The sequence below is a fragment of the Amphibalanus amphitrite genome, unplaced genomic scaffold (genome assembly GCF_019059575.1).
Source record: "Amphibalanus amphitrite isolate SeventyFive unplaced genomic scaffold, NRLGWU_Aamphi_draft 000031F_arrow, whole genome shotgun sequence".
NCBI classification, from domain to species: domain Eukaryota; kingdom Metazoa; phylum Arthropoda; class Thecostraca; order Balanomorpha; family Balanidae; genus Amphibalanus; species Amphibalanus amphitrite.
Window position 1 is genome coordinate 1166740 of NW_024881527.1, and position 283578 is coordinate 1450317.

General features: G+C 50.2%; 14 protein-coding genes and 1 long non-coding RNA gene across 50 annotated transcripts in view; 8 read left to right on the forward strand and 7 right to left on the reverse strand.

Annotated features, from left to right (window-relative positions):
- The first annotated feature begins 8076 nt into the window (after positions 1 to 8076).
- On the forward strand, positions 8077 to 29161 carry LOC122367815 (regulator of nonsense transcripts 3B-like). 13 transcript variants are annotated; one of them, XM_043341322.1, is made up of 9 exons: positions 8210 to 8281; positions 8715 to 8803; positions 11496 to 11623; positions 25468 to 25681; positions 25843 to 26055; positions 26723 to 26910; positions 27272 to 27639; positions 27882 to 28083; positions 28595 to 29161. In XM_043341322.1, exons 3-9 carry the CDS (start codon positions 11543 to 11545, stop codon positions 28793 to 28795), a joined length of 1467 nt encoding a protein of 488 aa, XP_043197257.1. In that variant the 5' UTR covers positions 8210 to 8281; positions 8715 to 8803; positions 11496 to 11542; the 3' UTR covers positions 28796 to 29161. The 13 variants fall into 13 exon arrangements, with proteins under 13 accessions (XP_043197235.1, XP_043197184.1, XP_043197209.1 ...); XM_043341240.1 differs by having other exon boundaries at positions 8232 to 8281; positions 25843 to 26061; XM_043341258.1 differs by having other exon boundaries at positions 8244 to 8281; positions 8715 to 8796; positions 25843 to 26061.
- On the reverse strand, positions 28970 to 52992 carry LOC122367793 (sodium leak channel non-selective protein-like). Of its 3 annotated transcripts, none has more exons than XM_043341211.1 (33): positions 52900 to 52992; positions 51255 to 51454; positions 50805 to 50990; positions 50463 to 50546; positions 50005 to 50144; positions 49506 to 49634; positions 48994 to 49151; positions 48543 to 48701; positions 48259 to 48347; positions 47333 to 47554; positions 46871 to 47038; positions 46306 to 46494; positions 45873 to 46010; positions 45086 to 45193; positions 44771 to 44869; positions 44309 to 44505; positions 43576 to 43671; positions 42481 to 42651; positions 41996 to 42175; positions 41678 to 41798; positions 41232 to 41363; positions 40689 to 40856; positions 39611 to 39825; positions 39261 to 39381; positions 38901 to 39034; positions 34422 to 34587; positions 33965 to 34162; positions 33535 to 33764; positions 32906 to 33297; positions 32522 to 32750; positions 32127 to 32262; positions 30903 to 31068; positions 28970 to 30670 (listed from the first exon to the last, which is right to left on the reverse strand). In XM_043341211.1, exons 2-33 carry the CDS (start codon positions 51366 to 51368, stop codon positions 30492 to 30494), a joined length of 5214 nt encoding a protein of 1737 aa, XP_043197146.1. In that variant the 5' UTR covers positions 51369 to 51454; positions 52900 to 52992; the 3' UTR covers positions 28970 to 30491. The 3 variants fall into 3 exon arrangements, with proteins under 3 accessions (XP_043197146.1, XP_043197154.1, XP_043197163.1); XM_043341219.1 differs by having other exon boundaries at positions 52920 to 52955; XM_043341228.1 differs by lacking the exon at positions 52900 to 52992 and adding an exon at positions 52828 to 52895.
- A 2061-nt stretch (positions 52993 to 55053) lies between these two features.
- On the forward strand, positions 55054 to 56523 carry LOC122367279 (keratin-associated protein 4-9-like). Its single transcript, XM_043340248.1, has 3 exons — positions 55054 to 55232; positions 55449 to 55589; positions 55884 to 56523. Exons 1-3 carry the CDS (start codon positions 55054 to 55056, stop codon positions 56521 to 56523), a joined length of 960 nt encoding a protein of 319 aa, XP_043196183.1.
- A 236-nt stretch (positions 56524 to 56759) lies between these two features.
- LOC122367873 (nucleoside diphosphate kinase homolog 5-like) lies at positions 56760 to 66430 on the reverse strand. 10 transcript variants are annotated; one of them, XM_043341403.1, is made up of 6 exons: positions 66346 to 66430; positions 60647 to 60824; positions 60301 to 60400; positions 58984 to 59095; positions 57938 to 58032; positions 56760 to 57487 (listed from the first exon to the last, which is right to left on the reverse strand). In XM_043341403.1, exons 2-6 carry the CDS (start codon positions 60740 to 60742, stop codon positions 57306 to 57308), a joined length of 585 nt encoding a protein of 194 aa, XP_043197338.1. In that variant the 5' UTR covers positions 60743 to 60824; positions 66346 to 66430; the 3' UTR covers positions 56760 to 57305. The 10 variants fall into 10 exon arrangements, with proteins under 10 accessions (XP_043197338.1, XP_043197345.1, XP_043197329.1 ...); XM_043341410.1 differs by having other exon boundaries at positions 66341 to 66404; XM_043341394.1 differs by lacking the exon at positions 66346 to 66430 and adding an exon at positions 64829 to 64854.
- Positions 65083 to 70307, forward strand: LOC122367919 (protein aveugle-like). 5 transcript variants are annotated; one of them, XM_043341455.1, is made up of 3 exons: positions 65083 to 65336; positions 68326 to 68479; positions 68808 to 70307. In XM_043341455.1, exons 2-3 carry the CDS (start codon positions 68360 to 68362, stop codon positions 68988 to 68990), a joined length of 303 nt encoding a protein of 100 aa, XP_043197390.1. In that variant the 5' UTR covers positions 65083 to 65336; positions 68326 to 68359; the 3' UTR covers positions 68991 to 70307. The 5 variants fall into 5 exon arrangements, with proteins under 5 accessions (XP_043197390.1, XP_043197399.1, XP_043197426.1 ...); XM_043341464.1 differs by having other exon boundaries at positions 65276 to 65322; XM_043341491.1 differs by lacking the exon at positions 65083 to 65336 and adding an exon at positions 66131 to 66256.
- A 453-nt stretch (positions 70308 to 70760) lies between these two features.
- Positions 70761 to 89590, forward strand: LOC122367869 (BTB/POZ domain-containing protein kctd15-like). The gene is made up of 8 exons (XM_043341370.1): positions 70761 to 70954; positions 71886 to 71924; positions 80281 to 80457; positions 81650 to 81718; positions 86732 to 86937; positions 87287 to 87474; positions 87795 to 87938; positions 88820 to 89590. The coding sequence occupies exons 2-8, from the start codon at positions 71887 to 71889 to the stop codon at positions 88898 to 88900; spliced, it is 903 nt and encodes a 300-aa protein (XP_043197305.1). The 5' UTR covers positions 70761 to 70954; position 71886; the 3' UTR covers positions 88901 to 89590.
- A 525-nt stretch (positions 89591 to 90115) lies between these two features.
- Positions 90116 to 180362, forward strand: LOC122367944 (disks large 1 tumor suppressor protein-like). Of its 5 annotated transcripts, XM_043341509.1 has the most exons (23): positions 90116 to 90131; positions 113879 to 113955; positions 121186 to 121230; positions 121653 to 121787; positions 130482 to 130630; positions 143328 to 143426; positions 146380 to 146439; positions 153915 to 154021; positions 154791 to 154962; positions 155330 to 155456; positions 156335 to 156426; positions 157245 to 157650; positions 157963 to 158050; positions 168473 to 168689; positions 172219 to 172355; positions 173121 to 173361; positions 174273 to 174375; positions 174703 to 174948; positions 177330 to 177521; positions 177931 to 178103; positions 178548 to 178660; positions 179025 to 179116; positions 179657 to 180362. In XM_043341509.1, the coding sequence occupies exons 3-23, from the start codon at positions 121212 to 121214 to the stop codon at positions 179761 to 179763; spliced, it is 3075 nt and encodes a 1024-aa protein (XP_043197444.1). In that variant the 5' UTR covers positions 90116 to 90131; positions 113879 to 113955; positions 121186 to 121211; the 3' UTR covers positions 179764 to 180362. The 5 variants fall into 5 exon arrangements, with proteins under 5 accessions (XP_043197444.1, XP_043197436.1, XP_043197452.1 ...); XM_043341501.1 differs by lacking the exon at positions 90116 to 90131 and having other exon boundaries at positions 113604 to 113955; XM_043341517.1 differs by lacking the exons at positions 90116 to 90131; positions 174703 to 174948 and having other exon boundaries at positions 113608 to 113955.
- Positions 180107 to 191699, reverse strand: LOC122367971. Of its 2 annotated transcripts, XM_043341546.1 has the most exons (8): positions 187587 to 188125; positions 187002 to 187171; positions 186078 to 186234; positions 183448 to 183550; positions 183117 to 183278; positions 182687 to 182814; positions 182290 to 182398; positions 180107 to 180795 (listed from the first exon to the last, which is right to left on the reverse strand). In XM_043341546.1, exons 1-8 carry the CDS (start codon positions 187833 to 187835, stop codon positions 180680 to 180682), a joined length of 1194 nt encoding a protein of 397 aa, XP_043197481.1. In that variant the 5' UTR covers positions 187836 to 188125; the 3' UTR covers positions 180107 to 180679. The 2 variants fall into 2 exon arrangements, 1 of the variants encoding a protein (XP_043197481.1); XR_006254157.1 differs by lacking the exons at positions 186078 to 186234; positions 187002 to 187171; positions 187587 to 188125 and adding an exon at positions 190678 to 191699.
- On the forward strand, positions 189245 to 206181 carry LOC122367982 (cyclin-dependent kinase 5 activator 1-like). Its single transcript, XM_043341563.1, has 3 exons — positions 189245 to 190053; positions 190374 to 190520; positions 204952 to 206181. Exons 1-3 carry the CDS (start codon positions 189454 to 189456, stop codon positions 205120 to 205122), a joined length of 918 nt encoding a protein of 305 aa, XP_043197498.1. The 5' UTR covers positions 189245 to 189453; the 3' UTR covers positions 205123 to 206181.
- Positions 206182 to 215270: 9089 nt separating this feature from the next.
- On the reverse strand, positions 215271 to 219661 carry LOC122367991 (calreticulin-like). The gene is made up of 5 exons (XM_043341573.1): positions 219175 to 219661; positions 218154 to 218255; positions 217506 to 217861; positions 216870 to 217178; positions 215271 to 216039 (listed from the first exon to the last, which is right to left on the reverse strand). Exons 1-5 carry the CDS (start codon positions 219251 to 219253, stop codon positions 215674 to 215676), a joined length of 1212 nt encoding a protein of 403 aa, XP_043197508.1. The 5' UTR covers positions 219254 to 219661; the 3' UTR covers positions 215271 to 215673.
- Positions 219662 to 232909: 13248 nt separating this feature from the next.
- LOC122367998 lies at positions 232910 to 236800 on the forward strand. Its single transcript, XR_006254163.1, has 3 exons — positions 232910 to 232972; positions 233892 to 234055; positions 236361 to 236800. It is a non-coding gene; the product is annotated as an uncharacterized LOC122367998 (long non-coding RNA).
- Positions 236801 to 239628: 2828 nt separating this feature from the next.
- LOC122368002 (papilin-like) lies at positions 239629 to 244662 on the reverse strand. Its single transcript, XM_043341593.1, has 2 exons — positions 243695 to 244662; positions 239629 to 243392 (listed from the first exon to the last, which is right to left on the reverse strand). The coding sequence occupies exons 1-2, from the start codon at positions 244527 to 244529 to the stop codon at positions 242149 to 242151; spliced, it is 2079 nt and encodes a 692-aa protein (XP_043197528.1). The 5' UTR covers positions 244530 to 244662; the 3' UTR covers positions 239629 to 242148.
- Positions 244663 to 248545: 3883 nt separating this feature from the next.
- Positions 248546 to 252011, forward strand: LOC122368012. The gene is made up of 3 exons (XM_043341603.1): positions 248546 to 249201; positions 249494 to 249915; positions 250113 to 252011. The coding sequence occupies exons 1-3, from the start codon at positions 248662 to 248664 to the stop codon at positions 251662 to 251664; spliced, it is 2514 nt and encodes an 837-aa protein (XP_043197538.1). The 5' UTR covers positions 248546 to 248661; the 3' UTR covers positions 251665 to 252011.
- A 4156-nt stretch (positions 252012 to 256167) lies between these two features.
- LOC122368020 lies at positions 256168 to 266078 on the reverse strand. 3 transcript variants are annotated; one of them, XM_043341623.1, is made up of 6 exons: positions 265955 to 266078; positions 261181 to 261266; positions 260521 to 260684; positions 257559 to 257768; positions 257183 to 257329; positions 256168 to 256788 (listed from the first exon to the last, which is right to left on the reverse strand). In XM_043341623.1, the coding sequence occupies exons 2-6, from the start codon at positions 261258 to 261260 to the stop codon at positions 256538 to 256540; spliced, it is 852 nt and encodes a 283-aa protein (XP_043197558.1). In that variant the 5' UTR covers positions 261261 to 261266; positions 265955 to 266078; the 3' UTR covers positions 256168 to 256537. The 3 variants fall into 3 exon arrangements, with proteins under 3 accessions (XP_043197558.1, XP_043197551.1, XP_043197566.1); XM_043341616.1 differs by having other exon boundaries at positions 265847 to 265978; XM_043341631.1 differs by lacking the exon at positions 265955 to 266078 and adding an exon at positions 265818 to 265837.
- Positions 266079 to 281192: 15114 nt separating this feature from the next.
- LOC122368042 (transmembrane protein 98-like) overlaps positions 281193 to 283578 on the reverse strand; it is a 5577-nt gene continuing 3191 nt past the window's right edge. For both annotated transcript variants that reach the window (XM_043341652.1, XM_043341642.1), the window contains exons 5-6: positions 283571 to 283578; positions 281193 to 283193 (exon numbers count right to left, since the gene is read on the reverse strand). The exon at positions 283571 to 283578 is cut by the window's right edge and continues 71 nt beyond it. In XM_043341652.1, coding sequence (XP_043197587.1) covers positions 283110 to 283193; positions 283571 to 283578 — 92 coding nt within the window. In that variant the 3' untranslated portion in view covers positions 281193 to 283109. The remainder of the gene's footprint in view (positions 283194 to 283570) is intronic.

Genomic DNA, 283578 nt, shown 5'->3' on the forward strand with positions numbered 1-283578 from the left:
TTTTTTAACCATTTGCTCTAATGGTACATACCTGAAAAAGAGATTAATTGGTTTAATTTACATTGCATGTTTGCTTGAAAATAACTTATTGTTGCATTAATACTGTAAAAGCACTTCTCATTGATCCGTATAAAATGATCATTCGATTTTCGACGCGGACAGAGAATGAGCGTACTCGGTGATAAGTAGATAAATAATTGTGTTTTGTATTTCATTTTCCTGGTTCAGAAGTGCTGGAATTTCACAAAGATATAAAGGCAGGGAATGCGGCTTTTCTGAGCGAGGGTATAAATCGCCAGGCTGAACAGCTATTCAGCTTCATGTTTGATGGCGTGAAACTCAGTCAAAATCATGACGTTTACATACCATCAAGCGCACCATTCAATACACTTACCTACCGTAAAACTCCATGCTAGTCCACTTGATAAGAGCAGTGAGCACTATCCCTTCTTCGCGCTGTCACACGCGCCCAAACATCAACCACCAAATGCCCCAACACCGGTGTGTCGTTTCGTCGCACAGCGCACAGACTGTCACAAACGCTGCACATGATTGGCGCAGAACTGCGCATGCGCGAACAGCCGAACAAGTATGGCTAAGCTCCGGCTTTACTCCAGTTAGCCGAAGGACACAGCCAGCTTGATCAGCCCGCGCTCCGCCCAAGTTAAGCCTGTTTTGGATGCGCGGGCAGATGTCGGGCTGAGCTACTGCTATCCGCACGTGGGTATAGCTGCGGCATGCCCCAGCTCAGCCCTAGTAAAAAATGCATTGGTTTTGATCAAATTGGGCAAACCCAAGCTAAGCCCAAGCTGCCCGACGTTTGCCACAGTTCAGCCCAAGCGAATTGCTGGCTGGGGTCATACAATTTTGAATAACTCCCACATTTTTGACCCAATTCTTCTAAAACTTGGTATGTAGGAATAGACCACTTCTCTGACATATATTCCGGTTTTTTCGATACTCAAAATTTTGGATTTTATACCTATTTTCCCAAAAAAGTAAGTTTTTTGAGAAAAAAAAATTGGGCCAAAATTCAAAATTTTAAAAAACGGAGATGGCCATTTGATAGACAAAGTAGAATTACGTATATCCTTTTTTGTTACGTCTTGATTCCTTTAAAAATGAGAATGTTAGCGGCGTTTGAACTTTTGCCGTTTTTGAGGCGGAAATGGCTAACATGACGTCACTAAAACGTCAATTTCTCAAAAATTTTCCGACGGATTTCGCTCAAATTTTCAGGGAACGTGTCAAATTGATGTAACAAAAGGTACTGAAAGTTTGGCGGCGCTGCACTCCGCCGTTTTTGAGATATTGCAAAAATTCGCGAGGGGGGGGGGTAAAATTTACCTACCCCCCAGCCCCGCGCGGGTTAAGCGAGTTTGTTCACTTTTTTACCCCTTTACAGAGAAGACTTCATTCAATCACGCCAGATCTATAAAGTTTTTTTTTCACAGAACATTTTCTTCTCTTTATATGTTAATAAGGATGCACAAACATCATAGTAGGTAGGTATGTACAATTTGAAAACTCAGAATCTTTATAGCAGTGACCTGAAGCGGTCAGCTTCGTGATCTTTGTTGTAACGCAGAGGATCCGTCTCAGACTGTGTATTCGCGGCCGGTCACGGGGCACACAGACACAGCGCCTGAGGCGACCAATCAGACGCCCGCTGGCCGGCGCCGCTTGCGCCGGCATAGTGCACTGGAACCAAAGCAGCGGCCCGTTTACAATAAGCATTGTGCCCAACAACAACATAGGCGGCGGAACGGGGAGGGCACCGGGGTACCGTTGCCCCCTTTGATTTTGGCATTTTAACATTTAGCCCTATGGGCGTTGCATGGAAAGAATGGGAACAAAAGTTGGCAGTGTCCCGAAGGTGTTCCGTCGCTACTGAACAACAATCTTTACATTAAACTTACATGCTCATAGGAACGTATTATTGAAATGCGTCCTACCTCGACTCAAAAGGCGGCGGAACGAAGAGGGGCAGGGCACCGGGGCACCGTGCCCTCCTTTGACTTACGTATTTTAACATACCTACCTTAACCCTATGGGCGTTGGATGGAAAGAATTGGACCAAAAAGTCGGCAGTGCCCCCCCCCCCTCCTTAATTGAAGGTGTTCCGCCGCCACTACCCTCTGGAGGCTAAACCGTTGACCTGAGGTCAAATCTGAGAGCAATACTCAGAAGGGGTCTGTAAAAGGGCTATCGAATGTGTTTTTTTTTTTCCGGCGCTGTAGCTCTATTGGTTCCCGAGTTAGCCGTTGGCTGTTTCCAAAATTGTTGAAATGGACTAGATTTGACCTTCGATGACCCCTGGCGACCTGACCTTTGACCTGACCCAAAACAATGACAGACGTTTTTCCGTCATTATTTTTGACGCTCTTTCGAATGCAACTTACCTCGTGTCGCTACATGGCTCAGGAACCGAGTTAGACGAGGGGTGTTCAGACACCCTCGGCCCGGCGCGGAAGTCGCAGAGCACCGGCCCGGCGAGGGATGCCTATCACCTGAGGTCAAATTTTGAACTTGACCAATAAAGGTCATCAAGTATATGTTTTGAGCCGACTCGACCAGATAATCACGATGGTGTCAATTTTATGTCTTATTTTTGTCTGCTTAAAAGTTATATGCCTGAACAAAATGTTTGACCTCTAGCCCTCTAGGATCTGACCCGATAATGGCCACGAGGAGGATAATCCTCTTGGAGTAGGGAGTAGGAACCTTAACCCGCGCCCGGCTGGGGGTCCTGGATTTCCACGCCCTGCTGGGGGGGCGGGGTGTTTGAACACCCCCCCCCCCCCTTGTAACTCGGCTCCTGGGCCACGTAGCGATACGCGGAAGAGCGTCAAAAATAATGACGAAATCACTTCGGTCAATTTTTTGGTCAGGTCAAAGGTCAGGGCACCAGAGGTTATGGAAGGCAAAATTTCGCCGATTTCCAGGTCGAAGGTCGAAAATTTCCAAGAAGCCAACGCATAACTCGGGAACCAATAGAGCTACAGCGCCGCGGAAAAGCGCATTCGATAGCCCTATTAACGCCCTTTCTGAGTAATTCTCTCAGATTTGACCTAACTTCAACGGTTTTGCCTGCAGGGGGCAAAAACTGCAAAAATAGCCGATTTTTTCGGAAACAGTTTTTCTGCAATAACTTTTGACCCAAGCCCTGTACGAGCTTACTTTTACCGTCATCGTGTTCCTCTCGTCAAGACGCATCGAATGAACTATAACTTGACCTTGAAAGGTCAACTTGAAAATTTGACCTCAGGTCAAGGTCATGACCTGACCGGAAAGGGTCATGTTGCATATCAGTCGATCCGTATCGTCGAGCTGAACACATCTAAGGCGTTTTCATCGCTCTAGCATGCCTCTATCAAAAGTTATTTGAGAAAAACTGCTAGATACCATTCGTGACCTACTAGATGACCTCAGGGCATAAACAAGGGTCACGGACGCCATTTTCATGTTCAGTGTGTCTAAACCACTTGTAATTCGGTGTTTAGGAGTGTTTATAATGTGTTTCGTCCAAAAGAGGCGCATTTCAATTTTCTCCCATTGACTTATTTAATGGGGAGGTCGCAAAATTGACCTGACCTTAGGTCATCGATATCAAAATTCTGAGATAAACATTTTGTACATGCTATTGCTCTTAGCAATCGCTGAAAGTTTCAAAGCGATCGGTCTCTCGGTGTAGCTATGACAAACATTGAAACTTTTTATGAGGTGAGGTCACTTCAAGTGACCTGGTGACCTGACCTTGAATGACCTTGGTCTGAAATTTTCACAACATGTGTAGAATTGATGTATGATAAGGTGTACCAAAAACGGCGGCGCGGAGCGCCGCCGTTTTTGAGATATTCGCGAAAAACCACAAGGGGGGGGGTGTTCAAACACCCCCCCCCCCAGCTGGGCGCGGGTTAAGTGCGGATCACAACGAAGCGACTCAAAACTGGCAAGATGAACAACTGGTGACGGGCCGTCGGCCGATGAATGTGGCTTGTGCTGCACAGCCGAAGCCTGTGGGGACGGAAGATCGGTGAAGTAGATGAAAAGCTGAAAAAATCATAACAGTTTCGTGTCATGTTGATTGTTGATGTCCTTGGACCTTAATTTGACCTTAATCTAATTGATCAAATTTAATGAGGTTAAACATTGAGAAGCTTGAGATTACAATCAAATTATAATGCCATGGATTAAAGAACCCGGTCCATGCCGATGCTAATGCAATAACCCGCGCGGGGCTGGGGGGGTAAATTTTACCCCCCTCGCGAATTTTTGCAATATCTCAAAAACGGCGGCGCGCAGCGCCGCCAAACTTTTAGTACCTTTTCTTACATCAATTTAACACGTTTCCTGAAAATTTGAGCGAAATCCGTCGAAATTTTTTTGAGAAATTGACGTTTTAGTGACGTCATGTTCGCCATTTTCGCCTCAAAAACGGCAAAAGTTCAAACGCCGCTAACATCTTCATTTTTAAAGGAATCAAGACGTAACAAAAAAGGTTATACGTAATTCTACTTTGTCTATCAAATGGCTATCTCGGTTTTTTGAAAATTTTGGATTTTGGCCCAAATTTTTCCAAAAAACTGACTTTTTTGGGAAAATAATTATAAAATCCTAAATTTTGAGTGTATCGAAAAAACCAGAATATATGTCAGAGAAGTGGTCTATGTGCACCTACATATCAAATTTTAGAAGAATCGGTTCAAAAATGTGGGAGTTATTAAACATTTTATGACGTCACGACACACAAAAATTTTGAAAAATGACTTTTTGGAAGTTCTAGACCTCGTACGGAAACAAAAATAGCACCATTCGATTCGCCGTGAAAAACTGCATCAGATAGATACCTTTTTAGGCCTTAACAACCAACTTCAAAATTTGACCTCACTTGACCTGACCTTGACCTGACCTCGACCTGAAATTCATCCAGAGGTGGTCCATATCACTTATTGAGTGTGCCCATTGAATTCTATGAGTAAAATGACCCATAAAACATGTGTCGCACATGCCCTTTCTATATTTTGTTTTTGGTGACCTGACCTGACCAGACCTGACCTTGACCTTGACCTCTGAATGATATTGTATGCAACGAATATTGTCTTGGTAGGCCAAGACCACGTTTTGGGCGATCAGTCTCAGTCCATGACTCCATTCTTCGGCAACTACGGTGCAAGGCCGATACTGTAGGAACTTGCAATTTGTACCCTTGACCTGACCTTGACCTTGACCTCAAACTTAAAATTAAGTACATTTTTTTAGTTGTTCGTGATGAGATCTTTCGATTGGCGTTTGAATTTTCCAAATCGGACCATTAGTTCGGAAGATAATAGGGGGGGGGGGGGGGTAAAATTTACCCCCCCCCCCCCCAGCCCCGCGCGTTCGGCTGGAGACCCCAGCCCCGCGCGGGATAAAACAGATGAATAATAAAGAATATAATTTCATTTATAAGACCAGCTTGACGAGCATATTACGGATATCCTTGAAAAAAATACAAAATAGAAGCAGAAGTGCGTCAAAATATTTCGCAGATTAAATAGCTGAAAATCGAGATTCCAGGACAAATCTTCGTATGGCATTTCTTCGTCGCGCAATTCTTCGTCCGCATTTCTTCGTCCGCAAATCTTCGTCGGCGCATTTATTCGTGTCGCATAACTTCGTCTCGCATTTCTTCGTAAGCGCAAATATTCGTAGCGCATTTTTTCGTATCCGCATTTCTTCGTACGCGCATTTCTTCGTCAAGCATTTTTTCGTCCACGCATTTCTTCGTCTACGCAAATCTTCGTCCGCATTTCTTCGTCCACGCAAATCTTCGTCTGCGCATATCTTCGTCCGCAAATCTTCGTCCCCGCAAATCTTCGTCCGCAAATCTTTGTCCACATTTTTTCGTCCACGCATTTCTTCGTCTACGCAAATCTTCGTCCGCATTTCTTCGTCCACGCAAATCTTCGTCCCGGCAAATCTTCGTCCGCAAATCTTCGTCCGCAAAACTTCGTCCGCAAATCTTCGTCCGCAAATCTTCGTCCGCATTTTTCGTCCACGCATTTCTTCGTCCACGCAAATCTTCGTCCGCAAATTCGTCTGTGCGCAAATCTTCTTGCGAAAATATGCGCAAATCTTCGTCTGCGCATATTTTCGTCCGCAAACCTTTGTCTCCGCTATCTTCGTCTCCGCAAACATTCGTCCACAAATGTGGTTCAATAAAACCATGAAGAAATATCAGACCATCAAGTGATTGACGAATTTAATGCATGGAATGGATGATCGAAACTTTTGAAGTCAGGTAGATGAGGTCTGTCAGGTGAAGCTATTGTATTTGGGAGCCGAGAATTGAAACATTCCATATCATTTGTGTCCCGGATATTCTTTTTTCGCGGTCGATGAATGACAATACAATCTCTTGTACCCTCGCCGGCATAGGCGGCGGAACGGGGAGGGCACCGGGGCACCGTTCCCCTCTTTAATTTGGCCTTTTAACAGTAGCCCTATGGGCGTTGCATGGAAAGAATGGGACTAAAAGTCGGCAGTGCCAAGCCCCCCCCCCCCTAATTGAATGTGTTCCGCCGCTACTGCTCGCCGGACCTATTTGTTTTCTACATATACGCCGGCCGAGGGGGGGCGGGCACGACCCCCCCCCCCCCCTTCCCCCCCCCCATCGCCGTTTCGCCACTGGTGGAGCTAGCGCGTCGCGGAAAAAAACGAGCGTGTGCGCCGTTACGAGACGCAGAGATTAATACCCGATTTTAAGGCCTTCTAGGTCAGGGGTCGGCTTACGGCCCGCGGGCCGGATCCGGCCAGGAGGGTGACGGTTGGATCCGGCCCGCGACCATCTGACGTCCGGCCCGCGGCTGGTATCATCGACTTACATCGTGTTCCGGCCCGCGGTTCCTTCAGAAATCGACTCCGATATAAAAGTGACTTAAATGTGCTTTGGCACAATAGTTCTTCCTTCGCACACTTCATGAGTTTATAAACACCATTTGCGGGTGTTTTTGTCTAATTCTACTTCTAGACAAAACTTGCGCGGGCCGGACGTCAGATGGTCGCGGGCCGGATCCAACCGTCACCCTCCTGGCCGGATCCGGCCCGCGGGCTGTAAGCCGACCCCTGACCTAGAAGGCCTTAAAATCGGGTATTAACCTCTGCGTCTCGTAACGGCGCACACGCTCGTTTTTTCCGCGACGCGCTAGCTCCACCAGTGGCGAAACGGCGATGGGGGGGGGGGGGTCGTACCCGCCCCCCTCGGCCGGCGTATATGTAGAAAACAAATAGGTCCGGCGAGCAGTAGCGGCGGAACACATTCAATTAGGGGGGGGGGGCACGGCACTGCCGACTTTTAGTCCCATTCTTTCCATGCAACGCCCATAGGGCTACTGTTAAAAGGCCAAAATTAAAGAGGGGAACGGTGCCCCGGTGCCCTCCCCGTTCCGCCGCCTATGCCAGCGAGGGTACAAGAGATTGTATTGTCATTCATCGACCGCGAAAAAAGAATGTCCGGGACACAAATGATATGGAATGTTTCAATTCTCGGCTCCCAAATACAATAGCTTCACCGGACAGACCTCATCTACCTGACTTCAAAAGTTTCGATCATCCATTCCATGCATTAAATTCGTCAATCACTTGATGGTCTGATATTTCTTCATGGTTTTATTGAACCACATTTGTGGACGAATGTTTGCGGAGACGAAGATAGCGGAGACAAAGGTTTGCGGACGAAAATATGCGCAGACAAAGATTTGCGGACGAAGATTTGCGTGGACGAAGAAATGCGTGGACGAAAAATGCGGACGAAGATTTGCTGACGAAGATTTGCGGACGAAGTTTGGCGGACGAAGATTTGCGGACGAAGATTTGCCGGGACGAAGATTTGCTGGACGAAGAAATGCGGACGAAGATTTGCGAAGACGAAGAAATGCGTGGACGAAAAAATGCGGACGAAGATTTGCGGACGAAGATTTGCGGGGACGAAGATTTGCGGACGAAGATATGCGCAGACGAAGATTTGCGTGGACGAAGAAATGCGGACGAAGATTTGCGTAGACGAAGAAATGCGTGGACGAAAAAATGCTTGACGAAGAAATGCGCGTACGAAGAAATGCGGATACGAAAAAATGCGCTACGAATATTTGCGCTTACGAAGAAATGCGAGACGAAGTTATGCGACACGAATAAATGCGCCGACGAAGATTTGCGGACGAAGAAATGCGGACGAGGAATTGCGCGACGAAGAATTGCCATACGAAGATTTGTCCGGTTACGGAAAATCGATGGTGTCTGTGTGAGTCAAGTAATTTACAATTTATTTTCTAATTATGACCCATCGGTAGTGACTTGTTGAGCCCTGTAGTGAATGTAACATAAACAATATTTAAATATTTGGCACTCACTCTGGCAAGCCAACAGTGAGATTGCATTCTTAGGCCATCAATCTTGATGTTTATTAATAATAATAATAATAATAATGCCATTTATTTCACACCATCATTGGTGCATACAGGAAGTTCCAGTGACAGCTAAACAATCATTACATCCATACATACACAAACACACACACACACACACACATCAAGATATTCATATTCAGAACGTTAAAATCAGTGCAAGCACGCACATCGATCAAGAGGAAGCTCGTCTCAGCTTCATACATTGTCTGTAATGACACTTCTCACATGAGCATGATATGTCGGATTTTGATTGACCATTCTTTTCAGACTACCTAAGAAAATATTCAAAATGTCTGCACGAGAGGAGGAAGACAAGTCTAAGGCCATGATATCATATTCACGTCGGATGGCAAGATGCACGCTCGCTGCTATACCATTTTGTCCAATGTCACTGTCAAGCAAGCTCTTTATCAACACATTTTCACTACTGTGGAGTATTTTATAGAACAGAAGCTGTCTGCTTGCTACTAGCATAGGACAGGGGAGAATTTGAAGAGCTAGACAGAGAGGATGGTTCCTGAATGATTTCGGTAGTTTGACTATTTTCTTCACACATGAGTGATACGCCACACACAGTTCACGAAACACATTTTTTTCTTTACATGGATCCCACAGCTCACACCCATACAGGTTCGCGCAGTAGGACTTAAACAGCTTTATCAGAATTTCTCTTTTAGCATGGCCTACCAACGCGCAAAGCATATTAGCACGATAGTATAGCGATCTCTTCAGCTTACGCATGTCGCTGCTATCATTCAGTTTGCTGTTAATCACATGCCCAAGATACTTAAACTCATCAACCCATGTTAGGTTGGTACCTGACAACCTCACAATTGGGGGTTGTGACATGGACAGATGCGAAGATGCACTTGGACGCTGGGGATTAAACACCATGCATACACTCTTCTTAGCATTGAATTGTATGTCCCTGGACACAGCAAACGATTCACATATTTTGACAAGCTCTTGTAAACCACCCCTTGATGGCGACAAGACAACAATATCGTCAGCATACGCCAGCACATTTACAGCACAGCCACCAACGTGACATCCTATGCCAGTAGATTGTAACATTTGAAGGAGATCGTCCAGGTATACATTGAACAATAATGGTGACAAGCATCCACCCTGGCGAACACCGTTTGCGACCGGAAATGAATAGGATGTGCTATTTGCCCATTTGACGCTCATCATCTGGGACCTGTACCAATGAGTTAACAGTTTCAGATATGGTAACGGAACACCCCTTTCTTGGAGTATTTGAAAGAGCTTAGCGTGATTCACTCTATCGAATGCTTTGCTTGCATCAAGGAAGCAGGCGTACACTGGGCTTCCTTGTCTAGTGTAATAGTGAACTGTTTCTTTAAGAACATATGTAGCATGCGTTGTTGAATGATTAGACTTAAATCCAAATTGCGCATCATTTGTTCTTAATAGCGGTAGAAGCCTGTCAACCAGAATAAGTTCCAAGACTTTTGATAAAGTTGTGGATAAAGCGTTTGCCCTATAGTTCGATTTATCATCAAGTGCACCACTTTTCTCCTTAATTAATGGCGTCAACAGTGAATAAATGAGATCATCAGGGACGTTTCCATGGTTCAGTATGCTGTTAAATATGGAGACTATGACATATAAGTTATCAGCTTCAAGATAACGCAGATGTTCACTGTACATCTGATCCCAGCCTGCAGCTTTTCCACCTTTCATTTTGGCTATAGCACTCGACACTTCCTCCCTGGTAATGGGGAGAACATCAGGCAGCCGATCATTGATGATATGGTTGATAATTGCTTGACCACTGCTGCAGCTATCGTCATTTAGAACAGTTTTGAAATGATCGGCCCACATATTCGCTACGTTCGCAGCTCCTGTGACACCCCCAAAGCTAGGTGGAAAGGAACTTTGACCACCAAGCATCTGTCTCACGTGTGCCCAGAATTGATTATGCTCTCTGTTCAACAAAGACAAAGCAAGCTTATTTACATTGAAGATATCTCTTTCTCTCCTACATCTCCGCAAAGCATATTTGAAAGCCAGCCTTGATTCCCTCATTTATTGTTGTGTTAATTTCAATTTATTGACATTTTTTACAATAGTCGAACCTGAAAGTGTTTTGTGCATGCAAGTTGAATGAGAATAAGCATCTGATTGTCTGATCAATTACCTAATTATGTTGATGGATCTGGAAACTTATCGTGGAGGTGTGAAATTCACTAAAATGGATTCCTACAATGGATTCTAGGACAAATATATGCCTTGGCAATTCTTTGTTTTGCTGCTTTCACCCAGAATAAATTAACTTAAATTGAAATATAACCTGTTCTTACCTAATTTTTCCCAACACTTTGTAGCCTTACTTTGACCAAATGCAGATTATTTTTTAAAGTTTGATGGATGGAGATTTGCAGACTGGGGTGACAGAAATGTGTCTGGCATGGCTACATTAAAACTGGTACACCTATGGGCATGAGCTAACTTTTTTAATCCATGACTGCTGGGAGTGCTGGGGTTATATTGGACAATTAGAAGGGGAAGTCAAGTCTTTATCCGACATCCATAAATGATAGAAATGCTTCACCAGATCTGTGTGGTCATGGTGCTAGGATAAGATAGGCAAAGCTGGCTGCCTTAGTGCTAAGTGAGCATTGCTACTTGCTAGATTGGTTTTAGTCATGTTAGTTATATTTTCTTAGTTCAGAATTTATCTAATAAGCATTACAGAATACAGTGACTGTTGTACATACCTACTTATGGATGAAACTTTAATATGTCTGCCATGCTTTGATATGAAGAGCATGATACCCTATGGTTTTATCAGTTTTTTTTTTATGTGTTGATTTATTGCTCTCAGCATATGCTTCATCTTTGAAACATGACCATCTCAAATTTTTGAACAGTAGAAAGGCAGATGGATTATGAGTCTCTATTCCTAGGGAATTTGCTAATCCTAACCTGATATCAAGTTCCCTCATCACAATAATATAAGCACATCTTCCCTTTCAAGGCATGATCTTTCCATAAATGACTGACATGATCTTATTATTTTAGATAGTTGTTTGATTTTTGAGGTGGTGAGTTTTTGTACCTAACAGAAGATGGCTATAAAGAATGCTTCACATGGTGAGAAGAAGTCCTATTCAAGTTCTAAGGACAAGAATAAGCATCCACCAACAAAGGTATGACACTTTTTATTTGTAAAATATTTTATTTTTCGTTTATGGGTTAGTCAAGCTCAAATATTAATTACTTTGCTGCTTCCATAACAAAATTCTGAACTCATGCAATAGCTACTTCCCTCTGTGATCTTATAAGGGTCCTACATGTACCACCTCCCTGTCGAACATTGTTTATATTGTTATTTATTCAAGTAATGGTACTATTGGTCTCAAGATAAGGGTCCAGGCGGCCTGTAGGTTTGATGCGGTGAATACCCTCACCCTCGCCACAGCTGGAGTGGGGGTAGGGGAGGAGGTGCGTTCGGCCCGAGTCTGACAGCGGGGTCGCTCGCCGCAGTGTGGTGTCCAGCGGTGCAGTCGGAATCAGGCGGAATTATGCCGGCGGCGGTAACCGGTCGAAGGGCCTGGCTCAGTCGCGTCTCGAGACGAGTTACCGAGCAGGGTGTCAGCGATAGATGGGAGGGGTGTGGTCAGGGCGCTGTTTGATCACCAAATCAGCATGCTGTCAGTTCGCTGGCGTTTCTCATCTTCTCATTGGTCGTTGATGAACCACACGTGGTGTGTGCGATTGACCATTGAGACTAAGAGACGCCTGTAACTGGCTTCCATATATTGGAAAACCGACAGCAAGCTGAAAACGCGACAGTGCATGGGGCGCACTAGCTTTGAAAGTCGCTCCTCAAAAGCATAACTTTCCTTAGATGAGGGTGACGGGTGTTACCTACCCCAGACTTCTTGCGATTGCTCTCAACAAGGAAACCTGAAAGCTGAAAAATAGCACACCTGACTTGATTCAAGCCGATTATCTGGTGACACCAACGACCAATTACATTTTCAATTCTTGTCGAGTCACTGACCTATGACGTCATAAAAGACTTCACTCGGTCCCAAAATATTGCGGCTTGGCAACTCCGCCATCGTTAGGTCAACTTCTGCAGATGAATAAAACTCAGAGGACTTCATATTCTTCCGAGACCTTGCAACTTTTATGTCTCGTAATTTCTTGAAGTTCACGTAAAGCTAGGTCAATGACGTGACCTCCCTCACCATCATAATTCAGCAAGGGAAATATTAAAATTTATGTTGATGACAAAAAAAAAAATGATTTACGACTATCGTTTGCACATAGAGTCGTGCTCGTGTAGCTTCACTCCTTGCAAGATCGATGCTCAACTTCTGCGTTGTGAACCATGAGCAACGTCATAAACGACCTTACATAGATATTGGAGTTTTTTTTTGTCATTATTCCGCACCGTAGACAATGTTTACAATTGCTTCACGTGCAAAGAGAGAAAATTGTCAGATGTCGTTTACCTGATTTGCTAAACGTCTAGACGCTCTAGAAAGCTCCCAATAAAACTGTAAAGCTGGTGTCAGAACAACTTTTTTGCACATTAATTATGTCCCAGCTGAATAACAATATATATAACTAAACGTCTAGACGTTTGTCTAGTCTGAAATATGCCGTATTTTTACATAAAATGTATTTTTTAACTTAAGGGACCAAAAGATGCCGGCGGTACGGGATAAAATTATTAAACCACTCGTAGGTAGACAAATATTTTAAACGTCTCGCCTATCGACTGGACGTTTAAAAAATTTGTTCTACCGACTCGCGGCTTAATATATATTTGTAAGTAGGTATAATATTATTTAGTGGCCGAGAGCCGTGAAGGATGCACGGCTAAATCGTGTTCCCGGCTGTGGCGGGAAGCGGTCGCGCGTCGGCGCGCGAGCAGAGCAGAGCAGAGCGCTGGGCAGAGGGTGTGTGTGTGGAGCGCGGCCGGAGGCGCGGCTGGTTGTGTGTTGTGTGTTCGGTCAAGCTGAGAACACAGGAATACAGAGACATGCAGTAAGACCGGAGGCTGTATCTGAAGACTGAGGTGTCTTACATTGGTGGCAGCGGTGGTTGTGGTTGCGAACCGGGTTGTGTTGGCCTAACACAGTCTTGGCCTGATAAATTGTTTGACACGGAACCGATCAGCTGCGAGCTGTTATATAAACATTTGATTTTTTTCACGCCCCAAGTGATACGCAGTGATTTACGACGACGTCGTGATTATCTCAAGAGGAAATGGCTCACTTCGCGCCACCCAGGTATGACGGTCGGGGGTCATTTCGTCGTTTCCGAGAGGATTTTAAGAGTTTTTGTGCCGTGCAGTCGTTCACGGGTGAGGCGACTCTGAACTGTTTGCCGCTGTGTCTGGATGGAGCGGCCCGAGAGGCGTTCGACACGTTTGAGCGTCCTGCTGACGGCTCAATCGACACTCTGCTAGACCGTCTCGGAGCCGTGTTCCCGGACGCTAGCGCCTTGGACTGCCACAGCGCGCTGCAGGCGCTCAAATTCGACCCGACGGCTCAGTCACTGGACACCTTCATTGTTCAGCTGCGCGGCCTGGTCACTGCCGTGTTTGGCGCCCACTCGCCTGATACGCATCTCTATCACTATTTCCTGGCCGCCTTGCCTCAGCGGTTGGCTCATGCAGTGGTGTCTTTGGGATCTGTGACCTTTGATGCAGCCGTAAAAAGTGTGCAAAACGTGCTGGCTGCTGATCGTCTGTCTCGGGGACCGGTGGGCCAGGGACAGCGCGTGTGTGCAGTGGGCGGCGATGGCGCCCGGTCCGAGCCCGCCCTCGACCAGGCGGAGGCTGGGCCGGCCGGATCGGACTCAGAGCGACCGGGGGTGCGTAAAGTGGGAGACGAGGCTGCAGAACCATCAGTGCTGGAGCAAATTCTGCGCCGCATTGCGCAGCTGGAGTTGCAGCTGGCTGCTACTAACCGGATGGGACAGATGGGGCATGACCGGGCCCGGGGCCGACAGGAGTGTGACGTGTCAATGCCCATATGTCTGTGTTGTGGGGAGACGGGTCACGTGAAACCAGATTGTCGTTTCCGTCTAGCCAGGTGCTTTGCCTGTGGGAAGGTGGGCCATGTTCAGCGCACGTGCCGCCTCTCGGGAAACGCCGGAGGGGAGGGCGCTCAGGGCGGCGCGCGCGCTCCCCGGTCACTCGGCCGCCGGGACCGAGAGTTTTGAATAACTGCGCTGCATCGGCGTCGGACATTACGGTCAAGGCAAAGGTTAGTGAGGTGCCAGCGCAGCTTGTTGTGGATACAGGAAGTGCTATAACAATAGTTCACAGGCGGATTTATGATCAGATTTCAGCGCGTCCCCAGCTACAACGTTGTGACGTCACCGCTAAAACTGCAACTCAACAGCCGTTGCGTCTGCTCGGTCGGTGTGCAGTGCATTTTGTTATCGATAATGTGTCATACCCGCTCTCTGTGTTTGTATCCGACGAAATCGGTCCCATCGACTGCCTCCTGGGCATGGATTTTTTCGCGCAGTATCCGTTTGTTCTTGACTTATCGACGAAGCAGCTGACACCTGCAAACCAGGTGAACCGTCAGCCGGTCGCCACGGTGTTGCCTGAGCGACCGACGACTCGTGTGTGCCGGGTGTCTGTACAGGAAACGTACGCTATACCCCCAAACTGTGAGGTTGTGATCCCCGGCCATGTCGATGATGCTGATTTTGAGGGAGAGGCTGTGTTCATTGCCGACGTCGCAGTCAGTGGGTTGACGTTCCTGGACGGACTGGTTGATGTGAAGCCGGGCGGCAGTGTTCCGGTCGTGGTGCGTAACGTGACGTCATCCTCGGTCTCGGTGTCTAAGGGCAAGGGCCTAGGATCAATGGAAGCCGACTTCTCCATTGAAGGGGAGGGGAATGATGCAGACAATGGGGTGTCAAATGGTCCCAGCTCTGGCGCGGGTTCCTTGGAGGATTTGGTCGATCTGTCTGATGTGTCGCTAACGAGTCAGCAGCGGGAAAAGTTCTTTGCTCTGTTGCGCCGGTACCCCTCGTTGTTCTCAGACCAGCTTGGTCACTGCTCACTAGTTGAGCACGTAATCGACACGGGCACTGCCAAGCCGGTGCGATCAGCTCCCAGACGAATTCCCCCACACCTGGAGACAGAAGTAAAGCAGCGCGTGCAGGATATGGTAGATCAGGGGGTGCTGGAGCCGTCTGATGGCACTTGGTCATCACCGGTAGTCCTGGTGAAGAAAAGAGACGGTTCTGTGCGAATTTGTGGGGATTTTCGAAAACTTAACCGCGTGTGCCAGGTGCCAGCCTTTCCAATCCCAAGGGTTGATGTCCTACTTGACAGTCTGGGAGGTAACTCTTTGTTTTCGGTGCTCGATCTAAAAAGCGGGTACAACCAGATGAGCATCCGAAAGGAGGATCGATCCAAAACGTCCATCACGTTGCCGTTTGGGCTTTGGCAATACACAACGTGCCCATATGGCCTCAGTGGTGCCCCGAGTTCGTTCGCCAGACTGTTGAGTCTTGTATTGGGTGATTTGGCTCCCACTGATGCAGTGAGCTACTTTGATGACATTTTGGTTTTCTCTGGCGATTTTGACACGCATCTTTCACGTCTTGAGAAGGTGTTCCGTCGTCTGTCGGCTGCGAATTTGACTCTCAACCTCTCAAAGTGCAAATTCTTTCAATCAGAGATCACTTACCTGGGTCACGTGGTGTCGTCTGATGGGGTCAGTCCCGATCCAGAAAAGGTAGACAAAGTAAAGGATTGGCCGGTGCCTATGAATGAGAAGGCATTGTCACAGTTCTTGGGATTGGCAACGTACTTTAAACGGTACATCAAAGATTTTGCTGCTATCGCGGCTCCGCTGCATCACCTCACCAGGAAGGACGTAGACTTCCATTGGGATGCGGAGGCTCAGATGGCTTTTGACTCGCTAAAGGCGGCGCTGTGCACGGCTCCGGTTCTGAAATACCCTGACTTTTCCCCGGGAGCGAGCGAATTCGTACTAGACGTGGATTGTTCAGGGTCAAAGATGGGCGCGGTTCTGCTGCAGAGGGATGGACAAGGTGAGCGGGCAGTGGCATTTGACAGTAAAAGCCTGTCTAAATCCCAGCGGCAATATTCAGTCACTAAAAAGGAGCTACTCGCAGCTGTGACGTTTGTGCAGCAGTTCCGACATTACCTTTTGGGTCGTAAGTTCACGCTCCGCACAGACCATGCCGCTCTGCAGTGGCTTGTGAATTTCAGAAACCCTGACGGGCTTCTGGCGCGGTGGCTGGAGATTTTGGGCGAGTTTCAGTTTGAGATTGTTCATCGGCCAGGTAGGCTACATGAGGCTCCGGATGCGCTCAGTCGGAGGCCGGACCCCACGCAGGAGGTGTCTACACAGACAGACACAATGGATTTTCAGTCGCCTCCCGTCGCAGCTCGCCACGTTCAGTCCATGTGGCCTTCTGATTTCATGTGTTCGGCGCAGAACTCAGACCCCGCCATGGCGGAGGTGAAGAGGCAGCTTGCTGGGAGCACACAGCGGCCCTCCCAGTCCTCCGTGTCAAAGGGCGCTCTGCCGTACTGGAGGCAGTGGTCACGTCTGCGTTTGATTGATAATGTTCTGTACAGAGTGTTCCGGGCTGGGCCGAGGGGGCACGACCAGCTGCAGCTGGTAGTCCCACCCCAGCTCGTGCCTGTGGTGCTGGGGTCGCTTCATGATGGTCCGTCGGGTGGGCACTTCAACGCTTCAAAGCTGGCGAAAGTCGCGCGACTCAGGTTTTGGTGGCCGCTCCTGGAGCGTACGGTGACTGAGTTTTGCGAACAGTGCCGCCGCTGTGCCTCGCGAAACTCTCCGACTCCCCGCCCATGTGCGAGTATGGGGCAGTTGTCTGCGTCCGAGCCGATGGAGCTGGTGTCCATGGACCTTGTGACCAACCTGCCGGAAACCGCTCGAGGCTACAAACACCTGCTAGTGATCACTGATCACTTCACACGCTGGGTTGAAGCGTATCCCCTCGCGGATGAAAAGGCTACTACGATTGCGAATGTTCTTGTAAATGAGTTTATTTCTCGTTTTGGCGTCATGAAACGTGTGCACTCGGACCAAGGTCGGAACTTTGTCGGTGCGGTGATGAAAGCTGTGAGCGAACTGCTCGGCATTCAGCAGTCTCAGACATCCAGTTATCACCCTATGGGCAACGGGATGACTGAGCGAGCCAATCGCACCATTTTGAACATGCTGGCTAAGTTTGTTGAGCAGCACACGGAGTGGGATAAGCATCTTCCGATGCTCATGCTCGCCTACCGGAGTCAGGTGCACGACAGCACGGGATACTCTCCGTTCGCCTTGATGTTTGGGCGAGAGCCCCGCCTGCCGGCGGAAGCCTCGCTGGGTGATCGGCCGGTTGTGGATCGGGCCCCAACCTTCCCCCAGTACATAGACGATTTGAGAGAGACACTCCGACTTACTTTTAAGGATGTGGTTAAGCGCGATCAGCTGTCCCATGACCGCAACAAAGCTTTGTATGAGCGCAGAATGAACGAGTGGTCGTATCGCCCGGGTGACAAAGTGTTCTTGTTTCGCAATGTACCGAAGCGCGGTGAATATCATAAGTTTGTGAGGCCTTGGCGTGCGGCTGAGATCATAGAACAATGTGGACCAGTGAACTATCGAGTGCGCGAGGAGGGAAAGCGGCGCAGTCTGGTGGTGCACCACAACCGCTTGAAGCCGGACAACACAGTGGAGCGCCCGCCGGCTGTGAGTGAGGGGCACAGGACCGCGACAAGAGCGCATGGGTTATCTCTCTGGCGAGATGTGCCGGGAACGCCCATTGCCCGGCCCCATAGTGTGCCTGGTATGGGTGGGGCGCCAATTGTATTTCCGCCCCAAGGTGTCACAGCTGGCCGCTATGTACCGCAACCTGTTGTTTTGCCGCACGTGCCGATGCCGCGTCTGCCCGAGATGCGACCTGACTGTGTGCCGCCACCTGACCCTGTACCGCTCCATGACGCTGTGCCGCACCGGCCGGAGGTACCACATGTTCCGCCGCCGTCCCCGCCGCCGCCGTTCGATGCCGAGCCGCCGCGGGATGTGGATCAGCGGCCGCGAACTGTCACCCGTTTCGGGCGTGAGGTACGCCCCCCGAAACGGTTCGACCCTGCTCACTGGTCTTTTGATTAAGCGTTTGTTGTGACTGTCGTTGGCATATTGTTCAATAGGAGGGGAGGAGTGTAAGTAGGTATAATATTATTTAGTGGCCGAGAGCCGTGAAGGATGCACGGCTAAATCGTGTTCCCGGCTGTGGCGGGAAGCGGTCGCGCGTCGGCGCGCGAGCAGAGCAGAGCAGAGCGCTGGGCAGAGGGTGTGTGTGTGGAGCGCGGCCGGAGGCGCGGCTGGTTGTGTGTTGTGTGTTCGGTCAAGCTGAGAACACAGGAATACAGAGACATGCAGTAAGACCGGAGGCTGTATCTGAAGACTGAGGTGTCTTACATATTAACTACCGTTCCAACTGAAATACTACCGTTCCAACTGAAATACAAGGTGGTTATATATTAAACCGCGAGTAGGTAGAAAAATATTTTAAACGTCGAGCGGTTAGGCGAGACGTTTGAAATATTTTTCTACCTACGAGCGGTTAAATAATTTTATCCCGTACCGCCGATATCTTTCGGGCGCTTAATGATAAAGAATACATTTTATATAAAAATACGACATATTTCAGACTAGACGAAATGTTTACTAGACGTTTAACAGTTTGTTAATCGACTAGACGTTTAAAAAATCAGTTACACATCTGATAATTTTCTCTCTTTGCACGTGAAGCAATTGTAAACACTGTCTACGGTGCGGGATAACCGCATTTAAACATCCACGCGCTATCCTCTAAATTACAGGGTCATCAATAAAAGATGACATAAAGTCAGCCCCGCCAGAGGCGTAAGACATATTGCATAAACAGCTCACCGTTGGAATGATACATCTTAACCCGCGACCGCCTGGGGGGGTCGGATCCGACCCCCCCCCCCTCCGTTTTTCTTGAATAACTCATGAACCGCTTGAGCTATCAACTTGAAACTTTGCATACCTTCTCCCCCATCAATTTGACGTCTCCTGTGCAATTTTTAAGAAAAAAATTTCAAAAATTTCTTCTGAGATATATCGATTTTAGTGATGTAACTACATGGCGTTTTCAGTCAAAAAATGGTAAATGTTTAAAAAATCGCAAAAAATCGAGGTTTTAAGCAAATTGCAAAATAAGGACATGAAAAGACGCAGCTCAACGAGTTCTTTAACCCTCGCATGTGTGCGGCGTTTGCCAGCTTCTAATGTGTAGGGGGGGGGGGGGTCGGTTGGACCCCCCCCCTTGCCGTTTGGCCCCTGATTGAGCTAGAGCTTCGCGGAAAAAACGAGCGTGTTGCCCGTGACGAGAGGAAGCCGATGATACCCAATTTTAAGGTCCTAGGTCATTGGTTGACCTTCCAGGTCAGGTCAATGACCCAAAAGTCGGGAAAATCGGGACCTGTTAGAAAGTCGTAAAGTGTGGCTGCTAAGGGGTTTTTCGGGGTGCTGATCACGAATATCGTGTTAGTTTTGATCACAGATGATGTCTTGAAGCATTTAGACCAGGTCGGGTCAGGTCAGGTCAGGTCAACCAGTAGGCGTTGTGACGGGTATTCGTAGTACGTGTCAACCGCCTCTGACAGCTTCGTAACATGTTACGAAGTCACCAAAACTACTTCGTAAATGTTCAAATGGTTGCTAAATTCGAATTCAGCTCCAAAAACTAGCCTAGAAACATGTAAAACTCGAAAAAGTGACCCGAGGTCACCCGAGGTCACCAAAGGTCAATGACCTGACCTGACCTTCAGGTGACCTTGACACACACGGGAGTAACATCAAATCACATGTTTGAACGTTTGAAACCACGAAAAGCTTGCAAACACGCGACTAGTGCGAGCCGACATACGCGAAATCGCGATTCCGGCCAAACATGGTCTCGGAAAAGAGGTCACAGGTCAAAGGTCATTTAGGTCAGGGTCATGAAATTTTCAGGGTAGGTGTAAAATTGATCAATGCGAGGGTACTGAAAGTTTCGTCGCGATCGGCCGCTTTTTACGCGAGTTATTCGCGAAAAACCATGGGGGGGGGTCCATCCGACCCCCCCCCCCCCCTACACATGCGAGGGTTAAAATGGCTATCTCGGATTTTCCATAAAATGCGTTTTTCACCCCTAAAAATTCAAAAAACTATATTTTTTGGAAAACAGCTAATAAAATCCAAAATTTTGAGAATTTCCAAAAAACCGGAATATATGTTATAAAGCTCTATAAGAACATTAGATGTCACAAATTTCAACTTTCTATCTTGATTTTTGACCCCCAAATTGTAAAAAATAGCTCCAACATGCATAGGGCATGGTGACGTCATAAGCATTTTCGCGAATTAGAGGCACTTCTGAACATCGCATGTGAAAACAAACGGCACCACTAGATTCCTGGGACAAAGCTCGTCTAGAAAAGTGCATTTTTATGTCAAAAATAAAAAGTTGAAAAATTGACTTTTTTTCTTAGCGCTCGTTTAGTTATGTGTGGTATAAACGATTTTTTTATGCTTTCAATGCACACTTATCACCAGCACAGTGACTTGGGGTCACATATAACCATTACCATCGGATTTGGCGTGAAAAATAAGCCATAAAACATGTGTCGCACGCCCATTTAGCAGAAAGTGAAAACCGTGACCTTTCGTGACCTGACCTGACCTTGACCCGTACTTAGTATGACCCCTATACGCACATGGTACCTTCACTAGGTCTTTGAGGTCATTTGTGGTGAGTTTCGAGCAGCAGCTATAGATTCCGCTGTCCGTAAGCCTAATCATGCAAAACCCCTGAATTTGACCTTTGACCTGACCTTGACCCGAAAGTTGACCTCAATCTTAAAATCTTAAGAGTGCTTTGGGAAGGTCTCGTAGAGACCTTTCGAACGCCGCCTCGCGGGGCTCGATACGACCATTGGTTCTCGAGATAACAGGGGGGGGGGGGTCGGATCCGACCCCCCCCCCCCCAGGCTGATGTGGGTACGGAAATAGCCCAGGCGGTGCCGGGTTAAGCCTGAAACAGACTCTTTCCGCAGTCAGGAAATAGCATGCGAGAGCCTATTCAAATACATGGAAACACGCTCGCATCAATGGCACGCACCTCCCGCAAGCGATTGATGCGAAAAGAATTACAATGTATTAGAATAGGCTCTCGCATGCGATTTCCTGAACGCGGAAAGAGTCTGTTTCAGCCTTTAGACATTTTACATAGCACAAACAGAAATCAGTTGTGTCGCTCGAAGAAAACTTGCTTTTCCGTGCGGCAGACCTCGGCCAAGACCTTCGCTCCGTGCACATCCTTGTATGGAATCAACTTTTGTGGATTCTTCGGCGAAGGAGCCTCATGTATTATTCTTGCGGGTGCTTGTTGTAGCGCGAGCCATTTTTCGTCACTCAATATCACCCTTTCGAACCATTCTTCCGCTTCACTGAGCCGTGAGCCAAAAGGTGCACACTTCCAGCCTCGACACCATGCTGTCAGGGGAGATGACGGTCATTAGGATCGGACGATAATGTTTCCAGTTCAGTTTCTTCTTGTGGAGGAGTGTCCATATTAGAGATGTCAATCAAATACCAACTTTTTGGCATACCGATACCAAACCGATACCAACTTGGTATTTGGCGTTTCGAGGCTAACACATTTGGTTTTTTTTGTTGGTATTGTGAATCCTCGCTACTGTAAAAGAGACTGTGACTTTGGTAAAAACTTGGCATTTCCCTGATATTCCCAAGTCGGTTCGGTTTCGGTATTTTCCCACGGTTCCTGTTGGTATTTGGTTTGGTATCGGTATCACGACTTTCTGTAATTGACATCACAAGTCCATATATTTAAAAATGCCTTCCCAGGTTTCTTAAGCCATTGCGAACGCGAATACTGGACAGATTACTAAAGAATTGCTAGACTCTCTTCACTTTCGAGCAACTGAACAAGATCCCAGCACCCCTGGTCACTTTGCAGTCTGGATTTTTCCTGCTTGGACTTCACCATTTAACCTCAAGCAACTCAAATTGCGGAGCGAACTCAAGAGTCCAAGACCCTTGATGAACTGAACGCTGCCGTGGGTCGTTGAAGGCTTCGTCTGCACGATGGCCGGCGATCATTTGGGGCTCCAGCGGGGGCTTACTTTATACGTCATTCGCTAATGAACACCCTGCACTTGTGCACGTGACCTGACCTCAGAGGTCACATGCTGATCTGACACTTTTAACTTGATTGTGAATCGTTGGGTGTTGTTTTTGTTTGCAAGGCTTAATGGGCGAAACGGCGGCGGGGGTCCCCCCCCCCACGCACACACACACTCTAGACGTCTCTCGGTATTCAGAAAGCCGATAGGTCCGACGAAGAATAACGGATACAACGACAACGAGATACGTGCACTCTTGAAATATGTTTATTACGTGTGGATTTCATTTTTGAGAACGTTTCCTTGTCTTGTCTACAAGCTGAAGTTCGCCAATCAGCCTTATGCATTACATAGCTGCATCGCTTCGAGTCCCATCAGTGGGAATGGGTTCTACACTCTACCCCTCGCCCATGTAGAGGGGGGGGTGCACCCCCCCCTGAGGTTTTTTCTTAGCTACACGCCGAACCGTTTCAGATAGCGTGCTCAAATTTTCAGTACCCTATGGGGCATCTTTTGCGCAACTTTTGGTATTTTTTTTTGTCAAGGTCATGTCAGGTCACGGAGTTATGACGTCATAAAGGGAACAACCTCCGGCCAGATTTACGCTAAATTGGAGATTGCTTCACATTGGTATAAATGCCGACTGACCTGACACACTGATGGATTGTTTTAAAATCATAACTGGCTGATTTGACATTGGCACAATGTCCGTTGACATTTTGAAGGTTACTAAAGGTCAAGGTAAGGTCAGTGACCTCGGTTGACCTGTAATGACTTCTTGCACTTATATGCCTTTTCGGGGTATTTTGATGCCCTGAATTCGAATTTGCTATCCATTTCAGGCATCGTCGGTTGTTTCTTGTAGTTCATTTTGGGTCAGGGTCAGGTCAGTGACGTCACACGCCTGACGTGACCCAATGCACAAATGACCTTGCAGACTTCCGATGCTCCCAATGCATCATTTTTAGAGTTATGACATCGAAATACACACCAAACGATAGAGAATTGATCAAGGATCACGATAGTGAAGGTTTCAAGACGATATCTCTTACCGTTTTGCCGCAATCGGCGCGGAAATCTGAAAAAAGTTAGATTTTTTTCTCGAAAATTTGACCTTTGACCGGTCATAAGCAGGTCAAATGTTGACCTAGGACCAAAAAATATACCACCAATCGCGAGATCTCGTTGAGAGCAATACGTTGGTCTTTTCCGCTAAGCTCTACGACGCTCCGTTTTCAAACGCCAGGGGGGTCGCACCAACCCCCCCCCCCCTGCATGGGCGAAGGTGGCAAAACACCGTTTACGGGCGAGGGCTACACTATTAGTGCTTTCTTGGAATGATATCACGTTTGATGATAGAATTATAAAGCGAACACATAGCAAACGGGGCTAGAGTAACACTTAAAGGGACTATCCCACCTTTAACATGGGATTTGAGTTGAGATAGCCAAGTTTGCGGCGAGGTTCAGAAACCACTATCTATCTAGGTTGCAACCCCCGCGGCCTCTTGGTGTTGAAGAAATTCGTTCCCTTCATTTGAAAATGGGCCTTGTGCAAGGCCCTATCTTCAACATGGAGCGACCGTTAGTGTGACGTCACCTCGTTTAGTCATTCTGATTTAAATGGGAGTGTTCGTTGAAAAATCGCTTAAAACTTGGTCTGAACTTTGTTGTGGTGCCTACAGAGTAAAAGAATCAGCTTTATGACAGTAATGTGGCCTGGGGAAGGAGGTAATTTTGGGCTGTGACGTCACATATTTGAAAGTTTGTGTTTGGAATATGGGAAGCCTAAGATGTTTAATGAAAAATAAATGCCAGAACCGTGTTCCTGGTCATCCAATCTATAAAGTCGGGCACAATTTATCTGGTTTTAACAACATTTTAGAAGGTGGGATAGTCCCTTTTAACATATTGTTTAATGGTTAACCCTACCGGAGGTTTAACAATGCAGTTATTGAAATGAACTGTTCAACACTTGTTCAGCGCCATAAATGAAATTATACCTATGAAACAGTAGGAAATTAAAAGTTATGAAGGTTGAAATATGCAACCGTTAAGATAATGATATATGCAAATAGTGACGTACTCGGCGGTATGCCGATCATGACAGCATTAATCGCTATGTCCTAAACAAATTGCCACGTGTTGCAGTCTAAGGCGAAACTGCAATGAATGATGCGTGAGCTACATGGTCCGGCATAAGTTTTATCCTTAAGTGTTGTCATAGGTAGTGGACACAACTTTTGCCGAACCCTGTAGTGTCGTCCTGTAGTGTCTTTCATTGTCAGCGAGACGCTACATGGAGTTAAAATGACGAGCGGCCCTCCCGCCGGAATGGTGAACGTCCTTCTCTGTCAAACGCGGCGCTAGTTTCCGCCTAAGCTCCGCTGGCCCGCTCGACTGCTATGCCATGCGGCACAGTCTACAAGTACAGGTGACCGGTCGCGAGATCGGAGCTCCGTAGCACCGAGCGAGTGTGGCGAAGGCGGGGGTATTCACCGCATCAAACCTACAGGTCGCCTGGACCCTTATCTTGAGACCAATAGTACCATAGTAAATCATATTCTTTTTCACTGCTGAAAGGGCCGCATTGAATTATGCATTCTTATCCTGGGATAATTATGTAAAGTATTTTCCATTGCTGGGGCATGTTTTACTGGACCACTGAGTTAGAAACAGCCAACCTCATAATTTTCCTCACTATATTTTTCACATCTTCATTTTACATTTGACTTTGAAGTAACTAAGGGAACAATGTACAAATACATCACGTTCTATCCTCTCTGACGGCCACCGTCGGCGGCAGGTGGTGATCCGCCGCCTGCCACCGGACATGGCGCTCGACTCGTTCGTCGACCAGGTGTCTCCGCTGCCCGATCACGACTACCTGGGCTTCGTGCCGGCCGACCCGGGCCTGGCGCCGCACGCCTTCTCGCGCGCCTACATCAACTTCAGCAACATGGACGACATCATCACGTTCAGGGACAGATTCGACGGATACGTGTTCGTAGATAAACAGGGTGCGTGTCGAGGTGTGATGTTAAATGTTTCGCGACCATTATGAGCATACCGACGAATGAGACACTGGCAGCGAAACTACGTTATAGGTTAGGTCACAGTTAAGTGATATGTCATTGTGAGAGTATATTGGACAGTGTGTGACGGTATTTATGCTCTTCAGGTTTCGAGTACCCAGCCGTGGTGGAGTTTGCGCCGTACCAGCGCACGCCGCGCCGCCGCAGCCGTAAGCCCGACGCCAAGAGCGGCACCATATTCGAGGACGCCGACTACAAGGCGTTTCTGGCGGCTTGTGAGCAGGAGCAGTCGGAGCCGGCGGCGCCCAGCTGGGAACAGACGCTGGAGGAGATCGAGAAGCGACACGCCGAGCTCAGAGGTGATGGTAAATTGAGAAACGGCATAGCGAGCTCAGGTGTGAAGGCCTGGCTACACTATGCGTTTTTTGCGTGCGTTTTTTGCAGGTTTGCGTTTTTTGCGTAATATCGTTCTAGAAAAAAGTCATAAATGATATAACTTTTCCATTAGTTGGATACAAAAGTTAATATAATTCTGATATTAACTAAAATTTAATATAAAAACATCACAAAACCGTAATATCGTTATTTTTTCTAGAACGATATCACGCAAAACACGCAAACCCGGAAAAAACGCACGCAGAAAACGCATAGTGTAGCCAGGCCTTGAGAGTAGATAAAAAAAAAAAAACGATAAAGAGAGCTTTGGGGTGAGGGTAGAGAAAGTGCTAGAGCTGAGCTCAGAGGTGAGTTTTGATCGAGAAACGGCACAGCGAGCTGAGGGGTGAGGTTAGGTGACGAAGAATGTGCATACATGCCAACAATAATTCCTCAATGCATATTATGGGGAGCACCTCGTTAGTTCAGATCGTGTAAAATTTATCACTATAAAGCGCACTGCCAAGCAAAAGTCCGAGAGCCCAGCGTATCTATGTGAGGGATAAATGCATTGGCTGCAGGTATTCACTCAGGTGCGCGAACAATACTGTGTCTGCCTTTGTGACCTTCCGTTCACCGTGCCTTCCGCAGAGGCCAACGTGGTCACGCCGCTGGTCACCTACGTCTGCAAGAGGAGGGCAGAGAAGAAAGAGGAGCGACGCCGCCGGGAGCTCGAGAGGAGAAAGGAAGAGGCCAGGAGAGCCAGGGAGAAACTGCTCGCCAGAGATAAACGGGACTCCAGGGAGAAAACCAGATACGACACCAAGGAAACTTCCAAGGTAAATGTCCAGGTTGTTTTATGCCGTTTAATTGCAAGATGTAACCCCAAAGGGCGAGGTGTTGGTCGACATTCTCATGCCGAATGCGATCTTCTTCAATCAATCCCGATCGGTAAATGTCGGTTCAGTATTGAGGGGCAATGGCCATCAAATGACGACCATTTTAATCACGTTCCAAGGATGAACGTAATGAAGATTTCGGGTGACCGGGCAGCGACCTCTTTTTCTCATGGACAGATCCGATTGCTCACGTCACAAAAGCATTACAGTGGAGATACATTTTGATAGTTCACTTTAATGGCAGCGCCTTTGGTGTCGCCGTTAATAAAGCTGAATTTTATTTCTTCATTTTTTTTTTCAGCCGGCGAGTCGTGAAGAAGAGAAGGATCGAAGGCGAGACGACGTTCCGACAACTAAAAAATACGAAAAGTACGACGACAAACAAAAGGACAAGTACTCCAAAGAGTACACGAGGGACAAACAGACGAAGGAGGCGTACCGAACGGATCGAGATGACAAGCTCCGGCGTAAAGAGAAGGATGACCGGCGTAAGGAGGACGCTCGCGAGCGTCCCGCCCACAAGGAGGCGCGCTGGAAGGACGAAGCGCCGGAGAAGGGAAGACGCGAGGAGAAGTCTAGGACGTTCAGTCGGGAGGAACGGAAGAAAGATGTAGATTGGGAGGAGAAGAAGAAGAGGACCGAGAAGAAGGCACGCATTTCAGAATCCAGGTGAGAGCAGTTCAGTTCATTTAATTTCAGTTTTGGTGCCAACTAACCGGCGGCTCGTTCTTACTCACTGACTGACCGACCAGCTTTCCGTCCGTTATCAGTTGCAACCGACTGGTCCTTGTGTATCAATCTTGCCAACTTTGCCAGTGTGTACAACAATTTTCATTCTGCGCCGATTGACTGACTGATGGCCGGACTCTCCTATTTACTATCGTCGGATAATTATCTTTTGTCTCCTGCAGCTCTGAGCTGTCGACGGCTAGCGCACGGGACCGGCAGGCCGACGTCAAAGACGCCGGCTCGGAGCGCTCCGCAGAGACCCGCGCAGGGGGTGACACCGCCCAGCCAGCCAAATCGGGCGCCGTTAAACGGGACACACCTGACGCCAAAAAGGAGAGGAAAGAGGCCAGGGCGGAGCGGACCAAGACCGGACTCAAAAACAAGGTAAGGGGGACGTAACGGTGTGCGGACGGACGGCCCGGGGAATAAGAAAAGGACGAGCTGATGGGGAATAGAGTTGGTAGTCCGATAGCTAGCTAAAAGACGGTAGCTAGCGTCTAATTGTTTACCTGGTTCGCCCAGAACAGGGAAAGGAATATACGTGTTGAGCGGGCGGTACGGGGACCCGCAGTTGCTACTGTACACGAACCCCAAGTCTAACCGTCTGTCCTGTCCAGTAACAACCGATAACATTGATATCGACTGCTGGTCCCTGTACAAGAGCAGCTGAGGTTTCCTGTGAGTACCCTCTGACAGCTTATCGTTGTTCCCTGTGAGGGTGCTGGGACAATTTACTCAGGGTCGCTGTACAGTAGCAACTGCGGGTCCCTGTACCAGTGTTGCCGTGATGTGTGATGGACCAGGACGATGCTGTGTTGGAGGGACCATGACCAGTCATGGTTTGTAGTTGAGTTAGTTTCGCAATATGACTGTCGCATTCGTCCTCGCCCCGCAGGACCGTCCGTCCCTGGCCATCTACCGGCCCGGTATGGGTAAGTACTCGAGCCGCCGGCTGCGGGAGCGCGACACTGAGTCGCCGTCGAGCAGCGTCGGCGGGGACGAGGCGGCCGAGGAGCCGCCGGCGCCGGCGCGCGACCGGCCGGCGCCGCTGCCGCGCACACTCGTCTTCCGCCGCAGTCGGACTGCCAACGAGTAGCGGCCGCCGGCGCCACCCACCCCTCTATGAAACGATATACGACAAGGCCCAGCCGACGCCGAACTATGGGAGAAAATCAACCGGCCCGGAGACGCAGCAGGACGCTCACTCGGTGGAGGCTCGCGCCAGAAGCACGGAACGATTGGCAGGCTTTGTGGAGAATGAAAGAGCATGTGATATTTCGGTTGTATTTGGACAAGACAACAAAACAGCGACATCCGTAGCAAACAGCCTCATCAGACTAGATAGTTGTGACTAGACTTGGAGAATGTGCAAGAAGATCTCAAGAGATGTCGAGATCACGCAGTGGTTGTTACAAACTTAAATTAATCATGTATATAAATAAATAAATAAAATAACAAAGCATCTTCTACAACTGTTGGCACATTGATGACAGGTAAGCTCAGTTCGACAGAGAAGCGTAAAGCTTCCAGAACACAGTCGCGGCATCTTACACGGGTGCACTATGCCTCGCCTCATTGAGTCATGACTTTGGTCAGTTGTTCCCCATCTTGTGCGTAATGCTACACACTAAACTGGCGGCAAGCGAAGACGATGACTGCCCTGAGGTTCACGGATAGCACGAGAGATGTGGAGCTTGTTTGACAGCACACTGGCGCACGAGAGTCCGCAACAAAAATTCACAACGATAAGACTATGCAGCTGCGAAAAAAATAATAGTAGAATCAAAATAAATAATACAAGGTAAATAAATCACAGAAGAGCACTGAGAAAATATAGTACCACATATGACATAGCTGCTCTACAATAACATTCCAACAGCACGTAAAATTGGTACCTTTCCTATAATACTCTGAATCGAGATACATCAACCACCAAATAATATGTGTGATCAGGGTCGATCTACAACCCGCCTCCATACATATAGCTTTTCCCGTATCCGTGCACGGCCGAGGGAAAATCACGGCGGTGACACCCTCGCGGTCGCCGCTACAGGTCAACTGGACTGCCACACATCGCAACATAAACAATACACATATCTAAGCTCAGTTTTGGCCATTGCTAACAATATACCGGCATCTCTGAAGCTCGCGACACCACAACAGAACACGGACGGCTATAGACAGCTACATAAGCTATGTGACGGCTGTCATCTTTTCCACTTTGAGGCCATCGCCCCTCGTAAGCGGACGTATGCTATCTTACCTCAGGAGCCCTAGACCGGCTACCGCCCCTGCCCATCTGCTATGGCCGCAGTGGGGCTCATCTGGACCCATCCATCCCTAGATAGGGCCGGCGGAGACTACCGGACACCGGTCCTCTTGTGCAACACTGAAACTTGTGCATCTGATGGGGTCCAACCACAGGGCCCAGGTATGCGCCTTTGCGCTACTGAAAGTCGACATACCCGTCGCTAAGAGGTCCGAAGCCTATTCATAATGGACTCGGACATCACTCACAAAGGTCTCTGGTAGTGAGGATACTACTGGCAGGTCGCGCAACCCCTACTGAAACGCCACAGTACCACCTCGTGACGTGTTAGTCCCTCTGACATGCACAGTTCCCTGTAGCACATCGTAGTACCTCCCACCACGTCATACAGTCCTCCCTTAACTTCACAGTCCCCACTACAGTGGTCAGACACAGTAATCATACCTCGCAACACATCCCATTCCCTTCTGAAACGCCAGACGATCCCCGCCACCCCACCCACTCAGCTCAGAGCAGGATCCCGTCACACGGAAGCGGAGTCGTCGTGGCCGGTAGTCTGGCAGTGGTCGAGCCACCAGGTGGATACGTCTCCCCAGGCGGCGGCGGCCGGCGGCGCGCCTCCCACCGGCCGCGGGCTGCCCGGGGAGGCCAGCGCCACCGCCTCACCCGCCTCGTTCACGTCAGGTAGAGATTTGTTACCCACTGCGGCGAATGGAGGAAGAGAGGGAGTTAGACCGGGGGAACGGACATTTGGGACTGGCGAGCTATGATCGACAATTCATCAGCATAACTTACGGTGCAGACTACTTGGGGCAGTAATCTCTGTGAGACAGGGCAACTCCACACAATGGCAGAGCAGACCACTTGGCGGCAGTCTAACATCTAACATCTAACACCGTCTGCAATTAGGACAGACTGTGGCGGCGTCACTCACCGACGGAGCGCGTCCTGCGTTTGCCGGCAGGCCGCTCCTTGTCCTTGGTAGCGGTGGCGTCACTCAGGGACGGCGTCAGAAACTTCCTGGCCGCAGAGCCCACCGAGTCCGAGCGGCCCATACACACGCCCTTCTTCCGCTGGCGCGCGGGCGGCTCGCTCGGCTCCTGAGGTACGGGAACATCTAATTAGTTGGGGAATGGGGAACACAGCTGAGATACAGACATCCCAGTGGGGAAAGGGAAGCAGCTGGACCCGAGAGCACAATGTGCTAATGAGGTTATTTTAATGGATACCCAGACAAACCAGATCAGCGGGAAAGTGGTGAGGCAGCTGCTTGGGACGGACAAAGACACGGATCCTGGGCAAAGCTTGCTGAAGCCTGAAGAGAGCGGCATCTGGCATGGTACTAAATCGACCGCAACGATTGAGCGCGCAATACCAAATCCACCCACCAAAATTATCCTTAAAAGTCTCCAAAGTCAGCGGAAGTGATTAAAAGCTAATATACCAGCTACTGATCAGGGCTGGTTGCGCAGGATACGAGCCTGGGACGAGTTAAATCATCATACTGAAACGAGAGATGTAAAATGATGGTCTGCATCTTCATATTCCTTTCTCGCGCTGGATGACGTTATAAAGCAGTCTCCGAGTCGGTTCCAAAACGCAATGAAGCCGCGGACACTGTACAGTGTACAAATCACACTGCGAAGCACCGCAAACTGGTAGTCGTTTCACACAGCTGGAGCGAAGCTGCTGCACACGCCGGGCTTGGCTCTCCAGCTGCCGGTCCGTATTAGTGTTAGTATCCGGGCGGTCGGCTGGGTCACCTGCTCCTCTGATAGTGGCGGTCCGTCCGCCGGGGAGGGGGTGCGGCTGGGAGTCGCGGTGGTGCGGCTGGGTGTCACAGCAGTGTGGTTGGGAGTTGCCGGCGTCGGACGGTGATTGGAGCGCTTCAAACAGCGCCTCCGGTTATCAGGCTGTATCGACGAGGCGATAAATCGAGAACACTTCAATAAAGGCACAGAGATCAACTAAGTTTTTTTCGCACAATATATCCATGATCGGAACCGGTATGTATCGATCGTTCACTCCAGTCAACTCTACTTTCCCGCTCCTGCCCGCCCGACACCCAATATCCTTCCGACTTCTGAATACTGCTGGCTCCTCTCTAAACCATCTCCTTTTCCTCCATTTCCCACTCCTGTACGTCAGTGTCACCCACCTCCTTTTCCTCCTTCTCGCGCTCCTGTTTTCGCTCCTCGTTGAGTCTCATCAGTGCCTGTTCGTTGGTGGCACGCAGTCCGGCGATCAGACTGCTCTGTTCGCGTGCACGAATCCGCTTCAGACAGCCGTCCAGCCTGCGAGACGGGGAGGGCGGGTCATGGAGTGAGTCATAAGATTCAGACATTGATTTATCGAGTAACTGTGTAGGATCGTGGGCAAGAGAACCTGAGGCTGAATACTATTTTTCGCTTATTCGCCCGGGTTAAAGCTTATCTCCAACCCAAAATGCGCCTGCACGTCGGGGTGAGCACATTATTGCCTATAAATCACCAATTCCACCAGCCGGCACCGCGGAGTTTGTCCTCCCTAGTCTCCCACCGTCCAGACACTCACCACTGTCGGATGGTCTGTTTGGCCACCTCCTCCTCAATGATGTACTCGAGCTCCTCGCGAGCTAGCAGCTCCTCCAGCTGAAGGCTCTTCCTGATATCGACCGAGCGGTAGCTCAACATGTTGAGCACGTCGTGGAAGGTGACCTCGTCCCCGTTGTGCAGTCGCTCCAGCTCGTAGCACATGTGTTTGAAGAGCAGCCTGTCCTTCTGCGGGTCTACCTCCAGTCGACCTGCGCGGCAGCGGGATGATATAAAAGTTTTAAGACACATGCTCAAATGCCGTGTACAAACAAGAAGAAAGTACAGACGTCCATATAAAGTGAAGCTGGAAGCATCATACGCAGCCATGTGTGTAGCCAACAGCCCCACCATCATTCCTCGTTACCTTTCAGCAGTCGCAGTATGAATTTGACCTTCCTGACGGGTATGACGCCGCGCTGGTTCTTATCCACCACATTCCACGTGTTCTGGAAGTTCCTGATGTCGGCGTAGCTGAGCAGCGCGTCCTCCTCGTTGGAGTAGAACAGGCTGAAGTTCTCCATGATGATGGCCACCAGCAGGTTCAGCACGATGTAGGTGATGATGACGTAGAAGGAGCAGAAGAAGACGAGCGCCACGGTGAAGTTGCCGCAGTCGGTGCGGTAGTCGGGCGGTCGCGCCACCGTGCAAGACGGAGGCTCCACCATGCAGTCGTGCATTATCTGGTTCCAGTCCTCGCCAGTGACAATGCGGAACAGCATCACGATCGAGCTCGGAGCCGTCTTGAAGTTGGCTTGTCTGTAAGACGGACGACCAAGGAAGCATCAGACTCAGACGAACTGCTGGACATGATACTGAAAGACGCATTCGTGAAAAATCTAACCCACCATATGGCAACAATTAGCAAGACGAGCTACAGTGGCTCTCAGCTACCACCAGCAGTGAAGCGTCACCATCCCGAAAGTTGAGTCCGAGGTTCCGATATAAACTGCTTTAATTCCCACGGACAACACGAGCTGTAGCACCGTGTCTCACCTGCCGATGCCCTCGCCGTATTTGACCGTGCCGAAGAGGATGGTACCGGCGAACGCGTAGCTCAGCAGCAGCAGGAACATGCCCATGATGATGAAGAAGCTCTTGTAGACGGACACCACCACGGTCAGCATCAGCATCTTCAGGGTGGCGTGCTTGCCGGTGATGGTGAAGAAGCGCAGGATGATGCAGATGAAGCCCAATGAGTTGGTGTAGTTGTTCTGCACCTTCGACTAGAAAGAAAACACAGAACCTGATCATTGGCAGCACATACAGCAATGAGCAAGCTTAGGAAATTCCGCACATAATGCGCTAGAGCACGGTTGAAATTAAAACAGCTCGACCAGAAATTAAGTACGCATTATAATCGCATCCGCAGCTCTCAGCAGTCACTTATGATAATGGAAACGTCACTGACAAACGCGTCACTCACCATTGGGAAGGTGAAGTTCAGGATGACCCAGACCAGTCCTAGCACGGTGACAAACAGGTCGTAGCGGTTCCGTCGCGACTGCCAGTAGCCGCGCGCCGAGAAGGCTACCATCTTCATCACCACCTCCATCATGAAGAACAGGTTCAGGATGGACGACACCACGGCCAGGTAGCGCGTGTACGGCTGCGCGTAATCCCACTGCGATAGGATACACGAAACTATCAGAATATGGGCACATTCTGCATAATGTGCACGGCTGTTGGCACACAGCTGAGCGTAGTCTCAACACTGGGGACCGACATAATACGGTATCAAAGCAAGACGACCAGGGCCTATTTGTTCAGCGTCCCATCTCAGCTAGATGTAGCATTGCAAGTCTTAAGGGACCTGTAACAATGTAATAATTGTGACGATGCTGGTAACAGGGCAATTCCAACCTGGCTGAGTCGGTTCTCACCTGAACACAGATGAGGCTGCTGTTGATGATGACCAGCACGGCGACGAACCGTTTGAAGATGATGTTCTGCGTAAAGTCGTAGACGACGGCCCTCCAGCGTCGTCCGTCGGGGCGCGGCGGCAAGTGCAGCGGCTGCGCGATCTTCAGACGCTTCTTCAGGTCACACCTGATGGACAGCGGCGGCCGCAGTCAGCAGGACAGGGTGGCTTGGGACCAGTGTTCTAAAATTGGATTTTGGTTGGGTGTGACGATGATGACCAAAAAATCTAGGATGAAAAAAAAACAAGTAAAACCTATATCACTTTCGCAATAAAGGCGTAACGCTACGCTGGCTGATAATAAAAGAACATTCCATTCCTGACCACCAAAACTAACCGAAAAAGACGATGCAAATAGGTAAGGATGATATACGGCAGAATTATAACTTTAGCATCTGATCGCCAAGTGTTTCGAAATCCGTCCCATTTTATCCCTACCTTTGTGTTTGATTGAGACTAATAAAGTTAAGAATCACCCTTGTCTCTTATACAGCTAAGAATGAATACCTTCTTCAACCAGTGAGATTTCATTTTCCTCACAAGTCACAAGTCAAAATGCATTGTCACAATTGAATGACTGTCCAGTGGCCATCCTTCTCCTAGCCTTAAATCAATGCCTTCCTTTCCGTTTCAGATGCAGACAGCAGATATTACCGTCAGCATCTGCTAAGTTCCTACTCATGCTTACTGGCACGGATCCAGGACGGTCCTTCTGCCTGTATATTTCTCCTAAAGATCATCCGCGGACCTCCATCCTCGCGACGCCAGTCGCCATCATGCGAGCGAACTAGGTCTTTAAGAAGCAGAAGATGCAATGATTCTGTTGAAATCTGTTGTCATATCTTAAGGAGGGTGGGGGAGGGGCGGGTGAGGGAGCTCTCTCTATATGCAGGCTTTGGTACTAGTGCCATGTGGAGAAGTTTTCTTTCTTTTTTTAAGCAAAGGAAGTGGGAAGGAACCTGTCGTTGCCGTTGCAAAGGGTATCATTCTGTCGTCCTGTATTATTGATTTAGTGCAGTTGACTCAGACAGTGTATTTGTATGTAAGTGTGTAATGCGTGAGGCGTGGTCATCACTGTGACACTGTCAGACATAAAATCTTAGGTAATCATGATACCCTGATGGGCAGTTTGTTGACGTAACTGATCGTTATGAAACCAGAAACCGTATAACTCATGGGTTCTGGCCTCTGGGACGTTTTGCGCCTACAATATGGCGGCACCGCTTCCAAGATTACTGTATATTTGAGATAATATGCGGCAATATAAGTATGTAGTTTTCGTTCGCATCTGATCTGGTAATATTCGTACAGTGTACGCAGTATAGCTTTTAGCTTTCCATTTTCAACAGATATGACAATGGCCGGATGATACTGGAAATGGTGCCTTTGCTCTGGGCACACGGAACGGGACGCAGTATTGAGTATGCAATTGCAGTCGCACTATGCACCATGACATACGCCGGAAATCTCCCGGCCCGAACGCTGGAACGGCCAGCGATAGTCGGTACTCATTACGCATAGTGAAAATGGAAACGGTGTCAGCGCAACTCTTCGAAAGGAGCGGTGCACTACATGAGACTAGACAAAGGGTCACTGATTAGGGCACCCCAAACGGAACGATGTGCACTGCGCAGCATAATACGCAACATCGCAATAAAAAGCGTGCAACTAACCAGTAACCAGGGCATCCATATCGGAACGGAAAAAAATGATAAAAGGATGCCACCGACCTCATGGCCGGCCACCGAAACGGAGCGGTAGCTTCGTATCATGTCACGTAATAAGTGCTGAGTGAGAGCGTCAATGATCAGTGATCAGTGATCAGAGCACCCGCAACAGAACGGAGGGCATCAGTGATCACTGATCAGAGCAACTGCAACGGAACGGAGGGCATCGCTGATCAGGGGCGGATCCAGAAAATCTCCAAGGGAGGGGCCATTAGAAACCAGGAGCCCCCCCCCCATAATCCCACCTGTTGGAGGCCCCATCTTCCCACTTGTTGGGCCCCCCCCCCCAAAAAAACTGCGTCTATTGAGCTTATCTAGCTGTTCAGGCAACATCTCAACATCTGTGCAGGCTTGGAGGCCCTCTGTGCAGGTTAGGAGGCCCTGTAAAAGTGGTCATCTCTGTGAGTATAAGAGACCTCCAAGTTATGAAAAGCTTTACCAATCTTCTAACAAAGAAGTCTTCTCAGCTAGTCTTCTAAGAAATAACTAAGTGGGTAGGTTAAAAAAAAAAACTCATCGGATTTCGGCCACTTTATTTTCAGGAGGCCCCCTTTTCAGCTTTTTAACTTTTTAACTTTTTATTTTATTTTTGAAAAAAAAAAATCGGCCAAGGGGGGGGGGGCCATGGCCCCCCCCTTGTATCCGCACCTGTCGCTGATCAGGACACCCCAAGCGGAAGGGAAAGCGAGAGCACAACTGACCAGCACACCCGAAACGGAACGGGAGTGAACGGAACGCATTAGCGTTTCGCCGAATCGCGATTCCGGCCAAACATGGCCTCAAGAAATAGGTCACAGGTCAAAGGTCATTTGGGTCAGGAATATGAGATTTTCAGAGTAGGTGTCAGTGTCAAATTAATTGACTCGAGGGTCCTGAAAGTTTCGTCGCGATCGGCCGCTTTTTACGCGAGTTATTCTCGAAAAAACGAGGGGGTGGTTCGTTCGACCCCCCCCCCCTATACGGGCGAGGGATAATTTATTAAAAATCTAGGGCCTTCTTAATCCCATCTACCAGCTTCAGAACATGTATTGGGCAGATCTGGGAATACCGTATCTTAAATTTATCCCTAGAGGTGTGCCAAGGTATCCTTTCATTCATCTTGGCTTTCCCTCGGCCGAACGCTTCGTGTTTAAAAACCTTTAGAAACTAATTGAAATGAATAATTGGCGGTAAGATTATTGCAAAGGCATGAGAAATTAACGTAAAATACATCATTACCGGTCTTATAACCTCATTTCGCGTATGAAACCTGCCAGAGTCCACAGAGTTTCATATTCATCCCTAGGGTGTGCCAGGGTGGCGTGTCAGTCATCTTGAACCCCTGCCCGACCCGACGCCTCGAGTTTTAATTTTTTAAAGACATCTAAAAACTAAAAACGTAAATAATTTGTGGTGAAATTGATGTAATATGATCAGAAAAGAACGCAGAATAAATTAGTATCGGTCTCAAAACATTATTTTGCCTATGAAACCAGCCAGAGCCCGCGGAGTTTTAAATTCATCCCTAGGGTGTGCGCAGGGTGGCTTTTCTCATCTTGGACCTCTGCGAGGCCCGACGCATCGAGCTTTAAAGTCCTCTAGAAGCCATTGACGGACATAATTTGTGGCGAAATTAATGCGATAGGATCAGAAATAAGCGCAGAATAAATTGGCATCGGTCTCAAAACATTATTTTACCTATGAAACCAGCCAGAGCCCGCGGAGTTTTAAATTCATCCCTAGGGTGTGCGCAGGGTGGCTTTTCTCATCTTGGACCTCTGCCAGGCCCGACGCATCGAGCTTTAAAGTCTTCTAGAAGCCATTGACGGACATAATTTGTGGTGAAATTGATACAATAGGATCAGAAATGAATGTAGAATAAGTTGGTACCTGTCTCATACCCCTATTTTGTATATGAAAGAAGTTAGAGCCCACCAAGTTTTAAATTCATCCCTAGGGTGTGCCAGGGTGTGCCCAGCTGACTGTGGGTCCAAAGATGAAAATTTGTAGGCGTATCCTGCGCAACTTAGTCAAAAGCGAATTGCAGAGGTAGTGTTTAATTTGCGCAAGCAGCGGCTCATCCGTTTTGCGTTGGCAGCAAACCACTAATCATAGTTGTTATGAATATCCAAAAGCATTTATTCAGAACACAAGCCTGGTTTTTACAAACAGTTGAGGTGATCAAGGTCATTCAACGCATATTTGTTATTAACAGCTGGAAGTGTGCAAGGTTATTTTCTTTCGTTGTCAGTCAGGGTGAGTTGTTGGGTTTGTGCCTTGATTTCGCTTTTTTCATGGAAATTATGTATTATGTAGCAAACCTATAAGTTCTGTCTATATGGCGCTGCTAGGTATATCTGGTAATCTGGCTGTTAATTGTTGAGCATGAGTTGAGCATTTTTCAAAGATGAAAGAATTCCAATTTACCTGGTTTTGGGGATGAAAATATTTTACCCATTAGGTGTGATTTTCCACCCAAAATTTCCAAAAATGGAACACTGCTTGGGACGCTAGTCGCGATGGTACGACGCTAATCGCTAATCGCTTTGGACGCTAATTGCGTACTTAAGACCAGGGGGCATGGGACATTCTCTTGCAAATGCAGGCAGTATGCGGCACGGGAGCGCCCACATGTGCTACGTGTTTTATGCATTGCCGCATCCGGCACCCGACGCATCACCGTACCACTAGGGACCTATAACACCTAGTAGTGAGTATTCTTGCATCACACCCACCATCGGCGCTGGTCGACGGTGAGCAGCGCGGTGCCCTTGTTCTCCGAATAGTTGGCGATCACCACGCCGACAAACAGCGTCAGACCGATCATGCAGCCGATGAACACGAATATGTGGATGTAGATTGACTGCACCTGGAACGGGGGATGCAGCGGAGTCAGTCGGTGGGTGGTGGAGCCCGCACACAGTACATCTGACAAATTACGGAATGTCAGCCCCTAATGCGCAGCGAATTAACACATCTGATCAGGCACACGCTGCGAATTATGACTTTATTCATTTTCATGTAGGAATTAAATAACCTTTAAACTACAATGGTAAGCTCCGGCCTTTATAATAGAATCTTTCTTTAGTACTGACCGGTCCTAGCCGTTTAATGAGCACGTCCCTGATGTCGAGCCAGCCTTTGAAGGAGAGCACCTCGAACAACGCCAGCATCGCGTTACCGATCTTGTCAAAGTTGAACCGGCGCGGGTTGGCCCTGTGAGAGAGGAAGCACAAGTGACTTTGTGACATACATCACAACGTCATGTCGTGGGGACACATCCAGTAGTCTACAAGTGGACACGCAGGCCGCAGAAGCGCGAAATGCACGAAGCCGTGTCAAATGTCAATAGTAAGAAACCACAATGGAATATCCCCGGCCCTGCGAATATGACGCTTCTGCCGTCCACTATAGTATCGAACGGATGACTCGCGGATGTACTCACCAGACTCGCGGCACCAGGATCACCGGGTAGGTCTCGTTCTCTCGCGGGCTGATTTTCATTTTGGTGACGAATATCTCGCGCTGGAAGAAGCCGACGCAGTTCTGCCGCAGCTGGTAGTTGGGATCGGGGTCGTTACAGCGCGCCAGCCGGCCGCCGAACAGCTGTACACCGTAGCTGGCGAACACGTACAGCAGTAGAATCAGCAGCACAGAGACCTGTGAATGTACGGAAAAGGGGACAGAAACATGGTCACGGTCACGGTCAGACCTGCCGACACTGGATCCAGAGGGTCAAACCTGCCACAGTAGGAGGAGGCGGGCCAAACCACCCAGGACGCGGAGTCACGCCTGCTGGTATGTAGGGATAGGGACGGTGGGCCTTTGTAGGGCCTCCTGACGATTATGTGCTATAAACCAGGACTGCGGAGTCGATGGATTTTAGGGTGACTCCGACTCCGACTCCGGCTTCAAAAATCGACTCAGACTCCGACTCCAAATCCGACTCCGACTCCGGACGGTTCTATTAAAATCCATATCATTATATTGAAGCTGATAACGGATATGTTTTTATCTTGCCTGAAACGATCCTTTGTGCGCTCCAAGGCTTTGAGATGCAAAAATGCAAAAAAATAACACGCATAATTAAAAAGCAGGTTCTGGGGAATTCGCAGTCTTGCTTCTTTCGCTGAAAACGTCCGTCCAACACAGCAACATGGCCTTTTTTCGACCAAATCTAAATTCAAGCGCAACATCGTCAATCAAACAGGTGCAGTGCATGACGTTGAGCCATGCAGCGTTAACTCCGACTCCGGAGTCGGAGTCGGTGAGATTTTGGAGACTCCGACTCCGACTCCGACTCCGGAAAGACCTGTCGACTCCGACCGACTCCAGCTCCGACTCCGACTCCGACTCCGCAGCCCTGCTATAAACAGCTATCAATAATGTCCCGTGACAATGACCCAGCCCCGCAGCCGACTGACAAGTAAGTTTGCCCGTACTGACTAGCCGCAGTAACCCCGTCCCAAGGACTGAGACCACCCGACTATCCCCATCCAGCGACTGAGCCTGTCGGTACTGACCAGCAGGATCTCCTTGAATCCCCTGCAGAGCTCTCGGACCACAGTACGCATGTGCGGTACCAGGTAGACGATGCGCAGCGGCCGGAGACAGCGGACGATCAGCAGTAGCTGCTCCCACGAGACGGGAGGCACCGTGGTGGGCATCCACATCAGGAACACCAGAGACACCTGGCGGAGAGTAGCGTGACATGTCAGCTGTGCCATCCACACCAGGAATACCAGAGACACCTACATATAATTGAAAGAGCCAGAAACAGTGAATTAGCCTGTGCTCAGCTGCAACGTAAACATAAAACACCTGACACTCATGATGTGCAGAAGGTAACCAAAACCGCTGACACGTTAGGCTGCTGCGCCCTCCCGCGGGAACAAGCCGCAGCCACTGGCGAATGGTCGGTTTCATCGATCACTCGTCCTTTCACTCGTCGCAAGATCACCATGCTACGGACCGACTATGCCGTGGATCCCCGGCAGCACACCCGCCCTCGCCTCCACTCCGTACCACGTAGATGAATTAGGTCAAGCAGTCCGACAGCTCCTTACCACATAGATGAAGAGATCTAGCAGCCCGCCGATGTCCCTGATGAGTGACTTTGGAGTGAAAAGCAGGCCGTCGGCCAGCACCTTCAGCGCCAGCTCGATGCTCATGCCCACCACAAACAGGTACTCGGATACCTGGCGCACAGTCGGGAAACGGACGTCAGACACAAACGTCGGAGCAAAAACGAATCATAACGATTTAGAGTGGCGTCAGAGACATCGAGCAATACAAAACTGATGTCAGACATAGAAAATTACCAGAATGACGTGAGGCACATCGAGTCACACCGGCTGTAAGCATGGCGGTTGTCAAATTGAAAATGAAAAATTAGGGGTTGGAGGCAGTATTGGAGGGCGACGAACATTCCACCGGCCCGCCCGACTTGGTTCGGTCATCGGTGTAGTCTGTCCGGTCCCGTAAGGTCCTATTCGGCACGGACGGTACCCACCTGTAGTTGCCAGTTGTCCTGGATCTTGAAGAAGGGCGACTCGAACATCATTGAAGCGCAGCTGACTGTGGTGATGAGGATCATCGCCCAGTCCAGGTAGGTGACCAGGCCCAGCAGGTTACTGCGAAAATGAACGATTTAACATGATATGAAGTCAACATTAAACAACCAAGTGGTAGTCAACGATTCGGCTACTTCATGCACACTTCATTCACACATATACTGCGCGTGCGGAAAACGACCGAAGCTCGTCAGGCCAACACGCTATGTCTGACGACGAGACACCACCCCGCTAAACTCCCACCCACCAATACTCACTGGAATCCCTTGTAGCGCACTTTGCGCTCCTGCCCAGTGACCGGGTCCTTCTGTCGGGCGTTGTAGCGCGCATTCACGATCATCTGGCACACCTTACGGAAGCGGCTCTCCCGTCCGATCACAAACAGCGGCGTGTCAAAGTACGGGTGGTTTTCCCGCAGATCCTCTTCGCGCTGGTTACTGCACGGAAAAAAAACAGAGAGGTCACTCTACCAGAGACTGGCGCAAACAACGGGCCAGTGCACACATGAGAAGGGGCATATTGGAACGGCATGGATCAAACGATGGGTAAAATGAGATATTATCGGTGACATTATTAGTACGAGGTGGTTAATCATACAATCTCGGAATAGTAAGTAACGCCTGCCCGCGGCGAACTACACTCGCGTTCAGCCACATTCAAATGAAGAAATGGCTGCCACGGCACCGGGCCCAGTCCGCTGCCGGATCCAGAACTACCGGCCAGTCAGCACAGCGCCACTGACCGTTTCATCTCCGCCTGCTGCCGCTTGGCCTGCAGCAGTTTGATGTCGAAGTCGTGCGGGTTGCGGGCGTTGGACCCGCCGCCGCTCAGGGCCGCCACGTCACCGTTCTCCTTCAGGTGGTCGTACGTCTGTTTGACCTTCAGAGAGCCGCGCATCGAGCGACGCATCGACCTGAGGCGCAGGTCATCGGGTTAGAGGGTCAGGGGAGACCTGGCCTGGCCACAGGGAAAACGGGGTGACAGGGGAGCCTGACCCGGTATCGGGTCAGCGGGCAATGGAGAATTCAAATTGGTAACTTCTAATGCAGCCTTGGCATATCATTATTTCATACTTCTTAACTAGCATTCATGGGTTTCTCTGCCATGACAAAACGATGTTTGTACTTTTCTCAAGCATTGCATAACATACTCTACGCTTAAAGAAACCAGTACCAATGCAACTCAACTGTTCTCTCATAACTGACAAACGCATTGCAGATGATTTGGTCTACGAAAGTTTATCGATGATGCAGCCATCAGCTGGCCTCTAAACTGGCGATTAGGGCAGTGTCATCAGGAACATGGGAACATTGCCCCACATCCTACTGAGCCTAAGAAAGTGTGATGCGGTGTCACACTCGTCGGTGCCCAGTCATGCAGCATTGACGAGTGTGGAAACAGGAACAGTCGGAGCTGTGTATGCGTGATGGGAGGCTTAAAAATCATCACACTTCAGCAAACCACACCGGAACTAAAATGTAGATATTTTCTGGCAGTTTAGTCCGATCAGAGGTGTTCTGTAAGTCTGAATAGCGTACCGCCCTCCAGCAAAAGAGTGGTTGGTTAGCCTATGTGCTTTTGGTGTAATAACTTTGAATGACAGAGACACTCCTCTAAAGTGACTCAATAGAAATGAAAAGAGGGTTCGTGCACACACTTCGGCAATGGTTTTCAACAGCCATTAGACGTATTAATCAATGCAGATCGCTTATTGTGATGCTAGCAACCAACCACTAAATACACTGGAGGGCCGTACATCTGCTGTACAGGATTAGTCAGCGTGTTAGCAAGGAGCATTCACGACTGCGCGACAGCGCACCACTGTCGGCCGGCTTACTTGGCGTTCTCGAAGCGCGACTTGGCGGCCAGGCCTTTGCCGGTGGTGGGCAGCTGACCCGAGTCGCCCAGCAGCAGGCGGTGATTGTTACAGTCACTGCACGGCGGAGGGACCCGTCAGCCAGCCGGGCGGACGGGCGGTCCGGGTGGACGCAGAGGGCAATGAGGGAGGTAAGGGGAGGGAGAGCGGAGGTGGTAAGGAAGGAAATGACAAGAATTAAAACTTGAAAGAGCACAAGGAATAAGGAATTATCGATGTTTGGGATCGGACCTCCATTCATAACTCAACTAAGCACTGCATGATTATACGAGCTACCTGACTCATGACTAGCGACACATGGCACAGCTAGTTTACCTAGTCCATTCCGCTGTTACCGTTACATTACTGTGACCTACTGAAACAATAAACCCAAAGCAATCATGATTCCACTCGTCACGGGACAAACTGATTAGTCATGCATTCGCTGTTCATCGGAAACATCATAGCACACCGCATCGTCACATAATGCACCTCAAGCTAGCTGATTTGTCTTACCTAGAGTAAAACATACGTTAGAAGTTACCACTGTCCCCGACTAGAAAGACCCGTGCCGTGCCTACGATTCGATACTCTCTAGCACTGCCTAAATACCAAGGATCATTACGTTTTTTTAGGCAGCTTTTTACTTCAGCTGTGTGTTTTGCAGTATGTTATTGCACCCTACCCGCCTCCTCAGACGGCCGGTGCTACCTACTCGACCAGTCCCCTGACTCCGATGCTCTTCTGGTTGTAGTCGGACTTTCTGGCAGCGGTGGTCTTGTGCAGCAGCTGGCGGCAGCGGGCGCGCCGGTAGGCCAGTACCTCCCGGCCGCGGCTGGAGGCCTTCATCCCCGGGCTGTCCTCCTCCTCAGAAGGGTCGTCCACGAAATTACGCATGAAACTTTCCCGCACCTGACAGAGAGGATGGGGGTGCGTTCAGGGCAGGGATGGTTGACAGTTATTGAGTGAGCGACTGACTGTTGGCACTAAGACTACGATGTTCACTGCGCATTTGGCAGAATATAACGAAATCTCCATTTTGTGCGCACTGTAGCCGGATTATAACACCTGATCACCGTGTTTGTTTCTTCTGCAAAAGTTCCAGCTTCTGCCACATCCCCACCCCGCGACACGTGACCTCTAACACAACTGCCGCCGACCCTATCGTCCCACTCACCTTCTGCAGTGTGAAGTCGGCCGGCACCTTGTGCAGCCGCGCCATCTGAGGACGGTCCGGGAACTTCTCGAATATGCGCAGACGCAGCGGCAGCGTCTCCTGCGGCACGGGAAAACAACACATGATATGCCATTCACAAGTCGCCACAGCACTGCTTACAACATAAACTACTCGTATGACTATGTATATGCACAGGATACAATTGCGGCGCCGGTTCACGGTGAAAACGGGCCGCTCTGTAGTCTGTATATGTATTATAGCACTAATTCCTGACTTTGCCTCGACTCATGCGGCATACCTCATGGCTGCGCCCACCTGAATTCCGGCGCTCTGTTCTCTGGCGCGCAGCTGACGCAGCTTCTTGATGTCTTCATCCAGCTCCAAGTTATCCAGGATCACGGCCACGAACAGACTGAGCACGATCTGAGAGGTGGACGGCAAGGGGTCGTAAAACAACGGATTAACGAAAGAATGCTGATTGATGGGAACGGATCAAAATACGTATCTAGCACGAGTATAACAACGTTAGGAATAGGTACTGATACAAATAAATTTAGTTTATGAAGTCTATGTTTAAGAGCAACTAGAAGACTCCATAAAACGTAAACCCGTCACCGTCGACGAAAACCCAAAGCACACTACCAAACATTAATCGACGCAGTCAGCCATTTGCAGCTGTAATCAGCCGTATCACTGTAACAGCCATAGGTGTCGATTTCTACCGAGTTGGGGGGTGCCCGGGCGCAGCAAATCCGCCGCTGCCCTAGCGGTGACCTTGACCCGCGCGGTCTGTTGAGGCTCCAAAGCCAAGCCGGCCGAGCCGGCGGGGAATTTGGAGAGCTCGGGCACCCCCGACTTGGCGGAAATGGACACCCATGGTAACAGCTACAGTCTACACTCAGTTTGCTGGCAGGCGAGATCACAGTTACGCAAATGGTCACCGATCAGCTCAGAAGGCTACCATTTTGTTTCCTGAAGAGAAACGTCACCCGGTCCCGCTGACCAGTCCCCGGCCTGTCTCACGCACTCCGTCAGTGCCATCTGGCCCGCTAACCAGTCCCGTCCCTATATACGGCCTTGGTCCCGTCTATCCCGCGCTCACCAGTGTGACAAACAGGTGGTAGAGTATGAAGTAGATGGCCACCAGCGGCACGATGGCGCTGGCCGTCAGGTACATCGTCTCGTCCATCACGTCCACCCAGGCCTCCTGGGTCAGGATTTGGAACATGGACATGAACGCCTGCGGAAGGAAAACACATCAGTGGAGCCGACAGCAGCGACACGGGAACGATCAAGGATGATCAGGGATCGAACAAAGACGGCGACAAACGCAGCAAATAATGCACAGCGCAACCAGTAGGGCAACAATACGCCCACACACCTGATCTCAATTCGCATTACAAGGCCTCAGTAAATAATAAATTCCTTTGTTCTTACAAATTACCTTAGCATCCTGACACGATGATAGATAAAAACGAATTTTCTCCCAACATCCATTTCCCAGAAATGCAATCACACTTTTCCCCCAAACTCACGGCCGGGAACGTTTCGAATTTCTGGAAGTCGAGGAAGCAGAAGAGCTGCATGGAGATGGACGAAGTGATGATCAGCAGGCACATGGTGAAGATGATCAGACTGCCCAGCTTCTTCCCCGGACCGAAGATCTTGAATACAAAGTCCTCCAGCAGCGGGGAGGCCTTGATGAGCCGCACGATACGCAACACCTGTCCGCAGCGACGACCGGAAATCAGCAGCGCACTGACGACCATCATTTTGGCGCAATATTTCCGTTTAGATATTAATAATAATTGGCCAGGGTAATGAATTAAATGAAATTACATGATAGAATGGGTCGCACCTATATCAAACTGACCTGATGAAGGCAACCCATCCCAAACACTCAAAATGAGGTTTGATGAGAACATCGTTTTGTTACAGTCCTAGCCACATAAAAAGGTGCACCATGTGAAGACAGTAGAGACTGATAAGTGAAAGACAAAACAGCTGCTGAAAAGTGATTAATAAGGCTTTACCAGTAAAATATAAGCGCTAATTTTAGAAGAGGCGAGGATACGTAACATCGCGTCACAACTGACCGACCTGGAAGTAGGTGAAGACCGAGTTGTAGAGGTTGGGCAGCAGGTGGAAGGTGCTGCCCACGGCCAACACCGCCTCAAACTTGTGGATGGAGCGCTTCCAGTAGGTGGAGAAGCCCATGCACCACACCTTCACCAGCACCTCCAGGTCGAAGAAAATGGTGAACCCCACCTGTCAATGGCGGCACGTCAGTAAATCGGAACAGAAAAAAAATGGCCGGCGGCGAGCGTGGCAGCAGTACGGACTAATGTTTTTTTTTTTTAATGCCAAGCTAGTCGGTGGATACGGTCCCATCAGCTTGGCTTAGAAGTAATGCCTTTGTGTAGTTCTATAACCGATCCACCTCTATCGGGTAGATAGTCTCGATTATGGACCCACCTCTATCGGGTAATGCCCTTGTAGAGCTCGGTGACGGATCCACCTCTATGGGGTAGATGCCCTTGTAGAGCTCGGTGACGGACCCACCTCTATGGGGTAGATGTCCTTGTAGAGCTCGGTGACGGAGCGGCCGTCGTGCAGGAACTGCACACTGGACGAGATGTAGGCGTTGGTGAGGATGGCCGCCATGACCACCAGGTGGTAGCCGGCCGACTGGATGACGCGCTGCAGTAGCAGCGGCGCCGAGCCGCGCGAGCCGCTGTCCTCGGCCGTCACCAGCTTCCAGGCCGTGTCCGTGCCCGTCAGCACCTGTCAGAGCAGCAACGAGCCGTCAGCGGTCAGGCAGGAGCCGTCACCAGCGTCCTGGCCGTGTTCGTACTCCGTGTCCGTCAGCACCTGTCAGAGGAACGGGCAGAGCCTGTCAGCAGAGCAGTCAGCAGAGCTGTCAGCGGAGCAGTCAACAGAGCATCAGTCGACGGAACAGTCAGCGGAGCAGTCAACGGAGCAGATAGCGGGCATCAATAAATAGGGCTGATGTCAGACAACAGCCGCCACGAGCGTCAATTGGTCAGACAGCAGCCATCGATTGAACAGGCACTGTATCCGTCAGTTGAGCAGGCAGTATCCACTAATGGAGCAGAAAGGAGCTATCGACAAGCAGATAAACGCAACACCGATCGCTAAAAATAGAGCAGCAGTGACAGCAGACTATAAATAGACCGATATCAGCCGCACCACCGTCCATAACCAGCGCTCACACACGGATTTCAACAGGTAAACGCCATAAAGAGCGATTACAATCACAAAGTCGGGAATTGTCTGAGCGGCAGTCACACAAAAGTCAGAAAGTATTTCAAATTTACCGTGATCGGGAGCCGAGTCTCGACCACGGGCGGTAGTCGCTACTGAACACCCCACAGCACCCCAGCCCGGGAGCCCACTCACGTAAGTGGTGTACTCTTCGGAGAGATAACCGTGGGTGTCAGTTTACAGTCTCAACGCATGTTACTCACGTAAGTGGTGTACTCTTCGGAGATCTGGCCGCGGGTGCCCCACATCTGCTGGAACTGCACTCGAATCTCGTTGAATGTTTCCATGATCACTGCAACACGGGCAAAGCATTGCCACTCAAACGAACTGTTAAAGCGAGTCATAACAATGACCCGGCGTATAACACATCAAGCTCATTCTCCAAAATAAGTCCGTATCGATCAGCCCTTGGAGTGAGCCGATCCCGTCCCAACCCCGGCTCCCCTCCCGGCCAAGATCGCTGCCTCTGCTCGATCGGACCACCTACCGGCGATGAAGACGTTCTTCACCAGCCAGGCCAGGAAGAAGATCATGGTGGTGAAGTAGACCAGGCCGCGCCAGCTGGGCAGCGAGTCCACTGCCCGGTACATGACGTACACCCAGCCCTCTTGGGACGACGCCTCGTACACCGTGAATATACTGGTCGCTGAAGCACGAGGGGATAAAATCAGCTACCAAAGACGATGGTCATTTTGGTGTGCTGATCCCACTCAAGAGGAGAGGGGCAAGCTTGTAACGTTGCAAAGAGTATCATATGATGTAAAGTACAGGCATCTACCACAAGCATCTAGACATATCATAACTTTATCACAAGCATAAAACAGGCTTCGAAAAAACAGTCATTCTAAACAAGCTCACTGCGTCCGCATACAAAGCCCACTCTCCTCTAAAGCCGCCGCACCCTTCCCCGCGAGAACCGTCCGTCGCCCCACGCTCACCGAATTCGTCGAAGCCGTTGAAACCGACGTTGTAAGAGCTGTACCGCTGCGGGTCGTCGAGCGTGACACAGGTCATGTTGGGCGGGCACTGGTAGCCAGAGCCGGCGCTCGTACTGCAGTAGGTGTCCGGGATGGCCAGGTCGTTCAGGGTGACGTATCTGTAAGAACGAATCCATCAGTAAGGCCCCCGAGTTACCAGCAGAAGCAGGCTGCGCTACGACAGCGAACTGAGACGTAGGTGACAGTTTTAGATTTCACTATTTCGTTACAACGGAACAAGTTTGATCGAATCCTAGATCTCTGCATACGAGTATACCCTTACTGGTATACATAGGTCTGTTGGCCGAATGTATAATTAGCGATCGGTTCATCAGCATAAGCGTAATTGTCCCTCGCGATTTGTGAAAACAAGACATTACGTTGGCGAATGTGCCCTGAGCTAACGGTTAATACGGGATTCGATCCCGGAAACAGGGGCGTCATGAGACCTGACCATAAGAACCTCTAGCTACCTGGGGTCTGTGCCGCTCTTCACGCAGTGATTGTTCATCTTGCCGAAAAACTGCACCCCCAGCAGGGCGTAGAGGCACATGAAGAAGAGGAAGAACAGCGTGACGTTGTAGATCTGCTGAGAGGAGCGGCTGCCGGCCGAGAAAAGATCGGTAAGTTAGATGTGCTTGAGTAGCCGGTAACGGGCTGGGTGACATCGCGAACAGACCAAGAAGGGTCCAGCTTTCTCGCCCCACCACTCACCGAAGTCAGACCCATATCAAGTCCAGAGAGCCGTCAATGAAAACATTTACTTGGCTCAAACTGGAAAAGTTCCGAATAACAAAACGCATTACGTACGACAGAAAGTTGAATAACAACCAATGTAATCACGGTTGGAGGACGCGGGTGGAGGAACACTCACAATAAACTTCGCTCCTTGTTGATATTCCGCCCACTACATTACATGCTGTTTATATGGGTGCTCCCTAAGCGAGGCGATGGGGCATGGGCTCTACTTACAGGAGGATCTGGTTGATTCGGCTCTTTGGCATGCTGAACTTGAGGAAGACGCGGATGAACCTGACCATGATGAGCGGTCGTGGCGCGCGCAGTACGGAGAGGTACGTGTGCACGTGCACCATACTGGTCAGCTCGAACACCTGCCGCAGGCGGCAGACACGAGTGAGATCATACTGGCATCCCTGCCTCCAGCGAGAGGAGCGAGTCGGATCGCACTGAATTGTAAGCGATGGCATGACATGTAATCAATCACCCATTCAAACACACCAAACATTATGTATAACGTACCACATTACCATAAAAACCCCGTTTCCGACGAATAATGTGGGCAAGTAATATGCTACGGAAGCCATCACACGCACCACTTGACACACACGCTACTCACTTTCTTCCCTCAGGCTAAAGCCAATTATATGTGTCAGATAAGGATTTCAGCTTGGTCAGACAGGCCATCTCACCTGCAGTATAGCCGATACCCAGAGGAAGAACACCATGCTTGCGTCAAACTGGCACCAATGGTCCTTCAGGTACGGGTTGTCGCCCTGTGTGGCACATGATACAACTTGTAATTACACAGCTCCACCATCATTGGACAGGTAGAAAGAAGTCCACATCATATACAGGATAAACAGGCAGCAAACACAATGAAAGCGGCAGAACAAGATGTTTTGGACTGTTAAAGAATGTTCTATAAATATGGTACAAATTTCAGTAAGGTGCTCTGTCAGTTCACTTCTCACGCAAGTCAATGTGACACCGCAAACAGTTTCGTGACTCAGTGACTGCACAGAAATACTCACGCTGACCAGGCCACGGATGTGCATCTTGGCCACCATTTCGGCCGTGAACATGCACGTGACAAACACGTCCACGATGAAGGTAATGAGCTGCAGCGCTGGCCACTGCTCAAATGTCTTTGGAGTGTTGAGGCTGACCGAGACCAGGCTGAGCAGAGCACAGAGCCGCAGCAGGTGGCGTACCCATACCTGGACGGAAATAAGGTGACATGGCACTGTCAGTCACAGAGGACAGTACACAGTTGACAGAAGTCCTTGACAGCTAGAGGACCATGGCCAGCTAGGCCATCAGGAACATTGTTACATTGCAAAATGGAATATAACGATGTTAAAATAGCAATAAAATTAAAATTAACAAAGCAACAATTCACGTTAAACAGAAGACATTGATCACAATGCAACAAAACACCTGTTTGAAACATATACACCAAGAGTAAAAAAAGAATGACATACCTTGTTGACCCAATCAATATCTGCATTTTCATTGAGTGACTCATCAGGACCATAGTCTGAAAGAATTGGCTCACTTCTCAAGCTTGGCTTCCTGCCCAACATTTTCAATTTCATGTGCTTTCACATTGCACCAGCCATTCTGACTAATGCAGAGCCTGACATTTACTTCAGGTTCCAGATGGAGATGCTGATGGTCATGGCTGAAAAGGAATGCGTTAAGTCAATATGTAGTCCCCTGTGTAGCCAGACAGGAAAACATCCATACACTACGCCGGACGCCCGTGAGACCCGCTTACGCCGAAATTCGGCGCAAGCGATTTTGCGCAGAAATTTATGCGTGATTTGCGCCAAAAATTAGGTGCCTATTTGTGCGAAAATTAAGCCCTTTTCATATAAAGCACATGTGCAAATCTACTGATCAAGGCTATATCAACCAGACAGAGTGTTTCGGGACCTTGTACGCTCTCCCATGTTTGAGCGTCCGAATGAGTTTATTTCCACGTAAACCCAATACGGTAATACCTCGGCGGGAGCCAGCGAGGGCCGGGCGCTCAGCACGTGCTCCGGCACATCACCCTCTTCCCGGCTCACGGTGCAGAGCACCGCTGGGCACCGCTTGTCTGGGCACTGCTGGCACGTGGCGGAGTGGAGACAGCCGATTCGGTGCCGTACTGGAGCAAGCAGCACCAGTGGCCCGCCCTCATCTGGTGCACCGAAATGGCATACTCTCGGTCCTATCCGGGATAGGGAGCGGCGGCGTGTTCCCGCGGAGTAGCTTGAATAGTGACTTGAACCAGTTGTCGCGCCACTGATACGAGGCAGCACAATGAACCGCCCTGGTCAGCGATCGGGCGTTTGAGGGCAGGGTGGCCGCCTGTTTTGCCAGGTCGTCCGCGCTCTCATTCCCGATACTGCAGTGGGCAGGAACCCACTGCTATTGCTTAACGACGCTTGGCGACATTCAACAAGGTTTTCCATACCTATCTCTACGCCAAAGATTGAGGCCTCACCTGGACAGCCGTTCCTCCGCTGAGTAGACTCAGAGTGGCTCGCCAGTTTGAGCACACGACGACCGGGCGGGGACATATCATCCCGCAGCCTCTCCAGAGCCGCCCGCGGGGCGAATCTGCTGCTAGATTGACCAGCGTACTGCATAAATTCGGTGACTGTCTTTCGCCCCCCAAACAAATATGCGATCGCCCTGCGCCGAAAAATTTGTCTGCCGCTATGCGCTGAATTCGGCACATACGAAGTTACGCCAGACGTGCTCTGAAATTTTCGGCGCAATCCCGCCACTCCGCCGGAAATATTCGGCATAACGTGTATTTTTTCCAGTCTGGCTATGTAGTAAGGCCTAGTGGATAAGGTGTCCATCCCATAGCTTGGCAGTAAGAGCAGTGAGTTTGAGCCTCACTGGAGAGCTCCACATATTTTACCCTATGTTTTATTCAGCCAGATTGAGATGACATTTGGGGAGAGAAGGCCATGTTAGGACAATATCAATGTGACCATCTACTGCATGTGAAACTGTTACCACAACCCAAACCATGTATTACTTACATGGATTACTTACTTGGTAGTTTATCCAAGCTGTTAACATGCATGCAGTGAAAGGGTTTTGAGTTCCCAATATCAATATACCCACCCAATATATCACATAGGTACCGTGGAGTTCTGAGGATTTTTATTTTGCTTCAACTAATGTTTTTGATGCAACTTGCAAGGCTCACGATTTTCATAAAGGTTCTGTTCGATTTGACACTGCTGACATCTGTTAGTGCAATTGGTTCGCTGACGTCACGGGCAGCATTTATTTAAACACATGCAAAACGTACACTTTTCTGGCATTTCCTTCGTTGAATTGGAATACAAAATTGTAATTTCATGGATCATTTAATCAATTTTCAAATTTTATCTCTTTTGGTTGATGTATTGCCTCTTCCGAGAAAATATATCGCTCGCAGCTATTATCTCAGTGAACAGAGTTATAAAAATTATGCGTTAGAGAATGTCTTAGAAGCGCACTATTTGGAACAAGCATAAAAAACAACAACATGCGCAAAAAAAGGACTGCGGGACCGGGCTGCTAGTCCGAGGCCAGAGCTCCAATGGACAGTGGATAATAACTGACTGTCTGACCGACGACCGTCACATATATCGAGATGACAAATCAATACCGATCCCTGTGTGCTGTTCTAACTGAAAATTCGTGATAATGACCACTGTCTAGGACTAGGGAGATACGCTGATTTGAACAAAAACATTTTGTTGTGATTTTTTATGAATGCAATACCTACATTTGCTGCAATCTTGGCTGCAGGCTGCAATGCACGCAATGATGTAATGCCATGAATCGCCCTTTTTCAATCTAGCAGCTTTAAAAAAGTTTTATGCCTTGTGCCTTGTGTGTTGGTTGGCGGCTACCTCAGCCTTGTGGCTGAGGTAGCCGCCAACCAAGGCCGCCACCAGTTCGCCGTCCCTTACTTAGGCCGCAGGCCGCAGTGGGCCGCAGTCTAATATTGTCCGTGAGTGGCGCAGGCCAGCGCCGGCTAGGCACGGACACCTGAGTAACACGTGCTCGGCGGAGTGTCGGCGCCCTCCCTGCAGACGATCGGCAGCGGGCTGCGGGGCATGGCTTGCAGTTGCACTGCTGGTAGCACATGATGTCCCTGAAGAGGCCAGTCCTGCCGCTAGCGATGGGAGGCGCAGCGAGCGACGGCCCTCGTTTGTGTCTTTACATCTATTGCTGCTGTCCTGGGCCAGGCCAGATTTTTCTTTGGCTAGCTCGTCGGCCCTCTCATTTTCCTGCAGGTCGCCGTGCGCAGGGACCCTTTGAAGGCGAATGGTTGATCCTCGGCGAGAGAGAGCGAGGAGGTCCTCCCAGATGGAGATCCCATGGCGGGACGTCTGGGAGGAGAACCCGCCTTCCAGCACCCGCAAGGTGGCCTGGGAGTCGGTGCAGATAACTATTGAGCTGTCTGCAGTGTCGGCGTCGGCATGACCGATCACGGATGGTGTCCTGGGCCACCTCCTCGGCACACAGGAGCGTGCTGGAGCAGAGCTGGCCTGGCCCGTAGCGACTGGGAACTCCCGAGTTTCTCCCGACGGGAGGGTGATGGTGGCCCGCCCCCGCCCCGGGGGACGCCATCCGCCGCTGAGCAGTCCACCCAGATCCAGGCTGCGCGGGACGGCGGGAGTTCCTAAGTGGCTTCCACCCCCCCCCCCCTCCGTATATCCCCCTCCGCGGGAGCTGTTCTTTGGCCGCCGGGGCCGACGTCCAGGCAGAATGTGACCTGTTCATGCTGGCTCCACGGTGGGATGGTCTTGTCTTGGTTGGACGTCGGTCTCGCTTGCCCCGGCCAGGGCGCGGCGGCCGACATCTCGCCATCCGGTGGGAGTCCGGTGGTAGTATTTTGCACACCTAGGGTAATGTAAGCCTTTGTAAGCCCTCATGTAGTAAAGTACACCCACGAAGGCATGGCCATTGCCGCACAGGCACTCTCGGCGCCTCCCTGTATCAGTCATCAGGTGAAGGCAGGGATCCGACGGGCCTAGTTGACGTGCTGTCGCCGGTCGGTGCCCCTACACTACAGACAGGCTGCACGTGACCTGCAGCCTGTGACGCACCACCGTCACAGCGCGCGTGGCAAATGTCACACGCGGCCCTGTCGGCTCACCAAAGGTCGGCGCGGCGGTCAGAGCCGTCAGCGGCCGCTGGCTGACGGGATAATGACGGTCCGTGTCCGCCGATCGGCGCCGCGACTGCCGTCAGAGGGCCCCCGGCCACCGGTGCTACACCATGCCGCCGTCGCGCTGCCGGCCTCGCTCGGCCCTGTTGCTGCTGGTCACCTTTACGCTGACTGGTCCGATCTCGGCCGGAGCTCCGTACGACCCTTGTGCCTTGGCGCCGCGCGAGTTCTGCATCTCCAACAGGGGGTGTTGCCCGCCTACAGTCTGTGTACGAGTTCCCGCCTCAAGGTACGGCTATTGCTCTACTAATGAGACGCGCTGCGACCCGCCGTGCGGTCCCGGCCAGTGGTGTCCCCCCGGTCAGCCGGCGAAACCACCCAGCCGCACCGGGAAACTGCAGCTTCTGACACACGGCTCGGTCGACAACGGCTTCACCTGCAAGGACAAAAAACTGCCAATGGAGTGTTACGAAAACCTACACTGCCATCCGGGCTCCGTATGCAGGAAGACCTCACGAGGCAACTGCTGCTACCCGACCAAGTGTCCCATGAAGTGCCGGCGGGGCGAGCGCTGTCAAAAGATTCTGCGCCGGTGCGCCCGGCCGCCGGCCGACGCGTCGCCCTGCTACTGCCCGCCGCTGCTCAGGTGTGTGTCAGCTTGCAATCCACCTTGTCGCAAAGGACAGCGCTGCGAGCTGCTCCCCTCGACATCTATACTTACTAGCAAAAAGAAATACATGTGCGTGACAGACAAGTGCCAAAAGAACTCGGACTGTAAAGCTGGATCAATCTGCAGGAAACACAGGCGAGGTAACTGCTGCACGCCAAATACCTGTGCTCCGAGATGTGGTCCTGGTCAGAGGTGTGAGGCTGTTTTGTCTTCGTGCCCCCATATGGTCAATTGGGAGCCGCCACCATGTTACTGCCCGATGGGGTTCAGGTGTGTCAACAAAGTGCTGAAATGTGACCCGCCCTGCGGCCAGGGTCTGCGCTGCGGGCTGAGCTCGGGCGCCCCCGAGCCGAACGGCAGCAGAAAGCACGTGTGTGTGCGTGACAAGTGCTCCCGTACGCGCCGATGCCCGCCCGGGTTCCGGTGTCAGACGGACGCTCGCGGTAACTGCTGCCGCCAGTACACCTGCTCCCGCAAGTGCGCCGACAACGAGGTGTGTCGTCAGGTGCCGCCGACAGCGGGGCAGTGCGCCAGACCGGTACTCTACTCTCCGCCCTGCTTCTGCCAGTGGCGCTACGCCTGCCAGTCGCGCTGTCAGCCGCCCTGCGGACCAAACGAGCGCTGCGCGCCGGCCGGCGGGCTCGAGGGACGAGACCGGTACACCTGTCAGAAGAAGCCCGTTGACGAGTGCCGCACGGACAGAGACTGCGCGGCCGGCTCGTCCTGCCGCCGGGACAGCCGCGGCAACTGCTGCTACCCCACCGGCTGCCCCAACAAGTGCCCGGTCGGGGAGCGCTGTCAGGTGCGGTTTCCGCCGTGCCCGCGGCCGCCAGAGCCGGCGCCGCCGTGCTACTGCAAGCCGTTCTACAGCTGCACATCCTGTACGGGCCCCAGGTGTCCCATCGGCTAACCGGGACGGGGTCTGCGCGCCTCTGCGACTGCGCAGTGGATTTTGAGTTATGAGTTTAGTGCACATTGCACATTGTTTTGCTTTTGTTTCAGCCGGGACTTTCCACATTGAACCCTCACCTTGTTTTTTTTTCTAGCCATATGACTAAAACGAGCTATCTTAGCATAGGCCTATTATTAAAGAATCCAATAAAAAGATTCGAAAATAGTTTCCCTTGTTTCCTTTGAACACACGGCTGATGTGACAATGTGTATGCATTTTATCACAGACAATGAATATTTTATCACAGACAGAATAAGGACGCAAAAATATTTCTGAGCTGGAGCGGCGATCCACAGGTCGGATCACAGCTGTCGTGTAGCGTGTAAGCAGTAACGCAAACGTTAAAAGGGTCTCACTGACGTTCTAGGCCGCAAAAGAGAGGATTTAACACACTGTGAGGTAGCATATCCTCGATTTTTTTTTGCAATCAAAGGTACTCGACATTTGACCCCACTCTGCACCACATCTGGCGAAGCCAGTGATTATTGGCGGTCGCGCGGCACCGGCAGTAGTTAGAGTTGAGGCGACGGTCTGATAGTTCACTTCAGTGTCCGCACAGCTTTCACCGGGGAACTCACCTAATGCCAGACTGAGGCCAGTCTGGTCTCTTCCTACCAGTATAATCTGGATCACCAAAGTTTCTGAGATCGTCAGGGACCGCTGCGATGGCGACCGTGGTGTGGCGAATGTCGTATGAGTGACTCGCCCTGTAGCACTGGGTGCGGCTCTGCCGCTGACCACTAGTGGACGCCCTGCACCGGCTGGTAGGGGTTGTTGTTGAGCAGCCACTCGGCCAGCCAGCTGACCGGGTCGGCCGGCTTGGTCTTGCACAGCTCGGTCAGGCCGCGCACCAGCGTCTCGCTGACGTAGTCGTCCACAAAGTCCCTGGCCTCCATGCCGCTCAGTATCGGGTACAGGGTCACTGCGGGAACAGGGGCATCGGGAGGGTTACATCGCGCCGCTCCGGAAAACTGGTCTACCAAATCTCCCATCAGCAATCCAAATTTATGAAATACGTGTTGAATAACATTTTGTATTGCCTATCTCACTCGTGTGAGTCCTTTTGAATTGATAACACACTTACATGGTACATACTAAATACAACGTTTGCGATAAATATTATTTTTCCCCATAAAATGTAAAACGTCTTGGTTCGTGGTCATCTCAAGCCGATGAAATGTTAGTTGATGTTCGTTCGCTGCTGAACCGTGAGCCAGCCCTCAATAGCCCCGTTTACATAGGGCTCGTTGCCAGATAGTGGAATTCCGATACCGAGACATTTATTCTACTAACGAGACATTTCAGACACATTTCGTTAGTTCTGACGACCTATCCGGCCGAAAGCCCTATGTAAACGGGGCTCGTGTCTCACCGTCGGGAAAGAAGAAGCGGATCTCGCGCTCGGCGCTCTCGGCCGAGTCGCTGCCGTGGGCGGCGTTCTCCGTATCGCTCGAGCCGAACCTGGCCCTGCACCGACAGCCGGCGTCAGACGGAACGAGGAGCAGCACAGACAGACGGCACGGTCAGACTGAGAGGATCAGCAGAGCGGGATACTGGCGACCGAGACCCCGCAGCACCGTCTATTGGGAAACAGCCCACAGAGCGAAACAACGTGCCGAGCGAAAACAAATAGAAAGTGATCGGACACGCATGATACTATACTTCCCAGTCCGATTAACTACACTTTTGCTATTGCGTTAGGCGGCACGGGCGGACATCGATAGCAGCGCCTCTATCGGTCAATAGGGAAAGCTGGGCTGTAGGCGACGAAATACCGGCTAAGTTGTCATACGTTGAATAGGTTTATAGACATCCGTCTTGTGAAAAAGTTGAACTTTTGCCTTCAATATTTCTACAGGCAATTTTAGAAGTGTCTTCACATAGATTACAACACCGTTTAGATTATTGTATTCACTTCAAGCCTTCCCTTTTGTTCTTGATGATGCGGGAACTATTTCTAATTAGTATTTCTAGCTTAATAAAAGAACATATTGTGCAAACAATGAAAAAAGCATAGATAGAATATTTTAAATGCAATTTTCTCTAGCAATCAATGGTAAATTTTCTACAGATCAAGGAAAAGATGCATGCTAACTGATAATTTAAAGTTCTTGGAGCCAGTTGTTTTCTTCTTTTCTTACGTCGCCCCAATGGCCGCGAATACACTTGTGATAACACCTATCGGATCCGGACACAGTATCTAGTGGTCATTTCAGCCATGCTAGCTGCGAGTATGCACGCGTGCGCGGTAGCACTATAAATGTAAATAAACAAATATCTTTATTACGTGAGCATTACGTGACTAATCGGCATTAGTGGTAGATGAGGAGCGCAACCTTAAAGTGGGTGAGTACGGCCAATAACTGCCAAGTGGGAATGGGAGCACGGGACAATAGCGATAGAGGAAGAAACACTAACCGGATAGAGTCTGGATGTTTCTTGATGGCGGCGGCGACGCTGGTCGGGCCCAGCAGACGACGCCAGGCCCGGACGGCGCGGTCCTTACTGAGCACCATGGCTAGTACTGGGCCTGCAGAACAAACACATGATCGGAACAATACCAAACAGTGACGAGTACCGGCACTGCGGCATAGAACCAGTCACTGGCTATCCCGGCCCTGCGGCACAGTATCAAACACGATCTCCGGCCATGTATCACGGTATCAAATACCTACCGACTATCCCCGGTCCAGCGGCACAGTACAAATACTGACTATCCCCGCCCTGTATCAGAGTATCAAATAATGACCACCCCTTCCTACTATCACCGTATCAAATACGAACCACCGCTAAATATATCCTGTATCATGGTATCGAGTACCGACCACCCCGGTCCTGCAGCTCATTGTCAGAAAACAACAATGAACAGACCACTGATCTACTGACTGGCCGCAGCTGGCCCGGCCCTGCGGCACAGCGGCTATCTAACGCTGACAGGCACAAACCCCGCGGCACAGTATCAAATACGGCTCATCCCCGGCATCGCGGCACATTATCTAACGCTGACAAGCACAAGCCCTGCCGTTCAGTTAAACAGTGACAATCACCGGTCCCGGCAGCTCAGTATCAAATTCAAGACTGCATTACACAGACACTTTTGAGACGACATCCATCACACTGTCTTCAATAATGAATGTCATACATTCGTCAATCGCCATGCCTTCGGTCGCTGGTTCACGCCCTCGGGCCTTATACCGACGACGCGTGGCGGCAGCCGAAATGGACACCGACGATAGTTCACAGATCAAGTGACAAACTCAGAGTCATGGGGCGGCTGAAGACTCGGTCACTATCCCAGCAGTGTCTGAATATTGAGTTCGGATCATGACCGGTGACCGCCATCAGTGATCGAGGATACTTGAGCACTAAGCAGAGTAAATACGCACTACAAACAGATTTCAATGCTAAGCGAATGGGAGGTATGAATGCGTATTTATTCATACACGGGTACACGGTAAATAACGCACAACCGTCTTTGTTTTGCGAATCCACTGATCGCTGCGACACGTTCAGGTAATGACATGCCCTTAAAACTGCCAGTAGGCAAAAAAAGGCATGCACTCGGTAATAAACACAGATTGAAGTCAATGGATAAAAGCAGCTGCTAGTTGGGCAGCTCAAACACAATACACGGGATCCAAGCGCCAAAGGGCGGGGGGGGGGGCTAAAAGAAGCGTCAAATATGTAGACGACAAACTTCGCATCCCAAGTCCCAGTAAATAGGCAAAGATTTACCTGAAGTCATGAAATTGATGAGATCACTGAAGAACGGCTTGTCACGGTGTTCGGCGTAAAACTCCATGGTTTGTTCCTTGGACAGCAGCACTCGGCGTCGCTGAAACAGAGTCCAAACACCAGCCGTCTATAAATGAGGTCGGGAAATGTAGAGATAGTGAATGAAGTTCTCCCTGGTTTCTCACCGATATAACCGTTTTGAAAACAGACTGCATCAGAGAGATAGATTAGTGTCATTTATCGTATACGTAGTGGCTCGCCACGTGCTCGCAATGTGCCACGCCCAGCGTCACAGCAAGCAGACATGAACAAAACTGTTGTTGTCCCAATACTAAAACAAAATTACCTGAACAATAGTGAAGCCATCTTTGATGATCATTTTCTCGATTTCTTCGGCGTTTGCAATTGCGTTCGGCTTGATAATGGCCAGCGTTTTCTCCATTGTGAATCACAGAAATCTAGGGCGTTTCGTTACGACTTCGGGATAGAAGAGTCTATCAGCACCCCACAGCACCGCATCGATGCTTGAAAGAGGCATGGACAGTGGACTCGTTAGACAAGCAGGAAAACAAGCTTTGTGTTACACCCAACTTTGGTGCGGGAACGGGCGGAACCACACTCCGAATTTCTCTATACGGCTATCGGCGAATAATCGTATTGAATCCTATCGAGCGACCAGCCCACCTTCGTCTTTGATCACACTTCCCATTTTCAAGGGCTAACGGCTGCCCCATTGCTAGACATGTAATCGTGACGCATCCAGGCAACCAAGTGTTACACTACCTTACCGGGAGCGGGGAGCCCACTCTGAGGTCACCGAGCGACCGTTCGCCCAGCTCCGGGTCGTGCGGTCCCGGGGTCGTGGGGTCGTGGCCTCCGGGTGGCGGGTCGTGGCCTGTCTCGCCCGGAGCGCGGCTCAAACACGCGTCAAATACACATCTGATGCGTTAGTTTCTAATTCTTTTACATGTTCTGCATCTTATAACAAATAAATAAAATAATGTCTAGCTGGCGGTCCGTCCTCGATGCAAAAAGTCCACGCTCGGGGTCAATATCAATCAACCTTGGTAATATCCATTGTACTCGCTAATATCGACCTTTTCACAACGTCCATCTCTCTTTCACCAGCTTCATTTGAATTTTGAACCCACCCTCCCTCGTCAGGGATGGTTGGTTCGGATTACGGTTGGCTGTAACCCTCCACCCCCACCCCACCCCCTTCGAATCCCGATGTTTTTTTCGAGATTTTCGGAACCTATTAGTCGGATATGGTAACAACAATCGCCTATTCAGGTCAGGTCACTGACCTATGAAGTCATAAGTAAAACTCTTAACGATTCGTAAATGTTGAAAATTCGCAACCCTTCAATGACTGGGAATTCTTCGCAGGGAAATGAAACTTTCAGCAGAAGCAGTAAGTTCCCGAGTCCATGACAAAACTTCAGTAGGTGTATCTCGGATTCTACGTACCTAAGGGTCACTCTAAGTCTGGTCGGTCTTACGACCACAGCATTGTAAGTCAATGGGGGCTTATTGTAAATGTTAGGCTTTTTTTGACGCCGGAAATCTTCTGAGACAGGGACTATCTAATGCATGCTTGAGTGGTGTGCAAGAGATTGTGATTTCACACATTATTTTCTTGTAAGGCGCCCGACGCTCGATGCTAGGCTTTGCGTTGTGAACTTGGGTTGCGTCATATACAGCGTCACTAAGGTAGCTTGCGGCTTGAGGTCTTCCAGGTTTTCGTGAATAAATCCCGGGCTGCAAATGAGCTATAGCAGGTCGGAAAAGCCACGATGGATTTAAAACGAAGGCCATTTAGATTTAAAACGACCTATCAAATATAATAAAAAGCAAGCAATAGGACATCCTTCGACCAGCTTTCAGCCCTAGGAGGCTAGGAGTGACTGAACTAAGGTCAATATTGAATAAGTTACTTGTTAGCTTTCTCAAAAACGATGTATAGGTACGAGAAGTTTAAAAGTGAAAGCACCTATATAATAAAAGTAGTTATGTACTTACTCATAGCATTCGGACACGCGGGCTTACCAATTACCATGATTATCACGTTTCAAACACGACGTCAAAAGTATCTCGGCTCAGCGACCTTTTCTAGCGAAGTCGTTTCCCTTCCCGCGCCCCGCTTGGGGGAAGGGGGTTGAACACCCCCGCCCCCCCAGTTTTTCGCGAATATCTATAAAAAACGGCGGCGTTCTGGCACACTTTATTAAAAAAATCTGCACAATCTATGAAAATTTATAAACAAGGTCACACAAGGTCAGGCCACCAGTTCACGTCAAGTGACCTCACCTCATAAAAGTTTCAATGCCTGCCGTAGCTACACCGAGTTACCGACCAATTTGTAACTTTTAGCAATTAATAAGGGCAACAGTATGTAAATACACAAAATATATCTCGGAAATTGGATATCGGTGACCTAGGGTCAGGTCAACTTTGCGACCTCTCCAGTCTCCACCCCAGTAGGTACATACTTACCCAAGTCAAAGGGAGAAAAATAAAAGGCGCCTCTTTTGGACAAACGTCAGACTTTCGAGCATCGAATTACAAGTAAAAAGGACACAATGAACCGGAAAATGGCACCCGTGATCCATCGTTAAGTCCCTGAGGTCATCCCAGGTCACGAATGGTATCTAACAGTTGTTCGCTAATACCTTTTGATAGAGGCACGCTAGAGCCATGAAAACGCCTTTGACGTGTTCAACTCGACGATACGGAGCGACAAATTTGCAGCATGAGTAGGATGACCTTTTTTGGTCAGGTCATGACCCTCACCTGAGGTCAAATTTTTAAGTTGACCTTTCGAGGTCAACTCATAGTTCATTCAATGCGTGTTGACAAGAGGAACCCGATGCTGCTATTAGTAAGATCGTGTAAGTTTTGTGTCAAGTCATTTTCCGGAAAAAAAAACTCCGCAAAAATGCCTATTGCCTATTTTGGCATTTTTTGCCCCCTGCGGACTAAACCCTTGACCTTAGGTCGAATCTGAGAGCATCGATCAGAAATACCGTTAAAATAGCTATCGAATGCGCTCTTCCGTGGCGCTGTAGCTCTATTTATCTGTTCCTGAGCTATGCGTTCGTTTGTCGAAAATTATCGAGGTTCGACCTGGAAAGTGGCGAAATTTCACCTTCGGTGACCTCCGGTGACCAGACCTGAGTTGACGTTATTTTTCATTATTGACGTTCTTTCTTTGGCTCTTTCGAACGCCGCCTAGGCTACTGCCAAGTGCCACGGCGTGTCGCTACGTGACCCAGGTGCCGTGTTAGAAGGGGCGATCGACTTATATAGCCTTGCACCTCCCAGCAGAGCGTTGAAATCCAGGACCCCCAGCGGAGACTGGGGCGCGGGTGGTCTTTGACTTGACCTCAAAGTCAAATGGTGGTGCAAAAAGAGGAAATGACCGCGCCTCGCCTCACGGCTCACAAAACACAAGCTCGTTTTATCTGAAACTCTTGCTCAAGATGACGAGTTTTGGCCACAGGCCAATGCAGGCCAAGGTTTTGGCCACAGTATTTTGACCTCACCTGTGAATCGCTGCCGGGGATTAGCGCCCAGGGTAAACTACAGCAGTAACTAGTAAACTATTGCAAAGAGCTAATCTTGTTTGCACCTACAGTGCCTAAGGGTGCCTAAGGACGCCCTTGTATTTAGCAAGATTCCTATGTATTTAGAGCCTTGATCACGCCTATCTGTCTCAATTTGGTATAAATCTTGAGCACGCCCCTATCCCCACACTTCCCCACATATAAAATACCTATATACGGCCTTGAAAATACCTATCCCCTACTCTTGCCCCTACTCCTCTACCCCCCCCCCCCCCCTACCCACTTTGTTTTCAGCGATTTACACTTTATCAGCGTTGCCATGGGAACGAAGAGTAAGCAAAAAATGGCAGCCTAAATACTTCAACGGAAGGAAAAAATATCTTCCATTGTGCTACAGAAGGATGAAAAACTTTGGTAAAACTTATGACAAAAGTAAACAAAAACAAAGATAATACACTAAACGAAATTTTTTTAATTTAAAGGGACCATCCCACCTTAACATTAGTTTTGAGTTGAGATAGCCAAGTTTGCGGCCAGGCTCAGAAACCACCATTTATCCTGGTCGCAACCCCCGCAGCTTTATGGTGTTCAAGAAATTTCTTCCCTTTACTTGCAGGGTGGGACCAGCTTAGTCCCTATCTCTTAACCATTACGGGAGTCTGATGACGTCATCAGGCTTTCGAACGTCCGTTAAATGTTTGACTAAAACGTTTTGTAGCACGCGGTGGTATATGCTGCTTTGCGCGCAACAAATGCCGCACTTTCAAATAAAGTCGCTAGGAACAGCGGAGATCCCAAATAGTAAACAAAAGTAAAAGTCTAATATCTTGAAAACCGGTGAATATTTTTCGATGAAATTTGGTAGATATTCGTTTTTGCTCTTTCTGAACCGAGCGACATCACTTTCATGCCAATTCATTGACTTTTTTGAAGGTGGGAGGGTCCCTTTAATAAGTCATCACCTCATTATTTTACCTCCGTCCTATAAACTTCGCGGGTACAGCATGAGTAAATTTGGTAGCTATTTCCCTCTTATTGAATTATGTCGGCATATACTGCGCAGCAATTTCGAAAGTGGGGCGTCGCCTTGCCCCGCGTTCGATGTCTCCCGGGCCCAGTTTCACCAAGTGGGGTAATTTCGGCATGGGGTAGATTTCCATTCTGCCCCATGGGGTAAAATCCAGTTTCACCAGCTCAAACTACCCCCATGGGGTAGTTTCGGCGTCTCTTGTGAATGTTTGCTAAGCAAGCAGCATCAGCAAAACAACGGAACGTTTTGATTGGTCGAGAATTTCATTTCACGACGGCGTGAAATGAAGAACACATTTGATTTGGCTTCTTGTATTTGTCTACCAATCACCTTGGTAACGATGGCACAATGGCACCTCAGTTTCCAAGATTCACAACTTTATTGAGAAAGGAATGGCAATGCACAACCGCGAATCTTGATGGATAGGTTACAGAACAATGGCATGTTTTATTATCGAATAGTATCGAATGTTTTAAAATTAATTAGTGTTTTAGTAAATTTGATGTTTATATTAGATGTTTAAATTATTTATAGTCACCGTGGTTTAAATTAGATGATTTAGATTAGATTAGATGTTTACCTAGTGTTTTATAATTAGAATGTTTCAGTAAATTAGTGCATGTTTTACTAGTATCGAATACACCTTGCTTGGTATTTTTGGCGACTTTTAACTACGAATCTTTTGCACCAGATGCTTTTATTTCTAATGTGCATTACAAAATACATACAGTACCTACAGATGCACGGCCCATTTAACGCAACTTTATTGAGATATGCACAACAGCGACAAAAATAAAAAAATAGATATGGAAAGTATCGAATCCACTTGGCCTGGTATTTTTAACAACTGCTTATTACGCATTACTTGCACCATTTGCTTTTTATTTCTAATGAGAATTACCTAGGTATGCACGACATTCTCTTGCTGATTTAGGTACGGCATTTTTATTTTTATTTCAGTTGTTAGCGTCTTGACATTTGCTGGATATTTGCACATTGACCGTAAGGCATATAGATACCTCGAATGATAATTTGAATAGATCACACAAGTTGAAGTACTATGATCATTTCAACAAGACACATCGTCAGCATGTAGATAACCACCGTGAAGAATGTGCATTTTTATTGTTTATATTTCAAGGCTTCCTCATCCGGTATTCAAGGTCACTGTTGAAGGAAAACCTTTAATAGTTAAAAAAGTAAAAATCCTGGCATTCAGCTATCGGCGACATCTATAATGCTTCTTTTGGGTGTTGCAATGCAGATCACAAGCATAGGTGGTGCAGGCTACATGCAGTAAAATATTTGGATGAAACTTGAAGTATCTATGCTATGAATAATGCATACTCAAACATGACAGGTGATTGGACTTCAATAAAATATGTTCTTATTACTATTTTACTGTCAATTGTTGCTCACAATTCGTATCATATTCACAGATTACCCCACGAATGTCAGCCGTAATTTTGGTCGGATATTTGGGGTAGAATTGCCGGCAAACAGCTGATTGATTGGCTTGTTCAGATGCTCACGGACCGTGAGCATCTGTTTGCATGGCAAATTTGGGGTAAAATAAAAACTACCCCATGGGGTAGTTTGGAAGTGGCCAATCAGAACCTACCCCATTTGGTGAAACTGGTTTGGGGTAGTTTCGCCGAAACTACCCCAAACAGAGCTTGGTGAAACTGGGCCCTGGACGGCAAAGATTCTACGCTGTCCGGCCAATCACGTTCCATAACCGCAGCCGAGCCCCCGCTGACCTTGGACGGGATTGGCCGGACGACGTAGAATCTTCGTCGTCCGAGAGACATCGAACGCGGGGTTGGTTCATTGCACTGAACTCTATAATGGTTCATTGCCATTGCACATTGTGCATTATGAGTTCTCTATATACCGTGATTGTGAGTTGCATTATAGAGTTCAGTGGGGCCTTGGTTCAGTGATCATTGCCAAGTTACTGCTGAATGCTGTGTGACTGCTTTGAATAGATAATAATAAAGAATTATTTAATTTATTTATTATTGGTACAGTGAGTCTAGGGCCTTCTTATCGTATATCAATATTATAAGAGTAGCCGAGTTTGATTTTTCTGGTGAGTATGAAAGGCACGATATGGATATCTCCAAAAACACACAGATTGAGATGGTTATTATTGTTATTAGGTGGTCATTACTCATAACATGAATAACTGGAACATGTTGTCTATGTATTATGTCATGATTTCCTTCCACTTACATTGGTTTTAAGTGATAACAGAACATGATTCTCACATTTATCATTCTGGAATGACTGAAGCAGAGGTTCAAATGTTTTTATTGATACATAATTTGTTCCTTTCCATGTCAGTTGGCAGAACTATGGTCAAGCGTGCTTATTTATGAGAACACATTTTCGTTCCCATGTTTGAGAACAATAGACCCAAATATGGGAATGCCATGTAGTAGGCAGATTTAGGTATTATAATTTGCTCCTTTCCATGTTGGCTGTGTTCTGCTTCTGAACCCAACAAGATCATTCTTAAAAATGCCACAAATAAAGCATATTTTGAGGTGAGGTCACCATAATTCGCCCAAATTCTGGAACACTAATTGGATTTAATGGCTATGAATTTAATGCCTGTGTGTGGCTAGTACTCTAGTACTGTGGTTGGCAACTTCCTACCTACAAGATTAGCAGAATTGGATTTGCTTGAAGGAAGATAGCAAATTAATCATGCTGATGTGACTGAAACTGGAGTCTGTTGTTTCCACTCATTGACTTTAAGTTTCAAGTTGTGGCTGTTTCAATCTATCACAGCTCATTCCTGCCAGGAGTTGTACATAAAGGGTCATAGAGACTTAAACCCAGCCTGGATTCTCATCACCATCTGAGGCTATTGATGTAAACATCACCATCCATCCTCAAGGAGTCCTCCACCCAACCAACTGAGCTTTAGGGCAGACTAGTCAGTTGTTTCAATGTTTTACTTCACAGGTTTCTGAGCTGCTTAATAGGTATCCAACATGCTTAGCTGTCCAGGACTATCATAATCAAAAATTGTTCATATCTGTATTTTGTTCAAAGTGAGAGTAGATAACATGAGTCCACGGCCCTGCTCTCCATACTCCAGACTCCTGAGTCCTGACATCCACAGTTTAGATGGCCTGAAGCGTGAAGAAGACCTCAGCAAATAATGGCTGACTCCTCAGTCCTACTTTTGACCACATTCAGCAGGTGACCTGGTCTCAGGTCTGAGGTCCTTGTTGGATATTTGACCTGTCCTGACTTTTTTGTCTGGCATGATCTTCAGAGGTGGCTGCATTGACATTCATACTCCATAGGCACTGTCATTGGTTAGGTATTTATCTGAGCCCCACAGACAACAGTTGACCAAACCGAAGTCCAAACTCAACCACAGGTGACTGACCTGTCCCTTTCTGTCCTCTGCAGGTCACTGTGCCAGCCTGTGCATCACTAGTGCGATATGACACGAGCGTCGGCGCCGCCGCGGCTCGTCTACCGCTGGTCAGTGACCGATGTTCAGAAGTGGCTGAGGCGCCACCTCAGCGACTATCACAGCCTCTACTCAGAGCGCTTTCTGCAGGTGAGGCGAGGCACGGCAAGGGCTGCTGGGATGATCGCTGTCCACTGAGAGTACTGGTTGTGATGAATTAGCACTATTTGTTGTGCTTTTGACATCGAGGAAATGCTTTATAAAGTATGGATTCATGAGTATCACTACTCGTTAGGCAGTAGGTACAGTTGTTATTCAACATTGTATTTGAGTTTCAATATACGCCACTCGTCTCCTGACCTACTTCCTAGACCGTCTTTTGAATTGATTTTACTCGAGATTTTTTAAATCAAGCCGTTTCTTATTTGAAGCAGGTTGAATTTTACGAATGACCTGTGTGTTTATGGGCACTCGACAGCATGATATCGCGGGTGCTGCCCTGGTCCGCCTGAGCCGACCTCAGCTGCAGAACATGGGCATCGCCGACCCAAAGCACCGCGAGGACATCTACCGGGAGATCGCCAAACTACGCCTCAAGTCGGACCTGCTCGAGATCCGCAATGTGTACACGAACGTCAAGGGTGACGCGGTGCTAGTGTGACTGTCTCCTCACCGGTGAGGTACCGCGGTCAGTGATCTGTACGGGAACACGGCGCTCTTGGTGTGATCCCAAAGATAGCATCACCACTGCGGGACGCTGCGGACGGATTTTCCGACACTAAAAGAGCGTCAGCTGTCTCCAGACTCGATAATGTCGGACGGTGATCATTTCCGACGCTCAGAGTTCCACCGCAGAAGAGTGTCGAGGCGACCGTCGCCGGCTACTGCTGGTGGTCCGTTCAGTGTGGAGGTCACACCCAGATCTACTACACTCTGTGTGAAAAGTCGAGGGTGATTTGACAGAAGCCCGATCGGGTGGGATGAGCGACGGGCCGCCAGGCCACTATATCATAGTCGCGTAGTCTTCTCTGATGCTTGGAGCACTTAGGTACTCGTGTCGTCACGGGAGTGAAAAGTACGAAGCGCAAACCGTCTAAACCGAATCAAATATCAGCAGGATGATGCCTTCCGTTGTGCGTTGTGACAATTTATCTTTTTGAATTGAATGAGGTAAACAATTGCGATATCTATCTTGCGATTTTTGGCGAAGAGAGATTCCCATGGGACCTGCCACGGTCTCAGGATAAGGGTAAAGAACAACGCAGCCCTTATACATTAGGCTGCACTGCGGTAGTCAAATAATTGTGACTCCCCCCCCCCCCCCCCCCCCCGGTGACGCAGCCCCGGTACATACATTCGTTCCAATTTATTGCTGTCTTGTGCCGTTAGTGGCGAAGTCGTGGTTGCATCTTCTAAGAGGATGTTGACGTGTCTTCTCACTACGTGTATGTGTGGGGTCTCCCCTTTCTAGCATTTCAAGCATTCATGGTAGCTGTAGATGATTTTCTCGAGGGTGCTCCTCGCACGGGGCTGGCCGGTGTCTGGTCGTGCACAATGGCGCCCCGTGAAGTCACCCTTCACGGCCTTAGTCTGTATTTACTAAAGGGTGGTTTACCAGCAACGGGGTGGCCACTCTGTGATGGACATTCAGACGGCATCATTAATGTGTGACTATTTTCTTATACTTGTATTCCTTACATGTGAGGCGTCAATGTTTACTTCGAGAAAATCAAGTGATCCGTCGTAAGTCTCAACGTACCGTTCATTTGATGTAATGTGTCGTGAATTGTGATCGTAAGGAATCGTGATGTGGGCATGAATGTGTTTTATCGGTGGTCTTGCCCTTAATCAAGTGATTGTCATTTTAGTTCATTTTACGTGACCTGCATCGACTGGAGAGCAGTCAGCGAACTAAGAGCATCAGTATTGCGCACTTGTTATTAGATGTACATTCAGTAATAAAATGTGAACATAACTACCAATGCGACGATAACTATTGAAAGCGAGCTCATTATGTAATATGTATCCAACGACATAGTCTGAATATTGTTATTCTGAGGAAAGAATGCGCAACGCGTTTCATGTCGCAGATACGAATTTTCTCCTTTGATGTTGCATATATTATTAGGCCTTGTGGTCGGTCCTACTTTTGGTAAGGTTTCAGTTTCACTTGGAGTTCAGATGGTCTGGTAAACCCGCCTTACCATACCCTGTTGGAGTTTGATTTAGTTATTTCACCAATTTGATTAGTTCCACATGTGTCGTAAAATACGGCAATTCATTGTGCATTACGATGTATTTAGAGAAACTCTGTTGGAGATTGATGGATGCTACGTTTTACGGTGACTGGTGACAGCTGCTCTGCCGGCTGGCCAGCTGAGCTGCGGCCCGGCCCCAGCAGCTGCTGCAGCTCCCGGCGGGCCGTGGCGCCGGCGGCGGGGCAGAGCGCGGCGCCGGCAGAGCGGGGCGCCGCCGGCGGCGGTGGCGGCGGCGCCGGCAGCAGCGGCGGCGGGCGCGGCGCCCAGTCGCGGTGCGTCCGCCACCGGCTGCCGCTGTCCGAGTGAGCTGGTGCGCCCCGTGCTCCATGTGCCATACGGTCTGACGGCTGTCAGCGCCACTTTCCAGGTCAGTGTAACCTCCCTTCCCCCACACCCTTCTGTCTTGTGCCCCGTATGGCTTGTCAGTCATTGCACATTAGCGACTTTACGGGCTAGTGAGACATGCACCCCTTTGCGCCCCGACTGTGTCGTACGGCCCCAACGGCTGACCTTCGACTCATCAGTTGTCAGTGAATCCCCTGCTGCCGTCTCGATTTCGAACTGTAGATTGGTGCATCCATGTTTACGTAAACGTTTATTTTGTAACTGAAACAATACGGTTGCACGAACTACGTAACGAATACGACAAATTTAGTACTTATAATTCCAGTTGACCTAATGCGTGGGGTCCGCCTAATGCGGGTCCTGAAGATTGACAAAGTGAGTTACATATCTGCCTAGTATGTAATTCCCTTTGGACGCTATCGTTGTGACGGTCCGTGTCGTCTTTGGTGCCGTTTTCGTATGCATATCTTCGCGTATATTGTTCCTTGCCCTCCAGGCCGGAGGGAACATGGGTCACTGGGGCAAAAGGAACTCGAGTTGGAAGGAGGGGCATACACTTCTCCGTCGATGGGGATGGATGGGGTGGAGCGGGTGCGGGATGGGGTCCTCAAACGGGACAGCAGGTCCCTCAGGTGGACAGAAACAGGTCTGGTCGGGTGGAAACGAGTTTCTGCAGCAGGATTGAGCATGCTTCCAGGTGAATTCTGGCTCGGAAGACGATGAACCAGGCAACGGGGTCAAAGGCTCGTAACCTGTAACTCCTATTGAAGTGAGCTGTTACCGATGTGTTCCTCCGTGTTCTATAATTAGTCAACAACTCGACAATCAATTAGGAGATAGGGTAGACTGCCGGTCCAAACTATGTCCATCATAGTAGACATGTGACGTGTGGAAATGCATATACCTGTGCCTATGCTTTTGGAGTGTACTGACGTTTTATTTCTGTTTTTCAGAATGCAAGTGGAAAGGATGATAACAAAGGCGAATACAAGGTCAGTGTCAACGCATTGCCATGCGTGATTGAACAGTCGTCCCATTAATTGAGTGATGGTGGATCCCCACGGCCGACATACCATCGCCGTCCTCACACGGCCGGTGGGCGGGCCGCCCTCCATTTACTGTCATCGCCTGCCGCCCCCCGGACCGGCCGACCGCATGCACAGTCCGTCTCCTTAGCAGGATCTCGGTCGGAAAGCCCCATTTGCGCTCGTTCGTGATATCTGCGCTCGGTCGCGGTAAACACGCGGCGCTCATTTATATAACTTCCCCACAATGAAATGGACACGTATAGATTAAATTTGGGCCCTGGAAAGGGGTAAGTACCTTGAATCAACAAGGTACTATTAAGTCAAATCAAATGACACCGTGAATATAAAAGACACTCAACAGACTGTTGGGTACATTGGGCTGACAGCCGTGTGCAGGCTGATGATCGGTGATAGCGTGTCCAGCTGCTGGATTCCCAGCCGTGTCTCGTCTCGGCGTCAGTCGGCGGACGGGCACCCGGGCCCGTACCGGCCCGGCCCGGCCCGCGCGCGGCACCCACTCGCCGACTGAGCCCCTCCCGTCAGCCGTTGTGAAATCACGCCAACCTCCGCGCCTTTGTCCGTCTCTGTGGCCTGAAAATCCAATCTCACAGCTATCGTACGAAAACCGGTTTTAAGAGCATTTTTCGAGCCATGCAGGTTCCAGATGTGTTGCCGTGTTTGTGCAGGTTGAAGCGCAGAAGTGAGGGATACCTTCTTCTTGTAAAGTTTAAAATTAAATATGAGCGTCAGGCATCGATTATAGTACATGTGTTTGTCGTTTTCGCTTATCCGCGCGGTTCTCTCGCGATCAGTTCACCTCGGTAAATATCCGTCCACCTCCGCGTGCTCACTGCTGACCAATGTGAGGTCAGTCATCACAATTCTTACTGTCAGCTCACCACGAATATTCACCGAGAGCTGTCCGTGCTTGCCACATAGGGTAGACCGGGGCAAGTCGCCCCGCCGAGGTAAAACGCCTCACCGATGTTTCTCGGAACTGGCAGGGTTCTGGGGAAACATCATCTCTTCTATAAAACGTGCACTATATGATCATTATATGAGCAGACTGGAAAGAAATTGTGATGACTCTTTTGGGAGATATAGCCAAAAATGTGTTTTTTGAGTGATTTTTATGTTTTGTTGTCAGATTATGTATCATGGCGTTCTTTTATGGTCCACATTAGGTTAACGACTTTTATGTATTTTGAACAACTATTGTCTAACGCTTATCATGCCGGGTTGGTTCGTGTTAAATTATGTCTTGCTGGAGTGCAAGGCGTTGTTCTCTGACCGAACTACGTGATGGGGTAAAACGCCCCAGTAGGTCGCGGGGCAAAAAGCCCCTGGGGCGTTTTACCTCATGTGTTGTTCGGGCTACCCACTTCCTTATGTTCGGTAGCTGGCGAACAGTAAGTTTCTATGCCTTTATGTGTACTTTCTCAGCAACTGGATGGCAAAGGAAGTATTTTGTTAACATTTGCATTGCAATAATTTATTACTTGGTCTTATGAGGTAGGTGAAAAACCTGCTCATACAATAGTGTCATAGCTGAGCACCTGACAGGATGGAATGTGCTAATTTCAGTGCCGTGCCTCCAGAGGTCTAACGGACCTCTCACATAAGATTTAGCCAACTACCATGTTAAATCTTTAATCTAAAGTATGGGGCTACTTGCCCCAGGCCGTGGGGCGTTTTGCCCTGGGGTTGGGGCAAAATGCCCCATTTGCAGTTGCTTCACAAATCACTTCCTAGCTTGGAGTCCGATCATAAGTGAATCAATTTGAGGGGTGCAATTTAAAGTAAAATGTCCAAAGAACGCATTGAGCACAAATTTGGCCTTCCAGGTGATGTGGGACAAAATTTATGCAGCAAAATAAATTATCTGGGGCGTCTTGCCCCAGGCTACCCTACCACTGCGTGCCGGTGCTTCCACGACTTCCTTTTGCTAGTGCTCGGTGCAAGGCGCATTCCAGTTTTGGCCAGTAAAATAGGAAAGGCACAGGAACTGAGTGGTCAACGGAAGGGAATTCCTAATAACCAAAGCCACGACTCTGTATTTCATGTGAATCACTTGACGCTTGCATCCACCTGGGCCATTTCCATAACGATTAATGTAAGTGGATGCCTTTTCCTGAGGAAGTGCGATAGGTAGGAGCTAGCACCTGGCTATTGCATAGCTAGCACCGGTCATCAAATTTTTATATGCCATAGAATAGCTCATGTGAAACTGAAATGCCCCTGATGTATGTCAGCGATGGCTCTATATGTCATGCTCATCGCTCAGAGTGCTAAGCTCTTTCCAGCTCTCTCACATCCACACGTTTCTCGGCTCTCAGTCTCGGTCTCCCTCTTCCTGCCCCGGCCCGTGTTTTGACTCGGTCCGGCGCCGGATGTGGCGTACCGTGCCGTAGCGGCCGCCGGAAGTCTGGCCCGGCCCGGAAGGCCGCGGTGTGTCAGCCAATCAGACCCGGCCGACATACCGCGCCGGTGTGCTGGACAAACACTCCGCGTGCCAGACGGCCCACCTGGCGAGTCCCGCGGCTCACACCCCACTTCCCCTCGCCCCCCATGTCCTGTTTCTTTACTCACTTCCTCGCTCCCTCCCTTGACCCTCCATTCCTTTCCCTTCCCTTCGATGGATGCGTGGCTACAATAACATGTGCATGTGAAACGGTCGTTGTTGTGCCGGAAACATCAACGATTGATATTCGACCTTAGTTTGATACGGTCAGAAGTGAAATGATATGTCCTGGAATACTCTAGACTGTATGTAGGCTTATTCATGATACTAAACGGCCACGACAGAAATCCTGCACCGACGATCACGGACGATCACACCAGAAGTTCCTTAGCTCACCCCTGTTGCCAGCGAAGGTCGTTCACTATCGGTGACCACCGTCCACTTTCCATATGGTCCACACGGGCTGAAAACGCCGGAGAACCGTTTTAAAATTGGGCAACCAAAGAGCGACTGATGTATCCAACAGCTGTAATGTTATACCATGATACCTGCTGAATACGTGAATATCATTTTGCTCCATCAAAGGCGCATACATTTTGCGGTTTTGCGCGCCCGTCTGACAGAGATGGCTGCGGCTGTGGGAAACGGCTTCCCTCTCTGTCAGATATGCATGTTGCACAGGAACGAACATTTACTTTCTGGACAAGCTTATTAGCTTATACCAAATACCAATTAAACGTTCAGGATTAATTCTCCGGCAGACAGAGTACGTCATTATTTTCACCTGCATCCAGTCCGCCGACCATTGCATGCCTGCCCGTCAGTTACCCAGCACCACTTCACTGCGTGTCCGTTGATCCGCATACAATGCATGCACGCGCTCCAGCACAAACACATTCGCACCGCACGGACCGGTCGCCGGGCGTGCACCCCGAGGCCTTTGTGACGTGGCGAGCACCGGAGCGGTCCCCAGCCGGGACAGGACGGACGGGTGCGCGGCGCTGCAGGCAGCCGGCTCAGGCCGCCGGCGAAATGATGGGGCACGGCGGTGGGTGAGGCGCAGTGGGTTACTCAGAATTTTTAGAGGATGCCTGTCACCATTCTGGGCCGGCTGAGCTGAGCCCGCTTATTGCTAATGTAGACAGGCACCCGCTCAGTGGTTACCCACTTTGCTCCGTTATGGTTCATTTCACATTGCTGGTGCAGACCACCAAAGGTTGGTGCCGTTAAGTGGGACCCGTGCCATACCGCGGGGTTTCGTGTCGTACCGCTTAGTGCCGCGCCGCGGGCCCCATGCCGTATCGTGGGGGCCCCGTGCCGTGCCGTACCGGGCCGTGCCCCGCTCGGGCGCCCCTCGCCGGCCGGAGGCACGCAGCTCGCGGCTGGCTGGAGCGGGCGGCGCTGCTCGGCGCGGCGCGGCCGGCGGCGGTCCCGGCGGCCGGCCGCCGGACCGCATTCCAGAGGTGATCCGGCCGCAGCGCCGCGGGGCCGCGCCGCCGCCGCCGCCGGCGTCGCCACTCTCTCGCCGGCCGGCCGCTCCCGGCTCTGCCGCCACTCCCGCTCCGGGTGCACGGCCGCTCTGCCCGCGACACCTCGGGCAAGCTCTGCGCGCCGGCTCGGAGACCAGCCGCCCCGGCCCCGTTTCGGCAGGCCGTCCAGCCGGCGGCACTGGACGGCCTGCCTCCGGCCACGTCAGACAGGCTGGCTGCCAGCCGGCCCCGGGGCTCCCTCTCGTACCGACCGATCCCTGGGGCAACTGCAGCGAGCACCGAACGAGATCTGCCCTGCGGCAACGCCCCCGTACCGATGCCCCGAGCCACTGCAGTGAGCACTGAGTGAACGCTGCTCCTCGATACTCCCATACCGATCCTCCAAAGTCAGTGCAGAATACCGAGTGACTGAGCCCTGCGGCTACTCTCAGCCCCCGCACCGATTTCCGAGCCACTGAGTACAGAGGCGGGGCCGACCGGAAGCATACAGCTCGCGGGGCGACTTCTTCCTTATCTGCCCCGCGAATACTTCCTAACCTCACCACACCCCCTTTCTCACCGACGCCCCCGGACCAGTGTAGCGAGTTCCGTTTGCGGCCTATATTGGCACTCTTGCAGCGCTGCATCGCCGGTGGCGGAACTGACCTCTCTCCGGTATGCCCCGGCGCAGTGGCCTCTCCCCGACCCGCGAGCGACGAACGCTCTGCGTGCCGGCAGCGTATGTACCGTGCGGATATTTCCACGCTCTGTTAGCTCTGTGTGTCAGCACTCTCGATACTCCCTCTCTCCACGACTGGGTCTGTGGTATCACGAGTTTCCTTCTCCATGAGCCTAAGCTCGGGGTTCGGAGTTCCTTCGTCGACCACCGGAGATCAGTTCCTGGCCAGGGTACCGGGGCTCGTCCCCTGGTGAGTCTGCAGGAGAGTACTGGCGCGACAACGACTTCGGTGAGGCTAGATAGGGAAATGAAGCGTTAAAATCCGCGGTATGCTCGATGTATTGCGGTAGAGAGTTATTCAGAGCCAGCTCTGGTTAGCGGTTACCGGTACGTTGGCCACCGGCGCTCGATAAACCTGTCTGAGACAATTATGCTAGGTTCTGAGAGAACATAGCATAATTGCATATCACAGTGCGCAAGCCAGACTTGTATGTGGCAGGTACCGGCCTGCTGATACTGGCGCTGCACGATTTCCGCCCTGTTTTCCTTGGGCACTGGTGGCCTGTTTGTTCTGAAACGTAAACAGACTGGTCAGGAATTTTGATATGCATTCAGTCAACAACTGCAGTTTTTCTTCGCTTGCAGGCAATGAAGATAAGAAGAGCCAGAGCTTGCCGGGCTACTTCTGAACTGAAGTTCCATATCTTACGATTTGCAAGGCGGAATTCAGAGTCGAACTTTGTCTTCACATCCAGACACATAAGTGAATTAACCGACTCACTGAGTTTATCTGATCTGAGACACAATCTTTGCCGAAGTCATTCATTAGTTATCATCGTCAGGACTCTGGGGCAAATGGCGAGCACGCCGAGGCGACTCTGAACGGCATTCGTCACAGGTTTAATCAGCGCCCGAACGCTATCGGCTCTCATCACTCAGTTGCTGAGGCGCTGACCATTCACGATGTCACTCTTAACGTCTTACGTTGTTTTGACAATATTTGTGCTGAGTTGAACCTCTTGGCGTCTATGTAGGATCGTATTAGTCGTCGGCGTCTCTAACAATGCACTGCAGTACCCAGTTTTGCCATTGCTCTCATTTGTCAGCTACTTGCGCCCGTCGCAACGAACTGTTCAGTTCCTCAATATTGTGTCTACATTCTACAACAAAAGCACATGAGGACGTTCTATGGTGACGATCTGATAAGATATGACAGACTGTCTATTATAATGCACATCCGCCTGGGGTCCCTGAACTTAGAAAGTTCAATGCACCAGAAACCGTATGGCTCAGATCTGCCATCTGTTCTGCGTCTGTTTTCATCTCTCGTCAATTAGCGTTCTTCTGCCGGTATGCGGCGTATGTCTGCTGTTCATAGCGTGGTGTCTGCTGACCGGCCTACTTCTACGCTCTGCCGCCGCCGGGCTTCGGGCCAGGGTAATACTTTGGACGGACGGAAGACGGTGGGTGCGGCGAACCCTGCACATGAGCTGGCGTGCAGCGATCCCGGGTGACTGTGTTGTACCGCCAGCCATCATGTTATACGAAACACCGGCTGGCAAGGCGGCTGTACCGCTGAACCACCGGACAGCATGGCAACTGTACTGCTTGGCGCATAACCTTACCGACCAGCACAACAGCAGGGCGCCTGTGCTACCGACCAGCATGATCGCTGCGGTCACAGGCCAGCAGGACGGCTGCAATCACAGCCGAGGCCAGCACGTCAGCAGGGCCGCCAGTCGGTGGCAGTCGGTGTCATTGATTGATATTTGAGGTGTTGCTGCGCCGTCTCAGTTCGTCACAGTCCGAGCTCCAGTATCCTTCGCGGCATGCTGGTATTGCTGGCAGCCCGAGGGCAGACCTCATAGGACGCTAATCGATCAAAAGCTGCCCTTTACACTGCGCCGATGCTGTAACCACTGTGTCAAGTCCGTTACGATTAAAAGGTGTTCACCGCTCTCTAAACCTCCGCACGGATTTCATGCATCTGCAAGAGATGCAGGCCAAGCGAATGATGCATATTAATTTTAGAGCGAGCTCCGGTTATCAGATCGATCAGATTGACAGGGCTGGGGTGTGTCGACGCCAGTGGGATCAGCTGCTGTCAGTTTAGCCACTCCATGTCAATCCATATGTCGGTGGGGTCGTGTCCGTGTCGACGGGGTCAGCCGGTATGGGCGGCCGGTGAGAGAGTGCCCGGGGCCCGGCCCGCCGGCGGCCGGCCGCCGTTTCTAGCCGGGGGCCGGATTTCTCCGGCCGGGCGGCGGCGTGACGTGGCCGGCGGCGCCGCCGCGCGCGGCCCACTGGCTCCGGCCGCGCCGCCAGCCTTGGCACGCGGTGGTAAAAAGGAGAGTCTCAGAGCGGTGCGGAGACGGGCGCTGCCCCCTCCCCCCGCCGGCGGCGGTGGACCGGCCCGCCGGGCAGACGGAGACGAGAGGCACTGGGGCGCTCTGAGGGCAGCCGTCAGCGGCGCGGCAGTCTCTCTATTGGAGACATCAAGCGCTGCCATTCGAGCAGGTGTTACACACCGTGTTAATTGGCGTTCATTCTGCCCCGCATCGCTCTAGGATCGCCATACGTAATTCCTCAGTCGGCAATTTATTGCCCCTATAAATATGCTTAAATGGTCGTTGGTCATGAAATATGTGAACAGCCCAGAACATGCATTGGTGATGTTATACCCGGCCGCGGTGTATGTATTAACACTTTCCGGCTCTGTTTGAAGACAGACATTGTGAAATAGATGCTGTTCCTGGTTTCTTCTTGCTCGCTGTAGTATGAAACCAATGCAATTTAATATATCGTTTTTGGTGACGGAAATGTACCAAGGCATCATATGGGAAGTTTCAAATCCCTACCCGAACCATCTATGAGTTCGGGTGTATTGCCATCATTGAGAGAGAATCTTTTATTCGTGATAAATTTACATTGGATTGTATTGTTGCTGAACCCACCGATGGTTGTTGGCGATTGGTGATGGCAAATTGAGAGGTTCTCTGGTAAGTCACAATGCAAATTTGGGTGCAATGCCCGTGCTCCATACTATATCGCTCAAAGAGTTTGAGTCTGCACTGTTTACGCTTTGAATTGGACGAAATAGGGATAATTTATCCATTGTTACTTACTGAACCAGTCTGTTTGTTCCTTATCTAATTGGTGATCCAGTCTGTTCGAGTGCCGATTGCTATGCGCAGTATTGTATGCCATAACATCGGCTGCCATCGGGCCCGTGATGTAGCATACATCAGACGCTGCCCAAGGGGATGGGAAGAGGACAGCACAGAGCTGGTCGCACTGTGTCCACTCGGAGCCCGGGGCGGATTGATGTCCCGCTGAATGTGTAGGGAAATATACGGGATGTGCTTGAGATCCGGGCGAAAGAAGTAACGAACGTACACATCTATAAGCAAGCAAAGAAAGAAAGGAAAGAGAGAGAGAGAGAGAGAGAGAGAGAGAGAGAGAGAGAGAGGGGGGGGAGGGGGAGAGAGAGAGGGTAGAGGGAGGGAGAGAGAGCGAGCATTCAGATATATTTATATGAAAGGCAGGTAGAGATGAAGAGATTAAATAAACATTAGACGGAGTTTTCAGTTATTAAGCACCACATGGTAAAGTGAGGGAACACAAAATACTGCTTCAATCTCAGAACGAATCCAGTCGTTGTTTGTCGCTCGACCTGACCTGTGTCTAACCCGCCGCGATGACCTTTCGCAGGTTGATCTCCCCGGCGGGGTCACCCAACATCTCTCCGGGCTCTCTTCACTCGTCGTCGCCCACGCCGCTAAACAACAACAAGCTGTCGCCGTCGCTGCCGGCGCCGCCCAAGGCGTCCCCCACCTCCGGTCACCACGGGAAGGTTACCGGCATCCCGACGGTGGCGGCCGCGTCCAGGTGAGGACGGCGCACGGATCGGAGGAACGGAAGAGGGGAGACATCGGCTCACACTATCGGACGGTGCGCCCAGCTGACGGATCCAGAGGCACCTCTCGCGAGGGCACCTCTAAAAAAATCGGTCATTGCTGTACTCGCAAATATGGTCCCTAATAGCATAAAGTAGGATAATTTTATCAAAGATACTTTTGTCTTTCATCTTTACCTCCGGTGTCAAAAAATATGAGGCGGAAGATCATGTCTGGTTTCTTATTACAAGGACAGTCAATGACAGAATGCACTGCACACATCCGACGAAACATTACCATAAAATCGAAAAAAAGTTTACCATACCATGGAAGGGGACCGCCGACTCACGGTGTTGCAGTCTCCGATCGCAGTAAGAAACTCGCATACTGTGCCGCATAACACGTGGTGCTATCGTCCTATCGCGTCGCTGCAGTCTCCTGTAGCAGTCAACACCGCTGGAGGTATACCGTGCCGCAGTGCAGCTGGTGTTACCGTCCTAGTCGGGCAATGCAGTCTCCGGCTCTGCGGCTCCAAGGCGGCCGCTACAGCGCGGCGTTCGACCGGCCCGCGCTATTGTTGCTGAGGACGATGTCCTCGCAGCTTCGGTACGACTCTGGCAGTATAATTTGTGACTCAGGGTGTAAGGTGGTGCAGCGGGCCTCTCAGCGTTGGTCGGTGCCGGCCGAGCCAGTTCGGATGGTCCCCCGCCGCGTGGGGGCCCACGCAGATGCACGCACGGGACACTGAACAATCTGCTCTGAGCTGGAGCCCGACTAGCGTTGTGATTAATCGCGAGGATGAGATAATCTGTTAGGGTACTCCAGTCTAGTAGCGTAGTCCCATCGTTTTGTGTAACTGCACGCGCGTTTATTTGCACAATTTTTACATACCTACCTACCTTTTTAACTTTCAACTTTAAAGCTTTCTGTTGGCTGTTGTTTACTTCTAACTTTTCTTGGCTTTTTGACAGTTATGTTAGGATTTCAACATTCACTCGACTCAGTTGGTCCTAAAAAATCGATTGTCGAATCATTTTTGACGCGACATTTTTTTCTTTCTCTACTCTTTCGTGTTTGTCGTGATTTATTTCGGAAACTGCCGTCCCGTTTGCAGCACTGGCGTGTAGTATGTGCCCCTTTTCCCCTCCCTTCCACAGTCCGATGACGCCCTTTCCCACCGGCAGGTACACGGCGCCGGTTCACATTGACGTCGGAGGAGTCATCTACACATCGTCACTGGAGACACTGACCAGGTGGGTGCCAGTGCTGAACAGGCCTCGGTGCTGACTGCCAGCCCACAGGCGATACACGGGTCTTTAAGGGTGACACAGGTCACATATGTCACACGACTGAGATATTGTGAGGCTGTGAGGGTTGTCCTCATTGCTAAGGCCTGCAAATGTCCAAAGCGCCTTTATGGTCTTTAGGGAATCTAAGGACAAAAGCATCTCTCGCCGATTAGATCTCTACAAGCGACTACTGATTATTCCCGTCCAACTTCCTTAAAGTTCAATTTGTGGCTGCGGGTCTCCGCGGCACCCATTTATCAACTTATTCCCCACCCCTCCTTTACTGACTTTTCCCGTCACTTATGCTTTACAGACTCCGCCCACGGGCGCATACCTTGTCGTTTTTTCCCACCCCGTGCATTACCTTATTAGTCCGTCGCCAACTTCTCCCGGTCATCCTCGACTGTCGGAGCTTTGAGTCGTTTTATCGGCCGGAGTCGCTCTATCTGCTGGAGTCGCTCTGTCTGCCCGAGTCGCCCTGTCTCCTCCGGAGTCTCTTTCGGAGACGTTCTATCTCACGCTAAGTCTCTTCCCGAGTCGCTATGTCTGTCCGAACCAGTCTCTCTCCCGCGGAGTCTGTCGGAGGCGCTCTGTTTGCCGCAGTCTTTGCCCAAGTCGGTCTGTCTGCCCGAGTCGCTCTATCTCCGCGGCAGGGCTGCGGAGTCGGAGTCGGAGTCGGAGTCGGAGTCGGTCAGAGTCGACAGTTGTGACCGGAGTCGGAGTCGGAGTCGGAGTCGATTTTAGAAACCCGAGCCGGAGTCGGAGTCGGAGTCACCGAAAATCTGTCGCCTCCGCAGCCCTGCTAGGTCTGCGGAGTCGGAGTCGGGAGTTGGAGTCGGTCGGAGTCGACAATTCTGCCCGGAGTCGGAGTCGGAGTCGGAGCTGGTTTTTGAAAGCCGGAGTGGGAGTCGGAGTCGCCGAAAATCCATCGACTCCGCAGCCCTGCTCCGCGGAGTCTCTGCCGGAGTCGCCCTGTCAGCCGGAGTCGCTCTGTCCCCCGCCGACTCAGCCCGAGTCACCATCCCCCGCCGACTCTGCCGGAGTCGCTCTGTCTGCCGCGCGGACCAGCTCTGTCAGTGGGCGGGTCTCTCTCGGCCGTAATCACTCCATTGTGTTTGGAGGTCAGGGAGACGCCACAGTATGGTTACATTGCTCCGTCCTCCCCTCTTTCCCGTCTACCGCAACGAGCTCTGTCGACTGGTTCTATTCAAACGGGTCAAGAGAATGCGGAATAGAAACACTGGGTAAGATTAAAGCTTGCAAAATGCTTCTCAATGCCTAAGCAAAAAGAAACAAATATACGAGTATGTAATAGGAGCATTCTGTCTTGATGGTTGGATTTTTATATTCACGCAAGGATAACCATGAAAATTATATAACGCTTGCCAGAATTAACGTAAGTTTACAACGCGACGGTGAAATTAGTGGCGCATGCTTGACATTCTATAAAACGCCCGTTTTAATTACATGATGTGTTGTTGTGACGGCTCCACATCAGCTGTTTCGACGCTCGCCTGTCTATGCGCCTAATCAGGGGTAGGTATATCGGTTCGAGAGACGCCGCCCAGCCACCTGCCCCTCGGCAGGCCGGGCCGGAGCGACCAAACCTCCGACCTTTCTACACGGCGTGGCCCGCCCCGGGCACAATTACCAAACCGGCCCGGCCGGGCGGCGCCCGCGGCCCTCGGGCAGCGCTGAGATGACCCACATGGCCGCCGCGGCCGCCGCCCGCCGCCCGCCGGCCGCCTATATAAGGCGGCGACGGGCCGCGGGCGGCGGCCGGCCGGCCCGCCGGCGGCCTGCCTGTCGGTGGGGCTGCGGCGGCTGCATGTGGGTTAGTGGCCGGCGCCGGCGGCACACCGCCGTTGCACGCCGGGCCAAGGAATGTGGCCGGGCCGGCCGGCTGCTGGCGCCGGGCCGCCGCCGGCACAGCGCGCGCCCGCCGCCGGCGCCGGCCACTTCATTAGGGGAGTCGGGCGGTCCGACCCGACCACATGCAGCCGCGGCGCCGGCTGACCGGGCGCGGCTCTGTCACCGGTTCAGCAGACTGTCAGTATCGGGTCCACTGGGTGTGCTGCGGCCCGCTGGCATACAGAAATCCCCAGCTGTTGTCGCTCCGACATAGCGCACCAGCTACATCTGATCGATAGTGGTATTCAGCAAAGGGAAAGATGCTGTCATTGTTACACTGGTTCTCTATGTTATTATGCAGTGAATGGAGATTCGAACATACCAGTGGAGAGAGATATGTGCTGGCGCGTTGCATGTTACATGTCCGTTTCTTTTATACTGAGTGACCATATACTTACCCACATTTACCTTATCTGGCACTTGCCCATCTCAGCTCCTTGTCATAGTTCAAATTCCATCGCATACTCGGCTCGGTCGTTTTTTTAACCCGCGCCCCACTGGGGTCTGCGTATAACACGCCCTACTGGGGGGGGGGGCTATTCATAGCCCCCCCCCCCCTCCTAACTCCAAAACTACTGGGCCGATCGTCAAAATTCAAACGGCGTCTGATAGCCCCGGAAAAACTGTCGAGCGAAACCTAATTTCATTGACCTCGAGGTCACCGATGACGTCACAGGTCAGGTCAAAGTAAAAATTATTAGCATTTTGGCTTCTTGACGTTTTGGGCTCTGGCCGCCGTCTTACAAGTCAGATCAGGCTCATTTTTGGTTCACACACTCGTGAACAGATGCTCTAGATACTCTGAGGGTACCAAACTTGTACTTTGATTTTCAGGTCAAGGTCAGGTCATCACAGGTCACGAAAATATTATATCATCCGTCGGTCACGTGACGCATGTTTTATGGTCCATGTAGGCCAAACATTTCGAATTTGATGTCGTCTGTGTCATTCGAGGTCATTTTGAGTCAAATTTAGCTTAGGTCTTTTTTTTTAAATTTTTAAGTTAATTTTTTTTCAACAAAAAAGGTGTCTATTGGATGCAGTTTGAGCTCAGGAACACGATGGTGCTATTTATATTGGCGTACAATGTCAAATTTGTGCTGAAAAATTGATTTGAAAAATTAATAATTGTTAATTTTTTTGCAATAATGCGTATAACTTGGCCATTTTTGAAGATATTTAGCTGAAACCTGCTAGAGTTAGTCATAATAATGCGTTCTATTACATGTATTCCGTTTTTTTCTAAAAGTCAATTTTTTTTTTAAAATAAATGTAACAATATTATTTTGAATTTTATTATATAACGTTTTCGAAATTTTCAGAATTTCGAAATTCCGAGATAGCAGTTTGATAGCGCAGTCTATTCTGAGTCGTCTCATGCAAAAAAATTGGATGTAGCTTAAAAACTGAGCTCTTGGGAGCGATTGCCGTGGTTCAATGTTTTGCGTCGAAATCGGCCGAACATGACGTCACTCTGACGTCATTTCCGGCCGACCTATGGTAGGTACGAAGTTCAAATTTTGACACAAGGTGTCAAATTGATGCAGCCGAAGGTACTGAAAGTTTGGCGTCGATACGTCAAGCGGTTTGGAAGTTATTGCAGAAAAACGGGAGGGGGGCTATAAATAGCCCCCCAGTGGGGCGCGGGTTAACGTCAGTCCTCGACTCTCATAACTTTTTTAGCATGCTAGATGATAATCTGAGGCTGCAATGCATAGTATTTAATGTTGAGCTCGGTTGAACCTTTTAAACAATTAAACCGCCTCGATCTGTGAACTGATAAATTCGAGTCAACTCATCGTGTGGATTATTCGCACGATAATCAGGCGCACTGTATTCCGCTAAATACGAGCATTTACCGGCTCTGAGCGTGGCGAGTGGGGCACCTGTCTACTGTGCCACGACCAGGTGACTATCCGTGACCACGGTGACCGTTGACTGGTGATAAATGATCGAATACCGGTGATAAATACCTGCGACTGGTCTGCCACCGGTTTGTGCTCACCGCACCAACAGAAGGCAGCTCGGATCGCAGTTTTCCGGCCTCGCTCCGTCGCCGCCGGGGCCGCGTCGCAGTATTGGCTGTGGCCGGCGGCGCTCCCCTCCCCCCGTCCGTCCCCCTCGCGCTGCCGCCCGGTGGCGCTCATTTATTCGGAGAGCTGGTCTGCGGCGCAGCTCAGCGAGCACGTGGGCCGGTCGGCAGGTGCCCGCGGGCGGCGCCGCCGGCTCAGCCGCCGCTGCCGAGCGGCCTGTTTGCCGTGGACGGCGCGGCGCTGCCGCCGGCACCGCCGCCGGCCCTAATATGGAGCCGAGCCGCCCGGCCGGTCTCAATGCAGACGCCCCGGGCCGCGCCGACGGGCATTTTCCACATCAAACGCCGGAAAACCATTGGAAATTCAATATGGCCGCCGGGCGCGTGCGGCGCCGTGCGGTGAAGGTGCAGTGGGGCTCTCGGCGGCCGGCTGCGGCGAGCCCACACGCTGCGCCAGCGCCGCCCGGTGGTCGGGCACAGAAACCGGCTCCGCCCACAAATACCGGCCGACCCACACTGTGCACCGTATGAAAACCCGCAGCGGGCTGGCGGCAATGACTGCTGGCTGGTATCACCATATAGTGATTAACCACGGGTCGGGCCATTTTAAATCCATCGACGCAGTATGTAAATGCAAACGGCGAATGATGGGTCACAGGCCATTTTTCGCTACCTGTCGCCCAGCATGACAAATGCATCTGCATTTGATACTAAACCGAACTGGAAAATGTTTATTGAAAGTCTGGGCTTCAGTCAACTCCGTTCTCTTTCTATTTCAGGATCTAGCTATCCTCAATCCTCTTCCTTCACATTGCCATGTCTGGACTTACGGTCGCTTCATAGACAGCCGAAGAAGGTCAGGGACTCGGGTTACCTCCAGAAAGAACATTCAACATTCCTACCCACCCAGAGAAACCGTTAGGTGGCCTTGGTAGGTACCTGTGTACGTGTTACCTGCTGGCATTTTATTTATTTTTGTCAAGTGCAGATATCGGGACTGTAGTCGAGAGTGACATTTGCTGTCTGCCCGGCAGATACCCAGAGACCCGGCTCGCTAAACTGTTCAACGGACAAGTGCCGATCGTGCTCGACACGCTCAAACAGCACTACTTCATCGACCGCGACGGCAAGATGTTCCGGCACATCCTCAACTTCATGCGCAGCGGCAAGGTGTGCGTGCCGGACGACTTCAGCGAGATCGACTGTCTGATGGAGGAGGCGCGCTTCTTCGAGGTCCAGGGTGAGTGCCGTGAGACGGAGTATCTCCCGGCCGTTGTAAAGGACAGTCCTGTATCCAGAGCTGTGAGCCGGAACACCTCTCGGCCGGTGGAGAGGGCTCTCCTGTGTCTAGCAATGTAGCAGGTGCAAAATGCCAAAGTTGAGCCTTGGTTGACTCCTCAGCCATTTTTCTGATATTGGATGACGATCGGTCTGTTCTTTACTTTTTCTGAGCTTCCTTATGACCGTACCATAGCGTACCATTCAGTGCTGAGAGGCTGTATCCATCCTTCAGAGACCTCTAAACGCCAAGTCTGACCTCCCTCTAACTTCCTCTGACCCCCCTGACCTCCCTCTCTGCCCTCGGTCAGGTATGGTGAAGCAGCTGGAGCAGCTGCGCCGTCAGAGGGCGCAGCGGCTGGCGCGCGCCGGCGGACAGGCGTCGCCACCAGTCGCGCAGCACGGCTACCATGTGGTGGCGCTACACATCTCACCCGACCTCGGCGAGCGCGTCATGCTCTCCGGCGAGCGCAAACTCATCGAGGAGACCTTCCCAGAGGTGAGCTGCCCTTGGTGACCCCAGGAGCTACCTCAGGGGCTACCCCAGGGGCCAGGAGCCACCTTATCAGGTAGAGCTGGCCAGTGGCCACCTTTGGTGAGCTTCTCTAGACGAGCTCCAGAGCCTGATGACTGGTGAGCTTCTCTAGACATCTAAGTCTAGACTCTCTGATAGCCCTCTCCAAAGACCTTCAGGGCTCCTCGTCTCGTGTCGATGTGTTATAGTCGTTGACGGTCCGTGACGTGCCGTTACAACCCAGGTAGCATAGTCGTTGACACCCCGTGACGTGTTCGCTGACGTCCGTTGACGTGTCGTTGCAGGTGGTGCAGGCGCTGATGGACAACCGGACGTCAGTGGCGTGGAATCAGTCGGACCCGGAGCACGTGGTACGCTTCCCTCTGAACGGCTACACAAAGATGACCTCGCTGCAGGCCATCCAGCGGCTGCTGGCCGACGGATTCCAGGTGCGTTCAGACACACGAACACTAGTGCTACATCTCGCACACGATCGCAAATTCGCAAACACGATTTACAAGAAAAAAACACCCATCCCAGCCACCTACCCTGTTAGTACCTACTCGCATGGCACAGTGCAGTAGATACAGGGTGTCCAGATAAAAGATACTACGGAAATTAAGTCGCATTCATTAACGCACGTGCCGATTTTGTTCCAACTTCATGTGCTTATAGTACAAGATTTGGCAAAACTCCTGAGCACTGTAATGCGTCGTTGGAAAGTTGTCTGCCTGCCCTCCGAGATGGTCAACATGACCATCAGTCACCTGCAGACCGTGCTAGTGCTGGAGCTGATCCGCCGTAAGGCCGCTCACATTGAGTATGTGCTTTGAGAAGCTGCCGCGACTAACCAAAGAGGTTACATGCCATGTGGCACCTGCTGCCTGTTTTGCCATATTTTTGCGAATACAAGCATGTGCCATTTTCAAATGTAAGGTGTTTATTTTTGGAATTACAGCAACAAATAATAGTATCCGTTTTTTCTGGACACCCTGTATAGCCGGCAGTCATAATCGCCAGGCTGCGAGTACGAGCTGTTACCTGTCCGGACCGTCCGCGCTGCTGATCCCTGGTCCGTAAATGGCTGGTCCGTGTCTTTATCTGCCCAAGCTTTGCTCTTCCGTGACTGGTCTGTCCGTGGGTGGTCCAACCATATCTGGTCCACCCTTTTGTGGTCCGTACTTGCTTGGTCCGTGCGAGCGTGACCCGGCCATGCGTGATCCTTCGACCACTGGCTCACCTGCTTGTGCAAGTCGACTATCTACACAAGTCTGTTCCGTTCTGTGGCGGTGTTCTGATCACTGATGGTGTCTCTCTCGTCCGCCGGTAGATCGTGGCCAGCCTGGGCGGCGGAGTGGAGGGCCAGCAGTTCTCGGAGTACATATTCTCCCGGAGCCGACAGCCGCAGTGACCGGCGGCCGGGACGCGACGACAGAGTGCCAAACGCCGCCGGCCCGGCCGCTCCGAGGGAGGGGCGGTCGGGCCACAGCACGGCTGGCTGGGGGATGGGTGTGACCGCACACCTCCGGGGGACACGGGGAGGGACCCAAAGGGTACGCCGCGCCGGCCCAGTCATGGCGTCGGCGGCTGACATAGGGTAGGCTCCGAATGCGTAAATGTTTATTGCCTGGCGCCGAGTAACGGTTTGGCCATGCTCTGAGACGACGGGCGATGGTGGCGGCAGCAGCCTCCAGTCGGCGCCCTCCAGTCAGTCTCAGTATCGTGCCACAGCCGCCGAGCGTCCACAGAAATCAAACGGAGCGCCTGCTCCCGGCCCGGCGCGGCACCGGTCGCCCCGGGACCGCCGCGTCGCGCCGCCCGCACACCCGGTATATCGGTAGAGATAGAACGAGCTTATTGTCCTGTTGGGTGTCGGCACAGCCGCCGCCGTGCCTCCGCTGAACCGATCCGTGCCATAGCTGGAGGGAGCACCGCCGCGCGCCACACGCTATTCTGGGGTACACGTTACGAGTGGGTTGTGTGCGCGTGTGTGACCGTGATAAGCGTTATGTGTCCAACGGAATGAATGGGGAAACAGTGACATATTGGTGAATTTTTCATTTAAGTGCAACGAATAAATGTTATATTCGAGCCCAACAAACAGTGTTTCAATACGAGCCGTTTTCAGACATCGAGTCCTTAGTGAAATAATTTTGCTTGCACTAAGGTGATCGATCTTCACCAGATGACATCATAATTACCTATCGTTATAAGTGTGTACCTATCTACGTTTCACTGTATGCACTGACACGGGATTTTATTTTTTCAAGAGCCTTGGTCTTGGTCAAGGTCTTGCTTGGTGGCCCTTTCACCAGTCGCCTGCTGGCCAGATGTATAACTAGGTACTTGTTTAAAGCGGAACGTGATCCTAGCGACATGCTGCTGGCTGTTCTGAGCCAAGGTATATAGAGAACTTGTTCTGAGCCTTCAAAACATCTAGCAGGTACATACTGCCCTTGATCTAGCACCTCGCCGCTAATGAATAAGATTTACAAACATTACGATTTCACCGATGCTGCTTTACTCGGGGAATAAAAAACATGCCAGCAGACAACATTTCAAGTTTGTAGCCTAGTCGCCAAATTTGTCGCATTTTGAGTTTTTTCTTTGTGGGAACTGGGAAGTCGGAGTCGATGCGATAGGTGATGATTTTTAGGAATATATTTGTGGATTTAAAGCTCTCATGCTTCTTTTCTACTTATATCGATGTACTTTACCATCAATTCGCATATTTGACAATTATTCATTGAATCCAGGCATCATAAAAATCATATCAATGTATGCTTCCCTGAGTTCCCAGCCTCATGGTATTTACTATTTTAGAAAACATTGAATTTCCACAATTCCTATTGCATTTGATTTGATTGATGCAATGTCACAATAATGTTTTGTTCAGAAGTAACTTAAGTTGAAATATGAGTCGGTGTTGGTGTTAGTCGAGGATTTTAAAAGAGGTCCCGAGGTTTGCAGTTCAGCGGGAGAGCTCCATTCAGAAGCATTTCATGATTTCTTTGGAGGATGATGTGTTTAGAAAAATGGTTAAAATATGTCACATTTTCATGATATCATGCTGGGTTAAATTGTTAATATTTTAAAGGTATTATCAGGGTTTTTTCCGAAATTTCGGAGTTACTCAGTGAAACGTGTAGAAGAAGGTGGCTGAGGCCCCAATCCGAAGTCATTCGTCTCAAAATTGCCTAATTTCCAAATAGTGGGCCTCCAAAGTTGATCCGTCTGCCAGCCAGTACCTGGAGGAGGCAGTACCAAGTACTCGGATACATTTCCCTATAAGTCCATAGGCTTAACACTAGCTAGAGACTTCTAGAGATATTTTTTATGCCAGATAAGGCCGTCGCATACCAGATAAGGCCGCAACGGCCGTTCAACGTTACGTGGGGAAATGGGAGAAATCTAAAGACTTTTTTTCTCTGACGTCTCCACTCCAATATCTCTAGCGCAACTGGCAAGCGTTGTTAGCATTGGCTTGTGTCGTCGTAAATAAGAATTGTTTGACGGATATTCCGTAAGTTGAGTGTGTTGTTGTAATTTCTGAGGCTGTATGAGTTGGACGGAATGGCGCCATCCCGCCATGTGCGAAATCTGTGCGAAACAAAGCTGTTCCTATTCATATTTGAATGTTCAAGACTTGTGGGCTTTGTAGCCAGTGCGTGTAGCTTCTAGATATCCTGTGGCCTGTGGGTTATCAAAAATCAAAATAATTAAAAAATTATGTTGTGTGCTTTCAAACTAAGCTCATCCCGAGTGTAATTCAAGAATGTCTTAGTTCAAGCAATTAAACTTGAAAGTGATATAGCTCCAGCAATGAATTCATTGCTGGAGCTTCTTAAGAAGCTTGGATGGAACGTTGAACCAAAGTTACCTATCATTTGTAATGTTAATGCTAAGTGCTGAACGTTACCAATTATTCGAGACATCCGTTGTAAGATGTATGACGCAGATCAACTTTGATCAAGTGAAGAAAATAGATTTCAGATGAAATAATGTCAATGTTCAAGGCTGAGCGACTGGCAGATTTCGGAGTGAGTACGAGTGGCCTTGAGACATTCTGTTTCTGTAGGTACTCAAAATAAATAAATTATCATGTTGTGTGCTTTGAGGTTAAGTGTTATCAGTGGTGCTTCATGGTTGTGCTTTGTTGTTGGTGTATGGGCATATTTTGAGCACATTGCAGCATGATATTGGTGGTGTGTTAAGCAACTGATCTCCGCAGACCTTGCACTTACTTGCAAAGCCTGCGGACTGACTTTGCAGACTGGCTGACAGTGAGCAATGCATTGCTGACTGATATCATTTATTCTGTGTTTGTAGCACAAAGTACAGAAGTGGCACATACATTGTTACTTTGAAAACCTTATGTGAATTTGATGTAGAAAATTGGTGACTGACGTTGAGTCCTTACGTATTGTGAGTAGTGTACAGCTGGTGCATTGAGCACAGACTTGAGACCAGTGGCGTTTGTATCAGTAGACTGTGTTTGAGTCTACTTATATGGGTAGTCATAAAGCAGGCGTCACACTTCTTTTTGCAACCAAGGAGAAGCGCTATACCCAGAGTTGCTTTGTCATCCAACCTTACCGAACCAAACCTAACCAAACCTAACCTTACCTACAACCTAACCTACAGTGCCTCTCTTCGTTCGTTCATGGTTGCAAAAAAAAAAAAACAAGTGTGACGCCTGCTATACTACTACCCTTATATGGCCTTGGTTTGAGTGTGGTGACCGAGTAAGCTGGTGTGTATAGCCATGCAATAAGTGTTTTGAAATATATTTTTGGGACAGTATTGAAATGGTGTGTTTTGGCCATCTGGCATGGATGATGGAAAGCCACGAACTCAACTTCAGGAACGCTTCTTCATTATGGGCCTGTTCCAGCGCCTCCAGTAAAAATTCTTGACTGGAGGCTCTACCAGAGGTTTCACTGGAGGCGCTGGAACGCAATCTGGAGATTTCTGGAGATTGGCATCACATATACCAAAAGAATGACGATTGTTCTCTCTTGAAACACAAAATTTATTTTCAATTTTATTAAGAAAGATTAACAAAAATTATAGCAATGTAATTTTCTTTACATTCAAGTTGTAAAATAATCAGTCAAAATCCTTTGTTTACATTCGCGATTGTCACATGTGCGCCATAATTGTAGACAATAGCCTCCAGAGAAATTTGGACCTCTCAACTCTCTGGAGGCTACTGGAGGTTTCTGGAGCTTTGGCGAGAGCTTTCTGGAGCTTTCTGGAGGCGCTGGAACGCTCTCTGGAGGATTCTAGAGCTTTCTGGAGCTTTCTGGAGGTTTCTGGAGGCGCTGGAACAGGCCCTATGCTCATCTAAGGCACAATCATCTATTTTCTCTTCGCAAGGATTGATTACTAATTCACTGTCAATTATAACCTGGTCCAGAAGGTTTCGCTGGGCCACACGGTTCATACAGATTCATCCACAGTGCTCAGCAGTGCATGTTTTCAGATTTCAACAGACTGTAATTGTTTCTGTATGTACATATGCATCATGCAAGGGTACAACAGATGCGGTATTTGGTAAGCAGTTGGCAGCAAGGTGGTGTTTGTACTTATTGGCAGAACCAGTTGAGCAGGACTAAAACTATCCTAGTTTCTCTCCAATTTACTCAGATCCGTCTCAACACATTGAACATATTGAAAGCGTCCATCCATGAAGATGTCTGCATGTATACTCATTTCCGAGAAGGCACGCTCGTCGCTCATCCATTACCGAGCAGGCACGTGCGTGCCCATCGTGCCATCGCCGGCGCGCATTAGCGCGCGTCCATGGCTGGGGCGCACGCGCGCGGCCATGGCCGGCATGCACGCGCGCGCGCCCATTGTCGGCACGCAAGCGCGCGCGCGTCCATAGCCGGCGCGCGCGCCGCGTCCTTACCCGGCGAGAACGCCGCGTCCGTACCCGGCGCGCACCCGCGCGCGTCCACAGCCGGCACTGACAGACCCTGACCGACGGGCGTGCTGCCGTCGGCGGTCCTGACAGATGGGCGGCGGGCCCGGCTCCCGCAGCTCCGGCAGCGGGCGGCAGCCATGGTCGGCATACACGCGCGCGCGCCCATCGTCGGTACGCAAGCGCGCGCGCGCCCATCGTCGGCACGCAAGCGCGCGCGCGTCCATAGCCGGCGCGCACCCGTACCTGGCGCGCACCCGCGCGCGTCCGTACCCGGCCCGCACCCGCGCGCGTCCACTGCCGGCACTGACAGACCCTGACAGACGGGCGTGCTGCCGTCGGCGGTCCTGACAGATGGGCGGCGGGCCCGGCTCCCGCAGCTCCGGCAGCGGGCGGCAGCTCCGGTGACTGTTCCGGCAGCTCCGGCAGCGAGCGGCGTCTCCGGCAGCGCTCAGCAGCGGCGCCAAGCAGCAGCAGCGGCTGAGCCAACAGGCGGCCGCGGAGGCACGCCCCCCCGCCCCCCCCCCCTTTGCACATTGTTCGTCCATGGAGATGTCTGCAAGCACGACCATTGTTGAGAAGGCACGTGCATCCATGGCTGAGCACTGAGCAGGCACGTGCGACCCCTTTGCACATTGTTCATCCATACATATCAATATAATTTACCTTATTGATTAGTGTGAGTCTTGCAAAATCTTAAACTCAGAAATACTCCACAAGGCAGGCTGCCTGGGTGAGTTGCTAATATGAACATAATGAACATTATACATTAGTGCAGTACCTATAAGTATCCATGCTGTGTGAAGGACTTGGCCCTCACGTTCATTCGTTTGGTGATTGCACATGGTGGCATGTGTACCAATTGTTCTCCCTAACCCTTCTTACAACTTTGACTAGCAAGTAGAAGCTGGCAACATGCAAGGAGCTTACAAAGCATGCTTATATGTAGATAACTGAGGATGATTCTCTCAATTGAAGCATGATCCACACTCATCAGCTTCTTCTGTTCTGTTCCACAAACTAAAACTGAAATGACTCAATTTTCCTCAAAATATATTCATTTATCACTTATAAACAACAAAAATATACATTAAGTAGGTACCAGGGCAATAAAAAACATAAAAGTTACATATTTTTTCATGTACAGTCCTTTCACAGCAACAATATGTTGTGAATTTAAAAGTGGTGTTAGGGTTGGGAGGAGGATGAGGATAATTGGGAGAAGGAGGAGGATGTATGGAGAGGTGTGGATGGGTGTGCGGATAGGCACAGGCACGCCTACTGGCTGTTGTTGCTGTTCCTGCTATTACTATTACTCGTGTGTCTAGGGGTGTTTTCTAATCTGTACCATCTGCACAATCCTACTCATCGTTGTCTAGGGGTATCGTCTTAACACTGTACAATCCTGTAACCGTCAACCAATAACCGTTGTCTAGGGGTGAGCTGAAACTTTACCAACTGCTGTGGTCTAGGGGCATTAAAGGGACCCTCCCACCTTCAAAAAAGTTAATGAATTGGCATGAAAGTGATGTCGCTCGGTTCAGAAAGAGCAAAAACGAATATCTACCAAATTTCATCGAAAAATATTCACCGGTTTTCAAGATATTAGACTTTTACTTTTGTTTACTTTTTGGGATCTCCGCTGTTCCTAGCGACTTTATTTGAAAGTGCGGCATTTGTTGCGCTCAAAGCAGCATATACCACCGCGTGCTGCAAAACGTTTTAGTCAAACATTTAACGGACGTTCGAAAGCCTGATGACGTCATCAGATTCCCGTAATGGTTAAGAGATAGGGACCACGCTGGTCCCACCCTGCAAGTAAAGGGAAGAAATTTCTTGAACACCATAAAGCTGCGGGGGTTGCGACCAGGATAAATGGTGGTTTCTGAGCCTGGCCGCAAACTTGGCTATCTCAACTCAAAACTAATGTTAAGGTGGGAGGGTCCCTTTAACTGATCGACTGTTTGCTGGAGACCCACCAGCCCGTTTGTCCGAGTTGTCATACTGCCCGTGTTCCCACATTCGTTGCCCAGCCTCGAGAAAGAACGTGTAGGTATACGAACTAAATATGTATTGTATTAAAAGCCGAAACGTATAAAAGATGAATGAATCAAAAGACGAATGAATAAGGCCGAAACAAGTCGAACAACAAAAAGCCAAAGTGAGCAGGGTCACGGTAACCGTGCCTTGCTAAAATTGCCAAAGTGCCAAAACCATTTCGAGACCATCGAAACAAGAATCAAGCCAAATAATAACACCAACTGAATATCGCCAAAGGGTAGAACTGACCCAGTACAAGCCAAAGATGTTTGCCAGAAGAGCCGAAATAAACTGAGTCATGTTCCATGATACAAGAACCATCATGTTACACCTTAACTAGTCACGGTACCGCAGCCTTAACCTACAAGCAAATATCCTACGCAAGTGTGTGTACGTGTGTGGCGGTGCTTGAGTCGTAATTTCGGCCGCGGCAGCGGTCACGAACAGGACAGAGGCTCACAAACCCTCTCAATCCGCCGGTCCTAAGACCCTTGGAGACTAGGGTTTGTATAGCCAGAGTCCAGCCCGTGCCTTTCCTCCAAGGCCGGAACTGCCCAAGTACTTACATGATCGCAAAGAAGACCACACTGCGTCGGGACCTCGGGCACGAATCCCTCGCCCGTGCGTCACACGCGCCTTTTTATACGTTTTCACGCAGTCGCAAGGCCGGCCACCTTCTAGCCGGCGGCGAGCTGGCGCGGCCGGCTGTCTGTGTACAATATCGCTATATGTCGCATATGTGTTTTGCTATTTTTGCTAATCTATCAATACCGCAGAGCATTCACAGATAATAGCGCAATCTAAGTCATTGCATAGCGATCTGCTTATCGATTGCACAGCGTTAACTACATATTCGCGCAACTTCTGAAGGCCTTATTTAAATACAAACACCTTATATGATCTAAATACCGTCACCATGGCAAACGTCACCTAACCAACTTAATTACCTATTAACTACCTTGACACACTGAACTACCTATGGCATATCTCAATACACCGACACTGGCATTACACCACCGCACCTAGTTATGCGTTTTGCTAAACATACTAACTCCGCCACCGAACGTAACTATTCTAATATAGCATGGACAATAAACACACGGCCAGGACGCTCCTAAATGTACAGTCCTTATCTACACACTTGATGCAATTAGCATCAATTCTGCGCGACCATCACCAATGTAGAGGTCCACCCAGGCTCTACACTGAGAGGGGTTTAAACTGAAGGAAGGTTTAATCACGCTGCACTGGTGTCCTTTTTTTATAGTTGTTTTCACTTTTTGTTGATACCGATACAAATGCCGGCTGGCATCATACCAGAATCGCCCAATGTCCGAGTCGCTCTTCTCCGCATCGAACCACGCATCGCCGCGAACACTGTCACTTGGGATCCCTCGCTGTCACTGCCCTCCATTGCACGCCAAAACTCGCCATGTCCGCAATATAGCACTCAGTAACCTCCTCACGGTATTCGCGCAAGTAACACCAATCGGTCTTCCGATCTGGCCTGCCTCTCAGTCCCTCAGTTGATAGGAATATATAAGATGTGTCAGACGTTGTGACACTGCTAGGGCTGCATGGATAGCTTGCATTATCCCTGCCCGTCTTGCTAACGATCACTGTGACCAGCGTCCCTGGGTGTGCCCCACGGGCACAGTCCGCCGTGAACTGCTGCTCGCTATTTGGTATCGACATTGCTGCCGATCCCGACCTGTCGTCATCTGTTGATAGCAAGACATGCACGCCTGCAGGTTCTACAGCTGTAAATAGAAGCATAGTCACCCTTCCCTCCCTGAGACCTGTTATCGTAATGCGGGGCGGTAGCTAAGAAATATGACCAGGCTTTTTCAAACGCTCTTTCTTTTGGGCAGTATATCGAAACGTTACTTTGCATCGTTGTGCATAAAATGCTGCAAAAGTTGCTCCAGGTGTATCTTTACGTTATTATGCGTTTCACAAGGTTTCATATGCTAATGCTAATGGTCCCCGGCCCGCGCCGTCCTTCGCGCTTCTCCGCCGTCATTCCGCTAATCCCTGAGGGTGTGTAAATCTAAACATACTGAAGTGCACATTTGCCCTGGAGCTGCCGCGCTCGCCGCCTGTGAGGTCATAGGTCAATGGGGATTTGAGTGTACATGCGATTATGGAAATGCTTCGGGAGGGGGCCCAAAAAGGGGGGGTGTCATCGGGGGGGGGGGAGTCGAGTCGCTAACCGAAGTTATAGTATCTTCTTGAGCGGTATTATGGCGTTTTAACCGTCTTTTCCACTTCGGTTGGGGGGGGGGGGCAGAGTAAGAGAGGGGGTAGAGTATGGGAGGAGGTCAAGGGAAACCGTCCGTTCATGCCGTCTCAGAGGGGGGGGGGCGTGTGTGGGCGAGGAAGAGAGGGAGAGAGAGAGAGAGAGAGAGGGAGAGAGAGAGAGAAGTGGGCGGGGATGGATGGATGAGGCCAGGGATTTGGTCACCAAATAAGGTGAACGATGAGTCGAGGGCGGATGGATGATGAGGGGAGAGGAAAGAGAGAGAGAGAGAGACAGGGAGATGAGGCGGCCCAGGCGGTAGTGGCGAAACCGCCACGTCCACCCGTCGTTACCTTTGAAGTCGTTACCTTTGAATGCTCTATGCGGCCGTATTGCCCTGGTGCGAGACCCGCTGATGTGATCAGATTTCTCACATTCCTCCGTTTTTTGTGAAGGAAACGTTGATTTCCACCTCCGGGTTTTCTTGGTGTCCAACGTGGGGCTGCGGCTCAGGGAGTGTCTGTCGCATACATACAACAGTGAGAGGAGAAAGTTTTTTACACGCAACACGTCTCTGACCCGATATCGAAAGCTGTTACCGGAGTTCGCTGGTGTATTCCTGGATTAGCTGCTACCATGATCGTTCATCCCCTCTCCATGCCACCCGTGATACCGATACCTGTGTCAAAAAAAGAACGCTTCAGTTGGTGGTACAACCCAGCTCTGGGATACATCAACTCAATCAAGGTCCTGGCTGAGGAGCTGCGGGATCGACAAGGCATCTGGACATTTGTGGTCTGTCTTACTACTAACTGTATGTTCTGTCACCCACCTAGTCTGTACTGGGGGTGTCATTCAGCGATACGAGTCACTTACTATCACTCTGCCATCCTAGTCGTCGTACGCGGGAGGGTCGGTCATCTACGCAGAATGGTGAGTCGTCCAGTTGTCGGGGCGGCTGCCACCGGTCCTCCTTGCTACTACCGAGGTTGCGGGCTGGAATTATGCCAAAGGGTCTCGGGGAGGCTGGTTGCCCGGTTGTCACACAGAATGCCACTTAAGATGCCGTCACGCTGGGTCTCGGTTGGGTTGTTTGACCCCTCACAGGAGTTAAACATTGCCACCCTGGTAAACGGTAAGCGACGTACCAGTACTCGTGAAGTGTTCCTCACGTGCATGGGGCCGACCGATCCTGAGGGCAGGGAACGCATGTTCCATTGGGATTGACGGCACCTCGTGCTGTGTCATCCTCCGTCGGCTGGTCTTAGCCACCGATGAGCTGAGATCCCGCTCGTGACATTGCTGGCCATCTGTTGGGCGAAGCTGAGGACATCTGCGACCATGTACCCACGAACACCAACTGAACATCATATTCCATTTACGCATTTCTCGGGGTAGTCTGGAGACCGAGAGCTTTTGCACCGACAAGCGTTAACAAGCCATTCTGTATGTGCAAGGGAAGACACTACCTTACACCACTGGGTCAGTGGTCTGACGTCTCCGTCTTCTAATGCGAATCAGCTCACGACGCTCTAGAACAGCAGGGGCCTGCGCCAATGAGACGGTGACTCTATTACGCAGTTTGACCATTCCCCAAGTCAACAGTCCCGTGGTGGTGACATTCAACAGTAGCAGAAAAACCATCATGGACAACTGGTTTTCGGGTTGGGCGGTCCATACCAGCGGATGGTATGACAGCAACTGGTTTCTGAGGGTTTGGTATTTGTGGATAGTGTCATTGAAGGCTTTGAGGTTGAGGGCGTTTTTCTGGATGTCCGAGTTCATCGTAAGATGGTTCAAGAATAGCGTAAGGTTGTCTGGAACCATTAAGTCCGAGGTCAGGTTGCTCCAGAGGCTTCGGGTGAAGTTGAGTGAGAAAAGGTTGACAATAGGAGCATCAGGCAGATCCACCTTGAATTGTCCTTTACCATTGACATAACTGGGAACTTTGATTTGGCCCAAAGAGGCCTCACATCCTGGTTGTAAGCGGAAGGCGCCAGTGCCCGTTAGTTTGTATTGTCCAATCTGACTCTCAGATTGAACACTTTGTCCCGAACAACGAACTTGGAGGTCTCCTCGAGCTGCCCCGTACAACCATACGCCTAACCCAACATGTTGGAAGACTGGCCCCTCCTGGTACTGTACCTGTACGGGACAGGTCACAGTAGTCGGACTGTCCGTGAACAAGTCATAGAGACAGTCGTTACGATCGGGGGCAGGGGTCTTGACAGCCCCCAACAAGGAACAGACCCGCGGTTCTTCACCTTCACACTTTGCCTCCCGGTGGGCATCCATGGTAAAGAAGTTCCCTGGTCCTGCTTGGGTGGTGAAGTAATCAGATCCTGTTTTCTGTACGGCAAGGTAAGAGGTCTCAAATTTGTATGAAAAGAATAGCTTCTCCGGAAACTCAGGATGCACGATGGGCATGGGTATAGCCTCGTACAGCTGATATCGCCCCGAATCTTTGACTATGGGAATAGCCATACACAGGTTTAACCCTGTGGAAGTGCGATGGGTGGCAGTAGCAATGTAACGTAAGTATGAGTAGTGGTCATTGGCATCGTACAGAAGCTTCCAACCCGTTGGTAGCTGATTTCCTAGATTCACTAGGGCCTCACGAAACACTGGATCCTCTAAAAGTTCCCACGCAAGGGTCCCTTCGCCCGCCTTAGCCATGATTCTCCGGATAGTGTCTAAACCCCATTGGGACTGGGTGAGCCCTTCTCGTATGATCTCAATGGCGCTCAGCATCTCCAATCCTACACCAGCGAACTTGACACCTAGCTCGACCGTGCTTGTGGTATTATGGAGCTGTACTAGTGCTGAGACTACTCCTCCCATGGAGGACTCCAGACGGTTAATCTGTTCACCATTATGCAAGGCTTGGGTCGAGACCGAGTCAATGTAACTGAGTTGTTCTACCAAATGGTTGAGTCTCCCTCCCTGAGCCGCTAGCTGGTTAATCCTCTCGGCAAGCTTTTTCGTGTCCTTTTCCGTGCTGAATCCAAAAAGGTATTTGCCCACGTTGCTTACTACGTTTACGAGTCCCCGAGTTTGTCGGGCGTCGTTCTGGACTGCAACGCGCTTGATGACATCTAGGTCCCTCTGGTAATTTGCCAGATCCTGTCGAAAAGCTCCGGACAGGTTGTTCCACATGTTTTGTAGAACCTGGACCAGTGCCTCCTTACTGCCCGAGGCTTTACTCTGCATGTCTCGCATACGATCATCCACTTGTTCCAATTGCACCTGAAGGCTGGAGTGAGCCGCTTCATACGTTTCCAGGTCGATAGTGGTGCAAATTGTCCACTCTGACCCAGTTACGATCACCTCCCCCAGGGGCTTAAAGTAGACCCCGTGGTGAAGTTGAAGCTCAACTCCTGGCGTCTCTGGAGTCTCGGCCGAGACGGCCCAGACCATCAGCAAGAGCCGTAACCCACGGCTTAACCTAAAAGACACAAACACACATACTTACTCTCCACACTCTGCTTCTCTCCCCTTTCACATGGGACTAAAACGATCTGGCGGTCTCCGGTTCCTCCGGGACCTTCTGCGCACGGGTGACGGATCAATTCTGGCGTAGATGGGGTCGTCCTCCCCAGACAAGCTGTCCTCAGACGAGCTGTCGTCTCTACCCTCGATCCCCACCTCCTCGTCTCCACAACGAGACCTCTCTGAATCCGATTCGTCCGAAGAAGACAGATCGGATCGGTCACCGCCCTCACCCAGGGCTTCCAACACACTCGTCACACCACTGTCCAGTATGTCGTCAGGCGTCTGACGGTCTATAGGGTCCCGTTGCCTTCGTCTCAGAAACCCTGGCTCGTATTCTGACGTCTCATGCTCGCTACGTGTCTGAGGGGCGTTCCCATCCGCGGTGGCGGATTTTGGGTCTGAAGCCTCTCCGAGAGCAGCCCTGTGAGCCCGTCTGAATACTTTAGCGGACGTCAGCCCTTCCCGATACACGTGTGAAACTGGTCGGGGTTTTAGTCGGTCGCAATGCACCTTCTCAGGGGGTTTCCTTGACCCTGGCTTCCGTACATCGTACGTAAGCCCATTGTCGTGGCGTCCTACCACCACGTACCCCGGTTCCCATTTTTTGGTCAGCTTTGAGGAATTGCCCGGTTTGGTAACTGGTCTATAGAGATAAACCAAGTCCCCTACCTCGAACACCTTTTCTCGAGCTCTCTTGTTGTAGCGGTCACGCTGGTAGTCTCTGGAGGCCTTTTGGTTGTCGATTACCTGTGTAATCGCGTCAAACTGCCTCTCCCTCAGTTGCGTAACCAAATCGTCTAACTCGGCCGAGTTAGGCGAGGGTTCCGCTCCCAGCGCTTGCTCAATGGGCAGTCGAAAATGCCTACCGAACATCAGAAAGGCTGGGTCCACCTTGTTGCTGCTCTGAGTGGTGGAGTTAACAGCATACTGGGTAGCACCCAGGAACATATCCCATTCCCGTTGGGTCCTATCCAGAGAGGTGGCGATCATGGTCTTGACGACCCCACACATTCGCTCTACATTGGAGTTGGCCTGACTGTGATATGCGGATATGAAGATGTGCCTAACATCCATTAACCGATTGATCTCAGCCAGGAGGGTGGACCGGTATTGTGATCCATTGTCCGAGACTATATGATACGGGATTCCGTACCGGTAAAACGTCGCCACTAGAGCCTGCGCTACCGCCTCGGCAGTGGCTTCTCGAAGTGGTATCAGCTCGACAAACTTAGTGAAGGCGCACACTACCAGTAGTATCCAGCGGTGTCCGCTAGCCGTCTCTGGTAGGGGTCCGACTAAGTCTGTGTGCAGAGTTTCCCATGGTCCATAACTGGGTGGGCTTGTTCCCAGTTTGGCGGGCTTCTCTCGACGATTTTTCTTCGTGCTGTGACACTTCACACAGCTGGCGCAGAAGTTGGTGACGTCTGTTACCATTGATGGCCAAAAGAATCGTTTCTTGAGTCGCTTCAGGACTGCCTGTGCGTGATAATGGCCAGCCATTGGATGGCTGTGGTATTCCGTTATTAGCTGAGGCACTAGATCTGTGGGAATCACTTTCCTGGCCGTTGATGCTTCTGCAGGCTGGTAACATAAGATACTGTCTGCATCCAGATGATAGTTGGGGAGATCTTTCCACAGTGTCTTATTACCTTTGCGCCTTTTCCCTTCCAAGATGTCAATGAGAGGTTTCCACAGGGGATCCTCTCTCTGCGCTTTCCTAAGGTCGGTCGTCTCATCAGGCTTTTCTGTTTCAGTGTGTGAGTCGGGTTGTTCCGATCCTGGGTTTCCTTCTACTGATGCAGCTGCCTGTCGCTGGTCCGAGGTTTCCCTTTCCGTCTGTGTGGTTTCTGCTCCGGAGCGCTCTGCCTTCTCCATCGTGAGCTGGTCCTCCTCTGGATCGGTGGTTGAGGGGATCAGTACTGCAATGCCGATGCCGATGTCGGGGTCATCGATGGTTGCAGCTTCCTGGAAACTTTTCCAATCCACTTCCAGCGGTCCGCGTGACAGAGAGTCGGCCACCACATTCTTGGGACCCGGAACATAACGGATTGTCATGTCCAGTCCTTGCAGCGCCAGCTTCCATCGTTCCAACCGTGTGTTTTGCACTCGACCCTTCTGCACATGGCTCAAGACGTACTTCAGCGGTGCATGATCGCTTTCCAGAGTGAACGAGCGTCCGTGGATGTAGTAGTGAAATGCCTGAATGCAAGCGACGATGGCTAGCGCTTCCTTCTCGATGGTGCTGTAATTGCCCTCGGCCTGGGAAAACGTGCGAGAGTAAAAGGCGATGGGTCGTCTTTCACCTGTATCGTCTTCTTGGCTTATCCAGCCGCCAATGCCCTTATCGCTGGCGTCGGTGGCCACGATAAAAGGTCGACTGGGGTCAGCAAAGTCGGGGTAGGCTAGTGCGTCTGAGTTGACGAGAGCCTTCTTGAGTGCGAGGAACGCATCCTCACATTCAGCGCTCCACTTAAAGTGCACTCCCTTCCTCGTCAGTGCATTGAGTGGGGCTGCAATGGTTGCGAAGCCCGGTACGTGCTTCCGAAAGTATGAGCACAACGCGACAAACGAGCGAATGTCCTTCACCGTGGTCGGTGTCGGGTACTCGTTGATGGCCTGGAGTTTGGTTGGGTTGGGAGCCACCCCCTTCGGCCCAACGTGATGTCCCAAGAATTTCAGCCCCTCCTGGGTGAACAAGTGGGTCTTGGACGGTTTCAGCTTGAGGTTGTTTTCTCTGAGTCGGTCCAAGATCCTCCGCCAGATGGTCAGATGGTGTTCAAATGTGGGACTGTACATGCACAGGTCGTCGATGAACAGGACCAATCCTTCCTCTGAAAGGATGTCCTCAAAGATCTCCATTCCCAATCGCGCGAAGGTATACGGAGACTCTGAAAGTCCCATCGAGAGCACTGTAAAGTGAAATTTGGCCCAGGGCAGCACAAACGCCGTCTTGTGCTGATCTTCCTCTTTTATGGGCACCTGGTGAAAGGCTGCTGCGAGGTCTGATGAACTGAACCACTTGGGGTGATTCTCTCCGATCTTCCCAAGTAATTCATCTGGGTTGGGCAAGGGGAATGTCCTCTTCTTGCTGATCGCGTTCAGTTTCTGATAGTTGACACAGAGTCGCAAGCTTTTGTCGGGTTTTTCCACCAACACCACGGGTGAGCTGTACTCGGAATTGCTCTTTTTGATCAGATTTTTGTCGAGCATGGTTTGAATGATTTTCTTCACTTCTGGCTCCAATGCTTTTGGTACCCGATACGGCTGGGAGACTACCGGGTCATCCGTCAGGGTTTGGATGTCATGTGTGATCCTTGGACAGAGTCCTAGTGGGTCTCCTTCCAACGCAAAACAGTCTCGATATTCCAAGAGAAGGTCCTGTACCTGCTCTAGCTGTTCAGGCGTGAGCTGCTGGCCATACTTGAAGGCGTCAAGGAATTCCTTCTGATCTTTTGACAGGTCCGTCCGCTGGATTCCTTTGTCTGACGGTGATGCCGGACACTCCCTCTCAGGGTCTCGTTTGGTGGACTCCATCTCTCTCTGCTCCTGGTGCTGCTTCTTGGCTTCTCCCGGCTCCCGCTCCGGCGTTGTCATTGCGACTACGTCCGAATAAGGAAGCGCATTGACTGGCGTTAAAAAACCAATAGTCGTATTCTCCTCGAACTGGAACTCCTCCGCTGCTTCATTCACTGCTCCGACCATGAGATGTGTGCTACTCTGTTGACCTTGCAGTTCGCATATGCCTCCTAGGATGATTGGGCCTCCGGACGTGTGGGGTTGCGGGCTAAACTCTAATGGACCGTGAAGTGTCTGTGAACGTTCGTTCTCTGATAGATCACTGAGGTTGACTTCAGCTTCGAGTAATTCAATTGATCGGGGCTCTACGGTCTGCTGTTTCCTAATCGTAACGGGGATGAGAACTGAGCATGGTTGGTACCCTTGGGCATCAAATAAACGAACGGGGCTGCCTTGAACGTATAAAAGGAAGTTTGACAGATCATGGTGGATCATCAACTTGGGGTGGGAGAGCAAGTCAAGGCCTAAAATGGCCTCGTAGGGCCCCATATTTTTGACCACTGTGAACTGATGTGTAATCACAAGTTTTCCCGTGACGTTGAACGTAACCTCTCCGGATCCGATGATCTCAAGGGAATCTCCTGTGACTGATTTAAGAGAAAGATTTGCTGTCTGTAAGGGTTGATCTGACATCTGATGATAAGAATTTTCGCTAATGATTGAGTGTGAAGCACCACTGTCCACCAGTGCGTAGACTTGATGTTGCTTGGCCGTGAGAAGCGCTAACTGGTGGTGGGGTGAGTGGGATGGCCCTTCGAGTTTTTTGAACAGTTGTTGGCAGTGTGACCTTTCTGCTTGCACAATGCGCACAGGACATTGTGGCAAGGCTGGTTGGGGTGTCCCTCCTCCATGCATATTTGGCACCTGGGACACTCGGCAATCAGATGGTCCAGAGAGCCACATCGGAAGCACTTTGCACGGGGCTTCCGTTGGGTACACTGGGCCCGCAGATGACCAGGCATTCCGCACTGATAGCACCGCATCCGCTCCATATCCGATCCGGATCCTGAGGGGCATGCATCTGGTCCCTGCTGCCTGGGTCGGTTGTTACTCCGGGTCGGCTTGCTCCGGTTCTGTTGATGTCCCCTACGGTTGGTGTCGCAACGGTAGCCAGAATCATCGCCATCTTCTCCGTTTTGATTGGCAGTCTCATACATAGCATTAATGGTCGATCGCTTGAAATATCTGGAGTTTACCTCATCCAAATGGGCAGCCAGGTTGACAGCCTCATCGAAGTCTGTGATCTGCCGCTCCGCTAGGGCACGGCTCAGCATCGGAGGTAGGCCAGAGATGAACTGCTCTAGGGCAATGCGATTGAGTATACCTCTCTGCACCGCCCGTTGTTCTTCCGATCCCAGATCACCAGCCAATTCCGGATAGGCGAGTCGAGCGAGCCGCTCCACCTCTTGTGCGAACTTACGCACCGGCGTCTCACGCCCCATCCTAGTCGAATGAAGCTTGGTAACGAGTTTAGCCGAGTCTGAGATACCTCCATACTGTTTCAGTAAGGCCTGCTTTACTTTGGACCAAGTAAATTGTGAGGGAGTCAGCCGACTGCGCAGACCTTCCAGGAAACTCACGACCTGACTCTCGGCCCGCAGGGGTAACAGGGCTAAAATGTCACTATCAGGGACTCCTGTGAGCCTCATCAACATCTCTATTTTCTGCACCCAGTCTGTAACCGCTGTACCATTGTATTCACCCTTGAAGAAGGGTAAATTGCGCAAGATGAACGAGTCATCCTGACCTGTTGTTCTCCCGGGACCACCCTGTGCATTGCGAACACCGACCATCCCCCCGTCCATCACAGGTGATCGGAACTGACCTTGTCCGGCTCCAGGCTGTCCCGTGAGATTACGGGTGTCGCTGCCTCGTGCTAGGCTGTCCATCGGGACCTCGGTCTCGGCCAGGTCATAATATTCCTCGTCTCCTCCCGGCGCTGGAGGGGCCGTGGGTGGGCTGCCCACGCCTTCCGTCTTCCCCACTCGGGCAGACGCCTCCACACCATCCGGGTTTCCCATTCTCTAGAACAAGGAAAAGAACGGAAACGAAGTGGCAACTAATACCTCTCATGTAATGACTGTCGTGGGATCACAGACACCACCCTTATGCAATCTGTACCCCCTGGCGCCTCGTCACTGGCCGTGTCCAAAACTACGGGGCTCGCTGATCAGGCGCCGCCGCGTAGCGCGTATTGCCCAAGGGGGGTTCGCCCCGTATACGCTGTCCCCGGCCCGTAGAGTGGGGTGGTTTGGTCTCCTATCTAAGACTCTACGTCCGGACACTCCAAGTACCCGATCGCCAGGTGACCTCATGCCAGCCGTAGTGTGTCAACGCGCTGGTGGCACCACCTCGTGGCTGCCGAGTCGTCCCGTATCACCGTCACATTTCCCCGGTGCCTACGTCAGGTATCTAGTGCCGCATATCATACCATGCCCATCTTTCAGGTCAGGTCTTTCACTCTAATACGTCTTTCTAATTCGTCTTGTCAGGTGTCATTACGCAGTGTACCGTCCTCCTTTACTTATTACGTTGCCGTTATGTCTGTTTACACTGTCGTTTGTCTAATTCAGTTAGTTATAAAGTAGGTGTAGTCCTCTGTTCGTCCCTATCCATGCTCATAAACACTTGTCTTGGGTCGTTGGTTGACCCTTTTATTCGTCATCAGTCAGTGTCAATTACAAGCGGAGTCGGAGAAGTCGTTAGGGTGGTCTCCTCCTCCTCGAAGAGGGAGAGTAAAAATACGCGAAACTCCTCCTCCTCCGCTTCTGTCCCCCAGTCCTCCGACTCGTCCGACCATGGGGAGGCGCATCGCACCACCTCTCCGACCCGCTGGGAGAGGTCCCATACGGGCTGGGTCGGGGACAGCTCGTAAGCCGTCTCCGACCCCGCCTCGGAGTCCCCGTCATCGTCGGAGATCAGTGGAGTCGTCGGCGTCGTCGGTCGGGCCGATGACTGAGCCAACTCGTCCTGGGTCGGAGTCGGCGGCAGTGTCGGTTGGGGCGACGCCATAGCCGTCTCATCCCCGTGGGGAGTCGTCTGTCCGTCTCCGTCCATGCTGGAGGAAGGGAAAAGTAAAAGTCCATGGTCAGTCGCGATTCGTCACACTTTGTCGGTTCGTCTTGTTAGGGTTGAAGATTCTGGCCTGAGGGGGGGGGGGGGTCCGCTTTAATCTTACTATTGGGGGTTATTCATTACTGTCTGGAATGGTAATGTCACCCCTTCGCTATACCTAACCCCATCTCTGCGTCAACTAGGCACCTTTCAGTAAAATAAACATTAAACACAAGACGGGAGTCGGGACACTGCTTCGTCTAGGCGCCTGTCAGAAAATGAACACAAAACACGGGGCGGGAGTCGGGACACACAGCATACATAGCATATTAATATCATGCCATACACGCCTTACGCCAACACACCAACAGCTGAAAAAGGTTTTGGACTCAAGCTGTGGGCGGCGTTTACCACCACCGCCGTGCGGTGGGGTCATGAGGTCAACGCCCTCCCGCAGCCCTCCCCCAGTCCCGTGTGCGTGTGTTGTGGCGGTGTCCGTTCAGTGACCCTGACTGTCTGACCTTGACCTTCGGCTCGCGGTACCGTGAACCCTAACGGACCTAGTGATTACTTTCACCGGCGGGAGGCCGGGCACATGAAAACCGTTAAACAAAACAAGCACCTCTACAAGCCAGTAGGAGCCTGTCCAGGTCTCTTAATCGAGCTGATTAAGATCACATCCCGGACCGAGCCCCCAGTGTGAATTTAAAAGTGGTGTTAGGGTTGGGAGGAGGATGAGGATAATTGGGAGAAGGAGGAGGATGTATGGAGAGGTGTGGATGGGTGTGCGGATAGGCACAGGCACGCCTACTGGCTGTTGTTGCTGTTCCTGCTATTACTATTACTCGTGTGTCTAGGGGTGTTTTCTAATCTGTACCATCTGCACAATCCTACTCATCGTTGTCTAGGGGTATCGTCTTAACACTGTACAATCCTGTAACCGTCAACCAATAACCGTTGTCTAGGGGTGAGCTGAAACTTTACCAACTGCTGTGGTCTAGGGGCATTAACTGATCGACTGTTTGCTGGAGACCCACCAGCCCGTTTGTCCGAGTTGTCATACTGCCCGTGTTCCCACATTCGTTGCCCAGCCTCGAGAAAGAACGTGTAGGTATACGAACTAAATATGTATTGTATTAACCCGCGAGTTGCTGGGGGGGGGGGCGTTAAACGCCCCCACTTTTTTCGCCGGGCCATAGCATAAAAACGGCGCGCCGCAGGCGCGCCAAATTTTGGGTACCTGTAGGGAATTGATTGAAGTTTATTGTGACAAAGTTTCAAAAAAATCGGTCGGAAATTTTTTGAGATATCGAGGTTTTAGTGACGTCATGATTTCTGAGTTTTCGACCAAAAACGGCATATGTTCAAAAAATCATATAAAATCACAGAATAGACATACAGACATGCCGTAAACGCCATTAGACTGCCAATACCATGAATAATCAAATGGCTATCTTCGATTATTGATTATCGTTCCGCATTTTCCATAATCTTGAACTGAATCTTGGCAATTTTTCGTGACTACTTCACGACCATGATACATGAATTTCTTATATTGAACTTTTTGAGCCAAACACGAACACATATGATAAAATGAATGTCACTATCGTGTTCTACGCCCCAAATTACCTATTAAACATGTGTCACAGGCTGCGAATATCAGTTTTGATTTTCGGGGATATGTGCCTACCCGGTTGACCTGACCTTGACCCTGACCTATGCTTGACTGACCCCTACATGGAGCTGACACTCTTGTAGGCCTTATAAGATGGATTGTGCACCGTTTTCAAAGAGTTTATGGCGAGAGGCGCCCATTGCGAAGTCCTGAAGTCCATGCTACTGAAAGCCCGATTTCAGGTGTTTGACCTGACCTTGACCCGACCTGTGACCTCAAAATTCAACTTTAAAGTACTCATCTGAAGCGTCTCGTCGCGCTCTTTCGTTTGCCGCCTCGTGCGTTTCGCTGCGCCTATTGGTTCTCGAGTTATCGGCTGGGGGCGTTTAACGCCCCCCCCCAGCAAACGGTGGGTGGCGAAATACCCCAGCAACTGCCGGGTTAAAAGCCGAAACGTATAAAAGATGAATGAATCAAAAGACGAATGAATAAGGCCGAAACAAGTCGAACAACAAAAAGCCAAAGTGAGCAGGGTCACGGTAACCGTGCCTTGCTAAAATTGCCAAAGTGCCAAAACCATTTCGAGACCATCGAAACAAGAATCAAGCCAAATAATAACACCAACTGAATATCGCCAAAGGGTAGAACTGACCCAGTACAAGCCAAAGATGTTTGCCAGAAGAGCCGAAATAAACTGAGTCATGTTCCATGATACAAGAACCATCATGTTACACCTTAACTAGTCACGGTACCGCAGCCTTAACCTACAAGCAAATATCCTACGCAAGTGTGTGTACGTGTGTGGCGGTGCTTGAGTCGTAATTTCGGCCGCGGCAGCGGTCACGAACAGGACAGAGGCTCACAAACCCTCTCAATCCGCCGGTCCTAAGACCCTTGGAGACTAGGGTTTGTATAGCCAGAGTCCAGCCCGTGCCTTTCCTCCAAGGCCGGAACTGCCCAAGTACTTACATGATCGCAAAGAAGACCACACTGCGTCGGGACCTCGGGCACGAATCCCTCGCCCGTGCGTCACACGCGCCTTTTTATACGTTTTCACGCAGTCGCAAGGCCGGCCACCTTCTAGCCGGCGGCGAGCTGGCGCGGCCGGCTGTCTGTGTACAATATCGCTATATGTCGCATATGTGTTTTGCTATTTTTGCTAATCTATCAATACCGCAGAGCATTCACAGATAATAGCGCAATCTAAGTCATTGCATAGCAATCTGCTTATCGATTGCACAGCGTTAACTACATATTCGCGCAACTTCTGAAGGCCTTATTTAAATACAAACACCTTATATGATCTAAATACCGTCACCATGGCAAACGTCACCTAACCAACTTAATTACCTATTAACTACCTTGACACACTGAACTACCTATGGCATATCTCAATACACCGACACTGGCATTACACCACCGCACCTAGTTATGCGTTTTGCTAAACATACTAACTCCGCCACCGAACGTAACTATTCTAATATAGCATGGACAATAAACACACGGCCAGGACGCTCCTAAATGTACAGTCCTTATCTACACACTTGATGCAATTAGCATCAATTCTGCGCGACCATCACCAATGTAGAGGTCCACCCAGGCTCTACACTGAGAGGGGTTTAAACTGAAGGAAGGTTTAATCACGCTGCACTGGTGTCCTTTTTTTATAGTTGTTTTCACTTTTTGTTGATACCGATACAAATGCCGGCTGGCATCATACCAGAATCGCCCAATGTCCGAGTCGCTCTTCTCCGCATCGAACCACGCATCGCCGCGAACACTGTCACTTGGGATCCCTCGCTGTCACTGCCCTCCATTGCACGCCAAAACTCGCCATGTCCGCAATATAGCACTCAGTAACCTCCTCACGGTATTCGCGCAAGTAACACCAATCGGTCTTCCGATCTGGCCTGCCTCTCAGTCCCTCAGTTGATAGGAATATATAAGATGTGTCAGACGTTGTGACACTGCTAGGGCTGCATGGATAGCTTGCATTATCCCTGCCCGTCTTGCTAACGATCACTGTGACCAGCGTCCCTGGGTGTGCCCCACGGGCACAGTCCGCCGTGAACTGCTGCTCGCTATTTGGTATCGACATTGCTGCCGATCCCGACCTGTCGTCATCTGTTGATAGCAAGACATGCACGCCTGCAGGTTCTACAGCTGTAAATAGAAGCATAGTCACCCTTCCCTCCCTGAGACCTGTTATCGTAATGCGGGGCGGTAGCTAAGAAATATGACCAGGCTTTTTCAAACGCTCTTTCTTTTGGGCAGTATATCGAAACGTTACTTTGCATCGTTGTGCATAAAATGCTGCAAAAGTTGCTCCAGGTGTATCTTTACGTTATTATGCGTTTCACAAGGTTTCATATGCTAATGCTAATGGTCCCCGGCCCGCGCCGTCCTTCGCGCTTCTCCGCCGTCATTCCGCTAATCCCTGAGGGTGTGTAAATCTAAACATACTGAAGTGCACATTTGCCCTGGAGCTGCCGCGCTCGCCGCCTGTGAGGTCATAGGTCAATGGGGATTTGAGTGTACATGCGATTATGGAAATGCTTCGGGAGGGGGCCCAAAAAGGGGGGGGTGTCATCGGGGGGGGGGGGGAGTCGAGTCGCTAACCGAAGTTATAGTATCTTCTTGAGCGGTATTATGGCGTTTTAACCGTCTTTTCCACTTCGGTTGGGGGGGGGGGGCAGAGTAAGAGAGGGGGTAGAGTATGGGAGGAGGTCAAGGGAAACCGTCCGTTCATGCCGTCTCAGAGGGGGGGGGGGCGTGTGTGGGCGAGGAAGAGAGGGAGAGAGAGAGAGAGAGAGGGAGAGAGAGAGAGAAGTGGGCGGGGATGGATGGATGAGGCCAGGGATTTGGTCACCAAATAAGGTGAACGATGAGTCGAGGGCGGATGGATGATGAGGGGAGAGGAAAGAGAGAGAGAGAGAGACAGGGAGATGAGGCGGCCCAGGCGGTAGTGGCGAAACCGCCACGTCCACCCGTCGTTACCTTTGAAGTCGTTACCTTTGAATGCTCTATGCGGCCGTATTGCCCTGGTGCGAGACCCGCTGATGTGATCAGATTTCTCACAATGTAGAAACGCACCAAGACGTTCACGGAGAGCCCACCCATAACAAACTATAGTCAGCATATATAGCAGCAGGGGTGACGTACAGGGCACAGAGGTCATGTCACATCATGTTGTACAACCTGTTGTTCGAAAAAAACAGATCAACATTGATTTTGAAAAACTGTAGCGCTTTCTTCAGACTTCAGTCACTTAGGTAAGCTTTCTCACAAGACGTTACATTAGATTCACCACTCTTGACAAAATAATCAGATTGAAACTTAGCTCTTGTGCCTGATGCACTTACATTTCAATTTATTGAAATAAAACACTCAAATTTACCCTTGAAAATTGTTGACATTTAAATGATATTAACATCAAGATTTTGATGATCAGCAAACAAGCTATTCAAATCACACCCATATAATAACTTTGGCAATGTTGATAACTCTTGCTGTCTTATTGAAAAGCAAATCTTCAATTTGTTCATATCCAAATCCAATGCCAAGCACTGAAATCTTGTTGCAAGGCCCTAAAAACAACAGACAAAAACAAAACAGTCTTGTGGAAAGCGCCAGTGCGGTGCGGCGGCCTTGGCGAAATTTCCCAAGGCTGCTCTTTGTTTACATTTTAGCGATGGGCCAACTTGGCCGCCCAAGTACTTGTTTTGCGTGAGTAAGTACAATTTTTTTAATTTTGAAACGGCTATATCTCGCAAATTTTAGTACCGATTTACATTTTATGCATATCTTTAGAATCGGCAGAGTCTGGGGAGTTCATTGATTGGAAATTTATGCCGATTCCTTTCAATTTTTAAACCCTGATAATCCCTTTAAAGGATATTAAAGCAGTTAATTGAAGAAAAAGAAGATGTCTGGCAAATATACTGATACTGCATGTATATGTATGTCAGCCATTCATATATTATATCTACATTCGAAAATCCTTCAATTCTGGACATATGCAATTGTATTATTATATGGCTTTGATTTGATGGTATCCAAATGAGCTATTTTTTATACAAATACTAAATTAAAGCTAAATTTTTACAAATAACTGTCTAATTATCTACCTAAGTGCCTTCCTCTTTGAAAAAAATATGTAAAAGAAAATGTACCATAAGTCTCACTGGTATTAAAGTTTTGATCATTGGCTTGTACATAAAATTAACAGTGTTGCTTGATGTATCATTGTTATTGTTGCACTTGCTTGTACTAATACAATTTTAACCTTCATTTACCATCACTATGATGCATGTTTATTTTGAATGAGATGATATAACTGGTTGTCTGAATCATATTGTTGTATGAGCAAATGTGGCTCTACAGTCCTTGAATGTATGCATGCGGGTCATAACAGTGAACTTATTCAGGTTTTGGTGACTGGTCACAGGTATGCAATTTAGAAGCAAGATATGTGTTGAAGTGAAGATAGTCTGCATTGAGATAGACTGCATTTTGTGATTGAAGGTCAGAAACACATTGTTGATTGGTAGTGTGCTTCTGCATGCCTTGAATATATATTCATTCAACAGCAGTTTGCATGCTCCCATAGCTAGCAAATGTGGCATGCTGAAAGTTGATTTGCCTGCATAGCACAGCCTAGCTAGTTTTTGCTGATGATTCAGTGATCAGTCATCTAATTGTGATTCAATCATGTAGTTAACAATTTTTGAATTAATTGCAAGTAATGCTTGTATATTTTTGTAACAATATAAACCTTTTTCCTTTTTAAGAAGCTGTAACCAACAGCTGCTGTTATCTCCAACTGCAGATACACAGCCAATCCAGAAAATGATATTTGTGATAATTTGGCTAGCAAGTCTGCAGCTAAGAGAACTTTGTGCCCACTTATTCCTACGATTTAGTTGAGTGTGTTGAAAAAGGAGCACTTTAGTCTTTAGCTAGATTTCCAGCTTTTCTTGGTACATCATAGCTGCTGCAGTCTTCTTTGCAAGTTTTTGGCATGCTCTTCTGCTGTTTTGTAGTGTAGTTTACGGCTGTGTAACTTTGTAGCTCTGTGTGATGTTGTGCCTGGCTGTTGACTTTCAGACAAGTGAACGGTGACATGTTGGCTGAGGGGTGATACGGCCATGGTGGTGGGCCTCGGCAAAGACCGACGAGCCATCGTGACATGTGGCCTGTCAAGGACGTGTCGATGATAGAAACAGCGTGACATGTCAAATATTGGTCCATATTAGAAACAGTGTGACATGTCGCAGACCAGTCCATGGAAGACACAGCGTGACATCCTGGGACCAGTCCATGGTAGACACAGCTCGACATGCTTAGGCCGGCCATGGTAGAAGCAGCGTGACATCTTCAGTGGAGGCCGCTAGATCATCATCGGTTAATAAGGGTTACAAAGTGAAGCACCTATTGATAAGCATATGCATTTGACATAATACAATGTTTCGTGCCGTCATTGTACGAATCTTTGACTTCTCGACCGCATCAAGTTAGGTATGCGGTAGTTAATTGTTTTAACGATTTTGGTGGAACATGTGGTTATAGTTAGTAGTGGTCCGTATCCTTGACGGGTGACAAAACAACATAATCTAAAGTGCAACATCTCGTCAACTACTCACGTCAACTACTCTTTTACTCGTCAACGTAAAGCGGGGTTGACGTACTCTTTTAGCTGGGGTAAAGCGGCGTCACATCTGAACGAGGATCGGCGGTTTAAAGGGACCCTCCCACCTTCAAAAAAGTTAATGAATTGGCATGAAAGTGATGTCGCTCGGTTCAGAAAGAGCAAAAACGAATATCTACCAAATTTCATCGAAAAATATTCACCGGTTTTCAAGATATTAGACTTTTACTTTTGTTTACTTTTTGGGATCTCCGCTGTTCCTAGCGACTTTATTTGAAAGTGCGGCATTTGTTGCGCGCAAAGCAGCATATACCACCGCGTGCTACAAAGCGTTTTAGTCAAACATTTAACGGACGTTCGAAAGCCTGATGACGTCATCAGATTCCCGTAATGGTTAAGAGATAGGGACCACGCTGGTCCCACCCTGCAAGTAAAGGGAAGAAATTTCTTGAACACCATAAAGCTGCGGGGGTTGCGACCAGGATAAATGGTGGTTTCTGAGCCTGGCCGCAAACTTGGCTATCTCAACTCAAAACTAATGTTAAGGTGGGAGGGTCCCTTTAATGTCTAGGGCTGGCGACTCTAGGTAGGAACTTTAGTGAGCACTTACAAATAGATTGTATGCCATCGCAAAATTAGGCCTCGAAACTCGCAATTAGGACTGGCAGCTCTTATTCAGAACTCCCACGATTTTGCAATAGCGATGATTGCGGGACGACACGCTGGTAATTAGTCTCGTATTCAGTGGAAGGTTTTCGATAGTTCGATACTGGTGTGGACCTTTGAATAGTGAATACTGTACACTGGGCAGTTGTGCGTCTCGATGTATAGCTTCAAATCGCCACCTTGTCAGCACTTAGTGCACCTGAGTGCGGCAGAACGACGGCAGAACGACGGAGGAGGAACGCTCGTGCATCGGACGCCACTCTTAACATGTTCGCAGAGGTTCAAGCCGACACGCTGACACAGGGTATGCACTCTGCAACACCTCTGCAGGACCCTGACACGTTATACTAGCGGGAATCACGGGACAGAGGCATGCGTGGGAAATGTGTGTAATTGTCTCGCTCACCACTTTGTTTTTTAACAGAGCATCAGCCATCATTGGATTCTTCCCGTCGATTCTCGTATGATTTGTTATCCATCGGATAACCGCCTATAACTGTGCGATTGTGCCTTCAGAAGTATTTTAAGAATGCCGACTGATTGTTCAGGTTGTACTTATTATTCAGGCTATAACTGATTGTTCAGTTTCAGGTTCAGGTTATTTCAATAAAATATGGTTGTGTTTTTATTTCGTGATGCGATTACGTTGGTAGTAGACTACGGGAGGTAAGAACACCACCGCCACCTACGTGGGTCACTGGAAGAGTAGTTCGCCTAGCGTCCGACAGAGTACCGCCCGGGGCTTCTCCGGCGCTGTGTCGCGAACAGAAAACCCTGTAACCGGTGTCATGTCGAGGGGTAGGGCTCAAACCACCTATGGTTTGTCATGAACTTCAAATTAACGGCTTTTTGATAATTGATAATCATGACGTAACCATTTGGTAATTTTAGCTAAGTAATTTTTGACTATGTAATTGTAGCCGTAACATAAACCATGTTATTATGTTAGGTGAGGCGAGGTGACCATAATATTGTTTCATAGGCCGACCGATTGCTTTTGAATAATTTTCAGTAACTGATAAAATTACACGATCATCTCATGTAAACCGTTTACAAATATTATATTTTCGATATGTGATGAAGGGTCAGGAAAGTTTTACGACATTCTCGTTACAAGTCTGCGAGACAAGGTATGCTCTGTGTAGGTAAGGTGAAGGTAAGGTATGCTTTGGCTGGACAATAGGCGAGGAAACTTCACTGGTTTATAAAGCACAGGCGGGATAAAACATGGATAAGAAAATGAACAAGAAACATGAAGATTCGTGAAGCGGCCCACGGACGGGTCGGACGAGCCGTGCCATAAACGACTTCTATTTACCATATCCGGCGATTGCAATTTGCTTCCCACATTTCACAAATATGGCATTTTAATAGGTGAATTCAGCTCCGTTGTTACCGCTCGAATGTGTTGTTCTGTGTCGAAATATACACTTTTGGACAGATTGTGCCAACGAGCGAAAGTGATGCGTCTCATTTTCCCTTACCAACCGCAAAGAGAGAGAGAGAGAGAGAGAGAGAGAGAGAGAGAGAGAGAGAGAGAGAGAGAGAGAGAGAGAGAGGGAGAGAGAGAGAGAGAGAGAGAGAGAGAGAGAGAGAGAGAGAGAGAGAGAGAGAGAGAGAGAGAGAGAGAGAGAGAGAGAGAGAGAGAGAGAGACGGAGACGGAGACGGAGACGGAGACGGAGACGGAGACGGAGACGGAGACGGAGACGGAGACGGAGACGGAGACGGAGACGGAGACGGAGACGGAGACGGAGACGGAGACGGAGACGGAGACGGAGACGGAGACGGAGACGGAGACGGAGACGGAGACGGAGACGGAGACGGAGACGGAGACGGAGACGGAGACGGAGACGGAGACGGGAGACGGAGACGGAGACGGAGACGGAGACGGACTGGCACATAACAAGACGGAAATGTTCATTCCAAAACGCGTTGTTGGACGTGGATGTCAAGCTGTCGGCCTGAGGTCAAATCTTACAATACCTACGCCGGCTAATAAGCTATCTTCACTAACATTGGCGATTACTTTGATCATTCGATTGCACGGAAGGGTTTTTTTTTAAGATCTTATTCTTACGCTTGGCTCCCAATTGAGGTAGAGATTCGCGGGAAGAAAAGGCAAGAGCAAAAAAAGTTTGTGCGCTGTTCTCCACGAGAGTCAGCCAATGATAACCGAGTTTAAGATTTCAAGCGAATCGCTGCTCTTACAGGTTGGTTCAACCACCCTGAAATCCGTTCTTTTGCGAACAATTATTCGAACAGGGTGGCAGAACAAAAGTATTGTTACCAACACTTTTTGTTGTTAGGTCACATCAGTTGTGCCAGTCGAAACTTTTTTGTCAGCTGGAAGTTTACCTAAGTTCATTGCTTACGCTAGTTGACCTCAAATGACCTCGAATGACCTCGACAAATAGCGAGTCATACCTATAGGTAATGTTTTTCATGGGTGCTCCTCTGGAGTTACGTCGTTTTTGCTCCGGAACGATTATGAGGCGGAGGGCAGCTAAGAAAAGCGAATTATGCTATATCTAACGCCTAAACTGAATCAAATAATTTGCACTTCTGCAATCTGCATCCTGCATAGCCTGTGCGCCTATGCCTACAATATACATAGCCGCCCTATGCTTATGCATGACTATCATACATGTCTTTGACAGTCGAGGCAACCTCGGATCACATCAATAAGGACTCAAAGGATATGCATTATTTATGTAGGTAGGCCATATAATCTGATGTAGGTAGGCATTACGAATTAACCCACGCCGTGCTGGGACTTCGGAGACATTTTTACGTCCCCGTCAGGGTTTTCGCGAATATCTAAAAAAAGTGGCGCGCAGCTCTTTTTGGCGCACCTGTTCACACATCTTTACTGCATGTATTGTCAAAATTTCAGACCCGGGTCGTTCATGGTCAGATCACCAGGTCACGTCAAGTGATCTTACCTCATAAACAGTTTCAATGTTCCCTTTTGCTACACCGACTGAACGACCGCTTTGACACTTTCAGCGATTGATAAGTGTAACAAGTATGTGTTAAACTTTTATCTAGGAATTTAGACATTGGCTACGTTTCCATGGCACAAGCTAAGCCGATTTTGAAAAATGGATTTCCTCAATCATAGCATTTAGGCATAATTTAAAAATGTAAATATAGGATTAGATGCGAGCTAAAACCATATGTACGCTCAATTTTTGCATAAGGTAAATAGTTTCCGAGAAAAACACACGTGACATTTCGCTAAATCGATTTAGACGTGTCATGGAAACGTAGTGATTTTGACATCTTTTGGATCAACGTCGTTCTAAACACTCAAGTCTCAAACATCAATTTATGAGTAAAAATGACACATTGAATCGGAAAATTGCATCTTTGACCTCTCCTTGTGCCCCTGAGGTCATCTCAGGTCATGAAAGGCACCCAGCAGTTTTTTGACAATAACTTTTAATAGAGACTTGCTACTGCTTGAGCGTTGAAAGCACCTCATATGTTCAGCTCGACGATACGGATCGAGTAATATGCAACATGAACTTTTTCCGGTCAGGCCATGACCTTGACCTGAGGCTAAGTTTTCACAATGACCTTTCAAGGTCTGATTATAGTTGATTCGACGCGTCTCAACGAGGGGAACACGATGCTGGCAAAAGTACCTAATGTCAGTCAAAAGTTATAACATAAAACTTTTTTTCTCGTAAAAACGTCTTGGAGAGTTTTTTCCCTCTTGAGGCTAAACCTTTGACATGAAGTCAAATAGGATTTGTTAGCAAATAGCGTTGAAATTGCTATCGAATGCACTTTTCTGCGGCGCTGTAGCTCTGTTGGATCCCGAGTTATGTGCCGAATTTTCGAAAATTGTTAAAATAGGCAAAATTTGACCTTTTATGACCTCTGGCGACCTGACCTTTGACCTAGGCTAAAAAATGACCGAAGTTTTTTCTTCACTTTATAAACGCATGCTCGTTCGAATGCCTCAATAACCGCGAGCGGCTGGTGAAACTCGTATGCGACTTTTAGTCCTAACAAATATCCGTAGCCGTCGTTTTTGTTTGCTTGCAAAAGTGGCCTGGAAGACGAAGACCGCTATTTTCGACCCAACGTGATCTAAAATATGGCGTCAATGTTGCATGGTAGGTTGAAAAAATAATAGTGCAAGAAAATAAGCATCCAGGTCAGAATCGGTTACCTGACCCTGAATGAAAAAAAACTTATGCGTCGGAAGGAAGTCGTGTGCTTGCTAATTAACCCTCGCCCTGGCAAGGGGGGGTCGATGCGACCCCCCCTAAGGTTTTTTGAAGATAGCGTAAAAACGGCGGCGCGCAGCGCCGCCAAATTTGGCACAGCCTATAGGGCAACCTTTTTACATATGACCTGAAAATTTCAGGTCCGAGTGACCTAGGGTCAGGTCACCAGGTCAGAAAAACCGGTACAAGGTCATGGTCAAATTTCAATTTTCTTTTTGCACCTGTCCAACTCACAGTTTTGGACTGATTTCCTTCAAACTTTCAGGATGTGCTAAGTTCACCGAGTTGTATAACATATATTCCGTTTTTTTTAGGTCACTGACCTGAGGTCAGTTAGAGCCTAGAGGTCATTACGTCGTAATGTTAAGCCTATGGGAAAATACTAAATTCGGAAAATACTGGAGATATCCGCTTCGTTCCATCACTTTTGTGCTTTGAAACCACAGTACTTAACAGCAGGTCACTTGGTGCTTCTTTGTTTGGTGTACTTATCCATGGGTCAGGTCAAATGAGGTCAACTGAGGTCAAATGACGTTTTTGCCAATAACTTGGCACATAATGACGCTAGAGCTTAAAAAAATGGTATCATTGTGTTCCAGGTGATCAGCCGAATCGAATGGTATGCGATATGATGCAATTTGGTTAACTTGAACTTAATTTATTAATTTAAGTTTACTTAAAATTTAAGAAAAACTTTAAGTACACTTAAGCAAGCTAAAAAGTATATCATTCGACGCGCCTTGACGTGCTGAGTTCTCTGGTACTTTTTTTTTTGCTCTATCTTAATTAGATCAAAAGTTATAAGCGAAAAAACTTTTGACCTGTTTTGAGCGAAATTTTTACATTTATACCCCCCAAAACCCCCTTAAATATTGACCTAGAGCAACCAAATTTGCACAGGGGCGAGAACTCCAGGGGACCCACCTACCTACCAAATTTGGTGTTTCTAGGTGCCATAGGAGCCAATCGCGAGGGGGGGGGGGGGGGGGTCGCATCGACCCCCCCCTGCCAGGTCGTGTTATGAAAAATGCCCTGCCAGGGCGAGGGTTAAAATGTGCTCGTAAGATATTTGCACTAAACCGTAAGGGGTCCCATGAAGACATTCAGTGCCGTTTGTGGCCCTTACATAGACACTGATTTTTTCTCTGACACTAAACCATAAACCTACGTGTGAACTAAACGCGCTCCTTTTTGTCCGACAGGGGAGTCGGGTCACGGCCCTTCAAGGATGCCTATTAGGCAGCAGGGTGAGTGCACAGCTGACCACACCTACACAGTCACGGGACACCCTGGTGAGCCCCAGGCTGTCTTAGATATGGCATGTGGGAGCACCTCAACGTGTTGTGTTAGAACGGTACTAGGCTCAGCGCTGGTCACGGAGTCCCAGTTGCTCTGCTCCTACTCCTGGTTGACTTGGCTCGGTCTGTTTAGACTTTAGCTGGTTCGAGGGACTGTATGGCCTCTTGACTTAGGTACTGAGGCCCTTTGTCAGCTAGGAGCACATGGCCCTGTGTCGATGGATGTGACCCTGTGTGGGTGGATGTAACCCTGTGACGTACTGGGGTTTGATCATGTCTCGCCTATAATAGGCCAGTAACCGGCTGTGTCGGCCGTTGTGGTAAGATCCTATGACGACTGTGACCTCACCCCCTCCTCTGCCGTCTCTCAGACACATACCGTGCCCTGGAGCTGCTCGAGGAGTTCCGATGCCGCCTGGCCGCCCGGCCAGGCCAGCAGAAACTGGCGGCTGCCATCGAGAAGCTCATCCTGGTCTGCAACTCGCGGCTCTTCCAGGCGCTCATCGGTGAGTGTGAACGAGAATGTTGCACAACACTCCTTATTCCGACCACCAAAACGCACAACAGACACACAGTTATCCATGAATGCATTGGGTAGTCGCCAGCTTCTCTGCCCTTTGATACAGCGTGACATATTGACGGCATACTTTGTCTTTCTGATGCAGCAGCTCGTATGACACTGCTGGACTCAGGTGTTACCGGCGATGGCATGCCCTCTTTATCGCCATACCGTATCGATATTGCTGTTTTTTTTCTTCTACGCTTAGAATACGACTGGTTTCTTTGGCTGTCTTTTTTGTAACGGCTGAGCGGCTCTGTTGTCTATATACATCGTTCGCATGTATATTGATGCGAAGGATGCGCAAATAATTTTAACCTTTTTATAATATCTGGACTCAATAGTGCGTGTCCTTCCATTGAAATCATATTTTCGGACCCCTGAAGCTATTTTATGTTAATATTTTACGCCATTCGTCTGTGTCCTTCGCCGTGTTTTCGGCACACTGTGCGGCCGATCCGCCGCGCCGGTGGGGACGGAGAGTACGCGACGGGAGGGGAGGAGAGAGGGGCGGGGGAGTGTCCGGGAGGGAGAGGAAGAGGAGCAGCACCGGCCCGAGGCCCTGTGACGGCCGCTAAAAGCCTCCTGGGTGGACGGAACCGTCGACGACGGGAGGAGAGGCCAAGGGTGGCCCTGGTCGCTGTGACCGAACTATGGAAAAGCACGAGTCGGCCCTCCCTATTACATGATGTGTCCCTATTAATGACATTAGCTAATGAAGGTTGCGTTGTGGGATCTCTTTTGACTTTATGGTGCAAATCGACGGTCATGCTACTCAGTATTCATTATGCCAATGGCGTGCCATGATAAAAAAAACTTGATCGAACGTCTTTTGGAACTGGGGCGCAGGTGCCACCGAATTCTAAATCGAATTACGTCAGTAAATGTACGCGTAGACCGGCTGCGTTCATGCTTCCCGTTTTTCCATTACATGATAATTTTTACGCTAGCAACTGGACAAGTTCTTTTTTGCATTTTATGCACACTAAAGTGATTCGTTCTGCGCGTGGTTTGATTTAGTTTTACGTCATTAATCTCGCGATCGATCTTCTGTTTATTTTCGGGTCTCCCGTGGAAGCAGCGCCCCTCCCTCTCTCCCAGTCGCCTCCCGCTCTCCCCCCGGCTCTTGTAAGGGTCGTGATGGGCTGTCTGATGGGTAGGAACGCGCCGCAATCGATGACATTCTGATCGCCGGTATTGGGCGCCGCGGATCAGCCTCTCTGTGGGGTGTGTCGTCCTCCGTCTACTGGCGACAGGCAGGCCGTAATCGTATCACTGGCTCAGGTCATATCGCATCAGGGATACAGGTCACATCGAACTGCCAATACTGGTTAATCCATATGCGCAAATCACTGGCACCAGATCGGCAGTATCGCCTGGTCTGAGGTCACACTATAGCTACATATCACTGATGCTACATCGCACCACGGATACAGATCAAAACTGTTTGTCACATTTTATCACTGTTACAAGTAACATAACATCCCTGGATGGGAAGTTTTTTTTTATAATTAAGAACTCTTTCATCGGTGGTCAAACCACGTATAAATTTAGATTGTAACACTGACGAAAATTTTAATTTGCGATATTCACGATCTGTCTAATACAATTGTTGTCCTCCATTCCAATAGTACGTTTCAATGAGAGGCATTTGCATTGTGCAACACTCCAGCCGGGGGCGTCGATTCCCGGATGAATCGTCTCCCTGAGCCATGGTACGGCCGGGTGTGGGCGTTGTAGGCCGCCCATCGGTCAGTTTGCCCTGAGAGGTGGTCCACCCCGCGCACTGTGCGCTCCGGGAGGGCGGGTCACATCGTCCGACTGGCCTGACGTATGGACTGCAGGACAGGCCGGTGGGGGGGGGGGGGGAGTGGGGGATAAGGAGGTGGGTAGACAGGGCGGGGTGAATGGGAGAGACTAGGCAGGTAGATGGTCTGGAAGGTAGCGAGGCAGGCGGGTGGGATTGGTGATATGTGCTGAACAGCTAAGAGTATGTAGGTAGGGTAGGGCAATTGTTAGGCGATCGGGTAGACAGGAACAATTATTCAGCACACATCTGAGTAGACAAGACTGGATTCGCCGAGTGGACTGGTAATCAGACGATAGCTGCACAAATACCCGAGTAGGTGGGGCAGAGTGGACGTCAGAAAGGCAAGAAGGTAAACTGGTGTGGACCACAGGAAGGCAGGCAATGAGGCGGTAGCCAGCAATGTAGGTGCGCCAAGTTCGCTGGCGGATGCTTGTTGATCTGGCCTGAACATCCGGGTCGAGTGTCGCGTGTCACTCGGCATTCCTATCGGACCGCCCGCTTTGTGGCCCAACAAAGCCATGAGAACAGCTAATGGGACATGAATGCGGCCCACACATCAATACCTAGGCATGCAGAGCCGGAAGGGTCCTGGCTGGGGGCCAACCGGATAGCTTTCCTGGAGATGCCAGCGAGGGGCGGACGCGCTCTCCAGCTCCCTTCGCTCAGGAACTGCGCCTCACTCTGTTGCCCTCCCCTGGCGCGGGGCGGGCGCGTTTTTTTTTTTTCTGAGCGCCGTGGTTCGGACACCGAGGACCGTCTTCATGGGTCGTCTGGCTGGACGCCGCCGCCGCCGATGCGTCGTCCTCGGCGGGGCGGCGCTTCTCGATCGGCCGACGGCTCATTTGTGCCCCAGCCCCGGGCCCCATCGGGCGGGCGGCCGGCGGCCGGCGGCGCTCGCTTCCTGCGCTGCTGCCGGCCCGTTTCCGGCGGCCCGGCCGGCCCTGTCCGTCGGATGCCGACCAGCTCGCCGGCCACTCCTGTGAGGTCATGCGCGCCCGCCTTCCGACAGCGGCGTCTCCGATCGGCGCTCACTGCTGTGGTTGGCGCCGGACCGGTGTTCGCTGTTGGTGGAACGATCCCTCCAGGACGACCGGTAGTTTATCTGAATCGGGTCGGCGAACCAGCTGGGTAAATATGTGGGGTGGAATTACACTCGAACTCATAGGCGGCGGAACGGGGAGGGCACCGGGGCACCGTGCCCCCTTTGCTTTTGGCATTTTAACATTAGCCCTATGGGCGTTGAATGGAAAGAATGGGAGCAAAAATCGGCAGTGCCCCCCCCCCCCCCTTAATTGAAGGTGCTCCGCCGCTACTGCTCGAACTCCGCGTTCAGCGCTTCTCTGTAGATGTTCGCGGGCACAGCGAGCCGCGTCAGCGCGGTCGGTGCGCTCGCTGTACGACAGGAGGCGATGCCATGTCCGCTGATAGCCACTGTCAGCTGTCGCTAGGGCTCCTCTCCCGTCATAGAACCATCTCGGCGACGCTCGCCGTCACCGACCGTGACGACGGTCATTTCTGTCGCGGCGCTGTCACAGGGGGTCGTTAGTAGCACATTCTGCGTAGCTCAGCACATAGCCTCGGATGGAAGCTTTCGGCACCAGAGGAAATGGTGATTATTGGAGAATGACGCGATCAGCACAGCCGTGGCACACTGGTTGTCTCACGGACAAGCGAGACACATTGGAAGTCAAAGGAACAGGCCGTCCTGTTACTCTGACTTCCGTGACATCAAAGACAATTCAACAACCTCTGTTATACGATGGACGGAGGCAGTTCTCTGAGTTCCGTCATCGTTTTATGTAACTACAGTGTCCGTTTCCCGTGACACGATGCGCCTGTCTTTCGCCTGAAGTCCACGAATGCTTCCTCTACAGACGTTGACTCGTCACTCGGCTGTTGCCGCCGCTCTGCTCTGGATTCTGTGGAATGTGACCCGTCGGCAGGCCGGATGTGCGCCTTGGCCGTCCGACCCGACGCGACCCGCCCCAACCCGCCTCGCCCCGACCCCCAGCCCAGCGGGGATCGACGACGCGTTTACTGACCCTGACATTACTCGGACCGGTCGTTTACCCGACTCGGTGACACACTGTTTGTCGACCGCCTGATTTATCGTGGCGACAACGACAAACGGAGCTCGCACCTACGAATTAACACCTCCCGGTCTCAAACCTCGCTCAGTGAGGTTTTTACGGTTTGGTGGCGGGTTAAGTCATCGTGTTTGCTGTGGACGTTTGGTGGCGAGGCCATAATGGCGCTTTTGTCCGATGGTGAATGTTTGTAGGAGAATCGGTGGCGAGCTGTCAAGCTCGGTCGCTCTGTGTTGATAGTGGCACTGCGAGGAATAGCTGCTAGAAAAATGTGTCATGCTCAATGTTATCTGAGCGCGAGTTCAAACGTCAGCCGGTTCACAAAATAAACCGGGGTAACCTAAACACGTCCGCTCATTCTTCCGTCAGCAATTCGGCTGCACATTCCCGAGGTTTTTTCCCAACAAAGTATAATTTATCCCAGTTAGTTGCGCAGTGGTGACCGAGCTATTCAGCTAATTCCGCAAAATGGTTGATTCTGAACGATCCTCTCCAGCTTTGTCCCAATTTTTTTGGTTGCCAATTCATTCTACTTGAGCGGCACTGATGGTATTGTTAGGATCGACGTGATTATTCACATCGGGAAGTCATCCGTATACAAATATTTGATGAATGTCTGATCGCTGAATGGAGACGTTTGGCCTGATCTGACTAGGATACCGTAATGTGCTTAGAAGCTTTAGAACATATACACGATGCAATGTAGGTATATTCACTTCTAGACACAACACATATCTTTCCACTGCTCACTCAATTCTTACTTTCCAGTCACAGCTGCTTCTTAGTTGTAAGTAAAAATCAAACGTCGTGCAATTAATTTGCATTGAAACGCTTTTACACAAAACAATATGAGGGGCAACCTGATTTCAGTGGAAACATTTGTGCAGTGTTAGGGTTGCCAAGTTTAAAAAAAAATGAATTAACTATATCGCAAACCTAATCTAATGAGATAGTCCCAAAGCGAGTATATCTTCTGGACGTAGCTCTGCCTTCGGCCGGTCTCCGACCGACTATTGGTCAGCGGTCAGCCCACGACGACAGGACAGGGGCCGGGCTGAGGGTGGGGGAGATATCGTCGGTCATATTGGCAGGCTCGGACTGGGCATCGGTCATCGGTCGGCATCGGCATCAGGGGGTAGGGGGAGGGGGCCGCTGCGTGCTCGGCGCCGGGGGCGGGGCGGGGCCGGCCGGCGCCGCTGGCACCCTCCACCGCCCTGATAAATAGTGGCTCGGGCCGGGGGACGCCAGTCGCGCGCCGGCCGCCCCCGGTCAGCCAGCTCCGCCGCCATGGCGCTGTTCGGCATCATGGCCTGGATGCGCGAGAAGACACAGGAGTGTCCTCTGTGTGTGGACGAGCTGCGGGCCAACCGCGCCAGGAAGCTTTCAACGCCGTCAGCGCGGCGCACCAGCACAGGCGTGTCGCCGGCGTCCGCGCGAGCTGCCGCTCTCTGCGAGCGCCACCGCCGGCTGCGGAAGCGCAGCGTGCCGGCCGCGCTGGAGCGGCGCCGCGGCTCCGACGGCCGCTCGTCGAGAAACAGCAGGTCGCGCCAGGACTCTGAGGCGTCCGAGGACGCCGGCGCCGACGACGGGTGGCTGGATCGTCGGGGACGCCGCCCTTCTGACTCCGAGAAGTGGCGTGACTTTGAGCGCTGGAGGGAGTTGTCGGAGGTGTGCACGGCGTCGCGTAACCGCCGTCACCGGCGGAGGGCCTCTGACACCCCGGAGGCGGGCAGTCCTAGCTCGGGTCTGGTGCCGGTCGCCGGCGACGGCAGCAGTCCAGCGGCACGGCGACTGGCCGGAGACGGCGGCGCCCGGGCCGCGCCCCGTCCCGAGCAGCCTCCGCCGGCCCCCCGCGGAGACAGTCCGCTCTGGTGCCAGACCTCCTCGGCGACCTCCACGAACTCCGGCACTGGTGACGACTCCGTGTACGAGCTGAACGCCGCCATCGCCGCCGAGTACAACCGCGTGTTCGCCGGCACGTTCGGGGCGGCGCTCGGTCCCACTCCGCCCTCCGTGTCGCCCCGACCTCAGCAGCAGCAGCGGCTGCGGCGCCGGGAGGCGGGCGGCCGGCGACTGTCGCGCAGTGAGCGTCAAGCCCGCTCCATCTCCGTTCCTTGCCGACCGGCGTCCCGATACCTCCAAGAACACGACTCGCCGGCCGGCTGTTCTCTGCCGGGGTCTGACGGCGACGCTCTGGTACTGGCCAACGGACCGCTGCTGCTGGCAGCCATCGATGACGACCCCCTGTGCACGTGTGAGTGCACCTGTGAGTACGACTCTGTGCCGGAGGCGGGCGGCGTGTGGCCGCCGGCCGTGCTGGCCGCCAGCGAGCTGCACCGTCTGGACCGTCTGAGTCTGTCGGAGCCGGCGGCGGCGCGGCGCGGAGTGGGGCCGCGCCTGCTTCCTCCGGAGCGGAGCGGCCGTGCCCGGCCCCCGGACGTGGTCAGAGGTGAGCCGGCAGACGGCTAGCGGCGCCCTCCGCCCCGCGCGCGCATGGCTCCGTGCCCGCGTCCCGTGGGAGCCGGGCTGTGACGGCCGGTGGCGGACGGGCCGCTCTTTGAGCGCCGCCGACGCCGGGCCACCTGTACCTAAATGGCTCCGCGGCCTTTGTATTCAGTTGATGGTGGGTGACGACTGCTGGCATGCCGGGAGAGCTTGTGGTTCGGAATGGTGATAATGATCTAGTTGGTATGCTATTTATGCAGTTTCATGTGCTCTTTACTGCATCTTTTGTGGGCGGGTCGCTAAGTGTGATGGATTAATGGTCTGTGACAGTGATGCTGTTTATTTGACAATAAATGCACTACAATAGTGACAGCATTTTTGGCCTGGGCATGGGAGGACGGCAATTACGTGTTGTGTATGATAATATTGACGTTTGCCAAAGTTACGGAGAGCGGCGGTCAGGCAAATAGTCGGCGCTGCTCCCGGAGGCACGAGTGTGTTTGTGTTGCCCATTGGATGGTCACATCGGTTGTCTGATGACCTGTACATATGTAGTTACATACATACCAGCGCGGACCAATGATGACCGTATTCATGTAGCCGCTGACGACTACGAAGGAAGCTCCGAGGATGTTTAAATCTTTGGGCGCCAGGATAGGCACCTGGGGCTATGTTTTCCGGTGATCCTGGAAAGGCAAATGATGCCCAGTTCGCAATTATTTTGGACCCAACTCTATGACAGTAAGCCCTACTTATAACTGTAGCTGTCATTTTTATTTTGTTTTAACATTTGTATTCTTGCCTATTAGGCCGGATTTCCTGGTAGTTGATAATTAATCGGCGCTCACCTTCGTATCGCCTTCGTATCCTAAGCCTCGACAATCACTGGGACTTTCTCCAATACCCAGCTGCGACAGGACTCCTGACCGTCCCCTCTCAGATGCGACAATAACTCGGACTTTTTCATCTCTCCATCTGCGGGGCAAAAAATCTGTTCCTGATACCGGCATCGCTCAGCCGGCGGCCGCGGCTGATGACGGTATGAGCCGGACCCCTGCGGTGAGGGCCATCTCGATCACGCAGTCCGTGGCGCGATTGCGGCGAATGCAGCGACGCTCCGCTGGGCTGTTCAAGTTTACCGAACACGTGTGGCGACGAGCGCTGTTTATGACGTTTGTATGTAATATGCTGTAAGCAGAGCTGCTACTGACTAGACGGGAGGAATTTATTGTTATATGTTATAGAAATGTTGAATTTATTCCATTATTTAGAGCGCTGTGGGGATAGTCGGAAACAAGTCAATGCTCAACAGACGGAAAGTGCGCTGTAAAAAACTTCTTACTAATTTGCTAGTCATCCGGCCACTTTTCACTAACAAAATGCGAGTAGACTCTAAGTGTACTCGCATCTTGTTAGTGAAAAGTGGCCGGATAACTAGGAAATTAGTAAAGCATTTGTACAGTGTGGAGAAGTCAGCTATGCTATCCGGTCCACCTAGGGAGACCTATTTTTTCGTTACCCGGAATTACGCAATCGGACGGTAAGGGGCGGAGTCAACGCAACAAGCTCTGCTTAGCGTGGCCTCTGGCTTTTCCAACCTGTCCATTCAAACATTAAGGTAAGCCAAAATTATTTTAAAAACGTGCAGGTGTAGCCAAATGATGCAGGAATATTCATTAACTTCGATATTTAAGACATTCTTAAGTGATTGATATTGGGACTGAGATGTATGATAAAACCGTTGGTGACAGCTCCATGGGTCTCTTAGTTGCCACCATTCTACACAACTGTCCCCCATTCCAACCTGCTAGCTGCCCACGGAGACTGCCGCATCCAGCTGCCTGACCGAGGCCGGGCCTGTCGTCAAGGCGCCGACGTACGGGGATAATTACCGGGGAAGGGGAGGGGCCGCGCCGACTGCGCCTCGAAATAGACGGGAAATGGGCTCGGACTGGCGGTTAGGAATTGATTGGAGCACAATAACAACAAACGTAGGAACGGGGTAGAGACGGCCGGCATTCGGTAGGGCATTTTTCTTTACATGAGCGAAATGGGACGAATTTATGGCTCAGCATTTGTTCTTCTATCGCTTCTTATATTCATTTTTCCAAACATCTTACCAGAGATGCCGGTTTTTCACATCACCTCGGGCCTCTCACATCGTTCTGATTTTAAATACGGCACATCTTTGTCCTCACATCTCACTTCTCAGACAACCTTTCAGCTCGTTCTCACCTTCCCACACCTCATCCTGTGACCTCTGGACGTCTCACCGTTGTCTGACGCCGGTTTTTTACAGACATCCAGGAGTACTACGAGCTGACGCTGGTGGACGGAGCCGGGTCGGCGGTGACTGAGACGACACCGGCCAGCCGCAGATGGGGCGACGGCAGCGGCGGCGAGCCGATCCCAGTGAGACACGGGCGCTCACCGCTCCTGGCCGGACAGGTGGGTCGCTCGGCAGTCGCCGGACACCTGAGTGTAGAGGTTACCTAAAGGGACGGTTATTTCCCCCATCAAACGGGTAGGTCGCTCGACAGTCGCCGGACGCATGCGTGCTGAGTGTAGAGGTCACCCCAACGTACCAGTGGACCTAGAACACTGGACAGTTGGTTCTTTATCACATGGTAGTGCCACTCCACTGCCTGCCAACGGGAAAGTAGTTCGCTGCTGCTCTCTAACGTGCATACCTTCGTGTTTTTGCACTGCGCCGCCCTTTTTGGCTGATGCCTGATGGCTGAGCTGACGACAGTGGCAATGCGATATCGGGCTGCCACCAGCAGTCAACGGGTTGAGTTTGAAGTATCCATCAAAGCTGAGACATCACTCATAGGGTGACGTTCTGCTCTGGTCTACGATCTGGCACCACTGACCGGAGTGCGCGCCTACTGCCACCTACCGGCGATGTTCCGCAATTATAGTGGCCTGTTTCGCCGCTTGTAGGGTTCAGTACGCTGGGCGCTGGATCGGTGTCTGCCCAGTCTGCCTCTGCTGGTTTTAGATTAGGCATTTTCTTTTCCGTCACTTTTCGGCGATTTATTATATGCCCATACCGCCATGCTGGGTGATTTCAGTATTAACTATTGATTTCATTTCTAACGGCGCTCTTTTTGTTTTGAAATTTTAAATTTCCTAGTTTACCTATCATGTAGTTGTAACATTTTAACGTTACAGATTTAAATGATATACTCCAGGTGTAGGTACACAAATTTAATTACACTACTTGTAGTGCTGTGTTTTTCTGACATCGGCTTAGGTGGCCTTTTCCGTTTTTCGTCTTCGGAACTGAACTCGTCAGGCGGCAGCTCCCTGTTGATAAAGCTGTGTCAGTGGCAGCTGGCAGTTCCTACTAGTAGTTCATAGAGCTGTCTGTCAGTGGCAGTTCCTAGTTCATAGAGCTGTCTGTCAAAGGTAGTTCCTAGTTCATAAAATTGTCTTCAACAACTTATATAGTTGTTGTGTTATATAGTTGTCTTCAACAACTATATGAGAGCTGTATGCTCAAATAGTTCAAAGAGCTGCCTGCCAATGACAGCTCTCTGTTCACAGAGCTGTCTGTCAGTGGCAGCTCCGTGCATTATGACTGTCTGTCAAATGTAAGCTGTCACAGACAACTCGCAGTTCGTAGAAAAGTCTGTTCACCGCCTACGACGGAGTTGTCTGTTGGCCTGACCCCGTTCGATGACAGTTCCCAATCTGCCGAACAATCCTAATCGGTGACATTTCGCAAAGTTCGATTCGTCACGCAGGACGATCGGCTGTCCCTGACAGTTGACACCCTGGCCTGGCGTCAGTGGGCGACCATAATCACTGTCACAGAGCAGACAGGTAGTTTGCTTGGCAGGCACCTAAGTAGTTAGGGGCCGCCCAGTCAGGTCCGGGAGTACCGGCAGCCACCAGAAGGTCGTCCTCTTTTGTCCCACCTATGGTCCAACTAACCCAATTTAAAATATCGCACTGTTTTATGTAATTCGCGAACGAGCTTGTGTTAGTAAAATTTTTGGTCAGGCTTTTCGTATTAGGAGGCCAGGAGTAGAGAAAAATGGCGCAGTGGTCTAAGAAGAGGCGAGAAAGTGACGGGGATTCCAAACGGGGCATTTCTATTTGCAAACTGAAAATGAAATTTATAATTTCAAACACCAGCCCATGAGAAGGATGTAGGGGGGGGGGGGAGGACAGGGGAGTGTGTTTTCCTGATTTTTAAAGTGGGAAAAAGAAATCAACTTATTGAGAACATGAATTTTTGTTAACCCGCGCCCCACTGGGGGGGGGGGGGGCTATTTATAGCCCCACCTCCCGTTTTTCTGCAATAACTTCCAAACCGCTTGACGTATCGACGCCAAACTTTCAGTACCTTCGGCTGCATCAATTTGACACCTTGTGTCAAAATTTGAATTTCGTACCTACCATAGGTCGGCCGGAAATGACGTCAGAGTGACGTCATGTTCGGCCGATTTCGACGCAAAACATTGAACCACGGTAATCGCTCCCAAGAGCTCAGTTTTTAAGCTAGATCCAATTTCTTTGCATGAGAGGGCTCAGAATAGACTGCGCTATCAAACTGCTATCTCGGATTTTCGAAATTTTTGAAAATTTCGAAAATTTTATATAATAAAATTCAAAATTTATATTTTTACATTTTTTTCAATTTCTTTTTTGACTTTTCGAAAAAAAACCCGGAATATATGTGATAGAACGCATTATAATGACTAACTCTAGCAAGTTTTAGCTAAATATCTTCAAAAATGGCCAAGTTATACGCATTATTGCAAAAAATTAACAATTATTAATTTTTCAAATGAATTTTTCAGCACGAATTTGACATCGTACGCCAATATAAATAGCACCATCGTGTTCCTGAGCTCAAACTGCATCTAATAGACACCTTTTTTGTTGAAAAATTATAACTTCAAAATTTGACCTTTTTTGACCTGAAAGTGACCTGACCTAAGCTAAATTTGACTCAAAATGACCTCGAATGACACAGACGACATCAAATTCGAAATGTTTGGCCTAAATGGACCATAAAACATGTGTCACGTGACCGACGGATGATATAATATTTTCGTGACCTGTGATGACCTGACCTTGACCTGAAAATCAAAGTACAAGTTTGGTACCGTCAGAGTATCTAGAGCATCTGTTCACGAGTGTGTGAACCAAAAATGAGCCTGATTTGACTTGTAAGACGGCGGCCAGAGCCCAAAACGTGAAGAAGCCAAAATGCTAATAATTTTTACTTTGACCTGACCTGTGGCGTCATCGGTGACCTCGAGGTCAATGAAATTAGGTTTCGCTCGACAGTTTTTCCGGGGCTATCAGACGCCGTTTGAATTTTGACGATCGGCCCAGTAGTTTCGGAGTTAGGAGGGGGGGGGGCTATGAATAGCCCCCCCCCCAGTAGGGCGTGTTATACGCAGACCCCAGTGGGGCGCGGGTTAAGTGCTTTTAGGATTTCCTGCCGCATTCACGCAGTCTATATCCGGGCTATATCAATAAAAATTGGCTCGATTGCCGATCGCCCCACTGCAACCAAAATGTAAATGTATCTAATTAGCTGCACCTGTCTGCTTTATGACAGGGCACAGCGCAATACGAATGGGTGGTAAATGTCAGAGAAGAATGGCGTAGATCCGATGCGTTCAGCCGCGGCGTCACTACTGACGGGCGGTGGATCAGCCGACCGCTCCTGTCCGACCCAATCACTGCCGCTGACCGCAGCTGAATGTCGCCGCCGCTCATCACGGAACAGGCGACTCGTCAGCCATGGCCCCTACGCTGACGGCCCACCCACCAGTGACATTTCTGCGTGCTGCATGACGCCTATATGAAGCTCGGTTTGATGCGGCGGTTATCAGAGGTGGACGGCGACCGGCGCCAGCTGCTGTCCAGTGTCCCACCATGGCGCGCCTGCCGCTGCTCGTGCTGCTCGCCTGCTGGGCCGGCCTGCTGACCGGCTCACGCGGTTGTCAGCTGGAGCACGTAGATCAGCTCAAACCCTGCGCGCAGAAGGTTCTCAACCAGTATCGGCCATACCTGAGGGCTCGCTTCGACCCGCTGCGGCTCCCTGACCAGTCTGGCGGCAACAGAAAACTGCGATACTGGCTGTGGAACATTCGTGTTCTGGGTGCCTCAGAAATCCAGATCAGGCAATTGAAAGTCCTCCCTATTGGCAAGAACAAGGTGTTCATCATCATATCCGTATATTGGCCACACCTGAGAGCAGAGATGAACGGCAAGGGCAAGGCGTGCAAGAAGGTTCTCTTCAAGAGGCGATGTGCCACGGCGCGAGCCCGGCCGCGCATCAGCGTACGTGACGCGAGCGCCACCCTGACCACCGTTTGGTCGGTAGCTGCAAAAAAAGACAGGTTCTTCATTGTGCCCTCCCGCACCAAAGTCGCTATTCGTCTGGGCAAAATTCACGTCAATCCGAAGTTCAAAGGCTTCATCGGCTTCCTTTCGCGGATTCTCGGTGGCCTCGGTAAGCGAATTTTCAGCAGGGAGGTACGCAAATGGTGGAGAAAAAGCAGACCGAGCATCGAGGCTAAGCTGTCAAGGAATGTTGAGGAGCTTATTAACAAACATTTCGGCCCGAGTCTTTCGAAGGTGTTGCGAGGAAAGGTTCCTCCGGTGGTGGTTCGTCCGCCTCGTCCTCCCCCGAAGACGAGGAGACCTTCTCCGATCCCCATAAGGGACCCGTGCCTGAAGCGGTCGAGGCACAGACCCGGGCTGGGACTGGGAGGAAGAACAGCCCCGATTGCGACGATATGCTAACCAGTTTACCGGCAGGTGCTGCTGTGCTGTGGCTGTAAGTTACATGGCTCGCTGCTCGCTGTGTAGACTGTTTGTGGTTCTTTGTCTGTTTGACATCCGAACACCAGCAGTCGTGACAATAAATGCGGTCTACGTGGTAAACAAGGCTCGCACCCAGTATACTAGCTTAGAATCGTGTGTTGCTTTTTCATAGATAACATTCAGATCGTGGCTCTTTCATAGACGAAATCATTTTTAATATCCTGAACTTTCTAAACCCGCGACCTGTTGCGAAGGGGAAGGAGTTTCACATCCCATTACGTGTTTTCGCAAATATCTGAGAACGGTGTTGTTTTTCATATATTTTTTTCTACTTTCAGGAATTGATGAATGGTGAGGGCAACAGTAGGGGAGGATTGGGAAAGATGCCCAGGGGGTTTGGAATGTCATGGATGACTCGAAAATGACGACAGGAAAGCAAAAACATGGATTTTCAACGGACGCTGACATCATTTTTCTCCACAAAATGTCTTACTTTCGTGTTTCAAATATGATAACTTTTTTGTTATTAATCATTTTCCTGAAGTAGTGCAAGGGGGCACCTTACCCTAGAGGGTGGGGAAGACTCCCCCTCACGTTGGGTAAGATGCCCCTCCGGCCTCCGCACTTTAAGTGACATAAACGGGCAAGTGAATTGCCTGAACGAACCAGCTCCCTTCGAGCCTGCGGTAGACACTTCAACGCCATCGTAAGGGCCCTCAAAAGTCGTCGTCAAAAGTCTTCAGAGGTCATTGCGAGGACTATAAAGTCCAGCGCGGCCAAACAAGCCTCCGTGGTGGCGATCGAAGACGGTTTTGGGGCCCTTATAGGTCTTCATGAGACTTGAGGGACCTCAAGACCATCGTGGGGACTTCAGATGCCAGCGCGGCCCGTGGAGCCAGCGTGGGAGCCCTCAAATGACGTTATGAGTGGCCTCAGAGCCAATTATGGGGTCCACAGAGACCGCCGTGAGGGCTCTCAGAGTCAGATACCGCCCAAAAAGTCGGTGTAGGGGCCGAGACACCGGCATGGGGAGCACCTGATCGTATTGGACTCTCAATAGTCCCATATCGGCTTTTGTCTCTCATCACAAGTTTGTACTAAATGTTTGTACTAAATGATTCGACGAGTTCCTTGAAGGGACACGCTTGTGAATCTCTCGCGACAATAGCAATGAAATGTTAAGTTAACCCTCTTTGATATTTTCAATGTTTTGACACGAAACTATTTTTTTGAAAGCACCCAGTGTAAAACATGCAACCACCAGCCAACCGTTGCCAAACTGAGTTTGGCATTTTTTTTTTAGTGCAGTAAACAAGGAAGGCTTCCGCTTTACGCTATGAAAATTAATTTCCAGGCTTGATTCTTTGTTCCGCCGTTAGAGGGGGTGGGACATCTTTCCCACCCTGGGCATCTTTCCCCACTATCCCCTACATGTATACAAAATATACCATATATCTGGAAATTATGATATCGGTGACCTAAGGTCTGTCGAAGTCAGAAGTGGTGCGACCTCTCCATTATGAGTCAATGGGAGCGAAATGCACTTCGTTTGGAAGAACGTCATACTTATCCGACTCAAATAGTTAGCTGGTTACAAGTAAACGCAAATTATTGAACGAATGCTCTCGTGACACTTCTTTATTCCGTTGAGGCCATTTCAGGGCGAAAAATCCAACTGCGTTTCGCAAATAACTTTTATTAGAAGCATTCTAGAGCTCTGAAAACCCATTCGATGTGTTCAGCTGGACGATGCGGATTGACTTAAATGCGGCAAGACCTTTTCCGTTCAGATTATGGCCTTGATCTGAAGTCAAATTTTAGAGTTGACATTTCAAGGTCAAATTATTGTTCATTCGACGCTCCTCGACGGGAAGAACACGACAGACACGATGTCGGCAAAAGAGAGTTCGTGCTAATTTTGAGTGAAAAGTTATTGCAGGAAAACCGTTTCGCAAAAGAAAACTATATTTTGGTAGGTTTTACCCTCTGCAGGCTAAATCGTTGATTCTTGGTCATATATGAGAGATTGACTCAGTAAGTATTGCTAAAATGGTTGTTGTTTATTGATTTATTTTGTTTTTATGTGTTAGGTAAGGCTCTTTGGGCCTTACGAGACCATTTTAGCGCCAGCAGGATGATTAAAATCACAGGGGAGCACTGCCGCTTCAACCCTATTGGCCGTAGTGTCTAACGGTGGCGGCCATATTGCGCAGACCAGGAACCGGCTGCCGCCTGTGTTGAGGAATAGGGAATTCGGGTTCTCGATTTACGTTTGCGGCCGCCGTATCCGTTACGATCAAGTTACGTAGATACAGAGCCCGGCATCTTACGCAGAATTGAGTGGGGAACACGATCGTATCTTCAGAATTCCTCAAATTTAGTCGCCGGACCTCCATTTGCCCCGGCCGAGGGGGTTGATTGAACCCACCTCGCAAATGCGCCGCTAATTTAACTAGAATTAAGCGGTTAAGTGGTCGTATGCGGCAAAGTATAATGCAGAGTGACTGGTAGGAACCCGCTTTAAAGGTCTCAGGTCAACCGGTGACCTCTGAGGTCAGGTCAAGTGATCTAAGGCACGGGTACGGTTTTTGGTAAATAACTTCGCTAAAAATGGCCGTAGAGCCGCGATTTTGGCATCATCGTGTTCAGCTAGCTCAGGCGCATCGAGTGATATACTTTTTGTTCGGTTCAGGTCAACTTAGGGTGTTGACTTCAGGTCAAGGTCAGGTCAGCACCCCCAGGTCATTAAGTTGGTCGAAAGAGGTCATGTCGCATATCATTCGATTCGGCAGGTCTTCCTGAGTCCATTGGTGGCTTTCCCGACTCGCTAGCTCAATTTGATCGGGAGTTATTGAAGAAAAAATTGTGACCCTTGTGACGTCATAAATGACGTCACGCAAGGGCAACAATGCAAATATGAAGCATAGCACCTTGCAAAGAGTTCATGAAATCATGATTCTATATGCTTAAGATAGTTTCAGATCATTTTCGGCGCCAAAATAGCATTTTTCATATTTCCCCATTGACTTATCAGGGTTTAACGTATTAGTTCCTTGTATCTGAGGATATTTTAGGATTTCATCTTGTTCTCCACTCAATTCTGCGTAAGATGCCGGGTTCCGTGTCCACATAGCTTGAACGTAACGGATGCAGCGACCGCAAACGTAAATCGAGGTCCCGAATTCCCTATTCCCCAACACAGGCGGCGGCCGCTTCCTGGTCTGCGCAACATGGCGGCACCGTTGGACACCATCTGGCGGCCGATGCGCATTCCACATTTTAGAGTTCAGTGATTAAAATGGAGGGATGGGAGAAGCATTGGTGTGGGCTGGGCGAGCACCCTTGTGAGTCGTCTGGGCCGAGCCCATTGTGACACTGGACAGGCCACCCAGCCCTTTAACAACTCACTGCATTCGGCTACGGTTTTGCACCTATGGGAACTACCTGCATGGGATAAAGCTGCCGGCGTCTAGCCCGGAACTGGGGACAGGTGTTAAAAAAATTGGTCCGAAACTTTTAAGTTCACAAGGACAGAACCACGCTAAGCGGAGCTTGTTGCGTTGGCCCTATCATCTACCTTCCGGTCGCGCAATTCCGGTGCTATGGCACAATTTAGTCCAAAGTTTAACTTACGCACAAAGCCGCGCACGGCCGGTCCCCTCACTGACTTCGACTGACTACGGCCTGCCACCAACCGCAACCATATCGCGTATCTGGCAGCAGGCCCAAAAACATCGAGCGTCGTCGCGCTTCGAACCCGGACTGTCATAACCGGGAACGCGTGCTCTCACCACGCGGAGTCCAACGCTCTAACCGACAGAGCAACGGGACCGGTAGGTTGAGGATGGTTGAGGGATCGGCTGAGGCAAGGAGGAGAATGATTTGACTCATGTCTGGAGGGTGGAAACTATGTTAAACGATTTTGGTGGTGCTGCAGCTCTAATCATATTTGAGCTGTGCGACGGTTTATCGAACTTATCGAAATAAGCGAACTTTTACTAATACCGGCCTTGCTAATACCTACCTTTAATGACCTTTAGTGAAATGACCGGACCTGACCCCAAAGGTTGAAACTTTTTATGAGGTGAGGTCACTTCAAGTGACCCGGTGACCTGACCTTGAATGACCTTTGTCTGAAATTTTTACAACATGTGTACGTGTAGAGTTGCTTTATGATAAGGTGTGTTAAAAACGGCTGCGCTCCGTAGTCCGTGCCGCCTTTTTTGAGATATTCGCGAAAAACCACAGGTAGGGGGTGTTCAACCCTCCCCCCCCCAGCCTACCTGAATCATCCGAGCCTATGAGTTGACCCATCGTGTCATGTCTGTTTGCCCAGCCGGGGGCACCTCAGGGTGGCGTGGGTGCAGCCCGCGCTGTGGTGTTGCACCAGTCGTAGTCGGGGTCGGGCGGCTGTCAGAGGGACGAGTGCCACCTCTCTGTCCGACCATGTTGTGCTCGCCGCCACTGCTGCTGCTGCTGATGATGATGACGCTGCTGGTGGTGACCGGCTCGGACCGCGGCACCGACTGCCGTCTGGACCGTCCGGACCAGCTGCGCGCCTGTGTGCAGGAAGCGCTGGACCGCTTCAGGCCGCGGCTGGCCGCCCGGTTTGACCCATTGCGGCTCCCGGACCAGTCGGGCAGCGGCGCCGACCACCACTGGTGGCTCACCAACATCCGCGTGGAGGGCGCCTCGGGCATCCAGGTACGGCGGGCCGAGGTCCGGCCGACCAGCGGCAACAAACTGCTCATCCTGCTGAGCGTGTTCTGGCCGCGCGTCGGCGCTAAGATGAACGCCAAGGCCAGAGTGTGCAGGAGGGTGTTTGTGTTCTACCCGTGCCTGACCGTGGAGGCTCGGCCGGAGATTGTGCTGGTGGCCGCCAGCGCCACTCTGTCGACCACTTGGCGAGCCTCAGTCACCGCCGGGCAGCTGACCATCGTCCCATCCGACACGAAACTCAGCATCCGAATGGACAGAATCAGCGTCAAACCGCGGTTCAAGGGCCTTGCCGGGTTCGTGTACGGTTTACTGGGGAATATAGCGAGGGACTTTGTCAACAAGAAAGTTCGTGAGGAATGGCAGAAACAGCGGCCAAATGTCGAAAGGCGTCTGGCAAAGAACATTGAAGAGGTGATCAATAAGCACGTGGGTCCGGCCCTCTCGCGGGTGCTGAAAGGTCAAGTCCCGCTCTGATGACCGGTGGGGCAGTCCAGCCACTTATGCTGATGTCCAGATCCAATTTGGAACTGAAGCCGCTCAACCAACCGTCCGAGCTTCAGAGTTGTCTGCCTAACTCGCCTTTAGGCTGATCTTCTCGGCATAAGCCAACCTTCAGTCTTCACCGTGGTGTGAATGATCGCAGATTGGCAGCTTCCGAGTGCCACAGTCAGGTGCTGCTGTTGGTAGTTGAATGCTGTGCTGTGGACCTTATTTGAGCGCGTATGCTGCTGCCGCTGCTCAAACTGTCATATCATCGTCATTTTATAAAGTTGGCGCTGTATAATCGTGGGTTGGGAAAAGGGACATTGCGTTGCCACTTGCCAGGCATTATAATCGTGGACATTGTTTCGTGTTTCGAACCGATGATTGGTTGGGGATATATCGTTTTTGGTTTATACGTTTTAACTGTGATTTCTGTGTTGTTTGTTGTGTGATATTTTCGAAATATGATAATGTACTCGTATTTACTAGTTGTCTTCTTCGGTATTCCGGAAACAGCAAACCATGTAACAGCAAAACAATTGCCTCATTCGAGCAATCGAGCTACAGGTCTACTTACCTGATCACTTAAAAACTTTTTAACTACTAATATGTGTCCATAAAATATCAGTTCCTGCGGATGCTGAAATGTTATGGATCGACACGGCCCAATACTGGACCATGCATTTCACTCAACTCGCCATTCATACGTGCATTGCTCCGTATATATGTGCGAGTCACCGAGTGTATAGTTTGTGCTCACGGGATATGTAATAGCTAGTTTGCGGCGCAGTCGAGGTTGATTCATGGGCTGCACCATGACGTCGTGGCGGTGACAGGGGCGCCGTTCTATGCCTGATGCGACGCTGACACGCCCGTGAAAAGGTCACCTCACCAACCGACAGGGGCAGCCGCCGCCGCCGGCACGTGCCTACAAACTCTAACTGAGCAGCTTCGTCGGTCTTACTAGTAGTCGGTAATGCTCTCCGTACTGTTTCTACCTATTTGCTTACAACTAAGATGGATTAGCAACAACTGACGGCCGTGCAGTCAGAACTGGCAGTAGATGCTGTTTTCCGGTTCGGCCGCAGACGAGGCCGTACCTAACTCCCGAGATTTGCGTCAACATTGACTGAGTTGCTGTTTTCTCTTTGAAGTGCTTGTGGTTCTTTGAAACATATGCAAGTTTCTCACAAACTAGTTGCTGGTTTGCGCAAACACCCTCGACTTTTGCACCTGAAGGGTTCCGTGATCAGCGCAGCTCTGTTTGCGGACCGGTTTAACCCGCGAGTTGCTGGGGGGGGGGCGTTAAACGCCCCCACTTTTTTCGCCGGGCCATAGCATAAAAACGGCGCGCCGCAGGCGCGCCAAATTTTGGGTACCTGTAGGGAATTGATTGAAGCTTATTGTGACAAAGTTTCAAAAAAATCGGTCGGAAAATTTTTGAGATATCGAGGTTTTAGTGACGTCATGATTTCTGAGTTTTCGACCAAAAACGGCATATGTTCAAAAAATCATATAAAATCACAGAATAGACATACAGACATGCCGTAAACGCCATTAGACTGCCAATACCATGAACAATCAAATGGCTATCTTCGATTGTTGATTATCGTTCCGCATTTTCCAAAATCTTGAAGTGAATCTTGGCAATTTCTCGTGACTACTTCATTACCATGATACATGCATTTCTTAATTTGAACTTTTTTAGCCAAACACGTACACATATGGTAAAATGAATGTCACCATCGTGTTCTACGCCCCAAATTACCCATAAAACATGTGTCACAGGCTGCGAATATCAGTTTTGATTTTCGGGAATATGTGCCTGCCCGGTTGACCTGACCTTGACCCTGACCTATGCTTGACTGACCCCTACATGGAGCTGACACTCTTGTAGGCCTTATATGATGGATTGTGCACCGTTTTGACAGAGTTTATGACAAGAGGCGCCCTTTGCGAAGTCCTGAAGTCCATGCTACTGAAAGCCCGATTTCAGGTGTTTGACCTGACCTTGACCTGACCTGTGACCTCAAAATTCAACTTTTAAGTACTCATCTGAAGCGTCTCGTCGCGTTCTTTCGTTTGCCGCCTCGTGCGTTTCGCTGCGCCTATTGGTTCTCGAGTTATCGGCTGGGGGCGTTTAACGCCCCCCCCCAGCAAACGGTGGGTGGCGAAATACCCCAGCAACTGCCGGGTTAAGCTGATTGAAAACTTATTTATTTATTTATTTATTTACATGTTTATTTCACGTCATTGCCTCACTCCACACTTGTGTGGCTATTCTAGAGCCAGCGTCAAATAATAAAATAGTGGTTATCAGGGTGACACACATACATGACATTCATACATACATAAGCCATCGTTCCCCACCAATGTCACGACCACACTATCACATAAGTGTCGTCACAAGGAGTAGGCGCCGCTAACGATCGTTCCTTTGTTGCTGCAGCAAATGCTGGCGAAGTTCATTTTTAAAAGGTCTCATGTCCAGATCACGCATGCTTGGAGGCAGTCGATAAAGAGCTGTTGCAGCGGCGAAAAGGAAGCGTCTCTTCCCGGGCTCCGTCTTTATCATGGGAACATGTAACATGTCATCAACTGACAGCAATTGCCAATAGCCATGTAACAATTGTCATGGGACGCCGCCTCCGCCAAACACCACTCTACCCAGTGAAGGTAAACGTGTTCTACCCCTCCTCGTTTCGCTATCCTTGCCCTGTGATGTACTAACAAGTGTTATTTTGCTTCCTTTCGCGTTACTGGTATATCAGTTCCTAGTGGCCATTATGCGATATTGGCAGACATTCTATTTGCGTTTCGGCGCATCCGGGAGCCGTATGAATAGGTACACTGCCGTGCAGGAAGCGTGAGTTTGTGTTTGTTTTCTAGAACTGCCGCGGCGGCTGTGTGTGCCAGCTGCTGACGTAGCTGATAAAGGTGCAGTAGGGGTCGGGGAGCAGCACTGACCGGTCCGCCGGCACAGAGCGGTCAGCGCGGCCACTCGGCCCGGCACACTGCCGCTCTCAGCATGGCCGTGCTGGCCTGCGCGTGCGGCGGCTGTGTGATCCCGCTGTCCTGCCGACCGACACCCTTCTGTCGTCATACCGTGACCTCCGCCCTCCGCGCTGACCTGACCCGTCCGCTACAGATACCGACGGACACACCCTCTGGCCCGGCGCGACTGGGGTCCGCCGGAGCCGGCCGTGGACGTCGGCCGTCTGCTGGCGAGGCCACGCTTCCATCAGAGGTAAGAATTCGCCACGGATACACGCGCAGTGCGTATGGCTACACGCAGTACGCGTTTGTGGTGTGTAGAAGTGTACTTACACGCACTCAGCGCAGCCACGGCTGTGTCCGTACCGTCCGTCGAGATCGGTGAACACCTGTTCGACGCCGACCTTTTGCGGAGCTGCCGTATAGCCGACAGACGTCCCTCCCCGCACAGGACACCTGCCTGTCTGTCTGACTGGTAGTACGGCGTTCAGCGGTGAGAGTGGAGTTGGTGGTGGTATGATGTTATGACGTTGGGATGGAACGGTGGGACTTTTGGAAGCTTGGATGAACTTAGCGACCCGCTTTGTGGTACGTGTGCGTGGGATCGATGTGACATTCTGTAGTCGGGGTGCGAGAAATTGGTCAGAGATATTATGTTGTATGGATGAATTTGATGGGATCGGTGGCGCTCTGGTGTGATCAGTGGGACTCAATGGACCGGTTGGACTCTTTGGAGTGGACTGCTGGAACTGTGTGCGAACCGGCTGCTCGCCTTGTCGATCAATTGACACCGGCGGTGGCGGGCCATTGATTGTAACCGGCGGCGGCGGCGGCGGCCCGTCGGTGGCAGGTGGCCAGCACAGGTGGCTGCTGGTGTCGCCGGGCCGCGTGTGCCGCGCCAGTCGGCAGTCCCCCGTACACGGGCCGGGTGGTAACGGGGTCGGCTGGGGGGCGCCATGCTGGACAAACTGCACCGGGTGCTGCGACCGGCCCGCTCCGCCTACCTGCTGGTAAGGCCGTGTCGGAGGGACGTGACGGTTAAGTGACGGTTTGTCCGGGTCTGTCTGCCGGTCTGTGTCTGTCTCGTTTTGTATTTTTGTCTGTTTGGCATTTTAGTTTTCACTTATTCGGTCACCTGTAATCACAAATGATTTTTAGTTAAATAAAGTGTTATAAAACTTATAAAATAGTATGTCGCAATAATTAGCAAATGACTCGTCGACGAAAGGAAAGCCGTCTGCTGGCGTCCACACTCGGCATATTGCTGTTGTAGCCACAGTTTTTCGTCGCTTTAACAATATTATCGTTTTAAGAAACAGTGGGTTAGCTTAGTGTTAAACTTCAAAGGACGTATCCCATTGCTGTAATGACATTGCTGTTTTCCGAGGTCGCGGGCCAACAGCTGATTGGGGCCATGTGACCGTTGCCTGGCGTTAGCAGTCGGTCCGACGCGCCGGGTTGGTCACCAGGGCGACCCGGCCCCGCCCCGCCCCGGCCCGGGCAGTGCCGGAAGTCGTGGACAGTGTGGGTGTCGATAGCTGGGGCCGTTACCATCACAGTGACCTTTGGCCCCGAGTTGTAATGATGTTATAGTGACCTGTGGCTGTATCGTTACCGTCCTATTGGCCTGTGGCTCTCAGCCGTTACCGTCGTAGTAACCCCATGCCGCTGGAGTTCGTCACTCATTAAAGGGACTGTCCCACCTTAACATTAGATTTGAGTTGAGATAGCCATCTTGATGGACGTTCTCTGAAAATCAGTGCCGTGAAAACCGTTTCTCCAGCAATTACTTCATCGCAAAGAAATTTGAGTTTGATTTTGACATCTGTGCAAATAAGTGCCACAATGTATTGGTATTGGCACTTAAATCTGATGACGTCATCAGGCTTTCGAACGTCCGTTAAATGTTTGACTAAAACGTTTTGTAGCACGCGGTGGTATATGCTGCGTTGCGCGCAGCAAATGCCGCACTTTTAAATAAAGTCGCTAGGAACAGCGGAGATCCCAAAAAGTAAACAAAAGTAAAAGTCTAATATCTTGAAAACCGGTGAATATTTTTCGGTGAAATTTGGTAGATATTCGTTTTCGCTCTTTCTGAACCGAGCGACATCACTTTCATGCCAATTCATAAACTTTTTTAAAGGTGGGAGGGTCCCTTTAACCGGTGGCTCCGAGTTGTAGTCGTGTCACAGTGACGGTGGCTGGGGCTGTTACCGCCCCATCGACCTGTGGCTCTCAACCTCAAACTTAAGGTTTACTGTCCCATTGATCTGTGGCTCAAGGCTGTATGATTACCGTCCCTTTGACCTGCGGCCTCGAGTTGTGATCTTGCCTCAGTGACCTGTGGCTGTGAATCGTTACTACCCCATAAACTGTTGGTCGCGAACTGTAATCGTGTCACACAGTGACCTGTAGCTAGGACGGTTTCCGTCAGAGACCTGTGGCTGCGACCGTTACCGTCCCACTGACCTGTGGCTGTGGCCGTTACCGTCCCACAGACCTGTGGCTGGGTTCGTTACCGTCCCATTGAACTGTGACTATATATCGTTACCGTCCGGCCCAGTGACCTGTGACTCTGAGCTGTAATCATGTCACAGTGACCTGTGACTGGGCCCATTCCCGTCCCATCGACCTGTGGCTGTGGATCGTCACCTTCCCATTGACCTGTGGGATGGAGCCGTTACCTCGTCACCCTACCCACCCCCTGGCCTGTCGCCGAGGCCCCGCACTCGGTCGATACGAAGCCCTGCCGCTGCTAAGGCCCAGTTCCATACTTTTAACCATGACAGCGGAACATTGGGCCGGACGTTGGTTGAAGACTGGGCAGGGAGACTGGTCTGGTCACTTTTGGCCCACGCCCGGACGGCTACTCAGTTCACTAAACATTGTTAATCTTTAGCGACTACTTCAAGGCCATCATTTGCTGTTTTAACAGCTAATCTATCGTATTCTGAATACCCTCTAGATAATTGAAGTGAGTCGTTGATCGTTTTCCCATCCGATGGTGATATGTGGAAATTATTATAGCAATTTTACACCTATAGCTGAATAATGGAATAGGAATGTGTGGATAGTGCAAAAGTGGTAGGTACCTACCATTCACCTACCCTCTGCGCTTTGATGCAAACTGCCCGTGAAGTGTGATCAAATGTGTGATTCGTTCAGGCTGGCTGCCGTTGACATAGTCCGTTCAATTTTGTTGGCAGAACACCAGCTGGGACGACGAGCCGGTCACAGCGCCGCTGCTCGGTTCGGTGGACAAACAGGTAAGCTCTGGTTCGTATTTCCATCGTCAGGTGGCAGGTAAAGCACGGTTATGCACTGAGCATTGAGACGTCATTACTCAGACGTCTTGACTCATACCACTCTTGGACGTGAGAGCTGAGCAGGTTAATCGTTCATGAAATGTTGTAAGTTTTGCCCGTGAAACGGATTGCTGGCACTTCGCCGAATTTCTTGCGAAACTGATGCTTATTTCATTATTCATGAGTGAAATGCAGAGTGAAATGCATGTTTCTTCGTAGGCGACTCGTTTTTACATAAGAAGGTAAATGGGCAATTAAAATCACAACATTCGATATGCGAATTTAACACGACGGCGCAAAACCACGTGCAGTATTCAGGATGCAAATAGCACACCATTGCATGCACTTGAAAACGTTTGGATAATTTCGCCCTTCAATGTAAATGTACCGAATTGTGTGTATGCAAATGCATAACGTTTAACTTTTACGTAATCCATCAGTAAGTTTCATTTATTTGATGATGGCAAGCTTGTTTATCCTTTCGAACAATCGAATTTGTAATGATGAACAAGTTTCTCAAGTCTCGGGGAAAGTGACACGAAGTTTACCGGTGTGTACTTTGTCGGTCGGACGGCAGTTTTTTACGCTCATCTTATGGCTGTGAAAAGAGCATCCCTGCGGCATTCCTCAAAAGTGCAAAATTATAAAAAAGTATATGGAAAATATTCAACTACATCTGAATAGGAACTCTCGCCTGAGCTTTACCCGGCGTAATACATCCACGACTCTACCTGAATTACCATTGGAGTGGTCGAAGGGCAGCGCCCGTTGGATGGACCAGTGGATGATGTGGTGCGGTTTCGTTCGTACCGCCACCTGGCCGTTTAACCGATTGACCCCTTTATTTGGCGGATGCTCTGACCTTACGGATGACCCCTGTCGGCCAGGTGACCTGCCGGTACCCACCTGTTGCCCAACACTCGGCCCAGCGGCCCTGGCCACCTGACCCGACCCCTGCAGATCCCACCGTCTCACTGCCGGCACAGGTTACCGCTGGAAGCATGACGTGCCCTCCTCTACCCCTCCCCGTCCAAACCCCGTCTCCCCACATCTTTATTCCCATCGTATACACTGCCAAACAGACTGCAAACCGGCGCGGCCCGACAACCTGCCCGGCCGGCCTCGAAACGTACACCTGTCTCACCTGGTGTACACTCTCTGACAGAGCGCCGGGTCCGTCCCCGGGCGGGGCGGCAGAGACTGGACCGCTCTGCAGGCAGGTGGATAGACTGTCATGAACATTTTGTCGTGTTTGAATGTGACTACTGAGAGTCATTGCCTAGCGAACTATGCGCCGGTCATGTCACTATGTCAGAGCTGGTATTAACGTCAGCGGCGGTGCGCGGTTCGTTTCGAGACTGTCCGCCGGCGGTTGGATGAGGCAGGCTGGTGAGCGGCAGTGGTGCGGTGGTGCTGACCGGTGGTGGCGCGTGGTGCCCGTGCCGTGTTCGGTGGTGACCTGCGAGTGCTAACCGTCCTGTGTCCGGTGTGCGTGTGAGAGCAGCGGTGGCCAGCGAGGCCCACCGGCCGGCCAGGCATGCCAGCGCGCCGCTGGAGCAACGGCCGCAAGAACCGCACCGAGTACACGTCCAACGATAGCCTGGTGGGTAACCTGCCGGACACGGGGCGCGGGACGCCGCCCGGTCGCCGGCCGCCACTGGAATGCGGTGCGACTGGTCGGCCCGGCTGGCCAGCCCAGCTGGAAGGCTGCAGGGCAGGGGATGGGCGGCGCCCCTGCAGAGGAGGATCACTGGCCCAGCTGCCGCTGCTCTGGGAGAGCGCGAGCCTGGTGCAGCAGCAGCCTCTGGCCCTGCGGCAGCTTCTGGAGCCGGCTGCCCAGTTGTAGATCTTGGGCTAATGTCTGACCTGGCCTGCCACTCCCTCGGCACCTGACTAGGCATCTGGCGACCGTGTCCGTTTGGTAACGCTCGCACTCCCCGCCGTATTCAATCCTCAGTTGGTTTGTAGCATTATGTAACGTTTCCCAGCACTCTCCCCCAGTGGTTTCGAGCACAGCTTTCAGTAGCGGTCGCAGCCGCTGTGGGCGGGGCAGGCCAGCCTTCCTGTCCTCACCCGTGGGCCTACCTGACACCGACGCCGGTTCCGGCCCGCTGCAGATGTGTCCTGTCCGACCCAGTGGGACAGCGTGACAGCGGTGCAGCGAAATGGGGGCTTTCTGACAGGGTGGTCGCACGGGCCATAGGTCACAACAAAATATACTGAGTGAACCGTATTTGTTGTAAGGGTATACAGCGGTGAAACAGTACCTACTTTTCGCAAGATTTGCGTCTCGGTCATGCCTAGAGCCAACCTCCTTTGGGGTGGCTACCTTACTTCCAGCCCTTCACCCTTCCATCTTGCGACTTGCATTGTGTGCTTTGGCGGCAGTATTTGCATACGGCGGGCGGTGTTGGGTGTGTTTGTGTGTGTTGTGCCGTCACCGGCGACTGTTTGCGCGAGTGAGTGGGTAGCTTTGCATCTCGAGAAGGTCCCTTTTGTCGCTGTCCCGACTCCCGGCTCTGTGTAATGTCTGTCCACAATCTTTTTGAACCTTGCAAGTTTAGAATCGCCTTGCATTCGTAACCCACGGTATGTGAGTCGTTCATATTAGTAAAGTCCTTTTGCGATTCAAATTCTTGTACCGTTTTCACTTGGATTCAATGTTTCGCTTTCCAATTAGCTCATTTTCCATTCGAGCCATGCTCCTGGCGGTGCGTGCCATTATTCGTGCTCGCTAATTCGGCGCTCCTTTTCCGCCGCCCTCGGCGCTCACCGGCCTGACGTGGCGTGGCTGTAGTCCGTCTCTGACGGCTCTGGGTGCCGGCGTGACCTCGGTTGGAGCCGTGAACAATCTGCCGCCATCTCGGCTGGCCTGCGGACGGGGCCGGACAGGCACGGCCGCGGACGTTACCCACCTGTTGCCACGGCTCGCTCCGGCCGGCCGGCTGGTTGGTCGGTCGGGCCGACCGCCGCGCCGGGCCGGCCGGCCAGCGGCCAACGCTCACCGGGCGGTATGGGGTGGGGCGAGGGTGAATCCCGGCGCTGACCTGGGTGAATTCCTGGCGATGACGGGATGATTTACCGGGGTGAATCCCCAACAAGGACGCAGTGTCCGGAGGTACGAGTACAGTGTAGATCTTCGGCTCGGACAGGACACACTGACAACACGGCGCGGGCTTTATAGTTACCATCTAGTTAGCGTTCGACGTTCGTGCCCCAGTTCAAAAGTAACCTGTGGACGCACCGTTCCGCGCACCGCCCGCCTCCCTTTCGCCGTGTGTCGACAGGATGGCCGACGTCACGCCTGCCTGCGCACCACGGCGGGCCGCTCGTCAGGTGCCGCTATGGCTGATGTGATTACGCGTCGCCCGCGTATCGGCGTGACACGAGTGACATATGGTGCCAAAAGCACCTATTGATTGGCGATGTAGCTGTGAGAGCTGTTACGCTGCTGCGTGTATTGCTTTATGTCGCCACCCGCACCGCACCGGCACTCACAATGGTACTCATACGTGACTAGTGAAAATAGGCAAATGGTTCACATTGTTACACGGACCGTTTGGTCGTGGGACCGACGCCGCGCGGTTTGGCTTGGCTTAGGCCGGGGGAGAGCCACGCATCGCTTCGCTGAGCGAAGACGGAGTCTGTCATGCCTCGTTAAACGGACGGTCAGCAGTCACAGGCTCATTATGCAGCTGCCTGCCGCTGCTCCAGTCACCCTGACTCCCCGCCTGCCGTCTTAGCGACAGACAGACGCTGTCAGAGGCTGTCAAGCTCCCTGCCCTGCCTGGAGCCGTGGTTCAGATCTCAGACCTTTGAGGCTGCCTGCCGCTATCAGTCTCAGTTGGTCTCTCTTCTTGTGAGTACTGTCATGAACACATGTATTACAACAGATATTGTCTGCAGCTGCTTGCCGGTACTGTCTTCATCCTGGCTCGTCTCCCCGCTGCAACCACCTATTATTAGGGGCTCTACAGGTCCACAGGACCACGGGACCACGTGCCGTGGCTGCCCGGCGCCGTGTAATGGCTTGGCCCGTCTGTCGGCCGTATGAGGGCCTGGCACTGGCCGCGCGGGGGCCGTATGATGACCTACAACAGTGAGGCATCGAGACCGGGTACAGGGGGCCCACAGGAATAGTACGCTGTTCAAGAGCATAGAGGAGCAACGGCTGAGGTGACCAGTGCTTCCTGTATTTTGGAAACGATTGTCAGCTGCACAGATAAGGTTGTGTGGTGCACTGTGGCCGCCCAGGCTGGTGCAATGTCTCAATCGCAGCGGTTCCGCCACATTTGGGTGATGTGCCCGATCTAGCTGGTGTGTCGAATTTGTTCTAGCTGGTTCGGTGTGGCTGCGTGTCCGCCCTAGCCGGTGTCCCGTGTCCCCTCTAGCTGGTCCCCTCTAGGGCCGCTCAGTTGGTGCAGTACCTACATATATCCGTCCTAGTGGGTGCAGTATGCCTGTTTTAGTCGGCGTCCCGTGTCCACGCTAGCTGATGCAGTATGTCTACTGTAGCCGGTGCAGTATGTCCGCTTTAGCCGGTGCAGTATGTCCGCTTTAGCCGGCGTCTCGTGTCTGCCCAGCTGGTGTCAGAACGGACCGGTCTATGAGGCGTCGCCGTGTGTGCCGAGGTGCCCGTTTTCCTGGTGGCCGGTACAGTACCAATGTCGGCGCCACCACGACGCCTACCGGCCGGCGGCTCGCACGCCGACATGAGTCCTGCTCACCGCGTCTGCCTGCCGGCTCCGTCTGCTCACAACAGCTCAGCGGGCCAGCAGCTGCTGCTGAGAGCTAAACAGTATCGGTGGGGCATAATAACTCTGCTGACTCTTGACGATCCTCCTGACATTCTCAAAAGAAGAGCAACTTATTCTCGATTTTAGGTGCAAACATTTGAAGAAGTCTCCCAAAGCTAGATGTCGATTGCTGACCTCATCGATCTTGAAATTAAATGCCATTGACTTGGAGTGGTAGCAATCACTGACCATTGCTAATCGCAAATCATGCCATTATTGAACATTGAGTCGTAGTGAACAGATTGCTTCCCTGTCAGCTTGGATCGTCTACAGCCGACCCACTGTGCGATGGCATGCCTTCCTGAAGCTGCTACGCACTTGGATGTCGTGAGGACTAGGAGAGTTACTGTGACGGCACCGTGTCCATATATGTGACGTCCTACAACTTACCTGTGCCGATATGGAAGTGAGGTCGCAGGCCACCGCTGTGAAGGACGCGCACCTCCGACTGATACGGAATGTCCTGTCGGATACGGGAGTCGCCACGCGCCGAATGAGGCCTCAGTTGGTGTGTACCGACCGAATGGAGGCCCGTACTTCTTTGCTTCGTCGTCAGCGTACTTCTTCAGCACATGACACTGACGACACAAACCTTCATGTAACATCATGTGAAACCAACCTTCCCAGCTCCGACATATGACATGGACCTTGCAAGTACCGGATCATAATACGGATCTCCCTAACATCCTGAACATAGCACGGGCCTCTCTTTTGACTACCTACGTGATACTCTGTGCCTCATCGTCACGGACTGCTCCGCTGTGCCTCTGGCTGTGATTCTGTAACGCAGCACTCTCGGTGCCGTGGCACGTGCGGCGGCTTTTGCGCAGCGCTGGGGCTGGTGTTACAATACACCCAGCGGGGGTGTAGTGTTACTTTAGCTACATCCGCCAGCGCACTGCTGTATGGTTACCTAACGGCTCCGTTCGCTGTGTACATACTGTGTATTGCGATTCCTCCTTTCTACGACTCCTCTCACGGTGTGGGGCTGGACTAACTTCATCACGGGAAGCAGCCTTGCGGTCGACCGATGAGGGTTCGTAAGCCTGCTGTATCGCCGCACGCTGACCCAGGCTACCCAGGGCTTATTTCGGCACTCTTAGTTCGACTTTTGACTTGCGCTCGGTTAGTTACCGTGGCGTTCGGTGACCTTAGCCGTAGCTCGCTGGCACGGATCTCGATGGCGTGGACTGTGACTTGCGGCGGTCGTCATGGAAACTCTGTTTGTATGCTATTTATATGCGTATGCTTGGGGAGGGAAATAATGCACCTGTTCCGTGCGCTCCTGTCCCACCACTGCGAACGGTATGGCTGGTTGGTAATCGGTCTGAAAGCCCTAATGACCGTACCATTACCAAATAGCGTGTCCCGTCTGGCCAGCAATGTAAAACCTCTGGTTATCGGTGCTGCCCTGCGACTACCCCTGTTATCCACGTCTCCCCTAGTTACAGATTGTTTATGTCTTTGTCTGATCCACTGACTCTGTGGGCCGCGACTGACCTTTCTCCGTCTCTGTCAGCTAAAGTTTCCGACCCTCTCTTCCTTGTCCCTTCCGCAGCTGGCGCGCTCACCCCGTCTCTGACCCATCTCACCGATCTGACGTGAGTTGATTTACCCATATTTACCCACAGTAGGGGAGAGTGGGGTGGGTTGTATCAGTTTTTACTCCGAGACCCATAACCTCGTAACTATCCGTGATAAACTCATTATTTCCATAGTATCTCCTTCCTTGATTCTTCTGCTTTTTTGTGCAAAGTAACTTCTCCGCTACCTCTACCAGTTTTTCTTCTACGGTCTGCCGAATAGAACAATGTTTTTGATACAACTTGCCCCATGGCTTGGGTGAGTTGTATCACATGGTGGGGTAATTTGTATCACTAGGTATTTCACGTTTCAGGGAGTGTGCTTGCTACTGGTTTTGAACATAACAACAACATTAAATGGGGTTAATACAATGTATATGCTCAAAGGCTTCACTTTTATTAGACCAAACTTAGGTCAATGCAATCCGAACGAAGCATCGAAACGAACGAAACATCAACAGACTAGATGCAAAAGTGGCCCGTTAAGAGCAAAGAAGCCAACACATTGTGCCGAAATGGAACGAGTATTGACTAGCTACCTACAAACACGAGACGGGGCCTAGCTTTCGCGATCAAAAGCAACATGCCCATACATACATACATGTTACAACATACCCCACCCGGCTCTGATACAACATGTACCTCGCCGCCATCTTGGAAAAAACATCCTCGTGCTTAAAAACAGCGGACAGCTGGAGAAATCCATTTTCACTCACGCAGCCTTAGAACCTACCCTCACCACCGCTACGGAGATCTTTCAAGTTCGTGCACATCTAAATGCCCCAAACACACATTTTCTTGCAACTCATTTTTTTTTAGAATGACATTAAACAAACATAAAATCGGCTCTCACCTCGAGACGCGTCCACCCAGCCACACGACAGAACAGGGAAAGATGGCGCTCGGAAAACCTCGTCGGCTGGTCGTGTCACGAGCGCTATCTATTGGATAAGTTTGGCACAATTCGCCCTGATACAACTTGGACATGATACAACTCTCCCCGCTCTCCCCTATCTGTATCTAGCCGCAGCTTACCCTCCCTCTTTCTCTTCGGCAGCTGAACGGCGATGCGGAGGAGTGGGAGTATGAGGAGATCGTGCTGCACCGCGGCAGCCAGGGGCTCGGGTTCAGCATCGCCGGCGGTCACGACAACCCGCACGTGGGGTAAGTCAACGACCGAGGGCTGGCTGAGGGCCGCACCAAGGGCCTTCGGAGGGCTGGAGGGACAGAGGGACTGGCGCAGTGCCGACGAAAGGGTAGGCGGAGGGACTTACAGGACTGGAGGGTCGGAAATTAGACTGGGGGAACAGAGGGCTTGGCTGAGCGCTTGACTGAGAGCAGGGTGGAGGGACGGCCGCAAGGAGGACTGACAAGTGGTGCACTGTGCATTGTGCAAGATGAAAATCTTGAGGAAGAGCGGGTGCAGGAGGGACGTATGGATTGCATGATGGAGGGAGGACCGCTCAGAGGGCTAAGGCTGCCCAGTGTGCTTACTAAGAGGCGGATCGGGGGGTCTGACAAAGAGCCAACAGTGTGCCGGACGGAGCACCGTCGGTGCGAGCGGGCCGTGTTTACAGTTGTTTGGCTGTAGCCGCCCACCGGCCGGGCCAGTGTGTATGGGCCGCCGCCGTGTTCTCTCGCGCTCTCTCGGGCCGAGATAGAGCGGCGAGTATTGTGCCAGCTCGGCCAACAACGTCTGCAAACATAACTTGTGTCAGACCCGAGACCATGACTGACCCATGACCACTGACTAGGAAGTGGCCGTTTACTAGTGATCGCTAATAAGACCCATGACCATGACCAGTTCACTATTTATTGAGCGATATATGTTCCACTGACGAACAAAGTCAAAGTGACCAGTGACCCGTGAGCCCTCGTCATTGACCCTTGGCCTCCACTACTGACCTCTAACCAGTGACTGTTCCTCCCTCAGCGATGACCCGTCCATCTACATCACCAAGCTGATCCCGGGCGGCACGGCGGCGCAGGACGGCCGGCTCCGAGTCGGCGACATGATCGCCCGCGTCAACGGCGTCAGCGTGGTGAACGTGACCCACGAGTGGGCCGTCGAGTCACTCAAACGGGCCGGCACCACCGTCCAGCTGGTGAGGGAGGGGTGAGGGGTGGTAGGTCGGGGTGGGGTCACCGATGGCGAAGAAGGATAGGGAGGAGGGGCGTAGCGAACGATTTAGGGTGAGATTGGTTTGCTTATAAGGCTACAGGGATAATGATGGCATAAGACAACATGGGCCTACCTGTGCAATTGTGCATATTAAGAGGTTGGGACCACCATATGATCGGTCGGCGACGAGTCAGCGTTGACGTCCTGGGGCAAGAGATAATGCCGTACGATTGTGTCATGGTGGTGCATCCGTGTGCGCCTGTGTTCGATGACCTGACCTGATGACATCCTAACTTGCTGACACTTTGACACACTGACTCGCTGACACCCCGACCCCTTGTCTCCCCCAGTCGGTGAAGCGGCGCCGCCAGCCTCGCCGGGAGCTGCTGGAGCGGATAGAACTGTTCAAAGGAAGTCGTGGACTGGGTTTCAGCATCGCCGGTGGGATCGGCAACCAACACATACCCGGGGATAATGGTAAGATAGAGCGAGCAGCGGAGTCAATCAATATTGTCTGCACTAGACAGGAAACGGTAATTGAAATAATACCGCACATGGATACGGTGCTGACGCAATAGGACGCGCCGTGGACATTGATTGGGGCTTCATGTATCTTGGGGCTGCTATATCGGCACGAACCTGGCGGAAATGATGAAACAAAACCATCCAATAGTTGTGGGATAGTTGCACAAAGTTGGAGACACGGGCTGTGGGGGAGGCCTGATAGCCGGCAGGTGGCAGACTGTTGAAGAAGATTGAGTTTGGAAAGTAATGGCATGGCTACCGCCCACAATATTGGCTGTATTTGCATAGTGCTGTGAAAATTAGCGATCTATTAAAGCAAAGCTTAAAATCGAGGCTCAATTAGAAGATGTCCCTGATTTGGTTCTGTTACTAGGTATGCAGTGATGGGCGGACTTCTGCTCCATTAGCCGCCGCCAGCGACCGCACCTGTACGCCCCCCCCCCCCCCGTGGTGGATGCGAGGACAGGTGCCTCGTCAGGCGACCTTGCGTACGGCTCAGCGTAATGATGACGTCATATATGTGGCGTCAGATCGGTACTATTTAGTGTAATGACGTCAGGTGGCCGCACGACTGCGGGCCACAGACCGCACGTGGACGACCGCTGGCCATCGTCTCCGTGTGCAGTTTGACTTCGGCGTCATTTTCCGGCTTCTTGTTGGGATGTAAGGGCTTGTCGACGGTGGAATCATGCGCCCACTGACCTGTGTTCTTTCTGCAATCGGCAGATATGACAAAGCTGACCCTCCTGGTCTGTGTCTCGCTCTGCCTATCTTACCTTACCTAACACAACCTGAGGCTGACTCACCTGCGTTTTGTCGGCGATCGGCAGGTATATACGTTACAAAGCTGATGGAGGGCGGCGCCTCTCAGCTGGACGGACGGCTGGCCGTCGGCGACAAACTGGTGGCCGTCGACGCCGGGGTACGTATCAGGGTGGTCCGATAACCCGTGAAGCGTGTGCTTGGGGGGGGGGGGGGCATTCACCACATGCTATGTACTTACTAACGAGTACCCGCGGACGGTGCACTTTTGGCGAGTGTACTTACGAGTCCTTGTATCCATGTCTCGTGTACCCAATACCCATGTCTTCCTACGGTTCATTTGCCACTGCAGTCGACCTTGTATATCTACAACCTGCTTAGTGTTTACCCACTGTCGGTTTGTTCGCCTCCTGCACCCGCTATGCAGAATATGACACGCCATTTGAGTCTGGCGTGTTTGAATCCTATAAAAATGTTCACTGTATCATGCTGTTATCAGTATACATCTGGCTGTTCTTTGGCATTGTTATTATTCATACCCATGCGTCACTGTTCAGCTATTCGGCTGCATTAGTCCCTGTTGTATTCTGTACCGTCATACCCCGCTGGTACCGGCTCAGACGCCATTTCCTTGCCACACTGTTTCCTGACCGGGTCTGGGAGTTGGTCGCCCCCGCTGCCAACGGAACTGGACCATGTGGTTCATGGCGGGCGGCGCGGCGGTCATACGGATGTGGGTGGGGGGTGGAGGGCGGTCGACGGTCAGTTGGTGGGGCCGCCCTGGGAAAATGAAAACGAGCGCCGCGTACCTGTCTCCTGGCACTGCTACGGCCACCGTCTAATGTTTTGCTCCCCGGTGTATGAGATGCTACCGAGTCTTCTCGTTAGGTGGTCTGTCTGTGCCGCTGTTACGTGTCACATGTGGCATCTTGACATCCGACTCGATCGCTGATGTATCGTTTCCCCTGTGTCCACCAGCGGGGCGTGGTGGAGCTGACCAACGTCACACACGAGGAGGCCGTGGCCACGCTCAAGTCCGTCCAGGACCGGGTGGTGCTGACTGTCTCCAAGATGGCGGACAGTAACAATCAGCCGCTGCCAGCCACTGTCACCGGGTGGGCCGACACCAGCGACGGCGGCCGCCCCGCCGCCCCCGCCCCCGCCCCCGCCCCCGCCCCGGCGCCGGCGCGGCAGCCCAGTCCGGCGCCGGTGTACCAGCGGCAGCCCACCCCGGAGCCGGTCCCCCACCGCCAGCCCACGCCCGAGCCTGTGTACCACCGTCAGCCAACCCCAGAGCCGGTGCGCCGACAGCCCACACCGGAGCCGCTGGAGAGGCAGCCGGTGTACAAGAGGGAGGACCCGGAGCCGACGTCCCGACCCGTCTGTGAGTCGGATGGTTGTGGATGGTGATGGTAGAGGGCGACAGAGCTGGGGTCTGTGAGGGTACATATATTTCAACACTGAACTTGCCACCGCCTGGCGTTTGTGTGCCGTCCATCCAGTGTGCTGAGTACACTTTACATACTCCCTGTTCGTGCGTGCTTTGTGAACTGTGTCACCCTATTGCGTGAACTGTGTACTGTGCAATGTGCACCTCGGGGTTTCGTGCGATGTGTGACCCGTGTTTGTCTTGTTAACCATATTCGTATGTAAGTGCCTGCTGAGTCTCATCGGTCCGCCTCCCGTCCCGTTTCAGCGGTTCACAACACCTCCGGCTACTACGGCAACTCTTCCTACGATCTGAGCGCCACGCCGCGGGCTGTCAGCACTGAGGACATTTCCAGGTGGGTCCGACGGGCACTTGTCTGCGGATGATACCAGTATTGCTTGGCTGCTTTGGCGAAAATAATGTGTCGTCTACTAATTTTCGCCTGACAATTGGGCAGTTTAGTAATGCTTATTGGGAACAAAGCTCTTGCATGCCAAAATAGCGCACGAAACCCTTGGATCAAGGTTGTAACTCCCATCAGCATTTGGCCACAGGAAGAAACGTTGCTTGCCCAGCGCCCCGAATGACTGCAGTAATCACTTGCCAACTGGTGAGTAAGTCCCCACTTATCCTTCCCATCGCTCGCCAGAGATGGCGCTGGCGTCTGTAAACACTGCTGTGTGCGTGTGCTGTTTGGACTGGACGACGGAGGGCGGGGCCAGGGCCGACGCGAGGCCACGTGACGGAGCCGGCGGGCCGGCGGAGAGCGGTGGTGTAACAGTCCGGAGCTGTGCTGGACGGTGCTTTGCTGGTGCTGTGCGTTGTGGTGCTGTATTGGTGTAGTGTGGTGTTGTGCTGGTGCTGTGTGGTGTGCCGCCGGTCCTGCTCCGTGCCGCCGTGCTGATCCAGCCGACCAGTGCTGTGCAGAGCGCACGGAGCGGCGGTGAGCCGCGCTGCACGGCTGGCTATTTCTGACTGCCGCAGCCGGCCGCCGGCCGATGAGCCGTGCTCGGCGTCCGTCTCACCCACTCACCGAGCGCTGCGCAGACGGAGATTAGCATCACTCGGTGTTCTGCGAACTGTAACGGAATACTCCCTGTCGCTTCTGGTCGCTCGGCGTGCGCTGGTCTCACAGGAACTACCTAGGTAGGTTACAATCACCAGCTCTCCTGGAAGGACTGACTGGGTAGTGAGTTCGCTATCCCACCGTTATTCCATCTCCAATCTGCCTGTGGCCGGCGCCGGCTGCCGACAGTCGGAGCAGCTACCGCCCGGCCCATTTCCAGACGTTGGTTTTCCGTCAGGGCCTCCTGTCCCACCCACTCACAGCAGCCACTATCCGGTACGGCGGCTCTAGGAAGGTGCGGCCGGCAGGCTGCCGCGCTGGGGCAGTGGTGACTGCCGGCTCAGTCACCCGCTTGTTCTGTTTGCGCGTAAAGTTAGAAACTTGGGCAAAGCCGTGAAGGCCGTGAAGACTTCATTTTAAAAGTTGGGTGCCGTGTTAAGCCAGGCACTGATCCCCGGGCTCTAGGCTACTGCTAGACAGCTTGTTTGCCACCTGTCTCTTCCCATCTTGTTATTGTGGATTCGCTGCCGTTTCCACGGAGTCTGGCGTGGGGAAGTCTGTCTATTGCTATACGGCAGAACAGTTTTCTAGGCGCCAAAACTGCCGGTGGGAACAGTCTTTATTACGAGTAATTTGCTCGATGTCCACCGGTGGGACGGTCTGCCTTTTTCGGAGTCTGCTGGAAGTAGCAGTCTACTCTGTTGCAGAATGTGCCTGCGGGCAGAGTGCCGACCTCCCCTCCCCTCCAGTTGAGTTGTTTACCACTCGCCCGTCGCTCGCCTCAGGAAACGACGGCGGACTTCCTGCGCCGCGCTGGAAGTGCAGCGTAATGCTATGTAAATAGGCGGTAATGCTATGCGGCTGGGAGCGGCGGCTGCGGGGTACAGACAGTCCGATCGAGGCGAGGTGGGGGTCGCCGGGACCGGTGGGGGTGGGAGTGGGGAGCGGATCAGGGTGGGACCGACGCGGTGGGGCTAGGTCGGGGAGGGGGCTGAGAGTCGGCCTCTGTTCCCCCGCCCCCTCTTCTCTCCCCTGCCCGGAACGGTCGCAGAACTTCTGCTTCCTTACTGGCACATTGTGGGGCCATTGGGCCACTCTTCCGGCCTATTAGGCTGCGCCATGGGCCATTCGGGGTGAGACGCTACGACTTTCTGTTCGATTATTCTGGCATCCTGCACTGCTGGCACGCTGTAATTGAGATGGAGATTGGGTAAACCCGTGTGGTAGTGTCTGTTCACTGTATCCCGGTGATATACGAGTAGCGATGAGTCTGTGTACCCGAATAGTGCGTACGGTTGCGACGTGTTTTAACTGCGAGCTATTGTTAACCCGCGCCCTGCTGGGGGTTAACAATACATCAGTTTAACACGGATGTTTTTGGTACACCTTATCATACATCAATTCTACACATGTTGTGAAAATTTCAGACCAAGGTCATTCAAGGTCAGGTCACCAGGTCACTTGAAGTGACCTCTCCTCATAAAAGTTTCAATGTCTGTCATAGCTACACCGAGTGACTGATCGATTTGAAACTTTCAGCGATTGCTAAGAGCAATAGCATGTACAAAATGTTTATCTCAGAATTTTGATATCGATGACCTAAGGTCAGGTCAATTTTGCGACCTCCCCATTATAAGTCAATGGGAGAAAATTGAAATGCGCCTCTTTTGGACGAAAGACATTATAAACACTCCCAAACACTGAATTACAAGTAGTTTAGACACACTGAACATGAAAATGGTGTCCGTGACCCCTGTTTATGCCCTGAGGTTATCTTAGGTCACGAATGGTATCTAACAGTTTTTCGGAAATAACTTTTGATAGAGGGATGCTAGAGCGATGAAAATGCCTTAGATGTGTTCAGCTCGACGATACGGATCGACTGATATGCAACATGACCCTTTCCGGTCAGGTCATGACCTTGACCTGAGGTCAAATTTTCAAGTTGACCTTTCAAGGTCAAATTATAGTTCATTCGATGCGTCTTGACGAGAGGAACACGATGCCGGTAAAAGTAAGCTCGTACAAGGCTTGGGTCAAAAGTTATTGCAGAAAAACTGTTTCCGAAAAAATCGACTATTTTTGCAGTTTTTGCCCCCTGCAGGCAAAACCGTTGACGTTAGGTCAAATCTGAGAAAAGTACTCAGAAAAGGCGTTAATAGAACTATCGAATGCACTTTTCCGCGGCGCTGTAGCTCTATTGGTTCCCGAGTTATGCGTTGGCTTCTTGGAAATTGTCGACATTCGACCTGGAAATCGGCGAAATTTTGCCGTCAATGACCTCTGGTGACCTGACCTTTGACCTGACCAAAAAATCGACCGAAGTGATTTCCTCATTATTTTTTACGCTCTTTCGAACGCCGCCTTCCGCGTATCGCTACGTGGCCCAGGAGCCGAGTTAGAAGAGGGGGTGTTCAAACACCCCCCCCCCCCCCAGCAGGGCGTGGAAATCCAGGACCCCCAGCCGGGCGCGGGTTAAAGCTACGTGTGCCCATGGGGTCGTCGCTATCTGAACCCGTGTACCCAGGAGTAGCTATCTCTATACTGGGTCAAGCCAGTCGCCGCCGCTGAACCTCCGACCTTCAATTGGCCCCGCCGCCCGGTCCTCCGTGTGATGGATGAGAATACGTGGATGGGCTGCCACCGCCCGCCCGGCAAGTCACCAAGGACCCATGGGACAGCCTGGGGATGGTTCTCTGGACGGTCTGGGATGTCGCAAAGAATCTAAGGACGGTTGGGCTGTCTCACAGGACCTATGTGATGGTTACTGGGGCATTTCGTCGTCTGCCATCGTGAAATCTTATGGGTCAGAGGGGCGTTGTATAACCGAGCTGCTAGTGGCACTGACGGTGCAAAACGCTACAACGTAAGGCTAACATGGTCACTCGAGAGCTACTTCGCATGACTGCATTTCAGTTTACTTCCTGCTACAGTGCAGTGGTTTTACTGGGAATCCGGAAATGTGTATCTCGGAATGTAATGCCAGATCAAAGAAACGACCGTCGCGATGTCAGCCTTTGTTGTCGGAATGAGTAATGAGATTTCATTCAGCCGAATGAAGTCGGGATCGATATCGATTTTGGCCCTCTGCTAAAAGTTACCAAGATTCATTTAGTCGTCGGCCGGACTGTGATGACATCCAGGCTCGCAAATGTCCGGGACACTATTCAGTGGATGATTTACGCTCCGCATTATCGGATGGAGGTCCGAGCTGCTTTGAATCGGAGCTGCACAGGGGGGGGGGGGCGGGGGGGGGGGGGGGGGCGGCTGATTTCGGTCAGTGGGCTGCCTGGTGGAGAGCCTGATGACCACGGAGACGACAGGGGATTGTCAGCGGGGGAGCAGAACGAGCCTAAGATAAGAGATAAGAAATGGTGGAATCTAAGACTATTGTGGTGTTCGACTTCTTAGGGAACATCTTGCGTTTTTAGTTTTTTTTTGTGGTATTGTTACCCAAGTTTATTGTTGGCCTCTTCTGAATTTACGTATGGACAAATTCCCGTTTCCCTATAGCCGCTAATTCATTTTTTGGGGGATGGGGTCCGCCCTGGCCTCTTTTGTATTTGGCTGTTATATGTATTTGTATTGACGTAACGCGTGTGGCGTAGTAGCTTAGTGACGCTACCTGTCGGTATGACAGACTGGGGCTTCTCTGGGCTGGACTGCTCCCTTGGCGATGCGCTAGGTGGAGACTGGGAAAAGGTCGGCCGACAGGACGACTTACCAACATCCCCTAATTCAGTAATTTTTCATAGACCGTCCCGAGTCCGTCTGCGTCAGTTCTGCCGTCTCCGTTCTGTCCGGGCTCGGTCGGCGCTGGATCGGTCTCTTCTGGCTCGGTCAGCTGCACCGAACGTGTTGCCATAACACGTATATCTCTCACCAGCCAGTCACTGTGTGCCGCGGTCGGCCCGGCCCGCGGTCGTGCGTAACGCGTCTGTTTACATTATCACTGACCATTGACCAGTGCGCACTATGGGAGGTGACTGACTCCGAGGTGACCGAGAGCCGGTATCCGTCTCGGCGCGTGTCATGGATCTGACACGGTAATAGGTCTTCTGACACGCTGACACCACTGACACAGCAATAGCTCATCGGACACACTGACACTACTGACAAGGCAATAGCTCGTTTGACACGCAAACACTACTGACACAGCAATAAGTTGTCTGACACGCTGACACGGCAATTAGTCTTCTGACACGCTGACACGACTGATACAGCTCCTCAGCGGCGACCCGGCGGCGGCGCTGACTGCGGGCTCGTTAGCGGGAGCCCCCCCCCCAGGGGGGACAGCCGCCCCGGGTGGCTCCGTCGGGGCTGCAGATCGGCCGCTTTGTGAGCTCGTTCCGGTCGTTTGGCCGGCGCTGGTGGCGCAGAAGCTGACAGACGCTCGGCTGTGATCTGACCTCGCGCGGGAGGGGAGGGGCTGATGGGGTCCCGGGATCCATGTGGTGGGAGGGTGCCGCTGGGCAGGGCGAGGACAGATGTCGTGGTCGAACCTCATACTTTGTGAGTGATTGTCATCGAGTGCGGAGAATGACGCGGACAGGATAAAATCCATGAAGCGAAGGAATACGTAGAATAAGGGCCGGCTTGGTAAGAACTCGGCTCGATTCGGGGCGGCAGTCTTAGATCTGTTGACAACCGGAAGAGTGGTGCCGAGCTCCAATCTGATTGCTGAGAACTGGCGGTGCTGCTGCCAGACACGAATGGAACTGACGACTGAAGGATATCAGGGGAAGAGGGTCCGACGATGAAGGGTTAGGGGGACGGTGCCGGCCCGGGTGCCCCGGGGTCGGGCGGGGGTCGGGTGGGGTGGGGGGTGGAACGGGGGGCGTGCAGGCCCGGGACTGGCCGCGATCGATGTCGGTCCGGCGGCCTGCCTCGCCGGCGCGGGCCGACGCTCCTCAGTCGGTGCTCCGACGGTCCGACGGGCCGACCGGCGACCGGCGTGTCGAGCAGGTGAGACGCGCTGGGACGGTGCCGACGGCAAGGGGTGGAACGGCACCGTCGGGAAGGGGTGGGACTGTACCGACGGGGTGGGGCGGTACCGGACTCAGCGGGGTGCTGTGGGGGCGGGCGGGACCCAATGGGGTGCCGTGAGACGTGACAGTTTCAGGGGGACGGCACCAGATCGCTATTCGGCGAGACGGCACCGGATCGAGTGTGGGGCGGCACCAAACCTAGCGGGACCGATTACGTGACAAAAGATCGTAAGACAAAAGATCGTATGGAAAAAGATCGTACGAAAATGATCGTAAGATAAAGATCGTATGTTGTAAAAGATCGTACGGTAAAAAGATCGTAAGCAAAAGATCGTAAAGCAATTGATCGTATGCAAAAGATCGTACGAAAATGATCGTAAGATAAAGATCGTATGTTGTAAAAGATCGTGCGACAAAAAGATCGTAAGCAAAAGATCGTAAAGCAATTGATCGTATGAAAAAGATAGTAGGAAAATGATCGTAAGATAAATATCGTATGTCGCAAAAGATCGTACGACCAAGGATCGTAAGCAAAAGATCGTAAAGCAATGGATCGTACAAAAAAGATCGTAGGAAAATGATCGTAAGATAAAGATCGTATGTTGTAAAAGATCGTTCGACAAAAGATCGTAACGTTACGTTCGTAAAGTAAATAATCGTATAGAATAGTGTTGCTACGAGCGAGCGAGCGCAGCGAGCGAAGCGAAGTCTTTTCAATATAATGGCTGGAAGTATGAGCAGAGAACTAGAAGCTGCCAGAGCGAACAGAGTGGCATGATATGGTCTGCGGGCCGCGGGCATTGAGCTTTCGTTAGGATGCAGGCAGGCTATCGGGGAAACTGGCCGGGTGTTTGTCGTTTGAACGGCTTGTATTTTGCATTTTGTCAAAAGAAATGATCTCATACAAGTTGTTTGTGGTTATTACCAATAATGGACAATCCTTCGATAACAATGACTCCTATAACTAGGATTGGATTGAAACTAGGATCCTATAACTAGGAGGATTGCGACTTCGATAGTGATAACGCGATAAACATCTGTTGATGACTCGTAAAGCGATGACGATTCTATATGAAAATGTAACAGTGCGAAGGAAAAAGTAATTTTAACGCCGTTTACTTCAGCCGCTTAAGCAACATTTTAACCTTCCAGGCGGTGGGGGGGGGGGAGGAACATTGGTTTAGTTGTATTCACTTCAAATAGGTACATGAAAACGGCAGCACATACATTCATTTATTCGGCACATATACAACGCGTTGCTTTTAGGTGTCATTGAGCCATCTAAGCTCTGAAATAACATCAATGTATGGTCGAGCTTACGACGGCCATTTACTAAGCGAACACAGAAATTAATAAGCTTTGTATGCGCTGGAGTTGGGCTGCACCATGTATGTGAATACCATATTTTGACTGTACGATCTTTATCCCATACGATCATTTGGCGTACGATCATTTTCCTTGACGATCTTTAGCGAATACGATCTTTTGTCCATACGAGCATTATGTCGTACGATCTTTATCCATTACGACTTTTTGGCATACGATCATTTTCCTTGACGATCTTTAGCGAATACGATCTTTTGTCCATACGATCATTATGTCGTACGATCTTTATCCATTACGACTTTTTGGCATACGATCATTTTCCTTGACGATCTTTAGCGAATACGATCTTTTGTCCATACGAGCATTATGTCGTACGATCTTTATCCATTACGATATTTTGCATACGATCAACTGCCTACGATCTTCTGCCATACGATCTTCTGCTTTACGATCTTTTGTCCGGTTACCGCGGGACCAGGTAGAGCGGCATTTAGCCCAGGGGAGACCGCATGGGACCCAGTGGAACAGCATTGGACCAGCTGTAGGCGGAATGGGGTTGGATGGGATGAACGGCAGCATGTCTGGTGGGACGGTGCATGGAACGTTGAATGCGAATCCCAGTGGGCGGCACCAGAGCCAGTCTTGTGGTGTGGAATCACACTGGCCGTATGAGCCAGAACGGCAAGGAGTGCGACGGCCAAACCGTGCACTAGCACGTTTTGGCCCCTTTGGTACGATGAAAGGCAAGACCCTAACCATGAAAGGCATGCTAGGATAGTACGGATGACGTGATGATATGTTGGATTCGTCTACATTGTATAATCAAGCTGTTGTGTTCTAAAGCCGTTCATGGAAGTCAATGCCGCTGTACGTTTCTGGAATGTCATTCTGTCATCGACCGCCCCCAACCCCTCCCGTTGAGGAAACTTGGCCACCTGCACATTCCAGCTCGACGACTTTTTGGCGCTGTGCATTCCTTCAGTTGCCCGCACTCTGAAGGACACCATCGACCGGTGTTGAAGTGAAGTTCATGGGTCAAACGGAAATGCTCCGTGCGTGAGAACACTGGCCGGTGTATTAATCAGTGAGACGGCGCTGTTTACTAATACCACTTCCACCTTATCTTATACCTAATTGTGTTTCCTGGCCTTTTATCGAGAGTAAGCTCCCTGTTGCCAGCAGAGATAACGATAAATCAGCTACCTACCAGTCCCCCAAGAGCCATCGAAGAGCGGATCGTGCCTACATGTCCAGAACACAGCATGTCACAGCGTAGCCCTCCCGTTCAGTGGTCTGGGCTGGTTCGGTTCACTCGGTTGGTTGATATCAGTTCAGTACGGTCCGGTTCGATAAAGGATGGCTCGATCGACGGATATCTCCGGAGTTGCGTCGCGGGAGATGTGAGGCTCTGCCCACTCCCATAGGTGTTGTACTGGGGGCGGGGTGGGATTCTGTACAGCGTACTCACCACCCGGCACCGGCTGCCGGTGACATTGGTGCCCCACTCTGACCTCCATCGGCCAGCCGAGATGTGGTGCTGTTATCTCCAGTCGTACTGAGTCGGCTCGACTCGTCATGACGTTATGTAATTTATAAGCCCATCCGTTCAGTCTATTTTTGACGGCGCTATTTATCAATGTTATGCCTCAAAGGCCGCTGGTCTCTGGCTGTCCTCCGTGACAGCGATTGAGAACAGTTGGCTGTTGAGTGTTGAAGGATTGATTGGATTTCAACGCCACTGCAGGGCTGGTCATCACTCGGGCTCGCCGCTGGATTGATAATTTATCCAATGACTGATCTGTTATCGAACCCACTGTGGAGATGCGGTCCGACCGACCGTCTTTTGTTTGGTCCCAGTGGGTCGGGGCCTGTGCCCATCGGGCCGTTCTTTGCTGCTGGTCATTTGGCTGGCATCCAGCGCTTATATTTTCCAGTGGGCCTGGTCGCTCCAGCGCTCGCCAAAGAGGCGACGGTGCAGTGCTGATGGGGATGAGCCGCTGAGGAGACTGGGGATTGGGTGATCCCCCAGAGGAGCTGCCGAGCTGCAGTACTGCTTAGACCGGCCGCCGGGAACGCTGTCGACGGTCTGGGGACTCTAGGGACTGGCTGTGCCGACCACGTGACCCTGGGGATAAGTGGTAGTCTGTACTCTGGGGACTGACTGTGCCGACCACGTGACCCTTGGGATAAGTGGTAGTCTGTAAATGGGAATTAGGGACAAATCGTCGTGACCGTATTGGAAATTCGATGGGATTCACACCTTCGTGAGAATCGTTTTGGAACTGGCGGATGTGGTTAGATGGAATAATTGGTGACGAGGTCTTCATACAGCACGTGATCGGACTGCCAAACATGGTCTGCACCAAGTCAGGAAGCTGCCGGAACCAGCAATAATTCACCTCTCTGCCTAACAGACACACTCAGCCAAATGTTTCGTAAATCGCAGTTTGTCGTCGTGTCTTATGGTTTGTCTCTCAGTTCCCGTCTCATCAGTCTGCCCATGTTTACGCTGACGTCATTGTTGTTTGGAGAGCCTGACAGCCTGGTCGCATGCTGCCCTGCGGACGCGAGCTAGAGGCAATCCCTTCTAAGTGAGCACGCCTCGCTGGTGAAAAATGTCTTACACCGTGGTAGCTACATAGCGAACAGATGGCTATTTCGTGCTGGTGAGGCGGTGAGGAAGTCATCAGGCATTCCAGATCCATCGGCAGCTGAACTTTGGAGTCTCTTACCTGTTGTAGAGTAGCTGCATCGCTGAATGCAGATTATTTTCATGGTGAGCACTCGAACTATTAACTTCATGCTTGTGGGGTAATTGGACTCCGCATGCCACGTCATCCAGCACAGCACATTACCTACCAAAGCAGTCACAACTTCACGTCAGTCTGTGACGGCTCCACGTCATTCTGGCCCTCCTCCAACTGAGGACTGGCCACCAGTCGAACCCCAACCCGGTCTCACCAGTCTGACCCCCTCCCTCCCCAGTCTACCCCCCCCCCCCCCGCCGGGTCACTGTGTGCCGGACGGTCGCTCGTCACCTCTGTCGGTGCATCACTCCGGCTGATTGGATAAGTCGGCGCGTGGCCGGCGGTACGCCCACTTCCGTGTGCCGTCGATGGCCTGTGCCGGACACGGGGGAGTGGGGCACGGCTGGGGCGTTGGGCTGTCTGACTTTGGTTTACGAGTACGCCCACTGCTGGTAGGCGTGCGTCTAATTTGTCCCGCTCCGCTGCTGTTTGATAAATAAGTTTAGTGGCACCAAACTGTCACGGCGCATGACTGGTTTGTGAGGCGCATGATTTGTGAACAACAGACCTGAAGTTCAATATATCTGTAGCTCCCGCACTCCCGATCCACCGTTTACACCGTGTGACCGCCTGTCCCCTTCTGTTGACAGGGAACCCCGTCAGGTGGCGCTGAGCAAAGCCTCCGGCCAGGGTCTGGGCTTCAACATCGTCGGCGGCGAGGAGGCCGACGGCATCTTCGTGTCGTTCATCCTCGCCGGCGGCCAGGCGGACCGGAGCGGACAGATATTCCGCGGCGACCAGATCCTCTCCGTGAATGGCACCGACCTCAGCAAGGCGACACACGAGCAGGCGGCCGCCGCCCTGAAGGTGAGAGTCGCCCGATGTCGAGAGCGGGCGGTGGGACGCGGATGACCACAGGGCCGCTTCCCGGGCTCCTTCTGCTTGATTCTGATATGACATTAGCATGACCTGTTACCCATTCAGTCAGTGTATCAATTATCCTGCCAGTTTTAGCGTTCTATCACTCTTACTCAAATATCCTGTCAGTTTGACATAGTATTCTGTCATTCTGTCTGGGTATTATATCACGATGTTCCCGATAGTGTCCTGTCAAGTTTGTATATGCACTATATCACACTGATCCTGATAACCCGTCAGCTTGGAAAGAGCTGGTAGGCCTTGTCGATCAATGGAAGTGTTCCAGCCATCATTGGTTTAACAAGGTCTGACCGTCTGATGTAGTCACGTTGCACGGTGGAGTTATTTATACGATGCTCTGCTCTGAAATCTTGTCATTTTGCGCGGTAGTTTGTTGTCAGTTTCGGAGAAGTAGCTATGATATAGAAATTGTCGTTTGTGTTTTATGATCGGTCCGCGTTCCGTAATGAATTCACTCATCAGTCATCACGTTATGAAGAATCTGGCAGAATCGTCGATAATTATGAACATCATCATTAATGACCTGTCGTTTCACATCGACTGGCCTCATCATTAGCTACAGGACGATCTCACGTGACCTGTTCACGTGTCAGTCAATTGATTGATCACTGACCGCGCCAGAAAAATGTCGCCGATGTATCAATGCTATGGAATTATATTTGCTGCACCTCTGTGGGATTTATTCTACTCTCTGGATGTGTTCCCGTTTTTAGCTGCGATTTTATTATACAAACAAACGCAAATCGGTGTGGGTGGGGGCGGAGTCATTAGGTGAACAATAACGGACGATCCCATCCACTATGGTCAGAGTATGTCGTCACCGGTCAGCGATTCATGTCATGTCCGCCAGCGATGAGGGCACTCCACCCAGACCTGGCTAGTAGGCTGGGGCGGACTAAGCACCATTTCCTGTGGGCAAGTGTTTACCAGAGCGCTCACACTGTTCTAAGCCGTCAAGGGGTAACAATGCCACACGAGTCGCCCATGAGAGCCGCGAAGATGACCATCGACATGACGCCCCTGCAGCGAGCAGCTTGACTATGACTGCCGCGAAGCTACATATGTTGGCAGTTGGCTGGCGCCGCACGGCCGACCGCCGGCCTCTCCCCCGTGGCGGCGCCGGAACAGCTGATACCCCAGGCTGTGGACACGTGCGACGCAGGGTGACCTAGATGAAACTGATGGTCCAGCGGGACATCACTGGAGCTGCAGATCTAGCCACTCGTTTTGGATGGCTACTTATGACCGACCCATGCTGGGCTCTGGAAGGGATTTTGCGCTGGAGAGCTCCACTGCTGGGCTGTATCCGCGGATCGATAGCCATTTACTGGGCTAAACTTAGAATCGACTCTCCCGAAATACATCGTGATGCTGGAATTTCAGCGTCGTTTACTACAGAAAAGTGTTCCTGTGTCAGCTTTATAAATAGACAGCCTTCGAAGGTGAATGGTGGGATTTTAGACCGCAAACATCATTGGTGGAAACGACGGATGTATAATGTAGTAACAATATTTAGCAATATTTATTTGGTTAGCAATATTTAGCGCGGCAATATTTGTGTTTCGCTGGCTAATTTGCCGCTGATATCATCTGAAGCAACCCTTTTAAATCACTCGGGGACTGACGCGATGGTCATGATGGCCATTAGACTGGCTGGGTCAGATGGCGGAGGAAGGCTACATTGGACGGTGGACGATGGAAGGTGAACGTTGGATAGTGGATAGTGGACGGGTGGACAGGTGATGGTGGACTGTGGATGGTTGATAATGGATAATGGATGGTGGATGATGGATAATGGATAGTGGACGCTTGCCGTTCACTGTGGACGGCGGGGACTGGATGGTGAATGCTAAACATCTGCTTTTGAACAAACGATGGCGGACATTGGATGGCTGACAGGCTCACTTTGAACAGTGCTCGTTATGAGCGGCAGACGACGTCACTGGATGGCTGACCGATCCACTCTATAGTGTGGGCGCTGGGTAGTATGCAGGTGGGCGGCGGACGGCGGTAGTGGTCTGATGGCTGACCGGTCCATACTGTCTAGTATGGACGCTGGGTAGTATGCAGGTGGGCGGCGGACGGCGGTAGTGGCCGTTGACAGTGATCACTACTCGTTGGACGGTGGCCCGTGACGGATGGAGCCAGCCGCCACCGGGAGCCACCAGTAGACTGATGACACCTCAGACCGATGACGCCTCAGACTGATGACACCTCAGACCGATGACGCTTCCGGCTGATGACGCCGCCGCTGGCCTCGGCAATCGGCAGTGATGGATCGCCACCGACGTCGGCGCCGCCGGAGTGGTCAGAGTGGGGGGATTCGAGGCAGAGTGGAGGGATTCGGGGCAGAGTGAGGTTCCGGGGGAGAGTAGAGATTCAGGGCAGAGTGTGAGGGATCCAGGGCAGAGTGAGGGATCCAGGGCAGAGTGTGAGGGATTGCGGCAGTTAGAGCTGGTTCATGGTAAACACCATGAACCAGTCATGGTGTCTGCGGCTTAGTGAGCTCGTCTATGGCAGAGTAGGGCTGTCTCTAGCAGAGTGGGTGAATCTGTCTCGTCTATATTTGGCTCACCTCTGACCGAGTGGACGGACTGAGTAACGTCTGTTTTGGCCAGTCGACGAGAATGGCCTGATTGTGGGGCAGACTGGTTTGATAGCCCTACAAACAAGCAGTTTACCTGCCCGCTGGGTAGAGTCCTCTCTCTCTCTCTCTCCCTCTCCCTGATCCCTCTCTCTCTCTCTCTCTCTCTCTCTCTCTCTCTCTCTCTCTCTCTTTCTCTCTCCTCTCCGCTCATCTCATGCCCACTCTTTGCGACACTGATGTCGGCACCACGCCGCCTGTGGACTTAGCGCCGGGCGGGCCGAGTGGCGGTCGGTCACCACTGCAAAGCGCAGTTGACCAGCACTGTGGCCCTACTGGGCCCAGCCGATGACCAATGGCCGTGGTATGTTCGAACCGTGACCGGTCCGGATGGCTCCGGATCATTCCGGACCGCTCCGGCCCGCTCCTCCGGCTCCGGGCGCTCCTGTGCTCTGCCCTGTATACGTTCCGTCCCAGTGCACCGGCCGACCGAGCGGTTCCCTACATGTCCTGTCCGAACTGTGAGTGGGTGGTGGCCCTCGGGTCGCGGCGACCGGTTTATTTACGGCTCCGAGACTCGCTCACCGACCGTCGGCCGCCGGTGTTTATACGAGAGCCCCCCCCCCCCTGTGCCCCCCTCGACGCCGCCGTCCGTTTCATCCCATCCATCCGACCGTCCCTCGGCCCGTCGGTCGGACAGTTTTCCAGTTTCCAGGCTGGCGGCTTGTTTGTGGCCGGTCTAACCCGTCGGTGTTTCGTGCCCAGGCCGGTCGGCGTGCCGTGCTGTTAGGGAGTTGTCTGACGAAGGGGTGGGGCGCCAGCGCTGTAAGCAACCACCATGGAGTGTAACTGTGTGTCCGTCTGCCTGCACAGGGAGCCGGCCCGCTGGTCAGTCTCTGTCTCCAGTACCGGCCCGAGCAGTACAACCGATTCGAGGCCAAAATTCACGAGATTAAGCAGATGATGTCGGGAACTCTGCGTACCACGCAGAAACGGACGCTCTACGTCAGGTATGTACGGCCGAGTGTGTTCCGAACTGCCAGGGTTTTGGGCGCTGTTTAGTGTTTTGTGTTTTCGTATCGTTCGGCATACCTTGTACCGCTGATAACTACTTAGCTGATCGCTGCTAGTTACTTCATGTATCACCTGGTTGAGGATGCCTTGGATTTTATGTCTTCTGTGGTGCTTCGTGTGCCGCGGCTGCCGCTGTTTATACTGGGAATGGCCGTGGCCCACTCTGCTCTATTGGCCTGGCCCACCGCTCCACCCATATCAGTGTGCGTGCGTCGCCGCGTGCCGTATCGTATCAGCTGCACACGGGGAGCGCCACCGACTGCCTGCGTGCAGTCGGAGGTGTCATATCGTGAGCGTGACGGGCGCGCCTGACGCGCGCTGGGTGGGGCCACTGCGTGTCGGCGCCCACCGGTGCCGTAATGTGCCGGCTGAGCCTGCTGAAATGGCTGGTTCGTGCTCTTCCGCATTATGGCGTGTTCGTTATGTGCTGATTGAGGACCTTACATGTAGGGATTAGGACACTTTGTGTGAGAAATTATTATTCTATGGAGTAATATACACATATTTGTAAGAAGCTCCGTATTTATTTTTCATCAGCGCTTTTTTACTTGCAGACCGCTTACGAGTATGCATGATTTGTCAAATTACCCATGTGTCTATGTGGCTAATCTGTGGCGGTAATTGCCGTGGCGATTGAATGCCCTTACTAGCCACTTTGACGCCGCCTGTCCCGTCTCTGACCCAGCGTCTGACCCCGGCAGGGCGCTGTTCGACTACGACCCGCGCATGGACGACGGTCTGCCGTCGCGCGGCCTGCCGTTCTCCTTCGGCGACATCCTGCACGTGACGAACGCCAGCGACGATCAGTGGTGGCAGGCGCGCCGGCTGACCGCCCAGGGCCAGCCGCAGGCGCTCGGCATCGTCCCGTCCCGAGGCCGCTGGGAGAAGAAGATGCGCGCCCGTACACGGACTGTGGTCTTCCACGGACGCGCTCACGATATGGTGAGTTGGAGACACCGATTCCCGTACCGTACCTTTTGGATGGCGAGTAGTGGGAGACCGATCGATCTCAATTCCGTAGCTAACCAACCATGTGGTGACCCAGGGGTTTGTTTGTCGTATCACTGGATGATAAGGCAGGATGACCTGTTGTTTGGGATATTTCAGCCCCCGATTGAAATGCATAAATTACATCTCTGTTATGCTGCAGCGTTCCTATCGTCCATATGAATCCTCACAACGTACGCGAATGTGCGTTGTGAAGCCCTATGCCCTCTGCCACTGGCTATTGACCTGTCTCGGCGCCCAGCCGTGCTGCTGGTGGACGCCCGTCCCACCCGCGGTCGAAGGCCCGGCGCTCGTTCATTAGTGCCATTTCATAATTAGCGCCATTGAGCGCTGAATGTAGGTGGTTAATGACATGTTAGCCATTTTGCACATATTAGCTCGGATAATAGGGTAATTAGCTTGGGTAATAAGCTGGGTACACGGACAATTTCAGTGTTCCTTCAGCGGTTGATTGTCGTTATGGTTCATCTCAGTTGGGGAAGAGCCGCGATGGATATCTCATGTCGGCGACAGAAATGGGATGTGAGCAGACTTTATAGGGTTGCTATGTTTATATGCTTCTTGCTTAGAGGACGAAGCGACTTTTTTCGATCCAACCTGAAATGTGTAGTTTTATAGGTTGTGATTGTCGAGGTTTATGTTGGTTATTTAGCGGTGCTATTTCTTTTCATTCTATATAAATCACGCACCTGCCTGGATATTCTTTACACTCCCATTACCAATGGAACCAGGTGTTTTCGACCATTGCATGCGTATGTCGCCAGTGATGTGTTTGTTGCGGCCAGCTGGTCTGTGTGTCCGTCTTTACTCTTTGACCTTCTCCCTCCCCTCCTCCCATGCTGCAGTCAACTCTGGAGCGGAAAAAGAAGAACTTTTCGTTCTCGCGCAAGTTTCCGTTCATGAAGTCGAAGGAGGATGTAAAGTCGGACGATAGTTCCGACAATGACCGTAAGTGGAGCCGCTCCGCCGCCATCTCAGCCGCTCGTGTCATCTTCCCTTGGTGGCCGTCATCGGTCCTTTAGTCCATTCTTACAATTTTACAGAACTTCGCTAATGCTGTGTCATTTTCACATTTGTTTTAATTTATTCTCATTGCATTGAATGGGGGCTGAATGTGCATGGTTGAGGGGGATGGAGATGTGGCATACTCATTGATGTGTATACTGTGTTATGATATTTTCGCACCTGTTCCCGATCCAACCCGAATAATGGCTCTCTCAAGCTTGCAGTCACCCGAGTGACCACCTCACCTGCCCTCCTGTTCTCTACGGACAGCGCGCGCTCCTGCCGCTCCTGTGTGTCCTGCCCCTGCTCCTGGTCCGGCTGCGGGCGGGCTGCGCGGTCGACTGCGCGGCCGGCCGATCCCTCTGCTGCCCGACCTGCCGGCCGCCGCTCGGCACCGCTCGGGCTCCGCGAGCTCACTGCTGCGCCTGGTGCCGCAGCTGCCGCGCCTGCTGAGTCGCCGCCGGGCCCGCTCCGCCTCCGGCCTGTTCTCCTCAGTCACATCCCTGGCCTCCAACGGTAAACAGTGCCGACATCTGACCGGGTAAACCTGACCTGGACCGGACCTGACCTCACCTGACCTGGGACCGCATTGGTCTTACCTGACATCGGGAACCCAACTAGATCTGACCTTATCCCGAGCAAAGCCCATCAAACCATAGGATGCTGACCGTCGCTGAATTGGACCGCTCGCTGACGCTCTCATCGCCGACGCTCATGTGTCCTGACCGCACCAGCTGTTTCACTCTGAATTGATTTTTGCTTCTAATTGACCTGTTGTGGATAATACTATGATGTGATAGTTCATCTGCTGTACCATAATGTGGTTGCTTATGCAGTGTATCGGCTGCGGTACGGTTACCTGGGACGGCCTCAGTTTCTCACCATCCATCCCGTCCCCGCGGCACTGGCGCCCTTTAGACCGGGCTCAGTTCACCTCCGCTGATGTATACCGCCGGCGGCTATTGTGGACGATTGATCGCACCTGCCGCGGCCGGCGGACCGCGCTCAGCGCTCTATGGGGTGCAATTTGCCGGTCACAGGGTTCGCCGCACCGCCAGGACGTGGCGGCCTGTCTCCATGTGGACCGTGAATGGACGCTCAGTAGTCTGACCAATGGTCGTCGCTTTGAGAGAATGTAGCTCACACGTTCGGTGTTTTTTATTCCAAATTATTTTCTTGTTCCCAGGTAGCTGCTAAGCATGTTAAGCTTGGAGTTAGCCGATGTTATTGCATTCAATACAAAGTGCTAACGGAGGTCCAAACGTTATATTTGACATTTCCTGTGGATTACCTCTTATTGCGCCCCGGTAACTACCAGCTATATCCATGCCGTTAGCTACCACTGGCCAGAATGGTACCCGCGGGTACGCTGTTTTACGCGATGAGTGGTCACCTGGGGTCGGTTTGGTCTGACGGCGCTCGGCCGTCCGTCTAACCCCGCCCGTATTACCGCAGTACCCGCCCGCTATCGACTGAGTCGTCCGTCGGTCGGCGGCGCGCCCCGTCTATTTTACGGCGGCTGGCGGCCCGTTAGCGCTCGTAGCCGTCCGTCCCAGGTGGCCACCCGTCTGCTGCTGCTAGTGGGCGGTCGTGGACAAAGAGGCGGCTCATCCTGTTACCTTGTTACCGTGCCGTTACCCTGTTAGTCGCCGTGTAGTCGATGAGTCGCCGCTGCTGTTACCTTGTTACCGTGGTAGTTTCTGAAGAGTCCTTTGGGCCGAACTGATCAGGCAGGCTACATTGTGCCGCACAGACCAGTATGGGCTTTGTGATGGGTAAAGTCTCGGAGCTCTGTGGAGTATCGACTAACTGAATAACCAACTTTGACTAACTCATTGACTGAGGGACTGGTTGGGGAAGCGACATTCCGTGTAGTGAAGCTGTGCTACCGTATGTGAAATTGAAGGATCCCTAACATGAAAGGCTGCCGTGGGACTTTTATTCATAGTGCCTTTGATAGATGCTCTACAACTACTCTATACAACAACTATACAACTGTACTGTTATACAGCGGTATGTTCGTTAATTGTTTATCGGGCTCTGTGTATAATTACGGAGCGAGCGAAGCGAGCGGAGTCTTACGTAGAATAACGGAAATTTCTGAGTATGAGCGGGCCGGCCGGCCGCTTCATTCCTTCTACCAAGTATTGGACTATTCCCGATGCATGTGGGTGACCCCTTATGCACGTGCCACGTGCAAAACGAAGAGGTGTCACTTTTGTAATTGTTGCAATATCTCGGTAACTACTGGGCCGATTGCGCGGAAAGTTGGCATGTAGGTAGGCACCCACTAGGCAATGCATATCCATGTGCCAGATTTGGGGTGCTGCTGCACGTGCACACGTGCAGGGGTCGATTCCAGATCTCGAGAACGGCTGGACCGATGGCGCTCAAATTTGGTACATGACTAGGGACCGGTTAGTAGGGTGCCGTGCAAAAGTCAGTTGGGACCCATTTTGCACGTGCGCACGTGCAGGGTGCCGCTTCCAGATCTCGAGAACGGCTGGGCCGATTGTGCTCAAATTTGGCACATCACTAGAGACCGGTTAGTATGGTGCCGTGCACAAGTCAGCTGGAGGTACCCCCTCGAAATTTCGCACGTGCAAGGCTCACCCTCTCGCTCGCTCCGTTAGTCGCCCCAAAAGGCGTTATACTGGTTGTAAGTAAGTAGCTGTGCCCTTCCTCACTGACAGCCTGCTTTCATTTACCTACCCGTCGCACTGCCGCGGCCATCTTCCCAGTCGAATCAGAAGGCTCTGACCCACCTCTGTCTTCGGCACACCTCTCTGACCGTCCCCTGTCCTTTGGTAGACCCTCTGACCGACTCCTTTTATGATAGACTCTGACCCTTCTCCTGTTCTCGGCAGAATCTCTGATCAGCCCCGCTTCCTCTACAGACTCGCTGACGACGACGGCCTCGGAGCCGGAGGAGCGGAGCGTGCCCGAGGAGCCAGTGCTCTCCTACGAGCCCGTCCAGCAGGTAGAGGTCAGCTACTGCCGGCCCGTCATCCTGCTAGGACCACTCAAGGACCGCATCAACGACGACCTCATCTCGCAGTACCCGGAGGATTTCGGCAGCTGCGTGCCGCGTGAGTTGGCCACCTGTGGCATACGAGTAGACCACCGGTCACCACCCGTCAGAGGCCACTCGCCGCTGGCTGCCCTCTGCCGGATGGGGCAGCTCGTATCGTGGTAGATGGCAACTCGACGGCACAGTAACGTAATTTCAGACTTCTTCGGTGCCATATGATGTATTGAGCTCTCACATCACAAGCGTAAGAGAGCAGAATTCACATTTCTGTCACCATAACTCTGCAGTCTTTAGGTCGCTTATACTACCACATACTGCGATGACCCGGCTGTGGTATGTACGTAGCCCGCCACTAGCACAATGCAGTGGTGTTCAGTAGTTCGCGCTACTGCCCTCCCTCGTATTGTAGAACGGTGTCTCCGCCAGGTCTCCCGCGTCGGTGACTGACCTTCCCTTCCCCGTTGCAGACACGACGCGGCCGCGCCGGGAGGACGAGGTCGACAGTCGCGACTACCACTTTGTCGAGTCTCGGGAGCAGATGGAGCGCGACATTCAGAACCACCTGTTCATCGAGGCGGGACAGTACAACGATAACCTGTACGGCACCAGTCTGGCCAGCGTGCGGGAGGTGGCAGAGGAGGTGAGGAGAGGGTAGAGAGGGAGGGAGGAGGTGAGAAAGGAGGGAGATAGGAAAATGAAATAACTGACGCTCATAGGGTTAACGAATTGATGGAATAACGGAATGGGAAATTGAGGGAAAATATCTATGGAGGTGGAAGGGTGGAGGATGAGTGACAACTCTCTAGCGCATGGGCTTTTTTTTCCAGGTGTCTTCTCAGAACCTACAGTGTTCTCTCCTGCTGTCATTCAGGGTTCTATTCAATCCGCTGTCTTGTCTCCTACCTTCATTTAGAATATACGGGCTCCTGCTCCACCGGAACGTATGAATGTGCTCCAATTTAAATCGTTTCTCTGGTATCACACTCCACCATCTCTCAGTTTCGTGTCTTCCTGTCGTATATACCCCTCCCGTTCAGCGTTGTTCCCGCTGACCCTCGCTCCCCTTCCTGTTCCGTGCCCACAGCAAAGGAAGCACTGCATTCTGGACGTGAGTGGTAACGCCATCAAGCGGCTGCATGTGGCTCAGCTGTACCCGATCGCCATCTGCATCCGGCCTCGGTCGGCAGAACAAGTCATGTGAGTGGCGGACGGTGGGGGGGGGGGGGGCAAAGTACGGAGCGGAGGGACGAAATGTGAATGCTGGGTGTAGGCTGGAATCGTGTGTACTGTGTAGTTCCAGCTAAGAGTGACTGAGTCCTGTGGTTGCTAGCATCCAGCGGATGATGAGTAGCTAGCTGGACTGTTACAGTTTTCTGGTCAAGAGGTTAATCACATTTTTTTCGTTCACCGGTGTTATTTTCACATTGATTAAACGGGCAGTGTAATTAACTTACATACAACGCTAAAATACGAATATGACTTTGTGTGGAGGCTGAGGGGACGCTGGGTAATGTTGTTCTCCGAGACGGTCCCCTAAGTGAATGCATGTTGCTGTTCACAGGGAGTGGAATAAGCGACTTACAGAAGATCAAGCCAAAAAGACGTTTGAGAAATGTCAGAAAATTGAGTCGGAATTCGGCGAGTACCTCACAGGTAGGAGGCCGACTAGAACGTCTGGGTGTGCTGTTTTGCACACTTTTCCAGGGCATGTCACGAGTGGAGAACGGTTTCCATGTATTAGATAACCGCAATACTCTAATTTTATTTCGTTCCTTTGTTCCGTGTCTTCTTTTGAATAATGTTCTTTTATTGTTCAGTGCCTTGTATACGTCCAAGCCTTTCTGTAGGCCTGCAGTATTGCCGTAGTTTTGCTCTGTCCTGGGCCTCGTTTCATAAAGCGAGTCCGTAACTTTCGCCGGTTTTTGGTCTTGTATTGCAAGTGCATGTGAAGCGATGACGATAGTTTGAATCGCTGAATTTCTTTATTTTGCAAGCAAGAACAGAAGGGAGAAGGGGAAATAAATTTATCGCTTCACATGCGCTTGCAATACAAGTCCAAAAACTGCCGTAAATTACGGACTCGCTTTATGAAACGAGGCCCAGATGGCTGGATGTTAATGTACCCGTGGCGCCGTTCGATGAATTCGGTCCCACGACCTCAGTGCGCTAACCTCTGCTCCGTTCTGCCTCCAGCGATCGTCTCTGGCGACACCCCTGAGGAGGTATACGAGAGGGTGAAGGACGTCATCCGCGAACAGGGCACCAACAGGATCTGGATACCCTCCAAGGAGAAACTCTGAGCGGTGGAGCGTCCTGCCGCGAAGCCACACCGAATCTCAGCAGCGAGCGGGGCGGCCGGCGCTCCAGCAGTGACGGCCTGTGCTCCAAAAGTGTCTGATGTCACTTGAACGGGGCGGCTGACGCTCAAACAGGGGCGCTCTGGCCTCCAACAGGGACAACTGGCGCCCCGAGAGGGGCCTCAGACGCTCTCGCTGTGACGACTGCCCGGCTGCCCGGCGGCGGTGTCCGCTCAGTGTCGGGACCGCAGTGCAGTGTCCGTGCTGCTCACCAGAGCTGAACTCTCGGCGGCCATAGAGACTGGACGCTCGGCCGTCCGCCCCGGCATCCCACTCACACATCGCCAACTGTACATAGTGTATTCGTAGTTCTCATTCATTTCTAGTTATTTATATTTTAGCGTGGCGGCGTCGGCGCAGCGTCGCGTGCCGGCAGCCTTCAGTTGTGCAATCACAGTCATATGCCGGTCGACTGGACTCCGGTGACCTGACCCGGGGAGGTGGGGGAGCGTGTGTCACGTGACTCGCCTCCCCGGGCGGGGAAGGAGGACCGGGGAGCGGCGGGCGTGTGTTGATGTGTAAATATACACAACCATGCGAGACAACGTGGTGTGGTGCTGTGAGGGGATCGTGCCGGACAGAGGAAGAAAAGGCAGACAACAGGCAGACGGACAGACAGCGGTTTTAGTTTAATTGCTAATGATGATTCATGTTTTTTGTCTCGCTTTGTCGGAAAATAAGCTTTTTGACCAGGCAAGCTCTTAGCAAAGTTAACCCACCAGCAAAATGCTGATCAACACATGAATGTAACTGTTCCTTCGTAGCGATGAGTATAGGAGGTGGTTGGATAGTTTGCGCAGTTAGTGCAGTCTCTGGAAGTTGGTGCGGCTGGTGCCTTCTGTAGCAGCACACCAGTCCCTCAGACGTCCGGCTGGTGCACCTGGTGCAGCTGGAAGACGGCCTCTGGACCCGGCTCGGCGGGCCGCACCAGCACCGCTCGGTTCTCCACGCACAGGTACTGGCCGATATGACCCGCTGGAACGCGGAGAACGGAGCGGTATTTCAGTGCGGGGCTGTACAAAACAACTCCTCGGAACAAAAGCGTTACCAGGGGCGTTAAAACTTCAGCCATCTAACGGCAGATATATGTGTATCTCTATTCTCTAGCCATGTGGGGGCAGCACATACACGGGTGTATTTGAGGTAGTGCGGAGACCTTGCAAGTACTCCTTGACTATGTGGTCCAACATCGATTCAAGCGCCCTTGCTTTGCGGCAGGAGACTGGCACCTCTGGGCTATGCGGTACAACATACATTCAGGCGCATACTACACCGTTCCGAGCTTCTATCCTCAGGATACTGAAATCCTTCTCCTCCACGCCGCAACCCCCACTCCGGGCTGGACAGGCAACTTTATCTCATGCGGGCTGCTCCCTTGGAGCGGCACCGCTGCTCCCGAGGGAGCGCACCCCGTAGCCGGGTGCAGTGAGTGCCTTGGGGCTGGGTGGCCTGTCCTCTGGACGGGCTCAGCCCCGGCGACTCACTAGGGTGCCTGCCCAGACCAATGTCTCCCCCTTTATCCTATCATCCTCCCGGCTCTGAAATGGTCTTGCCAGACCGAAAGGGCCTAACCCAACAAAACAAATAAACAAACAAACAAGCATTACTACTAGAGCCATCTAGCGGCAACTGGAAGCATAACTGGGCTGTGCGGTACAGCATACATTCAGGCGCATTACTACTAGAGCCATCTAGCGGCAATTATGGAAGTATACCTGGGCTGTGCGGTACAGCATACATTCATGCGCGTTACTACTAGAGCCATCTAGCGGCAATTACGGAAGCATAAGTGGACTGTGCGAGCCTTGGCTGGGCACCTAATCCATGGCTGGGCGGTACAGCATACATTCAGGCGCATTACTACTAGAGCCATCTAGTGGCGAGTATGTAAGCAAATCGTGCGGTACAGCATACATTCAGGCGCATTACTACTAGAGCCATCTAGCGGCAGAAAAGTAAGCATATCTGAGCTGTGCGGTACAGCATGCATTCAGGCGCGTTACTACTAGAGCCATCTAGCGTCGATTATGGAAGCATATCTGGGCTGTGCGGTACAGTATGCATTCAGGCGCTTTCACTGGCACTAGAGATCTCAAGGAAGTAAGCGCGTGGGATTGACCTGTCCGGTAAACTTGTAAAAAAAAAATGTGGACCTCTCAATGGCTTGATTTGAGTTCACTGATGAAGGATTTCAGACCGCATTCAACAAATTCGCATCATGCACAAAATGAAACATCTGTCATCATTTTTGTGTGTGATATGCAGCAATATATTCGAATGAGCACTTATTTTTGAATCTATGGAATACAGACAAACACACATTTTATATCCATATGCAAACTGACTGGCATGAGGCTCTACATAATTCTGGTACTAGCTGTTTTCCCTGGTATTGTGGTTTTGAATTATTGGTAAAGCGTGATCAATACATTATACACGACCTTACCAGTACGATGAACCTGGACCCACCTGTGAGGGTTTCCAGAGTGACTCTGCCATCTGCCCCGGCCGGCCGACTGAAGAGGCACCTGGCGTCGGCCACCGTAACCTGGTCTCCGGTACTCAGGCCAGTCCCCTTCTGCGACATCGTATTGAGGAACACAGCGTTTGTAAATAAACTCGGTAAGGCAAAAACTCCAAAATCTGTTCAAAAGATGATCAATATCAAACATGTATGTACGTCCAATCACTTCTCAGTGCTAATGCATCATTGATACCTAATTCAGTGAGCGAGAAGTTCGATAAATCACAATATATCACGATAAATCTGTCATGGTGTCTGGCACATACACAAATACCATTATGTATCCCGTCGAACCCTCCTGGCCGTTCTACGGGGATATTTGCTAAAAGTTAAGGGACTCACCGAGACGCAGGAGGCTGTGCCGCCGCAGCTGCTGACGAACTGGCCGTCCGGGGTCTCCAGAATCCACGTCGGTACCGAGTACGGGTCATGGGTGCGGTACCGGTGTACCCGGAACACGGTACCGTCCCCTGACGGGTACACGGTACACAGGTCAGGCAGTGTTGGGCAGACTAACCGTGTCATCTCTGCGCGCTGCAGCATCTATGCTGGGACTTATAATAAAAGATGCGACAAGTCCCATTCGGTAGAGCTCATGATTAGTCTCATCATGTGGAGAAAGCGAGTGAATGTTGTTACTTATGATTTCATGATGAATTCGGCATCATCATCTCTTGAACCTATCCCGAGCGCTCATCCAGGTCCAGGTCCATCCATCATCCAAAAATCCCCCCGACCATGCCGGTCCAGAGTTGCGGCCAAGCGTACCCACCCTCGTTCTGACGGGTGCAGAGACGGCTGCGGCCGGCCAGCAGTGACGTCACCGCCAGCCAGCTGTCTGAGGTCACGTGACGGACGCGCCCCCGTAGCGTGTCGGTATGAGTTAGGCCGACCTCGGCTGCCGCACGCGCAGTGACCTCAGAGAAATGCACCTCTGATGAAAAATAAGAGTTGTCAGCTACAAGGCTGGTACATATGGCGCTAACTCACGGTCCCGAATAGCATCATAAGCACACGTCTATGTAGTTAGATATTCCGAGAGTGGAATAGTTAAACCTACCTTGCCACATACCTACATACTCCATACATTTTTTTTCACTCACGTCTTTTGCTGGCTGTGTAGGAGAGGCGCGCTCTCAGAATGCGGGTGAAATGTACCGCCTGCTCGGCTGTCCTACTGCCGGGACGGCGGGTCCGCTCCACCAGCTGCCGACAGTGGTATCGGCACACGAATGAAGATGAAAACGAGTGTATGTAACACACGCACAGACATAACCATCTCATTTCTCATAACCATATCCATAGAGACATAACCAACCATCTATAAATCTGTCTCAACATACCGTGAGTGATCGCAGCCTGCAGTGAGGTAAAGATATAGGGCTGCTGATGGGAAATACGACCCAGCGGCCGGGCGACCCATCCAGGAGAGACCACGTCATCTACTGATAGCAGGCCACCCGACTCTCATAAATGTGAGATTCCTGCGAGTCGTCATTGATACCGTGCGCTCACGCCTGAGCGGTATCGTAAATTGGTCCAAACTGCGCCACAAATCGGCTTCAGGCTGCAATCATCTCATAATACCGCGTCTTTACGTAATTGTCTTTCGCTCTCAATTTCTCGAACCTGTTCCTAGTTGTGCTATAGTCGTTCATGTGATCACATAACTGTCCAATAAAAAGGTAAATGAAATCGTATATTCTCATTGTCCTGTAATACCGATGCCAGAGCAGGAAATAAGAGAACAAATGCTCTATGCTCTGGGCTCAAAAGAACTTAATATCGGTGAAAAGTGAATGGGCTGCAATGGGGCTTTCGTATGATGTTATACGGCCTTAGCATGGATGATATAACACTGGATTGGTGTCTCGTGGAAATTAACATTGGGATCCGCGACATTGGGATCAGGCCTGCCATCTAGCGAGATAATTATCGTAAGTTAGGAGCAAGCCGAGTGAACGCCATCTCTCAGCATTATGACACACGTGGGTGTGGTGTGTTAGTTGGCTTGAAGTGCATATTCCCACGAGTTGGAGGTAATCTCACTGGACCTGAGACGACAAAAGCGTCTTAAATGCTTGAAAGCCAAAAACGTCAAGCAGCCTTTAGGTAATAACGAAAATAAAATGCGTAAGACGGTGTGTATTGAAACGCCCAGTACCATCGGCTTGTACGACCTTTTATATGGTCATTTACTCACAATGGTACAGCAGTTTAACAATATGTCACTTACATATTTGGTAGGCTTATTCCTTCTTCTCCGAATTTCGCCCGATTTTCTTCATCTTAGTTAATGTTACGGGCCGGCACGTGTCACGTGCCAACTTAGGGGTGTCGAAATTGTTCCACATAAAGTAACTCCGCAATGGCTGGGCCAATTACAGTAAAACTTCGTCAATAGTTAGGCACTCAGTGGCCAATGCATTTCCATGTGTCACTATGGGGGTGCTACTGCACGTGCGCACGTGCGGGGTGCCGCTTCCATATCTCAAGAACGGCTGGGCGGATAACACTCAAACTAGGTACACAAATGTCACATCGATGCTCGCACTGCATTGATCAGTGCTTACATTGGTGCAGAGCTGTTAGGAAAACGATGAAATGAGATGCGTGGTGTTTATGCCTTTTTTCCAGCAGCTGATTGATTCGCAACAGGAGATCCTTGTTTGCGAAGGCTTCGTCTCCCTTTTCCACCCCTTGTTTAAAATAACATTAATTAACAATGTACGAAGAAGATCACACATAAAAGTTGTTTTAGGCGGCTATCTTGGGCCAGGGCTGCGAAGTTGTAGTCAGAGCCAGCGGTTCTGTTCCGACTCGGAGTCGGTTGATTTTTAAAAGCTGTAGGCCGAGTATGAGTCGAACGTCACCGAAAAGTCATCACTCCACAGACTTACCAGGGCTGCAGAGTCGGAGTCAGAGTCGGAGTCTGTGTGAATTGACAGTTCTGCCCGGAGGAGTCGGAGTCGATATTTGGATAACGGAATCGGAGTTGGAGCCATTGAGTTACCGAAATTTCATCGACTACGCACCACCGGTTGGGTCCTTTTCATAGAGCGTCTTGAATGACATATTGAGCGGCAATGACGTTAGCAATTCCGTTTAAGTTTTTCATTAGACTTATAGATAGTACTTACGTTCGTTTTGTACTTTGATCGGACAATTTGTTTGATTTAGGCCAAGTAAAGACTCATGTGAAAAATAGCGAAAACGACACGTGCTGGCGAAGTCTCCAATAACTCCCTGTTTCACGATTTAATGAGGAAATAACATGGAACTGCTTATCTTATTACTGACCCCGCACATAAATCTATTAATTTCTTCGCTTTTACTGACATATAAAGACATAACCTTTTGAAAAATTGCACAACAAGCCTGCTACTACACCACACTCCCGTGTGTCACAATGCTAATCAGCGGCGTTCACTCGGCTTGCTCTTTACTTACGACAATTCTCCCGCTAGATGGCAGGCCTGAGCTCAATGTCGCCAAAAACTGCGAAGACACCAATCCATTATTATCTCATCCATGGCCTTAGCATCAGTTGACGACGCTGATTTGGGGATCTTTAAGGAAAATACAGTGGCAATGTAGACTAGACCTGAATGTGCCAAGCATCTTTTCTGCTTATTTTTGAATGTTATAATGTTTAATTAATGAGTAATTAGGCTGGAGCTACCCAGGATCTTCGCTCTCAGTAAGGAAGGAGGATTTTTAATTACGGACTGACCATTGAGAAGGGCTGCCAGAAGTTGGCCCGTGACGTGCCACGGCAGCCTGGTGTCCTGGTCGGTGCCAGCGGGATGGACAGGAAGAACGAGGCCAGCGCCGCGTGGCCCCAGCCGGAGACGGGCACTCCGTTCACCTCCAGCAGTCGGTCCCTGGCCCTGTCACAGAGAATCACCTATCCGTGCTTCTATCCTCAGGATACAGAAATCCTTCTCCTCCACGCCGCAACCCCCTACCGGGCTGGACAGGCAACATTATCTCATGCGGGCTGCTCCCTTGGAGCGGCGCCGCTGCTCCCGAGGGAGCTGCACCCCGTAGCCGGGTGCAGAGAGTGCTTGGGGGCTGGTCGGCCTGTCCATTTGGACGGGCTCAGCCCCGGCGACTCTCTAGGGTGCCTGCCCAGACCAATGTCTCCCCCTAATTCCTATCATCCTTCCGGCTCTGCAATGGTCTTGTCGACCGAAAGGGCCTAACCCAACAAAACAAAAAACAAACAAAAAAAATCACAGAGAATCACGGGCTCAGCCCCGGCGACTCACTAGGGTGCCTGCCCACTGCCCAGACCAATGTCTCCCCCTATATCCTATCATCCTCCCGGCTCTGAAATGGTCTCATTGGACCGAAAGGGCCTAACCCAACAACAAAAAACAAAACAAAAACAAAAACAAAATCACAGAGCATCGACGTCAGAACTCAATGATAAGGCTGGCAAATTAAAAATCGAAGTCCTGAGGCTGTCAATAAAAGATGCTGGAGATAATTATGAAGCTCTATGAGAAATCAGTCACATGCCTTGGTAGATGAAGTTTAGATGTCTCTACTCTACCGAAGCTAGAGTTGAATTTACCATTTACTATTTACGAAGCGCCTTCCCTTTTCCACATGGTAGCGAGGGTCGGTGATGGACCGGCGTGCCTCGTCTGACCTGAGCTGCAGCTGGGACGAGCTGACGAGCGAGTCGGCCTTATAGACGGTGTGCTGCCCGGCCGTGTCGGTGGCGATAAACAGACCGAGTCCGAGGGCCTGCGACGGGTCGGAGCAGTGGGCCGGCTCGGTCAGCCGCGCCTCCCACACCACCTTACCGCGGATCCTGATCTGGAGAAACAGGAGAACAGGGACCTTACCAGAGACCTTACCGCGGATCCTGATCTGGAGAGGAGAGAACAGGGATCTTACCGTGGATCCTGATCTGGAGAGACAGGACAGAGACCTTACCGCGGATCCTGATCTGGAGAGGCAGGAGAACAGGGACCTTATCCCGGATCCTGAATGGAGAGACAGGGGAGCAGAGGCCTTACCGTGGATTCTGATCTGATCTGAGGAACAGGAGAACAAGGATCTCACCGGATACCGGATATCCTTATCAAAAGGAACAGAAGAATAGTATCAATATCTGTCGCGATCGGTCTGTCGTGACGCTGACACATCACCATCCTCCCTCAAACCACCTAACCTGCAGATCCTGATATACTCCGGTGTCTGGGTCCGCCTCTGGCTTTTCCATTCCTACCTGCTGGATCCGCCTCTGGCTTGAATTTTTCCTGACGAGTGCCGCTTTGGCGTCGGTCCGATGCGGCTGACCGCTTGGACTTGACTCGGTCTCGGTCCCTACCCCCTCCAGCTGGTCAACAATCACGATAGCGTCCTCGTGCTCCGCGTCGTCGGTGAAGAGGTCCTCGTCGGTCGCTTCGTCGCCGATCGTGATTGTGGCGACGTTGACGACGAGGTCGTCCAGAGAGCTGAGTCGGGGTCGCGCCATCACGGAAGGGTCACACTGCTGCGGGACACAGCCAGGGCGCCGCTGCTTGCTGCTCGATGTTCGTCCACTGATGTTTTGTCACCTCACCAAGATACGCGTGCCGGAACGATCGCTGCGACTGTGACTGTAATAACCCAACTTTGACTGTGACTACTTGCACTACATAATATAACCGATATCCGGTCAACTATTTTCCCTCTCAGTGGGTGTCCTACCACACTTCTCTGACACCCTCCCGCTGACACACCACCGCGTATGACGCGTCCGGCAGACCGCCGCGCCGGTCAGCGGAGACGGAGCACGGACGGGGAGCTATCAGACCTGCTTCCTGTCTGCGGGCTGACACAGCGCCGTCAGCGGCCCAAACACGGCTTAACTCGTGCTGTACTTACGCCGTAGGAATGCTTATTCTTACAAACGAGAGAGTTCGAGGCGGGTCTTCTCTACGACAAAAAACAGCAGACCCACCTTACCTTACCCCATTTGTCACATTTTTGATAAGCTTCGCAGTTCGCAACCCTGCATTCGTGTGATTGACAGCAACTAGGTTTTATCTATGTAGCCTCATTCTCTTTTATTATTAGAAAGATTACCTACTTTTAATGTATCTGTTGAACTCCACAGAATGTGCCACCACGTGCCAATGCAGAAGTTTAAACATTGTTACTTTTGCAATATAACTCCGACGAAATGATTGGGCTAATTGCCCTGGAACTTTGAATACGTCTTATTATTAAAACTCACCCGGCGAAGAATACCTAATGTGTCACCATCAGAGCAGTACTATACGTGCTCATGAGCCGGACTCATAATTACCTAACATCCCAAATATAAAATTCCCAAAACGGGCTGGATCGAATGCCTCCAAAGTTGCGGTACGCCGCCAGGGACCGGCTGTCGCCTATATAAACACAATACACATCATGCGCTGCTTCTCGGTACATTTATCTCGAGAATGGCTGAAAATGTAGCGTTCAAACTTGCTATGTGATGTTGTCGGCTCGATAGGTGACCTGAAGGGATATAAATGCCGCTTAGCGCCTTAGCGTGTCATCATCATCTAGGAACGCTCATGATGCGCTTTCAGATTTTTATGCATCTACTTCGCTTGTTAGTTCATCCTCTAATTCATCTAAAGAACATAAGGGATGGCATAGGTATGCATAGGTATTGGCGACGTGCGGAATAACTTTTAACCAATTCTAGCTCCAATAGACGACATCGTTTGAGCGGTTTTCTAATTGTGTTGGGTGGCATGACTGAAAGCTGCCCTGTTGTCCCGTTTCCCCGCAGGTGACATATCCGGCGCTGTTCTCACAGGTTGTGTGCAAGGTGAAGGTCAACACTGGACTATCGGGACGGACGGCCGTGCCGGTGCTAAAATCAATGGTCGTGTCACGTCGGCCGCCGACCGGTTGCCATGACAACGGCTGCGCGCGGCTGCGCTGGTCCGGTCGATGGGCCGTGCCGCCGTCGCCGCCGGCGGAGCCGTATCGGTGGTGTCTGGCGGTCAGCGATGTGTGCCGGCCGCCGCGCTGACCTCTGTGACCCACTGTGACCGGCCGGCGGCACCGTGTTGACCCGGTCACGCTCAGCCGAGGCCCTGGTCGGCGGCGCCATGGGCACGGTGCTCTCGTTCAGCCCGCACGAGCGGCGCGCCGGCCCGCTCACCAACGCCAACTATAGCGCCATGTACCCGCCGGCGGCCACACTGCCCCGGCTCAGCAACGAGAACGCCAACCTGCCGCCGCCCGAGCCGCCCGAGCCGCCTGAGCGCTCCCTCAGCAAGCACTCCAACTTCCTGCAGGCGCTGAGCTGGCGACGGCTGTCCACCGCCGGCCGAAAACGCCTGGACAACAACAGCAACCCGCGCCCCGCACGCACACCGCTCGACGCCATCCACCCGTGCGTCGACAATAACCGAAACATCCAGACCACACTCTCGTGTTTCAGTCTGAAGACGGCGGCGGCGGCGGCGCACCTGGACCGGGTAACCACGGCGCCGGGCGGTGGCCGGCCCGAGCCGCCGCCGCGCCCCCTGCAGGCGCCCTCCACGCCCGGCGGCCGCACCGTCATCCAGGCGTCCACCTCTGAGCTGCTCCGCTGCCTGGGCCTGTTCCTGCAGCGGCGCTGCCCGGCGCTGGCCGACTTCCAACCAGGAGACGCCATCATGTGGCTGCGCGCCGTCGATAGGAACCTGCTCCTGCAGGGCTGGCAGGTGAGGGCAGGTGCCGGTAACGGGACTTTTTGCTAATGGGTGCTTCCAGGTGGGAGGGAGGGGAAGTACCGTTGACGGAAGCCCCTCTGTATGACTGGCGGGTGGGGCTGCTCCGACCAGATCCTGCTCTAACATGTTCTGAAGGGTCGGAATGTCGTTAACCGGTTACCGACCTTGGTCGCTGACCTGGGTGTCGTCCTTTACAGCTGTATGTAACTATCAGAGGAGGTTTGCCGTCGACAGACGTCTACCCCTGTCCCCTGTCGGCTGTCCGTATCGATGTGCAATGATGCTGACCACTGGGTGTGTCTGCCTTACAGGACATCGCGTTCATCAACCCTGCCAACGTGGTGTTTGTGTACCTGCTGCTGCGCGAGACGGTGTCGACCGAGGTGGGCAGCCAGCGCGAGCTGCACGCCGTCGTGCTCACCTGCCTCTACCTCTCCTACTCCTACATGGGCAATGAGGTGAGCCGCGCCGTCAAGTCCTCTAACTCTCTTACTATTTAGTGGTCAACGAGGTGTGTGCCGCGCAATCAAATTTAACTTCCTACCTCCCATACTCCTGTAGGGCAACGATGAGATTACTGCCGCCGCTACCGCGCCACCACACTAAACTTCCTACCTCTGCATACTACTTGTTGAGTCTTTCCACTTATGATTGCCTTATTAAGGTTTCAATTCAACTTCAGTTAAGCAAATTACGTTAATATCATTTTTACTCAATGTGCTACGTCACTGTGTCTAGCAACTCAAATTACTCAAATTAATATCAAAAATAAAAGTCTACGATTCAAATGCTTTTTCTATTCTCTCCAAAATCATTCGCTCTCTCTAGCCACTTAACATTCTCAATTTCTTGTGACACACATTCGCTGCACGCATACTTTTGACAAACATACTCTTTTTCTGTAGAGCTTAAATAAATGCGCACCTCCCGTTAGTAATCACAATCCTCTTTGAATATTCTACATTCTCCCCCGGGGTGGAATTCATTCCTCAGGTGGAGAGGCCGCCTCCAGCAGGTACAGCTTCTGAATAGGACGCCGCACGTCCCCCCGGAGGGTGTGCACGGTCGCGGCCCGGGACCGCCCGTCCCGGCCAGGGTGCAGGGTCTTCACTGTGCCCGTGGTCCAGACGAGCCGGTTGGATGATCTCTCCCCCTCGATCAGCACAACATCGCCCGGTGCCGGCTCGAGGTCCACTCTTGAGGCGTTGTGACGGAAGTCTCGCAAGTTCCGAAGGTACTCGCGCTGCCACCGAGTCCACAGGCTGGTGACGATCCTCTGCTGGTAGCGGCGCCTCCGCGTCAGCTGTTCCGATTGCCTCCCGGCAGCCTCGCTCCGTTCGAAGGCACAGTGCAGAAAGTCAGCGGGTCGTAGCGGTTGAATATCATCGGGATCATCGCTGACGGGCGTTAGAGGTCTCGCATTGATCGCTGACTCCACCGAGCACAGAACGGTCTCCAACTCTTCCCACAACATCAGTGAAGATCCCAGGGTGCGTCGCAGAGCGGCCTTGGTGAGTCCCACCATCCGCTCCCAAAAGCCGCCCCACCACGGAGCGCGCTCAACGATGAAGTGCCATTTGACACCCTCTGCAGCCAGCACGGACGCAGCGCCACGGAATGTTGTGGCATTGTCACTCATGAGGCTGGCCGGGCAGCCTCGTCGGGCGCTAAATCGGCGGTAAGCCTTCATGAAGTCCTCTGTTGTCAGCGACTTCACCATTTCCAGATGAACTGCACGAACTACTGCGCAGGTGAAGACGGCGATATACGCCTTGAGGGGGCAGGAATTTCTTCCCTGTCTCACATACAGTGGCCCTGCGAAGTCCACACCTGTTCTGCTGAAGGGCCGGGCCGGTGTGGTCCGACTGCGGGGTAGAGGGGCCGGCCTCTGGTGGCAGAACGGTCTGGCGCGGAACAGGTGGCAGCTCCGACAGCTCAGCAGCACTGACCGCACCTTCTGTCGTCCCCGAACGATCCAATACCGATCACGGATGGCGCTCAGAACTTGCGGGGTGCCGGCATGACACAGCTGCTTGTGCGTCTTCTCGATCAAGAGATGTACGAATCTATGATCCGGTGGCATGATGATTGGCCGCTTTTCCTCCTCTGGCAGCGCAGCATAGTGCAGCCTACCTTCCTTTCTCAGGACCTCCCCGTCCAAGAACGGACCGAGATCTTTTATTCTCGATCCAGGGGGCACGGTGTGACCGGCTTTCAGAGCCTCCACTTCTTCACTGAACTGAGAGCGTTGCGCGTCCAGAATCCAAAGTCGCTCCGCCCAGAGGTGCACAAATAGCCCAGCCTGTCTCCTACACGGTCTCCGATGGCTCCGGTTTGTCTCACCGATCATCCTTAGGTATATCCCAACATATCTATACTTTCAAGTAAAGCTGGTTATTTACATTACAGTTATTAATATTTACAGGACGTAAACGCTATTCCTGAAGTGTTTTTATTTCTGAAGCTATCCGCAGATATATCGTCATTTTTCTAAGAAGCCGACAGACATACGGTATGCGCTGATTTGGGCAAAGTGCGAGGCAGGACTTGGTACACCTCCACCTGAAATGCATACTGTTGGTGTATAAATAGACTAGAGTGAGGCGGTCTGGTTGTTGACTGTGTCTGGAAACACTGGAAAGTCAAGAACTACCCTCATAAAACCACCGAGACGCTCAATTAATTCCTCTCATCCAATGAGGGTTCAGTTCCACATGGACCAGACGGGCGTCCATCTGCCGTCCCATAGCGTCCCTCTCCCGTTTAGTGGGGCAGTTACTACTTGGCGGGCTGAAGGTGAAGTGACGTAACGCTGCAGTGTACGGTGCACATCAGTGTTTCTGTTTAGGAATATGAAACTTTAAGGAGTGTGTAACAAGTTTTTTCCTGGATCAACATTACTTCATTTAGGTAAGAAAACATTATTTGAGGACGATTTTGCAATATTTGCTAATGGGACGAAGCCCATTAAATTGCTATGGAATACCTATCATAGAATACCTATCATATTGAGGACCACAAACGTTCAGAAAACGTTTTGACTGTAGGCTTTAAGAAGCGGCTTTAAATCCTTTTATAATCCATCGCTGACTATACATCTATACTGCAATCTATACACATTTCACGTGCATCGCTAATCTCTTCGCTAATACAGATCCTGGTCTATTTTTTCTTGCTTAGCAAACCTCAGCTGTCTTGTAAAATTTTCACGACGCATTCATACATTACAGTTTAGAGGCAGATAAATCCGATATTCCTGTTTTCTGCGTGGCTCTGTGAGGTCGGTCCCTGCCATGGATGGTGTGAGACCATCCATGCTGCCGATCGTTCGACGCGCTAGTTTTATTGGGGGTTATATGACCGAAGGACATCGACGGCCGACGGAACTGCCTCGCCTGGCGGGGTCACCAATGTGGAACACGCTGCCGGTTTTTCCGAAGTAAAACTGGAGATTTGCTAGACAAAGTTAGACTAAGTGAATTAATGTACTTAGCCATATGAAAGCAAATGTTTGACAGAAAGTAAGCGGCCATTTTGTCGCTGCTGGAGACAACTGCCGGAAAACTAATTGCATTCCCGCAACATCCAATTACTCATCGATACGTATCAAATGAAGCAGGGCAGATTACCATATTATTTTTCTTAGGATGTCGGAATATAACAATATGTTAAGATACCAAAAAGGTGCAATATCCTTGTTTATAACACAGCCTTTGTTCCGAGTCTGTGCCTTTGGATGGATCTCATGTGCTTAAAATCTTTAGAAAATGCACTAAGTATCCATTTGAATTATTACTTATGCCAACATGAATGGTAGAAGAATAATCAATTGTAATTTGTTGTCAAGTCTAGATGTGTTTTCTCCACTGTCAATGACTGATTTCTTCTTGCTGAGTAATGTTTTGCAACCTATTAATTTCTATGCCAATGGTGGCTCAAATATTGCTGTTATAGCTATGCAATGTGTAATCTTATATTGTTTAAATAAAGTTAGGCAAATCCAACTGAAATCATGACTGTAATATTTGAAATATGTCATCTGATTGACCTTCATCATACCAACATATAGCCCGGGCAAGGATTATGTCAAAAATGGCAAGGCAAGAGGAAAATAGAACAAGTCAGATTGTATTGCCACTCCTTTAGTCAGAGAATGAGGACAAGTTACAAGCAAAAGCACAGATCACCTTGAAATCTTGAAATCAATGTCAAAGCCTACCTACCTGACAAGTTGTATGGTCTCCCTCTTTTTAAAGTAATGCAATGCATTAGGAAGGTACATTGCTAGGTGTGAAGTTTATGGAGAACTTCACAAACCCCATTACAAATCAGTTTTATAAGCATATGCTTCAAATTGCTATGCTTCCCACACTAACTGAAAGGTTTTTGAGCAAACTCATGAGCAAACTCCATGCCAGCATATCTTGTTGTTGAGTAAACATGTTGACTACTTAACTGGCCATTCCTTTTTCTATAATCATATTAATTACAATTCTACACAGACCTGTAGACAATTCATGACACATTTTCCACCCACAAAATTATTATATACACAACTGAACACAAAGACTATGTTTAAAATAATCACATCTGTTGCATTTTTGCTGTATAGGTACCTGTCTATAAAACATGAATAGTTTGATGTTGTGAGCCTTGTGCCCAGATGAATGTTTGTGGTATTGGTGTTACAACAAGGAAATTGAAAATTTGTCATGCAGTTTAGGGAAGTTATACCTAGGTAATGTTCAAAATGAAGTGAGATGCCTTCAATTACTAAATCTCCAGTACATTGAAGAGCCATATATTCTTTTGAAGGAAATTATTAGGTACCTATTTACATTAGAGCTAGGTAGGTAGTTACCTGCATGTTAGCATCTTTCAATGTTGTTCTTTATCAATCAAAATGAATGGAAAATTTAAAAAATAAGTAGAAGTGATCAGGTAGGATAGGTAAAGCAATTTCACAATTCATTTGACTTTCAGTTTCAGTTCTCATCAAGCCAATTAGGTTGGGTACCTACCTACTTACCAGCACCTCCATAATCGCTCCCAAAAATGCCCCCTGCCACGAACCTCTTATGAAGAGTTTATAGAAGTGCAGGCTGCAGATTTCCGGCCCATGCAGAGTTTTCATTTCTTTGGCAATTCCTTAACTCCACTTAGAGCTCACAACCTTCTATTACCACACCATCACATCACAAAATATAATGTGAAAGTCCGTATACACTTTGCTTACACTGCACAAGACACACATCCACAGCACAGTACAGCAACTGAACTGAAGCGAGCTGTTCACTGTTACAATTATCTTTCAAATTCAACTGACACCGATAGCTGGTTACCACGCAACGCGATAGCAAATGGCGTCAGCTTGTCCCACGAATGGCGGTTGCTATGGAAACCAGCTGACAAAACTTTACCAGAACCCATTTTCGAACAGGAGTTTTGTTAAGGCGCCCAAGAATTTGTGCGCCGTTTTTCGAAACATGCCCACCACTTTCGTAGTTTTTCATCCTACATTTTACCTACACGGTGTCTCATGAGACACAATGTTAATCCAATGGGAACTGTCTCGTGGGTGTCTCATGGAGGAGATTTGTAGGAACTGTTTTTGAAGACACGTAAAGAAATGTAATGACCAAATGCCGTTGACAGCTGATTGTACCGACCAATTGCTACCAGTTAGCTGTTTTTATAGTCATTTTTGTACAGAAAACACAAACTGAAATCTGTCTCGCGGCTACCCTCTTCGGCTCTTTCCTGTCTCCTACATTGTAGGCAAGTAGGAAGGTTTGTGCACCTCTGGCTCCGCCCTCGCGAGCTCTTCTGCTGTCAGGATACCGTCTTGCTTCTCTGACGATCTGCTATTACAGATCCAGCGCAGGACGTAAGCTGTGACTCTCAGGAGCTTGTTCAAACTGCTGAACCGTTGAATATTGATCAAACGACCAATACCTGGCGCAGGCTCATAGCTGCTGGAGGCCGGAAGTGCTTGCTTTCTCTCTTCGACCTTGCATTCCGCAGGTTCCTGTTCATTTCGCATCCCCTGTGGCCATCTGATTTTCGCTTCTCTGAGCCACTCAGGTCCGTGCAGCCAGAATTCACCTTTCATTTTCTCCGCAGGCGTGCCGCGGGAAGGCAGGTCGGCGGGATTCTCCGCTCCGGGACAGTGGTTCCAGGCAGCAGGAGAGCTGAGACTTTGGATCTCGCAGACTCGGTTCTTCACGAACACACCCCAGCGTCTGGCGTCGCTACGGATCCAGTGCAGAGCCACCATCGAGTCCGTCCAGAAGTACACGGCTTGTGGTGTCGCGTGCAGCTGCTGCCTAACATAGCAAGCTAGCCGAGCACCAATCAGGGCCGCTGTCAGCTCCAGTCTCGGCAGTGACACCGGCTGGCGAGGTGTGAGCCGCGACTTGGACATCACCAGGGCAGGCGGGCCGACTGCCTGATCCTGTTCAGCGGCTCTTGTGTACGCCACAGCAGCGTACGCCTCTTTGCTGGCGTCACAGAAGATGTGGAGCTGGTATCCGTCTTGAAGTCTGTTTCCATATGGTCTGGGCACAGAGAAGCCGTTCAGTTGATGGAGCTCCGTCAGCCATTGTCTCCAGCTCCTGCAGACACCCTCGGGAGCCCGCTGGTCCCAGGCCAGACCATCCAGCCACAGCTGTTTCAGCATCATCTTGGTGCGCACGGAGAATGGTGTAAGCATTCCCAACGGATCGAAGAAACGTGCTGACATGCGAAGAATACTCCTCTTCGTCTCTGGTGCTTCGGTAGCGAGCTCCGCGAACTTGCGTGTTTCAAACACCAGCTTGTCTTGGTCTGGAACCCAGTTTATTCCTAACACCTTGCAAGCTGTGTCAGGATGGGCTCCGAGCACCTTGGTCTGTTCACCGCTGCTTACCTCTTCTGACTGGCTCACCGTCCACTTTCTCATGTTCATCCGTGCGGCTTCAAATATTTCCCTGGTTCGCTCAACTACACCTTTTTTCCTTCAGTTTGAAAAAGTTGTAGCTCAATTTGAAAAAGATGTAATTCAATTTGAAAAAGTTGTACTTCAATTTGAAATAAGGTAACTTCAATTTGAAAAAGATGAAATTCTTTTTGAAATAGTTAAAATACAAATAGAAAAAGATATAATTCATTTTGAAACGTGTCGGGCTCGGAAGAGAACACACTACACATAGTGTGCTGTGCCTGCGGATGTGCCTCAGGGTATGCAATCATGTGCAGACGTACTTCGCTGGGTGCCTCGAGGAACGCGACCACCCGATGGGCGTTTAAGATGTCCCTGCTTAGCTGCGGCTCTGCCGCACCACTGCACTGTTTTCAGCTTTGAAATGTGTGCCCGTGGTCGGGTCGCAGCGGGTCCGACTTCTGTCCGCTGGCAGAGTCGATTACCTGCCCATTCATTCCGATCTCTGTGTCATGGCATCAATACAGATACCAAACATTCGTTTTTGAGATATCTGCGAAAAACGTCAGGGGATGGTGTTCAAACACCCCCCCCCCCCCGGCCAGGCGCGGGTTAATGTACTATTACTCGTAAAGGGGTGGGTGGAGAGCCGGTTAACGTCTTCTAATTCGTAATTTGTTTAATTTGATATAAAAAAAATGCCCTCCCTACCAGCTACCACACTTCTTAGTACTTACTTGTATGCCCCTATGCATTAGGTACCACGTAACGAAACGAGCAAATGTTTGGTATCTGTATTGATGCCATGACACAGAGATCGGAATGAATGGGCAGGTAATTGACTCTGCCAGCGGACAGAAGTCGGACCCGCTGCGACCCGGCCACGGGCACACATTTCAAAGCTGAAAACAGTGCAGTGGTGCGGCAGAGCCGCAGCTAAGCAGGGACATCTTAAACGCCCATCGGGAGGTCGCGTTCCTCGAGGCACCCAGTGAAGTACGTCTGCACATGATTGCATGCCCTCAGCCCTGAGGCACATCCGCAGGCACAGCACACTATGTGTAGTGTGTTCTCTTCCAAGCCCGATACGTTTCAAAATGAATTATATCTTTTTCTATTTGTATTTTAACTATTTCAAAAATAATTTCATCTTTTTCAAATTGAAGTTACCTTATTTCAAATTGAAGTACAACTTTTTCAAATTGAATTACATCTTTTTCAAATTGTGCTACAACTTTTTCAAACTGAAGGAAAAAAAGGTGTAGAGTCTGCGCCTCCTCCTGAGTGTCCACGCTTGTTATCAAGTCATCACAGTAGATGTCCCTCTGTAACTTGTCAACCAGGTCCCGATCTGACTCTCCATACTGCTGCAGGTGTTTTCTGAGGGCGGCTTGCAGTAGGAACGGTGAGGGCTTGACTCCGAAAACTACTCGAGTCATCCGGTAGAGAACTGGATCTCGATCGGTGGCGTTCTCCCTCCAGAGAAATCGTGTCACATCCCTGTCTTCAGGATGGAGCGACAGCTGCAGAAAAGCTTTCTCTATGTCCGCTGTCACGCCCACGCTCTTCGTCCGGAATCTCAGGAGCACCCCTGTCAGGTCAGCGATCAAGTTGGGTCCCGCCAGGAGGTGGTCGTTCAGTGACTGATTCGGAGGGCCAGCTGCCGCATCAAACACCACTCTGACTTTATCATCCTTGTATACTGCGTGGTGAGGAAGGACGTGCACCGGTCCATCTGGAACAGCCGGCGCCTTCTCAGCATGTCCCTGCTCTAAGTAGTCTTGCATCGCATCATCATATTGCTTGAGACGCCCGTTTTTTCGTAGTTGTCTTTCACAGACCTCAAGGCGAACCAGAGCCTGCGCTCCATTTGTCTGTATCTCTGCATGTCCGGGCTTCCAGGGCCAGCGGACTTCATACCGACCATCTGGAAGGCGGTTACAAGTATCTTCGAAGTGTTTTGTAGCGAGTTCTTCCAGTTCTCTCTTAGAGTCGCGGTCACTGACTCCTTCGCTGCTTATCCCAATGCTTTCCAGGTTCCATAGCTCTTCCAGAAGGCGATCAGTCGACTCGGCCCTGATGAAGTTCACGATACTTGGCGTCGACTCTGTGATGCTCCGGCCTGAACGGCCAGCCAGAATCCAGCCGAATCGTGATCCCATGGCCACGGGTCCGTCCTCTCCCTTCTTCATTCTCCCGTCAATCACATCTTGCATGTAGTCAAGACCGATTAGGATATCGATCTCTTCGTTGAGAGGATCAGCGCTGGGCTCCTCGGCCAGTTTCAGGCCAGCTAAATGCAGATGGTCACGGAGATCTTCCTGCGTCACGGCGGGAGGTGGACTGCAGATGACTGGCATTTCGTAAGCTGTCAGAGTGATTCTGCTATCCTCGTTATGTGTTGCTGATAGGGTTACTTGTACCCTATCACTGGCCTGCTGCAGCCCCTGGCCGCCTCCGAAGGTGTGGACCCGCAGGTGCTCCTGGCTCAGCACCTCGCAGCCCAACTCACGCGCTGTCTTCGTCCGTATGAAAGACTGGTTGCTTCCAGAGTCCAGCATTATTCTGACAAGTCGTGCTCCTGTTGCTCCTGTCGCTTTTACCTGGGCCGTCTGCATCAGAACTGCTCCTTCCTTTCTAGTCATGTTGGTGCTAGCTGCCGTCGCTGATGCCTCCCGTACGTTTCCATCTCGCGCGCTGGAGCTGGCAGTAGATGGCAAGCTGGACCGCGGAGCGCAGACCAGCTGGTTGTGCTTCCCACCGCAAAGCGGACATCTGGGCTTGTCCTCCCGGCAGTGCGCGGCGAGGTGTCCCGGCTGAAAGCACAGGAAGCAGGCCCCACGCCGCATCACCTGCTCTCGACGCTCCGCGGCTGAGAGCGTCTGAGCCCTTCGGCACTCTTCGGTCGGGTGTGGAAACTGGCAGAACAGACAGTTCTGGCCCTGTTCTCGAGAAGTTCGCAGCGCTGTCGCTGAGCTAGTGGTTCTGGATGGTGCGTGCGCGGTATGGTCTTCCGTGACCGTCGCACGCCTACTCAGACTGCTGGGAGACCGATCATGGGCTTCCAAGAACCTTTGCGCGTACTCAGCTAGCTCATCTAAGCAGTAGGTGGCCTTTTCTCGCAAAAAGATGGCGAGGGGCTTGGGACAGGTGTTCATAAACTGTTCGTGAATGATCAAGTTTTTCAGACCATCGAATGACTGATCAGTTTTAGTCAGCGTGATCCATTTATCTAGGTAACTAGCCAGACGAAAAATAAACTGCTGGGGGCTCTCATCCGGCTCCGGCTTGGCATCACGCATTCTTAGCCGGTAGCCTTCCCCAGTGAGGCCATACCTGTGCAGGAGAGCCGACTTCAGTTTCATGTAGTCGTTTGCGTCATCCTCCTTCATTCGGGTGTAAACTTCGAGCGCTCGACCTGACAGCAAAGCGCTGAGACTGACAGCCCATTCCGATTCGTCCCATCCGTTTACTCTGGCCAGTCGCTCAAATCGGTTAAGGTAGCTGTCAAGATCATCCTTGCCATCCGTAAACGCAGGCAGTTTGGGTCGCTTGACGGCCGGCACTGAATGGGCAGGCTCGCTCGGCTGCTGCGGCTCCCTGGAACCACCGGTGCTCTCTAATTCTGCTCTCTCCAATCTCAATCGCTCCATTTCCAGCTCATGTCGTCTTAAGAGTTCTCGCTCTTCTCTTTCTTCTCGTCTTGTCTTGTCTTCTCTTTCTTCTTTTCTCGCCTTTTCTTCTCTTTCTTCTTGTCTTGCCTTTTCTTCTCTTTCTTCTTGTCTTGCCTTTTCTTCTCTTTCATCTTGTCTTGCCTTTGCCCTCTCTGCCCTGTCTACCTGCTCGTTCGCATACTTCAAGGCTGATTCGCCGCTTAAACCATACTTCTCGGCCAGTTCCAAGTATTCTTTGAGTCCTGCCAGGGTCGCCATAATGTTGAGTCTTTCCACTTATGATTGCCTTATTAAGGTTTCAATTCAACTTCAGTTAAGCAAATTACGTTAATATCATTTTTACTCAATGTGCTACGTCACTGTGTCTAGCAACTCAAATTACTCAAATTAATATCAAAAATAAAAGTCTACGATTCAAATGCTTTTTCTATTCTCTCCAAAATCATTCGCTCTCTCTAGCCACTTATCATTCTCAATTTCTTGTGACACACATTCGCTGCACGCATACTTTTGACAAACATACTCTTTTTCTGTAGAGCTTAAATAAATGCGCACCTCCCGTTAGTAATCACAATCCTCTTTGAATATTCTACACTACTCCTTCCTGGGCAACGTTGTGAGAGCCGGGCCACCAAATTAAACTTCCTACTTCTAAAACATGGGCAACGAGGTGAGCTCTGCCGCCGAACACGCCGTCAATTAGGAACTAAAACATCACTTAGAGTTGCATTATGAGATGCTGTAAGCACATTGACATAAGACCTTTCTATCAAGACTACTATTTCTATATTCCGACATTTACCTATATCGACACTTGTATACAAAGTATTTACCTATGTGGTGTGGCTGCTCGTGACTGCACGGAAATGAGATCATATATTATCGCTCAACACCGGTGGATGCATGGTAAGCACTAAACAGGACAAATGCACCCTCGGCCTCTTTATCTGTCGCGGAGCGTGCAATTCTTGTCGTTTATCTCGCACAAAAAGGAACTGATGTGATTGGTACTTTTTCACAAAGAACGTGCATTTAGATTGGCAAAAGGTGGCGTTGAATTGCTCACCAGTGTAAAAGGAACCAAAATGCGAGGAATTTCGGAACTAGCAATGCGGGAAACTGTACCGCAGCTCAGCCCCCATTGCAGCCTTTTTGGATGTGCAAATGATTACATGATTTTAAAGACCTTTCAGTTAAAAAAAAAATGATTCGTCTGATGTATCTGGTCTGGTCTCTGTGAGAATGGCAAAACACAGGAAACGTGTGCCGGCTAATAAGTCACATTTACAGCGGCTTTCCCAAACGTGAGGAGCCTTTGCGGGTCTTCAGTGCGCCCCTGACGACAGGAAAACTTGCAAGGTTCCGATGGTGACGAGGCGTCAGAGATGGGTCAGAGTGTTCAAATGGGTCAGAGACGTGAGATAGATATGGCAATGAAGGCGTCAGACCCTGACAGGGATTATAGCTATGTAGCTAACATCTCTTCATGGCACCGTGCATGCCAATATAAGCTCGTGATAGTTTAGTTACCCTGCATTGACATACAATATTGCAAAAAACGGCGATATTTGTTTCCCCTCTTCGACTTATTGTGAACAAAAAATATTCGACGATGCATATGAAAATCTAATGTATACTGTTTTATTGGCAGCTGACATGCCGTTTGTTGCAATGATTTCAGCATGTGATATAGTTAGCTAACGTTTACTATGCTAACCCGCGCCGTTTTACCTGTGTCCGTGTTTTCCGTGTCGTGCTGGAGGGGGGGAGGGCGTTTTCACGCCCCCCCCCTCTAACTCGGCTCCTGGGTAGCGTAGCGACATGCGGTAAGCTGCAACCAAAAGAGCGTCAAAATAATGACGGAAAAACATTGGCCATTTTTAGGTCATGTCAAAGGTCACGTCACCACTCACCAGAGGTCATCAAAGGTCAAATTTAGTCCATTTCAGCAATTTTTGAAACTACCAACGGCTAACTCGGGAACCAATAGAGCCATGCATCGCCGCGGAAAACGCATTCGATAGCCCTTTTACAGACCTTTCTAAATATTGTTCTCAGATTTCACCTCAGGTTAACGGTTTAGCCTCTAGAGGGCAAAAACTGTGAAAATAGCCGTTTTCACGACACTGTATACAGTCAAAAGGTTTTATAAAACATTTTGACTCAAGAGAGCTAGAGAGGGGAAGGGGTATGTCGGCCTCAAGTTGTTCTCACGGTAGAATAAATCATATTTCGGTTTCAGATGAGACCAAGCGTATGTAGTTAAGAAGGTTGTCCGGCTCCAAGAGAGCTTGTCTAAAAAAAAGATTTAGCATGAGGATGAGATCGAGCATTGCTGTTTCCGAAGCCTTTGAGAACGAGCACCGGGCTTCACAGAGAAGCTCCGAGGAATGTTCTCAAATCGTTTTCTCAGTGTACATTACATTTGGCAGCATCGTGTTTCTCTCGTCCAGACGCGTCGAATGAGCTATACATTGAACGTGAAAGGTAATTTTGAAAATTTGACCTCAGGTCAAAGTTATGACCTGGCCAGAAAGGGTCATGTTACATATCTGTCGATCCGTATCGTCGAGCTGAACACATCTGACGTGTTTTCGCCGCTCTAGCACGTCTCTATCAAAAGTTATAGCAAAAAAAAAAAACTGCTGGTGACCGTTCATGACCTGAGATGACCTCAGGGGTACACAGAGGGGTCACAGGTGCATTTTTCTGATTCAGTGTGTCATGTTTACCTATCAACCGATGTTTGAGAGGGTTTTGATCGACATTCGTCCAAAAGAGGCGCATTTCAACTTTCTACCTTTGACTTGTGAGTCGCAAAATTGATCTGACCTTAGGTCACAGATATCGAAAATCCGAGATATACATTTTATACATACTGCTATTTTCATCAATCGCTGAATGTTTCAAAGTGATCGAACAGTCGGTGTAGCTGTAGCCAGCCTTTGAACTTTTTTTCTGGGGTGAGATCACTTGACGTGACCTGGTGACCTGAGTTTGGACGACCCGGGTCTGAAATTTTCACACCATGTGTGAAAAAAATGTATAAACACTAAACAGGTGTAGTGTGTACCAAAAACGTTTTTTTAGATATTCGCGAAAACCCTGAGAGGGGGGGGGGCGTAACCCCCCCCCCCCCCGAGCACGGCGCGGGTTAAGCAAGCAGTTAAAGGCATGTCTGACTGCCTTTATGCATGGAAATATTCATCAGCTATAGATGTGCTGAGCTGTTGTATAAGCTGTGTTTTCCCCTATGACCTGGCGTTAATTTCAGCCTAGCGTGATCCCCGAGTCTCGATATTATCTTGGAAAACACGGAGCATTGACTAATGACTATCATATGACCCCTCCTAACCGCATCATACCATCTGACAGTTACGTAAATACCTGCCATGATCACATAGTATGCCAGTGTGGGTGGATGGGCCTGGATGTGCAAAAATCTATAGTAATACACAGGGCTGCGGAGTCGATGGATTTTAGGGTGACTCCGACTCCGACTCCGACTCCGGCTTCAAAAATCGACTCCGACTCCGACTCCAACTCCGACTCCGACTCCTGACGGTTCTATTTAAAAATCCATATCATGGTATTGAAGTTCATAATGGGGATGTTTTTATCTTGCCTGAAACGATCCCTTATGCGTTCCAAGACTTTGCGTTGCAAAATATGTATTAAAAATAGCACGCATAATTAAAAAGCAGGTTCTGGGGTATTCACCTTCTTCTACTTCTTTCGCTGAAAACGTTCGTCCGATACAACAAAATTGCCTTATTTCGACAAAATCTAATTTCGAGCGCTGTATCGTCAACGGCAAATAGGTGCAGGACATAACGTCGACCCATGCGGCGTTAACTGCGACTCCGGAGTCGGAGTCGGCATAATTTTGGCGACTCCGACTCCGACTCCGGGCAGAACTGTTGACTCCAACCGACTCCAACTCCGACTCCGACTCCGACTCCGACTCCGACTCCGCAGCCCTGAATACAATACGAGTACACGAGTATAATACAACCATATCGTGATTGAAATGGATGAATTATGGTAGTTTATCCATTCACAATCCATCAATTGAACCGATTGATTGAAAGAATAACAACATTCGGCAGTCAATCAATATAACTTTTAGGTTATAAAGGTACTCCCTGACCATGGATCAGACCAGACCGGATCAGGCCAGACCAGACCAGACCAGACCAAAACAGACCAGACCAGACCGTTGATTCCTACCTGCACGCTATGAAACGTCAACCATACAGTAAACTAACCAAAAGCTCTTTCTCTGTGTTCCGGCAGATATCGTACCCGCTGAAGCCGTTTCTGGTGGACGGCAAACGCGAGCGTTTCTGGGACCGGTGTGTGGACATGATCGGCCGGCTGAGCGGGCCCATGCTGCGGATCAACGCCGACCCGAGGTTCTTCACGGACGTGTTCACAGAACTGAAGGCGGTCGGCGGCGCCGTCTGAGATAGATAGCGGCGCTAGCCGGGGGACGGGCGGACACCCATATCGGTTGTGACAACTGGTGATGTTGGACGTTATACGGTGATGTTGGTGCGGTGTGGTGAGTTTGGATGGCCGGCGAGTGGTGAGTTTATGGAGTTGGGGAGTGTTGGTGACGTCTGCTGAGGGAGCGCACAGGTGCCAGACCTGTCTTCCCGGAGTCATACCCCACGGTGCGGACTGCTGCACCCTCATACACAGAGTCCACTTTGTGGAAAATATCAGATGAAACTGACCCTAAACAATGCAGTGAACTGTGTTGGATTTTCGTTCCCTTGGCATTGTCGTAAAGTATGTTTGGCGTGTTGTTCGGGACTTGACAGACTGATGTAGCTGAACATAAGGTTGTGGAATGCCACCTTATCTATACTCGCGATTTACAGCGTCGCCCGTGGGCTCCCGCTTGCCGACGGCGGACGTTCTCATCTTACGGCAGCTCCTCTGCAGCTGGCCAGTTCGAACAACTAACTACAGAGCCGGGTCCCCCTTCAGCCGGCCACAGAACCGGGCTCCCTGGCCCTCCACTGCCGCCCCGCGCGTGATCGGGCTGACGACCCCACCGCTGTCATAAGAGGATCGGCCGCCCGCGCTGCGAACCGTGGAACAGTAGGACGTAGATCTCAGGTGACAATTTTCACTGCGCGTGCATATGGGGTCAGCGGATGCCGCCCGATGTGCTCAACAAACGGGACGATGGATGATAATTCGCTTCTTATAACGGGTGGAAGACGTGTTAAAGGTGCAAGCACTGAAAATAGCGATTTAAGAAAGCAACATTTTGTAAGTTTGCAGCTGGTCCTTCAACACAACTCGCCTAGGCAGTGGTTTTTAAATTTGCGCACTTCCCGGCGATTAATTGTGAATCGTTTACCATTTGTCAAGTAGGTATACGCTTGCCACATATCTTTGTAGCCCCGCTTCAATGTTTTTGTTCGACTGTTTTAGGGATCTAAGCTTCCGAAATCGTGTTGAATGAGGCATGTTGTAACAATAAAGGACTATATGTCATGTTGCATGTTGTGAGGTTCAGTTGTTTCGTTGACTCCGGTCTCCAATGCTGATGCGTTTTTACGCATCAGTTCAGTTGTTTTCACATTCAAACCGTTTCATTGGGCCATTTTTACGAAGGCACCACAATTCTTTTGTCGGCATCGCGTTCCTCTCGTCGAGAAGCGTCTGTAATTTGTAAGCGTCTGTAAGCTGCAATTTGACATTTTGATTTTGACATAGATCATAGATCATAGATAGCTGCATTGACATAGATCATTTTGAAAGTTCGACATAAGGTAAAGTTCATGACCTGACCGGCAAAGGTCATGGTGCATTTCAGTCGATCCGTATCGTCGTCGTGAACAACGATAGAAGTTGTTTTCATCGCTCTATTACGTCTCTTATCAAAAGTTATTGTCAATTGCTGAAGACCTTTATTGACCTGAGATGACCTTGGGTCTAGGGACATAAAAAGGGATTATGGGTAGCATTTTTCCATGTCATGTTTAGGGGAGAGCGGGGTCAAATATAACACGGGGCAATTGTAAGAGTGTTAATAATTCATAAACTTACCAATAGAAGAAGCTGATGTTAAGACCGAAAATAAAACATTCTATTCTGCCTTTTCCTGTTCCCAACGGAGTTTGAAGCGAAAGTGCAGCTTGTGTCGATGGCTGTGCACAGTAATGTTTTTTTCAGAGCATTTTGTGAATATTTATACCGTTATATTTGCTTAGCTCATTCCCGCAATTGCAAAGATATCGACTTAAGACTAGAACAGGCCTGCTGTGTTGTCCATAAATTGAAAGCATTAGATGCTGTCCGTGCAACATCTTTTTGCGCCAGTTTCGTCTAGAAAATGTCACGGCGCGACGGGGACAATTGTACATTCTTGCAGGGGTCAAATGTATCAGGTTGTAGGTCAGAGGTCATTGGGTAAAGGTCATCAAATTTTCAAGGTAGATGACACATTGCTAGAATCGCGCCCCACTGGGGTCTGCGTATAACACGCCCTACTGGGGGGGGGGGGCTATTCATAGCCCCCCTCCTAACTCCGAAACTACTGGGCCGATCGTCAAAATTCAAACGGCGTTTGATAGCTCCGGAAAAAGTGTCGAGCGAAATCTAATTTCATTGACCTCGAGGTCACCGATGACGTCACAGGTCAGGTCAAAGTAAAAATTAGGTATTAGCATTTTGGCTTGTTCACGTTTTGGGCTCTGGCCGCCGTCTTACAAGTCAGATCAGGCTCATTTTTGGATCACACACTCGGGAACAGATGCTCTAGTTACCCTGAGGGTACCAAACTTGTACTTTGATTTTCAGGTCAAGGTCAGGTCATCACAGGTCACGACAATATTACATCATGCGTCGGTCACGTGACACATGTTTTATGGTCCATTTAGGTCAGAGATTTCGAATTTGATGTCGTCTGTGTCATTCGAGGTCATTTTGAGTCGAATTTAGCTTAGGTCAGGTTACTTTCAGGTCAAAAAAGGTCAAATTTTGAAGTTAAAATTTTTCAACAAATAAGGTGTCTATTGGATGCAGTTTGAGCTCAGGAACACGATGGTGCTATTTATATTGGCGTACGATGTCAAATACGTGCTGAAAAATTGATATGAAAAATTAATAATTGTGAATTTTTTGCAATAATGCGTAACACTTGGCCATTTTTGAAGATATTTAGCTAAAACTTGCTAGAGTTAATCATAATAATGTGTTCCATCACATGTATTCCGGTTTTTTCGAAAAGTCAAAAACTTTTTGAAAAAAATGTAAAAATATAAATTTTGGATTTTATTATATATTTTTTTCTTCAAATTTTCAAAATTTCGAAAATTCTAGATAGCAGTTTGATAGCGCCGTCTATTCTGAGTCCTCTCTTGCAAAGAAATTGGATCTAGCTTAACCCTCGCCCGTAAACGGCGATCTGCCACCTTCGCCCATGTTGGTGCGACCCCCCCCCCTTGGCGTTTGAAAACGGAGCGTCGTAGAGCTTAGCGGAAAAAAGCAACGGATTGCTCTCGCCGAGATCTCGCGATTGGTGGTATATTTTTTGGTCCTAGGTCAACATTTGACCTACTTTTGACCGGTCAAAGGTCAAATTTTCGGAAAAATAGACTTTTTTCAACTTTCGGCGGCGATTGCGGCAAAACGGTGGGAGATATCGACTTGAAACCTTCACTATCGTGTTCCTTGATCAATTCTCTATCGTTTGGTATGTATTTCGTTTCCCTAGCTCTAAAAATGGCGCGTTGGGAGCGCCGGAAGTCGGCAAGGTCACAGTCAGCGGCAGAAATTCGAAAAATCAAAATTTAAATTTTAGAAATCTGATTGTATTTTTGGATTTGGGAGGTCCATTTGCTCCCTATAGAAGCTAATATTGCTGCATATTCCCATTGAGGTGACAAGAATTAGCAAAATAGTGGTTCGGGCGCTTTTCAAAAATAGTACCGGACGCTGTTCCTCTTGTGACGTCATAGCTCCGTGACCTGACCTGACCCGGTCAAGTTTCTTATACCATATGATAGCCAATACTTGCCCCAACATGCATGGGAAGTTTCATCACGATCCATCAACCGATCTCCGTACCACCGGCAGGAAACCTCGGGCGTTGGCACTCAGTTTGTGAAAATCCGGCCGGAGGCTGTTCCCTTTGTGACGTCATAACTCCGTGACCTGACATGACCCGGTCAAATTTTTTTTTATCAAAAGATGCGCAAGGTTTGCCCCATAAGGTATCCAAAATTTGGCGGCGCTGCGCGCCGCCGTTTTTGCACTATTTCCGAAAAACCTCAGGGGGGGTTGCACCAACCCCCCCCTACATGGGCGAGGGTTAAAAACTGAGCTCTTGGGAGCGATTGCCGTGGTTCAATGTTTTGCGTCGAAATCGGCCGAACATGACGTCACTCTGACGTCATTTTCGGCCGACCTATAGTAGTTACGAAGTTCAAACTTTAACCCACAAGGTGTCAAATTGATGCAGCCTAAGGTACTGAAAGTTTGGCGTCGATACGTCAAGCGGTGTGGAAGTTATTGCAGAAAAACAGGAGGGGGGCTATGAATAGCCCCCCCCCCCCAGTGGGGCGCGGGTTAAGAAAATGTGAGTTATATCGCAATCGGCAGCTTTTTACACGATTTATTTGCGAAAAACCGAGGGAGAAGAGGTCTATCCAACCCCCGTATACCTAAGTATATACGAGGTTTTAAGCCCTTTTTCCTGAGAAGAACCGAACCTACCATATCTGGCAAGATGAACAAAGGTTAAACTCATTTCTTAAAGCAACGTATTGGAAAAAATTGTGTTGCTGTGACCTTTAACCCTCGCCGGCACAGGGGTTGATCATTGATGCAACCCTCCCCCTCAGGTTTTTCGCGAATAGCTCGCGTAAAAAGCGGCCGATTGAGATAAAACTTACAGTACCCTCGCAGGACCAAGTTACACCTACCCTGAAACTTTCATGCCCCTGACCCAAATGACCTTTGACCTGTGACCTACTTTCTGAGACCATGTTTGGCCGGAATCGCGATTCGGTGTATGTCAGCTCGCATTAGCCAGTTAGCCAAGCGTTTGCAAGCCTTTCGTGGTTTCAAGTGTTCAAACATGTGCTTGTGCATGTGCATCTGCAAACATGTGTGACTCCCATGCATTAGGGTGGATGTCAAGGTCACCTGAAGGTCAGGTCAGGTCATTGAACTTTGGTGACCTCGGTTCACCTTTTTGAGTTTTACATATTTCTAGGCTAGTTTTTTGGGGGCTGAATTCGAAGTTAGCAACCATTTGAACCAGGGCGTATTTTAACATGTTAACTGGGTCGGCAATTGCCGACCCAGTCACGGAGAATGCCGACCCAGTGACAGCCGTTTGCCGACCCAGTTGCCGCCCCCTCTAGGATGCAGCAGGCACATGCAGGCTAGGTGCCGTCATTCATAGTGAGGCTGCTGCCCTCCGAAATGATAATGCCGCCTCTTAAAGTGAAGCAGCCGTCTATAGAAAGTGATGGTCTCGCAACTCAATGTGACAGTGCCGCCCCTAAATCTGTTAGTAGTCCCACTCAATGTAATGGTGCCGCCCTTCTAAGCATCTGTGGAGCCCCTCCAATCTCAATGTGATGATACCGCCCCTCAAGAAGATGATGCCGCCCCTTTCAGTATCGGTGGCGCCCCTCAATGTGATGGTGCCTCCCTCAAAGTGCCAGTGGCGCCCCTAAATGTGATGGTGTCTCCTGTCAACGAGTCGGTGGCGCCCCTCAAAATGATGCTGCCGCCCATAAAAGTGCTGGTGCCGCCCCTTACAGTGTCAGTGGCGCCCTTCAAAGTTTTTTTGCTGCTACAAGGTAAATGCGCGGAGCGCCGCCATTTTTTAGATACCTATATCATGAAAAAACCTGAAGGAAGCATGAGGACGCCCCCCTCCCCAGCACGGCGCGGGCTAATTAGAATTGGGTACCAGTCTCCGCGTCTCGGAATAGCACATAGGGGGAATAGGTCAAAAACGCCCCCCTTAAGCGCGAAACCTTCTGACACTCAACCAGTGGCGGCGGATTCGATTTTGGCGTGGGGGGGGCAAGATGCCAGTCGAGATGATGTCATAGGCGGATCCAGAAAGGCGTTTTCGACGCTGTATGGGACATATACCCCCCCAAAAAAGTGTCCAAAATCCAAAAACTCCTCGGATTTCGATTCCTTACGGACCTACTGCTGAACAGTGTAAAGCAAAAAAAATCCTGATAAAAGTGTTATTATTAGGAAACATAAGGAAGGTACGTTTTGTCTATTTCGGGCGATGCAGGGGCCAGGGGGAGGGGGAGTAAATATTTGCTTTCAATGCCCGTTCCCTGGATCCGCCAGTGGACGATGAAACGCTTTTCTTATTGCTGTATTAGAAAAAAGCTCCAATGGGAAAAATTGTGCCATAACCCGATCGCATATCAGATGTTGAAGAACGGTGCCAACCCTTTTGAAGTAGGCGAGCGCTATTCTTCAATGAGGTAACTCGTTACCATTTCCTCTGTTCATTTTACGTTCGATTTCCGTTTAACCTTCCTTTAAAAAGTATTTCTGAGACAGATATCAACTGAAACTAGCTCACAGCGGGAGGAGACCGCTCAAACATTCAGACACAGTCGGTCGCATCTAAACCTATTGGGAAAGCGATCCGCCAGAAACCCTCCCCAATGGCAGTAGTTCGCCAACTAAGCTCACCGAGACGGGCTGTCTCGATGGGTTTATACAGGAAGCCAGAAGCCTACAGCAAGGCTTAATAAGGCCCAAACGCTCGTCAAGCTGGGAACGGAGGGCTGAGGTGAGGGAGCGCGGCGGCGGGCTGGGGTGAAGGAACGGTGGCCTGGAACGAGAATCCAGAAGCTCTGGGTGGGGCGTTTCTTTCTTAGGGCTTTAGGGTGCGCTGACTGCGGTAAAAGGTTCAACTTATCACACCAAATCTTGCCACGACATCTACCGGTTCAGGCACTCGAGAATCAGCGGCCAGTGGTATCTGCAAAGACGAAGCATTTCCAACCCAGCTTCAGCCTGGTCAGGGCGCCTCAGGTGGATTTAATTACAGTTGCACATACCAAACGACCTCAGTGCAGTCAGTCTGTGGCCGAAACCATTCGGAACAGACTTCAACGAAAAGTGAGACAAGGTTAGTGCTGTCGTTAAGTGCCATTATATGACTTGGGCCCCGTTGGCTTGACCCACTGGAAGGTGGTTGTTATCGAACGCTGCGGGGCATACTCATTTTTCCCAAATGCCTTAGATTTTGCTTTCGTATTCATAGGCGGCGGAACGGGGAGGGCACCGGGGCACCGTGCCCCCTTTGATTTTGACATTTTAACGTTAGCGATATGGGCGTTGCAAGGAAAGAAAGGGACCAAAAGTCGGCAGTGCCCCCCCCCCCCCTTTAATTGAAGGTGTTCCGCCGCTACTGTTCGTGTTTGATGCTCTTTATTCTATAGCCAGCCTATAGACAGAGGGGGGCCCACTAATGATCAGTGCCCTAACCCTCAAAAGTTTCCAACATTAATATTTACTTTTTAAATAGTGAAATCGAAATAAAGCGGATACTGAACTGTGAACATCCAGTTTTTACACTGGCCCCACACAAGCCTCCGAATGCCCAAAGCAGATCTCTGATGACTGGCCTTTGGGTGTCATACCATACCGTGCATTGGTCAATGTGGTCAATGTGTACGACCTCGGCGTTTACCATTTTATGCGCTGGAAACTTGCGCTCGAAAAAAATCAGGGGAGTGGCTTATTATGAGTGCTCATTAGTCCTAACTACCCGCAAGCGAATGGCTAGAGCCCTTCAGTCTCCGCTCGCTTGCGATTTGGCATTTATGTAGGGACAAAATAGCGGCAAACGACCACTGAAGGTATGAGTTGCGTCTCTTGCACACTTAAAATATCTCTAAATCGAATCTGAAAAGACAAAAAAAAAAATGATATAAAGCGGAAATGGTTAGCATTTACACATATTCAAAAGGCACCGTTGGACAAACTGTAGGAGCGCATAGCTGCAATATCAGGTTATGGAAATTTTCCTCATGTTTAGGGCACAAATTATGGAGGGGCAAGAATATGCGTTTGCCCCTCCTCCAAAAGTTTCTTAGGGGACGATGCCTCCTCTGCCACCCCGTATCCGTCGCCCCTGTAAACGGTCACTGAAGGCCTGGGTTGCTGCTGCGTCACGCTGACGCTTATAATGCCTCCAAAACTAGGTTGAAGAGAGGAAAACTTCAATTGAACGCGAACGCTTGCCATTTAAGAAAGGCAACGTATGATAAAGTATATGGGCATCTGGTTACATCTTCAGAGGATCGAACAGCATAATCAGGTATATGGTTTCTTGTCTAGGCTTTGTCACAAATTATGGGGGGGGGGCAAAAAGATACTTTTGCCCCCCCACGAATTTGCCAGGGGGGGCAGCTGCCCCCCCTGCCCCCCCGAATCCGCCGCCCCTGCACTCAACCATGGATGAAGTAGTCCCTAGTTGGTAGTTGGTAATCCATGACTCAACCCAACACAGATTACTCAAATCTTTGGGCACCATTATGCAGCTCATTCTTTTTACTACGCTTTGAGACCAAGAAAAGACACCTGCGTGTGGTATTTAACTAACCCCCCAAAAAGGTTTTCGCATACTTACAAACGGGCGTTTTGCCCCACACCCTGGGTAATACGCCTACACCCATGTGCAAGGCGCCCCAACCCCATCCATCAACAGAACATGATGAACATGGCAGAACTTGGCGTCATTCTGACGTCATTTGTGGTCAACCAATCATAGCCTTTGGAATAAAAGTTTGTTGCAATATGTAAAATGGATGCCCGGAGGAGTCCTGAAAGTTTGGTGACGATATATCTGCAGTCGTTTAGGATATATCAGCAAAAAAGGACAGGGAGAGGCCTTTTCGGCCCCGACCTACAGGGCGCTACCCTGCACTCACCACCGTGCAAAACGCCCCCCTTTCAGAAAACTGGGGGCGTCTTGCCCCATGCATCGAGTAGGCGTCTTTCCCCATCCACTCCATTTCCGGTCAACAAAATATTGACAAAAAAACGCGCCTCTAACGCCGCAGCATATTAAATTCAACAGAATGACAATAAAACGCAGTTTTGAGTGATGTGCTCAATAGCATGTTTTGTGATATAAAGAGGGCATCAAAATATTAGGAATCTTCTGTTAAAACAACAAAAACAACACCCAAAACCAACATCAGCACCTACCCACGCTGCTCCTTAAGACGCAGAACCGGAAATAGAGACCTACGTAAAGCAGCTGACTGTTCTGAAAGACAGGATAAAACACCTATCCGTCGATAAGAAATACGATTTTTAGGGGAGGCGTTTAACCCAGGGGTGCGTTTTCCCCACAGGTCAGTTACCCTATGTATAGCCTATAGGTACTCGTTTTTTCGCTTAGCTCAATTATGGAGCGTTACGGCGAAGGGGGAGTGGGTCGTATTGACCGCGCCTCGGCCGATAGAAAACCCCAGGTAGAAAATCGATGGATTCGGCGAGGGTTACGTAAATATTGGTTTATAGTGTTTAGGTACTAAAACATTAACATATTTGAATGACTGCATATAAAAACGAAGTTAGTACGCTGCGATTCAGCAGATAAAGAGTGCCGAATGCGTTTCTCAGAGACCCGCCAAATGACGGGTGCAAATAATATTCCTAAGTTCCTTCCTTATTTGACCTATAAATGCAAAACTGAAAAATTTGACGGCAAGCTGCAATACCCAAGGCAATACCATAGAACTTGACCGGACAAAGCAATGTTCCATATAAGCTGGTCATTTTTTTCTCGAATAAACACATGCAACGGTTTTTCATCAATCGTCTCCATGAAACGCCCCTGTTGAGAATTGTTGCCATGTAAAGTTGTCTGTGAATTTAATTTCGTGTCACATCAAAGGTAGGTAGGCGCCAAGGATGAAGGAGGGTTCAATCCAGCATTCAATACCTACACTGAACACAGCAACACTGCATGACACATCCCAATTTATAAATTAAAACGAGAAAGCGCATTCGAATTTTAACAATCTCACTAGGCATAGAAACCAATGAGCGAACCGTAAAGTCGAAATAGGTACATTCTTCTGTTTCATCTGCGAATGAGCCATCCTCTCCATATCCAGCCATTGAGCAAAGCGTACCTACTGTGCAGAAGGCAGATAGCGCTGGCTAGCAGACCATGCAGGCAGTAGGTGGCGCCCTGACCGCCGAAGCTCCATGACAGACCAGTTTCAGCATAGGACATGTGCTGCAGCCTGCACTGCACCCGAGCCATTGCTGTCCCCAGGATGTTGTTTCGAAAGCCAGTCCACCCGAGCGCTGACGAGCAGTTGGTGCATAACTCTAAAGTTGGACTGCGCTGGGATTCGAACCTAACCCCCTCCCCCAGTCCTTTTCAGACAGCTGGAACAAAACGACGAGCTGTATTGGTTATGGTGTGGAGCGCCGGCACGTCCCATTCGATCTTGATAAGTGAGGGGGTTGTCCATAGAAGCCATTTGTAGGGAAAATCTTCGCTAAGATACTCAGACTGAAGTTCTACCTAACACCTCCCTCAGATACTCCTCTCTGAACGCAAAAAGTCGCTAAGGTTCACTTCCAACACAACTGTATTGAGCTTACAATACGACAAATCTCAATGGATTTCATAACAAAATTTCTTTGCCATAACATTTTGCATAAACAAAACAAAAACGTGGTTTGTGGGAGCCTTGACATCTCACATACACGAATGGGTATGTGACACAACACGGGTGAATCCCCAAATAAAACCCCACCTCCCGTCCCGGATGACAACGCCCCAGTCACACGACTCAATCCATACAACACCGCACTCACAATCACGCATTGTTGCACTCATCATTCAATCTCTCGTCTAGGTGGCATTTCCTGACGGACACGGCCCCAAAGGCGTGTCCTGCCGGGGTACCGGCAACACAAAGCTCCACACGAGGACAATATATCACGGTTTAAATACAGCTGTCTTGGAACTCTCTACAGCTCATCGTGCGCTTCCAACACATCATCCTCCTTCTTGTCGTCCTCATCCTCGTCCTCGTCTTCCTCCTCGTCGGCGTCTCCCTCGTCCTCCTTCGCCTCCTCAGCTTCCTTCTTCAAACGTTCCCGCTCCTCTTCCTCCTCAGCCTCCTTCATCTTCTTCTCGTCTTCCACGCGCTTCAGCACGGCTTCCGCGTCCGCCTTGGCCGCTTCGACGTCGTCAGTGATGAGGAAGTTATCGAAGATGGTACCGGACTTGACCTGCCACAGGTCGAGGCCCACCACACCGATGTCCTCGTGCAGGTAGAGCGTGTCGTCAGCCTCGTACTCGGGGTTGTCGATCATCGGATGAACCCACTTGCCCTGAAACGGAACAAATAATGTGTCACTTGTCGGTCGTCAACATAGCTGAAAGGTAACATCGCCGAGAGGCCATTATTTTGGTATCTAAGGTAAGCATTTAGGTGTTACGAATGCCCTGCACATTGTATGCAATACTGAATGAGATAATAAGGATTTTACGATTAAAATTTCCAGAAGGATACGTACTACCAATCGGGACCATCGAAAGGATAGCTGTTTAATAAACAGAGAAACAACTGACCCAGTTCTGCTCCTTAGCCCCGAAGCACACATGGAAACAGCCGATACGTAATTAAAGGGACCCTCCCACCTTAACATTAGATTTGAGTTGAGATAGCCAAAATGGGGTCCCTGGCTCACAATTACCGGTTTAGGAACTCACAACATCGAGAAATGCCTTAAATCGGAAATATTGAATTTCAAAATTGCAGCATTTTGATTCAGAGGGGCTAATGCTTAGGAATACCCCTCTGAATGTGTGACGTCAGCGCAAATATCTAACGATTTTTAAATGTTTGACTAAAACGTTTTGTAGCACGCGGTGGTATATGCTATTTGCGCGCAACATCTGCCGCAAACGCCGCACTTCTAAAATAAAGTCGCTAGAAACAGCGGAGATCCCAAAAAAGTAAACAAAAGTCAAAGTCAAATATCTTGAAAACCGGTGAATATTTTTCGGTGAAATTTGGTAGATATTCGTTTTCGCTCTTTCTGAACCGAGCGACATCACTTTCATGCCAATTCATAAACTTTTTTGAAGGTGGGAGGGTCCCTTTAATCGTCCGAATCAATAAAGCGAACAGATTTAGACGAGGACAGCGTTAACATACCTTGTAGTTGGGGTTGTCGATCTGGCGGGGCTTCCACTCGCCCTTGTAGTCGGGGTTGTCGATCATGGGAGGCTCCCACTCGCCATCCATGTCCTCGTTCCAGTCCTCGGGCTTAGTGGCATCCGGGTCGGCGACGTGCTCGGGCTGGTCCCAGTCCTCAGGCTTGGTGTCCTCAGGGTCGTCAATCTTCTCGTTGTCGTCCCAGTCCTCCGGCTTCTTGGCCTCCGGATCCTTGATGGTTTTGGGCGGCAGCATGTCCCAGTCGGCCTCCAGGTCGCCAGACTCGACCTTCTCATTGTCGATGAGAACCTGAGGACGATCGACAGTTATTACCATGGGGAATGTGTTTAGGTGGTTATCGACTATCGATGCTTTATTTGTCCGAATATTTTAATTACTCTATTGCAACTTACTCTATAATTTTACTTATTATTTTTGTATTACTCAATAACCTCTAACCATAGTCAAGTCAGCGAAGACAGCCTGTACGTTACTAAGCAGATAACGTCGAAACGCAACGATAAACGAATTTATCATAGGTAATGAATGAAACAATCCTATAGAGGATGGTGAAGCATTCCTTTAAAAATCACAAAACGCAAGGTTTTACCGCAAATGGGGGTTAACAAAAATTACCTCATAAGTGTTATCAGGCTTCAGAATCAGGGTGTATACATGGGTGTACACATCATCCTTGCAGCGGATGTCCTTCTTGATAAGATGGTTCTTTCCATTGTAGTTGAAGATAACATGAACCTTCTTGGTTCCAGGACCACAAATGTCCGGACCGAACATGATAGCGTAGGGCGACTCGCCGTGCATGTCCTTCTGGTCCAGGGAGCTGGGGAAGAGCTTCACGTAACCACCTCCACAATCAATGTTCTGCTCATGCTTGACAGAGAGCTGGACAACCAGCGTTTTGTCCTTGTTGTTGATGGCAGGAAACTTTGAAGAGATGGCATAAAACTTGGCATCCTGAGAAGTTTTCAGTCCTGGAAAAGAGGCATCAGTCAAGAAAATACACTGCATCAGCTCATGCCTAGCTTAGGTGCCTTTTCTGGCACTGATCGTTAACCATGATCTGAGAAATCTGGTGATGTGTGGGAAGTAGTCAGTAAAGAACAGTTGAGCAGGGCTGGGAACCTTCATTATTTACCATCCACAAGTCTTCAACAACCACATCAGGCTACTCCCACACAGGCAATTCTGATCACCCACAGCATGACATGTTGCCTTGTACAATGCAAGTGTTAGATAGAACATAGCAATAGGATAAGTTCTCACCTTTATCTTCTTCCTTGTCTGAGAAGTACTTGCCAGCACTCAGCACAAATTTGCCCAGGTCCTTGGCGTGTTCTGAAGACACCCACCGGCTTTCCCAGTCATCTGCAGGAGAAACAGCAATGGGTCACTTTCAAACAAAAATACTCAGGTGCTACCTATCACTTACAGCAATACCTCATTAGCAATACCTCCAGACTAAGAGGCCCAGCAGTCATACAAACAGGGACAATGCCCTTCTCCTCCCTAAAGTTAACTATAATGGTAGGGTAAGCTCAATTCCAAAAAGCATGATGACCAATGGAAGTCCTTCCTACCAAGAGTCCTGCGTATTGGCATCTATCTCATCACACATAGCCGCACACACAAGGTCACATGTAGCCTAGTACATGGGTCTGGAGTGCCCTGTTCAAAACAAAACTTCATTATGCACAAAATAGTCCCACAATTTGTGACAATCCTTCTGTCCAAGGATAAAGCACAGCACAAAAAACACGGCAAAACACAGTTTAGAACCTGAACAAGGCTACAAGGTTAGTTACAATGAAAAGGGAGAGTAATAGAAACCTAGGACATTTAAGAGAATTTGTATTCAATTAATAAAACTTGGATTTTCATAAAAAATGAAGTCAAACTTTTTGTCAAGACTCTTGGGAAAAGGGGATAAAATGACAACCACCAAAACAGTTTTAGAATTAATACCTCAAGACAACAGTATGAATAACAGCATTTTCTTTATTGCCTTTGCTTAGGTATGTAGAACAGAAAAGGATGAACCTAAGTATACCTAAAAATGTAGGTAAAAAGTGAGAACTATAAACAATTGAATGCCGTTTGAATTTGTCCACATTACAACACTGAACCTGCAATGCTGATGTTACAGACAATATAAAATGGCAGAAGTGCATGCAAACTACAGGTTATTTTAATTATAATCCAGCCATTGTCAAAAAAATTGGTGCCAAAATCCAAATGGACAACAAACTATAACGTTTTGGTGGGCGCTGCCTGAAAAAGCACTTACCTCCATCTGTGAATTTATCCTGGAAAAACACCTCACTCCTAACCACACAGAACAGTGCAATAAATAGCAAAACTCTCATTTTGGACACGCCGGCGTTTCACCACCCGACCTCAACACACCACCGATAAATGCCGACGACCCGCCGCGGACGCCTCCCGTCTCCTCATTCAGCCGCCACGCGTGGAGCGCTGCCATTGGTCGCCGACGATCTGCATTGGCGGCTTGCTATTGGTGGAACAGCTCAACCAATGAACGCGGGCCACGGGCCGGACGAAAGGGAGACTAACAGCTGGTGCGGTGGCGGCCGCCTGGGAACGACACGTAATGCTCCATGGGGAGGAGGTGGGGCCGGCGCCGGCCGTGGGGGGTGGAGGAGAGGGGAGGCTAGGGACTAGGGAGGACTGCAGAGTGAAATGAAGGGACGGTTGTGGGTGCTTACTAGATACTTCCCATACCTGCTACATTGCATGATTAAATCGAGACATCCAGGCATTTAAACGGCACGTGCACTGTACCACACTTTTCAAAGTTTAATGCAATACTTTAATATTGCCAGCCGTGTGGTTCAAGGGGTGCGTTGAACCACACGGCTGCTGACCTCACTATCAATTATCGTTGTGAGCTTTTTGGCAGGTATGGGAAACACCTTCCAGCCCTAAGGCCGGGAATTCAATAAATGTCGCCTCGCTTTTTTTTAGCAAAATCACCTCGGGCCTAACGGCCCTCGGAGTTTTCGCTAAAAAACCTCGGTGACATTTATTGAATCATCCCGGCCCCGGGCAGGAATATATTTTCCCTCACCGGACGCATCGGTTTTCTAAAAGCCTACGGGCTACGCAGGCCAAGATTACTTTACTTATACGCAGGCAGGCCCCGGCCCCCGGGGCCCGGAGGCCGGACGGGCGGAGGTCCGAGCTGGGGAAGGGGGGGGGGGGTGCTAGTTTCGACTCCCTTTGCCGTTTCGCCCCGTACCTACTTTAGGTGTCGACCTAAGAGCTTCGCGGTGATGGATTGAAGAGCATGTGTGATGTGTGCCGTTACGAGCCGCAGCTGGTACCGCAAAGAGGGGCTATTTGAAACGGATTTTACCTAGGTAGGTACAGTTTTTGGACTAGGTATCCCTTTAACCCTCGCCCGCACATGGGGGGGGTGGTTGCCACCCCCCCAGGCAGTCTTTCTGCTCTGCACTCAACATTTTTAGAGCTAGAAGGCTGATTTTTCGTATAGCTGCTCGTCTATCCTTTCTTGATGTCCACTGAAAATTTCAAGTTTCTGTGATTTTTGGTTTCGGAGATATGACCTTGTTTTTTAGGTCATGTCATGACCCAAATGGCCAATTCTCAACATCTTGCGTTTGCCATGGGCCTTGTGAGCTTTTGACACCCTGATTTCGGCCTTTTTTGCCAGTCTTACCTCCCACCTATCATGGAACATGTTGCTCGACGATGTACAGGGGTCAAGGTCAGGGTCAAGGTCAACCTAGGTCATCTAAGATAATTGCGTTTTAGGCAAGCTGAATTTCCTTTTTGTGCAGTTTTTTGACTGCATTTTTGGTAAAAGCTTCTCAGATCATGATTTCGTGTGATATGGACCCAAAAACAATCGGTGCACACATCAGTATACACACAGACACACACAGACATACAAACACATATAACTGACCTTGACCTAACTTGACCTGAAATGACCTCAGCAGCAAAATTCTGGTTGGATAGTGTGGCAAAGAGGTTCTAGCTGGCTTGGCACCAGAAAACAGCATCGTCATCGGTATTTGATAAGCAGCGCACTTGATATCCAACGGTGACCCAAAACAGCAACATTTTTTAGTTTGACCTGACCTGGAAGGTCAATGACTGACCTGAGAAGGTAAAACTGGGTATCATTGGATTCGTCTCTTCCCAAAGAATCTTTTTGGTCTCTACTGCTAAGCTCTATCTCCAACAGGAACGAAATGGCGCGGGGGGTGGCAACCACCCCCCCCCCCCATGTGCGTTCTAGGATGGGAAAATGGTATGTGCGGGCGAGGGTTAACCCTCGCCCATGTAGGGGGGGTTGGTGCAACCCCCCCTGAGGTTTTTCGGAAATAGTGCAAAAACGGCGGCGCGCAGCGCCGCCAAATTTTGGGTACCTTATGGGGCAAACCTTGCGCATCTTTTGATAAAAGAAATTTGACCGGGTCATGTCAGGTCACGGAGTTATGACGTCACAAAGGGAACAGCCTCCGGCCGGATTTTCACAAACTAAGTGCCAACGCCCGAGGTTTCCTGCCGGTGGTACGGACATCGGTTGATGGATCGTGATGAAACTTCCCATGCATGTTAGGGCAAGTATTGGCTATTATATGGTATAAGAAACCTGACCGGGTCAGGTCAGGTCACGGAGCTATGACGTCACAAGAGGAACAGCGTCCGGTACTATTTTTGAAAAGCGCCCGAACCACTATTTTGCTAATTCTTGTCACCTCAATGGGAATATGCAGCAATATTAGCTTCTATAGGGAGCAAATGGACCTCCCAAATCCAAAAATGCAATCAGATTTCAAAAATTTAAATTTTGATTTTTCGAATTTCTGCCGCCGACTGTGACCTTGCCGACTTCCGGCGCTCCCAACCCGCCATTTTTAGAGCTAGGGAAACGAAATACATACCAAACGATAGAGAATTGATCAAGGAACACGATAGTGAAGGTTTCAAGTCGATATCTCCCACCATTTTGCCGCAATCGCCGCGGAAAGTTGAAAAAGTCTATTTTTCCGAAAATTTGACCTTTGACCGGTCAAAAGTAGGTCAAATGTTGACCTAGGACCAAAAAAATATACCACCAATCGCGAGATCTCGGCGAGAGCAATCCGTTGGTCTTTTCCGCTAAGCTCTACGACGCTCCGTTTTCAAACGTCAAGGGGGGGGGGGTCGCACCAACCCCCCCCCCCCCCTGCATGGGCGAAGGTGGCAGATCGCCGTTTACGGGCGAGGGTTAAGACGGTTCATATTTCGTATAGCATGCCAATTGCACAAATGTAGTTCTCTGTAAGCTCTTTCAGATAGGTGCATTTTGATTCAGCTAGTACCTAGGGAAAAGTGGGTGTATTGCGCCCTCCTAACCAATTGCGCCCCCCCCCCCAACATTCCCACGAATTCAATGGCATGTTTAGAATTTTGTGATCGAAAACAATATTTTCACCACTGGATAATTCATTTTATGGCCCAAGCTCTCCGACGAAGCCAATCAGCAGGGCTCATTACGCCATCAAAGATATCACGGCGTTTTCTTAGCTTTTCTGCAGTAGGTAGGTAGGTATTTTGAACCGTTGGCTATAAAAATATGCGATAGCTCCGTGTGTGATTTTCTTTTCAGAGTGATAGGTATTTAGAAAGAAAAACCTTTTTTCACTACCTATATTTCACTGAAACAGTAAACATCCTTCAGCATACCTATTTAGGTAGGTACCTACCTATATATGATAACTTTTACATTTTTATCAAAAAGTTCCTCAATTTTAATTGCGCCCATGGCAATAGCGCCAGGGGGGCGCAAATAGAATAATGGTGTAGTGTAGCTATTGTATCCCAACAGTATGAATGCATCATTAACTGATTGCAATAAAGAAGGAGTTTAATGCCAGGCAGGGGAGCAGCCCGCTGTCGTCAGTCCGCAAATTATTTATCTCGTCAAACCTATAGGTAATGCAGCTGCCATTTAGGCTACGAACTTGTGGTGTAATTGACAAAATACGGCATTTTCAACATGAACTAGGGCGTGAGAGGTGACAGCTATGATAAAAAGTAAAAACTGATGTCAAAAAGTTGTCGAAACGATAAAAATTATTAATTTTGAGAGAAACGATTGAAAATTTAACCGTGTAACCGTGTAACCGCAGGTTAACCCGCGCCCCAGTGGCGGTCTCAGCCAACTTCGCCGTAGTGGGGGGGGGGGAGGGGCATATGTTACCACCCACCTCTAACTCAAAAACTAAGAGGGCTAGAAAGACGCGGTAAAAGCAGTCGATAGCTCTCCATGCGTACGTTTGAAAGTATTCAGTCATTTTTCATCTTAGAGCAATATTGGGGTCACCAGAGGTCATCAAAGGTCAAAATTTGCCAATAGTCATTATATTTTTCAGAAAACATGCCGTTATCTCAGGAACTATGGTAGCTAGAAAAACGCATGGGAAAGCAATCGATAGCTTTTGAACTCTTCTTTTGATAAGGGCATTATCAAAATTGACCTCAGATCAACGGTTTAGCCTCCAGAGGGCAAAAACTCCAAAAATAGCTGTTTTACGAAAAGTGTTTTTTGACAATGACTTTCGACTACAAAAAGCCATTACATTTCTATTGCCAGAATCGTGTTCCTCTCGCCGAGACGCGTCGAATGAGCTATAATTTGACCTTGAACGGTCAACTTGAAAATTTGACCTCAGGTCAAGGTCATGACCTGACCGGAAAAGGTCATGTTGCATATCAGTCGATGCGTTTCAACGAGACAAACACAATGAGACCATCCTCTGCGTTCTATCTCTTTCCAATCGCGAGTTATTGGCAAAAGTCTGTTTGTAGCCTCAAATGACCTCGGATGACCTTTCTAGAGGCATATCAGCAAAAATGACACCTTGGTCATCACGGGTGGTCCAAATCATTGTGATTCTGAAATATTTGGACTGTTCCTATGCGTACATACGGATCTAGAGGCATTTTCATTTTTCTCCCTTGACTTGTAATGGGAAGGTCACGCCACTGACCTGACCTTAGGTCACGGATATAAAAAATCCGAGATAAACAAATTGTAGGCGTCCATAACATCATGCAATCCACCAAGTTTGAAACCTTTCTGACAAACACTGCACGCTGGACATGATTGCAAACTTTTTTTTAGGCTTGGTCAGATAACTTGACCTGGTGACCTGACATGACATGACCTGGGGTAAAAAATTTCACACATTGTCCAAAATTGATGCACCAAAAGCTACCCCAAGCGGCGCGGCGCTACGCACCGCGGTTTTTTATTCACACGCAAAAACGCGACAGGGTGGTAACATATGCCCCCCCCCCCCCCACTGAGGCGAAGGCTAAGACGTTTTCTGAAAACTTGAGCGAAATCCGTCAGAAATTTTTTGAGAAAGCGACGTTTTAGTGACGTCATGTTCGCCATTTTCACCTAAAAAAAACGGCAAAATTTCAAACACCATAAACATCTTCATTTTTAAAGGAATCAAACGCAACAAAGAAGGTTATTCGTGATTCTACTTTGTCTATCAAATGGGTATTTCGTTTTTTTGTGTGAAAATTTTGGATTTTGGCTCAATTTTTTCTTCAAAAAAACTGACTTTTTGGAAAAATAATTATAAAATCCAAAATTTTGAGTTTGTCAAAAAAAGCCGGAATGTATGTCAGAGAAGTGGTCTATGTGCACCTACATACCATTTTTTACAAGAATCAGCTCAAAAATTTGGGAGTTATTCAAAATCTTATTACGTCACGACACACACATTTTTGAAAAAAATGAATTTTTTGGAAGTTCTAGACCTTGTAAGGAAACAAAATGAACCATCCGATTCGCCGTGAAAAATTGCATGAGATAGACACCTTTTTAGGCCTTAACAACCAACTTCAAAATTTGACCTAACTTGACCTGACCTTGACCTGACCTGCACCTGAAGTTCATCCAGATGTGGTCAATATCACTTATTGAGTGTGCCTATTGAATTCTATGAATAAAATGACCCATAAAACATGTGTTGCACATGTCCTTTTCTATATTTCGTTTTTGGTGACCTGACCTGACCTTGACCTTTTGACCTTTGCATGCTATTGTATGCAACGAATATTGTCTTGGTAGCCTAAGAACACGTTTTAGGCAATCAGGCTCAGTCCATTCTTCGGCAACTACGGTGCAAGGCCGATACTGTAGAAACTTGCATTTTGTACTCCCGACCTGACCTTGACCTGACCTCTGACCTACTTAAGCAAAAATGGCTCTTAAGATCCGTCTTGTTGAGAGCTTTCGATTGCCGTTTTTCCCCGTCTTTCTACGATCATCGGTTCGGAAGTTAGACAAGGGGCACTCCCCCCCCCCCCCCCAGCAAGGCACGTATGGCCCAGCGGGGCGCGGGTTAAAGGGACCCTCCCACCTTAACATTATATTTGAGTTGAGATAGCCAAAATGGGGTCCCTGGCTCGCAATTACCGGTTTCGGCACTCACAACATCGAGAAATGCCTTAAATCGGAAATATTGAATTTCAAAATTGCAGCATTTTGATTCAGAGGGGCTAATGCATAGGAATACCCCTCTGAATGTGTGACGTCAGCGCAGATATCTAACGATTTTTAAATGTTTGACTAAAACGTTTTGTAGCACGCGGTGGTATATGCTGCTTTGCGCGTAATAAGTGCTGCACTTTCAGCTGCCAAACTATTGCTTCCAAATAAAGTCGCTAGGAACAGCGGAGATCCCAAAAGTAAACAAAAGTAAAGTCTAATATCTTGAAAACCGGTGAATATTTTCGGTGAAATTTGGTAGCTATTCGTTTTCGCTCTTTCTGAACCGAGCGACATCACTATCATGCCAATTCATAAACTTTTTGAAGGTGGGAGGGTCCCTTTAACCCTCGCCCGTAAACGGCGATCTGCCACCTTCGCCCATGCAGGGGGGGGGGTTGGTGCGACCCCCCCTTGGCGTTTGAAAACGGAGCGTCGTAGAGCTTAGCGGAAAAGACCAACGGATTGCTCTCGCCGAGATCTCGCGATTGGTGGTATATTTTTTGGTCCTAGGTCAACATTTGACCTACTTTTGACCGGTCAAAGGTCAAATTTTCGGAAAAATAGACTTTTTTCAACTTTCCGCGGCGATTGCGGCAAAACGGTGGGAGATATCGACTTGAAACCTTCACTATCGTGTTCCTTGATCAATTTTCTATCGTTTGGTATGTATTTCGTTTCCCTAGCTCTAAAAATGGCGCGTTGGGAGCGCCGGAAGTCGGCAAGGTCACAGTCGGCGGCAGAAATTCGAAAAATCAAAATTTAAATTTTTGAAATCTGATTGTATTTTTGGATTTGGGAGGTCCATTTGCTCCCTATAGAAGCTAATATTGCTGCATATTCCCATTGAGGTGACAAGAATTAGCAAAATAATGGTTCGGGCGCTTTTCAAAAATAGTAACGGACGCTGTTCCTCTTGTGACGTCATAGATCCGTGACCTGACCTGACCCGGTCAAGTTTCTTATACCATATGATAGCCAATACTTGCCCCAACATGCATGGGAAGTTTCATCACGATCCATCAACCGATGTCCGTACCACCGGCAGGAAATCTCGGGCGTTGGCACTCAGTTTGTGAAAATCCGGCCGGAGGCTGTTCCCTTTGTGACGTCATAACTCCGTGACCTGACATGACCCGGTCAAATTTGTTTTATCAAAAGATGCGCAAGGTTTGCCCCATAAGGTACCCAAAATTTGGCGGCGCTGCGCGCCGCCGTTTTTGCACTATTTCCGAAAAGCCTCAGGGGGGGGGGTGCTCCAACCCCCCCTACATGGGCGAGGGTTTTAACCCTATTCCTGGCGGGCTCCGCCGGGACAAGAAACTGGCGGGGGGGGGGGGGCGATTCGGCCCCCCCTTCAGATCTCAAAAAACTACACATCGCAGCGACAAACGGTAAACGGCATCGGATACGCACGGTCAAGATCTACAATTTTTACTAAGGTCATTTTCAGGTCAGGTCAAAGATGACGTCACAGGGGTCGAAAAAGTCAAAATGGCGGCGCTAGATATGGAGAGAGTTTTTCTCGAATAACTTTCGAATTAGTCAAGATAGGAACAAACTAAGGGCATCATCGTGATCCTCTCGTCAATCCGCATCGAATGATATATATGTTGACCTCGAAAGGTCAAGGTCAAAGGTTGACCTCAGGTCACGTGACCTCGAGGTCATCATGTATATCATTCGATGCGTCTTGACGAGCTGAACACAATGAGACCATCCACGCGTCTGTATCTTGTTCCTGTACGGAGTTATTGGCCAAAAACCTTTGGTGACCTTTGATGACGTCACATGACCTCACAGCTGCCCAACAGCAAAACAGACCTCAAGGTAGTGAAGGTTGATCGTATATGAAGTCATGTATGGTATATGGGGCCATTCCGACCCGTTTTAGTGGTAAAAACAGGGAGTTGATTTTTCCCCCATTGACTTATAATGGGGAGGTCGCGAAACTGACCTGACCTTAGGTCACCGATATCAAAATTCCGAGATATACAAATTGCACATACTGGTACTAAAACTAAAGCCTGAAGAGAAGAAATTGATCGGTCAAAAACTCTAGCTCTGGCGTGATTGCAAACTTTTCTGAGGTAGGGTCACCAAACCGCCTCTGGTGACCTGACCTGAGGTCAGATCAACTCAAAATTTTAAGACATGTTGCGTAGAAGCCTTTTAGGAAAAGTCAGAAAATTTGAGCTTCCTAGCTCAACGCGTTTGGGAGAAATAACCAAAAAACCTCAGGGGAGGGGCTCCTGAGCCCCCCCCCCGCCATAAATAGGGTTAACCCTCGCCGGCCGAGGGGGGGGGGGGGCGGATGCCGCCCCCCCATAGGTTTTTTTTCGCGATAGCTCCGAGCACGTTGGCGATAGAGAGCTGAAACTTGGCATACCTGACCTTTGATTCAAGCCGGATCTTTTGACACCAACCGCATTTTTGGGTCAGGTCAGGTCACTGACCTATGACGTCATAAGTGGACCTCTGCACGGTCTTCAGATGTCGCAACTTCGCAACGCCCTCACTGCCAGAGGAGATGTCACAGGGAAATGAAACTTGCAGGATCTAGTATCCATTATGAGTCTCACAACTTGTATATCTCGGATTTTTCCTAAAGGTCATATGAGGTCAGGTCATTTTCGTGACCTCACCATTATAAGTCAATGGGGAAAAATACAAACTGCTATTCTGGCACCGGGAACGATCTCCAACTATCTCAAGCACACAGAATCGTATCGTGATGTTATGCACTCCTTGCAAGGTGAGATGCGTCACTTTTGCAATGTTGACCTTGCGTGACGTCATTTATGACGTCATCAAGGTCATATTAGTTTTTCGTCAATAACTCTGGATCAAATTTAGCTAGCGAGTCGGGAAAGCCACCAATGGACTCAGGAAGACCTGCCGAATCGAATGATATGCGACATGGCCTCTTTCGACCAACTTCGTGACCTGGGGGTGCTGACCTGACCTTGACCTGAGGTCAACACCCCAAGTTGACCTGACCCGGACAAAAAGTATATCATTCGACGCGCCTGAGCAAGGCAAACACGATGCTGCCAAAATCGCGGCTCTGCGGCCGTTTTTTGCGAAGCTATTCACCAAAAACTGAACCGTACCTTGGGGCACTTGACCTGACCTCAGAGGTCACCGGTTGACCTGGGACCTTAAAATCGGGTACCAATCTCTGCGTCTCGTAACGGCGCACACGCTCGTTTTTTCCGCGACGCGCTAGCTCCACCAGGGGCGAAACGGCGAGGGGGGGTCGTACCCGCCCCCCCCCCCCTCGGCCGGCGCGTATGTAGAAAACCAATAGGTCCGGCGAGGGTTTAGTGAATGGTCTGCATGATTGCTTGTTCCATCGCACATCTCCATGCGAAGAAATAACAGAAAATGTTGAACGATTTTGATTTTATGCCGATTTTCCTCGATCGCTGCATGCTGTTCAATTGGCCGGTTACGCTACCACGTAGAGTTCTTGCATAGGCTCACCTAACAGTACGTTCATGTGTTAAGTACAGGGTGTCCAGAAAAAACGGATACTATTATTTTTTGCTGTAATTCCGAAAATAAACACCTTACAATTTAAAATGGCACATGCTTGTATTCGCAAAATATGGCAAAACAGACAGCAGGTGCCACATGGCATGTTAACTCTTTGGTTAGTAGCGGCAGCTCCTCAAATGAGTCAAAGCAGATACTCAATGTGAGCGGCCTTACGGCGGATCAGCCCCAGCACTAGCACGGTCTGCAGGTGACTGATGGTCATGTTGACCATATTGGAGGGCAGCCAGACAACTTTCCAACGACGCATTACAGTGCTCATGAGTTTTGCCAAATCTTGCACTATAAGCGCTTGAAGTTGGAACAAAATCGGCACGTGCGTTAATGAATGCGACTTAATTTCCGTAGTATTTTTTTCTGGACACCCTGTACCTACCTAACCTTTAACCAGCTCCTCGTAGGGGGGCCGAAATGGCCCCTCCCCTGTCCTTTTCCGTCGATATCTCCTAAACGGGTGGAGATATCGCCACAAAACTTTCAGGACCCCTTCGGGCCTCTATTTTACGCATTGAAACAATTTTTTCCAGAGGCTATGATAGGTTGGCCACAAATGACGTCAGAATGACGTCATGTTCTGCCATTTTCGACCGAAAAAAGACCTTCGCGAGAAGAGCTGTCAGACCTACAGCTTTGAAGATACAGAAAAATGATCAAGACATAAAAGGTGTAGAATTGCCAGGGCTACAAAACTGCTAACTCTGATTTTAAAAATTTTTGGTTTTTGATCCCCAAAAATCAAAAAAGAATTTTTTTTATTTATTAGCCAAAAAATCCAAAACCTTCTTTGAGTTTCGAAAAAAAACGGAATAAATGTCAAAAACCACCATTAGACTTCCCGTGACGAGCTGCATCGAATCAATACCCATTTTATGGAAAAATATCAACATTCAAATTTGACCTAATTTGACCTGACCTTGACCTGACCTTGACCAAAACGTGACCTAAGCTGGCCCCAAAGGCTGCCTGACCCACATAATCACATTTGTCATGTAAAATGGACCATAAAACATGTATCACACGACACTTTCATATTGTGACCCCCCAGTGACCTGACCTCTGTGACCTGACCTGGTATCAGTGACCTCAGATAGCAAAGGACCTACCTATGTGTTTGACGAACAATGTACCATCGACGGTTTTCAATAGCTTACCAATTTACTCGATTTCACAACACATTTCATGAAATGCCTGTGAACGGTGAAAATCCGACCTTTGACCTGACCTGTGACGTCATCGGTTTGACCTAGGTCAATGAAATTTGGTCACTAGGTAGTTCCCCGGTGGGGCTATTGAACGCCGTTTGAATTTTGAAAATCGGCCGGTAAATTTCCGAGATCTTAGGGGCCCCCTACGGGTGGTAGGGTACGCCGATAGCCCTTCGGGGCGCAGGTTAATGGTGTGTGTGCGGTTTTTTTTTGGTCATTCAAGGTAGACATGAGTTGATTGTCGACTAAGTCAGTGACTGATAAAGCACATTTTTTTTTATAGTACCTGCCATGAACCCACTGCACGTTTAAGACCACGACCGATTCACCGGTGCTGCTTATGTCGAACGTTCGATGCACTTCAGGTAGATGGCATGGTAAGTCTTCTCGTGTGCATGGCATCACCATTATCTGTAGAGCCCCCCGCCCCTCTTCCGTCATGCGCGGGTTAAGTTTCGTTGACTGAGGTTTTCTAGAAGTCATGCTGTCGTAACGTTACAAGCCTATAATGGGAAAATATCCTAAGGCCACTTATTTTGACAACATTCGAGATCTTCGCTCTATTTCATCGTTATTCATTTTTTTATTTTTTAGCACGGGTCGAATCATCTCCAGCCATGACCGACCATATCATTCTTATTATATATTTGTCTGGCCCCACGTCACGGCAACGATAGATTTACACTCATATTCGTTCAGTGACTCATGCTTGTCGGCCCTAATGTGTTTCCTTGTTTCCTGTCTTTGTTAACCTCTTGTCTCTAGTATGTGAATTGTGAACCACTTGGCTCTATCTCTCGACATCAGCCATATGCTGACGCGAAGTCGTTCACCATCTCTGAGTGTATGACGTTCACACATCGACATGTGGACCAATCGCAACACGCCACTATATTCCGGTCAGATATGTAGATCTCTGCTACCGCGTCACCTGTGAGCTTCCCCACCGGGGCCGGGGCGCGGAGGGGCAGGGCGGGGAGAGCTGACACGTGGCACACTGCAGCGCCGGGCACAGCAGGCGCCTGCATGGGTCGGCTGCAGCTGTCCTGTGCTTATTGGACCGATGCATTGCATATATGTAGAGGCACTGACTGACGCTAGCTAAATTATTCTGTTGGTACCCAGAAAACCGTACCTCCTTTTTTGACGAACTGATATGTAACTGTTTAAGTTATACCTACATATAATGGGGAGAAAACATTTCCAGTACCTACTACAGATGATAAGAGGCTGCACGAGACGATGCGGCTGACATCCAATTAAAGGGAACTGAAAACAAAGGGAAGCTAATTTCTTGATGAATTAAAAACAAAGAAGAGAAGTGAATGCGCTTGCATAGGTATTGCACACAGCTTTTACGATCCATCTTTCTTATATCGTAGAATAATTATGAGTGTCGTGATTTTACCAAAATATCTCATTTACTTAGTTAAATGCATCGATATTCTGTAAGCCAACTAACGATATTTTGCAATGTTGGTTAGTGGCACGTTTTTGCAATCTATCTATCAAATTAAATTTCAGGCTTATTGAAAATTAGTAATGACGCTCAAAAATAAAAATCAATTTGAACCCACTCCGGTAATGATCAGCCAAGTTATGTGGAAAGCGAAAAAAGTTTCGTACTTTTTGTTATAGGTATTATCTGACGAAAAAGTATTGGGTCACAACCTGAAATGTGGTTGAATGACGGGATCTTAAAGAACATGCTAACAACAAGAAATAAAAACTATAATCGAACAGATGCCGATCAGTAGTAAGACCGCCAGCATCGTATCTCGTGCATTAATCAGCGTTTGCGTGAGCTACAAATGACGAACGAGCGGACACATCCATGCGCGGACGACACATGACACATAATGCATAAGGCTCTGTGATTGGCGACCGGTGTATCGGCCCCGATCTCTGGTGTCGGGAGCACACTCCCCTGTCCAAGTGGCGCTGTCGTCCGCGGTGGCCATTGATCAGAGAGGGGCGCCAGTGCTGTGGCGGATGTCCGACGGCGTGTGCTGGGAACTCGGGTGACAGTGAGGGTGACGGGCCTGGAGGGTGACAGTCGCAGTCCAGACAGTCCTCTGAAGCGCCGGACTTACCAGCGGGTCTTCCGACCCGAATCGGCAAGTCCTGGTTCGAAACACCTCAGCCTAGGCTCTGGCCTTAGATAAGCTATTTAGCTTAGCAACTGTCATCAAGTGAGCTCTCTACAATTTTCAAATTGGTGTCAGGTGAGCGCCGCAGGCCAGCTTTAGGCTTTTAATTGCGCTTGCTGGCCACCGTAGTAGTTCCCGGTGCTATGGACGCTATGTGCGCTATCGGATCGCTCGTTAGCATCGACGGAATTGCCGCTATTGCTGTTGATTGCTGAGTTTTTGCATTTCACCGTTGGACAACTGTGGCCTGCGGTACACGCATCTGACTGGTGGCGGTGTTAGCCCGGTTACGAGTGGGTGTGTCGGCTTTGTGGTCGTGCCATAACCGCGCGACTTCCTGAGCGAGACACGCCATGACGCAGCTTCGAATGCCGCTGGGTATGCTCCAAAACCCTATGGGTGTGCTGCGAGGTCCACCGAATATGCCCCGAGGTCCACTGAATGTGCTCCGAGGTCCACTGAATGTGCTCCGTGGTCCACTGGGTGTGCTCCGAGGTCTGCTGGGTGTGCTCCGCGGCCCGCTGGGTGTGCTCCGAGGTCCGCTGGGTGTGCTCCGGAGTCCGCTGGGTGTGTGCCTGCCGCTGCTCGCCTTATTCTCGTGCCAACCCGCACTGGGCGATCATCTACGAGGTGAGGATGTCTGTTGAGCAGAGAAAGATGGAGCTAATGAGATTGGGATGGTCCCAAGAGAGAGATCGAGCTAATTCGATTGGGGTGGCCCGATATTGCTGGTGTGCGCCTTATCTCTTATCATATAGATAGGCATTTGTATTAGAGGTGGCAAAAGATGAAAATTTTGGGAACCAGACTCGAACCAGACCCGGCTGGACATTTCTGGAACCAGTCGGACCCGGTCGTAGTTGGAATCGGAACCAGTTGGACCCGGTTCCCCAAAAGTCAATTAATACAAACTACTTGAAGGTATCATTAGTTGCATCATGTAAAGCAGCCTATTTCCCACTGGGAATACTCATGAGCTACTGTGTGCCAGGAAACATTCACTTCATTCACTTCATATTTTGCAATAATGTGTAGTGTGCAAGATGTACAGTTTAGGTAGGACCCGGTTGGACCCGTCAGAAAATTTCCAGGAACCGGTCTGGACCCATATGGGTCCAGACTGGTTCTTTGGACCGGGTCCTCGGGTCCACATTTTGCCACCTCTAATTTGTATGGTATTAACTTATTCGACCGATTACAAATATAGGCATTGGTTAAAAGCTAGAGTTGTAACTTGTTACTTGTTAGAATATAGTTATAGTCACCAAGAGAATTTATGTATTATGTGTACAGTTGTCTCTGTCTGCATCTCGCAAATGTTGCCGAGCGTGAAACACTTTATCATATAAAAAAGAGTTTCTGTACACTAAGCCACTGTTAGCATTGTTTTAAGCAATAAATGACTGAAATCAGCTGAAATTAGAGCGACCACAGCATTGATTTGCTGCTAGTTTACTGCGCTGACTGACCGCGGCACTGGCCACTGCCCACTGGCCCTACACTCGCATATAGTAGGCTTCACCCTCCGCTCCCCCTGCCGCCGCCGCAGCGTTCAACCTGACCGAGGCGACCTTCTCCAATCGGACGTGCTTCTCGTGCAGCCTGGACTTCCGCTACGTGCCCTGGCAGGGCGACCACCCCTGCCTGGGCTGGACTGAGCCGGTGGCCACCGACTACCTGGTCCAGTGTGGCGGTCACCAGCCCATCTGTCAGGTATAGTGTCCACTCAGTGTGGCAGTCACCATGGCCCATATGTCAGGTATAGTGTCCAGTGTCCACTCAGTGTGGCGGTCACCAGCCCATAGGTCAGGTAAGGTCACTCAGTGTGGCGGTCACCAGCACATCTGTCAGGTATAGTGTCCACTCAGTGTGGCGGTCTCCAGCCCATCTGTCAGGTATAGTGTCCACTCAGTGTGACGGTCTCCAGCCCATCTGTCAGGTATAGTGTCCACTCAGTGTGGCGGTGTCCAGCACATCTGTCAGGTATAGTGTCCACTCAGTGTGACGGTCTCCAGCCCATCTGTCAGGTATAGTGTCCACTCAGTGTGGCGGTCTCCAGCCCATCTGTCAGGTATAGTGTCCACTCAGTGTGGCGGTGTCCAGCACATCTGTCAGGTATAGTGTCCACTCAGTGTGACGGTCTCCAGCCCATCTGTCAGGTATAGTGTCCACTCAGTGTGACGGTCTCCAGCCCATCTGTCAGGTATAGTGTCCACTCAGTGTGGCGGTCTCCAGCCCATCTGTCAGGTATAGTGTCCACTCAGTGTGGCGGTCTCCAGCCCATCTGTCAGGTATAGTGTCCACTCAGTGTGGCGGTGTCCAGCACATCTGTCAGGTATAGTGGGCCGGTGTTCACTCGGTGTGGTGGTCACCAGCCCTATAGGTCAAGTGAGGTTACTCAGTGTGGCGGTCACCAGCCCATCTGTCAGGTATAGTGGGTTGGTGTGGCGGTCACCAGCCAATATATCAGGTAAAGTGGGCCGGTTCAAACGATCACACTTCTTTTTGTCAGGTGTAGTAAGGCTTGAGGTGGCTGGCTTCCATCCGGATGTCTAAGCATTCATGCTACCCTTTCAACCATGTAGGGTAAGGTGCCTAATTAGCGACCCTTTCCTATTTGCGACCTACCTCTCTACAGAAAACCTGGCAAGAGAAATCGGGATGAAAACAATGCCAAAAGGTCCGCCATACTTTGGTTTTCAAACTAAATTCTTCTCCGGCTGTCGATGCTTCTGGTGGGACGTTCTAGGAGAGTTTAAACAAAAATGACCAGTTTCTTATCCAAAACGTATGTATTTGGAACCTATCTGCTGGAAAGCGATGCACAATAAGATGATGCACCTTTTTTATTCTGAATCGACAATCCTTTTTCAATTGATTGCCGTTTTACCGCAGTGAATCGCGTAACTGTGCACTGCATGATGGTCAAAAATGTATCGCAACCCACATTTCCTATATTTGCGCCCGACTGGTCGCAAATAGCTTGATAAGGGAAAGAAAGGGGAAAAGAGAGAAATGAAAATGAGGTGTTGCAGAAGTTTGCGATGTGTGGCAGGTGATGCCAACTGTCGTCAGCGACTGCAGGGGTGCCGAATCCAGGGCGGGCCTCGAATATCATGCGAGATAGCCCGCAAAATTTGGGTTTTGGCCTTCTGTTCGCCTTTGGTGCATCACGTGATCAGTTATCATCTTCATAAAGCTGTATGATAAACGCTTCTGTTCCAGTGATTGAGTGCTTTGGGTATAGGTTGCCTTTTTGGGATCATATTTCAACTTTTCGGGCTTCGCATTTTTTACCATTTTTATTATGGGAAAGCCCATAGACCTATTAGCGACCCTACCCGGTCGCTAATCGGGACGAGTTCCCTATTAGCGATTTTTGCAATGGTTTGATAAAATGCTCATTACAAATAAATTCGTGGATATTGGGAGAGAAAATGAATATATTTTAATAAAAAAAACGATCTATCCGAAAATCAAGCCAGTAATACCTACAGTAGCACCCATAGAGCGTGAGCAGTGACGGTTCAAATTAAGGGGTCGCTAATTAGGTAAGCACCTTACCCTAGATCTTATGAAGTAAGTGCGTATTTATTTCGCCGATTAGCGTAACCCTTAACAGTCTGCGTTCCTGGCTACGTTCTGTGACACTAGCCCCGTTTACATAGGGCTTGTTGCCAGATAGTGGAATTCCGATACCGAGACATTTATTCCACTAACGAGACATTTCAGGCACATTCCGCTCCTTCTAACGACTTAAGGCCGGATAAGTCGTCAGAACTAGCGGAATGTACCTGAAATGTCTCGTTAGTGGGATAAATGTCTCGATATCGGAATTCCACTATCTGGCAACTAGCTCTATGTAAACGGGGCTATTGACAACACAGCCTTTTTGAGTGTTTTGCAATCTGGCTATAAATAAAATTTCCAAATATTAGCTAGACATGATCGAATAGCACACCGTGTTGTAGGTATTTACGATTTCTCGCGTTTGCACCCCGACTGTGCTGTGCCGCAGGAGACGTGGTTCGTTCAGAGCGGCATTCTGCTGCTGCTCTCGCGCGGCTGTACGGACTCGTGCGCGGCCTACTGCAAGTCCACTGGGTTCGGCGTCACGCGCACCACCTGTAACCTCTGCTGTGAGCGCGACGGCTGTAACGACCACCCGCCCAGTCTACAGGCCACTGCCACCGGACTCTGAAGGCGCGGTTACTGGCGCGGGCCGTTAAAATAGAGCTCAGGTCACACTGTGTCAGTAGAGTTGAGGTCACAGAGCGTCAGTAGAGGTTAAGTCACAATGTGTTAGTGGATCTCTGTGGCTATCAGGGACAGCTGCAGCCTAGGTCAATTTCTTTGAGTTTCTTTTCATTGTCGTGGACAATATTGCTCACGTTCAGCTTTTGCCTCTCGGTCGTATCCTGACTCGTACCGATGTGATGTATGTACATGACTGGATAAATGCACCGCGGCTGTGACACCAGCCGTTGGCTAGGTGGACCTCTGTTCATCGACGCAATGCAGTATGCATCCTTATCCAAAAAGATTATGTCGGTTTATCTGCGGTTAAAATTAACCCTCGCCCTGGCAGGGGGGGGGGGGGGGGTCGATGCGACCCCCCCCCCTAAGGTTTTTTGAAGATAGCGTAAAAACGGCGCCGCCAAATTTGGCACAGCCTATGGGGCAACCTTTTTACATATGACCTGAAAATTTCAGGTCCGGATGACCTTGGGTCAGGTCACCAGGTCAGAAAAACCGGTACAAGGTCATGGTCAAATTTCAATTTTCTTTTTGCACCTGTCCAACTCACATTTTTTGACTGACTTCCTTCAAACTTTCAGGATGTGCTAAGTTCACCGAGTTGTATAACATATAGTCCGGCTTTTTTGAGGTCACTGACCTGAGGTCAGTTAGATAGAGGTCATTACGTCGTAATGTTAAGCCTATGGGAAAATACCAAATTCGGAAAATACTGGAGATATCCGCTTCGTTCTATCACTTTTGTGCTTTGAAACCACGGTACTTAACAGCAGGTCACTTGGTGCTTCTTTGTTTGGTGTACTTATGCATGGGTCAGGTCAAATGAGGTCAACTGAGGTCAAATGACGTTTTTGCCAATAACTTGGCACATAATGACGCTAGAGCTTAAAAAATGGTATCATTGTGTTCCTGGTGATCAGCGGAATCGAATGATATGCGATATGATGCAATTTGGTTAACTTGAACTTAATTTATTAATTTAAGTTTACTTAAAATTTAAGAAAAATTTTAAGTACACTTAAGCAAGCTAAAAAGTATATCATTCGACGCGCCTTGACGTGCTGAGTTCACTGGTGCTTTTCTTTTTGCTCTATCTTTATTAGATCAAAAGTTATAAGCGAAAAACTTTTGACCTGTTTTTAGCGAAATTTTTACATTTATACCCCCCAAAACCCCCCTAAATATTGACCTAGAGCAACCAAATTTGCACAGGGGCGAGAACTCTAGGGGGCCCACCTACCTACCAAATTTGGTGTTTCTAGGTGCCATAGGAGCCAATCGCGAGGGGGGGGGGGTCGCATCGACCCCCCCCCCTGCCAGGCCGTGTTATGAAAAATGCCCTGCCAGGGCGAGGGTTAAACCTATTGCACTTGGACGGCAGTCTTCTTTGTTCCGTGCGCCGGCATAATCGTAATCAAAGGAAGGGCTGCAGGCATATGATGTTGCACGTAACTCGTAAGCAGTTAACTGGTGTTCTGAAAATGTGTTTTGAAGCCGGTGCTGACCTGTTTCCTAACATGTTCTCTAGCTTTCGTATCAGCCTAAAACTTTCTTTTGCGTCGCAGCTGAATTGCATTTTAAGATGTTGTTTACCGTTAACGATCGATAACGAACGATTATGTTAACGTTAACGAACGATACCGTTAACGATGCCCCCCCATCAGGGCGCGGGTGGGGGGGGCCATTTTCCCCCCTGTGGTTTTTCTTAACTAGCGAGAAAACGGCGGCGCGCAGCGCCGCTAAATTTTGGGTATCTTAGCGGGGATCAATTTGACACATTCACACAAAATTTCAAGTCACAGGTCACCTCACGTCATGAGTTATTGAGGTCAAACTGAGGTCATCTTCGAGTAAAAATGAGCAAAGAACATGACATCTTGAAACGCTCACCAATTCTACAGTTAACAAGCAATTTTAAAGTTCTTTTTGTGGTTGTGTATAGAAAAAACGGCGCTACAAAACTGCTATCTCGAATTTTCATATTTTGGGATTTTGACCCCCGAAAAATAAAAAAAAAATGTTTTTTTTGAAAAACAAAAAAAATCGAATAAAAAAACGGAATATATGTGATAGTTCCTGCGCTCTTCGATATACATACCAAATTTTAGATCGATATCTCTTTTTTTTGGCCAAGTTATAGCGAAAAAACTTAAAATTGATGACGTCAAATTTTTGAACTCAATTTTTAGCAATTCTAGACCTCGTAGCGCAAAACGGAGACCACCATTGAACTCCCCGTGACGAGCTACATCGAATCGATACCCATTTTATGCAAAAATATCAACTTTGAAATTTGACATAATTTGACCTGACCTTGACCTGACCTTGACCTGACCTTGACCTGACCTTGTCCAAAACGTGACCTTAGCTGGCCCAAAAGTCTGCCTGACCCACATAGTCGCATTTGTCATGTAAAATGGACCATGAAACATGTATCACACGACACTTTCATATTGTGACCCCCCAGTGACCTGACCTTTGTGACCGGACCTGGTATCAGTGACCTCAAATAGCAAAATATGTGTTTGAAGAACATTTCCCCATCGATGATTTTCAATGAAATGCATTTTACTCGATTTTACAACGCATTTCTTGAAATGCCTGTCAACGGTGAAAATTCGACCTTTGACCTGACCTGTGACATCATCAGTTTGACCGAGGTCAATGAAATTGGGTCACAAGGTAGTTCCGCGTTGGGGCTATCCAACGCCGTTTACCGCTTGAGCTATGTTGCGTGGTTCTCGAGATCTTAGGGGGGGGGGGGGCCAAAATGCCCCCCCCCCCCATCAGACCGCGTTGCTCGGCAAACCCCATCAGGGCGCGGGTTAACATGGTTGTCCCGTATTTTTCATTCATTGCGATGCATTTCAATATAGGTATGTGCATTGCATTACACTTCACTTCTTCAATACACTTCTGGTGCATTACAATGCTTTTTTACAATTCCTTGAATTGTTTACTTATCTTTTTTACTTTCCCAATATCTAGGATCTTTCCCGTCGATACTTACAACAAACAAACAACAAACAAACAAGCCAGCATTTCTTATTTCATTCTTAGACGAACAAATTAGCGCATAGCGTATGCCCATTAGCCTAAGCCTGAAAGCATTTAACAACAGTTTCATAACGTCACTCTGCTTATCGTAAACATATGACAAACAATGTTTTTTTTAATCGTTGAATGCCGGACTGCGGTGCCCGCTCTAAACACAATTCATTGATGCTTCCGCTCTATGGACGCATCGACAGTTCCGGTAGTCGATAGAGTCATATAAATGAGTGCTCTTCATTACTAAATATTAACCCGCGCCGTGCTGGGGGGGGCGTTTTTACGCCCCCCCCCCCTCAGGTTTTTTGCGAATATCTCAAAAACGGCGGCGCGCAGCGCCGCCGTTTTTGGTACACGTGTTCCTACATCATTTCCGCACATGTTGTGAAAATTTCAGACCTAGGCCGTTCAAGGTCAGGTCACCAGGTCACGTCAAGTGACCTTACCTCAGAAAAAGTTCAAAGGCTCGCTATAGCTACACCGACTGAACGAGCACTTTGAAACTTTCAGCGATTGATATGAGTAACAGTATGTATAAAATGTTTATCTCGGATTTTTGATATCTGTGACCTAAGGTCAGGTCAATTTTGCGACCTCTCCATTATAAGTCAATGGGAGAAAATTGAAATGCGCCTCTTTTGGACGAATATCGTTCAAAACGCTCTCAAACATCGGTTCATAGGTAAACATGACACACTGAATAGGAAAAATGCACCTGTGACCCCTCTGTGTGCCCCTGAGGTCATCTCAGGTCATGAACGGTCGCCAGCAGTTTTTTGGCTATAACTTTTGATAGAGACGTGCTAGAGCGGTGAAAACACGTCAGATGTGTTCAGCTCGACGATACGGATCGACTGATATGCAACATGACCCTTTTCGGTCAGGTCATGACCTTGACCTGAGGTCAAATTTTCAAAATGACCTTTCAAGGTCAACAAATAGTTCATTCGACGCGTCTCGACGAGAGGAACACGATGCTGGCAAAAGTAATGTCATGGCGCTTATGAGTCAAAAGTTATTGACGAAAAAACGTTTTTCGTAAAAACGGCTATTTTTGGAGTTTTTGCCCTCTGGAGGCTAAACCGTTGACCTGAGGTCAAATCTGAGAACATTACTCAGAAAGGTCTGTAAAAGGGCTATCGAATGCGCTTTTCCGCGGCGCTGTAGCTCTATCGGTTCCCGAGATAGCCGTTGGCAGTTTCCAAAATGTTGAAATAGTCAACATTTTACCTTTGGTGACCTCTGGTGACCTGACCTTTGACCTGACCCAAAAAATGACCGAAGTGTTTTCGTCCTTATTTTTGACGCTCTTTCGATTGCCGCTTACCGCGTGTCGCTACGTGGCCTGCAGGAGCCGAGTTAGACGGGGGGGCGTGAAAACGCCCCCCCCCCCAGCACTCGGCGGAAAGTTCAGGCCACCAGCACGGCGCGGGTTAACACAAACATTCGGCGCATAAAAACATCCTATCTAAAGTCAACCGGGTTGAACAGCTAGTGGAAACATTTCCACACAACAGCAGGGACTGTCAATAATGTGACGATGAACATAGCAGGATGCACATGATGTTGTTCCGCCGTACAGACGCATAGCATTCATCTGAAAGCAGGCAAACGTCGGGCGCCATCGGCTGATTGGATAGTGCAAATAGCACATTGTACTAAAAAACATCGTGATCATCATCATCATCATCATCATCATCATCATCATCATCATCATCATCATCAGCCAGTTTATCAATCATATTGCAAGACATGCATGCAAGCACCAGCACACGGCAATATCAGAAACTTATCCTGTGTGCACACACTACACAATTCACATACCTACACCTCCACGACTCCACACCCATACCGCGATTGCAAAGGCAAAAGGTGAAATACATTTCCACAGAACGAAGTCAGAACGAACAGCATTTCTATTGCACTCGCGGTTTGATCTGCTGTGCCTGCCAATTTGAAATGACCGACGCCCGACGGTGCCCTGCGCTCTGTTCGCATCGCTAACAGCAAATTTAACGGCATTCCCCAAAGGTATTAATCATAAAGAATAGATTACATACATGCATACATACATAGGTGACAATTGACGTGACAATCAGTCGGATTCACACTGGTGACTGATGACTCCTTTCAGAACACTCTGGCTTTTCTGCACGTGCAATGGAGATTGGGTCCGTCTGAGCACGTGAGTTTTAGTACGAAATGGAAAAGAGCTGTGTTCAGTGATAATGACGGACCGAACGATAGCATTCCGGCCCAAGTTTTGCCACATTTGGTGTAACTGATATGTAAACGTATAATCTCGGGAGGCGGGAAGACAAACCATTGTATAAGCGCCGACCGTTTGTCTAACAGGTCGGGCAGGATGCGCGCAGGATTCACAATGAGACGCCACTGACCTGGTAACTGCAACTGTACTTACAGCGAAAACTAGAAAAGTTGTAAGGATACTGACCAAAGAAATAACAGGACGACTCCCGAGTCCCGTAATCCGTGATTCAACGAAAAGAGCAGGTTCTCCTGTTGTGACCTGGCTGCCTACAGATGCCACAGCGATAGACCCTGCCGCTCGAACTGCTACTACCGCCTACACCAAACAAACTTCCCAAGCCACCATCACCCATAGGACACGTTCTTCTGTTGTGGCCTGGCTGTCTACAGATACCACAACACTGGACCCTGCCACTCGAACTGCTATTACCGCCTACACTAAACAAACTTCCCAAGCCACCATCACCCATAGGACACGTTCTTCTGTTGTGGCCTGGCTGTCTACAGATGCCACAACATTGGACCCTGCCACTCGAGGCACCCGAACTATTACTTCCACTGTCTCCAAACGAACTTCCTAAGCCACCATCGCCCAGAGGGCAGGTCCTTCTGTTGTGACCTGGTTGTCTACAGATGCCACAGCATTGAACACTACCACTGAAACTATTACCTGTTCTGTAGCCAAGCAAACTTTCAAAACCACTGGCACCTCCTCCACTACTGGAAGGACAAGTCCTCTTGCCATGTCCCGTCCTGCCACATAGTTCACAGTGCTGCACACTTGATTCATTCACAGAGCCCCTAACGGCACCTGCAGGACAAGTTTTCTGATCATGTCCTGTCTTGCCACAGACTCCACATTGTGGCACACCTGAACCATCCTCTATAACTCCATCTCGCCCACCGGCAGTAGTATCCCGAGGCCCAGCCACAGGACAACTGCGCCTGTCGTGTCCTGGCTTACGACAGACACTACAACGATGCTCTTTAACTGAGTCCTCTCCAGGGGTTTCACTTGGTGCACCCAGAAGACAGGTACGCTTATCGTGTCCTGGCCTACGACAGACACTACAAAACGGCTCTTTAACCAATATATCCCCAGGGACTTCACTTGGTTCAGCAAGAAGGCAATTGTGTTCGCCATGCCCTGATCTACGACAGACACTACAAATACGTTCTCTAACCAATGCTTCCTCTGGGGGCTTATTTGAGCTAGCCAGAAGACAGCTGCGTTCTTCGTGCCCTGGCTCGCGACATATGCTGCACAAGTGCTCACCGACGTTTCTACCGCTGACGCTGGGCGTTTGTCTTGGAAGCGGCAGTCCCATGTCGTGCCGGCTGGTTGACAGATCCTCAGGGCGACGTAGGACGTTTGGTTCAGTCGTGGGGTTGCACGACTGCTGTAAGAGCGGGGGAAATGCTGCGGTCTCTTGGTTTACAGACTTGGCATTTACAGACTTGGCATTTTTACCTGTGGGATGTTAGAGACTGCGTCAGTTGTTTATGTGTGTGGGCTATGTGTGGTAATCAGTAGCGGGAACAACAATGGACAATAGTGGCAGTGAACAATAGATGCTTACTTTGTTGAACCGAAGCTGAGCTTAAATCAAATATGAAGTATGTGTTTTATAGTTCTTGAAATATTTGAACGTATTTTAACACTTAGGAGCCACATATGGGAACGACATTGACGGACGTTTGGCTCGTCTGTTCTTCCCTGCCTATAGAGCCAGATCCCCGAAAATGGGTTGTCTTATTTTCACTAACGCTCACCTTGACCACAGTCGTCTCCAACATCCCCTAGCTCGAGTACTCGTATGGTGTTGATATGTAGCCCTTCCAACCTAGACACTGTTTCGTCAAGCATCGAACTTGCAGAGGCCAAGATAATGCTAGCCAAATCTGCGCATGAAGACTCGGGTGACACCTCTGTCCGTGACGTCCGTTCTGACGTTTCTGATGATGCTTGTTCTGACGTCTCTGATGATGTTTCCTCTGACGTCTCTGATGAGGTTTTCTCTGACGTCTGTGATGACGCGTCAGACGCAGATAGGGATGTTTCGTCGTCGGTATCTGATGCCGATAAATCTGTGTCTGACGATGACTCATCTGAATCGGAGTTCTCTGTGCTAGACTCATACGGCGACGTTAGTGGCTCCGAGGACGGCACCTTTGGATCTGAAGTCAAGACTTCTGGCTCTGAAGACGGTACTTCAGGCTTAGCAGCTGGGGCCTCTGGCTTCAAAGGTGAAATTTCTGACCTTGGAGAATGCACGTCCAGCTCTTGAGATGACCGCTCCGCCCCTCGACACGGTACCTCAGATTCTGAAGAAATTTGTATTTTCGAATTCACCGAGGACACATTTGCCTCGGGCAGTGCCGCTGCCTCTGACGCCAATGACAATGTTCCTCCTGGCATCTGTGATGGTGCGTCATTTTTGCAAAACACAGTCTCTTTGTCGCCAGCCTCAGGCATAGACAAATGGGGCGCTGATACTGCGCCGCTACGAGCCTCTGTGCCACTGGCTGCCGCTGTTCCACTGCCCGACACTGATGCCTCATGACCCTCCGTCACGCCTGTCTCTGGCGTCACCACCTGCACCACCATGACGTCGGATATGGGGTGCAGACCACCCGTCGAGCTCGACGCCGTACGTAGCCACACTGTGCACCAGCTCAACGATTGTGACTGGCCTTGCGCACCACACACGGTTGCCTAGCAGCGCACAGCGAAACTTAAACACTAGATACCGCTCGATAGTGTGCAATCTAATTGAGAGGCGTCAGTCACGCAATCAGGCTAAAGGGCGCTATCAAAGCCAAGGCCGTGCCAAGGCCATACATAGGAGGTAGCGACACCTGTCGATTTGTTGATATACTGTGCTGGCGGGCCAGTGACGTCACCAGCCTGGGTTCGGGCTTCGCCGTCGGTATTTAACCCTCGCCGGCACAGGTCATTTTGCGTCCTTCGACGGTACAAGGGGGGGGGTGGTACGACCCCCCTCGCGTTTGGCCCCTGATCGAGCTAGAGCTTCGCGGAAAAAACGAGCGTGTTGCCCGTCACGAGAGGAAGCCGATGATACCCAATTTTAAGGTCCTAGGTCATCGGGTGACCTCCCAGGTCAGGTCAATGGCCCGAAAACCGGGAAAATCGGGACCTGTTAGAAAGTCGTAAAGTGTGGCTGCTATGTGGTTTTCCGGGGTTCTGATCACGAATATCCTGTTAGTTTTGATCGGAGATGATGTCTTTAAGCATTTAGACCAGGTCGGGTCAGGTCAGGTCAGGTCAACCGGTAGGTAGGGGTTGTGACGGGTATTCGTAATACGTGTCAACCGCCTCTGACAGCTTCGTAACATGTTACGAAGGCACCAAAACTACTTCATAAACGTTCAAATGGTTGCTAAATTCGAATCCAGCTCCAAAAACTAGCCTAGAAACATGTAAAACTAGAAAAAGTGAACCGAGGTCACCCGAGGTCACCAAAGGTCAATGACCTGACCTGACCTTCAGGTGACCTTGACACCCACCCTAATGTATGGGAGCAACATCAAATCACATGTTGGAACGTTTGAAACCACGAAAAGTTTGCAAACGCGAGGCTAATGCGAGCCGACATACGCGGAATCGCGATTCCGGCCAAACATGGTCTCGGAAAAGAGGTCACAGGTCAAAGGTCATTTGTGTCAGGGTCATGAAATTTTCAGGGTAGGTGTAAAATTGATCAATGCGAGGGTACTGAAAGTTTCGTCGCGATCGGCCGCTATTTACGCGAGCTATTCGCGAAAAACCTTAGGGGGGGTTGCATCACCCCCCCCCCCCCTGTGCCGGCGAGGGTTAAAACCCGGCAGTTGCTGCGGCATTCCGCCATCCGCCATTTGCTTGGGGGGGGGGGGGGGAGCGTAACGCCCCCTGCCGATAACTCGAGAACTTTACCACGCGCACCGACGGGGGTGCGGATATATCCGCCCCCCCCCCCTGAGGTTTTTCGCGAATAGCGGGAAAACCAACCTAAATGGGGACATTTAGGTTGGCCATAGTTAGTTAGTTAGTTTAGTTTATTGACACTTGATAAAAACATTATACATAGGTACAATGAATATGGATAAAACTCAGATGACAGGCGTGTCCACCAAAACGCATGTCATAGACTTCTATATATACTAAAAGGTCACAACACATTAACACGCGCAGCGACGGGGGTCTGCGCCAACTTAGTACCGACGGGGGGGGGGGCGGATGACCGCCGCCCCCCCCCCCCCGAGATCTCGAGAACGAAGCAAGGTAGCGACAAGCGGTAAACGGCATCGGATACGCACGGATTAGGTCTACAATTTTTACAAAGGTCATTTTCAGGTCAGGTCAGAGATGACGTCACAGGGGTCAAAGAAGTCAAAATGGCGGCGCTAGATATGGAGAGAGTTTTTCTCGAATAACTAACTCGCGCATGACTGGGGTATTTTCCATAACGTGAGTGACTGAGGGGTGGCACTCCAGAGCCCCCCCCCCCCCCTATCTCCGAAACTACTGGGCCGATCGTCAAAATTCAAACGGCTTCTGATAACTCTGGAAAACTGTCGAACGAAACCTATTTTATTGACGTCGACCTTACCGATGACGTCACAGGTCAGGTCAAAGTAAAAATTATCAGCATTTTTGCTTGTTCATACTTTAGGCTCTGACCGCCAGCTGACAAGTCCGGTCAGGCTTATTTTTGGCCAGTAGCAGCGGAACACCTTCAAGTAATGGGAGGGGGGACACTGCCGACTTTTGTTCCCATTCATTCCATGCAACGCCCATAGGGCTAATGTTAAAATACCAAAATCAAAGGGGGGCACGGTGCCCCGGTGCCCTCCCCGCTCCGCCGCCTATGTTTTTGGCTTACGCACTCTTTGATATAGGTATGCCTTAGATACCACTAGGGTGGCCCGCGTGCTCCGCAACGCGAAAAGGGATATTTTCGATCGGCGGGTGTTCGGTTGTTCTTGTGTCGGTTGGGTTATCTATCCATTTCGGTCGATTGCTTTTTGACGGCTAAACGTTTTGGTTTGTGGAAAAAATATCCACCGCATCGAGGTGCCCGTGTCTGATAAGCATGCTTTCCACTTCAGAATCTGTCAAATGTGCTTTATAATTGAGGTGCGTAGTTTTAAGACAAATGAAAGGCGTAGATAATTTTCGCTAAAAATCGTTTTGCAGAGGTTTAAAACATTTATATTTTTAAGAATACTGTTGCTTGTCATGCAAACGTGATGAATGGATCTTGGAGAGAATTGAATGCTCTTTCCAATGATAGCAATTTCAATTGTCAAACGTATCAGGTTAAGCAGCAAATCCCGTGTATCTTTTTAGTGGCACATTATGGACAAATACCATTTTAATTCAGCGATTTTTTCCACATTGTTTTTGATCAATTAGCTTTTCACAATTTTTCCATGAGAGACGGTACATTTTTATTGCTAATAGGCGCTGTTTCAACTCATTCCGTCTGACGATCACCTGAAATTAATATAAATTCCAAAATCCGTTTAAAATGGCACTTTTTGAAATGAAATTGCCCTCACACTTGCACGTGGCGCGTGCCACCCCTGCACCGCACACTATTCGATTGCCCGTTCGATTCTCTACACGATGCTGTTTTCCCCGTGCCGATCGGGCGCACGGCTACCGAGATATTGCACGGGGAACGGACCCGTGTCGGGCAAATTTAGCCATTTTCGCCCGTTTTTGCCAGCCGATTTATACATGTAAAGTCTATGACGCGAATTTGCACTTTTTGGGCACGCGCCACGCGCTCGCTATCGATCCGATCGAGCCGAGACCGCTCAAAGGCACGTTGTCCATCCTTGTTCTATAACTTGCGCAAATTTCAGCGCGGTAGGTGCAACGGTGTGATCTGTAACCCGCGCTACGTAGCACCATGTCGCGACCTTCGTAATAGACAGAAACTACGCCCTCCTCAAATAGTAATATAGATGAGGGTACCAAACTTTTACTCCGAATTTTTCAGGGCAAGGCCAGGTTATCCTAAGTCACGAAAATCGCATATCATCTATCGGTCACGTGACGCCTGTTTTATGGCCCATTTTACTCGTAGATTTCGAAAACACTGTCGTATGTGTCATTTGAGGTAATTTTCAGCTGAATTTACTGGAGGTCAGGTCACTTTTAGGTCAGAAAGGTTAAATATGTGATGGGTTATGCGCGGGTTAAATATGTGAATAAATGCATAAATTTATACATACCAAAATATTTACGTGAATAGGATAGGTATTATAATAAATCGACGTAATGACATGATGTGGAGATGGAATTAAATTGATGAAATACTAGGACTTACTCCACAAGGAGATCGAATGGGTCGGAGCGCTTTCAATATGTATTATACATATCGTCGTCAGCGAATCAATAACGGGTCGAATCGAGTCGGGTATCGAAGAGTACCCGACTCTTCGGGTCGGGTATCTTCGATACCCGACTCGATTCGACCCGTTATTGATTCGCTGACGACGATATGTATAATACATATTGAAAGCGCTCCGACCCATTCGATCTCCTTGTGGAGTAAGTCCTAGTATTTCATCAATAATAAATCGAATCGATGTATGGTGAACACTGACCACATTGCTTCCTGATATATTCGCCTTTTACAACAAACTGAACAACCTTGTGATTGTTTCAATGAAAGCATTGGCAGTATGCCAACTGTCGTAATTCGTGGCTCGTGCAACTAAACAAGATCATGCCCACTGTCCTACTGTACCTACACTACATAAAGCGCCCGTGCCTGGCCCCGTCGGTGACCGATGTGGTCATCGTCAGCGGCTCTGCGGCTCCCCTCCGTCAATTGGCTAACAGGGTGCGAAGGTCGACGGCCGCTGCGCCGCCGCAGTTTTACCGCGTGGCTCCGCTGAGCACCACCATGGTCGGGCCGCGCTGTCTGCCGCTGTCCGCACCGCTTCTGCCACTGCTGCTGTCACTGCTGCTGCTGGCACCATGCGCCGCCGATTCTGAGCACCAGTCCTGCGAGCAGAAGTACTTCTCCGGCGGCCGGCAGCCGCGCGGCGCCCCGTTCGTGGCCGATGGCCGCCGGGTGGGCATCTGCCAGCGGTACCGGGGAGTCGACTACTACTACACCCTGTTCGATACGCGCTACCGCATCCCCGTGTACTCGGCGTACATCCCAGCGCCGGTACCGGCCGACGGCGCGCGCTCGGGCCGCCGCCGCACCGGCCGCTGGTACGTCGAACACTCGCTGGCCCCCTCAGGAAATGGCACCCAGGTAAGAGCGCTGCGCCCCGCCAGCCATAGAACGTGCCGCATAAATGGTGCTTCAATTTTTCTCTGTGGTTTTTGAAAGTATCATTGTTCTATACCTCAATAATCACCGCTGAAGACATTTGCAATAAGATGTACAGCTGCAGCGATGTGTGTTATCGTGCACTGTCATCATTATCGTGCACTGTGCACATGTTCATCGCATAACGTATCAAGATGTTGACAGTTAAGAATTACCGGCCACCGGTCACCTCCGTGGGTCCAGTGACAGTGACGCGTGACCCGTCCCTCGGCAGGGCATGGACCAGTGGCCGGGCTCGCGGGGAAGGGTGCCGCCGTCTCTACGCGACCAGCTGCCGCTGCTGCAGGCTGTCGATGACGACTACGCCGAGTCGGGCTTCAACCGCGGCCACCTGAACCCCAACTTCCTGCAGGACGGCCAGGAGGCGCGGCTGGCCACCTTCACGCTGACCAACGCCGTGCCGCAGGAGCCCTGCTTCAACCAGGGCGCCTGGAAGCGCGCCGAGCAGCTGTTCGACGAGGTCTTTGTCTCGTTCTGCTACGCTCGCGGAGGACAGCTGCACGCGCTCACCGGGGCCGTGCCCAACTACCCCGCCCAGGCAGGTGACATGCGCACCACCAGGACCATCTCCTGCGGAGACAACGACGGCGGCTGCAGCGTCTGGCGCCCGGAGGACCCGCACAGTAAATATCACAGGTACGAAACGCTGAGCTCAGCCATGGACCAGGGTGAGTGCTTTTCCGTGCAACGTACAAGCAGGGATGAAAGAGAGTTGTAATTGGGGCTTGCACTGCTGGTGATACGTTGACCACTATACGTCGGGTTTGCTTGTCACGTCATTCCCTTCTGACCTCCCCGTATGGCGAGTGTTTCACCGACCTCCACCCTGGCAGGGTGAACATCCCGTCTCGGATGTGGAGCGCCGCCTGCTGCCGGTACGGCCCGGCTAACCGTCCTCTGGCGCTGCCCTACATGCACTGGGGCCTGAACGCCGGCGACGGCCGGGTGCGCGTCAGTGTGGGCGGCCACGAGCTGCGCCACATGGAGCTCGAACTGCGCCGCTGGTACTACTCCGAGCGCGGCGGGCCCGTGGAGCTGTTTGAGGACGGGTGCTGGACGCCGGCCTCCGCGGCAGACCCGGCTGACGAGACACTGATCAGAGAGCGACTGACCGAGGAGGCCGGTGACGACCCGGCCGTGCTGGTGGACGGTGACCTCACCGAGGCCCCTGACTCCCGGCCCGGCACACTGCTCACCATCCAGCTGCGGCAGGAACTCGACCCGATGCTGCTGCACGCCAGAGATCGCGATGAACACATCGACCGACTCACCAGCCGCATCTACGGCCTGCTCGCCACCGGCAGGTACTTCGTCCAGTGCGTTGATCCTCTCGATAAATATGTACACAGCCACGAACAGGGCGCCCGTCACGCCCGTCGCGCTCTGGCGACTCCGTACTGCATGCTCTCTATGAGTTACGAGGCCGACGACCCGATCCCGGATCTGAGCACGCTGCGCCCGCCGTTCCCGGTTCCCAGTTCTGCAGCTGGCCGGGCCGCGGTCTCGTGCGGCCCGCCGCGCCAGCTGGGCGCCAACGGCATGGTCACGGCCGCAGACGTGGTCACGGGCTCGGCGGCTGCCAACCAGCCGTGCGAGATGCGCCTGTCGGCCGCACAGCTCACCTTCGTCGACGGCGTGCTGCACGTGCCGCGGCTGTCCGCAGGACAGTACGTGGACGTGTATGACGGCCTGCGCTGGCTGCTGCGCCTCAACGACACCCAGCCGCGCCGCTTCCTCAGCTCGCAGCACGAGCTGGTGCTGCGTGTGCCGTCACCGAGGGTGGCCTGGCAGCTGCGCTATGCGGCGCACTCGACCGAGCTATCCAGCGGCGACACCGTGCTGCTCATCGACCAGGAGACGTGTGCGGCGCTCTCGTACCCGCACCGGCGCCGCGGCTGGCCGCACGTGCGCTTCATGGAGAGTCCCGGCGGCGCCGGCCGTCATCAGGTGCTGCTGGATGGAGCTGCCGCCGGCGGCACCGTGGGCGTCGGCGCGCGCGTGCGGCTCCGCACCGCGCACACCACTGACCCCGGCTACGAGATGCTCTACAGCTCGTACACATCCAACATTTACTATGACCGGCGCGACGACAGCAGCAAGCAGCTGTGGCGAGTGGGCGGCCTGCCGCGCCACGGCGGCCACCTCACGCTGGAGAACGTCCGCTATGGCGACTGGTTCCTGGGTATGAAGGACCGAGACATGGAGGACGGCGGCGTCTTCAAGGGCAAGCTGTGCCGCAACCCCAACAGGTGGCTGGTCTACAAGCTGCCGGAGCGGCCGGACGCAACGCCCGTGCAGACAGGAGATCAGATCGCCGGCTTTGAGGTCATGGTTCGCGATGCCTGTACACCTGGAGAGAACAAGCCCTTCTGTATCCAAACGTAGGAGATAATGCGTGAATATAACTCGGCGTGACCCGGATGCTGCTAATGAAACGCATTTATATCGTTATTGATAAGCATTACCTTTACTGGCTTACCCTCAATCTGACTATTATGATGTCGGATAAGAGCTTACCTGGCGTAGACACCACTTTTACGAACTTTGTCGCCTGGAATGTGCCTGTAGATTGGCGCGAAGAATGCTTGTTGCGCATTATGTTTGCTTGTATATGTTCTGAAAAATGTCAATATTTGACATCTATTTTTCGAGTCAAGCATAGCCTCACCAAAATGGCTTTGTTCTATGTGTGTGCCCTTTTTTAAGCACAATACAACAGCACCCACAACAAACCACATTCTACATACTCACGAAATATGAATAGGATGAAAAGGCCAGATAAGGGCGGCCATCCTTTTACGCCGCTGGGGCTGAGCCCGTTAGAAAGATCCACCCAGCCGCGCAAACGGTAACCCCACCGCACAGGAGATGTTCCGTTCGGAGGCAATTGAGTATGAATGCGGCCGTCCAGCCCGGAATAGGGATCTGAGCCGTGAGGTGTTGCAGAGAATGATTGGTATTTAGTGCCACTGAGCATAGACCAGAGAAATCGGAACAGAAGGTACCCATGAAAGCCGGGTCACATGAAAGTCATACGCGAAAGCGCATCCCCACCAGACAGGATGATATCAGTCACTACATCATATGAGTTTATACGAGACTGGGACACATCACAGGACCTCGACAAAGCTGTTTCACTTTAGGGATGCTTTTCACGCCTTTGCATAGGTATAAAAATGACACACTTCTCGGATCAATGGAAAGCGCTTGGGTCAAATAAGTCATATCTACGGGTTGAATGAGTCAGGAGCAGACACCTCCCCCCCCCAAAAAATCAAACCTCTTTCGGCCCAGCTGGCACACCTATCGAGCAGAGGCCAGTTTGGCAGCCCTGTCCTTTAGTGGTGTGGTTCGAAGGAACTCTTAGTCAATCCTGCCTGTCGACAGATGGCGCATAAAGCTCTATGCCGCGCACCGGCCTGGGGCAGGTGTTAGGGATTGGAATTCAGGTAAGGTCATATAACAGAATCAGGATCTGGTGACGTCTGAGGCGCGTCACCACGAATACAGCAAATCATGTAAAAGCAAATAATTCTTAGGTACCGCTTCTTACGCCTACGCATGCATAGCTGGAGTTGTTTCGAACACCCAACAACGGCTAGTTCACAGCCCGAAGAAAACGTTTGGATGCTGCTGTAGGTATACGAGTATTATTACCGTGTGTCCTGTTTTACCCTTAGTACCAGCCCCATTCTCATTCTTAGATCGAACTTCCCTGTTATGGGCTGGCGGGCATTCTATAGGCCCTGCAGGCAACCAGGGAGGGTGTAGCTCTATCGGAGAGAGCATCCACACTGCATAGGTAGTGCCTACATACCTACATACATCTCCGAGGATTTATACTGCTTGCGCCACTGATAGTCTGTCATCCATTCCAAAGGCGTGTTTTACAGCGGAACGGACTCAGCTTGACCCACCAGCTGATGATGGTCGAAGTTATACGTATGTATAGTCAAAAGGGGAAAGTCATAACAAGCGATATAATAGCCGTTTTCACGACGGCCATCTGGTACACATTTGGTACACATCTGGTGTAGATTAGGTGCAGATTTGGTCAAGTTAGGTTCAGTGTGTCTCTTAGAAGCTATCAGCTAGGGTTGCACTAATTGCTTATATGTCTGCTGTGTCATATTAACCCTCGCCCATGTAGGGGGGGGTTGGTGCAACCCCCCCCCCCTGAGGTTTTTCGGAAATAGTGCAAAAACGGCGGCGCGCAGCGCCGCCAAATTTTGGGTACCTTATGGGGCAAACCTTGCGCATCTTTTGATAAAAAAAATTGACCGGGTCATGTCAGGTCACGGAGTTATGACGTCACAAAGGGAACAGCCTCCGGCCGGATTTTCACAAACTGAGTGCCAACGCCCGAGGTTTCCTGCCGGTGGTACGGACATCGGTTGATGGATCGTGATGAAACTTCCCATGCATGTTGGGGCAAGTATTGGCTATCATATGGTATAAGAAACTTGACCCGGTCAGGTCAGGTCACGGAGCTATGACGTCACAAGAGGAACAGCGTCCGGTACTATTTTTGAAAAGCGCCCGAACCACTATTTTGCTAATTCTTGTCACCTCAATGGGAATATGCAGCAATATTAACTTCTATAGGGAGCAAATGGACCTCCCAAATCCAAAAATACAATCAGATTTCAAAAATTTAAATTTTGATTTTTCGAATTTCTGCCGCCGACTGTGACCTTGCCGACTTCCGGCGCTCCCAACGCGCCATTTTTAGAGCTAGGGAAACGAAATACATACCAAACGATAGAGAATTGATCAAGGAACACGATAGTGAAGGTTTCAAGTCGATATCTCCCACCGTTTTGCCGCAATCGCCGCGGAAAGTTGAAAAAAGTCTATTTTTCCGAAAATTTGACCTTTGACCGGTCAAAAGTAGGTCAAATGTTGACCTAGGACCAAAAAATATACCACCACTCGCGAGATCTCGGCGAGAGCAATCCGTTGGTCTTTTCCGCTAAGCTCTACGACGCTCCGTTTTCAAACGCCAAGGGGGGGGGGGTCGCACCAACCCCCCCCCCCCCTGCATGGGCGAAGGTGGCAGATCGCCGTTTACGGGCGAGGGTTAACAGGAGCATCATCGATTAAAACACTGAAATAAACTAATAAAATAACGATATTTGCTGTAAAAGAGATTAGATGCAGAATGCAGATTTGGTCAAATTAGGTGCACTCGCTGGTTAGCCTGTCGTGAAAACGGCTATTACCGCTTTTTCACCCGTGCCGCACAATTCTCACAATTCTCGCTTTTACCGCTTTTTCACCGGTGCTCTGAGATTCCGCGCCGGGCCGGGGGGGGGGAGTGTCTGAACACCCCCTTCTAACTCGGCTCCTGGGCCACGTAGCGACACGCGGTAAGCGGCAATCGAAAGAACGTCCAAAATAAGGACGAAAACACTTTGGCCATTTTTTGGGTCGGGTCAAAGGTCAGGTCACCAGAGGTCACCAAAGGTAAAATGTTGACTATTTGAACATTTCGGAAACTGCCAACGACTATCTCGGGAACCGATAGAGCTACAGCGCCGCGGAAGGCGCATTCGATAGCCCTTTTACAGGCCTTTCTGAATAATGTCCTCAGATTTGACCTCAGGTCAACGGTTTAGCCTCCAGAGGGCAAAAACTCCAAAAACAGCCGTTTTTGCGAAAAACGTTTTTTCGGCAATAACTTTTGACTCAAAAGAGCCATGACACTACTTTTGCCAGCATCGTGTTCCTCTCGTCGAGACGCGTCGAATGAACTATAATTTGACCTCAGGTCAAGGTCATGACCTGACCGGAAAAGGTCATGTTGCATATCAGTCGATCCGCAACGTCGAGCCGAACACATCTAAGGCGTTTTCAGCGCTCTAGCACGCCTCTATCAGAAGTTATTAGCGAAATACTGTTAAATTCTGTTCGTGACCTGAGATGACTTCGGGGACATAACGAGGGGTCATAGTTGCCATTTTCCGGTTCAGTGTGTCAATTTTACCTACATCTCGATGTTTGAGAGTGTCTAGAATAGCGTTCGTGCAAAACAGATGCTTTTCAATTTTCTCCCATTGACTTATAATGGAGAGGCCGCAAAATTAACCTGACCTTAGGTCACCGATATCAAAATTCCGAGATATACATTTTATAGATAATGTTGCTTTAATCAATCGCTGAAAGATTCAAGGCAATCGATCAGTCGGTGTAGCTATGACGAGCATTCTTATTTTTTTTTTCTGAGGTGAGGTCACTTGGCGTGACATGGTGACCTGACCTAAGGCGACCTGGGTCTGAAATTTTTACAACATGTGCGGAAAAGATGCATAGACATGTGTGCCAAAAACGGTGGCGTGGAGCGCCGCCGTTTTTAGATATCTGCGAAAAACCGCCGGGGGTGTTCAAACACCCCCGGCCCGGCGCGGGTTAAGGCACTTGACCTAACCTCAGGGGTCACCGGTTGACCTGAGACCTTAAATTCGGATAACAATCGCTGCGTCTCGTAAGGGCGCACATGCTCTTTTTTCCGCCAGGCTCTAACTCAATTAGCGGCGAAAGGGCGAGAGGGTCGAACCCACCCCCTCTCGGTATACCTATGTAGAAAACCAATTGGTGCGATGAGGTTTAAGGTTGACCTTTCAGGTCAGGTATGAGGTAAATGACCCCAAATCCGCAAACGCTGGGGCGTACTAGACCTATAAGGCTTCTAGTGTCCCTTATTTCGAATTTCATATAAGCTTTGATCAAAGATGATGTATTCATTCGTAGTTTAGTGTTAACCGCTATTGCAATGATTCGTGTGACATTGCCAAACGCAGTCTCATTCAGGTCACAGGTTCGATACTTTCGGGAATGTTCCCTCCGGCCTTCAGCATCAGGCTATAACACTTTGTAAAAAAAAACATCTTTTCGTTGTTCGGTGGCCATGCCAATATATTCTTCTTCAAAACAACTCACTCCGGCTTGTATGTCACATTATATGGAGCATGCATTGCAAGGTACATGTCATTTATTGCAAGCCATCCGATGTATGTTGTGACATTTCCTGTTTCGTTCGTTCAAAGGTATGAATGCATTGTCCTTTGTTCCGGCTGACTGCAACGGCGCCTCACAAAATCCAGTAACAATAGCCGGCCGGGCCAGCCGACGAGCGCCGGCCATCGACACGGCATGGTATTAAACAGCGCCGGAGAAGCTCGTCCCCACATCAGTTTCGGTACACGCCCGCCCTCCTCAGTGCCTATTACAATTTGCACTTCAGCCGACACCTGTCCGGCTATTCGATGTTGAGACCGAGGTTGTCACGCGCGCTGACCGCCCGTGCGTAGTCGAGCAGCACCTTGCTGTCCTCGCAGATGACGGGCTTCTTGTGGTAGCAGGCGATGTCGTGGAAGGAGACGCCGTCGTTGTAGATGCCGTTCAGGATGCCCAGACACGACTCGGGGGTGCGGTTGATGCCGAACTCTGCGTTGTCGGGCTGCGGCTTCTTCAGGTGACCGGTCTGCGACCAGGGCTGCTCCCTCCAGCCTGACGGGGAAGCCATGTGTCAGGGCAACACCAGAACACTCGAGGTAAATGGAACAGGCCAATCACTCTTTTTCATCATCCATCAATGAATTGCATTTTAGTCGGGCTGATGCAGTGGAATATAAAGTATTCATGATCAAATCCTATTACACCAGTAAGCAGCCAACTAACGATGTTATTGTGCGAATCGAATCCCTTATCTTATCCTCGCCTAACCTTCGGCCAGATGATTATGCGATGTTTTGCGACCCAGCTTGCAAATGCTGTGGCAGCATGAGTTGTGCGGAGAAGACGCTTAGCTAATAACCTCTGTTTTACGTTAGTTTCGCCCCACGTCGATGCTGTGCGGCTTAGCGGAGGAATGCCATCAGTTGAATAGGTAATCGAGTCTTACCGGGGGGCGTCTTGTCGGTGGTTGACAGTTTGACGTTGGTGCCCGACCAGAACCATCCGAGCAGGTTCAGCGGCTTCAGGTCCTCGCGCGTCTCGCAGCCTTTGAAGTCACAAAGCCGGCCCGAAGACCAGATATAGACGATGTCACCTGCGGCGGAGATCATGAGGTCAGCGGGTGTACTATAGATCAAGGAAGGTCAAGCAGAGGTCACATAAGATTGAAAAAATTGACCAAAATGCCATAGTCATAAAAACATCGCCGGTCATCCTGTATACTATATTCCGCAGTTATAAGGACAGAACGTATACATTTAACTGAGGCCAAACCCGTTTTCATACGAGTTTCCATCTGCCTAGCATATCGTGCAGCAACTTACGGCTGGAGACGTTGTTCTTGACCATGTTCCACTCCTCCTCGCTCTCGATGCTGACCGAGTCCATGCAGTACTTGCGGCAGACGTTGCGGGCATCGAGCCAGTCGTAGCGCTTGCCGACCGTCTCCTGGGTCTTCTCGTCGAGTTCCTGGAACTCGGGCTCATCGGCCGTGAAGAAGTACCAGTGGTTGCCCAGCTTCCAGTGTTTGGGCCCTGTGAGAGATCACGGACGGGGGGGGGGGGGGGTATATCGGTCAGCAACAGCGCCACTGAGGCCAGGGACAGTCCCGTGGTCGGGCCTTATCACATCAGATAGCCCGGCGGTTGACCTTCACAGTCCGCGCCGCAGCCATCGGCATAAAAGATTCATAGGATCGATCAATGTTGTGATTGATGACAGGATAGTTGTCGTGCTTACATTTGCATGCGTGTATGCTTGCTTATGCCCGCTCTGCTCATGCCTGCTCTGGCCTCTAACCGTGGGCTCTGGTTCCTGGACTAAGTGCTCTGAGAGCTCCTCTCCCTTATTGGATGCGCCGCCAATGGGAGGGAGCCACCAGGCGAATCGCAGTGCTACTTTCACCGCCGCCAGAGTCAATGTCAGACGGTCGGCAAACAACTTTTACTCGCAGGCTGTGGCGCCGATCGGGACGAACGGACGACTGACCGTGGCCGTGGAGCCGATGACCTGACCACGACCAGTCAGCCCTCGCCACCGGAGACGGGAGAGGAGAAAGGAGAGGGGAGGGGAGGGGAGGAGAGGAGAGGAGAGGAGAGGAGAGGAGAGGAGAGGGAGAAGAAGAAAGAGATAGTTATTGACAGGGAACATGAACTGAGGGCAATGGTACGAATAAACGTATACAAAATACTGGTGTGATCGAGCTGGACGTCGTTTGGGTTTGTGTACATATACCACCTAGCCGTGCTTGTATGCCCCGATCATAGGCGGCGGAACGGGGGGGGGGGGCACCGGGACACCGTGCCCCACTTTGATTTTGGCACTTTAACATTAGTCCTATGGGCGTTGCATGGAAAGAATGGGACCAAGAGTCGGCAGTGCCCCCCCCCCCACACACTCCCCCGCCCTTAAATGAAAGCAGAAAGTGCTCCGCCGCCACTGGCCCCGATCGATGCCTTTAATGGCTGTAATTATAACTCGACATGCTGATTATCGATGAGTTGATGATTGATGGATTATTACTATAAGAAACAAACAATGTCATAGCTTATAAGCTATTCTTTTTGACGTAAAAACTGAAACGGCGACCTTTACATTAGTGTCATGCGGGGCAGCTGATATAGATGGCGCAGGTGTAGTTACCTACCACCTACCTTGGTTGTTTTCTCTTTTGGCGGAAACACGGTCTCGACTTCCCCTCCTCGCGCGCCCAGGTGTCTGTGTCTGCCGATTCCTTCTTGCGTAGCTGAAAGACGCCCCCGAGCGGAGGGGAAGGAGACTTGGGAAGGAATGGGTGACGGTGGGGCGGTGGGTGGGTCTGTTAGGATCCTAGTTTTACTCTCGCTGATGCACGTTGGTGTGAAACTCGTTCGGCGTAGGAAGACTATGGTGGTGATGTTTGCCAGCGTTGCCTTTCTTTCACGGATTTGTTTTCTTGTTGGATTTTGCTGCTCACATATCGATTCACACATACATCACTCGCACTCAAGACTGAACAGTGAACATTCAACTCGACTAATGTGCCCCGCGCCCTTGCCGACGGCTCGCCGGCGGGCACCCGACTCCGTCTCCCGGCCGGCCCGGGCGCGGCGCCGCGGCGCGGCCGTCCCGGTTACCTGACCCGGCCGGCCAAAGGTCGGACCGGCTCCGGCCGCCGCTGTCAGCCCGCGGCGGGCCCGGGGAGGGGTACTACACTACATTCTTCCATTGTCGTGGTAACATGCTTGGTGAGGGCAAACATTGGCATGATTTCTTTCCCATTAATATTAAAGTATTGCCTGATTATCTCGTCTAGTGCTGCCATCTGTCGAATGTTGTTCTCCCTAGTTGTTCTTCCTAGGGGTCGCCGCAGTCTGTCCCGCCGCAGTCTGCCCCCACACTAATGTTCCGTGATTATCGCCGGCTCTAATACGGTCCCATTAACAAATTGAAGCAAAGACTACCTACCAATAAAGTGGTATAGTTTGTAAATGATTACGCAGAAAAGAACATCATACGCCATGCTACCGATGCAATTGTCATCAGTCATGCCTCATCGTTTCTGCTCTAAACGGAGTGGCTGTCCACGGAGCCGATTGTCACGCTCCTCCTCAGACCGGCGCGGCGGTGGGGCAGCCTGCCAAGGCTGCGGGCTCACTCCATCCGACGGGCCCTACACTGCAGTTTACCGGTGCCTGGCACCGTACCGTACTTAGGGGATCAGAGGATGGGATCCTTGCCAGGGCATTAGCGACTGTGAGCCCCCATCGCCTGCCGCCTGGCGGGTGAAATTGAATTGTAAACCCCGTCCCTTCCCGGCTTCCCCATAAGTGAGACTGGACCATTTGTGAGCTCGTGGCTGTCTGAGGTGTGGCTGAAGCCCCCGTTGGAGTCGCACAATAATCGTATGAAAAAAACCGTTTCTATTGCCGGAAGGGAAACAGGCCTTGTATTGTGACCACTATATTTTTATAATTAATTCAGCTAACAACATCCTCAGACAATCTATAACTAAACAATGATGCCAGGAAATATTGCACGGAAACGTTTTTCAGCTTATCAATATCATATATTTACTGTGCAATCGGCAGGAAATTATGTGCAATATGTCAAACGATGATAGACAAAGGTAAATGGAAATGATCATCACATCTAGAGTGAATTGCAAGGTAGCATAAATATGATAGGTACTTATGATTTTTTCCATCACCACTTATGATCGTTCGAAACGGTTGTTGATCAATATAATTATGAGCCTACATGTAGACTGCTGAGTGCTGTGCTCGCACAACGAACGGAGGTACTCACGGACGGCGCATTTGGCGGGGATGGGCGGCACCAGCAGTGTGCCTTCGCTGGTCTTCTCAGCAGGGGTGGTGGTGGTCGTGGTGGTGGTGGTAGTGGTAGTGGTGATCGGTCGACCGAACCGGTCCCTTGGTCTGCTCTGGAACCGTCCACTGTTGAACCGCTGACTGGAAGGGCGTAGATACACCGCCCGGTTAGACAGGACGTACCCGGCACCCTAACATCTGCAGTTGTTTGCTGAGCCCTGATCTGCACAATGTGATGTGCCGCCTTTAGAACAGATCCTTCTAGGAAGGCGGTGCAATAACTAATAAATGCACTTCTCAGGAGCCCCACAAGCTACTCAATACTCATGACATTGTGTTCTTTTCAATAACCGATTTATTCCTGCTTGATTCAGCATCTTTTAATTAATAATTTAATTTTAATTGATATGTTCGGAGGCAAGTAAACGAAGAAAGAACTGTTGTTGTAACCTGTAGGCACGACAGTTTACAACGGAACTATTCAGTGCCTTCGATTCGCATAACATAAGCCCGGAGAAGATTCTAAAAAGTCGAGCAAGCCGAAATGCATGCAATCCTTTCTGTACAGACCAGGCTAACTATAACTGCGTCTGAGATAAACCAGCCGTTTGTCTGTGGTCTGCGACTCAGCACTCACCCGAACCGGCTGGGGAAGCCGCTCTGCTGGGAGAGGGCGACGGCAAGCAGCGCTGCCGCTAGACAAAGCCGGGGCAACATGATGATCTGCAACAGACAGGGAGCAGGGCGGGTCAGCACGGCTGGGCGACGGTCGGGCCCAGGCAGGTCTGCCGGGCAGGTGCAACAGCTAGCCCCCCCCCCCCGGACAAGACCAGGCCATTGGCCCTGCCGATATATTCAGCGGGAGAGGCCCAAGAGTGGAAAAAGGTGTAATGAATAAATATGAATGATCAGGAAAATAATGAATGCACATTGCATAGCAGTGCACGATGCCAGCTGAGCAGAGTGCCTTGTGCCGCCTTCCATCGAGTGCCTTGAATGGAAACGGAGACTGTTTAGGCAAATGTTGCATATTCCAAGCACGTTTTCCCAAATAGTCCAAGGTGAACACCACGACAAGAAGTACTGTCTACCATATGTCGTGAGCAGGTGACTCTTGTACTTCTTTCTCTTCTCCCGAGTGTCAAGGTCAGTATCCGACGTTCGTTGTTTTGCCTGGGTGAGCGGTCAGCGCCGGCCTCTGCCGAGGATCCATACGGGGTCCGTGCGGTGCGTGAGGGATCCGTGTGGTCCGTTTGGGGTCCCTTTAGTCCACGCGGGGTCCGTTCGCCCCGTGCGGTTCGGCGCGGTGGGTGCCGGCCCTCTCGAAGGGAGCCCGTCGTCCCATCTGCCCACCGCCGCCGGATGAGGCAACGCGGCCGGCGGCGGCGGCCACTGCAATAGCGCGGCCAAGGCCGGCCATGCAGCGGTCCTGGCCGTCCCATGGCGGCGCGCCGGGTTTCATAAGGCGCCGCGCGTCCGTAGCCGGCGGGCCCGGCGGCAGCCACCGTCCTGCCCGGCCGGCGCCGCCGCCGGCGCCCGCGCTCACACAGCCCTTGATGGGTTTCTCAACAGGGGCGACGCCCAGCGAGCCGGGTGCGCCAGTTTCATCACGGGAGTTTCTTCACTCGCCTTGAGTTGGGAGGGCAATGTCATGGGACCGCCGCGCCGGGACCGTTGGTTGTCTCACGTCACCGAGCTCCAGTTCGGGTGCCCGTGAATCATCCGAGTCCGGCCTCCCGAGTCCAATTGTCGCAACAGATTGGTACGATATGGCGAGCCATAAAACGTCATTATAGTGATTATGACTTAATCTTATTATATAACGGGATCGCGGCGACCTTTACGAGAGATATAAGTTTTTGAAGGCTCAGATTCAAGTGCAACTTTTTTCAACAAATAACGCTGGCCTCCCAATAATTTCTTGATCGAAGCATGCAAATGTTTCAGCTTGCATACGACCAGCTTCGGTTGAAGGTGCACTCAATGCCAGTCCGGCGAAGAGGACCAGTTATCCAGAGGATGCATGATAGAAGGGGCGACAACGGGCCCCCGCTGCGCTTCAAGGTCCCGAGGTCACGACTTGAGCCCCCGCGCCGCTGCAGGTAACGTCAATGCCTGAACATCCAGCCGGTCGCTCGATGTAAGTGGTTATGTATAGCCCGTGTTCAAAGCCTATTTTCAGTGAGCTTCGGAGAGAGAGAGAGAGAGAGAGAGAGAGAGAGAGAGAGAGAGAGAGAGAGAGAGAGAGAGAGGGAGAGAGAGAGAGAGGGAGAGAGAGAGAGAAAAAAAGAGAGAGCGATGAAAGTTTATGCATTTTCATGAAAGTCTTTGCAAAACTTTTGCAAGAAAAGTGGATAGGTACAGATGATTCTGCTGACGCGCCTTTTCAGTACGATTATGAAGCATTGAACCTTCTCAGTTTCCGTATCCTGTTTCAAAGATTAGGCACAGGCCTCGACGAGTGACTCTCACATGTTATTACCGTCCGGCCCGACATGAAAAAGCACATGTTTACGCTGTTGTACAGTTCTAATGCCAGTGCAATGAATATTGCATGGCTGTTGCATGTGCCTCAGGAAAGGAAAACCAGCCTCGAATCGTCGTGAGCTGAAGGCGTGGAGGATAAACGCTGGCTAATAAGGAGATATTTTGGCTGCGCAGGCAAAGCTGACGCTGCGGTCCGCTTATCTTGGCCAGAGGAGCTAAGTCTCTGTGGCCTTGGAGAGCATCACGATCGGCTAATTGGCATAGGGTGCTGCTGCCCAGATGGCTCGGCGTTAGAGGAGCGGGGCTGGCCGGCTGGCTGAGTGAGAGCCACCGCGCCGCCCCGGCCCCGGCCCGACACCTGAGCCGCGGACAGTCTCTCACACCGCCAGCCAGCCGGTAACGGCAACAGGACTTAGAAGCAAATGCATAAGAAGCGAGGAAAAAGGCATTATTAACAGAGAAATAGCCTCGAATCCTCGAATCAGTTGATGTCTGGTGCTAAGTGGTGGGATTCACACGCCCCCGCAGCGTTATCCTTGTCCGACTTCAGCGGTGCAGAGGAAAGTGACGGCTGGGAACGTCTCTCGGAGTGTTTTGTACCAGACGATGCTTTCATTGACAGGATGGGGAGAATGAGGCACACGGAGAACAGACCTCAGTGCAGGTCGGCATTGAGTCCAGACCGGCAGCAACTGCTGTCAGGTGACGTTCAACTCGCCGAGGACATTCGGTTCAGTTTCTGTCTGGACCGGCAACAAATGCTCCGGTTTAAATCTCTGGACCATCCCAGCCAGTTGTTTGAGCCAGCAGTGACTGCAGCGACGGCCAGTCTGACTACTAACCCGGTTCAGATAACAGGCTGATCCTCTATCTGAAACCGGATCTATCATACACCTTTACAAGAGAGAGAGAGAGAGAGAGAGAGAGAGAGAGAGAGAGAGAGAGAGAGAGAGAGAGAGAGAGAGAGAGAGAGAGAGAGTGAGAGTGAGAGAGAGAGAGTGAGAGAGAGAGCGAGAGAGTGAGTGAGAGAGAGAGAGAGAGAGAGAGAGAGAGAGAGAGAGAGAGAGAGAGAGAGAGAGAGAGAGAGAGAGAGAGAGAGAGAGAGAGAGAGAGAGAGAGAGAGAGAGAGAGGAGACGGGAGGGCTGCACCAGAGAGATGCACTCGATGTCTACCTTCATTCGCAAACCCTTCCAAAGGCGGTAAGTGAGTAATCGCAGGAAGTTCGCCAATATCTATCTTTAAAAAAAAAAAATCAAAGTAGGTAACGTGACTACTTTAAGACCATGAAGCATGATTTAGTTGTGACTGAAATGAAAATGCTTATTCGTAGAAAATGAAGAATGGATGGCGCGGCCCCAGCCCAGCTATAGAAAATAGAGCACCAAAGACGAGCCGGAGAAGTGTTACGTTTTTTTTTTCGAATATTTGAAGCAAATAAAAACATACAGATCTCTGCTAATTTCTTTTCAGCTCAGGAAGCTCTTGAAAGCATAAAACACAATATTGCCGAAGAATGACTGGTGAGACAACCCCCTAATGACAGTATTAGAGCAAGTTTACTAATGGTTTGACAGCTTTTGAAAAATCCGACACTCCCCGAGTCATATCTGAGTCGATTGACGCCTCGGCTGAGGGCGGGCACCCGCTGCTTTCCGTTCGCTGGTGATAGGCACCTGCGCCTCGATGGAGTCACCATCCACGCTGCGACGAGTTCTCCCAGTGTGACGTGACGCATATGCTCGAGCCTTTTCACACGTTTTCGCGGTTTTTCTTTTCTTTTCACACGTTGCACACGCCAGGTTTTTGAAATAATTTTTCACATTGAAATTACCTTCTTTAGGAAGTTAATTTCCTTTCATAAAAATATCGTCTATTTTTCAGACGGTTTCCGAAAGGCACTACTGATATATAATTAAAGGCCACCCATGACCGAATTGGGTGTGTTGTTGGACCTTTTGGGTGGGCGCTTGACCACAGGTAGGCATCAAGCGCCCTCCGTGAGCGAATTTATGCTTTTATTGTAGCCATAACATTTTGTCAAGAGTAAGGGGTACCCCCATGCCCCCTTTAATCCAAATTATACTGGATGCACCAGTGATGGCTAAGTTAACGCAGGCATTTGGAGCGTAGATTGAAAGCAATTGGCATCTCTAATGCAATGCAAAACAAATTGCTTATAACAAACAGCTATTGTTTATTATCTTAAATTCATTTCCATTTTGAAAGTTAAGCGGATCGCGAAAAAATCACAACGATATTTTTAGAATAAGAAATATTAGCATCATTGCCGCTGTAGTTCTGCTGTTCAAAATAATGATACTGATGCCAAAGAACATCTGTTGAATATGCGCACACCGCACGAAATTTTTAATAAAGTAGTTACAACGTTAGTAGTTACAACAATGTAGTAACCTGGCACGATTAGGATGAGCAATGATAGCAAGTTATGAGCTTTTTGTATTTATGGGCAATATTTATCGTAGCATTTAGGTATAACTTAAGGCAATGAGATTTTATCACACAACCTAATAAAATGTGCATAAAATGGGAAGCATAAAATATCGTTTTGCAATCGTTCGTCACATGCAATCACATCACATGATTATAATATTGAGAAAAATAAGTGGAAAACAGTTATTCGTAGGTATGTTAGGTATGTAATTGTACTTTCCTCGATTAACGAAAAGGTACAAAATTATGCTGTCCTCTTTGTTAATGTTAATGGTCTTTTCTAAAATTGCATTTGTAGATTAATTCATTCTTAAATCATGTGAAAAAATACCTACAATTATGGAGTTTTGAAGCCAATACCGACCCTGGGCGAGTGCTGATCGGACGCAGAGCGGCGCACGGCTGAGCTGGGACGTCACTGAGCTGCACAGAGGGGGAGCGGGCAGAATCGGCGAGCCGAGGTGGCACTCACCTGTGCAGGGAGTCACACCAGTCCAACTAGTCGCGATGGCCGGCGCGCGCAGCATAAATACGCCGGCCGGCGCGGCCACTTTTACGGCACGCCGCCGGCGCGTCGCACAGCGCCCCGACACGCCGTGCAAGGCCAGCCCGCGCGTGCGCGCCAGCAGGGGAGGCGCGGCACGCGGCGCACAGGTCAGCCACCGGGTCATCCACGCGACCCGCCCGGTCATCGGCAGTCCATCAGTGTATTTATTACAGGCTCCGTGCACCGAGATCATTTGTGCCATTGAATAAAGTTTTATATCCCGCTAATTTCAGTATAACTTTTTAACATATTCTAAATGTTGCCAACGTGTCCTGTGAAATTGTACTGCACTTATTATAAGCCAAACGGTAAATGTATGTATGTAGATTTCCTCCCATCCTTTCTTTTACAGTCGGCTGCAAGAAGCTTGCTTATTTGCACATTACCGAGAAGATGCGCTGAAACACCCACCGCGAGCTATGTTCTGTCTTCGCTCCGAGACCAAATGGAGAAAATGATCAAGCGGATGAAAATCACTTACAATACTGAATTAACTACTTACGAGGGTTAATAGTCCCTTTTAGGATCAGATATGAATTATGAAATAAAATCATCACATGCTAGACGTTAACTATCGAAGCAATTCTTCAAACCATGAAGTTTTCACTCACTTTTTGCTGGTGATGTCATGTCATCTAGCCTGATCTGGTGATAGGTGACCGTTTTCAACGTGGCATTGACCTGAGGTCAGCTTCGACAATCCATAATGCTGTATAGTATAGTATACATAGTGCTGTATGGTAAAGTTGAAAATATCTGACCATAACATTTCAGATAGCGGTCATAATTCATGGTAGCGTTGTTCATAATGTAGCTCTGGCTTTCTTGAACGCAGACGGCGGCTGTCAAAGTGTCAATCTAAACATATGGCAGTCGTCCGTTCGCCTTTTATGCGGACGGATAAAACAGCTACCTCCGCCTTATTCCCTATTCATTAGAAAACGTTTGGGATGTTCGTAACGTAGAATGAAAAGCAAGTAAGCTTTCGTAAAGCAGTCCGGTAGCAATACCGGGAAGGCCCAGATTAGACTTATAGCCGCTTGTGCCGATTTCCGAGAACGCAAGTCATCTAACGTTTCAATACCTAAACTAATTCCTACCTAATACCATACTTATCCTGCGACTTACTTATGACATCCCGAAGAAACTTCGAAGCGACGAGTCGTTAGATTTATACTGAATTATATATTATTTTTCCTTCAATATGCATTTACACTAAATTATTGCATTGTTTCCGACCATACCGAACGCTGCTGAATGGGCGGTGAAGTCAGCTCTTTTGCAGCTGTGTGCTGAAAGCTGCTGAGTGGGCGGGAAAGGGAGCCCTGCCGCGCCTAATGTGCTGGATGTTCATGATTGGGAGAGGCCGAGGAAGGGGGTTCTGCAGCGGCTATGTGCTGAAAGATCTTGAATGGATGGTTGAGGGATACCCATGCTGCGGGTTTGTGGCGAACGCTGCCGTAGGGTTTTGAAGAGGTTAACCAACTCTGCTGAGCTCTGCTGAGTCCTAAGGATCACAACATATAGATATCACGATATCTAATTATAACCAAATCACATATGCATACCCTGAGTGGGCAGCCTAATACGATAGAGAATGAACTTAACGTCTTGAAACATGTTTGGCTTTTACAAGATGCATTTACGTTAATTTAAAGGTTATCTAAAAGATGTACTTCGAAAGGTTCGCGTTTGAAAAGGCAAGATTCTCTAAGCAACGTATTAGGTAATACTGAGCTCATTCTCAGATTTAATTTTCCTTCTGCAAAACTGTTACCTACTCTCGTGTAGCTGTCGCTCATTCCTTTATTCTTTCTCATGTACTCGCTGTTTACACCATCACGTTCAGTATGTCTGAATCAATTAAACCTGACACGACGGATCAATTCCCGTTTGAAGCGACACCCGTGCTACAGGATCCCGCCGACGCGTCGGCGGCGGGTGGCGAGGGTGTCCGAAGGTCGCCGCTGCTCTGTACCTACGTGCTCGGCCCGGCGCGGTCACCGGGGGCCGGCGTCCCCGACACACGGGGCCCCGGGCCCCAGCGGACACACCGGTGGCCGACCCAGTTGACGTGGTCGCGTTTCGTCACGCCTTTTGGAGCGGGCGACACCTGCTCTGGCCGCCAGCGGAGCCGAGGCCACTGCCAGACAACGACAAACGAACGTGATTCATTAGAAAATACAAATAACAGGTGCTCTCCGTATATGACCTGATATTGCCAATGCTGTCTGCAAGCTAATAATAGACAATCATGCGGGCACCTATTCATTTATACCCGTCCATCAAAACGTTTTTTAATCATAGACATACCTATAGGGGAGAGTGGGGTGGGTTGTATCAGTTTTTACTCCGAGACCCATAACCTCGTAACTATCCGTGATAAACTCATTATTTCCATACTATCCTATTCCTTGATTCTTCTGCTTTTTTGTGCAAAGTAACTTTTCCGCTACCTCTACCAGTTTTTATTCTACGGTCTGCCGAATAGAACAATGTTTTTGATACAACTTGCCCCATGGCTTGGGTGAGTTGTATCACATGGTGGGGTAATTTGTATCACTATTTCACGTTTCAGGGAGTGTGCTTGTTACTGGTTTTGAACATAACAGCAACATTAAATGGGGTTAATACAATGTATAGGTATGCTCAAAGGCTTCACTTTATTAGACCAAACTTAGGTCAATGCAATCCGAACGAAACATCAACAGACTAGACGCAAAAGTGGCCCGTTAAGAGCAAAGAAGCCAACACATTGTGCCGAAATGGAACGAGCATTGACTAGCTACCTACAAACGCGAGCCAGGGCTTAGCTTTCGCGATCAAAAGCAACATACCCATACATACATTTAGGGTGTGTCATCGAGGGGGTGATTCTCGCAGAATCAAACGCCGTAAGGTTTTTCCTTGGCACATTGATCAATAATGAATTTTCATCCATATCCGAGTCCACCAAAATTAAAATTCGTGCGGCGCCAGCCGTTCAAAGTTTTGGCGCACGGCGTTGCAGTCTCCAATGCTGAGCGTCACCCAGCACTGCGAGTAACACCAAGTATTGTAGGAGGTAATAATGCAAAATAACTACCGCTGAAAATGATGCTTTTGAGCGCTTCTAAGGCTGATTGTTGCAAAAAAGCATGTCCTTAGAGTGTCCAATTATTCTTTTTATTGTGCTCAATGAATTAAATCGAGCATGGCTTCTGAAACTAAAGAAGAAGCTGCCCGATTTTGAGAAGCGTGCGGGCCGCGGGGTGGAGGCGGAGACGGCAAGTGACTCAGATTCGTCTTCTGAAAACACCGACTCCGTGGCATCCTCTGGGCGGTGCTTCTTCTTCTTCTTCTTCTTCTTCTTCAGCATGTCATCTCGTGTGACCCGGCCCGTCTCCACCAGGAAGTCCCGGATGAGTCCAGCCTCGTTGGAAAGGATCTCCCTCAGCGTCGGCAAAGGGCCCCACGGGCGGGTCCGTGGCCCCTGGTAGGCGGGGTAGTCGACCAACAGGTGTTTGGCCGAGTCCGGTTCGTCGCAACGGACTTTCTCGTCAGACTCGGCCGGACCGAGTCGGAATCGGGTGTCTCCGGTGAGTGGGGAGCAGCTCACGCGGAGCTGTGCCACTGTGATCGACGCTCGGCGGTCCAGTTCTCTCTCCGTGGCCCAGAGCGCCACATCGTCCGCATTCGCAGATGTGTACCTCCAGTTCCCGAGCCGCAGTTATAGCCGGTCATACGAGCCTGCAGGGTTAGCGTCCGATGGCTGCGTTGGTCCTTCAGGAAGACAGCCTCCTGCTGAGTGGCTCAGTGGGCGATGAGACTTGTGCACCTGCTCTGAGAGTTGCATTTGCATTTGGCGATATCCAGGAGTTGTTGAATTATGCAGTGGCGGCGCTTTGCTGGTTCCCTGTGTCGTGCTATAATTGTCGTATGGGCATTTCCTAATCAGCTACGTTTTTTACGCCTCGTGAATTATGATCCGGATGGCATAGGGCCCTGCCGAAAGTGACACGGCCGCGTACAAAACATTTCGTGATAGGACAGCCGGCACTTTTGTCCCAACAGCGACTGCTGACTAAAGCAGAGGCCTTCAGTTATGTCAGGTGGCTGAGTGCTCAAAGAAGAAATCCAACAAATAGTGCATTTAGGGCCGTGGCGAAAAAAAGGACAAGGCAACTCTGAACTAATGAAGGAATCCCTGTTCGCGATCTATGTAAAACACACGACGAAAGTGATCAAAAGGGACTGCTATAAGCCCTACAGACAGCCCTACAGACTTCTGAACAAAACACCAGAGACACAGGAAGGAACAAAGCGCCACCACTGCATAATTCAACAACTCCTGGATATCGCCAAATGCAAATGCAACTCTCAGAGCAGGTGCACAAGTCTCATCGCCCACTGAGTCACTCAGCAGGAGGCTGTCTTCCTGAAGGACCAACGCAGCCATCGGACGCTAACCCTGCAGGCTCGTATGACCGGCTATAACTGCGGCTCGGGAACTGGAGGTACACATCTGCGAATGCGGACGATGTGGCGCTCTGGGCCACGGAGAGAGAACTGGACCGCCGAGCGTCGATCACAGTGGCACAGCTCCGCGTGAGCTGCTCCCCACTCACCGGAGACACCCGATTCCGACTCGGTCCGGCCGAGTCTGACGAGAAAGTCCGTTGCGACGAACCGGACTCGGCCAAACACCTGTTGGTCGACTACCCCGCCTACCAGGGGCCACGGACCCGCCCGTGGGGCCCTTTGCCGACGCTGAGGGAGATCCTTTCCACCGAGGCTGGACTCATCCGGGACTTCCTGGTGGAGACGGGCCGGGTCACACGAGATGACATGCTGAAGAAGAAGAAGAAGAAGAAGAAGCACCGCCCAGAGGATGCCGCGGAGTCGGTGTTTTCAGAAGACGAATCTGAGTCACTTCCCGTCTCCGCCTCCAGTTCCACCCCGCCCGCTTCTCAAAATCGGGCAGTTTTTTCTTTAGTTTCAGTAGCAATGCTCGATTTAACCCTATTCCTGGCGGGGGGGCCTCAGGAGCCCCCCCTGAGGTTTTTTGGTTATTTCTCCCAAACGCGTTGAGCTAGGAAGCTCAAATTTTCTGACTTTTCCTAAAAGGCTTCTACGCAACATGTCTGAAAATTTTGAGTTGATCTGACCTCAGGTCAGGTCACCAGAGGCGGTTTGGTGACCCTACCTCAGAAAAGTTTGCAATCACGCCAGAGCTAGAGTTTTTGACCGATCAATTTCTTCTCTTCAGGGTTTAGTTAGGGTACCAGTATGTGCAATTTGTATATCTCGGAATTTTGATATCGGTGACCTAAGGTCAGGTCAATTTCGCGACCTCCCCATTATAAGTCAATGGGGGAAAAATCAACTCCCTGTTTTTACCACTAAAACGGGTCGGAATGGCCCCATATACCATACATGACTTCATATACGATCAACCTTCACTACCTTGAGGTCTGTTTTGCTGTTGGGCAGCTGTGAGGTCATGTGACGTCATCAAAGGTCACCAAAGGTTTTTGGCCAATAACTCCGTACAGGAACAAGATACAGACGCGTGGATGGTCTCATTGTGTTCAGCTCGTCAAGACGCATCGAATGATATACATGATGACCTCGAGGTCACGTGACCTGAGGTCAACCTTTGACCTTGACCTTTCGAGGTCAACATATATATCATTCGATGCAGATTGACGAGAGGATCACGATGATGCCCTTAGTTTGTTCCTATCTTGACTAATTCGAAAGTTATTCGAGAAAAACTCTCTCCATATCTAGCGCCGCCATTTTTACTTTTTCGACCCCTGTGACGTCATCTTTGACCTGACCTGAAAATGACCTTAGTAAAAATTGTAGATCTTGGCCGTGCGTATCCGATGCCGTTTACCGCTTGTCGATATCTTGCTTCGTTCTCGAGATCTCAGGGGGGGCCGAATCGGCCCCCCCCCCCGCCAGTTTCTTGTCCCGGCGGAGCCCGCCAGGAATAGGGTTAATTCATTGAGCACAATAAAAACAGTAATTGGACACTCTAATGACATGCTTTTTGCAACAATCAGCCTTAGAAGCGCTCAAAAGCATCATTTTCAGCGGTAGTTATTTTGCATTATTACCTGCTGCAATACTTGGTGTTACTCGCAGTGCTGGGTGACGCTCAGCATTGGAGACTGCAACGCCGGGCGCCAAAACTTTGAACGGCTGGCGCCGCACGAATTTTAATTTTTTTGCAAAAACGGTTGCTATGCCGTGTGTTTGCAGGTCTCAGTGCCAAGGAATTTCTTTACGGCATTTGGTTCTGTTACTGATGACACACCCTAACATACATACATACATACCTATATGTTACAACATACCCCACCCGGCTCTGATACAACATGTACCTAGCCGCCATCTTGGAAAAAAACATCCTCGTGCTAAAAAAACAGCGGACAGCTGGAGAAATCCGTTTTCACTCATGCAGCCTTAGAACCTACCCTCACCACCGCTACGGAGATCTTTCAAATTCGTGCACATCTAAATGCCCAAAACACAGATTTTCTTGCAACTTATTTTTTTTAGAATGACATTAAAAAAAACATAAAATCGGCTCTCACCTCGAGACGCGTCCACTCAGCCACAAGACAGAACAGGGAAAGATGGCGCCCGGAAAACCTCGTCGGCTGGTCGTGTCGCGAGCGCCATCCATTGGATAAGTTTGGCACAATTCGCCCTGATACAACTTGGACATGATACAACTCTCCCCGCTCTCCCCTACAAAGTCAAATGATAGGATTCATGACACTGAATGAAGTGGTTATTTAAAAGAGAAAATATTTTGGAAAACATGAAAAGCAACAAACATTCAACAGCGAATGATAAAGAGATTAGCCTGGCTTCAACGTTCATGTTTGGTGGACATCCGACAACCATTAGAAAGGTTTGTAGAAAGCTACGCCCCCGCGTCTGGGTGGGAGCGACGAAACGGACCTCTTGACCTGATGCTATCTGCAAGTGACATTTAAGCACAACCATCCATTAATTATATTATCCATGGAGACGAAAAGCAAGACTTTCATACGAAGGCGTTACGGTGATACGCATAACCTCGTCTCGAAAATTTGCAAAAAAAAAAACAATTTAAGCAATTCAGGGCGTCAGGCCAGCTAAGAGGCGTCTTGTGTCTTATTTGAATGCAAGTGCAGCAATGTACTTTAAATTCAATATGTTTTATATCTCCTCATCAGTTGACAGGGCACTGCAAACAGCTTACATAGCTGCACTCTGTCATCCATTGTCAAGTGATTGACCAGTTCAGATTTGTATCAATGGCTTACATGGAGCACCGCACTACCCGAGTGAAAAATTGGCTCCTAGTTGCTGGAAGACTTCCTGTCGTGCTGGCATTGACATGCAACATACATGAATTATATACCCGGCATCGTCTAAGCCAACACACGATGTTATTTTAGGTGGCAGGCCGACCGCAGGCATGTCAACAATCCACACCACACCTGACTGAAAGGGTACCAATCATTCTCACCGCTGCTCTACGACCTAGCCCTGAATATAGGCATTATCTGAACTGACTCAGCAGCCTGAGGTATCATTTTACTTGACTGCCGTGACACCAAGTGTTATCTAACCCTACTCCTCGCGTCAGGTATCATTGCAATGGTTATCCGGCCAAACGCTAGCTGGAGAAGACGGAGAATCTCCTCTGAATCGCTGAGCCGGTCGCAGGTCTCATCTCAGCAGGATCCCGGTCCCAAAGACCATCCAGCCGGACGGTGACGTCAGACGCTGGTGACGTCACAAGGCTGCTCCGGCGGCAGGGTGCAGCCGGTCCGGCCGGAGCCCTCCCAGCCCCCGCCCCCGCCCCGCAGCGCTCAGCCGCGGAGCCTGGCAGTGGAAGCCGCTCGATTACCGTGAAATCCGGCGAGATGGTCTTCCCGATTGGCCCCGGCCAAACCGAGGCTGGGACGGATCTACTGCGCGCTGTTACGGTGAACAGAGTAATTGTGACTCACGTGAGGGAATAGGTTATTCACACGGGCGTATACCTACAAACTATCACGAACCAATTTCATGACGGCGATCGGCTGATGGCTATACGAACGGCACCACGGCCACTGACCAGTCGTGACTCATCACCAGACTCGTCTATACGTAGCGCCTCTTACGTAGCGGCTCACTTTTCTTCGAACGGCTATAGGTTTGAGAGAGACTGCACCTCTCCAGGCCATGGCCACCGGCCAATGCAATGGCCGTGCACATATTTGATAAGAGAGGGTTCAAAGGCAAACAGCATTGTAAGAATACGCTATCAATCCCCTGTAATTATTTTGATTGAAGGAGATCTCAGTGCTACAGTGAACGTAAATTTTATGTATGTTATAGACGTATTTTTCCCGTTTCGAAGCATGATTCATTGAAAGTTACCAGTTGGTTGCATTCGCCACGCAACTCGTAAAAAGACAGGTATTTTTCCCGTTTCCCGTATTAGTGCTTTCATTTCTAGTTTTCTCCCGGCGCCATTCGGCCACTGATCATGAAGAAGATATCCAAGAGCTGCATAGATTGGTGTTGTGCTTCTTCGCTGCGTCTGGTGCACCAGCATTTGTGCGTTAAAATGAGCCCATAAAGCACACAATGGCTAGCCCGGGAGATATCAACCCGTAGGGCAGACGGAGCGGGAGACTGAAACTCCTGAATTCAGTCGTCTGTCGGCAGAGATACTTAGCATCCCCGGAATGCCGGTGTCCTTGGGGTGAAGCCGTTTGCTGAACGGTGCTGCATAGCTACGCGACGGATCTTCACTGCGGCCTTGATCAAGACTGAGTTTACCGCAGATTGATGAGGGCAACTTCACAAACAGACACATCTCGCTGATTCAGCTGTCTCTTTTTGATGAAATTATGGATAGGAATTGTCACTGCCTACTGAGTTAAAAAAGGCGTTACATAATTACATCTGAATCGCTTATAACCGTTCCATTTCCCTAAAATGTTGGGGCGATGCTGTGACGACAGTATTGAAAAGTTCGTGCATCTATCGGTCGGTAGTCTATGAACACCTTGTTGACCTAAAGGGGACCTTTGACCGTCACTGCAATCTGTTCTTGAATACCAATGCCAAGTTGCCGTGCTGGGGTTCTGCCTGTTGGCTGATCCGTACAATGGAGAATGGGGGAGGGGCAAAGAGGGCAGGCTGGCTGGTGGTAGTCAACAGAAATTCGTCCCCCACACGGCCTTGGCCTTGGGAGGTCAAAAGCCCCACAGGGTGATTAGACTGACGGCAAACAGTGCCTTTTGATCCCGATTGAATGATATCGGCCATCCCTGTGTTTCTGTGAGGGGAGAGGCGAGAGCGTGGTGTAAACAGGCCAGGTCGACTGGTCGGGGTAGGTAAGACAACAGACAGTGGCAGCTTGGTGGCCGGCCCCCGACGGGCGAGGAGCTTTGATCTAGCTGGACAGGCTTGGATAGCTTTCTTAACCCTCGCACGACCAGGCCATTTCTCATAAACGACCAGGGGGGGGGGGCTTGTTACGACCCCCCCTGGCGTTTCGAAACGGAAGGTCGTAGAGCTTAGCGGAAAAAACCAACGGATTGATCTCAACGAGATCTCGCGATTGGTGGTATATTTTTTGGTCCTAGGTCAACATTTGACCTACTTATGACCGGTCAAAGGTCAAATTTTCCGAAAAAAATCAAACTTTTCAACTTTGCGCAACGATTGCGGCAAAACGGTGGGAGATATCGACTTGAAACCTTCACTATCGTGTTCCTTGATCAATTCTCTATCGTTTGGTATGTATTTCGTTTCCCTAGCTCTAAAAATGGCGCGTTGGGAGCGCCGGAAGTCGGCAAGGTCACAGTCGGCGGCAGAAATTCGAAAAATCAAAAATTTAAATTTTTGAAATCTGATTGTATTTTTGGATTTGCGAGGTCCATTTGCTCCCTATAGAAGCTAATATTGCTGCATATTCCCATTGAGGTGACAAGAATTAGCAAAATAGTGGTTCGGGCGCTTTTCAAAAATAGTACCGGACGCTTTTCCTCTTGTGACGTCATAGCTCCGTGACCTGACCTGACCCGGTCAATTTTCTTGCACCACACGATAGCCAATGCTTGCCCCAACATGCATGGGAAGTTTCATCATGATCCATCAAACAATGTGGGTATCACCGGCAGAAAACCTAGGGATTCGGCGCACACGTTTGGTAACTGTCGGCCGGAGGCTGTACCTCTTATGACGTCATAACTCCGTGACCTGACATGACCCGATCAATTTTTTCGGCAAAAGATGCGCAAAGGTTGCCCCAGAGGGTATTGAAAATTTCAGCCCGCTACGACAAGCCGTTTAGCGTGCACTTCGAAAAAACCTCAGGGGGGGGGGTTGATACACCCCCCCCCCCCCTAGGCGTTCTAGGGTTAAGCACATCAGTCCAGTTTACACCGTTACGAGGTGACCGACCCGCGCCAGACTCCAAAATCCAAATATCCGCTCAGGCTGAGCCACAGGAGTTGGCATCCAGAACCATGGTATAAACGGACCGCCGAGTCACGGAAACTGACCAGTTTAACCCACGAGAACCGACCTAACTGAACATCGCAGGCTGACCACCCGAGCTGCAGGATCTTCGTTCGCTCGGTATCAAACTGACTAGTAACTACACAAGTACAAGGTACGCGTTTGTACTTTGTAATGAATTGAGATGCTGAATTACCGTCACAGCTGGAACTGAGCGCAAGTAGCGGGCCGGAAGCGCTGCTATCTTTCAAGTACCTTTTCACTGTCCTTCTCCACACATGCCTCACAATGCAACCGCCTCGCTTATCACCTGCACGCACTTTTGAATGAAAGGTTCTATGGCCATCGTTGAGATATATGCCTTGAATGAAGAAATTAGTTTGCCACTATACAGTTATACACAGATTTACGCATGGGTGGAGCTTTCCGGGGAAGTTGGTGGGGCAAAAAGGCCTACACTGTCCGACTGTCAAGTTGAATAAAATGAACACTGAGCTGAATCAATTCCTGTCATTGCAAATGTAACATTTTGCGTAACACAGACATTCCAAAGTTCCAAAATGATTGATTTGCAAACCAACAAAGCCCTGCAAATCAGCTTAACCCTCGCCGGACCTATTGGTTTTCTACATACGCGCCGGCCGAGGGGGGGGGGGCGGGTACGACCCCCCCCCTCGCCGTTTCGCCCCTGGTGGAGCTAGCGCGTCGCGGAAAAAACGAGCGTGTGCGCCGTTACGAGACGCAGAGATTGGTACCCGATTTTAAGGTCCTAGGTCAACCGGTGACCTCTGAGGTCAGGTCAAGTGCCCCAAGGTACGGTTCAGTTTTTGGTGAATAACTTCGCAAAAAACGGCCGCAGAGCGCCGATTTTGGCAGCATCGTGTTCGTCTCGCTCAGGCGCGTCGAATGATATACTTTTTGTCCGGGTCAGGTCAACTTGGGGTGTTGACCTCAGGTCAAGGTCAGGTCAGCACCCCCAGGTCACGAAGTTGGTCGAAAGAGGTCATGTCGCATATCATTCGATTCGGCAGATCTTCCTGAGTCCATTGGTGGCTTTCCCGACTCGCTAGCTCAATTTGATCAAGAGTTATTGACGAAAAACTAATATGACCTTGATGACGTCATAAATGACGTCACGCAAGGTCAACATTGCAAAAGTGACGCATCTAACCTTGCAAGGAGTGCATCAAATCACGATTCTGTGTGCTTGAGATAGTTGGAGATCGTTCCCGGCGCCAGAATAGCAGTTTTCATTTTTCCCCATTGACTTATAATGGTGAGGTCACGAAAATGACCTGACCTCATATGACCTTTAGGAAAAATCCGAGATATACAAGTTGTGGGACTCATAATGGATACTAGATCCTGCAAGTTTCATTTCCCTGTGACATCTCCTCTGGCAGTGAGGGCGTTGCGAAGTTGCGACATCTGAAGACCGTGCAGAGGTTCACTTATGACGTCATAGGTCAGTGACCTGACCTGACCCAAAAATGCGGTTGGTGTCAAAAGATCCGGCTTGGATCAAAGGTCAGGTATGCCAAGTTTCAGCTCTCTATCGCCAGCGTGTTCGGAGCTATCGCGAAAAAACCCTATGGGGGGGGGCGGCACCCCCCCCCCCCTCGGCCGGCGAGGGTTAAGTTGGTGGGGAAAAACGCTTATTGGTGGGGCAAAATGGCAAGTTGGTGGGGCAGCCGCCCCAACAACTGTACCTATAGGAAGCTCCGCCCCTGGATTTACACCCTTGTAGTTTTTATCGTGCAAGCTTAAAAATAGTTGTAGTCCTGCCAATGTGACTCGTTACGGCTCTCTTCATGCATCCAACTCAATTCCCCACCCCCGAAACGAGTGACGGCGTCGCGTCTCTGTTTCCTGAAGACGCATCACTCGACGAGCGCTGTAACTTCCGTGTGTTTTCATCCTCACCTGACCCTGTCTGGGATGATTCAGCAGGTGCTCAAGGATTACGGCAGCGACACGCCTCCTTATTTGGCCTTTTCTTGATAACAACCACTTATACTCGGTTGCGGAGATGGCGATTTTAGAGTGACTTATCACGTGTATTTTCCTAACTAGGTATAGGTATAATGTAAACAAACATCACAGGTAGATAACGGGAAAAGTCGCAAGCAGTATAAAAAGATAAACACTTATTTGTTTTATGTTTAGCAGATAAAACCGATGGGTTGATCAGGAATCGATTCTCAGCCACCTACCTTCGTGTCGTCTTTACGATAATTTCAACCTGTACTACGGCTTTGCTCGTTATATGCCAATCTGACCAGGTAAGAAAAAGGCTTTTTGGCAATATATCATCTCACACTATATGTCATCTCACACTATATCATCTCACACTAGGAAGCTTTAATTAACTCGGATGCAAGCTATATCTTTTGAATGATCTGATATGGGACAGCTGCTTCTCAAAGTTCAATCCTTTCTCTATGTCTGAATTATGAATGCAGTTATTCTCGTAACCCTGCTGTCCGATTCGGTAATCGATTAGCTGTATGCTGTAGTACCTACATATATGCGAGCAAGAGTCCCATAACCGATTCACGCCCATCCACTGAACGCTTTGGTTGCTGGCATCATAATCTGCAAACAAGGTGCTGCTAGAGGGAATATTGCTTTTTTCAGTAAGTGACTATTGAAGTAGTGAATCACTTGACAGAACGGCCAATAAGTGGCCTTACACATATCAATTCCATCGGTCTTTTCTCGTTTTTTTTTTTTTAGGTTTTAAACATAAAAGGAAAATGGTGCTGAGACAAGGCCAACTTGCCTTATGCATTGTTCGTGAAGCAATATCTACGTCATATCTTCACATGAAATGTGACGTTTTCTCCCCATATTGCACACAGTGATATATGTATCACGTTTCACACAGCGTGTATCTTCTACGCGCACTTATTTACGCAATGTCCTTACATGTAGATCATCTGATATGACCTCCCGGTTAGAACGGAGTTTCCTTTTGCAGCGAGGCAGCTCTCTGCTCTTCATCGGCACATTTAGCGCGCACTAACTAGCGCTCCACAAGTCTCAATCGAGATCAAGGTACTAGGCAGTCTCCTGCAAACCCGTCGTCACTTGACAAAACAATAAGCTCATCGTAAATATTACGTCTGCAAGTGTTCTAGAATGCAACTTAGCGGCTTAGAACGAGAGGAAGAGTCTAGCTAGAAGCCATTGTCCAGAGCGTACAAGACGTGATTAGATTGATTAGCCACAAGATGTAAAGATCAACTAAATAGATACCTTTTCACACAGAAGGCATTTCATCGAACCTACACTTCAATTGCTGAGTGTCCTGCCGCTTTAACCCGCGCCCCGTAGGGCTACCGGCGGACCCTACCACCCGTAGGGGGGGGGGGGCGTTTCGGCCCCCCCCCTAAGATCTCGGAAAGTTACCGGCCGATTTTCAAAATTCAAACGGCGTTCGATAGCCCCACCCGGGAACTACCTTGTGACCAAATTTCATTGACCTAGGTCAAACCGATGACGTCACAGGTCAGGTCAAAGGTCAGATTTTCACCGTTCACAGGCATTTCAAGAAATGTGTTGTGAAATCGAGTTAATTGGTAATTTATTGAAAACCATCGATGGTACATTGTTCGTCAAACACATACTTTGCTATCTGAGGTCACTGATACCAGGTCAGGTCACAGCGAGGTCAGGTCACCGGGGTCACAATATGAAAGTGTCGTGTGATACATGTTTTATGGTCCATTTTACATGACAAATGCGATTATGTGGGTTAGGCAGCCTTTGGGGCCAGCCTAGGTCACGTTTTGGTGAAGGTCAGGTCAAGGTCAGGTCAAATAAGGTCAAATTTCAAAGTTGATATTTTTGCATAAAATGGGTATCGATTCGATGCAGCTCGTCACGGGGAGTCTAATGGTGGTCTTTGTTTTGCTCTACGAGGTCTAGAACTGCCAAAAATTGAGTTTGAAAATTTGACGTCATCAATTTTGAACAGTTTTTTCGCTATAACTTGGCCAAAAACGAGGTATCGATCTGAAATTCGGTATGTAGATAGAAGACGGTAGGTACTATCACATATATTCCGTTTTTTTTTTTGAAACTCAAAAAACTTTTTGGATTTTTTGGCTAATATATCCAAAAAAATGTTTTTTTGATTTTTGGGGTTCAAAACTCAAAAATTTCAAAAATCCGAGATAGCAGTTTTGTAGCTCTGTCAATTCTACACCTTTTATGTCTTGATCATTTTTCTGTATCTTCAAAGCTGTAGGCCTGACAGGTCTTCTCGCGAAGGTCTTTTTTCGGTCGAAAATGACAGAACATGACGTCATTCTGACGTCATTTGTGGCCAACCTATCATAGCCTCTGGAAAATTTTTGGTCACAATGTGTAAAATTGATGCCCGGAGGGGTCCTGAAAGTTTGGTGGCGATATCTGAAGCGGTTTAGGAGATATCGACCGAAAAGGACAGGGGGGGGGGGCCGTTTCGGCCCCCCCCCCTACGGGGCGCGGGTTAAGGGCAACTCCAAGCATGCTTCAGCTCCCACAGGGACAAAGCAGCGGGGGATCTTACCGCTTTCGCGCGACGGAAAACAAAACATTCCTGAAGGGTTATCGGTCACTCGTGAGTCGTCATAGCATTCCAGCATTATTGTACCACACAAAAAGAAAACACTACTGTATCCAAAATATGTATTATTCTAGCTTGGTACATATAGCATACCTATATGTGCTAAAATTTCAAAATCAGAACAATAACTATCCGCAAAAAGCAGCTGGTTCTAATTGGTGGCCGTACTGCAGCTCTGTTCCCTTTTGGAAGCGTCTGGTTACACGCTTCGAGCGGACCAGCGTCTATGGTTGGAGGAAACATTACGTATCCACTGAATAATCAGATATGACAGCAGGACCTCCAATATTTATAAGGCACAACTTTTGGAAGAGTAAATGTTCAATAAAAACGCGGCACATCGCGAAAGCACTCGAGACGTTGAGAAAACGGCAGCATCATGAGGTTAGAAAACCTCCTATGTTACGATGCCTCCCCACACATCTTTCTACACAATTCACGATAAAATAATCTCAATGACTTCATGTCTGATGAAGTCTAGCTTAGTTTCTATATCATCGCAATTTATGTAACTACACCCGTCAGCAGACAGCTAGACTACTTCCAACTATAAGTAATAAGGAGATTGGGGAGCGGTTCACCACCCGCAGTGGCGACGCACGATCGGACCGGCCGGGGCAGAGCGGGAGGGTAGGTTCAGGTCATCCCTGGCCGCCCGGGCCACCCTTGGTACGGTCGGCGCACGCACAACACGCACGGTATAGTGGTGAAACAGAGCCCCAGCGTCAGCCCAGCGCCCCACACAAAATGGTACGACTGTTCACATGCACGCGCACCAAATTCAAAGGCTTAACTACAACTAAACGATGTCATTCGCCAGCTTTTCTACACAACCGTATCACCCTGTCACCAAACTACCAACGCCCAATATCACGCATTGCATTCAGATCCAGGTGCGCCATTGCAAACAACTCCATAGCATCTCATTTGTGACAAAAAAAAAAAATGGCGTACACGCATAGGCGTCCCTTCACCAAAATAATTCATATTCAGATCTATCGACGGTTGGCCCAATGCCACAGATCCGTCGTTCGAGCGCCGGGTGTAACTTGATACCACACAGCATGTACACAAGCGCATTCATAAACACACGTTCGTATCATCCAGAGAAACGGCAATCACAGGTACAGTCGTTTCCCCGTCTAGCAAATCACACTTGGAGACAGCACGGCAGGAATGTGCTCGGTAAAACTCAGCCAGTAACATCATTTTCCAACCGAGGTGGCTGCAATGAGCTTTTAGGCCTAGGGAATGTGAATAAAGTAGGCAGATCTGGCGGATGAGATAATTTTTAAACAATCATGCTGAGAAAACCACACAACACGTGAGAAATATGCGATATTTTATGCAATGACAATGCTCAAACGCGTGTATCGGCGAAAATGCACGCAGCAAGGAATGTGTGAGGCTTGTCTAGGTTTTGTGTTGCCTAGGGGCTTATTTTGGTAGTAACCCCGAGTTTGGAACATTTTTATCAACTTCCCAACACGAGTATTTACGTCATTTTTCAAACGTCAAAACAAATGGACGGAAAAAAGGTTGCAAACATGATTTACTCCAAGCTCAGCTCAAGCCGGTGTCACCGAATCAGATATAGTCACTTATGAGATATGACCGCTTAAACGATTCTTATATAAGTATTTGTCTTATTGTAAATGATTATACAGGAGGCTCACACAAAGCAGTGTGAGCGGCCCATGTGGCCTTCAGATCCTCCCCACCGTACCCCCGTGTACAAGAGGCGGTACACTCACGAAGAACGCCAGCGACTACAGCGTTTAAGTGTAAAATAACGCCCCAGCCGAGTGTTTACTCCCGTGCGGTGTGGTCAGTGCCGCTCGGCTCACCGCGCTGGCGGCGGCGGCGGCGGCTCAGGGCGCCACGCTGCTCCCTGGCGGCGACGGCGGCCCCCGCGCCGGCCCGGGGCCTCCGCCGGGCGGGGGCGGGGGCGGGGGCGGGGGCGGTTCACGCGGTGCTCTCGTCGGGGCCGCCCACAGAGGCCACCTCGCCCAGACACGCCTCGTGGTTGAGCGCCGCCTCGCGGAGAACCTGTGGATGGGCGAGAGAGTCAGGGTGTCAGAGTACTCCTGTGCCGTAGGCCGGTTATACAGGCGTTTCACACAGAAACATCAATCATGTAGTCGATCATGCTGAGCCTGTGCTCTCTAACCTGCCTCAATCATCTATCCCACTCAATACCATCCCTACCCTCCTATGTCCATCACTTAGCTAACTGTCAAGTGTCTGCCATTTTCTGTCCTACTCGATGGCAAATCGTTGCCATCCTGTCTATTCCTTCTATTTTTCTAAAGGTGAACTACTGGCCACGTCCTACTGCTCACAGCTATTTCCCGTCCCTGGCAGCCCCACCTGCACCCCTAGACTCTGACGAGCGGACGGAGCCGACAGGCTACCCACGCACGTACCCGGAGGT

Coding starts and splice junctions, on each gene's coding strand:
- LOC122367815 (XM_043341249.1), top strand. CDS start 11,543: ATGGCTATAAAGAATGCTTCACATGGTGAGAAGAAGTCCTATTCAAGT. Junction 26,911..27,271: donor ACACCAAGGAAACTTCCAAG/GTAAATGTCCAG, acceptor TTTTTTTTTCAG/CCGGCGAGTCGTGAAGAAGA. Junction 28,084..28,594: donor AGACCGGACTCAAAAACAAG/GTAAGGGGGACG, acceptor CTCGCCCCGCAG/GACCGTCCGTCCCTGGCCAT.
- LOC122367793 (XM_043341211.1), bottom strand. CDS start 51,368: ATGAAATTGAAAATGTTGGGCAGGAAGCCAAGCTTGAGAAGTGAGCCA. Junction 39,382..39,610: donor ATCCTGGTGCCGCGAGTCTG/GTGAGTACATCC, acceptor CCTCTCTCACAG/GGCCAACCCGCGCCGGTTCA. Junction 31,069..32,126: donor GCGAGAAGGAGGAAAAGGAG/GTGGGTGACACT, acceptor CCCGTACCTCAG/GAGCCGAGCGAGCCGCCCGC.
- LOC122367279 (XM_043340248.1), top strand. CDS start 55,054: ATGCCGCCGTCGCGCTGCCGGCCTCGCTCGGCCCTGTTGCTGCTGGTC. Junction 55,233..55,448: donor GTACGAGTTCCCGCCTCAAG/GTACGGCTATTG, acceptor CTCCGTATGCAG/GAAGACCTCACGAGGCAACT. Junction 55,590..55,883: donor TACTGCCCGCCGCTGCTCAG/GTGTGTGTCAGC, acceptor GATGGGGTTCAG/GTGTGTCAACAAAGTGCTGA.
- LOC122367873 (XM_043341403.1), bottom strand. CDS start 60,742: ATGGAGAAAACGCTGGCCATTATCAAGCCGAACGCAATTGCAAACGCC. Junction 60,401..60,646: donor ATGGCTTCACTATTGTTCAG/GTAATTTTGTTT, acceptor ACTCTGTTTCAG/CGACGCCGAGTGCTGCTGTC. Junction 59,096..60,300: donor CATCAATTTCATGACTTCAG/GTAAATCTTTGC, acceptor TTTGTTCTGCAG/GCCCAGTACTAGCCATGGTG.
- LOC122367919 (XM_043341455.1), top strand. CDS start 68,360: ATGACACGAGCGTCGGCGCCGCCGCGGCTCGTCTACCGCTGGTCAGTG. Junction 68,480..68,807: donor ACTCAGAGCGCTTTCTGCAG/GTGAGGCGAGGC, acceptor GGCACTCGACAG/CATGATATCGCGGGTGCTGC.
- LOC122367869 (XM_043341370.1), top strand. CDS start 71,887: ATGCAAGTGGAAAGGATGATAACAAAGGCGAATACAAG. Junction 80,458..81,649: donor ACGGTGGCGGCCGCGTCCAG/GTGAGGACGGCG, acceptor TCCCACCGGCAG/GTACACGGCGCCGGTTCACA. Junction 87,939..88,819: donor TGCTGGCCGACGGATTCCAG/GTGCGTTCAGAC, acceptor GTCCGCCGGTAG/ATCGTGGCCAGCCTGGGCGG.
- LOC122367944 (XM_043341509.1), top strand. Junction 172,356..173,120: donor AAACGGACGCTCTACGTCAG/GTATGTACGGCC, acceptor TGACCCCGGCAG/GGCGCTGTTCGACTACGACC. Junction 178,104..178,547: donor TGCGGGAGGTGGCAGAGGAG/GTGAGGAGAGGG, acceptor CCGTGCCCACAG/CAAAGGAAGCACTGCATTCT.
- LOC122367971 (XM_043341546.1), bottom strand. CDS start 187,835: ATGGCGCGACCCCGACTCAGCTCTCTGGACGACCTCGTCGTCAACGTC. Junction 186,235..187,001: donor TCGTCCCAGCTGCAGCTCAG/GTCAGACGAGGC, acceptor TCTCTGTGACAG/GGCCAGGGACCGACTGCTGG. Junction 182,815..183,116: donor CTGCACCCGTCAGAACGAGG/GTGGGTACGCTT, acceptor TGTACCCGTCAG/GGGACGGTACCGTGTTCCGG.
- LOC122367982 (XM_043341563.1), top strand. CDS start 189,454: ATGGGCACGGTGCTCTCGTTCAGCCCGCACGAGCGGCGCGCCGGCCCG. Junction 190,054..190,373: donor TGCTCCTGCAGGGCTGGCAG/GTGAGGGCAGGT, acceptor TCTGCCTTACAG/GACATCGCGTTCATCAACCC. Junction 190,521..204,951: donor ACTCCTACATGGGCAATGAG/GTGAGCCGCGCC, acceptor GTGTTCCGGCAG/ATATCGTACCCGCTGAAGCC.
- LOC122367991 (XM_043341573.1), bottom strand. CDS start 219,253: ATGAGAGTTTTGCTATTTATTGCACTGTTCTGTGTGGTTAGGAGTGAG. Junction 217,179..217,505: donor AGCCTGATAACACTTATGAG/GTAATTTTTGTT, acceptor GATCGTCCTCAG/GTTCTCATCGACAATGAGAA. Junction 216,040..216,869: donor TCGACAACCCCAACTACAAG/GTATGTTAACGC, acceptor GTTCCGTTTCAG/GGCAAGTGGGTTCATCCGAT.
- LOC122368002 (XM_043341593.1), bottom strand. CDS start 244,529: ATGGTGGTGCAGGTGGTGACGCCAGAGACAGGCGTGACGGAGGGTCAT. Junction 243,393..243,694: donor TGGAGACGACTGTGGTCAAG/GTGAGCGTTAGT, acceptor AACATCCCACAG/GTAAAAATGCCAAGTCTGTA.
- LOC122368012 (XM_043341603.1), top strand. CDS start 248,662: ATGCCCACTGTCCTACTGTACCTACACTACATAAAGCGCCCGTGCCTG. Junction 249,202..249,493: donor CCTCAGGAAATGGCACCCAG/GTAAGAGCGCTG, acceptor GTCCCTCGGCAG/GGCATGGACCAGTGGCCGGG. Junction 249,916..250,112: donor CCGCACAGTAAATATCACAG/GTACGAAACGCT, acceptor CCACCCTGGCAG/GGTGAACATCCCGTCTCGGA.
- LOC122368020 (XM_043341623.1), bottom strand. CDS start 261,260: ATGTTGCCCCGGCTTTGTCTAGCGGCAGCGCTGCTTGCCGTCGCCCTC. Junction 257,769..260,520: donor CCCCGCCAAATGCGCCGTCC/GTGAGTACCTCC, acceptor GATCTCTCACAG/GGCCCAAACACTGGAAGCTG. Junction 256,789..257,182: donor CACCGACAAGACGCCCCCCG/GTAAGACTCGAT, acceptor CTTCCCCGTCAG/GCTGGAGGGAGCAGCCCTGG.